The sequence below is a fragment of the Plectrocnemia conspersa genome, unplaced genomic scaffold (genome assembly GCF_051122295.1).
Source record: "Plectrocnemia conspersa isolate PC_06_02 unplaced genomic scaffold, ASM5112229v1 ptg000010l, whole genome shotgun sequence".
Taxonomy (NCBI): Eukaryota; Metazoa; Arthropoda; class Insecta; order Trichoptera; family Polycentropodidae; genus Plectrocnemia; species Plectrocnemia conspersa.
Window position 1 is genome coordinate 29,925,725 of NW_028277174.1, and position 214,761 is coordinate 30,140,485.

At 31.2% G+C, this 214,761-nt stretch overlaps 13 protein-coding genes and 4 long non-coding RNA genes across 23 annotated transcripts; 10 read left to right on the plus strand and 7 right to left on the minus strand.

Moving 5' to 3' along the window:
* The first annotated feature begins 8,621 nt into the window (after window positions 1-8,621).
* On the plus strand, window positions 8,622-21,442 carry LOC148231313 (protein takeout-like). The gene is made up of 5 exons (XM_088193907.1): window positions 8,622-8,781; window positions 14,375-14,618; window positions 17,435-17,568; window positions 20,472-20,621; window positions 20,695-21,442. The coding sequence occupies exons 1-5, from the start codon at window positions 8,715-8,717 to the stop codon at window positions 20,847-20,849; spliced, it is 750 nt and encodes a 249-aa protein (XP_088050033.1). The 5' UTR covers window positions 8,622-8,714; the 3' UTR covers window positions 20,850-21,442.
* A 6,906-nt stretch (window positions 21,443-28,348) lies between these two features.
* Window positions 28,349-31,554, plus strand: Jhbp2 (Juvenile hormone binding protein 2). Its single transcript, XM_088193908.1, has 6 exons — window positions 28,349-28,586; window positions 29,260-29,378; window positions 30,725-30,846; window positions 30,908-31,041; window positions 31,099-31,248; window positions 31,312-31,554. Exons 1-6 carry the CDS (start codon window positions 28,517-28,519, stop codon window positions 31,458-31,460), a joined length of 744 nt encoding a protein of 247 aa, XP_088050034.1. The 5' UTR covers window positions 28,349-28,516; the 3' UTR covers window positions 31,461-31,554.
* A 771-nt stretch (window positions 31,555-32,325) lies between these two features.
* LOC148231315 (E3 ubiquitin ligase Rnf121) lies at window positions 32,326-41,044 on the plus strand. 2 transcript variants are annotated; one of them, XM_088193919.1, is made up of 8 exons: window positions 32,326-32,502; window positions 32,585-32,619; window positions 32,689-33,351; window positions 33,408-34,286; window positions 34,352-34,580; window positions 34,646-34,748; window positions 34,807-34,939; window positions 39,410-41,044. In XM_088193919.1, exons 4-8 carry the CDS (start codon window positions 34,039-34,041, stop codon window positions 39,528-39,530), a joined length of 834 nt encoding a protein of 277 aa, XP_088050045.1. In that variant the 5' UTR covers window positions 32,326-32,502; window positions 32,585-32,619; window positions 32,689-33,351; window positions 33,408-34,038; the 3' UTR covers window positions 39,531-41,044. The 2 variants fall into 2 exon arrangements, with proteins under 2 accessions (XP_088050045.1, XP_088050043.1); XM_088193917.1 differs by having other exon boundaries at window positions 32,689-32,830; window positions 34,132-34,286.
* On the minus strand, window positions 40,859-49,709 carry AIF (Apoptosis inducing factor). The gene is made up of 12 exons (XM_088193916.1): window positions 49,516-49,709; window positions 49,321-49,442; window positions 48,855-49,073; window positions 47,993-48,074; window positions 47,788-47,924; window positions 47,604-47,734; window positions 47,195-47,385; window positions 46,938-47,123; window positions 46,719-46,859; window positions 46,451-46,656; window positions 41,736-41,995; window positions 40,859-41,679 (listed from the first exon to the last, which is right to left on the minus strand). Exons 1-12 carry the CDS (start codon window positions 49,595-49,597, stop codon window positions 41,295-41,297), a joined length of 2,142 nt encoding a protein of 713 aa, XP_088050042.1. The 5' UTR covers window positions 49,598-49,709; the 3' UTR covers window positions 40,859-41,294.
* A 1,345-nt stretch (window positions 49,710-51,054) lies between these two features.
* LOC148231317 (uncharacterized) lies at window positions 51,055-53,652 on the minus strand. Its single transcript, XM_088194456.1, has 5 exons — window positions 53,578-53,652; window positions 53,449-53,513; window positions 53,323-53,383; window positions 53,163-53,254; window positions 51,055-53,104 (listed from the first exon to the last, which is right to left on the minus strand). The coding sequence occupies exons 1-5, from the start codon at window positions 53,603-53,605 to the stop codon at window positions 52,085-52,087; spliced, it is 1,266 nt and encodes a 421-aa protein (XP_088050582.1). The 5' UTR covers window positions 53,606-53,652; the 3' UTR covers window positions 51,055-52,084.
* Window positions 53,653-56,052: 2,400 nt separating this feature from the next.
* LOC148231318 (uncharacterized) lies at window positions 56,053-57,602 on the minus strand. Its single transcript, XM_088193799.1, has 5 exons — window positions 57,539-57,602; window positions 57,398-57,459; window positions 57,272-57,329; window positions 57,159-57,208; window positions 56,053-57,095 (listed from the first exon to the last, which is right to left on the minus strand). The coding sequence occupies exons 1-5, from the start codon at window positions 57,573-57,575 to the stop codon at window positions 56,223-56,225; spliced, it is 1,080 nt and encodes a 359-aa protein (XP_088049925.1). The 5' UTR covers window positions 57,576-57,602; the 3' UTR covers window positions 56,053-56,222.
* Window positions 57,603-58,655: 1,053 nt separating this feature from the next.
* Tsc1 (tuberous sclerosis 1 protein hamartin) lies at window positions 58,656-62,211 on the plus strand. Its single transcript, XM_088196199.1, has one exon. It carries the CDS (start codon window positions 58,723-58,725, stop codon window positions 61,936-61,938), a length of 3,216 nt encoding a protein of 1,071 aa, XP_088052325.1. The 5' UTR covers window positions 58,656-58,722; the 3' UTR covers window positions 61,939-62,211.
* Window positions 62,212-65,155: 2,944 nt separating this feature from the next.
* Window positions 65,156-167,357, minus strand: Graf (GTPase regulator associated with FAK). Of its 2 annotated transcripts, XM_088193800.1 has the most exons (20): window positions 167,044-167,357; window positions 117,683-117,840; window positions 106,048-106,119; window positions 105,876-105,977; window positions 89,455-89,572; window positions 89,293-89,390; window positions 89,126-89,200; window positions 86,683-86,758; window positions 86,519-86,616; window positions 86,269-86,448; window positions 86,074-86,201; window positions 85,192-85,400; window positions 85,014-85,119; window positions 84,715-84,951; window positions 69,508-69,601; window positions 69,194-69,353; window positions 68,789-69,128; window positions 68,028-68,102; window positions 67,592-67,671; window positions 65,156-66,460 (listed from the first exon to the last, which is right to left on the minus strand). In XM_088193800.1, exons 1-20 carry the CDS (start codon window positions 167,201-167,203, stop codon window positions 66,369-66,371), a joined length of 2,658 nt encoding a protein of 885 aa, XP_088049926.1. In that variant the 5' UTR covers window positions 167,204-167,357; the 3' UTR covers window positions 65,156-66,368. The 2 variants fall into 2 exon arrangements, with proteins under 2 accessions (XP_088049926.1, XP_088049927.1); XM_088193801.1 differs by lacking the exon at window positions 68,028-68,102.
* On the minus strand, window positions 76,481-78,020 carry LOC148231321 (uncharacterized). Its single transcript, XR_015810893.1, has 2 exons — window positions 77,970-78,020; window positions 76,481-77,868 (listed from the first exon to the last, which is right to left on the minus strand). It is a non-coding gene; the product is annotated as an uncharacterized LOC148231321 (long non-coding RNA).
* Window positions 103,020-104,816, plus strand: LOC148231322 (uncharacterized). Its single transcript, XM_088193802.1, has 3 exons — window positions 103,020-103,690; window positions 103,745-104,447; window positions 104,525-104,816. Exons 2-3 carry the CDS (start codon window positions 104,338-104,340, stop codon window positions 104,799-104,801), a joined length of 387 nt encoding a protein of 128 aa, XP_088049928.1. The 5' UTR covers window positions 103,020-103,690; window positions 103,745-104,337; the 3' UTR covers window positions 104,802-104,816.
* Window positions 109,049-115,727, plus strand: LOC148231323 (uncharacterized). Its single transcript, XR_015810892.1, has 2 exons — window positions 109,049-109,181; window positions 115,549-115,727. It is a non-coding gene; the product is annotated as an uncharacterized LOC148231323 (long non-coding RNA).
* Window positions 126,555-144,141, plus strand: LOC148231324 (uncharacterized). Its single transcript, XR_015810980.1, has 2 exons — window positions 126,555-126,795; window positions 143,337-144,141. It is a non-coding gene; the product is annotated as an uncharacterized LOC148231324 (long non-coding RNA).
* LOC148231325 (uncharacterized) lies at window positions 154,749-157,051 on the minus strand. The gene is made up of 2 exons (XR_015810979.1): window positions 156,213-157,051; window positions 154,749-155,798 (listed from the first exon to the last, which is right to left on the minus strand). It is a non-coding gene; the product is annotated as an uncharacterized LOC148231325 (long non-coding RNA).
* Window positions 167,358-170,397: 3,040 nt separating the features above from the next.
* LOC148231326 (uncharacterized) lies at window positions 170,398-174,022 on the minus strand. Its single transcript, XM_088194167.1, has 5 exons — window positions 173,888-174,022; window positions 173,669-173,816; window positions 172,151-173,602; window positions 171,909-172,081; window positions 170,398-170,860 (listed from the first exon to the last, which is right to left on the minus strand). Exons 2-5 carry the CDS (start codon window positions 173,780-173,782, stop codon window positions 170,542-170,544), a joined length of 2,058 nt encoding a protein of 685 aa, XP_088050293.1. The 5' UTR covers window positions 173,783-173,816; window positions 173,888-174,022; the 3' UTR covers window positions 170,398-170,541.
* A 1,739-nt stretch (window positions 174,023-175,761) lies between these two features.
* Noa36 (zinc finger protein 330 homolog Noa36) lies at window positions 175,762-178,667 on the plus strand. Its single transcript, XM_088193875.1, has 7 exons — window positions 175,762-175,968; window positions 176,038-176,188; window positions 176,262-176,373; window positions 177,389-177,508; window positions 177,577-177,741; window positions 178,013-178,123; window positions 178,193-178,667. Exons 1-7 carry the CDS (start codon window positions 175,829-175,831, stop codon window positions 178,372-178,374), a joined length of 981 nt encoding a protein of 326 aa, XP_088050001.1. The 5' UTR covers window positions 175,762-175,828; the 3' UTR covers window positions 178,375-178,667.
* Window positions 178,668-181,613: 2,946 nt separating this feature from the next.
* LOC148231328 (hemicentin-2-like) lies at window positions 181,614-187,168 on the plus strand. The gene is made up of 12 exons (XM_088194869.1): window positions 181,614-181,998; window positions 182,062-182,291; window positions 182,351-182,479; window positions 182,547-182,633; window positions 182,702-182,842; window positions 182,904-183,069; window positions 183,127-183,314; window positions 183,377-183,449; window positions 183,515-183,543; window positions 183,737-183,852; window positions 183,920-184,035; window positions 186,940-187,168. Exons 1-12 carry the CDS (start codon window positions 181,698-181,700, stop codon window positions 187,071-187,073), a joined length of 1,710 nt encoding a protein of 569 aa, XP_088050995.1. The 5' UTR covers window positions 181,614-181,697; the 3' UTR covers window positions 187,074-187,168.
* Window positions 187,169-188,292: 1,124 nt separating this feature from the next.
* On the plus strand, window positions 188,293-213,914 carry LOC148231329 (hemicentin-1-like). 5 transcript variants are annotated; one of them, XM_088194863.1, is made up of 57 exons: window positions 188,293-188,776; window positions 189,578-189,807; window positions 190,455-190,577; window positions 190,651-190,740; window positions 190,814-190,954; window positions 191,018-191,183; window positions 191,251-191,438; window positions 191,502-191,574; window positions 191,724-191,752; window positions 193,893-194,008; window positions 194,075-194,196; window positions 194,643-194,765; window positions 194,831-194,968; window positions 195,035-195,316; window positions 195,384-195,577; window positions 195,681-195,831; window positions 196,316-196,549; window positions 197,977-198,231; window positions 198,297-198,596; window positions 198,654-198,844; window positions 198,914-199,064; window positions 199,130-199,369; window positions 199,429-199,501; window positions 199,581-199,783; window positions 199,869-200,028; window positions 200,747-200,871; window positions 200,936-201,110; window positions 201,221-201,315; window positions 201,384-201,537; window positions 201,602-201,720; window positions 201,784-201,927; window positions 206,004-206,138; window positions 206,204-206,325; window positions 206,399-206,644; window positions 206,707-206,857; window positions 206,922-207,039; window positions 207,099-207,321; window positions 207,393-207,591; window positions 207,654-207,956; window positions 208,030-208,217; window positions 208,284-208,517; window positions 208,576-208,744; window positions 209,620-209,763; window positions 209,828-209,946; window positions 210,361-210,536; window positions 210,879-211,021; window positions 211,084-211,229; window positions 211,787-211,948; window positions 212,008-212,152; window positions 212,215-212,320; window positions 212,385-212,476; window positions 212,537-212,788; window positions 212,849-213,121; window positions 213,181-213,310; window positions 213,374-213,555; window positions 213,625-213,706; window positions 213,775-213,914. In XM_088194863.1, the coding sequence occupies exons 1-57, from the start codon at window positions 188,431-188,433 to the stop codon at window positions 213,863-213,865; spliced, it is 9,462 nt and encodes a 3,153-aa protein (XP_088050989.1). In that variant the 5' UTR covers window positions 188,293-188,430; the 3' UTR covers window positions 213,866-213,914. The 5 variants fall into 5 exon arrangements, with proteins under 5 accessions (XP_088050989.1, XP_088050991.1, XP_088050992.1 ...); XM_088194865.1 differs by lacking the exons at window positions 209,620-209,763; window positions 209,828-209,946; window positions 210,361-210,536; ... (10 more) ...; window positions 213,625-213,706; window positions 213,775-213,914 and having other exon boundaries at window positions 208,284-208,510; window positions 208,576-208,738; XM_088194866.1 differs by lacking the exons at window positions 207,393-207,591; window positions 207,654-207,956; window positions 208,030-208,217; ... (15 more) ...; window positions 213,625-213,706; window positions 213,775-213,914 and having other exon boundaries at window positions 207,110-207,280.
* Window positions 213,915-214,761: the final 847 nt, after the last annotated feature.

A 214,761-nucleotide genomic window follows, 5' to 3' on the forward strand; every position in this document is an offset into this window, starting at 1 on the left:
AATTAACTAAAATCTGTTGAACAATAGTGATAAATTGCATAAATTATCTGAGCTATTTAAAAAATAAATCATTATCAAAGATGGTGGTTAAATAAAATTTGAGTGAATTATAGGAGTTTCTGGTTGGGTTGTAATGAGTCATAGTATGTTTTTTTGAGCTGTTGAGATGTGTATATAGCACTGTAGCATACTAGCAAGAGTGAAATTAATTATGTGCGAGATTATTTTGATATATTATATTGAATGATCTATCTATTTGGCACGCCCCTGGTTAAAAAAGGTTCTTTTTCTATGATTTTGGTTGCACAAAAAAATATATTTTTATGTTTTGCCTTTGCAGTTAGTTAAAATGTTTTGCCTTTGCAGTGGTTATTAATCATCGCTCATTATTTATCCTTGTGTTCTGTTGTTTCACGAGCAACAAGCATCATATTATTATTGGTTCTGCAATCATAAGTTTCAATCCCAATAGCTGGTAGTGTATTTTCTACGAAAACGTCAACTCAATTCATTATTACATTCAAAAGTCTTCGTATGTAATATATTTGTATACTATATGCTGTAGACGATTTGGCGACTTTGTACTGCGATTTCTCTTGAAACCTTGAAGGAAATATATAAAATCTCCACGGCATATAAAAATTTGATAATGCAGTATTAAATTTATAGCAATAATAATATGTTAATTGAAGTGTCCTTTTCTTTAAACGTGCAATGTTATATTACCGACCAGTATATATAAACATTTTATGATATTTTACTCATAAATTGATTTTTTATTTTACTTAATCATCTATGCATTTTATCTAATGCAATCATAGAATTACATCTGATTAGATTATAGTTCGTATTCTTTTAATTCAATTCTAAATGCATCTTCGCGTGATGTTTTTTTCAGTTTTTCAATTTCTTTTCCTGGTTTATTTAATGTATTTGTTTATAGGTTTTTTGTATCGAGCTTTTTATTCTGGCATTAAATATTTGTTTTCTCTCGAATCTAATTGCGAAATTAAAATATTCGCGTGATGAAAATTTCATCATGAATATTATAAAGTTTATATTTAACACTTATATAGTGTCTCTTATCAGTTACATCAAACCTCTTGAAATAACTGTGCAATATTTCAGGAAAAAATATTGAACTTTTTATTATAAAAAACTTCTAAATGCTCTGTGTCAAACAAAGTATATTTGGATAAACTCTTTAAGATTAACGAGATGTTAATAAAATAGAGCGCAAAAAATAAGTGTTTTATGTATTCGAAACTACAGGTAAACTGAAACAACCGTACAACTTAGCTTTGCAATCTAGAAAAAGTGTAAAGGTTATTTTTGACAAATTTGTATTATGATATATTATGTTACTATTTATATTTTCGATTATTCGATGGATCCAAGAAAAGTTTCTGCGCAATTATGCAATTAGTTACGTGATTATTCATTTAGTTACGCAAAACCTTTTTCAGATCACATTCAGTCGTTTGTATATAATACATTAATAAGTATGTAATAGTATTGTATAAAACTGATGCGATCGTATATCATTATATATATTATATAGCAGTGCACTACGCATCATTAATATGACAGCGAAAGTGATTTCTTGATTACATAAAATCATAAAAATGCGCATAAACAATGATGAAACGATTAAATGGCATCCTCCAAGTAGTTTGCCAAATCAAATATCGTTTCGTAAATAATATGTAAACGATCTGGCCCGAATTTTTCCAGATTTTCATGTAAAAAAACGTTAAGAGAAATTAAAACTAGCAAAATATTCATGTTTATTTAATATATGTTTTAAATACATTTATGTAAATATATTTAATTGTGGCTATACAGACAAGATTATGAATAATATATTAAAATTTCTCACTTATGTCATTGACATGTGCTTTAATAGTAAAAAAAAATTGTTAATTTTATTTTATTTTATCTTTGGCAATATCATTATACATTTTTATTATTATTTATATATAATATAATTTATAATGATTTCGTGGCTTCTTATAAGTTCATTAGCAAGATTAAAAAATAATACCATAATCAAAGCTAAAAAGCTATCAAACACACATTTTGTATTAAATAGCGATTTTTACACAAAATATTATGTTTTATTTAGTAATGACATAATATGTAAATAAAAATTCAGTCCCAAATTAATCTAAATAATAAAATATATTATATTAATTCAATTAAATTCAATTAAAATATATTTTTTATTATTCTTTAATGTAATATAATTTTAATATAAAAAAAATTAACTTTTAATTTATTAATATGTTCAAAGAAATCAAATAATGTTTATTATTTTTATTTATATATTGAAAATATTTTTTTTTTCAATATTATATATTCGAAAATAAATATATTGGTAAAACGAAATTAGCTAAAAATTTATATATTTTTATTACTGCCATCTCTTGCTAAATAAATAAATCTATGTACATAAATAAAGATTAAGAAAAACTTATCTAAGCAACATATAAATAAATTACACTGTTTACCGATAGATGCTTTAAAAAAATATTACCTGAATTGTTTTTTATGGCAATGGATAAAAAACTGTAATTTAACAACGGATTATTTGTCATAATTATAAATTGATTATGAGCTCTAAATATTTATTATTGAATATATTAATAAGTCCGGAATATGTTATGTTTGGTTATATAATATATAAAAAATGGTAAACACAAAAGTACATTCTTGACAATAAATTGTAATCTAATTTTTAATCTATAATTATTTCTGTAGGAGTCCTATTTATATATATGTGACAGAATTTTATCTCTTGTCGACTCTGGCGGGCTCGCGCGCCGTTTCGAGCACCGCGAACTCACTTGAATATTCATGTAACTTCTATATCGCAATAAAAACACCATAACAACCAAATTATTGTAAATTAAGACCTATTAGTAGGGTAGAAAAATAAAAATAAATCAAACACTTTCAAGTAAAATCGTTTAAATATTTTTTACAAACAGCTGCAGTTCCTATTTCAATGTTTTTATAACATTAAAGCTTACAAAAATGATAATTTGTAAATTCTGATATATCATAAACCATTCTAGCCATAGAAAAATTAATAATTCCTCAAAAATATCTACTTTATACTCTTTCTTTCAAGGACCAATAAAAATAAATCTAAAATAATGACACTAACAAATAGTTTCTCATTGTAAATAATTATTTTTACAAACAGTTGCCGCTCTTATTGCAATGGATTTATAATCCTGATGCTTACAAAAATGATCTTAAAATTTGTAAATGAATTGAATCACAAACAATTTTGTCAATTGAAAAATTAGTAATTCTAAAATATTTTCCATTTACACTCTTTCTTTTAAATACGGTTATGCGGCTGACAATCCCATTGCAGTGGTTCTATGCCCTTGAAACACAATAACAACTTAAATTATATTTTCGAGTCAATGTTTTTATAACCTTGATGCTTACAAAAATAAATAATAATTATTAAATATTATTTATTATACGGTTTCTAAACGGCTAATGAACCCATTTCAATGGTTTTGTGAACTTAAAATGTAAAGTAATATCCTAAATATTATTAATATTGAGAATATAGAAATAGTTACGTGTGGGGATTTAAACCTCCTGTAGAATTTGTTATAATTTTGAGGTCATTCTAACGAATTTGTCAAACAAATAACACGTCTCGAAAGTAAGGCTACATGCAGTATTTTTTACAATAATAGAAGAGACATCTCGTGACCAAACAATTGCGTTTCCAAGCCTCTCTACCGAAATCACAGCCGAGAAATCGACTTGTAAGACCTGCCATTTCAATTCGTATATGTGGAAATGTATACAAGTTTATAATATAAACTGTTACTAGCTTTTCTGGCGTCTGTATTAATTAAAAAGTCGCACCCATTCAGAAAATATAATGTTGCTTTGTAGTCCTTATTCTATTCTTTTTTAAAACAGCTGCTGTGCCCATTGAAATTGCTTTATGACGTTAATGCTTACAACGATAACCATGCACATTAAATGTTAATATTACATAAAAATGAAAATGCAGAAATTATTTCAATTTCATACTCTTTTTTTTCAAGTAAATTTTCTATGAGAATCTATGAACTATGATATACCAAATTTTTATCAGTGAGATTTATATGCTAAAGTCCATTCTGTATGTATAATAAATATAGGAGTGTTCTTGGTAATATATTTAATCTCAAGCACATTTCACATTTAACAAATATTATTCAAGAATTACGACACCCATATAAAACTCACATTGACATTAAATATGTTATTTTTTCCTTACCGTAAGACCTCTAAGCCCAAAATTAAATATTTGTCTTTATTTATTTGCATGATTCAGTGTATATACTTTAGCAATGTTCGAATGTGATTTTTTTCCATGTAAAATCCGGTCGTTCGACCTTCTTCTTCAAAGGTTTGGATGTTTGTAAAAATGAAAAGTATCGGTTTTTCGAGCCTTGGCTTAAGGACACTTGCATATTTAAGGAAAAGACTTTTATAAAAATACAGCTATATCTAATAAAATTCATTTCAAGGAAAATGTGATCATATTTTCTATTCATTTATTTTCTAAATTTTTCACGCATGATTCCTGTATTGTAAAAGAAATAAATACAGTAATAAATTTTTCTTATTCAAGAACATTTATGTGTAGTTAAAGCTCTGTAATTAACCATTCAGATTTAACGTCACTTTTTAAAAAGCAATTAATGACGAGGATCTTTGCGTCATTCGTCGCTATTGTAGGGTTTTACTTGATTGGTTTTTATTTTAACTCTGTAAGTACATTTAACCTTGAATCATTATGGCATAAACAAATTATTGTGGTCAGAGGCTTTGTATATATAAAATTTAATTAATCATTTCTTGTTTTTCTTTGACGTTACCTAATATTGTAATTGTAATGTATAACTTGCAATGGAAAAAAATATGATAAAAATGTTTTTATATTGTATTACTTAAACTGTGAAAAACTAGATGAATAATATTATAAGACGTAGGAAAAAATATTATAAGACGTCATTTGTAGAGATCTAAACCGCAGTAAACAAATTATGCTTGCAAATGGAAATAAACAATTTCTTTGAAGCAATTTACAAAAAACCTTTTTCAACAGATTTTTACAATTATTTATTATATAAAATTGACTCTAGTCAGTAAAATCTTATTGGTTGTAAACCATTTTTCAATATAATGTTACTTAATGTAAATCGAAAGATTCTTTAACTTTTTTTTTAAATATAAATCTTATCCCAAATATTTATAACCAACTCAAAAATATTGAAATATTATATTTAAAAAAATATTCACCTAATCGATTATGACGCTTAAGTATAATATTGTTTCATTAAATAAAATTAAGCAGTATATTTGATATATTTAGAGCAAAAAACAATATAAATTTAATTAAATACAAACCTTCACAGCATTCAGTCAGTTTTATTTTCATATTTTTAACATAATTATCTAATTAACAAATTCAATAAAGAAGGTAACCAAGAGATTTGGTATTTTAATATTTACCGTAATAGATTGTGAAAATGTATTGTGTATAATTTAATAACCTTTAATAATTTATTTATTATAGTTTATAATTTTCATAGTATTGATCAAACAAATCCATAGTCATATAAAAGTAAATAATTACTCAATTCTCGACATTAAATTCAGCTTACATTTTAAACCATGCAATATGTTGTACAGCATTGGCAAATCTTGATTTTCTAGAATTACTGGTTCTCTCTGAATTTAGATTAAAGTTACATTGGTTTTATATTTTTTACTGTAGTAAAGAATATCGTTTATTAACAAATAAATAAAGTTAGTTCAAGTATATTGGTAATAGCTCTCACTTAATAATTTAAGGAAAAATATAAAATATATCACATATATTTATATTTAATGAAAGTCACGTTTCGTTTGTAGACTCGAAGACAAGTGTTTATGTACATTTTTTGAGATCAGAGTTCAACAATAAGTGCAAAATACAAAACAAGACAATAATTACACAATAAAACTATATTTTCGCCAATTTATTTCTTTATAAGATCCCCTTTTTAAAATTTTGTTTTTAATATTTTTTGCAAAATGCGTTGTATTTTAATATTTTTGCTTTGCTAAAATAATTATTTTATGTTTTTATCTAAATACTGCTCACGCATTTTGTCAATGTTGCTTTAATGCTGTGAACGTTAAGAATGAAACGAACCATTTTTGCCTGATTTTACATCTTCAAAGCACATTTTTAACGTTATGTTTATTTTTGTGGGTGGGATACAGCTAGTAAACCTGGAGCTATGTTGGCAACAATGAGTCGGAGCAGCAGTTATACTAAATGTATATAAAATGCTTTATACTTACTCATTGGTGACTCATGACTAAGGTTCACAATCGAATATTCAAATTATTCGCTCGCTTTTCAACTATGTGAATATTTGTAAAATATTTTTTTATTATTCGTTGAATGAAATTTGAGAAAAAAACAATTTGTTTTCTCTCTCAATATACTATGGTCCTTTATCTGTTTTGTTTCGAAATGCGAGACAATGAGACGCTTTTTCTCAACAAAAAAAATGCTTTTACATATTCGAAAAACATTTGTGAATCAAACGTTTATCAGCGGTATCTACTATGACTGAAATTCGCAGAATTCGTTCATTGAATGAATGGTCTGCCCTTTATAATCGCTTAACGCTTTTCTCAAAAACGCGGGTGAAAAATATTTAATATAAATAACAAATATTAATTATATATTGCATTTTCTATTTTATAAGTAGCACTGTATAATTATTAAAAAAAAACAATTATTATTAGCCAATAATATTAATGAAAATGTTGCATATTTTGTTTTATTTTATTAAATAATTTAATTAAGTTGTTTTATTTTAAAACTTGTTATTTAAAATTTAAAAATTTAATGAAATAAAAATTTATTATTAAATAATACAGAAATAGAGTTTTCCAAAAGTGGGCAATGATAAATTTTGTCGTTAAAAAGTGGGCGATGAGTCAAATAAGTTTGATAATTTATGATCTATACAAACACAAAATAATGCATTTTTCCTATACAAAATAAAGTTATTTTGAGATTTTTAGTAATCACAACCTAGAACGCAAAAACGAGTAGTTTTAAATTTTATATATGTTGTCATTTTCTTACAATTACCATAAATATAAATACTACATACAAAATTTTGTGATCCAATTTCCCCATGGACGAGTTAACTCGCACGTTTTAGTATTGACTTTGATTTACGATATGTACAAAACTTATATCTTAACTCAAACTTAAAATTTTGTATTTAGACGTATTGAATCATTGTTTATTTCCATTACCCAATTTATATCGAATATAAGGACGGAATAGCGTAGTCCGTAACGTCTCAGACTCATAACTCTGCGGTGGCGGGTTCAAGCCCCGGTAGCGGCACTCGAATTTTTATTTATAAAAATGCGCTATTATTAAAAAAAAACGACATCTATTAATTATAAATTGTAGAGCACCAATGTCACCAATTCCGAGACTTTCAGTCTGGCTGTTAATACTTACTTGTAGGTATTTATAATGTCTGATTAACTTACTCAGTTGGTACAGATTTGGCCGTTGTAACGCATTGAGCTTACGCCTGTCAGGTTACAACGGAAGTTTTAATAAAAATAAATAAATAACGAATATTCTCAACATATTGTTGGAAGTCTAAATTTGTCGCGATTATTTATTATTAGCGTAATACAGTTTATTGCTTGTCAGCGTTACACAAGCATGCGTGCCAGTAGTATTTTTGAGTTGATTAGGACCAATATGCACCAATGGACTTAAAGAAATAAACAATCAACATTTAAACAAACACAAACACAAACAAAACACTCTGACAAAAGTTACCAATTAAGTCGTATTGTAGTTGTTCGAATTATAAGTTTTTAGTTAGAGCGTTGCCAAGTCTCCAGCTGTTTTAATTATAACATATATGCAAAAGGGTATTTTTGATAGATAAGTAACATACTATAACAGAAAAAGGGAAGTAGTGTAATTCAGCTACCTGCGTCATAGCTAGCTGTAAAAAATCAGCAACAATAACAGCAAAAAATCATACATGCAGCAATATATTTCTAAAGTATACATTACTACTTCAACAAAAACAATAATTTAGTTATGAAGTATCAAGCATTTTTTGCACCTATTTTATAGAGAAGATTATTATCAATATTAATTGTTTAGAACTAAAATATTTCAGTCAAATTATAATAGCGAATTATGATTAAGTGTTATTTTGTACAGTGTTATTCAGATCTTTCAAAAAGCGATATGAAACCACGACCTCTCAAATGAAAAACTATGATTTGTACTATTGATTTTATAAATTCACGTAATAAAATATCGTTGTTCAGAATCCCATGAAGGTTATTAACTAAAAAAATCGATTAAATTTGTATCATAGTATTATAAACTACGTTACAGTTCAACTGCTTGAGAGTTATTAGCGAGTTTTTCCTTTTCCAACTTTTTGTTTTTGCATTTTAAAGGACTAATTTGCGTCTGTGCTGTGTGCGAAACGATCATCGCCATTCGAAGGTTATCCCCGGTGAGTGTCATCCCTCGAAGATCCGAAGCCGAGGGGAACAGTCAGTTGCTACTAGCTGACAGAGGCGGACACATTTGTCAGCGACTAGTCTCGAGTAAAGAAAAGACCAACAAGAAAATGTCTACTAAGTGTATCGTATTGGTTCTATCCGCTCTGGTGGCTTCTTTGACTGCACAAAACTCTCGTAAGTTCTCATTTTGAATAACCAAATTACTCTGAATTAGAAAGCAAGTGGAAAGATATCGCTTTAATCGCTATAAACTTTTACCGTCTGTTATAACTCTGATACGTAATGGTTTTGTCGAGATGTACCTAATTGCTTTTTATATATAGAAATTAAATAGCATTTTAATTTAAAATGCACTTATAAGATTTTATGTTATTCTTAATTATTGATAATTAGAAGAGAAATTTTTCGTTCTTTGATTCGATACAGTCACGTTTTATTGGTATTATACAATTATACACTTTCTGCAACAAAGATAAAATATCACCATATTTATTATTGATTATAATGGACTATAAAATAATACATATTTAAATAAGAATATCTTAACCTTTTTGAAAAATAAAATTAACTAAATCTTAAAAACAATTATACAGCTGTAATCAGCATGTAATTCTACATTTTTGTAGTTAAAATCTTATTGTATATAATTGATATGATATATTCTGAAATATAGTACCTATTTAAAGTTTTGGGCTCTTGATTATAATTATTAAGTCGAAAAAACTTACTAAAAATTTAATTTTCTCTATATCAAAAAAATATTTTTTATGTGTCATTTTTATTATATAAAATATAGTAAAATAATGTTTGACTTTTTTATTTATAGTTATAGTTATGTTTAATAGAGGTGTAATAGAAAATGCTTTTTTTTTATAATTCAATAAAAAAATACTTTTGCTCAGTATTTTGTAACAAATATCGTTTGAAATTATGTTTTTTTTGTAGTTGTTTTAATGACTATTTACATCTACTTTAATATGTATTAACTTGCATTAATTCAAAAGGATAAACATGTTTTTGTCAAAAATAAAATTGCCCAAAAATAATATCTTAATATCGTACAACTGCATTAATCTTTGTGACAATTTTTTTGTTATATAGTACTGATTATAATAGACTTCTCTATATTATAAATTATGTTTATTAAATTTAAAGCTAAGTTCTTAGCTCGAAAATTATTTATATTTTTTTTCTAAAGAAAAAGCTTTTTAACTTAAAAAAAATATTTTTGATTTAAATATCGTTTTTTATTTTATTAATGCGAATAAAATAATATTATGGATTGCTTTAATAATTAAAACAAAATATCTTATTTTTGTGGCAAATATTTTGATATGATGTTTTATGAGCTATAGTAAAAATTTATTAAATTTTTAACTAAATTTTGGACTCTATTGGTAATGATATATGTGGCATAAATTTTGGTAAATATTATTAATTATGATAGACTATAGAATACTTTTTTTTAATTTAGGGTAAAGTTTTTGCATTAATATTATAACTGTGATTTTAAAATTTTTTATAAGAAAATTTAGCTTTTGACTGATATTTTTTCACATAATTATCATAAAGATAATAAAATTGTTACGAATTTTTCTTAATATTCAATTCTATAAAAACGGTTATTTTGCTTGGTCACATAATTATTGTTTTAATACTCAAAATGCTTTTTACAATTATATCGTTTTTATTTTTATAATATAGTTGTTTTAATCAATATTTACATAGAATTACTTTCATTATTTTGAAGGCACAACACATCATATTATTTTTTGCCAAACTAAAGTCATACAACTGCAATAAAATTATTATATTTTTACTATCTTTGTGGCAAAAATGTTGTGCATTATGATTTAATACAGAATATAAAATATATGTTATTATTTTTAAGCTAAATTTTAGATATTTATAACTTTTTTAATTGCATAAAAATTTCACTTTAGTTCGGTATTTTTTTAACAAAATTGTTTTTATTTTTATAATTGGTTTTTGCTATAGGTTTTTTTTATAAATTTAGTTATTTTTGACGCGTAGTTACTAAAAAAATGTCTGATTTATATTTTTTTGCAACTTAGAAATTAATAATTAAAATGTAGAGCTGAAAAAAACTTTAATATTTAAAATGCATAAGTATTAATAAATTTTATAAAACAAGTAGTAGTGCAAAATTAATTTTGCAGATAATTTTAAAAACTTTAACTGGAAATATGTTGGAAATATCAAATATGATAATACTACTTTTTAAAAGATTTATCTGAATATTACACTGAAAAATAATTTTCCACTTCTTTTCACCAATGAAAATTACATATTGTATCCACTTAAAGCCGATTTTTGCGCTTTATATTCGGTATTAGTCACTTAAATCATTGTACTTATGTTTTTTGTTATGATATTATCATTTTTATTAACTTAATGATGTAGAAAGTTTATTTCTATAATCTGTTTTTTTATGAATTAATGAGTAGTTTTTTTATTGTATTATTTTTTACTATTCTTTACAACTACGTGTGTTTACTGAAATAATATATAATAAATTCGCAGCTTTTTGAAATAATTACTAAAGCCCGATTATTTTTCTTTAAAATTGTTATTTATGTATAAATTGTGGTCAGTTTATTATTTTACTTGAAAAATAATTAGTAACTTTTGTGATATATGTATACATAAATAACTTGGATAATGATATTAACAGTGTTGATATCATCAGTATTAATTGCTGTAGATAAAGAACTACTTGCGATATAATGATGCTTTGAAAAGGCTCGAAAATAACTTTTTTGCGATATATACATACATTTTATTTTAAATAATATTAGTTAATGTTGTTTATCGACTAATTTATACATACAAATATTTTCCATGATGCGTGTTTATTTATTTCAATTTTTCGAAACGCTAAAAATTGTCTGCTAATTGAAATATTTGCACGCTAATCTGAAAAATGCGCTAAAAGGCAGCTAAAATTGTATGAATCACCAAACGTTAAAATTTGCAAAACATAAAAATGCGTCCTTCAAATGTATTATCTATCTACGTGTACATTTTTAAATTACTATAATTAACAAGACGAATTGATTTTAATGAGTTTTAGATCTGTTTTGGTCAGAACAATGTTTTATTATACTGCAGTTAAAAGCAGTAATTACTGCATTTAACAGTCAAATGATGATATATTTATAATTAAGGAAAGGTGTATGAAAAATACATTAAAAATATATCAATAAAAAAATACCTAACGAAAATTAAGTATTTTTTAATTTAGTATATATATATATAAAGAGCAGCATACTGTAATAAATATTATTTGTTACTGGTAAAATATCAGTTTAGGTGTCTTCTATTAGAAATGATTCATGCTCCATGTTGCATAATTTAAAGACTAACCATTTGAAATTTAGCAGTACATCTTCACACATATTCTAAATGTTTAAGGTATGTTTTGAGCATGATAAACAGCTTTACGAGAAGAACGTGTTAGAATACCTTGGATTTTGTATAAGATTCTAATAATTGGAAATATATTTTTACTAAAAAAAATAAGACCTTCATCATATTTATTAGACCAAGTTATTTCACCTTGTTTATACGTTATATTAATTACTAAATTAAAAACTGAACTATCCTAATACATGTTTTTAGTTAGAACTGTTTATAGGATGTATGTTTTATTTCCTTACATTGCCATAAATACATGCATTCTGAATTTGATAAACCATTGTCTATAATAGCTGATGTAACACAAGGGTAATGTGCTTGTTATTTAGGATGTCCATTGAATAGTAATGAATATAAATCTGGCATTGCCCTTCAAATCAAGATCATCATAATGTTTTGCAAAATGTCTCCAATCGGAGAAAACTCCTGTAAACGAAGGACTTGACCCACTTGGTCAAGGCGATTGTCAAGGATCGGCGTTTTTGTATTCCGCAGCCAATTTTAATATATTACGAAACATTTATACCAGAACCGAGGTCGCTTCGAACCGATGAACTCGATGCAGTAGTCGTGTTTTTTTTATCATCTTTACATAAGTTTGCATTTGGACCGCACGTTTGCCAAATTGAACGACAGTAATTGTTTAGAAAGTGCCGACCGAGCGTAGAAAGTGTTTTTCTGAGCATTTCCACCGAAAATCGCTCACAGACGTCATATAATGATTCTCCAACAATCACTCCTGATTTCCAAGTCACTCATTCGCCTTGAGCGCTTTTGATGTCAAATCTTGTCGGCCTTTCTGTGGTAGAAGCGCACCATAAGTTATTTGCACATTTTGAACTAATATGTGCATATGCAATTCAAATCGTGAGATGATTGCGAAATCGCGAAAATAGTACTTTGAATAGTGTTACAAACTACATACGTTCAAAAAGAGGTATTTAACATGTTAATATGAGAACGATAGTAATGTATAGAATCAATACATTAGTATTGTTATTACCTGTTTTTTTTATATTTAAACTCCTGACCCCGTAGCAGTAATATTATAGATATGACACAAATACTATTACAAATAAATCATACTAATCATTTGACTGCATAAATAATTTAATATGTATGTATCAAAAATTGAATGTTAAAAAATAAATTACTAGATGATTACCGTTATAAATTTTAGGAAAAACTACTACTACGTACATGTCAATAGCAAGCCAGTTATTAAGTTAATCATATAAAGAAAAATTGCGAAATACACAACCACGAGCAGGTAGCAAAACCAACAAATAGCTTACGAAAAAACTCCCAAGCGTTAGGATCTTTAGAAAAGATAAATTTTATTAATGCGTCCTGTTAGCCATTTAAAAAAATTAGATTTACTTACATATATTGTACAAATACATCTACTCAAACATGCGCTTATATACATAAACACACCCTTTAACATACATATTATTAAAGATTCACACAAAATTTAAATTTAAATTAAAGCATTATATATAAAAAAAAAAAAAACAGTTATGATGCACTCCTAAAATATATGATCCCACATCAATTTTTCCAGCTTTTCGTAGCTATCTCTAAAAACATATTTGTGTTTATCAAGCTTGTTGAAAAACTAGAATAACTCTTGCAATTGGAGCGTTCTTAAGCGCTGACGTCCTGGCCGCAATTACAAGCATATGGGACGTGATCGGGTCTCTCTAGAGTCTAAAGCAAAGGTCGGCAAATTTATTTTATGAAGGGACAGATCGTAAATATGTTAGGCTTGGCGGTCCAGAAAGTCAAATTAAAACAAACTTCATAAAAAAATTAAGTATCTACGTTGTTAATATAGTGTCTTATGCTAGTAATGAATATTTTATATTATTTTAGACATAAAGGAATCGCGCAATAAACACAATGCTCTATCATCTAATTTTATAACAAAATATTTTACAATTCACTCTGCTTTAAAATCGCGACATTCAAAGTCCACTAGTTGTTTTTCTGACTTTGACAGTAATATTCACGGGTTATAAAATGAGAATGAAATGTCGCGAAAAGTGTTAAATGAGGCACTGAAGACGCTGTCGAATTATAACTGCGTAACGCCACAGTGGAATGTGAAGCAATAGGAGCACCACAAATGGTCATATCCCACCCCTTTTTAACTCGACAGTTGGTTGATGCGTTATAGCGCATTCTTTAAAATTTTTAAGACAGTAGTTTTCTAAAATTACTCATGAAATCATATAAAAATAATATCAGTAGATAGCTACCAACATTATATTATTTAAATTTTTAATGCTCCTTTGATGATTTTATATTAACTTTGAACTTCTTTCAGCACCCTACGTGAAAAAACAATGTCGAGAGAGTGATCCAAAACTCATGGCATGTTTGACTGAAGACTTGAATTACCTCAAACCTTGGCTGGCAAAGGGAATTCCTGAAATTAAAATGCCTACCATTGAACCATTCAATATAGACGAACTCAGCTTAGCTCTCAGCACAGGACCCACAGGATATAGAATCAACTTAAAGAACATCGAAATATTCGGCGCTAGTAACTACACGGTCAGCAAATTAAAGTAAGTAAAGTTTAAAAAGCACTAATCATTGACTAATATTTTTATTATAATTACTTGTTTTTATTTTTGCTAATATATAAAGCTATTTGTTATTAGCATAAATAGTGTATCTCTATTATATTAATTATATTTCATTTTATTACGTTCTTGCCACAAATAAACAATAATCTAATTAAAAATGAGGTCATTTGCTTTCGATAGACAAAATACTTATTAAATTAAACTAGTTATCTCAAGTGGCAGCATCCAAAAAAATATGTACTTACTTTGACTGCCACAATATGACCTTAAAACAATTTTTAAAATTAGCCATAATAATCAGGTGAATTATTGTTTGAGAGATGTTTTTTTTTAGATTACTGGAATTTTATTTTTAAGACGTTATATAAAATACATTTGTATTTTTAATATATTATTTACATTGATTAATCTAAGAAAATGCTTATAGTTATGGAGTAAAAATAGTGAAATTTTTTATTTAAAAAACAACGAAAAAGATTTAGCTTAATACTTTAACGAAATTATCGTTTTTACTATTTTAATAATGTATTAAATATATTTTTGTTATTGGTTTTTCGCTAACGCGTATATGTTTTTTGTTAAATTTTATTGACGCACAGTTATATGCATTATTTAACTGCGATTATAAGTTTAAATATGTTAACAAAGATTCTGATTTATATGATTAGAAAAACGCTAATTAAAAGTATATTATCAACACATGTAACGAATTCTAACAAAGATTTTACTAAATCTATAAAATTATTTTTTTAATTTACGTTATGGAACATACATATATAACATATTTAGCAACCAATTAACCCTTCTGTGATGAATATTTGAATTTCGATGTAATACATTAATACAAATAAAGAATATATGTATGTGTGAAAAAAAAATATTTTTCTACAGAAACAAATATTTAAAATTTAATTTAAATATTAAAATAATTTAACATTTAAAATGTATCTAAATCTACGATCAATAATGACCACCAAAGTAGCAAAAACCAATATATTGCACTTCGGCAACAAAAAGGTTAACACTTTCCTTTTTTTCTAATTAATGTTTTCTTAGTAAAAAATCATATTCTAATAAATTGCTAATGTTAATATATTTGCATTTAAAAAAAAATAGATGTATAAATATCTCGGCTAATTTCGTTAGCCAGTCTAGTCTTAGCCTAAAAGTTCAATCATGTGCTTTTCAAAATACTCCATGAATAAAAGTGACATATTAATGACAAAATATACCTTCGTAGAAATTTAACTGATAATTTATTTTATTAATTTGCTGTTTGGCAATCTTCCATTGCAACATAAAAAATACTAGCTCAATTAGTTACTAAGGGTTGAATTACTAAGCTACTGAAATCAGTATGTGAATCAATGATATCTATTTTATTAATTATAAACTATTATTACAGTTTACAATACACATATGTTACTAGTGCTTCTTTTCGAGATTTTTAAAAAAAATGTTAATCCATAATTTTTATTTCTAGAGAAATTTTCATGTAGTTGTTTTTTGTTTAAAATTATATTTATACGAATAATTTTTGATTTTTTGCAAACGCTGCATAAAATAGGTGGGTCTGTGCCAGATGTTTGAAAATATGCATGTTTTCTTTACTATAGTACTTTAATCGGCCTTACCTTTGCTTTGGTAATATAAGTAGTACATTAAAGATCAGACATGAAAAAACCGCTCCAAGCGGGAATCAACAGATAGCAAAAATGTATGGGGACGCCTGCTGGCGAAACTAAATCTCGTTTTTTTTTAATAATAAGAAGTCTTTACCTTTATCTTGTTTGAAATATTAAAAATGTAAAGTAGAATTAGCTGTTACTGACAATTTTATTTAAAATTCAAGTAAAAATATGATTAGATTCTGTAATGAATTTTTCAAAAAAATTTTAAAACACATCAGCTTTTATTTCACATATTTTTTTTTTATCAACATTACTATAGATTTAAAATGAAAATTCTCATTTCTCAAGAAATGAAAAAAAAACATTAATAAACCAGAATGCCTAGTTCTAATATATGGGTGTTTTTTTAAATATTCTGTTATTAGTTTAAAAGTGTATTAACTTATTTAAAGTTTGAAGTTTTTCGGTCGAAATCGAATGAATTTGGGCAGAAAAAAATAACTGAATAATTTAACATATTAACAAACAAATAACTACGTCAATAATAAAAATAGTAATTTTAATTAATAATAATAATAGCAAATTTTTACATACAAGATTCGTATTTTAATGCTTTAGATGAATTCTAAATATACAACATTTTTTTAGTATTTTGCTCAAAATAGCGAAAATAGATATATTGGATTTTGGCATGTAGCCTTTTTTATGGTATTAAAATGTCAACTCTTTTCTTTTTTACAAAAAAAATTTACATACAATTAATCAGACACTATGTTCTTTATATTTTAAGTCGTCCAAAACTTATTTTTAGAGATTCATCAGAAAGCAAAATAAGTATTATATGTGTGTGAATTTATTTACCACAGTAAAATAAACGTTGTATAAAAAAATCCAGCCATTATCATTATGCCAAGTTTTATACTGATGACAAGATCTATTTTGAAATTGAATAACAAAGTAACTTTTCTTACGTAGTTATTGTTTTTTAACTAACAATCTTCCTCTTATATAATAATAATTAATTGCACATTAATGTAATTCATAGTATTGCTATTATGTACTAAAATCACGCAATATAAAATCCTGTTATAAATTATGCATAAAATGTCTGCTTTATTATAACTCAAATGTATTTATTTTCCATTTTTATTATTTTTTTTAAAGGTTAAGCGAAAATGGACAGCCGTTTGAAGCCAGAGTAAAGATGCCTCAATTGAGGATCATGTCCAAGTACACCAGCAGCGGAGTCCTCTTCATCATCCCAGCCAGTGGAAATGGAACTTTTCATGCAACTTTCGGTACATATTTTTTTTACAAAGCATAACGATAATATAATTGCGTGCTAAAACACAATTGCGATAGTTCAACTATTGAATTGTTGATGTAACACTATGAAATCGATTTGCCAATACTCGACGTGCATCAATTTTCTACAAGACGTCACACAACACAATGAAAACGATAATTTGCCATCTTTAAACGCAAAAACATGCTTTTTTATAGATATGAATTTTAATATGCCAGTTTAATGTATTATTTGAAAGACACGCATAACAAATTTATAAACGAACAATGATCATTACCGAGTATATATAATATAAATATGTGTTTTTGATAGAGAAGAAAAACGAATGATCGTCACAAACATTCCAAATAATAATATACACAAAACCTGTACTGTTACGTTTTTTTTGTTATTATCTTTTGCTTTAAAACCAACGACTATATAATTATTCAAATGGAAAGATATTAGCGGATATATTTTATTTTTTTTATTCCGAAAAGATGCTATCATTAACATATTATTTTTGATACTGTATATATTTATTTTCATAAGGAAAAAAACACGAATAATTGGTAATTGATATAATATATTTAAATCCGTGACTTCTAACTCTTTAAACAATATATACATAATTATCAGTATTAATATAAATAGAATAATGTGTAATTTAATTACAAGTTTGTCGAATAACTGTAACTGTCTTTTTTATTTTTATATGTATGCATGCTTTAAGTTTAGATATGTGTATTTGTAAAACTATGTGGTGTTTTGATTGAACCATATTTAGTATGTGGAAAAAGGAATTTTTATAAAACATTTTTAATTTCTTTTCTCTAGAATTTTTTTAAACGGAGTAACGATTTTTTAATGGCCGCCGTTCTTAAACAAGATTTCTGATCAAGCTGGCTAACAAGTTTAATGGAGGTCTATTTACAGAAACAAATCATGGCAATATAATTTAAAAATGTAGTTTTACGAAAAAGTGGTATGAGTCTGATTATTGACCTGAAAGACGATGGGTTTAAATCCCATATGGACCTTAGTATTTTTTAATTTCTATCGTGTCTAAGATCGAACATCGAAGTTTAGGTTTAACTATATTTTTATAATCTCATCGAGGAACATCGTGATGATTAATTAAAATCGAGTATTGAATTGTTTTTAATAATGAATTACTTCAGCTCATAGAAAATATTTTGTATGAATTTAATCAATTAATTTATGTAAAACAAAAATTTTCAACAGGTCGGTCGACAAGCAATTAATTCCCACGCTGATTGACCTTGATACTCGGCTTCTTTTTGGTCCTAAACCTCCAAACGTATTTTTATATACATTTAAAAAAACAAATTTCAATCTATTTATATTTTTTTTCAATAATTTAAGAAAAAAATATTATCCATTTTAAATAATATGATACCGGTTTAGATTGACTAACAAACTTGGCCGAGATATTTACAAGTGCCATTTTTAAAACAAGTTTCATTTTGATATGATTAAAAATACAGCTATTAATCGTGTCCGCAAAAAATGAAAAAATATTTAATTGAATATCTATTTTTACACGTTTTTTTCTAGGACCTTTCATAACATGTCCTTAAATTTTGTTATATTCCACATAACTAACCAAAAATTAGTTTTATTTAAGTTAAAATTTAAAAAGTCTTTTACCTTAAAATTTTTTTTTATAGATTTGATGCAGCATTTTTATTTGTTTTTTAAAAACCGCCATTTTGAAACAAGTCATAGAAAATAAAATGTTGATTTTGAATAGCAGTTAATGAATCTCTTATATACGCTTGGTCTGACCGGAAGAGATTTTCTTGCTCGCTCTTACTCGACGCGACGGCCAATTATAAATATTTTGCGATATAATTAGCTTTTTTAATTTTCATTGATTTGCGTGGTATGCGATGATTTGGCACATCCTGCACTTGGCATATTATATTTATCAATGCAATACTAAGGCTATTTTTAGCTAATCCTTTCGATCTTTGATCATGACGTACAAAATGCACTTGTCAGCACGTATAATTCATTCAAACATTGAACTTTTTTTTCATTGCGCTTTTAACGCGTATTGCGACAAGTTTTATCTCGCGATCAATGCGTGCTTTTTATTTTGACGGTAATCACCACACATTAATAATAATTATAAACACATTCAAATGTTAAAAGCACATGCTAATTTTTCTTGTTATTATAATATTGTTTTTATTTGAAAGACAATTCCACTTTGCCATCCTCTGTATATAACTGTAGTGGAGCATAACGTAAGTTAGGATAACTGCTGCATATAGCAACTAAGCACCTTACTGATGAATTAAACCAAGCAAGTAGTCAATTTTATACACTCAATGTTTAAAGATGAAATAAAGAAAGTATGACTCTAGCCATTCATATAAAAGCTAAATAGCCTTCTTGCATAAAAGTCCTTATCCAGTTGATCAAAATTTTTATCGAAATTTAAAAATCTAAATTTAGCACTTAATTTAAATTTTGTACAATTTTTATCTAAGAAAAAACTTAATCTCTAGTAAAAATATGTGAGAGAATAACTCAACACTTGATTTGTAATATATAACATTAGCTAAATGAGCAATTATTTTTTTTAATTAACATTTGGATAAACAGCAACAGAAAATAAAAGCAGCTTTCTGAAACGCGCTTAAATATATGATACAAAGCTTGTGTAAAGAACTTTATTGCATCAATATTAAAAAATATTCTGAATGCATGAATTGTTCTTAATTAAAAAAACTGATAACTGAATACTCGTTTATCAGAAAGTGGTATAAATTTATATGTGGTGTCCAAGTGCGGCGTCTATTGTAAGGGCCTAATTGTAATTTTTTGAAGTATTTAAATATGATATGCTGAAAAATTGTACTGCGATTTATTATATTTATTTTTAAGATGGTGCCTCCGCTTACGTTAGAGGTACTGTTAGTTCTTCGCAAAAGCCTGAAGGAAAATACCTACGCGTTGAAACCCTGGACGTCGATTTGCATGTGAAGAATGTGCATATGATGGTCAGGAAGGTGTTCAATAATAACAGGATCTTAAGTGAGTCTCCATTTAAATGATATATAAATATAACATAAAATGAAAAAATAACAATAATCCATCTTTTTTCCAGTCGAAGCTTCCAATCTGTTCTTGCGTGAAAATGGAAAAGAAGTATTGAATGCTATGCTCCCCCAACTTCGAGTCCAGCTCGGCAAAGTCTTCAAGAAAATAGTCAACAATTTGACGACAAACGTTCCTCTGCACCATTTCTATCTAGAGAACTGATCATGTTATTTAAATAAAATGCGGACGCCATTGGTTTATACCATCTTTTTTTTAGGTTTTATTCACAAGAAAATACGTAACAAGATACAAAGTTATTTATAAGAGGCAATGGTACTGTACTTATAAATTTATATTTTGTAATTATAATAGCTACTGAAACATATTAAATTAATTATCCCTTCAGAGATGATAAGATGTTTTTAACATAACAATTTTGTTTGTAGTATTTAGATGGCAAAACATGTTACCTATGTAGTTTCTTGTTATAAACGACATATTTGGCTCTCATATGATGTGTAATTATAAAAGAGCAAACAAGTTGATATTTATAGTACTGTTTTAACATAGATTTTGAGAATCTCTGCATTAAAATATTTATTCAATTATTTTACTCACATGTTGCCAATAAAATTGTTTGCAAATAAAACGCACGTTAATTCCAAAAGTGTCCGGAATTTATATTTTGCTAATTTAAGGTTACTAATATAGTTTTAAGTTTTAAATACTGAAGAAGCATTATGAGCGCTCGACCAAATATTGTGAACGATTTTTATAAAATGAAATAATATATATATAATTATTGCATATAACAATTTCTATTCATGTTTCGATTTTCCATATTTCCTTGATAACTGCAATGTAATCGTTATCAATCCTTGTTTCATATTGTGTAATAGAAAATCGTACTTTAATTAAGAGCTAGATGAAATATTTTCTATAATGAGAATCATTATTGTGGTGCAATTTTGCCGTAAAGCGAAAGGAACGTTGCGTTGATGTAGAAGTATTTTTTTTTAATTGTTAGTGGTTGCAAATCTTAGTTTTTATACCCCCAATAGAATTTGTGCAATCGTCGGTTTGATTAATGGCAAAAAAACTGCTCTTAGTTATGTCAAATTATGAATTACCAAAAAAACATATCGATATAAATATTTATGAGTATTACAGCTCAGGCAATTTCAGCAAGCTGGATAAACCAGTTTTTTTGTTAAGGTCTTATTCGCAAGGTAACGGCAAGGTATCTTTTTTAATTGGATTGAGGATACACTTGAATTATTTTTTTCAAAATGCAAATTCAATTACCTCAATGTTTTTATTAAAATATTACAACAACGATTATATAATAAGTTTATGTAGTTGAATGATAGATAAAAAACTATTCAACATGGGTATTGAGAAACAAAGAAAATAATGCGAAAGACCTATCAGAAAGCGTGTAAGTATATTAAGGATGAACTCAACAAATCGAGAATGCCTTTGTAAAAAGACATTCTCAATTTGTATTTCATATTATAAAAATAATTTCCATGATCCATTATTTTTAATAAAATAAAAAGCAATCTTGTATTTCAGTTGCATTATGCCGGATGAACATCGATAATATAACTTCCAGAATATTAAGGACGAACTCAACATTTCATCTCTGACAAATATTAGATAGTTATAATTGCTAGAACATTTGCCCAAACATTCAAATTTCTTAAATTATTATATTTAAAATATTTCTAGCAATTTCTAAATTGTCTTAAAAATAATTTTTGTCATTACTCTAATACCAGATTTTTTCTGCTAAATGGTATAAATTCTATATATATATGCTTGGTCATTCTTGATATACAATATGATAAGTAGAGTTTAATATTTGTTTAAATACAATTTAGCATCTACTCACGAGACGCCAATGTATTTAATATACGCTATAAAAAATAGCAACTGCTGATTTCATATCATAGCATTTTGGAAAACTGTTCCAATCTATTACATTACAAAACTGCAAACATGCAAGTTTAAATTTTAATGTATAAATGTTGCTTCCGTAAATAAACTGTTAATAATGAAAGGTGACGGATCGACACAGTTTCTCTTCATTGGTGGATAATAAATAACAACTGGGTCAAAAGGATTCAATGAAATACTCAAACAAAAATGGAAAAGTCGTAGTTGTCATCAACATTTTTACTCGATGTTTGTTAAATTAATATACATCGCAGAAAAGTATAAAAATTGGGCAAGTAACACTTAACCGAATTGTCAAGTAGTACCCATCTGTTACGTTCGCTGGTGGTAATACACGGGACAGGTAAAATCTACTTTTTTGCCCATTAAAAACATAAAAAAAAATATATATTATTAGTAGCCCATTTTTTTGCCCATTAAAAATATATATTATAAGTCGAGTCGCAATATGTAGTGACTATAGTCCAGTCAAATAAGGGTTTAACCTCGGAATGAAAGATAACAAGCTGAAATTTTGCACAGACCTTTGTTTTGGCGTTCTAAAGATAGGGTGAAAAGTCTCATAAGATATCGTGTCTGCTAATCAAGATATTAAAGGTCAAAGGTCATAAAAATCGTTTTTTTGCAAATATCTCGCCTTCTTTGCGTTGCATGTCATTAGATGTTTTACAAAACTTATAGAAAATAAAATTTTCTACAAGTTTGTTTCAAATTATTACTTCGTATGGTTAATGGTTTTCGAGATATAGCGCGGGGAGTGGGAAGCGCGCATCCTTTTATAGGATAACGCTATTAGTCCGGTCAAATAAGGCGATATAAAGGCTAAATCTCGGAATGAAAGATAACAATCTGAAATTTTGCACAAACCTACGTTTTGATGTTCTTAGGACAGGGTGAAAAGTCTCATAAAATATCGTGTCTGCTAATCAAGATATTAAAGGTCAAAGGTCACAAAATTTATTTTTTGCAAATATCTCGCGTTTTATGCGTCTCACGTCATTAGATGCTTCACAAAACTTGTAGAGAAAAAAATTTTCTACAAGTTTGGTCATATTATTTGTTTTGTATCTTTAACCGTTTTTGAGATATAGCGCGAAGAGTGGGAGACGTACATCCGTTTATAGAATCTAGCGAGTATTTCTACCTGCTTAACTTGGTATACGCTTTGAAAAAGTAAACAATCGTGAAAAAAGTGGTCTCGGCAAGTCGTTTGAACCATAATTTTATTACTTTCTTCATTGTATTATTAGAAATTAAGAATGAAATATTGCTCGACAAGAAATTTTCCAAAAAATTGAAAGAGTTGAGAGATGTCCTTACGGAGTATGTACCAGATGATAAGAAGATGGGGCAGATGATAAGAAGATGGGGCAAAGACGGGGCATTTTAAAACGAAATACACAGCTATAAGTCATGCTATAATGACTTCCATACGAAAACGGTCCTTTTCTTCGCAGTTATTAATAGGCCTATCTGTATTTCTTCATAGAAGAAATACAGATAGGCCAAACATACAAAAAGACTTTTGGATGTTTTGTAAAGTTTAGGTTTTTTCGCTACATATAGTGATACTGTAAAATGTTAAATTTCAGCTGTTTATCACCCACAGCCTCGTAATCAACTATCAGTCATGTGCCTTAGTACAATATGCAGCGGATAATGCAGAAAAATATTTATACTCTTGATGGCTATAATACTGTTCATATAATGGGAATGATAAAAATAATAACTCCGAAATCTGAAGTTATATCCGATGACCGCATAAAGAAATTTACAACAAAACCAAGTGCAAAGGAGTTAGCAGCACTATCACATATACCCCTTATATCTCACCGTTGCCAGAGTGGAATGGATTTATTGAACAACTTACAAAAAACAATGAGAACTTTGTAACTTCTAGGATTCTGTTTCTTACTTTTATTCATCATCCTGCGAGTGATATGGACACAATTTACACCACATTACAGTGTGCTATAAACACTGCCAAGAAACATGAACAAAGAACATGCTTAATAACTTTTGATCAGCCGTTGTACATAAAAGCACGTGAAATCGTAGCAGCTTCAGATGCTAACTCAGACTTGTCCAGAGTAGTTGTGAAACTAGGAGGCTTTCATATGCTTATGTCTTTTATTGGATGCATAGGGTATATAATGAATGGAAGCGGAATCAAGGAAGCTCTCAGTACAATTTATGCTTCGAATTCTGTCGACAAAATGTTGGATGGTCACGCTTTTGCAAGAAGTATCAGAGGCCATACGTATTACTTTTTGCATTATCGATGATGATTTTTGAAGATATGGAGATTGAAAGTTATAATGCTTTAGATGGGTTCATTCAACAGATAACAATTTGCGATGTTTCCTATGAAACTGCGGAAGAATGTGCAGGTAGCTCTGGCTCCGTAGTTTACATAGCGTTATCCTATAAACGGATGCGCGCTTCCCACTCCCCGCGCTATATCTCGAAAACCATTAACCATACGAAGAAATAAACTATGACAAACTTGTAGAAAATTTTATTTTCTATATGTTTTGTAAAACATCTAATGACATACGACGCAAAGGAGGCGAGATATTTGCAAAAAAGCGATTTTTATGACTTTGACCTTTAATATCTTGATTAGCAGACACGATATTTTATGAGACTTTTCACCCTATCTTTAGAACACCAAAACAAAGGTCTGTGCAAAATTTCAGCTTGTTATCTTACATTCCGAGGTTAAACCCTTATTTGACTGGACTATATGTGAACTACGGAGCCAGAGCTACCTGCACATTTTTCCACAGTTTCATAGGAAACATCGCAAATTGTTATCTGCTGAATGAACCCATCTAAAGCATTATAACTTTCAATCTCCATATCTTCAAAAATCATCATCGATAATGCAAAAAGTAATACGTATGGCCTCTGATACTTCTTGCAAAAGCGAGACCATCCAACATTTTGTCGACAGAATTCGAAGCATAAATTGTACTGAGAGCTTCCTTGATTCAGCTTCCATTCATTATATACCCTATGCATCCAATAAAAGACATAAGCATATGAAAGCCTCCTAGTTTCACAACTACTCTGGACAAATCTGAGTTAGCATCTGAAGCTGCTACGATTTCACGTGCTTTTATGTACAACGGCTGATCAAAAGTTATTAAGCATGTTCTTTGTTCATGTTTCTTGGCAGTGTTTGTAGTACACTGTAATGTGTTGTAAATTGTGTCCATATTACTCACAGGATGATGAATAAAAGTGAGAAACAGAATCCGAGAAGTTACAAAGTTCTCATTGTTTTTGTAAGTTGTTCAATAAATCCATTCCACCCTGGCAACGGTGAGATATTTTTCCACTTTCCGTACATCCACAAAAAATCAACTACATTAAATATTTGTTCGGTTAGTTCTTCTACATCATTAAAATTTCGAACTTGAATCTCTTGCTCAATCCGGGTACGACATGATTTTCATACACTAGAAGGGATATATGTAATAGTGCTGCTAACTCCTTTGCACTTGGTTTTGTTGTAAATTTCTTTATGCGGTCATCGGATATAACTTCAGATTTTGAAATTATTATTTTTATCATTCCCATTATATGAACAGTATTATAGCCATCAAGAGTATAAATATTTTTCTGCATTATCCGCTGCATACTGTACTAAGGCACTTGACTCTAATGGTTGATTACGAGGCTGTGGGTGATAAACAGCTGAAATTTAACATTTTACAGTATCACTATATGAAGCGAAAAAACCTAAACTTGACAAAACATCCAAAAGTCTTTATGGATGTTTGGCCTATCTGTATTTCTTCTATGAAGAAATATAGATAGGCCTATTAATAACTGCGAAGAAAAGGACCGTTTTCGTATGGAAGTCATTATAGCATGACTTATAGCTGTGTATTTCGTTTTAAAATGCCCCGTCTTTCCTTTTCTGTTCTTTATAATAACTTCTTGCAGAAAATGTAATAAAGTTTTCGGAATTTCTTCATTAATATTTTACTCGGGGGCGGATAGGACTTGGTCTCAACAACAGAAGATCGAATATCTTCTCTAAAAATCGCCGCAGCAGCTTCCACTACGCGCAAGTGTTCTTCTTCCGAAGTGCCTTTTTTATTTTCATACCAAGCTATGGATAAAATTTAAGCTTGAGCATCGCGAAAAGAAAAAATAGGGAATGATCCAATCTTCGTTGTAATTATAATGTCAGTTAAATATTTTTCTCTTAATTTGGAAATGATCTTCTTATCATCTGGTACATACTCCGTAAGGACATCTCTCAACTCTTTCAATTTTTTCGCACAAATTTCTAGTCGAGCAATATTTCATTCATAATTCCTAATAATACAATAAAAAAAGTAATAAAATTATGGTTCAAACGACTTGCCGAGACCACTTTTTTCACGATTGCTTACTTTTTCAAAGCTTATACCAAGTTAAGCAGGTAGAAATACTCGCTGGATTCTATAAACGGATGTACGCCTCCCAGTCTTCGCGCTATATCTCAAAAACGGTTAAGGATACAAAACAAATATCATAACCAAACTTGTAGAAAATTTTATGCTTTACAAGTTTTGTAAGGCATCTAATGACGTGCGACGCATAAAATGCGAGATATTTGCAAAAAAAAACAAATTTTGTGACCTTTGACCTTTGATATCTTGATTAGCAGACACGATATTTTATGAGACTTTTCACCCTGTCCTTAGAACATCAATACGAAAGTCTGTGCAAAATTTCAGCTTGTTATCTTTCATTCCGAGGTTTAGCCTTTATTTCGCCTTATTTGACTGGACTAATAGCTTATTAATAGATATTCATCAATTATATTTTTTTAATTGTATTATTAGTTACTTTAAAAAATAAAATATAAATCAAATTTGATATAAAAAACACATATCACCACATCTTAATTACATCATCTACTACAACTTAGCAAAAAAAAAATGCATTACTTTCCAATGAAAATGTTTTTTTTTAAAAACATATTTCGTGCAATTTTTTATATAAATATAATTATTGCTACATACTTATTTGGTAATATGATTACCAATGTTTAGTGAAGCATATTCCGTGGACTATTAAGGTAAAAATATGTATAATACGAATGGATATAAAAATGTACAAATTGTAGAAAAATATTGTTTATGCAATACTTGCTTTTATTTTCACTTCGCCAGCCATCCCTATCATAAAATAGGACGCGGTCATTTCTCTGTTACATAACAGAACCACTGAGAACTGCTTGATATCGTTAGATTTTCTTTGTATAAAACAAATGTATTTATTTTATGTTGAAACGCTGCACATACACAAAAATATCGAACATGTTCAATTAAATTTTAAAAATTGTGGTGAAAAATCGGTCAATATTTCATTTCTTTGACTAAAAAGAGATAAAATTATACTACTTTGATTCACTACCCCGATAAAAATATTTATGTTACTCCCCTACATTTTATTCCTCGTATTTTCTTTTTAAGTAATTTAAGCATCGTCGTTTTCGTAGTTCTAAGCCATGAAGAAATCGTTTACAACAAATATTTTTAATTTTCGATACTACCGTTATTTCATTTTGTAACACCGGTAGTACCGAAGAGCAATTTTTGCTCTAATACCGATATTACCGGTATTGAAATCCCTAATTCTGACAGAGGATTGCAAAGCAAAATGTGCGTGACACATATTTCTCCAAAATATCCATTAAAATGTTCTTGCCCTGGGTTAATGCATCACAATCAGGGTTGTCAACATCGCGTCAATAAATCAAAGAAAGGAGCAGCCAGCCCTGAAGAAGTGTTCCAGTGTCAGGGTCGGGGCCGGTGACCCGGTAGAAAGCAGCGGCTGGTCATTCGGTCGCCGACTTCGTTACGACTAGTCATTTTTCTTCAATCAGTCGTAACTTTTGACGCGAGAAGGCAACCTTCGAAAGAAAAATGAAAACGAGGATTCTTCCAATCGTCTGTTTGGTACTGACGCTGGCAAAATGCATTCACATGCAACAGCGTAAGTGAATAAATTCATTACCTAGATAGTTATTCATTACATTTATTTGATCACAAATTTAGCATAGCTAAGACATAAAATGTATATAAATATTAACTTGTATTGTATCCATGCATTGTCAATTGCAAGTGATTTTGATTTATTGACTTTATTAATTAGTTATACATGCTCTTTCACATCCATTTAATTGTATTATATTATTCAATAGACCACATGAAAACCATGTTCCTTAAAATTAAATTTAATATCTACATATGCAATGTATTGTCCATATTAAAATGTAATTAATCATTATTGTTATTAATAACTCTTCTCAAGTCATTATTTATATTATTAACTAATTAATTAATGTATTTTAAATAAAATTTTAAATTATCATTCTTCTCTAATAAATCTAACAACAAAACAAAATTGAAAGCGACAAATTAATTGAAATGTCGATTCGACATTTTTGCCGAACCGGTTGACGATCAACGGTAGTTTTACCTCTACTTATGTATACCACAAGGTGTAGTTCGTTGTCCCGATTTCTCCAAATCATGCATCTTGCCGATGAAAAAATACATTATGTACTTCAAAGAAATGTCAAAAAATTAACAGTTCAACAAAACTTTCTACAGATTTCTAAAAAAAAATATGTTTTGATTACATTGTTTAAAATTGATTTTTACAGCTTATTACGTGGGGAAATGCTACAAAGACGACCCGGACGTGAATGACTGTATTTTGAGAAGCATGAATAAATTGGCAGAACACTTCAGAAGAGGAATTCCAGAATTGGGCTTTAACGATGTAAGTGTCTGTGTATTTACCTTAATCTTTTGCCAACCATAGAAAAGTTTCGTAAGTGGATGTAATAGTTCTCATAGTAATGATCATACAATATTCAAGGATTTTAAACTTTCACGTCACTTTTGTAAAATTGTAGTTAATTATTCTGTAAATCGTATGTCCCTTGACACTAATAAGCCCAAATGTTTATTTAGTTATTATTTTAACCGAAATATACTTGACTAGCTGTTAATCGATTTTAACTAAAGACAAAATATTAATAATAAATAGTTAAATGTATATAAGTATATTTAAATTATTTTTAAATTATAAATATAGTTGTGCATTAATTCTGAACGTTGACGCTAGAGTTGTAATCAGTGGTGACTCGTGGGAAAATTCTAGGGGTGCTGCTGTATTGTTATTTTATAAATATGCTGTCGATCGTAATACGCGTTGGAATTAGATTTATATAATTATATATATTATTATAAATATATTTCCAACGCTCGACAGTGTACACTTATAAAATAGTAACACGGTAGCACTCCCAAGTATTTAATTGTAATACATAATTTAATTTAAAATATTATGCACAGCATTCAAAAATATTATGGCTGATTATTTTAATTATTTACTATATTAATTAAATTTTTGATTTTTGTCTCTGGTCCTCTCATCTCGAATCGCTCGAAAGCGTCAGATATTCTATACTCTTGATTCGAGTCGTCTCTGTCAAATTAGAGATGCAGAAATTGATTGACCAATCATGATATCCGACCAACGAAATATTTTCACGCCTTAAAAAAGTAAAATTTTAGGGCAAAGACATACGAAGATCGTTAATGCAAAGAGTAGATTACAATAGCGGTTTTTACGCCGGTGAGATGCATTATTTACGCACAAAGGGTAGTGTGTCTGTTCAGTTACGCAATTGTGGTATTGAATATATTTTTTTTATTATTATTAGGCCTATTGTCTTAACGTTAACTGCGCAACTATGTGTACCTCTTACAGTACTATAAATTGTATAGCAAACAGCTCTTCCGGTGGATTATCAGTCCAGACATCTGACGAGCTTTATAAATAATTTTAATAAGTATCCAGCACCATTCTTTATAAGCAGGTCCGAAAATTATTAGAAGCTCTACGCGCGTTGGGTGCCAAAAAAGAGAACAGGCGCAATACTTCTATTGCGTTGGAATTAAGAAGCTCGTTCTTAGGCTCATTAAATAGATTGACATATATTGTGGTTATAAAGATTTTTTAAATTGTTTAAACATATATATGTATGAATTATATTTAGGTGTGAAACAGTCATTTAGTTAGTGCTAAATAATCGGTTTAATTTACCGTGTTCATCTTAGGTTGAACCTATAATCATCGACGAAATCGGAATAGCCCTCGGCAACGGACCTGATGGCTACAGAGCCTCATTCATGGATATCCACGCTTATGGAGTAAGCAATTTGACCGTGACAAACGTTAGGTAACGCGTTATTTCTTCATCGAATATTTGACACGGCAATAAAAAATGTTCCGAATTTCAGATCAGATTTGGATACCTACCAATTCCAAGTGACCATGGTGATTCCCAAGATCAAGGCTACAGCTCGCTATAGATCGTCGGGTGTCTTGATTCTGGTGAAGGCTTCTGGAGCTGGAGACTACTGGGGCGAATACAGTAATACGTCATTAAAACATTACATTTAGAAGTATATCTAATTATATTATTTTTAAGGCGGAGTGAAAGCCAAGATGTACTTCAGAGCCAGACCTGTCGTGTATGAAGATATGACTTACTTGACGCTGGAGCAATTAAAAATGGATTTCAGCGTTAAGGATATTAACATGGGCGTTGAAAACGTCCACAATGGGAATACGATCTTGCGTAAGTAAAAATTGATTCAAAAATCATTTATTTTTTTTATTAATAATTTATCTTAAAAAACAGATGCTGCGTTGAACCTATTCATCAATACCAACGCACAAGATCTCCTCAAAGAGATGAAGCCAGATTTGAAGAGGAAGCTAGTTCAGATCATGTCGAGTTTCACCACAAGACTGATGGAAAAGATACCATATGACTATTGGATAGAATAGATGTTACTTATAATGATATTTATAACTATAGATATTAATTGTATTTTTAGATTAAATGAATTTTAGTCTTAATAAAATTATGATAATAAAAAAAGTATTACAAAATTTTATTTTGGAATAGTTATCATTATTATATATGCAAATTAAATCATAAGATTAGATCTTGTTTAATTCACTAAAATAGTATTTCAAGGATGATGTGTTATTTATTCATATGTATATAGTGCTTATATTAATTACGTTTAGTATATTATATTAATACTTTACACTGCTATTGTCGAAAACGTCCATGTGCTTGGTAAGTTCATTGGAATTCAGCTCGTAGAAGAAGAGCGATCTCAAAAATATAATCTATATTTATCTGCTAGATTATGTGTCTTCCGCCATTCTCTTGTCTTATTGTAATTAAATATTGAAAACCAGTCATTGACCTATATTTATTAAAACGGACTTTAAGATTATTTGCTTAAATTTTGCCTAGAATCATATACTTAAAATTTAATTCTGCCTTGCAATATTCATATGATTGAAAATACAACAAATAACACATGACAACACAACATAAACGGTTAATTGTGATTTTTAACCGATGTTTTGAAAATAAACACGCGTATGGCGACTAAAAAGGAAGTTTTAAATTTAAAAATATATTTATGTAGAAAACGTTAGTCACTTTAGTAGCCGTTAGGGCCAAACGCAGTGGAGAGTTCATTACCATTGGTTTCTGAGCGTGGCGCCGACATTCTTAACAAGTGTTTTTTATTTATATTTTTTCTGTACATAAGTAATCACTTTATTAAATAATAATTTATCAATCGCTATCAGTCGATGGACAATAATATTGGCGCTATGGCCAAACCCACCTAGATAAAGAGTGACGTTGAGCTGTCATTCGGTTCGTGCGGGACTCATGGTTTCAACGGAAGCCGGTTGTGTCGATGCGTAAGAGACAATTACTAATTAATATCAGATTCCAAAATTGTATTTACATACCTGATCGACCAACATGGTGGATCTTCATCTACCGGTTGACCCCAACAAGGTACAACCCTTTATATTTGTGTTATCAGCTGAACACATATCAATTAGCCATATTTTTAACACTTTCACAAATTGCTTTACAGACCCTCTCAGAATTATCAAAAGACGAGATAATGAGGTATTGTAACTTTCATAGCCATAAACAATATGTTACATCGTTTATATTATATTTTTTGTCAATTTATAGGTTAGAACATCAAAAGCTTCACTTACAACATAAAGGACATGAATCCATGCATTTGGAAATGGTCCTTATTCTAATATGCACGATGGTCGTCGCTCAAATATGTCTAGTCGAATGGAAACGAAGATATTATAAATCATATTCGGTAAATTCATAAATGCAACGACTAAAGAAATAGAGAGGATATGTATTTTTCTGTTTGGAATATAAATAATTTATGACATCAGTATATTACAGGAGGAAATAATTGTTTTATTTATTTTTTTATTTTAAAGCAGTCATATCAGTTTCACATTGCGCATTGTTGGATTTTAAATCTTTGTTTTATTTACATTTAAGCAACAAATCAGCATTTAGACTTTCGTTGTTGTGTTCATTGTTCTAATGACAAAGTTAAAAATGTTTGAAATATTCAGAAAACTAAAGTTCTGTCACTTGCCAACACTTACAAACAAAACACTTATCCGACAGGTCAGATAGTACATACACATCATGTTCGTTGATGGTTATACACGAAATGGGTAAAATCAACCTTTTTTTTTACCTTTGATGTTCTGTTCATTCCTTCAATAGAAGCGTTAAAATTTATCTATGGAATGTATTTTTGTTACATTGTTTATGTTATCTATGGGGCTGTTGAGAGCAAACTATTTTCTGAAATCATATGTCTTGTTTTTTTTGCTGTTCGGTAAGTATTGCCATTTAGTGAACTTCCAATCCAGGTAAAAAGCAATAAATATTTTTACCTGTATATTGTATTCCTGGGTATTCGATCTGAAAATTCTGATTGAATACCTAAATTTACTGCTACTAATACTTATACATTCGTTAAATATTTCCTCTCATGTCTAATATTTTTTAAATGTTCAAAAAGCCATAAAATCAACGATAATATGCAAACAAATTTTAACACAAACAGAGCCACATCAAAAAACTACAATCTGTCTCTTTGAATAATAATGTTTATTGTGAAAGTACTACCTAGAATGTGGGTGCTTTTGAAGGCAATGTTCCGCTCTTTTTATTTCTTGTAGGTATAAAAAGGGCTAAAGGAACTTATACCTGAAATACATATGTACATCTCAAACAACTGTAGTTTAGTTCAGATTCATTATTTGAGGTCAATTTTTACTTTTCTTATAAATATATTCTTGCTATGATTTTTTTCCAGAGTCGGGCCCCTCAAGGAGAAAAGGCTCCGGGAATTTATCCCCTCTCCCCCCTCTTGGCAGGCCTGGTTATCTATCTCAAACATCAAAGTTATTTAAATGCCTGTTTCTACTCCTTTCCGATATCGTAGCCATAAAATATGCGAAGAAAAGATATAACTGCAGTTTCGTATGTGTCTCAAACATGTTATACCGGTTCCTCTATATCTCTATAGTCAGTGATATATGGTATAGTTTTAAAATGTACGTTATTAAATCTACTGTTATTTACATGCAGATAGTTACTATGTTAGCCATGTGGCTTATTCCGTTTGGCTTGTGCCTCAAAAACCAATGGTGGCGATTTATTATCATATGGTTGGTCTTTTCGATAGTTACGATGGCTATCGGAAGCAAAGCGCTACAGAAGCCAGTGCACGGGACGACTCCGAGGTACTTAATCAACACAATATTAATTGAAATATATTTTATTAACATATATATAATTTTATTTTCAGACTAGTTTATAAATGGTTCTATTTACTATACAAATTAAGCTGCCTCTTGGGAATAATCGGATACCTTATAATGTTCTTTACGTTCATGGGTGTCAATTTCATCTTTAACACAAAGTCGCACATTTGGATGGACGCCGGTCTCGTGGTCGTGTTTTATAGTTTGTATTACGGCGTCCTAGGGAGAGACATAGCCGAAATATGTGCTGATAAAATGGCTTCTCGCGTAGGGGTAAGAACGAATCGTATGCGAAAGCCACTTTGGACATAATTACAGAGTGATTATCTCGTTTTTAGTATTACATGCCACAGGGCATGCCGACTAGGCAATTAGATAGTAACGTCTGTGCAGTATGCGGAAATATGCTTCACGTCGCCGCCGGCGAAGAAGGAGTCATAGGTAAAAATTAACTCTAATATGTAATATGCGCATTGATTGATCGATTTTATGTCCTTAGAAAACACATACAAATTAACTTGTGGACACGTGTTCCACGAATTTTGCATCAGAGGATGGTGCATCATTGGAAAAAAGCAAACGTGTCCATACTGCAAGGAGAAAGTCGACCTAAAGCGGATGTTCAATAATCCGTATCCTTTTTAAAATAATATAACTTTCATCAATCTTTTCAGTGACAATGAAGTAGCCAAATTTTCCGGAAATACTGTTTTAGGAGTACTTGTATTTTCATAGCTAAGTGTCATTATTAAGTAATCTTTACCCAAAAGTGAAATTAGTCAAATTACACCTTAACATCGTCGATAATATAATGGTTTTATAATATACCATTTAAATCTAATCTTATCGATTTTGACTAACTTCTATGCTTATCTGATAAACTGAAATATTTAAGTGTTGAGTCTTTAATAACATTACAATAAGATTTTTCTCTACATTTAAACTGGTCTATATGATCAACGATTAATTTAATTCTATGTTCACCCATTGGCGTCCAAAAGTGTTTTTAGTTCAACAGAGAACAATTTAAATGAGTAATATATAAAATATTTCTTCCATAAAACGAATTGTTTGTGCATTACAACAATAAAAATGAGCGTTAAATAAATATATATGTTCAATATTTATTTGTAGTGTACACCAAAACGAATGATTTGTGCATTAAAACAAATAAGCTGTGCATTATCATTCCGTTGGCAATGACCGAAGCTAAGCAGCATCGGGCAAGATCACTACTCAGATGGGTGACCGCTTGGCTTTCACTGGCTGAAACAGTGAGCACCCAATGAATAACTCTGCATCGAATCTATTTAAAAGAAGGATTATATAAATTAGCAACAAGATTTACCTTACATAAATGGTTAAGCGACTTTGGTTGTTGGCTACACAAACAGGACGCTAATGCACAATCATTTGTTTTAGCCAGGGTTTCGAACCGTTATTTTTTAATTTTAATTTTCGTTCTAGTTCAATAAAAAAATATAAATCAGTTCAGTTTCAGTTTTCATTCCAGAAAAAATATCGTTTTTTCATGTTTTGGTTCAATTCTGAATGATTGTGAAAAAATGTCATTTCGGAAATTTTTAACCCCTTCCTAGTAACGCCCAAGTTGTAATATTTTAAAATGTTTTACAACGACTGTATATTTTTATGTCACTGCATAGGAAAGGGTGGGTCTGTGCAAAAAGTTTTTGAGCCGATTTCAAAAAAGTTCTGTGACCAGGAAGTGGTTGAAGGAGGATGTCTATTCGCTTGTTTGAACATGCACTGAACCAAAATAAACTGTTTTTTTTTTTGCTAATACTCCGGTTTTCATTCTGACAAAATAACGTTTTTTTCAGTTTTCAGTTCAGTCCTGGTTTTACAAAGCCCTAGTTTTACACTACAAATGAAATGCTGCTCAATCTAATATTTTTTATTGAACATAAATATATTTATTTATTGCTCATTTTCTATTGTAATGCCGAAACAATTTTTTTTATATATTCCTCATTTAAATTGTCCTTGTGTAGAACTAAATAATTTTGGACGCGAATGAGTGAATGAATATACTATTAAATGAGTTATAATAATGATAACTAGATTAATTTGAAGGGCTTAGTCATATTTTCAAACTATCAACGTTGAGAAGATTGCTACCTAGATATTGACGTGCTGTCAGAGTATCGTTTCGTCTTCGTCAGTCGAAAGTGGCACTGTTTGGCACATCTCCAGAGTTTTATACCATAGATTGAACCTGGTTACAAGATTTGATTGCATATCTTGATTTTGTTTTATATTGATAGCTTAGAATTTCTTCCGATAATCCAATACAACTTACTATATTTTATTTCAAGTTCTTATTTTTTCTTTTTGGTGTCCAGGGTCACACCAAGATTTTATTTCACAGCAAGTGATAAGCACGGTGAACGTTTTCACAAGCAAATGAAGACCATGGAACGTTGCTATCAAGGATTTTGGGTCAAAGCGATGATGGGTGACTTTTGTTTTTTCTCACTTGAGAAAGTGGCAATATTTTTACTCAAATGCTTAAACTTTCATATTTTCCAATCGATTTTGATAAACAGCCATTTACTTTTTGTAATAGATCGGTCTCCAACATCCAATAAAGAAACCGGGACTAAAAAAAATTATTTGTGTAATTCACAGTACAATAAAAAAAGATTCTTAAATTTTGCTAAAAATGATCCAAAATATTCGATAAATTCATAAATAGTGCCTAAACTGATCATCGAACCTGAGTGTTATATAGATGGTTGATTCAATTACCTTTAATTTCATACAAAAAACTTTGCAGTTAGAACTAGAATTTGAGATATTTGCAATTAAGTTAAAACACTTTATTTTAGAATGAAAAATATGGATATTTGTATACTATAGTGTTATTGCTCATTTTATCTGCTTATTGAAGTTTTTCAGTAGTATCTTCTATTTATTTTCCCACTGCTAAGATTGCTGTATCATCTGCGAATGTTGTAATTGTGGCAAATCCTATGTTTATAATAGTTAGAATATCGGCCCAAGGACAATTCCTTGTAAGACTTTTGTTTAATTCTGAATAATCCGTTGGAAATATATGATTTAAGTAATTCTACATAATTCAGTAGTATGATGTTGAGTTTTTAAAATAAGCTATCTGTGCCATTCTTTATCAAAAGCTCAAGCAACATAATAAAATAGTAAAATTATACACAAAACTGTCATCAAGATGGGACCATCCATTATCGTTGCATTGCAAGTCCTTCACATATTAGCAAAGAAACGGTGTTTTAGCGGTATGCATAAAAGGAACTAAGGACAAAAAAACACCAGCGATGGCATAAATAACTAAAGAATATGGATGCTGCTAAATGCATTCTAGAGCATATTCTCTAGAAATTGTTCTCGGATTTGAACAGATAGTAAAACTTAAAAATTCTATTGTTGCTGAACAATTGCACCTATTAAAAACAGTTAGAAAGTTAATAAGATATTTAAAAGGTAAAAACAGTCTCTCCCTAAATCATCCCGATTGGTCGAGAAGTCGAGGAAGAGTAGGATCGTTAATCTGTTTCCTTTTTCCTGATCGTATTTTCAGTGCGCTGAAGTGCAGAAGTATTGCAGCGTTTTGGCTTATATATGATCAAGAAATTATTTACTATTTATTGATCCTTTGATCAATGCGGATGATTCAGAATAAAATTTAAATTTTCTGGTTTCGAGGCCCGAGGGGTGCGACCTTGCAGCCAAATATTGCCCTTGAAAACTGGTAATGATTTATTTAGTATAACATACATTGCAACAAACTGTTATGGAAGAGTAATGCTTTAATCCGCACGCTGATGGAGGAGTTGGCGGAGAAATGAGGTCTTTATGATGATTGTGAACGATCGTATAGGTGTCTCTCGTTGGCCACTCTGCAGATGTGTCGTAGACCGCCGACGTCTGTCTGCCTCTTTCTGTTCGTCCCTTGGGGACCGGCTTTATGTAAGTTCTCCGTCGAATCAACAATACAGAGATCATTCAACCAATTGTTGCGCTCGTTTATTCGACTAACGAAATATGTTCATGGCTCTCAAAAGTGAATTTTCTTTATGAACATTTTCGAGATCAAATCATGCAACGAATTAAATGTTAACAGTGCTTTTTGTCGCCAGATTGGGTATTGTTTGCGCAACTGTTATGCACCCAAAAGAAATATATTTTCTCTTTAGTTCGACGGTAATTACAACACATTGTTTACTTGTTCCTTTATGTTCAAAAAATATTTTTTTCCTCTGAACATAACGAGGGCTATTGTAGTGGTCCGTTCAGTTAGTCATTATTTATATTATACTATTATCACATTCATTTCTGTAATTATCTTGGTTATGGGGATTTACTGCGAGCTTACAAAGTAGAACCCACACAAAATATTTGTTTTGCACTGACTTTGACATATCAGATGGTTGACTGTTTTTTTTTGTTAGTGTCATATCAGACGGTTTTAGATGCAGATTCCTTCATATGTTGACACTATTGCTTTATATTTCCATTCTAAACATTTCCTCCTCTCTTAAATTTAGCCAAAAAAATGCATGTCATTTAATGAAATTAACGATATAAAATATTAAAAATAATTAATGAAATAAACGACCACTAACTGGCAAACTTTTCCACCCCCCTGGAAAAATCTGAAATGCCGTCCCTGGTCAAAACTGTTTCTTTAATCGCATATGCCTTAATAACAAACCTTTCGCCGGATTAAAATTCCTCAACAGCATAATAGTGCTACCAACCTTTAGGGTTAACTTGTGCTGTATTTATCATGGAATTTAAAAACTCAACTAAAAACTATTATCTTCTTCATCCACTATATTAACAATTAAGTAAAATTTACAACATCATGAATCAAATTTTATACTTTTTTAAATTATCAGTTTATGGTCGAACTGTACATTATTTTAAGCTCTTATCATATTAATATTGTCAGGTGTACAAAGATAAAAGAGAGATGAGAAGAGATACCATGCGAAGCTATGTTAGTATAGTAATACATTCTTAGTACAACTAGAGTATAAGTTCTCTCATATATTATATTTGCTTAAAAAAATATTTTGTATTACCTTACATTATATAATTAGATGGGAGCGGCCGCATATTCTCTACGGACAATTTTTAGATTGGCTACGAGTCTTAGTTGCATGGCAACCTCTGATCCTATTGGTCGTGCAAGGAATCAACTGGACGCTCGGACTTGAATAAATCCTGCCTAAACTATAGTATTCCTATGTGTATTCACGATGTCTTTATGTGTGTATATATAATAGAAAATTTTTAAAAATGTATAATTTTTTTTCACCAAGCCATATATATTTATTATACATAAGAAAAGTCAATAATGTGACTCTTATTTATAAATTTTGTGACTGATAAATAGCTATGCATATTTATTACGAATTTGTACATAATGAAAGATTTCGTTTCGATTAAAGCTTTTTTTTATGTTAAGAGCATCTTTCACGATAAATTAATGTATTGGGTTGATTGAAAATTTGTTGTTAGCTAAATATTTGTATATATTAATGTAATAAATTATTTGATCTTCTTCTTGGTGCTATGTTCCCTGATATTATGTGGGTTTTCGCCTTCAGTATAGTGAACAATGCCTCTCCTTGTCTGGCCCCAGATTTTATCTGAATCCTCATTTTAACACGGCTTTAGATTCTTACATTTCACGGTGTAGTTTTATGGTTTCACTGACAGCTAACTAAAAGTACACTATCAATTGATGAAGATCGTGAGGCCTGTGACGTTCTTTATTTAGTTTACCCATCCGAATCTTTTATTAACTCAATGTTGTAGTTTTCTAAAGAACTGGAGATCTTGTACTATTATTATTTAGAGTTCTGCAGATTGCTTTGATTCGTATTCTTCCTTCCATTATCATATCCTTGTTTTACTCTTCAGTGGAGTATCTGAAACAAAAATGCTTCCAAGCATTCCAAAATAATTAATAATCAAATAATTTTACACCGCAAAAAATTCTCAACGACCCAATTAAAAATGAATTAATTACAACATTGTACTATTGTTATTATTGAATTTTAATTGGTTTTAGTCATTAGTGTTAAAGATATGTTTAATGTATAAATAATCAATTATTATAGGCAACTTAGTGTGAAAAATTGTATTTAAATAATACAACACATTGTATAGTATCACGTACATAAAATTATAAAAAAAATGTTCCATTTAAAATTAATTGTTTAAGTCACTAGTTACTTTTATTGTTGTTCATTTTTTAAGATTAATATCTTTTTGATGCAATAAAACTGTAAAATTCTAAATATTACAATTTTATGAGACAACTTTGCTACGGGGGGTTGGATTTGTTATAAAACTTTTTTAAATTGTACAATGATTTTTTTATAATAGCATCAAGAATTTTCATTTTATATAAATATTGCATTAGTACTTTAGGAATAAATAATACATAAAATCATCGGGTTTATTTTTTTCAATAAAAATTTCTTGTACCACTATTACAAAAAAATAAGGCTTCGAGGGGTATATGATTATACAATATTATATTTTTATAATAAAATTTATTAAACAACTATAAAACAAAATAACAAATTCCTATTTGGAATAACACATACTAAAATCCAACTGTGTCCATATCCATAATTTATATACTTGATTTTAATTTTGTACATACTCTGAGAGCATTGTAAAATTATACTGTTATAATTAAAAATAAATGCAAATTGTGCTTATGCAAATCTATTAATTACAAAAAAAAATAACCACCACACATTAAAACATAAAGGTTTTTGATCAAAAATAAACTGGGCTATAACTTATAAAATATCACATTATTTTATATATACATAAAGTGACACGATTAACAAAATCTTTGCAGACATAAACCTTCCGCATATAGACACAATCGCACAAATCACATCACCGATTAAAAGCGTCTTTTAGTTCAATTTCTAATTTGACTACAAACTATAGCACGTAATTTTAATTTTCATGGATGTTGAAGAGCTTGGCTACTTCGTTCAAATCTTCATACTTCTTTTTCTCGGCTAGGACTCGCCTCGCCGTATGCATTCTGTTGAAGACGTTCCACAAAATAATGCCCACAATCACTTCATTCTTCAAATAGAATATTACACCTTTACTATAATCGTTCTCAGACTGAGGAGTGTCTGTATTTAAACTATTAACAATGACAGTCTCTTTTGGTACTTCTTCAGATTTTTCTGATTTCACTGCAAGTACTTCTTCATGTTTTTCTGATTTAACCGCCGGTCTGTCTTCGTCTAGTATTGACTTAATTGGTTCAGCTTCTATTTCACTTGTGTTAAGAATCGGATTTACATCTGCTTCCGCTGCTTCGATCGTCCTAAAAAAATCCAAATTAGAATTTCAAACATACTTTTTATTATTAATGTTTCTTACGAATGATTGTCGTCAGTTGGCGGAGCTTCCGATTTCTTGTCAAAGACTGCAACTGTCGGTAGTTCGGAGTCAATTATGCCTATGGCTTCATATCCTACATCAGGTCCAAGATCGCTCCAAAACATACTTTGATGTTTATACGGCTTAGCAGCACCGGCCATATTTTCGCCAGCCAATCTGCCTGAAACGACTGCATGATCGTGATGCTCTACGCGCCTTCGTCCGAGGACAGGATCATAGAAGCAAGAGGCATCTCCAGCCTAAAATTTGAAAAAATAAATACTTGGTAACGAGTGATTTTTTACATTTTTTCATTATGACATTAAAAATGATAAGAAAACATCTTAGAGTGCAGCAAGACAATATCCACGTAGCCTTGAACGTTTATTAATTTTTGGGCAAAAATAAAAAAACAGTAGCAATAGCTTAAAATAACATCCACATTTGCAAGAAAATCTTTTTATATATCGGAAATTTTATAATGAAATAATTATATAAATTTTTTTATTTTTTTTAGATTAAATTAAGACCATCATGGCCTAAAAGGTTACCCCAATTATCCACGATGGTCGATAACAAATTTTAAATTTATAAAACATAAAAAAACGTATATATACATAAATAGAACAATACTTAACACATTGAATACTGGGCATTATTCCTAAAAATGGAGCCGTGCGGCGGGGATTATTTGCGAAAATTAGGATACAAACTTTTTTTTTTTAAAACATCGTAACTCTTTAATTAGTCAACGTTTTAACGTCAAATTTTGAAAACAGATTAATGATGATCGTTTTTTTGTATTCGCAATGATAAAATCAGTAAACGTCAAACTGTGGATCGCGTACCAATAAAATAAAATATAATTTTTAGTTTAGAATAACCAAATATATATATTTTTGAATAAAAAGAATAAAGATAATAATAAAATGATGATAAAATACTGTTGTATATAATAGAAACCGAAAATATCTAATTTTGTGACCTATACAATCAATTCAAAATTTTTAACACTTGACGGTCAAGTTACGCAGCGATATTTGCACGACACCCAACTGTCCAATTTCGACACAAACGTAACGTTTGCCTATGGCTAAATGTAATCTTTTATTGTTTATGTATTATTATTTTATATTTCTGTTATAATTTATGTATTATTATTTTATATAGTATATTTAATATAATTAAAAATTATCAGTGATTCTAAACATTTTATTGCTTTAATATTATATATTTACCACTTTTTGTATTTTTACCACACGGTACGCAATGTGTTAAAATAATGAAAAACGCGCACTTACTGTATACTTCGCTTCCAATAAAGACCCGAACCACCAATGTGCTTGGATAGTTACACAAATTAAAGTCCTAATTTTTGCAAATAATCCCCGCCGCACGCTCCATTTTTAGGAATAATGCCCGGTATTCAATGTGTTGGTAATTGAAAACATGTTGAGAACAGTTTATTTAATTTGAACAGATCGGGATCATTTCAGGTCTAAATATTATAAAATATCACATTTGGGATTGATGAATCTGCATTTAAATGCCCACGATACCTCTACATACATATATATATATATATATATATATATATATATATATATATATATATATATAACAGAAAATAATGATAAATAAAAAACGTTATATTTTATATTATAAAAATATGAATTTGATTTACTGTAATTTATTTCTTAGAAAATAGTATCAATAAATGAAGGAGTACGAAATAAATAAGCATTACAAAAATATATTGTAAACCTAACAAAATATAATAATGCAAAAAGTTGTAAAATAAATTACCGCAATTAAAAGTTGAGAATCACTGATTATTTTGTTATAATGCTTCGGGTTGATAATATGTACTTAGATATTAGGTCTAGCTCAACATTTCTTTTTTTTATGCGGTTACCTTTGAATATTTTGGGTTTTTTGTAATTTTGTAGATAAGAATTTCAAGAAACATATCTCTAAAAAAATTACCATCTTTACCTGAATCAAACCGATAAGGTGGGGTTTTTCGTTAACATTTTTATAACAGCGTGCGCTTAGCCTAACGGAAACGTTACATTTGTTCGAAATTGGACGGTTGGGTGTCTTTCGAATATCGCCGCGTAAATCGACCGTTAAGTGTTAAAAATTATTTAAATATATTTATATATTATTGATACGTGATTCGCAATTTGGTATTGAGTGATTTCACTATTTCTAATAAATAATATGTGAGATAATTCCATAGAAAAAAATTGTATATATATATGTAAACATACATCTTGAAACGAATTTATTTTACCCGAGTTTTGAGCCTCTGGAATTTAGAATTTCTACTTTTTTGAACTATTATTAGTTAATATGATATTAGTAACATCTGTAGGTAAATCCCTAAATAAATAAGTTACAGTAAATACGCAGTTTACGTGGGTTTTTTTCGTATGAAGTTAAAATGACGAAACGCACAAATTTGTGCACACCGACGCAACGGCAGGTTTCTGAAACGCACAAATTTGTGCACACCGTACGCAATGAGTTAAGCATAACAAAAAATTATAAAATATCAAAATTAAATGATACAAACTGGATCAGATCCTCGTAGCTAACATTAAATAAGTCAATATGTAATGCCAGTGTATTAAGGAGCCGGATGGCCACAGCTATAGGCGAGTCGGCAAGTGCGGATGTCCTAGCCCCAACGGCCATCAAAAGAGGTCGCGATCGTGATTCTCGAAAATGTTCCGGAACCCAAAACTGGAATTCCTCGAGAATAGCTGGATTGTCGACAGCACCTTTTAGTAATTTGAAAAAATGCTTAGCGACATACAGCTTTCTGCGAGAACTCAGCGAATCATATCCCAACGCTCCTAAAAAAGGCGCTGGGATATATGTACGGATTATAACTTTTGTAAAGGTATCTTAAATACCTTTTTTGAATTTTTTCCACTAAAAGGGAACATTTGACTATTCGGGGATTCCAAATTATAGATCCCGATTCAAGAATGCTACGAACTAAGGTGTCATAGAGGATGCGAATAACTGACGGATCGTCAAAGTGAAAGGCATTCCTCATAACAAAGCCGAGCATCTTGGAAGATTTATCACAGACGTCGTGTATGTGTAGAGAACCTCCATTTGCTCTCGAAAGTGATTCCGAGATCTTTAGTGGAAGTTTCTCTAGTCAAAATGTTACCACCGAGATGGTAGAAATAAGCTGATGGCGAACGGGATCGAGAAAATGACACAGTATGACACTTTCCGACACTAAAGGGCAGACAGTTAATGGAAGCCCATCTCCACAGAGAGTCTAAATCACTTTGTAGAGAGGAGTCCACAACAGATCGAATGCATTTATATAATTTTAAGTCATCTGCGTACAGAAGAAAACTTGAATTTTTAATTGCTGTATTTATGTCATTAATAAATAACACAAAAAGCAGAGGTCCCAGATTGGATCCTTGAGGAAACCCTGAAGGGGTAAAATATTCTTTTGACAATCGGCCACCATAGGTTACAAACTGTCTACGATTGCTTAAATAACTCTAGAATAACCGAGTTAAATTATCCGAGCAACCGAGGTTCGACAATTTTTTTAATAATAACCTATGACAAACTTTGTCAAAGGCTTTCTCAAAATCTGTATACACGACGTCTACTTGAATTCCCGCATCGAGAGAAGTTGTCACCGTTTTGGTGAACAACAGAAGGTTAGTGACAGTGGAACGAGCAGGACGAAACCCGTGCTGTTGGTCTAACAAAACTCGCCGAAAGTGATTATAGAGATATTTATGAATAATTATTTCAAATAATTTAGCAGGAGCTGACAACACTGCGACTGGTCTATAATTCTTTATATATAATTTGTCACCCTTTTTATGAATAGAGGTGACTTTTGTGCATTTCCATAGATCAGGAAATGATGATGCTTTGAGAATCAGATCATAAATACATTTTAGAGGAGCAGCGAGACTGACTTCGCAACCCTTCAAAATAAAATCGGGAATTAAATCAGGTCCAGAAGAACTTTAATTTATTAAATCCGTATTTAAGATCTGAGTGCTCAGTTTCTTTGATGGTCAGTACTGAAGACCAAGAACATGAGAAGGAAGCGACTGAGCAGAAGGCGAAAAAGATTCCTCGAAAACAGAACGAAAATATTGCGCAAAACCGTCAGCAATATTTTGTGAACTGTCCAATGTTTTATCGTCGAGGTATAAATAATGAAAATATACTGTTAAATTATATTAAATAATACATAATATCAAGCAAATATGTTACAACAAAGCTCTTTAAAATCTGAAGAATGAGATTACAAATTTATGAGTGCATACCACTAAATAGCCGCTTTTATATTAATTAAATAATAAAACAAATAATGGACTGATACTTGCTCATGAAAACAGAGACTCGTACATTTTTAGAGACAACATTGATTAAACGGAACTCTTCCACATTCAACACTGCCACCTGATACTGACACCTAATTTACATGTGAATGTATATGTAATAATGTAAAAAAATGATTTACTACGTACCCATTCTTCCACATTTTTAATGTTAAAATATAACATATTTTTTTTTATTTTAATAACGAATCAACAATTTAAACAAAGGTATTCTACTGACATTGCATTCCGAAGGAAAAAGTGAGAGATGCTTCTAAGTTTATATTGTACCATTAAATTGAAAAAACAAGAGCAAGAATCTTTTAATACACGTACCACAAACAGATTTGATCTTGCTTCTAATTCGGCATTCACCAAGAATCCGCCAAGTTTAGGGTCCAATTCTAAATCGGACGTTTCTGCTAAATGAGTGCAAGGTTCAGATCCGACGGCGACGACCACAACATCAGCTTTAATAGTCTCGCCGTTTGATAAACTCATCGATACTTGATTATTGTCCATCTTAACATTTTGAACTTCAGCTGTATAAAAAAATATCATTCAATCATATTGCTATAAATTAAACACATATATACAAACAAACCTTGAGAAACGACGTTGACTCCTTCATCGGCAACTTTCAGAGTTGTCCATTTAGATAAGTATTCCGGAAGAACTTTACCCATATTGCCAGGTTCTCTGAACAATTGATAGACTTTTCCTTCGCCTTTTTTGGCCGCCTTGACTATATGTATATAATAAAAATAAAAATTATTCATAAATAATCTATGATCACATAACAAGTAAAATAAATTAGACTTACATCGTCGACCCAAAGAGCAAGCTAATTCCGAGCCTAAAAATCCACCTCCGACGATAGCAACTGAATTTGCTTCTTCGAGCTTGTACCACAAGCTTTCGAGGTCTCTGATGTTACGTAATAAAATAGTCCTGTCTTTCACCTCTTGCGGTGCTTCCTCAAATAGTGGTAGTTTCTTAGGCGTCGATCCTACGTCAGATATTATTTGTTAATATTTGAAATAAGATAATTTTAGATGGTTTCATTGAGACGTATGAGACCTGTCGCTATTAAGCATTTGTCATAACGAATGGAGAATTCCGTTTCAGTTTTCGGGTCTTCTAATATCAAAGTATTTGTCGAAGCTTCAACCTTTGAAACGACCCAACCTGTTGCTAATGTAACGCCGCCGTGTTCTGCGCCCATCAAATCTTGGATGTCTAAATAAAATTCTGCCGGTTCATAATACAAGCTAAAAAATAAAAGTATAATATTTTGTCACAAAAACTAAATTATATAACAAAACAAATTGATTAGATAATTATGTATAAAATAGACGAGATAAATTAATCGATAAAAACAAAGATTAAACTGAGACACAATGTTCAATATATCTAGATGTAAAAATATAATAATCTGTTCATATATTTATATTATTAGTAAAATATATTTTAGTAAATAAGAATATACCTTCTCTCCTGTCCGTTCCATTGCAAAAATGTCAGATTATCTATAGGCGGAAGTTCTTTTTGTTGCCACATTTCTTTAGAAAGTGGCGGTCTCATGTAAGGAATACTATCTTCAGCCGAAATCACTAGAACCTTCAAATTTAATTAAAATCATGTATAATATAGTATTAAAAATAAAATAATACTTTAGCAGTAGGATCCATAGATTTGATCGCTCGGAAAGCTGCAAATGATGCTGTACCGCCTCCGATTAAAACATAAGGTACTCTTTCCGGAAATTGTTCCTTATCGAGCGGATACCTGAGAACTGGCCGCGGTTTCCCTAAAATTTTAAGCACATTGCTATTATCGATCAATCGTTGCAATTAAAAGGGATAATAAAATACGAACATTTTGGCTTCTGTTCTTTTTTTCTCGTTACAAACTTTTTAGGCGCTTCATTCTTTAAGTCTAACCAACCCATGTAATACATCTAGATATGAAAATATATTAATTATATTATTATTAAAAAGAAAAGTAATGATCCCAAGACAAGAACATGTTAATTGAAGTTTTATTTATATCTTTCGAAATGAATACTCAAAAGCTTTTTATAAAGTGAACCAATAAATCTTAATCAATCTCTGATTAATGCTTTTAAATCAGTGGTTAGCAAATTTTTTCGCAGTGCACTACAACCGAAAACCTGATAGCTCTCACAAAAAACTGAGTTGTATTTTTATGATTGGTTAAATGAACAAGTCATGATATTTGTTTACTATATGAATTTTCTAATCTGGTACTAACAGTCGTGGCACCCAATGAACAGACATTTTATACACAAAAATGAATGCCCATCTCGTATATTATCCATCACTAGCTTCTACACAGAAACAATATTTTCATCGTACTTCAGGCTCGTTTTACATATTTTAAATCGGAGACGGAGAAAAGTGCCAATTGGCTGATGCTAAACCGTAATCAAAAGCATCTTCTTCATAAAAACAAAATCCCAATGGCGCGGCGAGATAAGAGACGACTCATCGATCTAAGTCTAAGTCATCCAAATCGAGCAGGACGGTCGCAGCTGAATTCTATCTGTTAGGTGTTAATAGAATAAATACTGATTAAGAAAAAGATACTAATCGAACTAAAGCAGAAAAACCCATTTTACGATAGCATTATATTAAATGTGTATTATAGTAAAAAAAACATAACTCATTTTCAACATGTTCTTGTCTTTGAATCTTGAATTTATTAAAATAATACTGACCCCAACAACTGATCCGAGAGCTATTAATGCAGTGATTATAAACCTTTTTACGGCTTTTGGATTATCTGGCGGTCTTTTTGGGGGCGGAGATGACAACGACGAAGACGGCCTAGACGGTAGCTCAGGCAAAGGTTTTGGATCATAAGGAAACGAGAAAGAAGGTCGAATCGGTGACGCCGACGTCTGATGATTGGTAGTATTTGTGCGAATTTGAACAATCTATTTTAAGAAAACATTATGTATATTACAAACATAGATAAAATATGATAAATATCGGTAAAAACAAACATAAAATCAACCAAATCTCAACAGATATACCAAAACATTCATACCGTCTTGTAAGCATTATTATTACTAACAGGAGGAGGAGTCTCGGTTACGGTTTCCTTCCGTGGCCGCTTTGTGAATAATTTATTTCGATAATGTATTGATATTAATTATATTGACTTTAAAACGGAATACTAACTTTTGTAGTTAGAGTATTTTGTAGTAATGTGGTCGATTTTGCATTGTTTAAATTGGTTTTTTTCGAAAAGGGGCCTTTTCTTTTGCTGTCCGATGCGTATATTTGCGACGTTCTTAGCCATGCTGGTGAAACATGTAACACATGATTATAATTTTTTATATTTATAAACGAAAAGTATATGAAAAATATATTTACTCGATCTTGTATGTAAAAGTGGAGAGTTTATCGGTCTAAACGTCTTTAGGCAGTTGCTAGCTAAATTAATATAGCGAATCATTGCCGTTTTTGCTTCAACGTTGACGTTTGAGCAATATGAAAAGCCGAATCGATTGCGATAAGATAGGTTATACCTGACACCGGGTGATTGGCCTAACAGCTGTTTTACTGACCATTAAGTCATTGTACAAAACTCTTTTGTATTATATAAATATTATTAACAAAATATTCAATTTAAAAATATTACCCTTCGTTATTATAAAGGAAAAAATAATTGTTAACATAAATATGAAATATACATGTTTTACAGATTAAAAAAGAATATCATGTATTGTATATAAATTATGGTTCGGTAATTATTGCGCACAGCCAAAATTTCAAATTACAAAAATTCTGATCATAGATGAGCAACATACGCATATATCATGTCTTGGGATTGTTAAACGATTCTAAAAATTAAATATTTTTATCGTTTATTCATTTTTTTTAATTTACGTAATTATGAAACGTGATCGCTCAGAAAAGTGGCTATACAACCATACTGAGAGGGCGGCAAAAGCCGACTGCAGGACGGGCGGACTGGCTAGCCATCTGTCTTATGCCTCCTCTACATTCTTTCGAAGTTGGTCATGGATGGAGAATGTAGTGGGTTACTTCGGTCGTTTTCGGTTCTGCCTGCTCTAAAATCTCTCGGAAGTTGTCCGAGGTTTACCGAGAACGGGGAGTAAAGTGGGTTACTTTTAACGCGTTAAGAGATCCATTTCGTAAATGTGCTGTTGTAAACCACAGAACAGAGAATTTATAGAAGCGGCGTTCGTGATGAAAAACAAACTACGTTCAAGTCGTAACTCTGTCCACTGAGTTAGTCGGCCTTATCACGCCGTGTGCGACGGATCTCAACATTATTTTATTCAAAATTTGGTTGTATAATAAATATTATGGGATGCTGTTCAGTTATAGGGTGTAAAAGTCATAGTAGAAAACTATAAAAAAAATAAAAATTGAGTAATTTCTCACGTGTACATAATAATAATTTACATAATCCAAACAAACGATTTTTTTAAGCGTTACTTGATACGTCTCGCACGTTTGTTTTCGATTGTTATTGACATAATTATAATAATGACACATCTTATTTCAAACACTTTTTCTTAAAAAATGTATATCTAAGATGGATACGAGTACGGTCCTGTGAGGTAATAGTTCAGGCTTTCGACGCCCAAGGCAAATTGGCACTGCAAACGGCTTCAATTTTTATATGCGTATTTGTATGCAACGGCCGTTCTATGTATTCTCTATTCTGTGTTGCAAACTAGCATTTGACACTTTGATCACGCGTGATTATTGACTTTGATAGCTGTCTGATTTATAATGCTGCCAATGTGACAAACTTGAATTGGATCACTCATAAATAATGTTTTTTTAAACAGAGTAAAATCACACCAAATAAGAATGTGCAAAAAATAACCATTCACCAAAAAAAAAAAACAGGAAAAGATTTAAGAAATACACATATTATTAGAATAAAAGTTTTAATCAGTATACATTCATTTCCAACGTAATAACGCTTTTTAATTAAATTAAAAAGAAACATTCTTTGGCTCTTTAACCATAAAAATATACATTTCTAAAATAATACATTTGATATATAAAATGTATGTGATCGGTCATCTGTCGAAATGATATTTTAACATTAATTACACGTTACGAATGTTTTTTTTTACATTTTGTACAATAAAAGATGTAGCAAAAATATATTAAGTGATATTTTAAAAAAATTGTAATATTCACTATAGTAAATTGGTCTTTTAAATTAACATATATTGCATTGCTCGAAAACAGCTAGAATATGTAGCAAATAAAGAACATGTTAATTACACTTATTTATCAAATAACATGTTGACATATTCTTGTCATTACTGCATTTTATTATATAGCGAAAACTATTTCAGGCTGAGAAAGAAAGACATTCTATCATATGTTCAATATTACTCAGCTACTTGGTCTTTAAAATTAAAAAAAAATAATCAAATATCTTTAATTACAATTGAGCAGAAAATATTAGTGAATGATTAATCTTTTTATTAATATGAAACACAAACACACACTATCTTGAGTTTTTAAATTAATTAAAATAGAAAATTTTATGAAAATGGAAATTACACACTATTCAAGCGTTGAAAGAGAATTAACACACACAAATACTGTATACAGTGTTGCAGAAAGCTAATATAAAGAGATCTAATAATTCTATATATATTGTAATAGACAAAAATCTAGCATGTTAGAAGCTGAAAGTATAGGCGTATGCTTAAATTTCAATTGAATAAGAGAGTTTTCAATGGACGGATTTTCTCAACCATCATACAGATAATAGGAATATCTTCAGCAGTAATTTATATTGTCAAAAATAAACTAAACAGTATTTAAAAGATAAATTATTATATCCATGTTTTTTAAACAATTCTGACGTCATTCTCATTATAAAAATTTGTACTTTTGTTATGAATTATAAAATTACTGGTCAATTTGAAAATGTCTTATTAGACTAGATTAGACTTTGTTTTTTCACATCTTCACTATGCATTTTTATATGATTAGAGAGACTTTTATTAGTCTTAAATAATTTTCCGCATTTACTACAATTAAAATCGATATTATCACCATGTATGTAATTCATGTGTCTTATGAGGTCAGACTTCCTTTTGATTTGTTTTCCACATTTGTTACATGTATTAAAAATACCATTATGAATTCTCATATGAATATAAAGATTTGTTTTAGTATTGAACGCTTTTCCGCATGTACTGCATTTAATATCATAAACAACATTATGAGTTTTCATATGCCGTACAAAATCAGATTTTCTCAAGATCATTTTTCCACATTTGGTACATTCATTATAAATGCCGTTATGAAAATTGATATGGACTAATAGATTTCTTCTATCGGTGAATATTTTACCGCATTTATTACATTCAAATTTATAATTAGGATCGTGAGTTTTCATATGTATATAACGGCTAGCGTTTGTCTTAAACGCTCTGTCACATTTGCCACATTCAAAATTGTAAGTATCGCTATGTGTATAAATATGCTGTTTGAGATCGGACTTTCTAACGAATGCTTTTCCACATATGTCACAATCGATAGAAATACCATTATGAATTTTCATATGGATTGAAAGATTTCTTTTAGCGTTAAATAATTTTCCACATTCGTTACATTCAAATTGATAAGTAGTATCGTTATGAATTATCATATGCTGTTTAAGGCTAGCTCTGGTCTTGAAAGCTTTTAAGCATTTGCCACATTTAAAATCAAACGTTTCACTGTGTGTAAACTTATGTTGATTAAGAGAAGACTTTCGTTTGAATATTTTTCCACATACGGAACATTCATTGTGAATTGTAATATGCTCTACGAGAGAATCTTGTGTCTTAAATACTTTTTCACAGTTCATACATTTAAAATTACTAAGAACATTATCAGTTATCATGTGTTGAGAAAGATCTTTACTATTTTCAATTATTTTCCTGCATTTGTAGCCATCATCTTTTCCATTAATCTAAAACATATAATAGTTATTTATACATACAAAAAAATGCAATCAAATTCACTATTACTTCTATATCGATAAGATCGTTCGAACACTGAGTAGATAAACTGTCCACGTCAATATTATTGTCAATAAGTACATGTTTAACATCGTGCGTTTCTAAAACGATATATTCCTTTAGTCATATTATAATATATTATTATTGCACAATTTATAATTTAAGTTACCTATTTCAATCATGTCATCTGCTATTTCCATATTATATTCATCAGCACTATCTGGTTCATACTAAAAAATAAAATTATAATAAGAATGCATATTTGTTAATTTAAGAATGTAACAATATAGTTTACCTTAATTGCACATTCTACTTTATTCACAAAAAGCGATGTTTCGTTGTAGTTTTCAACGCTAGATTCTACAAATACAAAACATTATAGATATATTTCTAATAAATAATAAATTTATCAATAAAATGGTACCGGTCTTAATAGATCGTGGAAAAGACATTATTGTAGTAAAGACGAACTGTCAAACCTTCAAAGCTATCTAACAATAATATTGAATATTAGTCTTAAGGTGTTGTATTGTGAGCAAAACAAAAAAGAGTTAAATTGTAAATTATATCATTTAAATTACTAAAATAATTAGATCATTTGTTTGTATAATATTTAATTTTTTTGCAATGTCAAATTAAAAACAATACTTTTTTATATTTTATTTTCAAAAAAATACAATAAATGCTAAATATCCATTTTATGTACTAGCGTTTTTCTTGATTACTTCTATAGAAGTCATCCCTCGTGAAAAGGTTGAAAAATCCATAATGTGCTCTATGGTAAAAATATATATTTATTGAAAATATCGAATAATACACACACAGAATATAGAACAGATAAAACATACATATAAGTATATTTATTTGTTATTAATTGTAATGAGATTCAGGAATAAAATGAAAATAACCATTTTTTTCATTTTATTGCTACTTATATAAAAATATATTCACATCTCTTCGTTAAAATTATTTAAAAGTGGATTTGACGGACAACTAGACACAGATTGAGCCGCTGCTGTAGTATTTTATTGAGTATATAAAGTTACATGTTATTCAATATATAGGTATTAATGAACGGTGAACGAAGCAACACCGGCCGTTGTCTATCCGTCGAAGTCCACCAAAATAATGTCCTGCCCTCCGCTACCGTCACTTCAGTGCTACCAGAGTGCTGTCAAGTTTTGCTCATAATAAAAATCAATCTATTTATATCTGTATTTTAAAATATCGTCGTCACTCTGGTAACACTGGCGCAATAGACTCACTTCGCTTAGCAACTTCGATGGGCTCACATAGCCAGCTCGGGCCCCGCGCACCGTCCACTCACACTCACATGTACATTCGGATAAATTTTTTATCGCAATAAAAATACTACTGCAGCGGCTCAATCTGTGTCTAATTGCCACCTGTCACCTCCCGTTGCCAAAATTTAAATATTCTTTAAAAAAGTGAACAGTATGAAGTAATTACTCATGTCAAATAAAATAGAGATTCCTACAGAATATTCTCTATAAATCTCTGTATTGCCATTTGTGATACTTGTAGGTGAATTTTGATCCATATCAGAAAAATCTTAAATTGCACAACAAATCTGTGTCGAATAATTTTGATATAGTTTGTATAATTATATTTTTTGTAAAGAGAGTGCATCTACCAAAAACCATAAAATGCTGGTATTAATGCTATTGTAGATGCTAGTTATATTTCGATAAAAATAATAAAAATTGCCAGGAGACCACTCCGTCAAAATGTGTACTTAATAAAAATGCCATATACATGTTGACACCAGATTTGTCTTCTGCATGTGCCTTCGCGAACACCGCGATCCTACAATACGGATAAACGACAAAAATTGGCGTTTGCACGAGCCCAATTTTATTTACCCAGAACATTTTATAGTATTTGTTAATTATATCGGCGCCACGCTCAGAAACCAGTAGTTGTAAATTTCTTCTATGGATTTTGTCTCTAAAGTCTGTGAAAGTGGCCAACGTTTTTCTACCTAAATACATTTTACAACTTATTTTTTTAGCGCCGTGCGCGTTTAATTCTCAAACATCAGTTTAAAATCACAATTAATAGTTTATCAGTGTCGTCAATAACACTGAATACCACACCACGACACTGATTAACGGTTAATAGCGATTTTAAACGGATGTTTGGGGAAAAAACACGCGTACGGCGATAAAAAACTAAATTTTAAAATTTTAAACGTGCTTATGTAGCAAAGCGTTACTGGCCACTTTCACAGACGTTAAGGTAAAAAAAGCACAAATGTTCATAACCATTAGTTTCTGAACGTGGCATCGATAAAATTTTAGTTAATTAGGGGGCAAAATAAGCTGGAACTCTCCGAAACACCGTTCCGATAAAACCATGGAAACAACACGTTAATTTAGTTTAAAAACATTGCGTCTTAAAATTTTTTTTTTTTTTTACTAAATACTATAATTTTTTATTTGTGAAAGAGTGCTTTCACACGAAACAGTCGGGATAATACGTCATTTACTATTTTTTAAAACTTATCTTGAAACGTTTGTTAATTTTTTGTGAAGTTTGTGATAATTTGTCGTATGTTATATAGCGATGTGGTGCAGGCGTGAAGACATTCGACCAATTTTCAACGTAATTATATATTTTTTTATTTTATAACTGCGTCCCAGCAATCAATTTTCCACATTTACACATTATGTATGTAGTTTAACACATTATTGCTATAGAGGATATATTTAACTCCTATAAAAAAGTATTAGTCGTTTTCACAAAAATAAAACTGGCAATAAATGATAAATATTATGTTTATTTTTATAATAACCTACGTGATAAAAAAACGTAAAAAAGTGATTTTTAAAAGATATTTATATATATGTATTAATTGGTTGACCTGAAATAAAAATTATTTGTTTTTTTGACTTGTTTGGTACTTGGCTACATACATATTTCGAACCAATTTCTATTATAAACATAGTATATGAAATAAAACAGGTCAATATTACTATGATATATAAATTCATTAGCATTTTCATATGCTGTAAACGTAAGCTTTAGTTTTAAGCGATTTTTTGCATTTCATATGTCTAGTAAGATTGAACTTTCTTTTGATTTGTTACATTCATTATAGATACTGCTATGAACTTTCATATGGGTTAAGAGATTTTTTTTAGCATTGAACACTTTTCCGCATTCTTTACATATAAAATTATATGGAATCTCATTATGAATCTTCATATGCTTAAATAGATCACATTTCCTTTTGATCATTTTTCCACATTTGTTACATTGGTTAAAAACGCTGTTATGAGTTTTCATATGTAATGAAAGATTTCTTCTGGCATTGAAGATTTTTCCGCATTCGTTACATTCAAAATTACAAATAGCATCATTATGAACTTTCATGTGCTGATAAATGGTAGCTTTTGTTCTAAACGCTCTTCCGCAATTACCGCATTCAAAATTAAAAGTGTCATTATGCGTATACATATGCTGTGTTAGATTAGATTTTGTTTTGAACGTTTTTCTGCATTTGTTACATTTAATAGTGACATCATTATGAATTTTCATGTGGTTTGAAAGACCACTTTTAGTCTTGAATAATTTTTCACATATACTACATTTATAATCGAATATATCGTTATGAATTTTCATATGCTGTGAAAGAATGTTTTTAGTCTTGAATGCTTTTCCACATTTGTTGCATTCAAAATCAAAACTATCGCTGTGTATATATTTATGCTTAGTAAGATTAGATTTATTTTTGAACATTTTTCCACATATGCTACATTCATTACAAATAATATTACTGTGAATATGCATATGCATATGCTTCGAAAGGGTATCTTTAGTCTTAAATCCTTTTTCACAGTTGATACATTTAAGAAGATTGTGTTGATTCATATGTTGTGAAACATCGAATACTTTTCTGCATTGTTCTGTTCCTTGAATCTAAAACGTAAAATTAAAACAAATGTTATTTATCAAGCAACAATTAATTGATTCCATTCTTACTTGTGTTCCGATACGATCGTCCATAAGTACATCTTTAACATCGTGTGTTTCTGAAACGTTATATTAGTTCGTTAATACATTAATTCGTAGGCACAAATTATAATATAAATAACCTGTTTCGAACAAATCATCTACTTCCGTATTATATTCATCAACACTATCGTGTTCATACTAAAAAACAAAACGAAAGTAAATATAAATATTTGTTATTTTCAGAATGAAATAATTATATTATATACCTTAATCACACATTCAATCTTATTCAAACAATATGTTTTATCGTCGTTTTCAACGGTCGGCTCTATAAATATAAAGATAAAATAGCTAAAACTGTAGAAAATTTATTTTAAAATTGATAAAATAGATCATTAAATTGATACCTATCTTAATTGAAAACGACATTGTCCCAGCTGTCATGATAGGTAAATAAGTTTTCGGCCTTAGCGTTATGGATTGTGAGCATAATATATAAAGTAAAATTAGAATGTAAAGAATAATTGCACCATAGATTAGACCGTATTCATTTAGTACATCCGACTTTAAAAATATTATTTGCACTTAAAACTAACTTACATGTGTTTGCATGCGTTTATTAATATAAAAAATGTTAGTGCTCTAAAATTAAAAGAGACTTTGCAAATATAAATAAAACCTAAAAACATCAAACATACCCAATAGTCAAGAAATAAATGGGTCCAGGGACAAAAAAATATTTTTAAATTTTCACAAACTAAACATAATATGTAATTACACACAGGGCCGGCTACTTAATTTTTTTTATCCTGTTATTACAATTTTTTTACTACTTGGCTATCTACAATGTTTTTAGTCTATTGTCTTCGCGTATTGCAGTAGCACGTGCAAATGTCACGTCGCTACTGTTCACATGAGTTCTTGAGACAGACACAGTCCAGACGCATGTATTTTCTGTTTTATAATATAGATTCTGGTCTTTGTTTGATATAATCAAATGTTAGATTTCTTGTAAATAATCTTTATGAATATATATTACTGCTAGAGCATTCAGCCAATTTTGACCAATCGCATTTTTTAAAAGTGTTTTATACCTTTTAGAGTGCTCCAACGTTCGGCATCAACTGTGGATACAGGTGCCACTAAAATAATTGCAGTTAATTTTTACACTTCCGAGAAGGTATCGATCAATTTATTGTCTTGTATAAATCGGAATAAGGCGCTGATGTTGAATTTTCACATATAACATTTAATTCGGATAGCAATTTTTACTTAGCATTGGATAACATTTTTTCATGTATTTCCTAAGAAAACGTTGTCTATTGAAATTGTTAGTGTTTACAATATAATAATTTTTTTAATAGAGCAAAATTAGGCGGTGGTAAATAAAATTAGGCTTGTAAAATATGTATTTGAAATTTATTGGTAAACAATGAGAAAATGGTGAATTTTAGCCAAAGGGTAAAAAATGTTTATGTAAAAAAAAAATGGTCGATTCGGGTGGCGTTTGGGCCTCGCGTTCTTGTCGGAAAATGGTGTGACAGTCGGCGCGTCGTTCGTTCGGTAGTCCGGCGATGCGCCGCGCGCCGCCATGTCGCCGGGCGACTCCGAAGTGGCGCTCTTCCAGGCGCTGGAGTCCAACGACCGACGCGAAACGAACGAGGCGAAGGCTAAGTTCGCCGAGCTGCTCAACAGCTCGAGAGAGGGCTGGCTGGTGAGCGGGCTGGTGCACTACTACATGGCGACGGGTTCCGCGCGGGTGATCGACGTGCTGGCGAAGGCGCCCGCGCCCCACGACCGCCACCTCTGCGACAAACTGTCCGAGGGGCTGAAGTGCGGTTGGCGCGTCGAAGCCCTGGGCCTGCTGGGTCACGTCGTCCGCCAGCAGCCGTCGTGGCTGCACAAGATAGTCAACTACCCTCTGTTCAGGGACGTGCTGAACCTGCTGAAGACGGAGCGCGAGATCAAGCCGCTCGTCAGTGGCCTGCTGCTCCTCATAACCCTGCTGCCGATGATCCCGACGCTCGTAACCCCGCACCTGCAGGACGTGTTCTCGATCTTCGGTAGGCTCGCCGCCTGGGGCGCTCCCGGCTCGTTCGACGCGCACCGGGAGCACCTGCAGTTCGCCCTCTACAGCCTCTTCCAGAACCTCTACGGCATGTTCCCCTGCAACTTCGTCGACTTCATCAAGAAGGAGTACTCCAAGCGCGAGAACGTCGAAGTGTTCACCCACACCGTCAAGCCCATGCTCGAGAACGTCAAGTTCCACCCGTTGCTCGTCACCGCTTCCAAGAACACCGAGACCGACTCGGCCCGCTGGAAGAAGATGGAGCATCACGACGTGGTGGTCGAGTGCAGGCGCTTCTCGTCCGAGAGCGCTCGCAAGCAGCGCAGCGCCGACGAGGAGCACCGCTTCCGATCTAGGTGCGGCACCGACGTCTCCGCCCTGCTCCAGCAGCCGGCTCCGACGCATTTCTCGTCCAATTCGACGCCCAACCTTACCGAGCCGCAGACGACGCTCCTCGAGAGCGTCGAGCCCGGCGGCGACAATTGGTTCTCCCTGTACCGGGTGTGCGGGGCGTCCGCTTTGTCCGCTCCGCAGACCCCGCTGCCCCTCCCCGTCGGCGCCTACCAAGACGCTCCCGCTTCGCAGACGCCGACTCTCGACCGCCGGACGGACGGAGGGTCGCCTCCCGAAGCCGCCGTCGAAGCTACTCCCGAGAACACGCCCATAAAAGATGCCAAGCAGCGGTTCGACTACCCGGGCAACTCGCCCGTTGTCAGGCACCTCTGCGCCGCGCTCGCGCAGCCTTCGTCTCACTCTCAACCTCCGTCGCCGCTCAAGAAGGAGCTCTCGCCGTTCAATCGGATGTCTTCCATCGAAAGCGACGGGGAGGCGCGCGCCGACAGCTTCTACAGCCACCACCGTCTCAACAGAGTCCTGCTCGAGCGCTCGCAGCAGACCGGCGAGAGTCTGGCGCCGTCTCCTAACAGACGGAACGCGGCCAGTCCGCTCAAGAAGGCGTCCGGCGCTCCCGACTCTCCCCAGCCGGCGGACTGGCCCCCGGCGAAGCGCAAGCTCCGCGCCGACGGAACGCCCCCCGACGCCGAGAGCGCCACCCGAGAAGACAGCGAAGTCACCGAGCTGAGCAAGAGAGGCGAGGCGATGAGGAGCGCGTCCGTCGACGTCGACGCCCACGAAGAGGGAGACGCCCGCTGGGACGACGAGATGATGTGCGAAGGCGAAAACTCAAACTGTCGAGAGAAAAAGCACGGTCTGCACATGCCCAACTCGACGTCCATGATGGACCTCGTCAACCGCGTCACCAGATCGCGGTTCCTCAGCCAGTGCGTCGCCGAGTCGACGACCACCGGCACGGATTCGACGGGAGGGGACGCGCTAGGAAAACGAGACAGAGCGAGCGTCGCCCACGGCTCCTCGTGCCCCAATCTAAAATTCGGCTGCCGCGAGTCCTTCAAAGTCGGCGCGCGCGAAAACGGAGAGACGAAAAAGACTTACAAGAACGCCGACGCCCAAACGGTGGAGACCTGGCCGCTGGGATACGAACACATGTTCGGCGACATCGTGCAGAACGTGTGCGATCAGACGAGCGGGAACGGAAACGCTTCCGCCTCGGACGACAACTTCGACTCGGACGTCGCTCCGTACTACGAAGTGGACAAGTACATGGAGACCCTGTCGCGGCCCAACGCGATCAAGCCCTCCGGGGAAAAGCGAGAAGAAGTCACCTCGCTCAAACTAGAGTTGGAGATTTTATATTTGGAGCTGCTGTACGAGAGGCACCGGAGGGAAGTTCACGCCGTTCGGAACAGAAGACTCTTGGGGCGGTCTCGTAAGAACCGCGCGGCCGAAGAACAAAATTTAGCTTTAAAACAACAGATGACCTCGCTGCTGAACGAGAAGGAGGAACTGAGAGAGCAGCTCAACAAGCAGAAGCACGCGACGCAGAGCGCCGAATTCAAGCATCGGGAGAACGTCAAGCACTGGCTGAGTCAGCTGAGCGCGAGGGAAGCCGAGCTCGAATCCGAGCGTCGGGAGAGAGAGCGGCTGTCTTCGCTGCTGCTGGAGCGACGGGCGGCTCCCGACGAGTCGTCCGCGGACGTGCAGCACCTCAGGGCCGCTCTGTTCGACGTCTCGCAGCAGCTGCAGCGTGCGATTCGCAAGTCGGAGAGGGGCGAGCGGCAGAGCGAGATCATCAAGAGGCTACAGAGAGAGCTCGTCATGTACGGAGAGCGAGACGCCAAGCGCAGCGAACTCGTCAACGCGCTGCCCTCCAAGACCGACTCGCTCGTCGAGAGGGTCTCCCAGCAGTACAGAGAGCAGCTGATCGGCGCCCAGGGCCTGCTGCAGTCGCAGTCGTCCAAAATGGACTATCTGCAAGCGCGAGAGACCGAATTGGAAGCGACCGTCGCGAACAAAGAACTGGCAGCTCAAGATCTGAAGAGGCAGCTCCGGCTCGTCAAAGAAGAGTACGGCGAGAAGCTCAAGTGCGTCGAGGAAAAATACCAAAGTATCAAGCTTATCAATCAAAGAATGGAAACGCACTGTCTGGAGCTGCTGCAGAGGGTGCCTCAGTCTCCGCAGGCGACGTCGAGAGACGTGACCTCCGGGTTCAGTCCTCAGAGCTCTCCCCTGTCCGCGTCTCTGGCTTCGTCCGAGGGCCACGGACCTCTGCTGGCTTCTCGAGTCGACGAGATGAGGAATCTCCAGGTCATCGTCAACGCTCACGAAGAGTCGACGTCCAACTCTGTAAATAATACCAACTTCGAAGACGACGCCCGTTGACCGTTTTGTAAATTTTCACATATTTTTTCATAACCGCTCGCCTTTATAAAATACGCGCATCGAACCGTTCGTACCTACATTATACACGTTTTCTTTTTGTAATGTTTATCCGAATTTGCGCATCGAGCGATAGCCTATTATTTGTAACATATGTTTTTTTTTCAATTTCATCATTTCGGTATATCGTAAGTGTTAACAATATTGTTATAAAATTGTTTTGAAAATTATAAAAGTGAATATGTAACTATCCAATATATTTTGCTTTCGAAAGTTGACAATTTTTCATTTCGAATCATCGATATCGTCGACGGTCAGACTATGATATTAAAAAACGAAGGCAACTATTTTTTTTATTAAATAGTAATAAACTATTTTTTTTGCTATAATTACACTATACAACAATTTTACATTTTTTTCTGCCCTAAAATTTAATTATCAAAGTTGAATTTTATGCTTCGAGTACACAATATAAATCGGATCCGGTTTTCGGTTCAGCTCCGAGTGATTTATTTTCTACTACCATAATTTACATTGTATTTATTCTTTCATAATAAACATACTATATGAATTGATACAATAATATAATTAACAATTAATTAAAGCTATAATAATTTGAACTCGACTCTATTTGCGTTAACACTCAGTTGGAGAGCTATCTAGTTCATCATTATTCATAATTGAGAAAGAGATGGCAAGTTTGGGTTTACGTGTCCCTACTATTAGCTCTAAAGCACATTATATGGACATACGTACAATATACTTATCATTACTCGGATTGATTGATAAATATAAAAAATATAGTAATAATTTTAATTTCTATAAATTTGTTCAAAATATAAACAAGAGTAATGATAAGTATATCGAACATATGTATATCCGTATCGTGTGCTTTAGAGCTAATAGTAGGGCACGTAAACCCAAACTTGCTATCTCTTTATCAATTATGAATAATGGTGAAATGGATAGCTCTCCAACTGACTGTGTTAACGCAAATAGAGTATAGAAATATATGATAATAATATATACAAATTTGTGTATTCACGGTTAAAGTATACAGGATTCTTGGATATATTTTTTATAGTTAAAAAATATGAAAGTTACCTCTTAATTATTAAAATGTCTTCCAATGTATTTTCATTTAAACCAGGGCATCGAACTGTTATTTTTTCGTTCTGGTTCAATTGAAAAAATATATATTGGTTCAGTTTCGGAATAAATATCAGTTTTCGGTTCAGCTCAGAGTGTTTTTATTTGTATTAAAAATTAATATTTTAACATACGTTAAAACATTTTATTTCTTCTATTGTTTATAAGCAAACTATATTAATTGATACAATAATATAATATAAATAATAATTAAAGGTATAATAATTAGAACTATTAAGAGTTAATTCAATGAAACATATGTAAGTAAACGAAGCAGGTTCGTATATTCATTGTTGAGTTCTTCAGTATATTTATTTATAATTAAGAAAGACTAAAGTGTCTAATTACGTATTACTGTATCTTTCAATGTATTTTCATTTAAATTATTTCGATTCAACACTAACTTGTATTGCTGGAGTTCCTAAAACCACCATTGCAATTTTGTATAAATAAGGATATGTATTTTTATTTTCCTCACAAAATTATAAAATATGCTTTTTTTTTGTCTCGTTTTTGTACATGGTGTCTTCTGATCATAGTGTTCGGTATTGAGTATCATGAAAGACGAGCTTATGGATTATAAATATGACTAGTAAGTTGAAGCTGTATTACTCTTTTTTTTCTGATAACATTTTAAAAGGTGAAATTAACCTGACTGCTACTCCAATGCGTATTTGATTTATCTCTCGAAACGCCGTCTCCCTTATCTAAAAATGTACAAAAGTCATGATATTTAAAATATTATAGACCAGTATCAGTGCTCTCTATGCCAGGAAAATTATTTTAATTTAATTTTTCGTTCCGCACGTTTTTTTTCCTTCTCGACAATAGTGATTAAAAATCTTGATACAGGAGTACAAGTTGATGCCATCTTTATGGATTTTAAAAACCTTTGACAAAGTTTGTTGTAGTATTTTGCAGCAAATACTTAAATTTTATAATAATCGAAGCTATTTGAGGAATCATTATGAGCTATAATTAAGTATTTCACCCATTTTGTAGTTCCGCGGGGTTTTAAACTGAGAACACTGTTGTTTTTTATTATTTATAAACAACATAGACATGGCCATTAGAATTTAATTTTTTGTTGTTTGCTGACGGCTTGAAAGTGCTCAAAGACTGGATCTGAATTCCTTGTTGAGATAAGCTACTAATAACCATTTCACTGTTACATCTTTCAGCATCGGATAGTGCTACGTTGTGTCAAGTGGAAATTTTCTTTACTTTTCAATTATATTTGTACTAAGTGTTCTAAGTTAAAATCTGTGATTTTGAGACGAAACTAACTAGCTTAGAAAAAATACTTGATATAATTGGGGTAGTTAACAATAGTCATAGCATTGACTTTTTTGGTAATTACGATTTAAGGTTTGAGGACCCTAAGGGTGTGACTTCGTAGCCAGTGAGACGTTGTGTTGGAGCGGTGGTGGAGAAGCTGCCGCAGGGAAGATGTCTGTGAAAGGTTCTCAAAGGTCTTGTAGGTGGCGTGGCAGCGACAGTATAGCGGAGGATGATCCCTCTGCTACGGTGGTGCTTGTATCTGTCTGTCTGTCGTTTGCTGGTCTCTACGATTGTCTGTCTGAGTCTTCGAGTGGCTCCTTGTTACTACCTTATCCTCATCGGAGTCCAGGCTTAAGTATCCAGGGCTGCAAAACTTGCTGACCAATCACGATCATCTGGCCAATACTCGTTTCTTAGAACAGCGAAATAGGTATACGCCTTTAGAAAGCGACATTCGCTCGATGAGCATTGTCCAATTTTGTGGATCCGGTGACTTATTATATCCGTGACCGTTTCGCAAGAAAGAAATATTTTCTCAATGATGGAGAATATTTACAGTAAGAACACTTGCGCGTTTTTTTTTCTGGTCGTAACGATGGCTTTTGTGTGATCCATCATCCATGCTACTGTCTTGTTTCCTTTTTGATGGATGATAATTTTGGTGACAGTAAATTAACGCAAGTTTTGAGAATAAGACCCTTACAAACGTGGGCATCTGCTGTGTGTGGTCGCCACAACGACATGAGACTGCAATAGATATTGCCATTAAGATTTAAGATGAATAAAATCATTTGCGATATTCATATTTATTTGTCTATATACAAATTTCATATATAATTTACTACACATTCACAAGTTTTGCATAAATTACGCAAGTATGTATATATAATTTAATTGCCTAAAACTATAATTTTAATAACAATATCATACATTTAGATACACAATACATGTATATTAATAAAAAAAATACTTATAGGTTATGAAGAGAAAAAGAAAGGTAAGCGGAATGTTCAATTGGTCACAAGTACAAATGTATACATATAGTAAATAATTGACGTAATATAAATATTTTAGGTGGCGATAATTACACTATGGCTATGGCTCTTTATTTCTTGGATAAAATCAGTCGATTACTATCTGGATACAAATAATTTGTTAAATCGCATTAAAAATACATCTTGCAGGTTATTAACTATCAAATGCATTTTATTTTGATAAAAAAATTGCTATAAAAATATGGAATATGTAAATTTCTTACAGTATAAAAAATTACATCTACAGTGGTGTTTGTTGTGTAAGAGTTAGTTTTACAATAAGAAGAAATTTATTATATATATATATTTTTCAGTGCCGGAAACATTAATTATATATTTAGTATAGTTTTTGATATGGTTCTTCAAGCCGATATTTACACTTCTAATGGCATTTAATCAATAACAACAAATATAATATAAATAAAATAACATCAATAATACTTTCGAATCAACTCACAGCGTAAATGATACAAAAAAAATTACGCAATAATATATTATATCTTTTTTGTACTATGAACGTAAATTTGTAAACGTACATGGCATTACTTTCATTTATGGCGTAAGATTATTTACATTATGTTTCATACAACTATTATCGAGGAACTTTTTAAACGCTACATATTTATATAAATGTAAATATAAACAAATATATTCAACATTCAATATAAATAGATATATAAAATATACATAATGTGTTTAAAATTCTTCATAAGGGCAAACGATATGACATGCATCGATTTGCTGTAATTTTGATATGCTAGATGCAAAACGGCGATCTCTCGAATACGCTGTCTCACAGAAAGTCTTTTTCTTTAAAGTCTAATGGGCGCTATACGCGTGAAAGTTGCTCACTACGTGCTCGCACATACACACACACATACACTAAATTTAAAAATGGATGCTTTGGTTTATCGAGTGTCTACGATTTGCTCTCGGCGACATTGCTGGCGATCGAGGCGACGAGGGACATCAGGGGAGCGCCGCTACGTAGTTCTCCGGCACGAGGCCAGTCTTTCCGTTCAACGTTCCTTCCAACCATCCGGGCTCGGCTGAAGATTTCACTGAAATATAAATAAAAAATATTATAAGATACCTTGTAGAAGAGTTAAAAGTTATATTTTGTGAGATGGAAAATATACTTTACTTAATAAAACACTATGATATAGTGGCATACAGAATTTAACAAGTATTAATTTTTTGTCAGTAAGATCGCTTACTTAGATTTTTTACATTTGTCGCGGCTTTTTCAAGCTCGTCAAATGACAGTTTATAGTAGCATATAATTTCACTAACATCTGTCAGATAAATAATAATATTTTTACTATTACAAATATATATCTATTAGTGAAAATATATAGATATATGATTTCAGTGAAAATATGTTTTCACTATTTATTTAACTAATATAGCTAAATTGTTTTTACACTAAATAAATATAATCAAAAGACTTAAATATTATAATTTATTTCTTAATGTACAAATGTTTCTTTATTCCATTGAGGAAATCCACTACATTTATTTTTGTGGATTATCCTAGGAATACTATTATACAAATTCACGCCTCTGTATAATATTCCCCTGGCCGTACTCGTTTTCTTATATCTATTTTTCGTAATTATTTCACTTTTTTTACCTTAATTACATTATGTTTTTCTATATAAATATATACAATAAAATGATCAGTAATTCTATGACTTGTTTTCACTTTACATTGTACTATTATTGGTAAAAACTATTATTAGTTGTCCTTGTATTTTCGTTAACGTATTGTCGTAAAGAAAACATATTTGTTCATTTTTCTATTTTTGAAGTATAAAAATGTTCCAATTAAAATGGTATCTATAATTTTATCAGAGCTCCATTCTGAAATATTATTTATGAATTCCAAGAAATAATAAAATAAGAATTTTTCCATGAAAATTTTACGGTGATCGATCAGTATGTCTTATTTTGATTATTTTATATAGTGAATTATAATTGATAAATTTTCTATTATACAATACAACACCTCATATATGGCTGGAATTAGAATCGTGTCTAGTAACATATGACCAAATACAGAATTGAAGATATCTTTAGGAGTTAAAAATCTTCTAAATAAGCTAGATAATTTTTTGTTACAACTAAGAACACATTATTGTTTTTTTATATAGATAAAATCTTATTGTATAATATAAAAAAAAATTACACACCGTTTGTGATGATCTGATTAGGCTCGAATGACAATTCTCCATCGTTTTCTCCCAGGCAAGCGTACAAAGTCCTTACTCGTCTAAAAAAAACATAACACAATCAGAATTATTATAATAAAACGCCCAAATTATATATGACCATCACTACAGAGCAATTTCTAGGATTGTTTTGTTATACAGTGGTGCCTTGACTTACGAGTTTAATTCGTTCAATCAATTTTCTCCATTGAAATGAATTGAAATGTCATTAATCCATTTCAATGGAGAATATTTAAATAGATTAATGGCAATCAGTTTAATTTTTAGTTACGCAATACATTGCTTGCATGTAGAGTCAAATTTAAAAAAATAATTTTCTCGTAAGTCAAGTCACTCGTAAGTTGAGGTTTCACTGTATAGTGCCTTGTTAGTTGGAGCATGCAGTGCCATAACTCACCGAAGTCCGGGATTGGGACTCAACGATCTCGGTTGTTGAACGATGGAAGCGGCAGGACCTATAGCCGTGTGCGGACTGTCAGAAAGTCGAGATTGTTAGTCAACCCATTATTAGTAAAAAAAAACATTATCGTGCAATAAAAATCCTTCGTACACCCTTTATCCTGTAAATTTGTAGACTGGTTCCGATTGTCTTTTAAAACAATACATTGACGTGTAAATCGATTCTCACAATAGTTATTTTTGTAAAAAATCAGTAGAATGCAAAAAAACAGATATAAAGGACCGTCTCTAAAACCTTTCTATTTGTGTTCTCTAATCGATATTCAAATTTTAATACATGCATTACCGTTATTTAAGTATTATTTATATTAACTTCTTTAAATTTTGTCAAGAAATTTGATTTGCTTCTTTTGAGATTTGATGATTTAAGTACATTATAAGATTATTAATTTAAATTGACTGAAATGATGGATTAGATATTTTGAAGTATATAAAATATTTTTTAATATAAAAATCTTGAGTCCTGCGAATTCCCGGAATTGGTAGAAGTTAGTTTTGATTCCCAGGATCACACAGTATAATCAGTCTACTAAATTATGGGACAAAAAATGCATCATGCTTTTAATATATATACATGTAGTATAAAAGTCCTCCGTAGTAAAATCTCGACACACCTTGTAAATTCACCAATTTTCACCATTTCATGCTTAACCCTCATTAACCATTATTTATTAATTTAACAACGAATTCAATACTTACACATTGTGCTGCGGTTGCGGCCTGTAGCTGGTGGCGTAGTGCACTGCGTGATTGACGATCCTTCTCGTCTTAACAGGCGAACTGTGGTGATTGATCGGCGATCCGTGACTGTTGTTCGAAATTATCGACTGGTTGTTCAGCTGGCCTTGGCTGTTGACCATGACTGGCTGCTGAACCGGACTAGACATGGTAAACGGGCTGTGTCCCAGTTGACCGTGACTGCTCGCGTGGTTCAGCGGAACGCCTGCCGACGGTAACATGTCTCGGGACGATATCGAAGACACTGACTCGTTTGAACTGCTGGTCGAATTCAGCAAGCCGTCTCTGTGCATATCCATTCCTGAGGAATTATAATAATTAATTTTGCAGTCCGATAAGGAACGGCATGTGGAGGATAAAACTTACCAGAAAGTAGGCTGTTGGACATTTGATGGTGCTGTAGTTGTCTGTGAGGTGGACTGTAAGGTCTGGCTGAAGGTGGCGGCTGATATGCTGGAGGTTGCGTCCTAGGTATCTGTCCACCGGAGACAGGTATTGGTCCATCGTGGTAGGATTTAATGACGGTCTGTTGAATGAGCATAAAGATAAAAAAGGGGTCCGAAGTAATGAATGAAATCAGGTTTGTAATGTGAGCGAAGGGTAAGGTGACCTTGCTTTGAATGGCACACCGGATATGTGCAGGTGCAATTGAATGAATGAAATCGAGGGGATGCACTTACATGGGTAACTGGCTGTGGGGGTGCGGAATATCTGTTAGGGTTTCTTGTGTGCGGTGGAGACTGAGGTCCAACTGGTATTCCTCCTGGGGGCAGTCTGAAAAAAATATATATTATAATTTTTAATAAGAAAAAAAAATTGTATCATTACTTATTAATTAATTATAAAGTAGATAATGTGAATTTTTGTAATATCATGACTCAGTATTTTATCACAATTGCATTATTGCTAGCATATATGTATATTTAAGCTTTATAATAGTATTACAGCTATAGACCAGTGATATAAATCAAAAGAGTTGGGGTTGAATCCCATATAGACACTAGTGTTTTTCATATTAAAGATCGGAATGAATGTCTATTATATAATTATAATATTCCAATCGATTATTACAAATTATGTTTTCCCAGATTACAGAATTTGATTTCAGTCTGGTGTGTCACTACTTACTTAGTAGTAGTTGATTATGTTTACTCCGTTGTAACGCATTAGAAGAGACTTAAAATAAATAAAATTCGTTGGGATTAGTTATATATTTCAAGGTGTTGTAAAATATGTCATTGAATAGATTACTTCAGGTAGTATTTTTTATTAAAAAAAATATTTTATAAAAATGAGAAAATTATAACAGTAGCCTTACAAAAAAAAAACTTTATGTAGTAGTTTTTTAAACACGGCATTGCAGTTTAAAATATAAAATTGTAATTAGAAACAAAACATCTGAATTTTTTTGCCGCGATTTCAATTTAAAAAAAATATTTTATTATTTGTTAAGAATATCGGCGCCACGCTCAGAAACCAATGGTTATGAATATTTATTCCACTCTTGGCCCTAACGTCTGCGAAAGTGGCCAACAACGTTTTGCTATATGAAAATATTTTAAGATTTAGAGCTTGTGTATATTCTATGTTTATAAAAAAAACTATTGTTCTACTTAAAAAATGATATTTAAATTGTACAAAAATAAAACGATCTATAACTATAATATAGTCTAAATTCGGATTTAAATTAATTTCAAATGCACTAAGCGTCATCTTATAATCGATAAAATATTTACAACTGGTGTTCATTTCCCAAACATCGGTTAAAAATCACAATTGACCGTTTATCAGTGTTGTAGATAACGCTGAATAACATAATAATTGGTTTCTGAGAGTGGCGCCGATATTATTAACAAGTGCCTATATTTTAATTAAAAATTATATGACAAAAATAAAATCATTTTGTAAAAAAATCTTGGCATTTTTTCTAGCAATTTAAATGAAAAATTACATTTTATACGCAATTTTTTTAATAACGTAACGTATAACATAATTTTTTTACAAAAACGTCAAAAAATGAATACGAGATATTCTTAGAAAAAAATATTATACTAATGATACAACTGAAATAAGTGTATAATTATGTATGTTAATATAGTTATTTTATCTTTGTGGCAAAAAATATTTGACACAGTATTAAAAAAAAGTCTAAAACTAGTCCTCTGTAAAGGCTCGTATTTTTTTATTAAAAATATATTTATGTAAATTGTTTTAATTTAGTCAAAACCAACGAGTTTTTTTGTTGATAATTATATTCTACGTATCGAAATTTTATTGTTCATAAACAGACATATTACTCAAGAAAGCATACATTAAGCCGTGCAGCGCAAAACTTATTGATATACATATATGTTTCTTAACAAAAAATTTTTTATTCGAGTCCTATGCCACTGCTGTCAGTGATTTGTATGGGACTTTTTTACTTATATTTCACCATAATCTATGAAGCACACTTTATAGGGTGAATTTTATTTACGACTGGCAACTGTTTTTAATAACACTTTTGTAAAATTTAATTATATAAAAATGTTGATGACATAAAACATTTGAAGAGTATAGCCGTACATGTACGGCGATCGATCTTTCACTGTTTTGAGATACTCCAGACAGTTATATATTTAAAAAAAAATATATATAAAAACCATTATAATTAAATATTATTATTTTTAATTTGAATTAATGTAAATGATTTCTGTAGAAAATAATACATTAACATAAAATATTTTATATTAATTTTATAAAATAATATTGAAAGTTAAATAATATATAATAAATATCTAAGATAAATTATTAAAATATTATAACAAAAAAGTAGTAAAATAAATTAAAGCAATAAACCGTTGAAAATCAGTTTTTTTCTATAATTTACTATAAATAATAATAGCAACAGATTTTTTTATGGAAAAATAGGTAGAATTGACTCAATCTTGAGGTGTATACACACAAATTAAGAAATGTGTATAAATTTACTTAATACTGAAAGGGATAAATATATGTAAAATTCTCTGAATCATTTATTAACAATAGTTTTGCAATGACGCATATTTGAGTCATCGGCCTGTAAGGTAAAAGAACTAAAAAAATAGCAAAATTAAAAAAGCACTGATGCTCTCTCATATTTTAATGTTTGTATTCGTTTTCACAGCTCAAATTCGTGACAAACGTGACACCCTCGAACATCAGGTAATATCCTCCCTTTTCATTGAGTTCAACAAGTTCCCCTGTTTCCGGCGATGTAATTCACATTGGGGTAAATGGATTATAGGGAAATAGCTAACGAGAACATATGCTTTAACGAATTTCGTGAATTCTATTTATATCTTCAAAGCAATATATAAATAATATTTTTTTAAAGAGAGGAATGAATTGCCATTATTGACTAACATGTGATTTATATTATATGTCTATTTTTAATATTATCATGAAATATAGTGCTGAAAATTTGTCTATACATGATACATGAGTACTATATATTATAGTTAATCATAAAATGTAACTCAATTACCATAATAAAAACGATAAGTTGATGAAAAAAATACTGAACGATTTTTATATATGTATGTATAATATACATAAAAATTAACTTTTTATACTTTAAACCATTATAATTATAATACAGAGTAAAAAATTAGCAATAAATATAATACATCATAATACACCATAAACATATAATTTTAATAACAAAACCGAAAATTTTATTTTTACACATACATCATGTTATAAAATTTTTGTGGCAATATGCAAAATTACAGATTGACTAAAGAATTATTTTATATTTATTGTGAACTTCTAAGGACCTAATATCTATAAAAATATTTTTAACACATACCCTCCGATCACAAATCCAGACAGGCAAATAATCATCTTGCTATAACTGATACAGTGAATTACACAAGACACGACTGCACCTCTACGCAGGACATCTGCGAATGAGTGTACGATTTGGAGGCAGCTGAATCTGAGTCGAACCACCTGGGACCGATTCGTGCACGAAAGAGCTTAACTGCAGATGCAACAAGTCAGAGAAAATCAGATAGTTCGTTCTATATTTACATGTTCACACACGTACGCTGTCCATCCATCGTCGGCTAATTGGATCGAACGGATTATGGAGAGTGTAAACAGTGAACAGAGAGTGGTCATAAATCAATCGCAAGGATTTGTAAAGCGATCTTTTATAGCTTTATAAAAATCGTTTCGGTCTATCCATCTAAATTGAGTCAATACATTAACTTGGATTGACACATGATCTGATGCTGTGATATTTGTTTTAAGATAGACTAGGACTGTTATGATGTTATGAAATTTGGGGTATGTCGTTTGCGACGTTTTGTATTCGAGAGTGGCGAAAATATTCAGTGGCAGATGTTCGACGTTTTGATAATCACGTGTGGTGTAAGGTAATGTGGCGCGCGCCAGGTGCAAAATAAATGTGAATGGAGTTACTTTAAAGGTGCGTTATTGAGGTTCAATAAAATAATCACTAAAATGGTTTAATAGTATATATTTATTTAACTCTATTTTAGTTTATATGTAAAAAAAAACATTTGTGGTCGTGGAACTTAGCTATGGGTATAAATATGTTGTAGTAAAAGCATTTGTATGTTATATACATTTGCAAATAATATGCATTATTTCAAAACATTGCAATTATATTGACATATTGCAGGTTTAAAAGAGTTTTATAAAGTAAATCATTAGTTACTGATATTTGTTGTGTAACATACTTAGAGAAACATGGAACAAATAATTTATTCTAATAAATAAATTATAAAGAACTTAACATATTTTTGTAAAGAAAATATATATGTCTGTCTGTCTGCCACAAGATCTCCTACCAAACGGTAAACAGTAGCGACGTGTCATTTGCACATGTCATTCATACTGGTATACGTCGCAGTGGGAACGCTTTCAATATGAGAGTATTGATTAAAGTGTATTCAAAGCGAATTTTGGTCAATAGGAGTGCGCAAAAACAATTATCACTTCTCAGAAGTTAAAAATTCACGTCAAAAGCAATAAAATCGTGTCGGCGCCGTCGCAGTGGGAACGCTCGGTAACGAGCGTTCCCACTGCGACGGCGACGGCACGATTTTAATGCTTTTGACGTGGATTTTTGACTTCTGAGAAGGGATAATTGTTTTTTGCGCTCTCATATTGGGCAAAATTCGGTTTAAATGTACTTTATTCGATTTTAACTAATAACATTGTTATAAAAACTTCATATAAACGCTTGATAATCGAGCGTTTTCACCGCAACGGCACGATTTTATTGCTTTTGACATGGATTTTTGACTTCTGAGAAAGGATAATTGTTTTTTGCGCTCTCCTATTGATCCTACAGAACTAGAGGGGCGCCAAAAAAACAAAATAAAGGCGTAACATTTCCTTCAAAATTTTTCAAGCCATGTTTCTAAAAAAAAATATCTAAAATTACTTGGTGAGCTTGGCGAGACCAAAAAGAATTAGAGAACAATCACAAAATATTTGAAAATGCTTTAACACGCCTTATTTTTTATGTTGAAGATACTTATAAATTATTTTCAATAACATGACGATTGCACTGGGGTCATAAAAACAGCATAAATAGATAATTTAATTATACATTCATTAAAAATGATTGCACTGAAATTTAATGTAAAGCCCTTGCTATGCACATTTTTGTTAGCTACCATTAAATTCTTTGTTCTGTGGTCACCATGCAGTTGTTTGTAAATGCTTGAAGTTAATTTGAATTAATATAAATTTAAAATTACCTGCGAAAGTATTATATTTGAACATGTATCAACTCACGTTTTAAATGTAATGTATTGATAACATATGGGGGGGAGCAACTTAATTATTGCCTGGGGCGCTAAATAAGCTAAGGCTGGGTCTGCATGTACCATGTACGTCAATACTAATCAAATGGTTAAAATTAAGTAGCATTGATCATATGTTTTAAGTAGTTCTAATAATGAATGACGCATATTAGTGTTTCCCGGCATTAAAGACTTAATGTGTCATCACCTTTTTAGATATTAGGTGTCGTAGTCATGCTTTGCTTATTTATTATGATTATTAGCAAATTATATTTATGGACTAGATATATAAAATAAAAATTGGAACGGGAGATTTGTATAAAATTATCACATATAAGTGAAAAATTGTTCTTTGTTCCAAAATTAATGTTTTAACTAAAATTAATTATAATTAATAAAATAAAAAAATAATTAAAAAAATAATAAATTAAACGATTCTTATTAATCGGTTAGATATGAAATATTTTTCAAACATCTAAACATCTGATAAATAAACGCACGTATAAGTTTGGATAATCACGCGACAGGTAGAAAAACCTTGCGCACATGTACTGGGGACACTGTGATCGAACGAACATATTTTATAAAAAAATATTTTAATCATGTCAGCCACAATCTAATTATTATTATTTTAAAATATTTATCATGTTCCACCTACACATGTTAAATAAAATAAAAACTAACAACGATCTTTGTTGATGTCATAATGCTCGAACAGGTAAATGAATTTATGTAGTAGTATGTCAATAGCACGAAACAGTTACTATACGTATTTAATTTTATTGTAGTGTAGCATGAAACTATGAATGTGTCATAAAATACGATTTTGATAAACACCATAACTGCCAAAGGGTTAAAATTAACCTCAGCAAATACCGACAAGGTAGAATGTGGCTATTAATTTCTCAGTGACAGCATTGCCAAATCTGTAGTTGCTTAAATTATCATTGTAAGGAAAATAACATAATCTGATTCCGCCTCAAATCGTCGCATTGGCTCGAGGGTGAAGAGTAGGAAAGAGCGGAAGCGTCTTTGCTTTAACCAAAATAGAATATAACCGCAAAAATATTTACTTTACTTTCAGAACTTAACGTAAGAACTTAACTTTAATACCTTTATTTTACATTTTAACATCATTTACTAATTTATAGTACATGTTTATGCATGTGCATTTTATGTTTCCGATTATTCGTTTCGGTCTCTTCGCACGGCATTCTCCCCAGAGACACACGACAGCTGCCGGGCGGAGGAGGAGGAAGCCCGACAAATCTCCGAAACGCATCTTGCAACAGAATGCACCAGAAAGATGTTCAATATTTGATACCAACTGTTTGCGTTGAATTTAATTTAACGGGAAAATTAAATTTAATTACTTAAAACACGCAAGTGCAAATAAATTCCTGCACCATTGACCTATATAGATTAGTTTTGCTTTAATTTATTATACATTTATTTGTATTACATGGATATTAGAGTTACAGACTTAGTATGTTAAATAAATTTGTTGTATGTTTGCGTATTATTCACTAAATAAATAAGATAAAATCAAATAAAAAAACTATACACGCTAAGAAAAATCTGCAATGGTTTTCGAAACACAAAATGATGACACTTAGATAAAAATAATAAAAAAAACTAAAACAAAAACATCACATATTACAATAACAAAAATTTAAATTTTGAGCAAAAATTTGAGTAACTTTTTTGTAACGACATATAAAAACCTAAGAATTAGGTGGATTTCTGTAGAGAAAAAGGTGTTTTATTTTAATTTTAATATCTATAATAGAACTACGGTAGTTAGGGTGTCCCTAAAAACTGTTTTTAATTTTAATTTATACAGTGTCTAATATTTCTTTTTCCAATTCTTGGCCAAAGCCATCCAACCTGGGTATCTATTAATTCATTCTCCCTTTTATTTATTTATTTTTTAGGGCAAAAAAAAGGGAAAAAAACCTTTTTGTTTCTTATTACGTTAGCTAGCACTTTTTTTTTAAATATTCATGTTACCTTATTACAGTTTTTAACTAATTCGTTAGAATGATTTTTAATTTATATTTTTAAACGTACAGGCGGCCCTCGATTTTCGAACGTTCGACTTTCGCACAATTCGCTATTTCGCACATTTTAAAAAAAAAAACAATTTTTTTTAAACGTTCTGATAGCGGTGAATCTTTTGCTTCAATCGGACGTTCGTATGATAGAAACAGGTCTACGATATGTTCAATTTTGCAAAATATAAATATAATTAAAGAATACGTTCAAAATTGTGGAAAATAAAGATATATTTCCACAATATTAATGATATTTTCCAAAAAAACACAGCAAAAAAAAAACATGGATGAAATGGAAAATCTTTGTCATTGTAGATCGATGACCAACATCAAAAAGATGTCCCTCTGAGTATTTCAAGTATTCAAGCAAAAGCTCTTAGTTTGCACAAAGATTGGAAGGATAGATTAAAAAAAAATTAACACGGTTTTTCAAGCAAGTAACGGTTGGTTATACAATTTTAAAATGAGGTATTCTTTTCATAGTATTAAATTTACTGGAGAATCGGCTGATGCGGATAAAGATGCTGCAAAAGAATTTATTTCCTAATTATCCAAAATTATTGAAGATGTAAAATATTCCTCTGGCTAAATATTTAATGTAGATGAGACAGGTTTATTTTGGAAAACTCTTTAACAATGAAAAATATGAATCAAGCCATCACGCACCTTGACAAATTTTTAAATATTATGGAAGATTGTGATCTCAATGGAGAACGCATATCTCAAGTGCGTGGGGCGATCAATAAAAACATAGCATGTTATAAAATACTATATGAAGAAAAGAAAAAGAATAGTGGAAAACAGTTAACTCTTGATAACTTTTCAAAGGAAGCACCCGCAAACCCCACTTTAACGTGTCTTTTAAACGCCTCTAAACATCTTATATTTACTTGATAAATAAATATTTTAAAATACACACAATTTCAATTTTTTTTACTTCCCTTGACTTTCGTATATTCAACATTCGCACACATTTTCAGGAACCAATTATGTGCGAAAGTCGAGGGCCGCCTGTATCCTTACTTTTTTGTTTAAAATTACGGTGTTTTTTTTCGAACAGAATTATGAATATTTTTGGAAATAGTTTAATGTCGATATGGTAATCATGTTCTCCAAAACTGTTATATCCCATATACATAAATAACATTTTATTTTTTGCTGTGGTTACAATTTTTTTTGATAGCCGCTATTTTAAAACAAGATGGCAGAGTAGATTGGCTAATGAACACCGAGATATTTACAAGATTTACTTTTTAGAAAATTTTATGACGATCTTCATAAAAATACCGTGTCCCGTATTTAAAAAAAACTTTTTTTCAATTTTATTTTATTTCAATGAACGTCAAAGATCACTTTTATCTCAAAGATTAAGTTGGATCAAGCTAATAGATTAGATAAACGTATAATCTAGATTAGCTATCTAACTATCACCAATAAAATATATTTTTGGTTTTGTTTTAAGATTTGTTAAGAATAAATTTTACTTTTAATTCCAACTGCTTTATATTTTTAAATAAAAAAAATGTGTAATTATAGGAAATAAAAGTGTATCATACTAACGTAAATAACTAATATAATTTTAAAATATTCTTAAAACGTGGTATATACAAATTTAAATCATATTGATATATTATTAAATATATATGTTTATATTGATCACCTATGATCACCGAACCATCATAATCAATCATAAAAAAAAAGATTTAAAAATATTTTTGGCAAAGCAAAAAGGATTACTATTCAGAAAATTTAAAAAAGACTTGATCGAAAAATAGTAGAACTAATAATTTTGTAACTTTAAAAATTGTTCCAATACAAGATAAAATTTGATCTATTAAAAAATAAACTAACGATACAGCTGACATCAGCGTATACTTTTATATTTGAGTCAAACAATTTGTTTTTAAGTATTATTCTTAAATACATAATTAGGACATAAAACCTGGCTCAATATAGTATAAAAGCGTCCAAGAAATAAAATTGCAAGATTACAAAAAAACAAACATTTCTTTGCGTGGCCTAGTAAATCACGAGATTTAGAGTTAAAAAATAAATTTGATCAAAATATCGAACTGTAGGAAATAACGATTCGATGGTGATTATTGCGCAAACAAAAATTCCACACAGCGAAAACTGCGTACTTAGATTGCACACACGATATCAATATACATATTGTATAAAGTAGAACCCCGAATAAGACTACCCCCATTAGCACGATCGACCGAAAAAATACGACCATACCCCCAACACGTTCCCTACTAATCAGGATCGCGAACTACGTCATACTCACTCGCCAAGAATGATTCGGTAATGTATGGGTTTGGATAAGTACATTTGTCTCGCTTACTTTTACTATTTGACTTTTACCATAAATTTAACTCATTTTTACGTGACTTTTTTAAGAAAATCCTAGATAGTTCAATGATTCAAAATGAACCGATAATTGAGCGAATAACGTCGATAAGCATCTCAGCACACAAACAAACATCTTCCACATTGTCGTCGAGGAATTCAAGGACCGAGAAGGGGATCCATATAATGGGCCGAACAGACAGATGTTCTTCGGGCACAATAGCCCTAATCTCGTCGATGGAATTCTAAAAACCACTCCGCGGATAAAACGCCCGCTGCAATACCAAAATCCTAATGTAACGCAATAAATTTCCAAAAAACGTGACAGTACACTCACGACTCGGATTCGTATCCAATGTTGACAATCGTGACAATGTCCTAACATGACAATGGGACCCACTGGAGATGGCTTCCTGCTGTAAACACTTTGGAAGGACCCACAGTTACACCAACATATACGTATCTAAGATTATCCATTTATTATTCTAGCTATTTTAATCTATTCTATACCTCTATTTTAATCTATTCTATACCTTGATGTAATTATTTTGTATAGAGGTTTTTCTTCTATCGTCCCAATACTATTTGATACAGGTTATAAGAGCAAGCATTACTACCGGGATACGATTTTTTCATTTGAAATAAGTTATTTGTTATAATCCTTCTTCTAGGATTTACTAAATAATTTTATATTGTTATTTTATAATATTATATTATATATGTTATTATTGAAAGACTCGAGTCATTGACCATCACGCTCAGCTTATCTCAGATCTCCTGCGGTCCTCCTGGATTGAGCTTTCTAGATGGATCCGACTATTAAAACGCAATTTGGTGGGGCAAAAAAAATGTAATAGTTCAGACCACCCAAGCGGAGCCGGTATACAAGGGTCAGTCGCCATGCCACTTCTCTTGTCTATGCATAAGAGTAATTTATGACATGACAGGGGTGGTAATTATCCACGCCGTGATGGGACCGTGAAACGGGCGCTCAATTAGAATATCGATGGTCTCTTTGAAGCGAACTCGTGTGTAAAGAATTGCAAGACGAAAATAATAATAGTGTCACATTTTCAATGCTCGTTCCAGAGATTGGGGTCCAAATCGATTTGAAGTGTTGCCAAAATTGTATGTCAAGTCGGTTATTGGATAGCTTTCAAGAGCTTAAAGAAAGCACAATGGCCTATTAGAATATCAGAGTCGGCTATTAAAATAGCTTTGGAAGAAATATTAAAGCTCTCTGGTTCATCTTATCTGTCGCGAGTAAATCTGAATTTAACGATGGATCAAATTAGAAAAGTTTTTATAGTTCATAAGAAAATTGATCCCTGAGGGTATTTTTGATTACTGTTGAAAAGTACTTGAATTATTGTGGTGCATAATGCTATTTTTTAAAATAAATTGAGCAGGATATGAATTTAATATAACGTAAAAAATCCACGACACAAAACAGGCATTGAAAAATGACCACCCACGTAGTATGGGTATATAAAGTTGTACAACAAAGTTTGGGAACAAAACCTTTACCGAAAAAAGAGACTAATGGCTTTTCCTATCTCACAACATGTGTATGCATATGACACATTTATTGTTATAAATTAATTTTAAATAAAGCGTTGTAAACAACAAAAGTTTTTTTTTTATATTACAACAATGTTTTAGAAACATCGATTCTATCTTTGATAAATTTACGTGAGTAATTAATAATATTTTTAATCACCACAACGTAATTTTTAATAAACCATATATGTATATATTACAGTGATTGTGTATTATCAGTAAAGTTATATTTTCACTGGCGTTTCAGTGAAATACATTTTCACAGATAGATATATATTTCTACTAGTAAAAATATAATTGAACTAATAGGCACTAATTTAATTATGTGCTGTGCTAAAATATCTATGAAACTCAATTTGACCCAAACCCAAATTTAGCCTAATGAAAGTTAAAAATCTAAAGATAATATTAAAACTTTTATTAGGTCAAGCTAGATTCGTTAATCCGTTTAGGTTAGTTTGGATTTGACCATCAAATGGTCGTTTCGCAATTGTTTTAAAAAAAAACCAGTGTATTATCATTGAAAATATAAGTGTAGAATATCGGAATACATTTTCACTGGCAGATATATATTTATAATAGTGAAAATATTGTCTGAAACGTGTAATGAAATTATATGCTGAAGGCGTGAAATAGTTGCAACAAATCTAAAAAGCGATGGAATTGGTGCTATTTCAAATGATACTATAAACTCTGTGTTTTAAATCTTGTACGCCACCAGCGAATTTCATGTAAAAAAATGGTTGTAGAGTGACACATCAATTGTTAAGGCAAAAATGTTCTGTATGTACATGTACCAGATCATCTGCACAGTGAATACAGTTTCATTAATATTGACCAGTAAAATTATAAATCAATTGTTTGATACATTTTAACTGACCTAGTTAGTGAAATTATATTTATACTAGTGAAAATATAACTTAACCGAAAAATACACATTTAATGTTACAGTTGCGAAACATCCATTTACTGTTCAAACCCAAACCAAAGATGAACGAATAATCCAAATCTAACTTGACCTAATGAAGGTCCTAAAACTATATTTTTGAACTTTCATTCTGTGAAAACGTATCAATGAAATGCTATCTATTTTTAAAAAGAACTATTTTTTACCTTGCTAGTTGTTCAAATTTAAAAGCAACACATATGAATCAATGTTGGCATCGTGTTTCGTACACTGTAGAATATTATTATTAGATGATAATAATATCAATAACGTGTTTCGGGCTTGGCCCTTAATGCAATTTTAGATTTCATTACATGAATATTATGATACATATTTTATTTATTAAGGTGAGCAGATTTAGAAAATATCAAAGGAGGACAAAGAATGACAAATTGCTATGGGATATATAAAAAAGGTCAGCACGAACATTTTTGTGCAAAGGCCATCTCCAGAAATGTTTTGTGGAGATATTTCTACGGAAGCTCAAGAAAAATATGAAAATAAAATTGGAATTTTTTGTTTTAGGAGGACAAACCTCTTAAATAATGGAGATCTGGTCAACTTATATTTATATATTATATATCAAATCATATATGTTCGATAATATGTATCATATTTAAAAACAATAAAAAAATACGTTTAATAATGAATTATAAATTGTATATTTTTAATGAGATATAGATGTCAATCTATATCTCATTAAAAATATACAATTTATATAATATCGTGTGTAGCTCGTGAAGTGAGTCACAAGCGAAAAATAAATATTTAATGATGGTTTACAACTCAGCTATTTAAAAAAAATAGGTATCAAGGTGCAAACACATTTTTATGGTTTAGTGACAAAAATGGCGCACAACGAAAATTTCAAACAGTAAAATTTGTGATCATAGATGATCAAAATACAAATACATATGATATATGTATGTAAGAATATGTCAATATATATTAAAATAAAAATGTGTATATAACAGATGCTAATATGATTTTAATTTAAAATATCTTACAATTTATCTTTAAAAATATTTTACAACTATTTTAGTAGTTAGTTGTTTACGTTCTTATAATTTTTACTAAAAATTAGAGAAAAATATATACAAGTTGGAAATAAAAGTAAAATATATTTGACAATCAAACAGTCACCATGTTCAGAATTTTCGCTATGTGGAATTATCGTGTGCGCAATTTTCGCTTGTACAATAATCTGATAACCCATTTTTATACACATAAACATTTGTAAAAATAATGAAAAATTATATTTTTTTTCGAGCTATATTTAATATTGTCTATTTTTGTAATGTACAACATTAATATTTAGAATAATAAATAAATAATAGAAAACGTTTATATACTATTCGTTAAAATTTCAAGTAATTATATATGTTTTTACGGTAAATAAATATTATTTTTCAGATAAGCTGAAAAACGATCAATTTCTAATTATTTTTTTATAATTATATAAAAAAAAATATTTTTTAAGAATTGACACGAATTTTGATAAATAGAGGCATCTGTTGAGTATAAAGAAAAATAGTTTTTTAAGAATCAGTTTATAATTTGGTTCAACCTTTATAGCAAAATCATTAAAATTAAAAAATAATAATAAAATGTTCAATTTTATTCAAAAAATTAACTATTTAATAATCAAAAAAAAATATATTTTTAGTATTTTTTTGACAAATGAACAGTAAAGTCGACGATTTCATATTATTATGGACAATCAAAGATTTTAAGTACTTTTTACAAACATATTTTTAGTTATAGTAATGATGAATATTATCTATTTCTGTAATTATTATCTGCTAACATTAAAGATTATTTTTATCGTTATTTTCATATTTTTTATGTCATTTGGAGGGGGAAAGGGTGGGGGGGCATTTGCCCCTTTTAATTTAGCCATAAAGTTTTTACTAGTGAAGTCCAAATACAACTCATTTCTCAGGGGAAAATAAGCAGAAGAAGTACAGACAGACGTAGCATCTCGCATATTACTTCATAGTTTATCTGTATTTGGATATAACACTGTTTTAAAAATATGATAGCTAACCTAATCGGTATTACTATGAACTTCCTATATGAGAGTATTGATCAAAGTGTATTCAAACCGAATTTTGGTCAATAGGAGAGCGCAAAAACAATTATCACTTCTCAGAAGTCAAAACTTCACGTCAAAAGCAATAAAATCGTGTTGGCGCCATCACAGTGGGAATACTCAGTAACGAGCGTTCCCACTGTGACGGTGACGGCACGATTTTATTGCTTTTGACGCGAATTTTTGACTTCTGAGAAGATATAATTGTTCTTTGTGCTCTTCTATTGGTCAAAATTTGGTTTATATATGCTTCAATAGATTCTCACTTATTTTATAAGTCGAAATAATTGAATAAAAAATCTTAATATGAACGCTAAATATCCGAGCGTTTCTACTGCGACTGTGGTGGCACGATTTTATTGCTTTTGTCATGAGATTACATTTTATATTTCATATTAATTAAATTATTGAATCTTTGTGGTAAATGTTATAAACGAATAATGTATATGTTAGACTGAATGTGTATTACCAGTGAAAATATGTTTGCACTGGCATTTCAGTGAAATCATATAGAATATAAAATACATTTTCACTGGTAGATATATATTTCTACTAATGAAAATGTAATTTCATTGAAAAATACACATTGACATAAATCAAAGATTTTCATTACTTCTTCATAAACATATTATTATAGTTATAGTAATAATGAGTATTATCTATTGACGTCATTTTCATATTTTTATGGCTACACGTTACACATATATGAATGCATTACTTCGCTGAGATTGCATTTTATATTTCATATTAATTATATTATTTAATCTAGTGAATAATGTATATGTTACACTAAATGTGTATTACCAGTGAAAATATAATTTTACTGACATTTCAGTGAAATCATATTAGATATATATTTCTATTAGTGAAAATATAATTTCATTGAAAAATACACATCCAATACAACATATACATTCTCTACTTTAATAACTCTATATATTCTCTACTTTAAAATATTATAATATTAATGTCGAGCTCAATAATCAGCTTTAAATAAGTTAAAAATGTATATATTGAAATATTAATGTGAATAATAAATATGGTTTTACAAAGATCGTTAATAAGCTAATAGTAAAACTTACCTCATATCAGAATGTACTCCCGATCCCACAGCCGATCCATTAGATCGCTCCATCGGCTCCGGCTGACTATGAAAAATCTTATCGTAGTTCTCGATCAGTATCTCCACGACCACATTATAAAACTTAAGGTCCATTATAGACGCTACAGTCTCTTCTTCGGGTCTTAGCAATGTTGGACCGAAGCACACTGCTATGTTTGACACAGTCATCAAGTTCTTGTCCGATTTGGCAGCAACACTAAAAATAAACACATTGTTTTTAATCATATATTGATATTGAAAAGTAAGCAACAAACGTACTTCTTAAGATGCCTCGTGGCTATCTCCAACATCTCGAAATTCGCCTTTGGTAACCGATAGATTAGATGATGTACATCGTTCACTCTTAAATGCCTAACGTCTTGCTCTGAAAGATTGAGAGAGTTATTTATAAATGGTAAGGCGTGTGTATATTGTTTAATGAAAATGAGAAACATACTAGCAGCAGCGATGAAAGAGTTATGAAAACGGTGTGTCATCAGCGGCTCCGGTAAGTGACGTAGATACGTTTTTAAAGCGCTTGTTAGAGTTTTACTCTCCCATTCCAGTTGATCGTCTAGGATTGCGCCTAGGCGCTCTTGCGGCGGTTTCCTCCTATCCAAGCCCATAGATAGCAGTTTGGTAACCTTTGATGCAACTCCAGCCACCCTGAAATTGAACATTGTCTCATTAAGGATTCGAGTTCTTAATAAATAATTATCTGAAAGGATTTTTTTATTGTAAGCTGTAGATGAAACGGTGTAGCACTGTGTTTTTAATAAAATTATATTTAAACATTACTCACAGATGATATGATTTTCTTCAATCATATTTATCGTGTAAGAGGAAGTGTAAAACGGTTTTTGGGCATTTTAATTGTGGAAATATTATTAAAAAGCGACGTTTCCATAGGTTATATATATGGTCAAACCACTTACTCTAAATCAATATCAAATTCAATGAAATTAATTTCTTGTATCAAAAGATAATGCCAGTTGCAGCAGGTAAATTTTAACAACTACCAATTATCCAATGCAGTTAATTTATTCCCTATATCCGAAGAGGATTACCACAATACAAACTAACGCTCACAGGAGAATTTAGATTTAATGTAACGCGGTTTGTTGTGAAGGCATTAAGAAACGGTCTTAAATGGAACATATTTATTCCCACATTGATCCGTCATGACAGTAAATAACAAACTAAAACAGTCGTTCAATGCGATAGTAATTAAGTTAAGAGGTGAATGTTTCTTTAATGTCACAAGTTCAACAAATAACGTTGTCATTGGATACAATATAACTGGGAACAAAAGCTAGTTTGTAAATAATTTAAAACCAACCTATATAAACCTTGCTCTTCTAAGCCTCTGCTCTCAATGGCTTCGATTAATCTGTGGACGTAAAAGAATCCGACTTCATCCAAAGGCCACTCTTCAGCTTTTGGCATCACATGTTGTTGTGCATAAGTCTAAAAAATATAGAATATTTAATTATAAATCAACTAACTAATACTATATGAGCAAAATTAATATTACCGGTTCTTTTCCATCCATGACGTCTATCCATGACTTTCTATCCTCTTCGCCGAGAGCTTGAAGCGTTATCACAATACCAGGTCTGCTATCTGTCGTTATGTCAAAACAGAATCGCTTTTCAATGCTTTCGGACATGCGTCGGACGCAGCTCGACAACGTTAAATTATCCGTCGGAGGCGCCTATAAAAATAACATTGATGTAGTACTGGTAAGTACAGCAATAAAATAATCGTAAAGCACAATCACGAACCACTTTGCTGGTCATTTGATTGAAAGAGGTCATCCTAAACTCTTTAGTGTTCTTCTCGTATGTACAATAATGCTTGGTCCATGTCGTTCCAAACGCTTCTGCAATTTACAAAAGATAAGTTTTATAAATGTATTCATATAAGTTGGATATAAATTAAAGCATACTTTTTTCCATAAGAAATAGGTAGCCGGCTTTGGTAAATCCTGCATTTATTGGTGGCCTCGTATGATCATCCTGCTTCTATACATAAAATTGTTTTATTAATTAAATTATACTTGAGATATAAATAATTCTTTTACAAGTGATATTCAAAATTAAGACAATGATTGCATTATATATTTGGACACTAAAGTGACAACCAGAGGACAACTTGTTCAGGTTTACTATTTCATGTGAATTAAATGCATACGTTAATCCAGAGATCTATATTTTCAAGATAATAAATTAATGCTCTTAAATGACACCACGTCAGTTGACTCATCAAGTTGAATTTTTATATCCCATCTATAATTTTCTCTGCAGTATCAACAATATTTCTTTAATAGATATTTCTCAAGAGAGTTGAGCGTATACTTTAAGGACTGTGGGGGTTAGTTCAGCATAAGAAATCTGTAGAACGGTAATGGCTTGGCTTAGCAATACAGTTAAAATTTGGTATTTCAGAACATCCAGAACAGGGGACTTAATTTGAGATTTTTACAAGAGAAAATTTTGATTTTAACGTAAATTTTTGATTTCTCAGAACGCAAAAATTCACGTCAAAAGCAATAAAATCATGCCGTTTCGGTCGCAGTGGAAACGATCTGTTATCTAGAGTTTATATTAAGACTTTTTATAACAATATTGTGACTTACATTAAGGGAGAATCACATGAAGCATATATAAAGCAAATTTTGATCAATAGGAGAGCGCAAAAAATAATTATCTCTTCTTAGAAGTCAAAAATCCATGTCAAAAGCAATAAAATCGTGCTATCGCCGTCGCAGTGGGAGCGCTCGTTACCGAGACATATTTAAAAAAATATTTTCGGGATAGACTGTCTTTTATATATTTTTTTAGAGAATTTCTGGTTAAGAATCAGTGAGAGGGGAGGCAAATTCCCACACCTGCCTCTAACAAATGACGTCCCTGATCCAGAATTACACAGTGCAGACTTTCATAAGCTATCAATAAACAGCAATAGCTATTAATTACCACAAAAGCTCTTCAAAAGCTTTGAGATATGCCTTAGATTGAATAAGGATTGTATAAATTATTCTTTGTTATTATCGGACGGCCAACTTAAAACTTGAACTTTTCCAAAGAGTTAGATTTAAGGTGGGGTAAACATTAACATGATTGTTTCTCAATTTGTCTTATTAATTTAGCAAAAAAAAAATTTTCACCAAATAATACATTTGGTAATAAAAAATGTACAAGCAAATCACAGATGAATTATTGTATTGAAGTAATCATTAGCATATACATATATTTAAAAATATTATTTTTCAGGTCAGAATTTGAATAACATTGTGAGCAAAATGTATATTACATATGGTCAAAATGCATATTAATGGGTAAGAATATAAGCAGCAAGAATAAATATAAGATGATCAGAATTTATAGTAAATAATTTAATAATAATTTATATATAATTATTTTGACAAATAGTCTGAATTATTTTTTTTAGTTGGCAATAGTGTTATTGTATAATGTTGTTGTTGTTGTAACGCTGAAGATTAGTACAACTGATTTGTCATTTGCATGTCAGGAGTTCAACACAACGAGCAAAGCATGCTCTCCGCCACCGCTCTGTCGTTATTCCCGCTTCGTTCGTGGTAAATAAATATAGTAATCAATGTGGGGTTTTATACATTTTAAGATATTATTATTACTATTATAGATACAACAGAAAAATCAATAGCTTACATACTGATTTCAGTCTGCTGTGTCACTACTTACTTAGTAGTTGTTGATTGTGTTTTTTTATTCACAATAAATAAATAAAAATAATGAGACGGCCAATTAAATTAGTTAAAAGTCAGTGTTGAATTAATTTATCAATATTTACTAAATAAAAAATATATAATAATCAATGTGCGTTTTCATACATTTTAAAATATTATTATAAATACTACATAAAAATCTACAAAACTACTTATTTATTTATTTTAAATTATATTTTTGAAAATATAACGAACTGAACATTTATTCGTCGAACGTCGACGTAAGTTTAATCGTAATCGAAATCGTTATTTAAAAACTATTCGGCAAATATTCGTTTCTATTTAAAGATTCGTTGAGAGTTATTCATGGGGTGTTCAATATTCTGACCAAAGCTTGCTATCACCTAACTTGTAGACCACTTTTGATGTGAGCAATATATTTTTAATATAAATAATTTATTGCCCATTTATATTTATAAATGTTATAATATTTTTTTTAATTCACATGATAGTCCTATATTTTTATTCTGACCATATGTTATTTTTATTCTAACTTTTTGATATATATTCTGAACCTGAATAATATAATTATTATTTTGACCCGAAGTTGATTTAAATTCTGACCATCTATTTTGTTGCCAATAAATAATATTATTGTATATATGAATATATCAATACTAACCAACTGCCGCATCTCCATCATTTTCTTCATAAGAGTCTCCGTTTTTATACTAGTCTCTTCAAAATTTCCTCTAGTCTAAAAAGCAAAATAAAATATTATATAAGTCTTAATATTATAAAATATATTTGATTGAAGTTAGTTTTAGAGCCACTCATTTTAATACATACCTTTTGCAGTCTAAACTGTAATTCAGACATAAAAGGTTTGAAGTCCTTGTGAACTTCGTATCCCTGATGATAGAACGTTAACCATCCGAACATAAAACCTAGAAAAATAAAGATGAATTAAGAAAACCGTTTCAAAAATAGGTAAATAAATAAGATACAAACCTAGTAACGTCTCCACAAACTCAAACTTCTTGCGTTCCTGTATAGCTTGCAATTGGAACACATACTCCAACGACGCCTGACAAAAATCCCTTTCAGCCATGTCCAATGAAGCGTCCGCCTGAAATGATAATAAGGGAAACCATTAATCACTGATTGGTGATCTATTCATAGAGTTTAAAACCAGTATAGGAGAAATTGAACCGTGGAAAGTGTGTGCGTTGGAAAATGAGCGAAAACAAGTTACGTACGTCAACGTGAGAACAAGTTGTAAGGTCGTCATAATTTAATAATAATATGTTATGGAAAAAATAGTATGTGGTATATAAATGTGGATGTGTGTAGTTTATGCTGTGTTACGTATAAAGTTTTCACACACAAAAGGTAACCTGTTGATATAGGAACACAATGCAAACAATTCTGAAACAGGAAACTAAACAAAACTAGCTAGTGATGTGCAAGAAGTTGTTACAAAAAATATTTTTATTATTATATTAAATATTAGGCAGATCCTAGTAATTATAATATATCATTAATCACTCATTATTAGACGGTAAAACTTATTCTATTACATATAATATATGAGTAATTAACCTAACCTAAAAAAAATATTATAAATCATTCCGCACTGTCGACACATTACTAGCCGGTCACAATGGAACGATAGCGTTTATGGGGTGCTCTTTGTTTAGTGATTTTCTGCAATCGAGGGTGAAATGATGCATAGAGGGGGTTGTTTCGTCGCTTCTGAGCGCAAAGCCTCCGAGGCAAACGCCATGCAGACGTCGAGGGGGATACAGAAAAAAGGAATATGCATCAGACGCGAAAAAAATTTGCGATAGAAATTTATAGCGGCCCGTCTGCCCCCCGCGGTGTTCTCACGTCTCTATCACTCTCGTTGAATCTAAAATTCTATTTCCGAAACAATGGGATAGGGGAGTGATGATCGAGAAGATTGTGTCGCTCGAAACGCCCCTTTTAATTGCGGAAGAGCAAAGATACGCGGCAAGAAACTGATGTTTAAAAAGCAATATAAGTTCAAGCCTTTGAACCCTACGGGGATCAGACACCCCTTTAAATTGGATTGATTTCAAGTATTTGAAATATGTTTGAAGTACACTTTTGCACAATACTGTTGGTATCAATATTTAGATAATTTCAATATCTATTCTATTATATAATATAAATATACAGAATGGGGCAAAAGTCACTTAACTATTTAAAAATAAAATAACTTTTTTGTGGTTATATATTATTTATTTTTTATTTTATATTCTAAAAATATAAGATAAGAAAATATACAAGAGAAAAAAGTACGACAAAATAAAATTAAGTTTTAGCTCAACGTTGATGAAGATCCAAATATGCATCTAACAAATTTTCGAAGCAATTTATATCATATCACTGAGCTCACGGTTTCAGATTGTTTTTTGTAGGGGTATTTAAAAGAGCAAGTGTTTATCAATAGCCTCGATATCTTCTTGAGCTGAAGAACAATATATAAAGAGAGTATTGGGATACAACAAAACACCAGCGACGGCACGATTTTATTGCTTTTGACGTGGATTTTTGACTTCTGAGAAGAGATAATTGTTTTTTGCGCTCTCCAATTGACCAAAATTCGATTTGAATACACTTTGATCAGCCCTATTATATTAGAAGTATATATTAATATCGGTAAGGATAGCTATCATATTTTTAAAACATATTTTAATATCGAAATGCGGACAAACTATGGTGCAATATATGAGGTGTGATGTCTGTACTTATTCTTATTTTCTCCTGAGAGATGAGTTGGCTCAGTTTGTATTTTGGACTTGATATAATAATAAAACGTTCATTAGGTTGGGTTTGGGTTTGAACAGCAAATGGACGTTTCGCAACTGTCAAATGGATTTTCATAGACATTTTAAAGTAGCATATTAGCGCCTATCAGTTAAATTATATTTTCACTAGTAGATATATATTTCTACCGATAGAAATGTATTCGGAGTAAAATAATATTGAGCCGTGTTTTTAGAGTTGGTCGGTTATTAGGGTTATTAAAAATGTCAAAATATTAACGAATAGTATTATTCGAATAACGATTTTGATTAACGCAAATAGTAAGTTATCAGTGAATCACCCAAAAAATTATATTTATTATTTGTAGTATTTTATCTGATGAATTTATTATGCGTTTCAATATTTTTACTTTAATATTTTATTTATTATTTTATAATAATAAATGTACGAAACACGATGTCCTACATTGATTCGTAACGAACTGCTTATTATCTTATCATGATCCTTAACAAATTTAAAACAACTACGATTAAACTTACATCAACTCAAAATATAGTTTAAAATAATTAAATAAGTAGTTTTGCAGATTTATATGTAGCATTATTATTAATAATATTTTAAAATGTATGAAAACGGATATTGATTATTATATATTTCTTAATTAGTAAATTTGATAAATTAACTCAACACTGACTTTTAATTAATTGGTCGTTTCATTATTTTTATTCATTTATTGTGAATATAAAAACGCAATCAACAACTACTAAATAAGTAGTGACACAGCAGACTGGAATCAGTCTGTAGATTAGTGGCGTATATTTTATTAATTATAAACTATTATTACAGCTTAAAATTAATATATGTCATTACGTACGACTTTACTCGATTTTATTTTATTTATTCATCCGTGAGATTAGGAAAATCTAAGAAAACCTAATATGCAGTGGTTATAATTGTGTAATATAAAATAATAAATGATATATTATAAAAACCAAAACCAAACATAAATTGGGTTTTTCCAGTAGCAAAATTTAAATCCAGATGTGCCTTATTTTTACTTTCGTTTGCAACAGTTTACAATTGCCGTTGACATTTTTATTACTACTATTGTATTATATTTTTGCTTTAGTGTTAAATATTTATGTACCGATAAATGAAATTATTTAACTAAACTAAAATAATTTCATCTTTAAAAATAATACATTTCATAGTTAATACAGATCAGGAAAATGAAGAAGTGCTAGCTAGCGCTTTTTCAACATTGTATAAACTCACTAGCATGTTAAAACTGATAACAAAGTCACTGGATTAATAAGTAAAATTAAAACATTCGCAAAATTAGCTATGGGAAATTTTAGTTGCAGTAACATATTAAAAATAATAACGTACTGTAATCAGATCACTATTTTTGGGATACATGAAAATGGTAAAAAACAACATATTTTCTATTAATATTACTGGGAAGGATTTTGTATTTATTTTTTTTATTATCCTAGTTACAGTGAAGAAAGTCAATTAAAAACGTAGTCAGAACGTTTAAATAATAGTGACGAGAAAATCATACCTCAAACAAGTCACACCACTTCGGTTAAGTAGAAAATTATAGTCGATAATGATAGAGTGCCTTATAAATACTAATATTTATCAGGTGATAAATATTCTGGGTCGCAATTTCTAACTCTTCGGAGTCAAACGCCTAATAGAAAGGTAACAGTTTTGTAGAAATCAAGAATGATTTTAGTTTAGATGGATAAATATTATTTTAAGTAATTGAACACAAATGAAACCCAAGTCACTTCTCAAATATTTAAAACAATATTAATTGATTATACAAAATAAATTCGAGGGGTAGATATTTCAGAGCAATATACTACATCGCATTGTTTTATAAAAAAAAAAAACAATAAAATGAGGTAAAACATTATTTTTTGGAGGTGCGATTAATGCTTATATAATAATGAGCAATTAATGATAAAAACGTTAAGATGAGCAAAAAACAAAAACTCATTCAAAACACACAGTTCCGAAGATCCCATGTGGATCAATTGGTTGGTTATTTTCAGGAAGTTATTTATGTAATAAGTAGTCGCATACAAAACACTTTGTAATTACCGAAATTCCAGAAATTACTGTGGAGAACGCAACTGTGGATTTTATCAATGACAAATTAAAATTTTTACCTCTTATTTTAAGTCTGTTAAAAGTACAGTAAGCCCCCCTATAGCGAAATTTCTTATAGCGTTCCCTCATATAGCGTAGTTTTTGTTACAGGCGAAACGCCGCCGCGCTATAAAATAAAACATACTGCAAAAAAAGTTTGATATTTTATATTTACTTTTTATTATTACGCATTTAAAAAAATAACTCAAAAACTGTTGCGTTTGACTCCCCTGGCACTCGCAAAATCAAGGACATTCTTCGCGCGCATGTCGCAATAAGAACATAGGGCACGTGCTCTTGTTTACAAACTAAATACAAGGTCATTTAATACCAAAAAATGGGGAAAAAGTTTGATTTGCTGATTTTGTTAAGTACACAAAAAACAGTTGAAAGAACATAACTTCAAATTTTGTATGAGTGCCTAGTTCCCTATAACGTAGTATGCCTATAACGAAGTCACAATATCTACGCTACTGTAATTTATATGTAGTGTCGACTGTAATTTATTATGTAATACTCTTTGAGTATGCTGAGTTGTACAAAATGAGTATTTTCGGCAGCAGAGAAAATCAAAATGAAACTGTATTTTTCGATTCTTCATAACTTATCGTTCACTATTCGATATTTCATAATTGAAAATAACGAATATTTGTAAACTTTAGTTATATTATATTAATTTTATAATACATACACCCAACTCTTTTTTGACACGGTGGATACGTTCTACAAAAAAACGCGTGAAAGATTGGTTCCCTAAATAAAAAAAAGTACAACATTGAAGTATAGAAAATCGTGTAAAAAAATGTAATAATAAAAACCAAATAAATAAATTCTTAAACTATTTTTAATAAAATATTATACATACGTAAGTATTTTAATTAAGGAAAAATAATACAATAGTAACAAATTTCCATTTCTCTAAGATAACTAAACGATGACTTTTTGGAACTAATTTTTGATCCAGAAATTACTAATTTTCGGACGGATTCTTCATTATTTTTAATTGTTCTAATAGTTGCTTCGTTCAGACCAAAACCTTAAGCCAAAGATGTGGAACCTTCGCCTCTTCCAAAATGGTCCAAAATTTATCATCCAAAGAAATAGCTCCTCTCTTTCGAATTGGAATTTCTGGGAATCGTGTTAGAACAAATAATTCGTGTAAAAATATAGTGAAAACATGTGTTCATTATTTTTTTGGACCGTGTTATTTCAAAATCGTGTTAAAAGAGTTGAGTGTACATGCTTTTTTCGTTCATTAGTTATCGATTTGCACATTGAAGAAAAGTAAAGTTAATGATCATTTAGCCGCAACATAATATTTATTTATGATTTTAGAGGGGTGAGGTTTATACCGCAGACCTCAAAACTTTGGTCATACCTATGTATATATGTTACATACGGAGGTTTAGCGTATGTCATTAAATAATACATAGTATACGAATCTAAGCGTGAAATGCCAAAGGCCCACTCTGCGGCGGTTACAATCGCGTAATTTCCGAATGACAGGGTGTCGACCTCGACCTTTTGAGGTTTTCGGGTTTCTGGATCTATTTCTGACGTTTGTGGGGTATCGCCGCCCTTAAAAAGAGCGAGCGGTATGGGTTTCGTGAAAAATCGCCTTCGGTATTATAACCGAGGTAATTTTCCCCCGGGGGGTAGTTACGCCGACGCCGGATAAACTGCGAAAGCTCCGCCGTATCTTCTCGGTATTGTTTTCAAACCGATGTTTGTTGAGTTTCGAATACGTGTTGAGATAGCGAAGCAAACATAGCAATCCAATATGGTATAGTTCAGACTATTTTTGTTTATCAGATTATTCTTTATTATGCACGATTCTCTCAGTTGTCTGTAAATAATTTCAAACATCTACCATAAAGATAAACTATATATTATGACTGTACTGTGCGTATTTTATACAGCTCTTGAAATTGGATTCAACTTGTTGCTATTTATAGAAAATCTCACTTACCCATCCCACTTTTATACGGAGCAATTTAGTGAGAAGATATAAGCTAAAGAGGAAATAAAATTAAGCTAAAAGATATCGTTCAACGTTTCAGCGTTTTTTTTGCGCAAATTGTAAAAAAAATATACTGTCATTATAGAAAAGACCGAGGACAATATAAAATTATTACTTGCTTACAATATATTCACAAGATTATATGTGATGCATATTATAGTTATCTGTTAAAATACCAGCATTCGGTCATTATATAACCAAGCATTTGATTTAAAACCTTATTGGTTAAATTACTAACCGCAATAATATTTTAAGTTACTAATGAAGTCAATTTGAATATATTTTATTTAATTTCATTATAAGTGATATTGCTAATATTTCCCAAATAAAAATTATTTTTTTCGTTGTAACTTGACAAGCGTAAGCCAAATGCGTTACAACGGTCAAATCTGTACCAATTGAGTAAGTCAATCTGACATAATGAATATCTACAAATAAGCATTAACTACTAGACTGAAAGTCTGGGAGTCGATGACATCTACATATATTATTAATTATACATTATTATATGCTATACCATTTATAATCAATAGATGTCACCAGTTATTTTTAATAATAGCGCATTTTTATAAATAAAAATTCGAGTTGCGCTGCCGGGGCTCGAACCCGAAACCTCAGAGTTACTAGTCTGAGACGTTACGGATTACGCTATTCCGTCCTTGTTTTGTTTTGCAATGATGTAAAACTATAGCGGGGAATTTTATCGCTAGGCAAATAGTTTAGCGATAAAATATGTATGCAATTAATTGCTATGGTAAGCTGCTAGCGATTAATTGCTGGCGGTGAATTGCGGGCGATGAATTTTCCGGACCCCGTAAATTAGATAGCGTAAAAATATTATTAAACGTATCCACATAAGTATACATGTATTTTGTATTAATCATTTTTATATGAATATTTTTGAGTCTCGAGTTTTTGATCCGCGTAAGTTCCATAATTTCTTATGGGAAGATTTGCTTATTAATTTGATAAGCGAGCACGTTTCCAGAACAATTTATGCATATAAACAGTTTTTACTGTACACTCTTAATTATATTTGCCATTACGCAACACATTGTAATTGTTGCATAAAAATGTAATATTTATTTATTTTTTATTACAAATCTGACCAGCATTACATGACAGGTTTCCCCAATGCGGCATGATTGTCTTTATATAAAAATGTTTTATTCAACATTTCACATACATAAATATTATTTTTTATTACAAATCTTAAATGTACACTAGAGAGTCGCGATCGCGTCCCTTATTCTTGCCATCCGACTTCTCAACGAGTTTTGCAAACACACCCTTTAGGTGTGCACCATAATTGTTTTTAAATATTTATTCTCTAATTTTTATTTGTATAATAATGATGCATTGGGGAATTTTGTCAAGGTGATTAGATATGTAATAAAAAATAAATAAAAGCAAGGCGTTAGTAATAAAATACAAAAAATGGGTGTTGCAGAAACTGAATGAAAACCTTAAAAATTGCAGTTACGAATTTGTACTACACTTCAGCAACGCAACAGAAACGGTTCATTTCTCGATTGCAAAGTTGATTCTTAAAATTGCATCGACTCGCGAAGCTATTTTAGTATCAGATATATAATCTCATGCTAAAAAACCTGTCTCTCTTGGGCTAAAAAAATTCATGTTTTTGACATGTGTAGCAAAGGAAAGTGCTCGTGTAGTAAGTGGAAAGAATAATAAATTTGCTTCCAGTTCGCTTTGCCCGCTGCTGCTTAGTGGTTGTGAGTGTTACGCTGTCGCGGTTGGATTCGCATAACGCGTATTAACATTTATAGTGTTTTTTTTTTATTAACTAGTTTCATTTAGATTTAATACAACACACAAAAAAGTCACACAGGTGGTTAAGCCGAAGCAAATTTTTGCAAAAGAGAGGAGACTATCGCAAGTGCTTGGTGGAGCAAAATTCGCTGTGTGATTTGGCATACTTAATTTCACAAGAGTGTGTTTAAATTTAAAACTCCAAGGGACAAGTAACACAATCGGTGATTTGATTAATAGTATTTCTGTATTAAAATAATTAGTTATGATTCAATATCTAAACATTAAAAACCATTTATCAAAACAAATTAACTTGTAGTACCTTCAATGCCGAAAAATACGTGTCAAAAAAATCAGAACGTTCTATAAGATTTTAAAGAGAGATTTAATGATTTTAAAGTCCAGTCCTAGTCCTAGTAAAATTAATGATATAATCCATTTCGGGATGACGTAAATATTTAATCAATTGCAAGCAGATTTTCAGAGATAATTCATTTTGACAATTTATTGAATATTAAATAACTACTTTACGATGTAATATTTCATTGAAAGCAGATCTTTGAACATTTAAGGAGATGCTTTGAATATTTGATTTCATGTTTTGGGTCTATATATTTGTGTGAATCAGCATTTTCTTACCTTGAAACGATAAAAAATAAAAATCGAATGATTTTTACAATCACACAATTTTTTTTACGGTGTGCTTTATCAAATTATTCTCATTTTTTGTTGATATGTCTTAAGAAATGAAAGTACAAACTTCCCATTAAACCAACCACAAAATCGACAAGGTTCAAAACTGCAGAAAAATGAAAAATTTATTTCTACCCCCATCCTTCTGTCATTGATTAGTTATGAAGTATTTCGGGAATTTGATAGGTAGCTCGTGACTATTTTATTGGCCACCCCAGATAGTATATACAATATATTGACATTATTTTTATTATTTTTTTTATATATGTATATAACATATGAATAAATATATATTTAAATGTAATATAATATATTGATAATAAAATTTAATATTATTACATTAATGTGCGAAATCACCACAATAATGGTATATAGTAACTCAGTTGATGATTTCGTTGGTAAAATTGTTGTAAAGTGATTCAATCAACAGTATTAAAACATACCATGCATAAAGGGTTACTAAAATTAATATTTAATATACCACCAACAATCTCAAAGAGGCGAATAAATAAAATAACAAGAAGTAATAGCGTGCTGCCTTTTCTTCCCAGTGTGGTGCTTTCAGCACCCCTCATCCATATATTATTATGGAGTACGTACACATGAGCGATTAGTCGATAAATAACGGGAATTCCCATGTTTCACAAATAATATTGAAAAATTAATCAGCTCACCCTCCATAATACGAAGGTCGCTCGAGTCAATCAGCCATGATGAAATTAATCCATACACTCGATCGCACAAGATCACGTCACGTATGTCGAATAATATTGTTACGTATTCAGCGGTAGAAACACATCACGATCGATTCGCGATTCATTCATTCATACGAATGTGCAAAACCTGCGAGGGTGTTTTCAAGGTCGACGCGTCGAAAATTAAGTGTGATTTGAGTATCGATTCGGTATTGAGCTTTTGTTGTTTATTCGCGGAAGGGGAGGTTTACGTTTGTAGGTTATGTCCCGACGTACGCAACCGCGTAACTCGCGATAAGAGAGATTCGAAAGAGTTTCTCTCGACGTCCTTTATTTCGCAGCCGATTGTAGATATATAAATAAATAACAATGTGATCGTTTTGCGGAAGCGAGACGACGTTGCGCGTCAGCGGCTTGGAGCGTTGTGAACGACGGGAAATGTTCCGACACACATTCTACAAGGGGTTGAATGTGTCGGTAAAAATTGGCAGGGTTACTGTGTCAGAGGTGGGAACGGTAGAAAATATTTTTTGATTTCATATTTTTCAATAAATATGTCATTTATATCACATTGTATAGGTTAATCCAATTTGAGTTTCTTATGTTGGCAGCATTGTAAATCAGACAGCTGTCAATAATCACGCGTGTTCAAAGTGTCAAATATTAATTTGCAACAACACAAAATAAAATATTTAAACTGTCGTTTAAGTAATACGTTAGTGCTAGTCTTTTCAAGTCCCGTTGAGACAGATTTTTCGTGTGGGTAAAGGTAGCATGAGAAAAAAAAATTACAAAAAAAGTTTTAGCAGATGCCTAAAAAGTTTGATAACCAAAAGGTTGACATAAATCAGCTGTATTTTAAAATGTTTTATGCGTGGAATATATTCTAAAAGAACTTTAACAAATTGTCAAATAGAATCCTGCCAAGAATTAGAAAAATAATCAAAAATTTTTCTGAATCAATTATGAGTAAAATGGAACAGTATTAGAATTTTCATTATTATTTTATAATATAATTATAGCCTATGTGATTTTTCGCGAGGTTTTGGTTGGTTTCGCTACCTGCTCATGGTTTTGACCATACATTTTTTTTGATTTAGTTCGCTTAAAATGACGCATTCCATTCTCTATTTTTTGCGGAATGTCATGTAACGCTAAAACTAGATATATTATTAGACAGGACGGAATAGTGTAGTCTGTAACATCTCAGAGATTGCGGAAAAAACCTGCTTCAGCTGCAGTCACATCTATTGGTTATAAATTATATTGCACATTATAATTTATATTTATTAATATGGATGACAGCAATTGCCTGACTTTCAGTCTTGTAGGTATTCATTATATCTAATTGACGACTTACTCAATTGGTACGGATTAACTCCGTTGTAACGCATTGGGCTTACGCCTGCCCGATTACAACGTAAGATTTAATAAATAAATATTGTGAACGGCACAAATAATAAAAGAACGTGCCGCTTTTTATCCGCCGTTGTAACTTAGCAGGCGTAAGCCCAATGTGTTACAACTGGGTAAATCAGTACCGACCGACTAAGCCAATCAAATACAGTTTTAGATTTTTCCAGGGGAAGTGGGGGGGATGTTGGCCAATCAGTGGCTGTTTTTTAATATTTCGATTTCATAGTATTTCATTAAAAGACATGCATTTTTCTGGCCAAATTCAAGGGGGGAAAAAGTCCCCACCTGCCCCTCCCCAAATGACGTCCCTGGTTTTAGTACAAACTACAAATAAAATGTTGCTCAATCTAATGTTTTTTATTGAATATAGATATATTTATTTAATACTCATTTTAGAACGCCATAGCGCCTTTCAGTTCATATTATATTTTCGCTAGTAGAAATATATCCTACTGGTGAAAATGTATTTGAACTTCACTGTTAACATTTTTACATCGCATGTGAAGAAATAACGATAAGTAATTACGTAAACGTATATATTAAATTATAGTTTCACTGGTAAAAATATATGTATAGTCCATCCAAGATGTTAGCGCTCATCATCGTTGTGTTGGTAATAAGGGTGCGTGTACGCATGTATGCATACATAAACAGTTTTCTGCGAATTTGTTTACACCGATAGGAGAACGTTACTAATACTAAATCAGGGCTGTTTTAATAGTAGGGTGACCATATGTTGGAAATTGAATTAAAAATTATAATGTGTTATATTTTTATTATAAATTATTGTCATGTTGTGTAATTTTATAATCAATAAAACAATTCTTGTAATATTCTATTAGTATTTAAAAAAATATTATATTAAACAGATATTCAAGCTGGAGAGTGATTCCATAACTGCTATCATGTTTTTGAGTTAAATATGTATATAAATAAACAAAATAAGTAAGAAAGTGATATTTTACACTTTCCGCGACAAATTAAATTAAAATTGTAATTTCACATGGTCACCCTATTATATTATGTATATATATACCGGTAAAAATATATTCCAATAAAATTTCACTGAAATGACTTATTTTAAAAAATATTTTTGGATATATGTTTATTTTGAAGGATAACCCGAGAATTTCTGGTTTAGAATCAGGGACGTCATTTCGGATTTTTTTAAATGGGGGCGGAGGAGGAGTGGCAAAAGTTGGGCCGTAAGACATTTTATCATCAAGTCATTTAAAATAGCTTCAAAAATAGAAAAAAATATTAGGCATGACATAGATGTCTTTGGACTTGTAATGGTTAATAATTTATTGCATTACAATTTTTTTCTAAATGTTGAGTTTTGTAAACGCATGTAGTGTCGTTGGACCTCTAGGTGTTCACCCTTTCATTCACTAATATGGGTTGTGTGGCATATATACTTTAGTCAGCGATACGCGATGTTATTTTCGTTCAAGAATATAATGAGTCAATCAATTGTAGGTTATTTTTAACACAGTTATATAGAATACACAAAAATATTGAAGATTAATGTTTTAGTATTTATATATAAATTAAGAAATAATATGTTACCAGAGTATTTTAATAAGAAATAAAGATGTACGTGGATTTAATACTATACATATAAATACTTTATGGATAGATAGGTATAAGAAAACGAATACGGCCAGGGGAATATTGTATGGAGGTGTGATTTGTATAATAATATTCATAGGACAATCTGAAAAAATAAAAATGTGAGGGTTTCTTCAATGAAATAAAGAAACACCTTCGTGCATTAATAAATAAATGATAATATTAGTCTTCTTTATATTATGTTTATGTATATTTTAATTATATATAATATGTTTTGTGTTTAAACAATAGCTAAATAAATAATTAAAATAAATAATCCAGAATACAGATTTCACTAATGTTTTGTTGAGCCAAGCTTTCTAGATGATCCTTGTTTGAACTCAATAATATATATGTATTTTAACTTTATGTCAAATATTGACTAAATATATATTATATCCATCCATTCATTTCGTGACGTAATCATAAAATATATCGAAACGTGATCAGTACATGATATCTGACAGGTTTTGACCAAAATTTGATGCCATCTATTTACAACGAATTCTATAGATAAAACGCAGTGAAATAAAACTGACATACAAATGGATAACACATTAATTATATCGGTCTGTGGCTGCTAGAGGCTAGACATGAGCAATGTCAGTAGTCAGAGAAGAGTACTGATATGGATTATACTGTTGACATTCGCCAGATCACAAAAAAATAAGTGGGCCGATTGTGTAGGCATATCCATAATGGGGGACAACAGATTGCTTTAGAATTCCAGCAGATCATTCAAGGGGGAGGGGGTCTTGTCAAATGCTGCATTTGTGGGTGGATTTGAATATTATAATAGACAAATATTCTATACATTGTTATTAAAAATAAATTTGAATAGGTATTACAGATAAATGAGTATAATGTATACAAATAATCATGCACATTGGTGATTATTTGCATCATATTAATTAAAGGCAGATAAGAATTCTGTTCAATATTTTTTATCAATAGAATAGATAAAACATGTAATTATATACGCACCAATGATATCTACAATGACACGACTATTTATAACAAATGCATCATCGATAGTTATAAAAAGTATTTATGGTGTATTGATATTTTAAATGCCAATACATTTTTACAGACAATATGGACCGTTTTAAAACATTTTCATACAATCCTTTACTAAAAAAAAATACAGAAATATATGTAGCATAAAATTACACATAATTAAAGATAATTGTCTAGTGTGTATTATTTTTTTATAAATAATTTAGTGGTGCTATCTTCAATGTAATAGAGATGGAATCTAAATAGAATACCAAAGCAATCGGAGAAAATTTGAAAGATATATTTTTTCTCCAATTTAAGTTAGTAATTAAGTGAAATTTTTATTTCATTACTCAATACGCATTCAATTCAAGTAAAACGATCTTAACTCAATGCCTATACAATACGATTCATTTTGATTTTTTTATATGTTACAGTGAGTATTTTTCAGTGGAGTTACATTTTCACCGTTTCAGTGAAATCATATCCGAATATTTTTTTACCACTAAATACATATTTCTAGCGAAAATAAAATTAAAAATAAAAATAAATAAATGCTGTTCTAAAATGTCCATGAAACTCAATTTGACAGTTGCTAAACATTGGGTTTGTTAATTCGTTAATAATAATAATTTGGTAAAAAAAAGTTGGGTTGGTTAATTCGTTTTGGTAACTGTTACAGTGAATGTGCATTATTAAATGAAATTATATAGGATTTAACAAGTGGCGTTTACAAGTCTGTGGGGACCACACAGCATCTTGTTTGATTCTTGAAACTCGCGTAATTACTGTGACCAAAAGTGAATATTTAACAATAGTGCATTTATACAAAGACTCTCGTTATGACTAGAACTAAAGGGTTCCCTCATAAATAACACGCAAGGATTTTCCGGTGCATTGAATGCATATTTCTTTGTTATGAAACGGTCACGGGAAACAATATAGCACCGTAAGGCATTCCGTTACACAATTCTTCGACCTCGGAGATATCAATCAAGCAAATGTCACTTTCTGAAGGCGTGTAATAATTTCGTTTTTTAAAGAAGCGAGTGCATCGATTGACTGAATGGTCACTGCTGGATTGTGATTGGTGAGCAAGCTTTGCAGCCCTGAATACATAGGGGGAGTCATATGCAGACTCCAGCAGAGTCTTCGGCAGACATTAGAAGAGACTAGCTGACGTGCGCCCGCTCGCGAAAGAGAGAAAGTTTGGTTCCGATAAATAATTTTCTTTGAGCCACAGAGAAATAGTACTACGACACTTTTCTATTGGCTTGTTGGGCATATACAGAAAGCCACCGGAGCTTCGCCCTTGATCGGCTAGTCTCCGTCACAGAAGGTTCTCAACAAATGGACCCACGCTAAGGCTTTGCTTGCACAGAAGGCATTCAAACCAATCCAAAAGTAGTGAATTTCGGCGAGCTACGCTCGTTTCCATATACCATATACGCGTACTTTGGCGAGCTACGTTCGAACTTTTAATTTTTTTACACAATAAAATTTAATTTTAATAGTTATGATAATGTGGAAATGAATGTCTCAAAATGTTGTTATTGCAATATATTTTTTTACTACAAACATATGTTTAAAAACTTATACTAAATTTCGGCGTGCTACGTTCGTTTACATATACCACGTGCTTCGGCGAGCCACGTTCGAACTTAACGGAGTGCAGTGTTTTTGCACTATTAGACAATCAAATTTTTAATTGATAAACTACAATTGAAAACCATCGAAATGAACAGCTTATTTTCACTGCTTTGCGTCATGGGATTTTCGCCTTTGGTGAACCCTAACGTAGACATTATTGGAAAACTTCCTATAGAAGTGGCTTCGATCATATTCAGGTGAATGTTTTTTTTATATAATTTAATTTTTATATATTTTGTTGTAATTTATCTAATATTTTTTCTTTCTTTTACAGAATGCTGGATGGACGCTCTTTGTATACTGCTTCTTTGATCAGCGACAAATGGTGCAGGATCATCAAAAGCGACAAGAAACTGAGGATCAAGCTGAGACAACACACCAGGATTGCTAGAATGGACAAGATCAATCAAATGAGGCAGAAATCAACCAAATCTAATGATAATACTGTGAAAAAATCTGACTTTGGAGGTAGAAGTTTTAATTTAACACAAAAACATAAACCTGACAATTGTACTGTAACAAGATCTAACAAAAGACAAAGAATTTTTTAAATTACTTATGACAAATTGTTGACAATTTTATTAATAATATATTTATATGATAGTAAAACATTGACTTTATTTTAATTGTTTTCTTTCACCCCAATTCTAGATATATTATAATCTCGTCGACGCCACCAGATTGCAGCCTTTAGAACTGAGAGGCAGTCAGTGCCCGTGTATATGTTAATGAAATGTTTTTTAGGTTTAAACATGACTACATTGAGTCTCATTCAACTAGCACATAAAACTAATTTTATTTATATTATGTCGAAATGAAAGAGTTGATGACCACTTCAGAAGGTTGTTTCATAAGGTTAGATTTTCAAATGAATAAAAATACATATATTTAGTTAATCCAAAAAGTGTCAATAGTTATAATACTTGCTGCCTATTTTAACCTAAAGTTTATGTTGGTTTTTTGACATTTTTTCATATTTTTATTTTATTATTTACATAAAAACAAAACTAACCGGAAAATATTTTTTTCCGTAGCACTGTTTGCATAAGGTTAAAAGAGTTCATGCTCCTATCAAACTTATTTTTTAACGCTGTTAAAATATTGGCCGTTGATAGTGAACACTGATAATATTAGTTTGAAACAATATTTGAATAGTATATAAAATATTTTAAGCACGTATTGTTGAGTTCCACTTAAAAAAGTTTATTATTTTCAAAACTAAATTTTAAAATAGGTAACGGTTAACTTTACGCGCGCGCATAAAGTCGTTAATTGATGACAAGTGACGCTTCGTGAATACGGCAAAATAAATATACAATAAAAAAACAAAACGTGACAAACGCAACTAAGCCAATTTTAACAGGCACAAAACTCGACCTACATTCGATTGAATGGGGATGTCGGAAGAGCGCGACCGATATGCCATAAGAAATTATTTGTATGCGAAAGAAAGAGACGGACATAAATATTTGTGACGTTTCACGGTTTGCGCATAAGAAAATGAATCGCTTCTGCGCAGGGTCGTGGCGGAAAATTCAAATTATTATTTTTTACTAATGAAGAATAACCAATGTCATATGCAACGCTATTTTGTATACGATCCTGAAATTAATTTATAAACATACCTCTTGTAAAACTGTATCCTGCTTCTTCGTCGACAGGTTCAAATACCGCTCTTGACTCTGACAGAACTTTGCCGTCTTTTTATCGAACTTCTTCTTGCCCTCCTACGGTTATAAAAAAATGTTAATTTCAATCATTTATTTATATATCATATAAAAATATCTGAAAAACTACCTTCACATTGCCAATATTCTCCTTTCTGAACTTCTCCAGCGGCTTTATTATCTGATCGTAAGCCCTGCCAAGCTGTAAACAAAATAATAGCAACATTGAAAACACATTTACGAGGATACAATCATTATAATATACTGTAAGGGTAAGTAAGTAGCCAATATAAAAAACGTAGCGACAAAATTATTACAAAAAAATATATTCAACTGATTTTTTTTAATAATTTCAAAATATATTTTGATAATCGAGTCATTTGTCTTATGATTATATTTGAAAAATATTCTCACTTCATAAACAATTGAATACCAACATATTCTTAAATTTTTCACGTCTTCGTAAAATGCTGCGAACATTGATAATAGAACGGATCACTTTTGCCTGAATTTAAAAAATCGTTTCAACCTCAAAATTCGTTGAGTTATTTTCATAATTTTGCATTATTTATTAGTTTTAGAGCTTAAGCTTCATTTTTTATGTAGTTTGTAAATATGTACATATATTCAAGATTATATTTGTACAAATTTATAATATTTTGATTTTTGTGATTAAAATAGCTACATTTATACCCAATATAAAAATTTTTTTTTCGTAAAATGCTGCGAACGTCAATAATATAACGGACCATTCTACCATAATTATACAATTTACAAGTATTTGTGAGAGGGTGCCTCCCTTTGTAACAAATTGGATGAGTTATTTTATAAATTTAGCTTTATTCGTAATTTATAAATATGAGATGTTGATAGCGAAAGTATAAATTTTTTGGTGACGGGATTATTGCGCACACGAAAATTACACACAGCGAAAATTCTGAATATATTTGACTGTTAGTTTGTAAAATATATTTACTTTTAATAGCAACTGCTTAATATGTTTCTCTGATGGCTTTCTGTATATGTTTGTGTATATTGATTAACTATGATCAGAATTTTGTTGTTTGAAATTTTCGCTGTACGCTATTTTCTTTTTCTAAAAATTGGATTCGGTGAACCAATTTTTTTATTATTTATTTATAATAAATGTATATTATTTGTATAAGTAACAATGTTTTATATGTAATTTTATATGTTTTGATGAAAAAGTAATTTATCATAAAATTAAATACTTTTTTTAACCCTAAATTAATTTTATTGTATAGTAAAGAATTGAATGGTATTGAACTGGTGAAGCTGGGTCATTTACTGGGAAGTTTTTTTTATCAAAAATAGTAAATAAAACTAAAAAATGTTTAGCATATTCACAATAATATTAATTTAAAATATTCGGAGGTAGGAAGAAAATCAAAGTAAAATGGTGCGAAAGTTGATATCTGAACGAACTATTTCTGCCTGAATTTTAAAACTTCAAAGTATTTGTGAAAGGGTGCTTCTGCTTGTAATAAATTAAATAAGTATTTTCAGAATTATGAATTATTCATAACATAAGTATGATTTTTTATATATTATTTTATAGTTATATTATAGATCTAATTTAATTTACAAAAAAAAAATATTATATAATTATAATCGTTTGTAAACCATGAATTAATTTTATTGTATATTAAAGAAATGTGGCATTGAACTGGTGCAGCTTGGGTTATTACTGAAAACCATCCACGTTTTTTTTATTAAAAATAGTAAATAAAACTAAAATATATTCAGTATATTTACTGTAATGTTAATATAATTAATACTCAATAAAAGCAGGGGTATAAATAAAATCTTTGAAACCCCGTTCTAGTTTTTTTTTGCGTATTATGATTAGCATAGCGAAATTTATACCTAACAAAAAATTCACTTTTTTACATTTTGTTCGTCTTTCTAAAATTATGTGAAAGTTGATAATAGAACGGACCATTTCTACTAGATTTTTTTAACCTCAAAGTATTTATAAAGTGGTGCTTTTGCATAAGATAAAAACTACACGTATTGTTAAGAGCTTATTTCAAAACACATATTTAATGCTGAAGACGCTTGATCGATTGTTTTTAATATGTTCATCAAAGCTGAATTTCTGAGGATCATCCACTGACGTCATCCCTCCGTCAGTTTCTCCACCACCGCTCAGAGAAAACATTTCGCCATTTATCGTCTGACGCAACATATGTGAATATAATGTAATAAAACTCTAACTAGATTCCACCCTAAATCTCACTGGCTACGAAGTCACATCCCTAGGCTTCTCAAGCCTTAAATAAATAATTCTATTTCATTATGATTTATAGTATTTAAATAAATGATATGCATTTTCTGGCCAAATTCAAGGAGGGGGAGATTCCCCCACCTGTCCCCCCTCAAATGACGTCCCTGTGCTGAATTAATTTTCATAAAAAGTCAATTATACAGTAAAAATAACTGAAAAGATTTAATTACGATTTTTTTATATGTTTATATTCATTCGATACTGCAACTTTATTCACCGACAGGATTAAATCTTTTTATTTAAATTTTTACTGATTACGTGACTTTTTATAAAAAAATATTCAGCATTTATTTTTTTATTGAGCGTGAGATAAATCCGAATTTCGCCATACACGGTGATTCGGATTTATCCGCACCTAGCACATAGAGGGTTAAGATAACACAAAAATATCTGGACAGAGGTTAAATTCAGATGAAGTCTCAGGACTGATTTATTAAAGATTAGATCGCAGTGCTAACGAGTTTAACCATCCCTGATATATAATATATATATACACACAGGTATGACAACGCGTGGGTAAATAAATAGCACGGCAATACGTTCACGGACAGGTGCATTGTCAGTGCAGCAACAGTTGCATGCCTAGTGCACATGCACTTGACACAAGTGTTAATCAAAACATGGTTGCAAACAACTATTAAAAACGTGTATAAAATTTTAGTGTGCATTCATAGTTTTGTGACGGACTACGTGTTTTTTTGTTGCACCCACGCTCACCGTATGGTTTCCTTTGAATGGCGATCACTTCCTGATCCGAAAATCACATCTGCTCTTCTGTATGCTGTATGGGCGTTTGATCTTGTTCTATGCTATGGTCTTGCGAGTGTGTACCGTGCATAAAGACTATGAATAGTGGACTCGTTCATTGATCGAACGGACGCAGCGTGTGAACAAAATTTAAAACTATGACCGCACGACAGTTAAAATGCTACGGTCTGTCGGCTGTAGTTTGAAAGGTATAACTTAAATCATTATATGCCTGGATAGATGTGGGACTGTATTTAATAACGATAATAACTGAAGACAGAATGCACTAGTCTATTTACCTGGTGCTAGAATGTCAAGGTGAAATCGTGATATCTATACTTTTTATAATGAAGAAGTTTTGCAAACAATAATGAATAGCACATTATAGGATTTTATATTACTGATACATGTACATGTACTATATGGAAGATAATGCGGTGTTTTATAAAAAAAAGAAAATTTTAAACAAGTGTCACTAAATATAAATACATATTTAAAATAAGTAAACAAAATTTCTTTGATTTGCATTCACGTCGCAATTCTTAAAATTTGTTTGTCTTATTAAACCTCTTTCATGCTGCCACTCAACTTTTTCATAGCATGTATGAATATACACTATTATTTTATTATACTTCCTCTTCAATATAAAAAAATATATTTGACAGACTACTGTTATACAATTCAAAGAGCACCAGAATTTATTGATAAAACCGTAATTTATTGTATTATAGTAAGTTTTTAGTTAGATAAATAATCCTTAGTAAAGTGAGCATCAGATAGAGTTTAAATAAATAACAATAGTATTATTGTTCCATGGTTTAGCATTTGTCTGATCTATATAGACATAAATTTTAAATGAACTTTGTAATGTTTCATAGTTTTCACATATACAGTGGCCACCTAAATAAGACGCTTTTTACAAAATCATTTTTTGGCTCGTTAATGTTTAAATATTGCGTAACAAAATATGGGATTGAAATGTTTTATTTAGTTATAAATATAATAGGCTCTGATGGAAGGCAATATGTTAAAATATATGTAAACGAAGTTCAACCCCAGAAATACCATAAAAACAATTAAAGGAGCTGGTGGAAGCATTATGTTATAGGGTTTTATGTCTTGGTATGGGGTCGGTCCTATCCATTTAATTGAAGGGATTATGAACCAGGAAGTATATGTTAATATTATGGAACCCGTAATGTTATTTAATGCTGAAGATTTCGGTTCATTGTCCAGATTATCAACAGGACAATGACCCGAAACATCTTTCACGTAGGGCAAAAAAGTCGTTCACAGACAATATTATGGATGTTTTGGAATGGCAAGCATGCAGCCTTGATTTAAACCCTATTGAACACTTATGGAGACATTTAGAACACAAAATTAAAAATTAATTTGCTTATATAAGGACAAACGGTCACCCTACAAAATATTAATGGTATTTTTTTTTTAATTTTTAGAATATGCTTTTATAAATTTAATTTCATATATTTTATAAATTTAATATTAAATTGAAAATAAATATTTTAAATATTTATTACAACATAGTATTATTCACGATTATGTAGATTATCTAGATAAAAAATAAAAAGTTGAAAAGTTTTAAAAATTTCATGTAAAATTTGCACTTTACATCGCATTTTTACAAAACTTCAAAAGTGTTTTATTTAGATGGCCGCCACTGGACATATATTTATATTTTGAAAAATATTGAAAGAAAATTTTAAAATAATATTAATTTGACTCTACTCTCTTTTACCAGATAAGTAACTTTGCTAAGAGGGTTTATAATATTTTATTTGAATATATAACAGTGATTTCACGATCTTTAATATATTGATAGAAGAATCTCTGAGTAACTAATGAAATAAAATACTGGAAATTTTATTATCATGTTATTTAAAATGATTCAAAAAATATATTGGGCATGACATAACTGGCTTTGGACCGTAATGGTAACATCATTTTGGGCATGATATACATGTCTTTGGACTTCTAAATGTTAAACTAATACTTTTAAAAACCGATGTTTTTATATGTGATTAATAAAAACATATTCTGCTCCCAAATCAGAGAACTGTTTCTGACAAAATTGATAATTTTCACAGCTGTCGATATATTTTTTTTTGTTTATTTTTATTATTAATAATAAGAGGCAATTAAATAAATAAAATAAGATTAAGAGTAATAAAATTTTTAATTTACATAATATTAAAAATACATAATTTATCAAAGCTGTTTATAAATATTTAGTTAAAAATAATAAGAGACATAGAGCTCTAAAAAATTAAATATATGCCTCTAAAGCAATATGTGAGAAAGCGTATGATATTACAAGTCTAATTAGCTGTTATATAGTGCAATTTTATTTTTCTTGTAAATATCAGTTTTTAGGGCCGCAATGGCAACAAGCCTTTTCAACTCGAGTTCCGCAATATGCTTAGTGAATTAAAGCTATGTGTATATTTAGGTATTTTAAGACCTTTTCAAACGTGGGCATTTGTGTGTGGTCGCCACACGGGCAAATAATTGCCTGCTTTTCTTTCGGTAATACTGGTATTGAAAATTTCGGTTTAATTGCAAGTTATATTATTAGTGAGACATTAGAGCCAGACTGTCTTTAAATCAGTGACATTTATTTTATTAATAAATTATAACTATTATATCAACTTGCAATCGAACTATTATTTATAACTGTTTAAATCTTGCTTATAGTAAAATTATATATTTTAGATTAAATTAAGACCATCGTGGCCTAACAGGTTACCCCAATGCGCCACGATGGTCGAAAACAAATTTTATATTTACAAAACAAAAAAAACGTATATATACATAAATAGAACAATACTTAAAAATAATAAACATAACAAAAAATTATAAAATATCAAAATTAAATGATACATACTGGATCAGATCCTCGCAGCTAACCATAAACAGGTCAATATGTAAAGCCAGCGTATTAAGGAGCCGGATGGCCACAGTGCGGACGTCCTAGCCCTAACGTCCATCAAAAGAGGACGCGATCGTGATTCTCGAAAATGTTCCATAACCCAAAACTGGAATTCCTCGAGAATAGCTGGATTGTCGACAGCACCTTTTAGTAATTTGAAAAAATGCGTAGCGACATACAACTTTCTGCGAGAGCTCAGCGAATCGTATCCCAACGCTCCTAAAAGAAAGGCGCTGGGATATATGTACGGATAATAACCAAATGTCCTTTTGTAAAGGTATCTTAAATACCTTATTTGAAATTTTTCCACTAAAAGGGAATATTTGGCTATTCGGGGATTCCAAATTATAGATCCCGATTCAAGAATGCTACGAACTAAGGTGTCATAGAGGATGCGAATAACTGACGGATCGTCAAAGTGAAAGACATTCCTCATAACAAAGCCGAGCATCTTGGAAGATTTATTACAGACGTCGTGTATGTGTAGAGAGAACCTCCATTTGCTCTCGCAAGTGATTCTGAGAACTTTAGTGGAAGTTTCTCTAGTCAAAATGTTACCACCGAGATGGTAGAAATAAGCTGATGGCGAACGGGATCGAGAAAATGACACAGTATGGCACTTTCCGACACTAAAGGGCAGACGGTTAACGGAAGCACATCTCCACAGAGTCTAAATCACTTTGTAGAGAGAAGGAGTCCACAACAGATCGATGCATTTATATAATTTTAAATCATCTGCGTACAGAAGAAAACTTGAATTTTTAATTGCTGTATTTATGTCATTAATAAATAACACAAAAAGCAGAGGTCCCAGATTGGATCCTTGAGGAACACCCGAAGGGGTAAAATATTCTTTTGACAATCGTCCACCATAGGCTACAAACTGTCTACGATTGCTCAAATAACTCGAGAATAACCGAGTTAAATTTTCTGAGCAACCGAGGTTCGACAATTTTTTTAATAATAAAGTATGACAAACTTTGTCAAAGGCTTTCTCAAAATCTGTATACACGACGTCTACTTGAATTCCCGCATCGAGAGAAGTTGTCACCGTTTTGGTGAACGACAGAAGGTTAGTGACAGTGGAACGAGCAGGACGAAACCCGTGCTGTTGGTCTAACAAAACTCGCCGAAAGTGATTATAGAGATATTTATGAATAATTATTTGAAATAATTTAGCAGGAGCTGACAACACTGCGACTGGTCTATAATTCTTTATATATAATTTGTCATCCTTTTTATGAATAGGGGTGACTTTTGTGCATTTCCATAGATCAGGAAATAATGATCTCTTGAGAATCAGATCATAAATACATTTTAGAGGAGCAGCGAGACTGACTTCGCAACCCTTCAAAATAAAATCGGGAATTAAATCAGGTCCAGAAGAACGCCCTGTCTTTAATTTAAGATCTGAGTGCTCAGTTTCTTTGATGATCAGTACCGAAGACCAATAACATGAAGAAGGAAGCGACTGAGCAGAAGGCGAAAAATATTCCTCGAAAAAAGTAAGAAAATATTGCGCAAAACAAAAAAAAACGCAAATAATGTTAACTATAGAAATAACGGTATTGATTCAATCAAAATATCAGCATATCGGTATTTATTATTGATTGATATGTGTACATATGTATGTATGTACATAACGGGAAAAAGTTTGTATTATCTATGCTCTATAATAATTGGTAAATACACACATTAATTGAGCTATTCAATGCATGTGCACATATTTTACATTCCCTTTCCATAACTATTTCGATCCGCAGTTCAAGTGCATCAATGCGCCGGGCCATGTGGTCAATTGACTGACTATGTTTACACTCTAGTTGGCTATTTATAAAGGTTACTTGCACATTTGTTTATAAATACATTGTGATTTTCATGTGAAGTTTCCCGTACATAATCATGGATCAGCGTTTTATCTCTCCATTAGGGGAATACGACGTTGTGTAATGGTGTGTACAAAAGTGTCGTAAAGACACGCGCAAAGGTCACGGAAGGCGCGTCTCAAATTGCTGAATTGGATTTTTATCCGACACCCGATACCTTCTTTTTATAGGTGTTCAATGGGGCGCCGGCGGAGCTCAGAATGAACGAAACATTGACACAAGTGAGCCGTTCAAAAATAATATAATGAATCTAAATGAGATACGTTTCTCGATAAAAAATAACCGGGATGTCTACTGATTATTTAACTAAACGATCGTTTAAAACAAACGTTTCACAGATGTATGAAAAGTTGAACGTAATAAGAATAAAATGACGATTGAAAATTACAGACCGGTGTCCATTTTATCAGCTCCAGCCAAAGTATTCAGTTTCATTATACACAATTGTGCTTCGAATAACATCAAAGGTATGATTGATAAACAACGTGGTTACTGTGTTTAGAAATCAGTTGTATTTTTGAATTTTAATACCGTTATTAATACCTATATTGATCTTTTAAATTATGTTGTTGGTGCCTCTCGAAATGCGTGAGTGAGTGGGTGTCGAAGTGAGTTTCTCTGATCTCTGACGCGAATGCCAAGCCTTTTATACAGAAGCTTGGACGAATAGGAAAAAGGCTTATTTAAATAAATGTCTATGTCTTCCGGGTGGCCCTTTATTTCAGATTGCCATACAAATGATAACGAATACCAATAACACTGGTCATGTTTACATGAAACAGATAAAAATATACATTATTTTTTCTTACGGATTCTTTAATTTGGTATATGTTTTTTTGTATTATTTAAAACAAAAAAGGGTGACTTTGTGACATGAACATCATTGCATGTTTTGGTCTTAAACTTTTTACCGGCAGTGTATGTATATTTGTACAGTCACTATTTTGTGTCGGTTGAAAGGAGAAACGTCTTTCTGGACGGAAACTCAACAATTTGAAAGAATGCAATTAGCAAGCAAGTAAAGCATATAAAAAACGATACTTCTGCGTGAGAAGCGTAATTATTATCCACAGATGCTTTACGACGCGGAGAAAGCCAACAAAAAAGGCAAAACCTAGTCTCTATAAGCAAAAGTGGAAGTCATCTCACTCTACCAGCTAGGCAAGATCAATTTTAAATCTTGATGTATGTCAAGGCAGTCGGTCAAACGGTCGACACTGAGCAAAACCTTTACCGTTGCATAACCGTGCGAATTTTGAGCTTTTAAAGTGTATTGTGTGCAAGCATACGTCTGGAAATAGTGGACAATGCGAGGCGCTCAGAATGGTAACCATCTATCTAATCGAGTGACAAGGCCGAACGACCATTGACGCAAATCACCAGACCGAATCTACTAACCATAATAATAACGTGTGTATCGATTATCGAATGTAAATAATTGTCTTGGCTCTGTTGCTCACGATGCATAGAAACGGTCCACGGGAGTTAACCTTGAGATTAGGTGATGATGATTCCGATCATTATGGTTGAACTGCTTTTTGACAAGGGCAAATTTTATTTTAACTAATCAAAATAATAATAGTTCAGTTAACATTTGAAAGCAGTAAATTAACACTATATGAAAAAGTAATTCGGTCCATAGTGGTATCTGGCACAGTTATTTCGGGACTCGCCTGAATTACCAATGTAGTCGATTCACCCGCACGTCTTAATAATATTAATTATTTTGTAATAATTTAGGATCGCTGCTATATAAAGACAAAAACATAAATAAAAATCAATGTGTTGAATCTGCTAAATTATTTTTTTAAATAATTATTCATGGATATGCCTTCAATTACTTTCGGGGAGTTTAGTTAAGCTAACAGCATTGGTTTCTTAAGTAACCTTCTGTCTTTCACCAAATCAAGAAATAAAAATAGACGTTGTACATACTGATTTTGAGAAGGCCTTCGACAAGGTTTGTTTAGGTTATCAATATAAAAATTGTTGGACCTCGGTTTTTCAGAAGATTTATTAAGTAATAATTAGATTCGGCCAGAATCCCGAACACGATCATCGCAGCATAGAGGAACTGACCTCCAGACACTGTCACTGCCACCTACAAGACCTCTAAGGATCCACTGACATCATCCCTCCGCCAGCTTCTCCCCCACCGCTCGGAGAATAGCGATTTCGCCCATTATAGTAACTCGCAATATACATACATATGTAGTATAACCTAATAAATTATTACCAGTTTCCATCTGCGTCTTACTTGCTGCGAAGTCACACCCCTTAGGGTCACTGAACCTTAAACTTGGTAATTTAAAATTCAACAATCCAAATGTTTACCTTATTTTTTTTTCAATATTAAAAATATTTTTTTGTCCGGAATAATCAATGTCCGCAAAAATCCTGTCCAGAAAGTTCATGTTCGCAAAATTCGTGTCCGGAATAATCCTATCCGGAAAATCACCGAACCATTCTCTTTATCCACGCCCTTGAGCTACAGAATTACCAACAGTGACGGAACCAGCTGGGACAATAGTGACCGTCGTCGGTCGTATCACACGAACGATTCACTTTCAGGCCGTCAGTCAGTCGACAACGATGACTCACTGACACACTTTGACCGAAAGTGAGCGCGGTCAATGTACCGGTCCTCGTCGTTCGATTCGGCCATCGCAAGCGATGGGTCGTGACCGGTCCAAGGGCTTGGACATTGGAATTGAAGATAAGTTTCGCACCTACGACTGAGCAGCGTGTTGCGCAATTTAGAAGTTTGAGGGAGGCGAAAAAACTTTCGGGACAAGCGCTGTTGTGCATCGAAATTAAAGTTTCCTCCGTCTGGCGCATAAAACTTTGAGAAGCGTCGAGCACATCCAGACTAGAACTCTTTCAGAGTATTTACATATTGTTATATACGATTCAAAATTTCATTTTTGTCTTCGAAATTGTACAATATTATATCTAACAGCATATATTATTAAATCAAACTTCTGAAGGAAATTTTGACGGATTTCCTAAATATGTTCAAAGCATAAGGTTACATTTGGATTTTAATTATTTTTAATTTAAGGCAAAGCGTTAATGATCATCTCTGTTAACATTAAAAAAAATCAGAAGTGTCCATTAAGGAAATGTCACTTTCTAAAGGCGTATACATATTTTGTTGTTCAAAGAAGCGAGTGCAACGATTGTCTGGATGATCGCTGCATGATTGTGATTGGTCAGAAAACATCGCAGCCCTAAATACATAAGGCTGGTCCTCCTTGATGCAGACACTCGAAGAGACTAGCAGACACCGCCCACCCGCTGACAGCATACTGTCATGGACGCTCACATCCTGAGAGCACCGCAGCAGAGAGGGATCGACCTCCACAATACTGTTGCTTCCGCTGACATCATCCCTCCGCCAGCTTCTCTACCACTGCTCGAATAATACGATCTCGCCCATCATAGTCTGTCGCAATATGTAATATAATCTAATAAATATTTTCCACCTGCGTCTTACTGGCTGCGAAGTCACACCCCAAAGGGGTAAAATCCCGAAAATATGTTCATAGATTTAATACTAGAAATAGAGACAATTTAAAGATAGTACGGCCAGGAGAATAAAGTACGGAGTTGTGAATTTGTATAATAACATTCTTATGACAAACCGCGGGTTTCCTTAATGGAATAAAAAAACACCTTTGTTCATTAAGAAATAAATTATAATGTTTTATATGTATGTTTCGATTAAATTTGTTTAGCTACATAATAAATAAACATACATTAAACTTCCATAATTCTAGAGTCTCATTAATCATATTATAAATTAACTACCCCTTCAAATAATGATTATAAAATATTAAGTAGATAATAATTCATATTTGAAAGCCTTGCCTACCATACGATCTCTCTCGTCTTCGACGATCCTTATCAGCTGCGCAAACTGCTTCAAAGATTTGGAGATGACCATCTCATCTTCGGTCAGCGACTGTCCAGAGCATCCAAAATCGAATTGTTCCAATGAATCAGACAACGATCGTTGGGCGGTTGACAATCCTGCAAAATAAATAATTTAAATTTTAGTATTATCTAGCAAATATTCGATAACACAATCGCATTCGCAAACTTCAAACGCATCTTTTTAAACGTTACCAATAACTATGTATGTTTAGTCATAAACGATAAGCGACAACAGTTTTGTCAAAACATACTTTTGTGTTATCTATGTTTATTATAGAACGGTGTTAATCTAACCGATTCCTAGTGTTCGTTCACATTCATTCACGTCAAAATCCGTGATGGCAAAAAATAGGATATCGTCACACGTGCTTCGTGAAGCAAAGGATAGAAAGAATGATACGAACAGTAAGGTGCTAAATAGATGAAACAAGGTCGCTGTAAGCAGGAAGAAGAGATGTAAAAAGACGCTTTGCGACCTACAGACTTGCATGAATCATGCTGTATTTTATTGTGGCAATAGTGATTAATTCTCGAGTTTGCTTAGCTGCAATGGCAGTACAAGAAGAAGGCGAAAGCAGACAGAATGGAATTCATGTTTAATTACGCCTTCTATAGAAAGAAGCATGCGGGTGATGTTGACGATGGTTAAAGTTGTTTTACAATATATTGTGTGTGTGGCCATAGATTTAATCGAAACTAAAAAGCAGTTTCGCGAATGGAAGTAGCGCAAAACGCATCTCTCAGTTTTGTATATTAATTTCGAAAAAGACAATGAAGATCTCAATTAATGAGCGCTGGTAGATTCACACGGTTTCATTGTGTTGGCTGCGATGATAAAAAGAGGTTGTATTGTGGAGGTTTTGAAGATGCGTGGAGATGTTATCAAAATTATTAAGATTATTGAGGTGCTCATTCGTGATGTCGTAAAAACATATCAACTCAGGTAGAGAAGCGTAAAAGTACTTTGAAACAAACGATTGAGTGTTTCTGTTTAGAAACATAACATTATATATCAATTTGAAAATGTATGAATAGAAACCTATATATTAGTTTATATACCTACAATCTTACAGCTCAATTGAGATACAGATAGAATAAAAAAAAACAAGCTACTTTTTCTGTCGCATCAAAGCGTGTCTATGAGTCTATTATATATACATTTTTTCAGTATCACTTTCACATTTTTTTCCAACATAAATTTCTCTATTCAACATTTATATAAAGAAAGAATCAACGAAGTAAACTTGTGTTTCATTTGTGATACAACTATAAATATAGTGATTCATCAGGAGCAATTACGGTTATTACGACCAGGATCAACATCCTAGGTCTTCCGTGGGCGTTACTCTACCACAGGCAATTAAACTTGACAAGCATCAGAACCAGAGGAAGGATAATAAAACACGCACGTTGATAAAGTCATAAAAATGCCAAAACGATTTTGATCGTCATTTGCGCAACTTGTCAGCACAATGTAAGCAAAGTTACCTTGCAAGATGCAGGTGAGTTCACCGTTACCCAGACAGGTATCGAACCAGAGACCTACATTTAGCAGCGTTGCGGTCGTGACGTATTTCTGATGCACTTTGAATGCACTGATATTATATTTACAAGTATTACGTAATGCGGAACATGATCGACGCAGAGGTGGCGTCAGAGCAAAGTTTATTTATTTGCTCAAAGAGTGGAGTACTATATCCAGTGGCGTGCTTCGAAATCATCATATTTTTAATACTCATATTGATAAACAATTAATTTTACTCTATATGTTCACTCATTGGCGTCTAAGTTCTACCCTATACAATAGGTGACGGCACGATTTTATTGCTTTTGACGTGAATTTTTGACTTTTGAGAAGGAATAATTATCTCCTATTGGTCAAAATTCGGTTTAAATATGCTTCATTCGTTTCTCACTTATTGCAAATCGTAATAATGTTATAAAAAGTTTTAATATTAATGCTTTTGATGTGGAGTCTAAACAAAGACACCATTGAATTTGTCTAGAAAAATGCTTGACATTTAATGAAATCGGAATCTCAATAAAATGAAAATATTAAAAAACCCTATTTTTTCCACTGGAAAAAGCTTAAATGATATCCCTGGGTGTACCGTGTTGTCGTTTTTGCGGGTTACCCTTTGTTTATATTATACAATTGTCAAGATACGTTCTTGTAATTATCGTTTGGTTATGATATTTACTGCGAGAATATAAAAAGACCCCACAGTATGCTATTTAGTTTTTAAAAAAAGCTTTTGTGCCATACTTATAAATTAAAAATTAGCTAATAAGCTAAATAAATTAATAAAATAAATAAATAATAAAAGCTTGAGTAAGTAAAATTATGCACTGATTTCGAAACTCCTGTGAGGGTTCATCCAGTTGCGCAGTTAGCGCCAAGGTCACTCAAACGACACGTTTGAACGTAAGAAAATATAATAACAACTCGTTTGGACAAAAGGTCTAACAAAAGGATACTAAAATTTAACACAATTGCGTAACTTTGCAGACATCTCATTAAACGCTTACATAGACAAGCTAGAGAAAAACTACCATTTTGTGCATAAAAGAAACAACAGACAATGAGTCAAACCAGCCTAAGAACCATCTCTGTGATTTACTCCTTTGAATGTATTTATTCTGTAAGTTTCGCTTATTTAAGGCATACATATACGAGGATAGGTCAATAAATCATTAGAAAATCTAAGAGATTGCGCTAGAAGTATCGAAACAAGTTTGTTTCTGAAAAGTATCATCTGTTAATAGACGGTTTTTAAATTTTCAGTCATTTCCATTTCAGTTCTTTCATTTTCATAAATAATAGAATCAAACAATCCTTGTTATTTTCGAACAATGGAAAAAACGAGGTTCGATTTAACACTTCCATTTGAAAGGCAAAATACTGAGAAAAAAATGGCACATCTGTACCAGCGTTTAAAACTGTTTACAATTGGGTAAATCTAAGCGTGGTCGCACAACTGCATGTGATGAACATCGTTCGAAACGTCCACTTGAGGTGACTACGACAGAAACGATCGACAAAATCAACGATATGGTCTTGAGTGATCGATGAGTCAAAGTGCATGAACTTTTTGAGACCATAGGCATATCATATGGCTCAGTGATTTTGCACGAAAAATTGGTATGAAAAAGATATCGACAAGATGGGTGCCGCATTGGCACTTTTCCGTCGCAATCCTAACGAGTTTTTGCGTCGATATATAACCGTTGATAAATCATGCACTCCAGAAACAAAGGAACGGTTGAAACAGTGGGTTCTGGAAACGATCCAGCTTACTTCTACTATTTTTTCATGCACGGAAGACATGTTTTATTTAAGTACTGCGTTTATTAAATATGTTTGCTTAATTTTTACCTTTTTTAGAAGCTTATTCACAATTTCGCCAGTTATTAGATTATAACCAACAGATTTAAAAAAAATTTTGTCGATAACCTAATTCGGGAATACACAAATAATATCACAAATTAAATTAAACTGAGGACGATTTGGCACTATATTTTTTATGAAGATTTTCACTAAATTTTTATAAATACATTTTCAAAAATAATATAGTCATGCCTTAAATGATTATTACGGATATATCTTAAATTATTTATGATTCGATAAGTGATGCTGTACATATATATCATAGTTAACTATTCTAGTTACTATTGCATATAACGTTATAATATCAGATATTCTCAAAGTACTAATAAGCGTTTTAATTGTTCATTTGAAACATGTAAGAGCTATTGTGAAAAAAATACGTATGTACTTGCGTTTGAAGATCTTCACCCAAAAGAAAGAGAGCGTGGGAAACAGTATTTAAATACAAAGGTCAAATTCGAGCGAAATCGATTCGTTATATGCTCAAAAAATGCGCTTAAAAAGTCATTAGGGTGGGGAACAGGGTGGTTGAAGCGTTTCAAAGACGTCAAATGAAATAAAGTTCCAATTATACCAAAAAAATGCTTTATGTGTTGCGCAGTTTTCAATGCGTATTGTTTTTTTGTTGATGTTTATGGTCAAACAAGGTCGACGTGTAATGCCGTGCATGTGAAGACCACTTTTGTAGGTTTTCTTTTCTATTTATCTGCTACTGCCATTCAATAAGTGAGACAGTCGCTATCAGTGCAATTATGCACCATCAATCAACCGACAACTAGACACGTTTCTAATTGAAACGTTTGTCCTTATGCGCGAGCGAAAAGTATAGACGTCACTGGCGCTGACCTTAAAAAGAGCAGATAAAACTCGTCAAAATCGAATTAGGAGTTAATAGCGCACACCTGCTGGGCTGATTTGAAGTATAGAATTCATATTTTCCGATAAAAATATTATCTTAAAAATACATATATTTGTATCAACCAATAATAGTGTCGCCTACTACCTGAAACGATGACGGCATCTCAACCATAAAAATTATGGATATGGTCATTCAACAATCAAGCTGTGAACTGAGCGTATATTACGATATTGAGTAACTTAACGAGATTGGATTGAATATGAATTCAAGACCACAAATATAAAAATCATCTAATCCCGAAAAAATATTATTATAGTAAAAAATTTAAATAGTCAATATTTACATTAACAGATATGCGTATATAAAAAAAAGGAACATCGCAGTTCAAAAAAAGTTTCATCCTCTTCTCCCGCTTTTAACCGCAAAGCGTCGCGAAACGAAAATTCTCGTCTCACGCATACAATGTTAACAATGTTTAAAAAAATATTAAATACGTATTACTATATATTTTAAGAACATATCAACGTAAAGGCTGTTGTTATTTCGAGCATAAATTTAAGTAGATTCAGTCAAAGTACCCGTCATAATTTAGAAAAAATGTATAAGTATCCATCGCAAATGACTTGAGAATCTATTCCAAAACTCACCACCCTTTTATAATTGTATTTTCCACCGAAAAGGGCAGAAAACAAAAACTCTTCTGGAGAGACTCATAAGTATAAATACGGGAACGCAGGCAACCAACGATCACTTACTCAGAGATTCTTGACACTTTTACTGATATTCGCACTTCGGAGATCAAGGCATCAGAAATTAAAGAGTTAAAAAACAGTCTGGATGTAGGCGTGGGGAGTAATTATCCGATTACTCGGAATCTCTAAGGAAAATAAATAAAGCGCGAGTAACACCATATGAGTTGCAACTTCAAGACCTCCCTACTTGGACTAAATAAGTTCATACGAACTTCAACTAAGAAAGGGCCGACTCTACTTCAGGCAATCAAAGATCACAAAAGCCGCCGCTTCTCTCTTCGCGTACCTTGGTCCAGCTCGACGCCCTTGAGCCTTCGAAAGCACTCAATGAAATCTTTACGTATGAACGTAACGATATGAATTGTTGTAAAAAAATTAAATAACAGATAGTTTGAGAACCATTGACCCGGACGATGCAATTTTCTACGTTACAAACGCATCCTTATTGCGCTGGCAGCGTTCCATAATTCGAAATGACGCCAAAGTCGTGTACTGACACACCTATGAATCGTTTATTTCTCACCACTTTCGCTGTCAGTTTGTAAACACGTTTTTTTATTAATCATTCTAAACACTAAGGCCATGTGTAAGACTAGTAAAAAATACGCAACTAAAATTCCAGAATACGACTACTCTGGTGCTGTAATGCAAACTGCGGTTAAAAATTCCAGTTAAATACCACCCGCGTATGTTTGTACGCGATTATACACACATACCAAAAAACACATGAGCGTTCAGCGAAGATAGTCAAATTATGGTTAAGTTCTTGGGATTCCTTAAATGTTAAATGTATACATCCATAAACAGCGGTGGAGAAATACTCCCTGTTTTTTTATACATTTTAAACGGTAATTTAGCGTAAATAAAATGTGAGATGTTTCACACTAAAACAAAGATTTTGATGAGGTGCAATTTTTTTAATTTTACTTATAAATAAAAATAAAATACAGTGGTTATCAAATGGTTTAGATATTACGTTTTACAAGTTGTCTTTGCTTTTCAACAAACGCTGATCTGACATTTCACTTATATTGCTGCAATATTTGCAAGAAAATATATTTAAAAATAGAACTTGTTCAACGGCTAAGTATGTTGACAGCAATTAATCGCTAGCAGTTTACCGCCGTGTGAATTAATCGAATGAACAATTTATAGTCTCCAAAGATCGCTAGCATAATTTATCGCCAGGCATTACATATAATTTATATAAATTTATTGATCATTTTACATTAAAAATAAGGTTTTTCAATAATAGTTTCACAGATATTGATCAGTAGAATTGTTTAATGCACTTTTACTGGCTTAGTTAGTAAAGTTATATTCTTACTATTGAAAATATAACTTCACTGTAATAATTGTGAAACGTCCATTTGCTGTTCAAACCCAAACATAACCTAATGAAAATTTTTGAACTTGTATTAGAATAATTCGTTTAGGGTAGGTTTGGGTTTGAACATCAAATCGACGTTTCGCAACTGTCAAATTAAGTTTCATGGACTTTTTAGAACAATATTTAATTTAAACCTATTAAAATACGTATTGATTTAAAATTATTTATTTTAGACTTGCCATACCGACAACCAAACAATAAATAAGCGAGTTTGTATAAACACATATCATAGCCTTTAGACGGTAAAATATGCTAGCGATCATTTGTAAGCTATATATTTTTTATGCCATCAATTGACGCGGCGGTAAATTGCTGGCTGTGAATTGCGGGCGATATATTTCTCTAGATTCAAATATAAAATTAAAATAAAGATAATATAATATTTTTATTTTTATTTACATAAAAAACACAACAAAAATAAAAAAAGTATTATTCAAATAAAAATATAGAAAATAAATTGATCACAAAAATAATAACTAGTACCAACTTTTATCAGTTAACGTTGATCTTATTTTTGCATATTCCTTGAGAAAAAATATGGTAATAAAAATGTGGTTCATCATTTTACATGTTTTAATTTCAATATGTAATGATTTACATTGTATTTAATTATGTATAAATTATATTTACAGGCTAATAAACGTACGCTTTGCATTGTGTCTTAATCCCTTAACATTTGACTGTTTCTATATTTATTATGAATAATTTTGCAGTAATAAGAAATGCACATATTACCAAAATTAAATACAGGAAATAAGTTAAATTATTAATACTGAATTAACAGCATTTTCATAGAAGCAATACCGAATTTGAAATGTAGTATTGAAGAAGATAGACAATCCAGTTATTATTTATGAAAGTTAAAATTATTGTTGTATATTTTAAAACTAGTTTCAAACTTCTATCTTAATAAATCAAATATTACTTATTTAGCTTGACATTTATAAAACCATTGTTTAAGATTGTAAGACCACATATGAAAAAAATCTGCATTGTAAAGCATGACTCATTGATTACCTTAATGCTCGCTTGTTCTACGTCTATTTCTAAAGTCTGCGTTTGCAGGTGCATATGCACTGCTCTTGCTACAACGCTCGTTCATCAAAATATAATTCTGGACGTATGACCATAATGGGTTTTCCCTCAGTGCACAATTTACGATTGGTCGGATAAAAAACCACTCATCTGTACTTTAAATTAATCGTAATTCAGCAGCAGCACAGCAACAAATTATTCCACATGGCCAAAAAAGGGGTTGATGTGGCGGGCGATATATAACACCCAGCATCCGGCAATTAACGGACCAACGATGACAACAGTCATCGGTCCATATAGATAAATTTGTGACCACACGTCACCATCATCTGCCATATAGCTCTTCCACAGACAATGCAACGTGGATTAATAGAAAAATTGATACCGGATTGACCAAAATATCTTAATCGACCAGAGGATACAATAAGTAATCATTGGATAATGATAGGGAGATAATAACAATTGAGAAGTGTGGGAAAACACTTGTATGCTAAATAACATTTAAACTCTTATTCTATTAGACATTTAAATCTGTTCCATTGTAAAATTGGTTCATATCCTGATTTTTAGAATATATTGTTGGTAATAAATATTGATTTTTGTAAGAGTTGTCATATTTTTTTCAGAATTTAACTAATATATTAATAGGTAAGTCTGTTGGTATTGAATATTATATAATTGTCATATAGTAAATGTTTGGTTTGGCCAGAAGCTTTTTAGCACTTTTTTCATAAACTTAGACACGTCTATAAAAATAACACGAATGTCCTCGCATCGAATAAACATTGTTTGAACTGTAATTTGTAATTATAGGACGGCCACCCTTAAACTAAAGCTTTCACAAATGGGTGTATTGGAGGTTGAGCCAAACATTAATAGCTCTCAATTCACATATTACCAATTCGTCTAAGCTTCTTCGAATGACCATTATAAATTATGTTACACTATTGACTAAGAAAGAGCAACAAAGTCCAGAGACTACTCTACGACTCTTCTTCATAAAGTGTAATTTCTACATAAATGATGTATTTTGTATTATTAGCTGTTATAAGACAACTCTTTCGGCGTTTAACTAGTTGTAAAAGTCAATCCCAAATAATATAAAATTCATGTTTACACTTTTACTAGTTAATGCTGATCTTATTTGTATACATATTTTCTAAAACGAAAAAATGCAGTATAAAGAATAGTTGTTATAAATTAGAATCACAAGTTCTTACGTGAAAATAAATAAAACATAAAAACTTATGTTTTAGACATTATAAAGTTTAAAAAAATAATTTTAATATCTAACAATAATAACTATTTTTTGACACATGATTTAAAAAAAAACGTTGTAACATGACAGGCGTAAGCCCAATGCATAAAAACGGGGTAAATGTATACTTTTTTTGTTTTCTAATTGGAATAAAGAAGCACTTTCTGTATTAAGAAATAAATAAGTATTTTTTATTTTCTGTTTATGTTTATATTATGCATTATATGTGTGTTTAGTGAAAAAATTAGCTATATTAGCTAAATAAATTAATAAAATTAATAAATACCTACAAGTGAGTATTAATAATTAGATAGAAATCTGCGAATCAGTGATATCTATGTATATAATTTATTATAAATTATAATGCCTGTACTACACTCTCTGGAAGTTAGCCAAGGTTGGCCAAGGATGAAGAATATAGTGGGTTAATTCGGGGTTACTTCGGTCGAGTTCGGTTCTGCCCGCTCTAAAATCTCTCGGAAGTTGTTCGAGGTTACCGAGAACGGGAGGTAAAGTAATTCAGTCGACTTGGCCAGCTTCGAGCGCTTCCGAACATTGTCGGCAAAAGGACCGAAGTCGGAGCTGCTCTTTCGAGCGCGAGCGGTGAGAAACTTCCCCTTTCGCTCTCTCGCATGTTAAGTAACGAGAGCGAGAGAGATAATGATATGGTGTTTCGCAAACTGAGATAAAACGAGTAACTCAGTTCAATTTCAGTATGCGCGTAGGCGTCCTATGGTCAGCACGTATGTCGAGTGCTGCATCGTGGTCAAGTTATAATACCACATGCTTATCGGGGACTTCAACAGACTCTTACTGACAACTTTGAATATTTTAGGGCACCAAAAGGGATAAATTATATTTTTGATAGTATATTCTTCTAACAGATATCGTTATTATATTTTTTCCCATAAATCTAAAAAATTAGTAGTACTTAATTTTGTTTAAAAAATCGTTTCGAATATCCTTATGTATTTTTCTAGTTCGGTTTATATAAATGTCACACTATAACGAATTCTTATTTAGAATCGGTGGCGACATATACTAGGATAGTCACAGATGTGGTGTTCATATTCTGAAGTGTCATTTTTATGCCTTATGGCATTTTGCAAAAGCCGACAAAGATTTTGCGTAAATTGAATATTTACGACCGAAAAGTTTTCACTGATATTGTATTGGTGAGTGCCCACACAAACTTTTATAATTATCAGTAGCGTAATTTTAATATTATGACAATTTAAAAATTGCGATTATATGGCACATTTTTCGATCGCGCGCAAATATGCCAGCTGTACGTGACAGCAGCTGCCGTGCGGACGTCGTTCACGGCCGCCGTCCGGACGGCACATGAAATTTGTGGCAGTGGCAGCTACTCGGAGTCGGCGACCTCGGCTGACTTCAGTTGAGTGTAGTGCAAGCATAATATGTATTATAATTTATAATTAAATATGTCACTTTGCAGCTGAAACAATTTTTATTACTAGCGTATTTTTATAAAAAAATCAGCTTCCGTAGCTCGAACTCGCGGTCTTTGGGTTACTAGTCTAGGGCCTAGACTAGTAACCTAGGCCATGCGGATTATGCTATTCCGATCCTCTTTTACGTTATTATATAACATATGTATCGATATCACAAAACATCCTAAATGTGTTTCTTAGAAAATAAATAATTATTTATTTGTTTAACTTTTAACAGCAAAGAGTTGTTAAACAAATCTTGTTTGCGACGTCAGGTCGCGTATTTGCGAATTCATCTACACAACGGTGAAGTGATAAATCAGATGAATTTGCATTTACCAGTTTTTACCTGATCTACACGGTTTTTCGATGCTTTCAGCAGAATCACTCCATTTTATTTCGAAAACATACAATTTGCGTGCACATGTTAATGTACAAATTTCAGTCATAAATCTGGCGTGAATATATTTATACTTTATTTTATGAAGCGTTAATGTTTTTAACTTTAATGCTTTACTATTCATATAAATGCAAAAAATGTAAGTGAAGAACGTTAACACGCATTTATCTTATAGCGAGAGGCGATGAAAAGTTAACGATCACCTTTTCAGTTAAAAATGTATGTAAAGACATAACAAAAATTATCTTGTACGATAAAAATACTTTATAGTAGTACGATGTAAATTTAGAATCGAACTACTGATAAACAATATGCTATACATGCGTTAATCATTCAAGCGTTTGTTCCACTTCAATTGTGTCAGCCTTGAAACTATATTTAAACAAAACGTTTTGTGTATATATATAAATATATATTTAAAAAACGCTGATATCATTGATAGTTACCATTCATCGCAGATTTATTTACATTACATAAAGAGAGATCGGATCGAAAATCGAAGCGAGGTTAACGTACTGCGGTTAAATGTGAAAACTTTTAACTTCAACCGGTCGCCCGCGAGATTGATCCGTCGTATCTTAAACGACGTTTGATGGCTTTTCTAAACTTGCACAATATAAATTTGCCAAATGTCGCCCACTTGTATTTAGTCGGATGTGGGCTTTTGGTCCTGTTAGTATCTAACGGTTTAGCAGTCGTAGATTTGCAATATACGGCCTGTTGCAACAGTCGGATATGAAATGGTAGTGACTCATACAGAAAACTCATGCAGTTTATTATTGGTTTGGAAAAGAAAACAGGGTCATCGAGCTGGTGGCATAGTTTTTAATATTGTGATGTCACGTTAGCACATTGCTCTAATTAATGCGTTCAATAACAATTTATTCATACGCGTGAGTGAAGCGTCAATCGATATTAATCTAGTGTAGAATTACAGAGTCAGCAATTCGATCCCATATTGTACAAGCTCGACGTGATACATGCACGTTATGAGTATGAAATAACAGTTTTTTAGATACATATTTAATTTAGAGATTAGTGATTATTACTAATTATTTAAAGCAACTTGAAAATTAGCTAAAATAGAGAAGAAAGTGATCGAGTCAAACGCCTATTTGGGCAGATTAGGACTACTCGTAAATTAACCTAAGCAAGGAAGTGCACTGCCTGTTTAAATAGTAATCGTTACACAAAGAATTATTATTAAATAAGTAACATAAATGTTTGCAGCCGTATATAAAAACTAGTAGTTTTTTGGGTCTTTTCCAGAACTGCTTTCCTGTGAATATGACTGTGTTAAGACATTTCAAGTTAAATAACAAGGGTTATCATTCGTAATAATATGGATAAATTAGAAAATCGAATGTAAAGAAGTGGACCACACAAAAAGCCCTCGTTACGTCTAGAAAAAAGGGTTCTTTGTTGCGAAATGGTCACGGAAAACAATATATCACCGGAAGACAAAAAGCACCGTAAGGCCACAACATTTCCGTTGCACAATTCAACCTCGGAAAGATGTCCATCAAACTAATGCCACTTTCTAGAGGCGTATACATATTTCATTTGGCTGGATAATCGCTGTATAGTTGTAATTCGTCAACTAGCTTTGAAACTCTTAATACTTAAGACTGGTCTCCAATGAGAAGAGGGGCAGACACGGCCTGACAGGAGATACGCTTAGGCGAGAACCCATATGGGCATGGACTGCCATTACTAGAAAGACTCCACCAGACACGCCTGAAGCAGAGGGACCAACCTTCACTATACCGTCGCTGCCTCACTTACAAGGCCTTTGAGGATCTTACACTGACATCATCCCTCCGCCAGCTTCTCCAGCACAACTCAAAGAAAACGTTATGGTTTGTCGCAATATGTAAATTTAATTAATAAATAATTACCAAGTTTTCACCGGCTGCGAAGCCACACCCCTTAAGGTTAGTGATCCTTAATGATATATTATTATTTATATAAAAAATATTATCTTATGAGGGAAATCCTATCGAAACAAATATGTACATATGTATTATTATTTTTATTTAATTATTATTTTAATCTTCTGCATAAATCGAAAAGGTGTAAGCTTAATTCGTTACAATGGGGTAAATCAGTACTAACTGTGTAAGTTGATCAGACAATATAATTTAATAATGATATTTCGTTATTTCAAATGATATAAAAATTCTGACTCATAAATTATAAGTAAACGCAGAAATGCGGGAATGGTCGCTCGCCTTTTAAATTCCATTTAACTCCGGTTGTGCAAACAATTAAAATGTTTTTAAGAATTATAAATAAATTATTATAAACATATCGATGGCTTAAAGTGTAAACTTGCTAACTACATATTTGGCAACTTTACATGAGAAACAAAAAACTAAACAGACAACCTGAAAATAGGAATATAAAACAATATCCCAATTTTCTTGATATAAAATTATAGTATTTAATTGGAGATAGCAATTTTTAGAGCATGTAAAGGTACAAAATGTAATTTTCACACAAAAGTGGAGTTAGCAAAGCCATCGATATGCAGTGTAGACATGTCCATTTATACTCTACAATAAAAAAATATTTTTTAAATATTAAAAATGTTTTTAAAAAATTCAGAGCTAGGCAAAAATAAAATGTATAGCCTAAAAGCGCACGCCGCTAGCTGCGTAATCTCGCAACAGTGAGGGACCGACAGCTCGTCAAATTTATCATAAGACTTAAAACGATAATTATAATAGAGGTAAACTAACATAGAATATGTGTATTAAATATTTTTATGGCAACTAAATTTTAATCCTAAAAAATACTTGAATAATAGACTCGATACTACAATAACAAATATTATGATTTTAATATTATTGTAGTTTAAAAATATAAAGTATAGATAAAAATTCGGTTTAAAATTAATTAAATACACATAAATATGTACCATAGTCGTTATTTTTGATATATTATGATCAATCAGCAAAAACGATCAATCATAAAGATCAGAATAAAATAGTCCATATGGTATTAGCTGATAACCATAATGTCGCGAGATCGAACCACGGAAGCAGACTCGAATTTTTATTAATAAAAATGCGCTATTATTAAAAAACGACCTCAGCTGCAAAGTGACGTTTATGAATTATACATTATAATACACATATTTTATAATTACTTATATAAATGTCAACGATTCTCAGACTGAAGAGTCTGGTTGTTTTATTACTTAATTGCGGGTATTGTTATTGAGCTTACGCCTGTCAGGTTAGACAAAATATTTAAAAAAATATATACATATAAAACTTAATTTTAGGGCAAAAATATCGTGTCATACATATTTATTATTATACATCGTAATTTGCGGAAAATGAAAAGGCAAAGTTTATAATATAATTAAAAAGGTAATACAAAATAATAGAAGAGAAATAATATTAAAATATAGAGAGAAAACATATATAATGCATTGGATAGAATAAAATATAATATAATATATTTTGAAACTATTAAGACTTATTTAAATATAAATCATAAATAAGCAAAAAAATACCTATATTATCTATATAATAATATTAGTTTACATACATAGGTAAATAGAGTTAATAATAAAATATTAATATGACACGATCTTATGCATACGAATACATTTATATGGCGTTCTAAGTATTGTATTATAGGAGACGATACAACTCATTTGATAATATCAGATTTAATTTCAGATAGCAAATGTTTTGTTGTTATATTCAATTTACACAATACATTTTTTAGTAGTAGTAGATGAGTAAGAAAGATACATTTATAAGCTTTCATGGCAACATGTACCATTTGCCGTTTTCATAGCATCTTTATGGTAATATCAAAGCGCTCATTTGAGCCTTTTACAAGACCCACTACGATTCCAGAACACACCCATTACTCCTTCCAGTACGTACCAATTCCAGGCTGGAGAGGAATGCGTGGGCCGCAAACGGAGTGTCAGCTCGTAACGTGCCTTGCATTCTCGTCGCATCCTGATTATCCTTAATCGCTCCGAAAGGAAGAAGACAACACACGAGCCGACGCTCGTTTAGGAATTTCTTCACTTTTTTAACGACCCATAAAGAAAATTAGAACTAACTAAAAAGTTGCTGTGAGTTTTTTCTCCACATATGGCACATTTAGTGGTATCTTGAATATAACATATTTACAGTACCATTCATGGTTGGTGTAATAAAGCAAGCAAACAGACTAGTGTCGCGGTGCTGCAGGATCTATGTTTACTCAGTTTCGATATAAAATTAAACAAGGATCAACAAACAACCCCTTTTTGTGTATATTAAAATACAGACAGTACTTGTGGGTTGTGACAAATTTGATATGCAGCAGCTTAATGTATTGCAGTGCTTAATGCAGTGGTTCTCATTTATTAATCTTCAATCTTTCTTCTTTAAATCTCCTTACATTAAAATATGCAGAGAAGCGGAACATTGCCATCAAAAGCACTCACTTCATATGTACCAGTACTTTCACAATAAACATTATTACTCATAGGGACAAATTGTATTTTTTTGACGCGGTTCCGTTTGTTAAACCGTGTGTTTGTTGTTGACCGTTAAAATTTGATGACAAATTATTATTGCTTTTTGAACGTTTAAAAAATATTAAACATAAGCGAAAATATTTAAGGAATGTAAATAAGTAGCAGTAAATTCAGGAATTAGATCTGAATATTCAAACCTTAGGAAAAAACAAAGAAGTACCGAAAAATCAACAACAGCACCAATTGAATTATATACATTTAATGTTTTTATAGATTGTATTATCGATAATTTGACAACGGGATTAAATACAGAATACATTCAGTTTCATGTGTTTATTCCTGAAAGAAAATCTAGAAAAAACAGTTTCTAATCTATCCAAAAAATATTTTTTAAAATATGTCATTTTAGTAAAATCATATCGGAATACATTTTCACTAGTAGATATATACGTAAGGATAGCTATCATATTTATATCCAAATGCAGACAAACAATGGAGCAATATGCGAGATGCAATGTCTGTCTGTATTTTTAATTTTTCCCTGAGAGATGGTTGGCTTAGTTTGTATTTTGGACTTAACTTAATGAAAGTTCTAAACTTATTAAGTTAAGTCCAAAATCAATAATCATTTGTTTTAAAACATTCATTAGGTGAGGTTTGGGTTTAAACAGCAAATGGACGTTTCGCAACTGTCAATTTAACTTTCATAGATATTTTAGAGAGCATATAATTTCACAAGCGCCTATGTATTAAATTATATTTTCATTAGTAGAAATATATATCTACTGGTGAAAATGTATTCAGACTTTACTAATGAAAATATATTACTGAAAAATACACATTCAAGTTAATAAATTACGATTAGTAGGTAAATGTATCTATTAAATCATATTTTCGCCAGTAGGAATTTTATGTATCTACTGGTGAAAATGTATTTGGACTTCATTAGCGAAAATATATAGTTTCACCGAAAAATACACTAACATTAATTTATCAATGATAAGTATGTAAATGTAAATGAAAAGTTAAATTATATAATTTGACTAGCACCTGCCAAATAAATAATATTTTCGCTGGTAAAAATATATATTTACCGGTAAAAATGCATTCTGATATGATTTCACTGAAATGACATATTTTAAAAAATAGTTTCGCGTTAGTTTTTTTTAGATTTTATTTGAGGAATATCCAGATAATTTAAACCATTTCAGATTTTTTCAAGGAGGTTGGGCAAAAGTTGCCCAGTCACTGGTTGTTTTTTTAATATTAAACAAACACTTTTTTAATACTTCTATTTACGCCCTATTAGTTCTAATCGGTTAAAAAGCACAAATAAGCAAAGGAGCTTTTTTCCTTCTGACGAGTTTAACACAAGATTTAATTTAATTAGCTGTCAACGTTAAGCTACTGTTGTTTTTGTAAACTATTTTTGTCACAGTCTTGTTATGCAAATTATACTTTAAGTTGCTGGTTTTTATATTCTATATTATTGTATGCTATTACTCTTCTGCCAACATCTGCACATAGCCATATCTAATCAATCGTCTTAAACCAAGATTAGAAAGTGTCAAATGCAGCAATCAATCAAAGACTCAGCAAATCATACTCAATCCATAAGGGATCTTAGATAGTTTATTACTCGAATACATCAAGTTGCAGAGGCGCCAAACATTTTCTAATTACGATCTGCCGACAGACAATAGCGTCTGGTATGCATCCACCGAATTAACTTCTGGGTGAATCGATAGAGAAAACAAGCAAAAGCGTGAAAATAAGCAAACCGCTGCAACATTCGCGCGGTGCCCGTCTGTGTCTGGAACTCGTATTTATATCCATTTTTTGAAAAGACTTCCAAAAGGTATTTTTTTGTTACGTGCCGAGCCGTAATTTATACGTACAAACACCCATTCACGTTTTTTTATAACGTCAAAATGTAGGTTCGTTATAAAAACGCGGACGTAACAATCGGCATACGAATTCGGATCATTTGCAGTGGTAACGGTACGTCGGACGAATTACCATTCGCGGTTTCGGAAATGATTTGTCAGTTAAAATGTGACTACATACGTAAAAAACGTGTGTGTATGTACCATGTAATGCACACTTGTTCCATTCAATGTACCATAAAGTAGAGCCCATCTGCTTAAGTACAGCAGAAATGATAAAAAAAATCGCAAATCATATGCCGTCTGAATCTATGCACTAATTTTATGAATTTGATGGATGGACCATGGAACGTACGAGGATTAAAACAAGTTACAGATGGACTTTCATTAACGATAGTAGTAGAACCAGTTTATAAAGAAAACTAGATCAATCAAATCCAATTAAAAATGTTGCAAAAAAATAAAGATTTATTGTAAAGTCAGTTTTCACTAAACCTGTAGGTCAAGTTCCAACAATATAGTTCAAGTTCTATTGCTAGTATTGTACCCAATAAAAAATCAACGGAAAATATATTAGTTGTGTAAACTAATCAAATGATTTATAAATACATTTATTATACATATAATGACATAATCTAAAAATACTGCTCAAAAATATTATTGTATTTTATAAATAAAACCAAATATTAAGTTTACCGTAATAACATTTTTGCGAGAGAAAATAATATTTATTATATTTAAATACATAAAATTAGGTAGAAGGTTAAAATCGATATTGGTTATATTATGTAAGCAAAGAATGACGCATATATGCGTTTCCCGACACTAATGTGTTAACTACAAAATATAATATATTAAAATTCAGCTGTTTAATATTTTTAATAATTAATAAAAATATAAGTTAATTTGTATTGTTAATTCTATGCCTTTGCATTTTAATAGATTATTTATAATCTGCTGGTATTTAAGGTCGCTATTTCGATATCAATTACGTTATACATTTGTATTAAACGAGTGTTTGCTTTAGTTGGAGAATTTATATTTATTGCTCATGCCACAGTTTTGATTAAATTTCAGTATTGAATTAGTAAGGGATCTTTCTTGGGGTAAAAAAATATATGGTAAAATAGTACATATATACATACATATGAATGTAAATATTTCAATGGCAAAACAAACAATCCACCCAAACGTGTTTCGTCTTTCACCTGTTCTATTTACCTGATCACCTGTTCTTTTTTTTTTGTATCTCACCGTTTTGTCACAATCGTCACACAAAGCCAACCTTTTTAGATCGATGCACGCAAAAATGCATTCAGAGGAACGTATCCACAGTTTCGGTCGGCCGAATGGGGGTCTGTTTCCACCCCCTCGGGCGAGTTCAACGCCCGCAGCCCGTCCTGCTCCTTCATTTTATATCCCTCTCCCTCGGTCGCCACGTGGCTCAGACGTCTCTTGGAAGCTGCACCGTCGATATTCCACGTATGATACTAGCGCTGTGAACTGAGAGACTGGGTGGTGTGTGCAAGGTGGATGCAAGGTGGCATCGATGAGTCACAATTTCGAAAATCCGCCCCCTCGTGGGGTGCATAATGAAAATTGCAACCGCCGAGTTGACACTGTTCATATCCTTTAGGCACGTGGCTGAGAATCTTAATTAGGACTTAGCTAATATGGTGTGTGTGTGGCGTTGTTTAGAATTGGCGCGCGTGCCCAATTCCAGTTCCTTTTTCGGCCATGTTCAAAATACGTGTCGCTTATAATGACAACATGTCATTGAGGTGAAGATTCGATGATCTTCAATTGTATTTTAATAAAATAAATATTTATTTATGAGAGGAAAAACAGAGGAAGTACTTCTGATTTTTTTAAGCCATGCTATCATCAGAATGTGATCAGCAATTCAAGTTACTTGAATTTAGAATAATGAAATAGCACTACAACATTAGTCATAACTATAAATATTTACTAACATGCCGATTTCAGCTATATTATTCGTTTTTTCCTCATAATATCTCGTTATTTATGTGTCGTTTTTATTTATTTAATAATTTCGACAAAACTCACAGTTTCTCTTTGCCTTAAAAAAAGACACAATCATATTTTATTTTTATGATTTATTATGGTATAGTATAACACAAAGTATATATGTAAAAGATGAATTCTAAAAGCTTATTAATATTAAAATATAATTATTATTTTTAAATATTAAAATAAAATAGTTTTGAGAATAAAATGAAACACAATCAATAACATACTAAGTAGTGAGGACACAAGACTGAAATCAAAGTTTGTGAATCAGTGATGAATATTTTTTAATTACAAAATATTATTACAGCTTACGATGCACGACCTGGCTCGATTTTTAAAATATTTATTTATGACTTTAGGAAAATCTAGGATTATTGATCGAAATTATATTTATATAATAATCACTAACTTCAATATTTTTACTATACAACAAAGCAATTGAAAAAAGGTAAAAGCCGCAAGAATTATATGATTTTTTAAGTGTATAAAAATAACTTAAAACAGTTGAAAAAAACAAAACACTAATCAAGGATATACATGAGAATAAAACGCATACGAAACCAGGTAAAAAAATTGTATTTATAATTGTAACCGGACGAAACAGAACTGTGACAAAACATAACAAGTTAAAAATTAGATTTATAATTAATTATATATTGACAATTATTTATTTCATAAGTAAATAATTTTATTAATAAGCAGTTAAATAAAAGTAACGATCAGAAGAATAAAATAAATCGTCTGTAAATACATTTTTGATCAGTAAATAATTCAGCTTTCGATTAGTTAAATAAAATAAGTAAATTATCAGTTGCCATGTAATCAGTTATTGTTAAATCCCGTACTCCTCCACTAGCAAATTTTGTTTTTAAAAATATTGTAGGGCGACACATTAACATTATGGTCAAAATGTATGTGTCGTTTGGCTTTAAACAGAAAATATACGTTTCACAACTGTCAATAATTTAAAAACCATATATTATAATTATCATTAATATGAAATGCTGATCATTTACTTTTATTTACTGGTTATTTAATTTAAATACTGATTATTTATTATAATAACTAGCCACTTTTTTATTAATAAAATTAATTATATATCTATTTTTTGACTTGGTTTTAATTGTTGAGCATATTCTGTTTATTCATGGAAGCATTTATTATCAACTAGTAATTCGTATTACCATATAAAACACGTATTTTTTATAGTTGTTCAAAATTGTATTCTATATAAGAAAACATTAATTTATATTTATTATATAGTTAATAAAATTGTGTTAAACACGGCTGTGTTTATTTCACAAGGATTTTTGATAGTTTCCATTTAAGAAATACAATAGGCTCCTAAGGTAAGACATTCACTTCTAAAACTCCTAATTTTTACATTTGAGGTAGTAAGCGATAGGTAAATATAAAAGTGTACTTATAAATATAGACCAAATTAAAAGTAAAGAACACTTTTCGAAAGCCAGAAATAGAAAGGGTCAGTATACAATATAACGAAACAACACGAATTGAACCAACTATGGGTTAAATTATATCATAATATTTTTAGAGATAATAATATAATTTTATAAAGTAAAGATTGATATTTTAACGTATTATACGTTAGCAATGTGTATGTGTTGATATTTATTTTCAACGCACTTATCGCTAAGCGCAGTTCTTATCTATGAATCACGATAAGATTTTCGTTTTAGATATTACTTTTATGAGTAAAATATAGTAAAGCTAAATAGTAAATTAAACCAAAAATATATTAATAAACAAAAACAATGTTATTACATCAGTGAAGGTTTATTTTTTTTACATATTATAAAATAAATATGAAATGTGCAATAATTAAAATAAGATTATATAAATAAATCACATACATGTTTTTTTTAGAAAAAAATCTGTCGCATTTTAAACAAGCAGATTTGTAATTTTCTACGTACTCCTTTCTCATCATGTTCTTTCGGAAAATCGTAACTGACCAAAAATAATTGCATTGGACTAAATTGGCGAGTAGTACTCTAGCTCCTTGTATAAAAAATAAGTCACGCAGAAGCAGTCGAGCAAAGACCATGATTCAAAAGAAAAATATTTTTTTCTGACAATATAGTAAATGAATGAAAGTAAAAAATAAATAGGACAAAAAGGTTTTTGTATACAGTCGTCTTATTGATTTTTATTAGTATTCGTAGACAACACAATAAAGTTTTTATTGTGTCTATATTTAATACTAATATTTTTAGAAGTACCTGAATGTAAGGAAGATTGTTTTAAAACCGTCTTATTGTTTCAAACACGAAATATGCATAAACAGATGGACAAATAGTCATACATGTGGATAACGTAAGTCAAAATTTAATCTGCTTCTTTATTATATTTTTTTTAAATATAAAGGCGACAATGGTTAATACATATTTATTCGACTCTGAAATCCTTTGAGTTTTTCTTAAAATTCGCAAGTATGTTACAGCAGAAACATCAACATAATATGCAAAAAATAAATTTTTCCAGTTTTTTTTTTCAATTTAATTATTGAATTTTTTTTTTAATTTATTGTTTTCTCTCTCGATAATATTGGTATTGATAATCCCTGTATTATTTGAATCTAGTGGTTTCCCATTTGCCTTAAACGATTTTTAAAAATAGTTTAGCGGACGGATGGTGAATGGTGATGGATGCAGAATAGCCCGCTGCAGTAGTATTTATTGAAGTTAATAATGAATACATTATTATTATGTAAAGCTACGAATGATAAGCGCACGAGACGCCGCCGGCCGTCGCGTTCCCGTCGTGGTCCCCCAAATAAATCGGCCCTCACAACAGGCTATGTAGAAACCGAAAGAAACGGTAATGTTCAGGATATGTTAGTTGTCCAGAAGAAAAAATATTAAAGATGATAAAACAATGTACAGAAGAATAGTAAGATTTAAGCCCCTGCAAAATTTAAAAATCGTTAAAATATATATATATAATATAAATCGAACCCTAAACGATAAATAACACACGCGCGATCGTAAATCATATCCGTCAAAGGGGGCTTTGTCTTGATTAAATCTTTATTGTGTGTACTAAGAATTTATTTTCTATGAATTAGCAATATGATCCTATTTATCTCCCTCGATCTAAGAGCTTAATTTTGGCAACAAATCTTAAATAACAGACCATTCCGTGACGGCGATTATGGACGTTGATTCTCGAAACTGAAGGGGGTTTCGTTGTATTGTGGAGATTTTCACAACCAACAATACCAAAGTCAGATGTAGCATTGTAAGTTGTGCAGCGAATTCACCCCCTAGATTCGGGGTGGTTAACCCTCCTCAGAGCAAATATGTATCACTTTGCGGCTAAGGGTTGTCTGAGTAGACCACTGTGCCGTTTCCTAAAAAAAACCTTTACTTACGGGTGGATGGGTATTAAAAATGAATATGGTTTAGCTATCGTCGTTGGGTACAAAGTGAACGATAATTAAATGAACCCTTCGCCCGACAATCCACTGGGTCTTTGAAATGTAAACAAACGTAAGTGAATTAAAACGTGAAACAAGATTAGCTAAAAATAGAAACCGTTTCGAGTTAAGGAATCGCCGAGACGATGAAAACCGCTGGGTTGAATAAAAAACTAACTCGATTAATTAACCGCTTTATAGAACTCAAATTCTGGATAACTTGAGAAAATGCAAATCAGTAACTTTCGTGAAATATTTTACATGTTGTCATATAGTAGGCGACTTAATAATAAGGATTAATAAATCAAAGATGAATTTATTTAATCAGATCTAATTAAAAAAAACATTTAATCATATATTTTATTTTTGTGGCAAAATTGTTTTACATTTCAATTATATCCAATTTACTAGATAAGTTTAAAGAAATATGTAAGCAATGGTTTATACCTGTCATGCCGGACAAAGGGTTATAAATAAGCTATCTAAATTAGATACATTCCGCAGTAGATTACATAGGCGAAAACGACGAATGAACAGATTTTAAGAACAGCAATATTTACATCAGTTTCAGTTTTAAATAAATATTGAAGCTCTTAAAGTGTATTGTTTATTTTATTATGCAAGTTTCGAACTCGAATTGATATTTATTTATACTATTATAAATCCCATATTTAGTTTTACTGTCGAATTTTTATATTATAAATATAAACTTTATAAGAATTATGAAAAACAGTAAAAATAATTGAGCTAGGAAGCTAAACATCATAATCTCGCCTAAAATAACCGAGTTAGTTTGTGGAACGTTTCTAAGCTCTGTAATCTTTTAATTAAATTTGTCAAAGTGAAGCTGTGTTACTACTAATTGGATATTAGTGTAGTTTAATAATATTTTATTTATCTAATCAATATGATTTCAAATACGAGTCACTTCATTAATATACACAATTGCTTTTCATTAAATAAGCATAATATATATAATATATACATATATATAAAAAATAAACCATTTTTAAATAAGAATAAATTTGATTTAATAATATCTGATATATTCTTTCAATCAATTGCAAATATATTATATAGGCCAATAGCAAAATACCAAATGAAGTTCAAGACAAATTTATTTGGTGTTAGATTTGTTCAATTATAGAATAGTTAAATAATTATCATGTATTTGGTTTATTTTTAGTGCGATGTATAATATATTTGCAATACTTGTCACTAATATTAGTAAATATTTAAGTCTTAATGTACATCGTCAACTTTCTTAAGATTTCAAAGATTTCTTAAGGCCCTATTTTATATAATCTGTTGTTATTCGAAATTAGGCTGAACATTAATTTGATAAATATTTATTTCCTTTCGGCAACAAATAAAAAAATCGGTAACCACAGCAAGCAAAAACATTTGTGCCATCTATGGTTAAGTTTCACTGTTTCGTCAATTAAAAACAATGGTTTAAAATTTTAAATCTAGAAATTCAATCCAAAAATTATCGATGATGACTGCATAGCTACAGAAATTTAAGCCAATACAGAGATGTCGATTCAGGACATCTTAACAGATAAGGCAGGATATATTTAAATTTAAGAAATATTGGGAAAGCGTGGAAACAAGGCGTGTGGGTTCCACGCGCATTAAGCGACGAGAACAAGGCGACGCGCCTGCCTCATATTGCGAGAATCACGCGAGAAAAAATTAATGCTCTCGGATGAAAACTGTTTTTCACCTTCCATTTTCTCCTTATATATCACCAACAGATTACTATTTAAGTCTCTACAACATAATTAAGATGGTACAAAAATTATTAGATTATTATTATTTTTTACAAATATAGGATTAAAAACTTGCCTGATGGAAGAAGGTTGTATCTGTTGATGGAGATTATTTTGTAGAAAAATGTAAAATAAATTTGTTATTGTAAAAATACTTTTCATTAAAAAAAAGTAATTTTTTAGAGTACTCCTAATATCTGTGATTATTTATTATAATGTTTTCAATAACATAGGGTTATTAAATCATAGATTATAAATTCATTTTTTTAAAAAACAAGTACCATGTCAAATTTAGAATGTTACAAAAACATGTATATAGTCATATTTGCATTGACTATATACATGTTTTATGCTTCAAATAGCATACAAGTCTCGAACCTATTATTTTTTTTCGGCATTCAACGCACACGAAAATTATGCTAGCATAATTATGTGAAAGCTGTTATGCTTGCACTACACTCTGTGGAAGTTGTCCGAACCGAAGTTCAACTAAAGTCAGCCGAGGTCGCCGACTTCTGAGTAGCGGCCACACTGCCACAAATTTCATATGCCATCTGGACAGCGGGCGTGAATGACGTCCGCACGGCGGCTGCTGTAATGTACAACTGATATATTTGCGCGCGATCGAAAAATGTGCCATATAATCGCAATTTTTAAATTGTCATATTATTAAAATTACGCTACTGATAATTATAAAAGTTTGTGTGGGCACTCACCAATACAATATCAGTGAAAACTTTTCGGTCGTAAATATTCAATTTACGCAAAATCTTTGTCCGGTTTTGCAAAATGCCATAAGGCATAAAAATGATACTTCAGAATACGAACACCACATCTGTGACTATCCTAGAATTTGTCGCCATCGATTCTAAATAAGAATTCGTTATGGTGTGACATTTATACAAACCGATCTAGGAAAATAAGTAAGGATAATCGAAACAATTTTTTTTAACAAAATCAAGTACCAATAACTATTTTTTAATTATTTAATCTTATATGAAAAACATATAATAACGATATCTGTTAGAAGAATATACTATCAAAAATATAATTAATCCCTTTTGGTGCCCTAAAATATTCAAAAATGTCAGTAAGAGTCTGTTGAAGTCCCCGATAAGCATGTGGTATTATAACTTGACCACGAGATCACGATGCAAAAAAACATATCATTATCTCTCACTCTAGTCACTTAACACGCGAGAGAGCGAAAGGGGAAGTATCTCACCGCTCGCGCTCGAAAGAGCAGCTCCGACTTCGGTCCGTTTGCCGACTATGTTCGGAAGCGCTCGAATCTGGCCAAGTCGACTGAATTACCCCCACTTTACCTCCCGTTCTTGGTAGCCTCGGACAACTTCCGAGAGAATTTAGACCGAACTCGACCGAAGTAACCCACTATATTCTCCGTCCTTGGCCAACTTCCAGCGAGTGTAGTGCAGGCATAACAGTTCGTTATCTTGGAGCTACGCTAGCAACAATGAGGCGGAGCGGCATTGAAGGACGTCTACCGCGTCATTTCACCGATCGGCTTTATATTCTTATTTCACATACAAAATAAAACATCCAACAACAAAAAATCTGTTCGATAAAATAATTATTTAAATTTTGTGCTGATTTTTGTAATTCAGTTGTAGCTGGCTGGGTTTTTTTTGCGTATTTTAAATAAATATAAATTGCATTTATAAGCAAAATGAAGAAGAGCGGGTCGAGCAGACTGCCCTGAAATAATATTTCAACAATCAATTCGTAGACAAGTGAAACGCCTTCCAAAGCATTGTTTTTTTGTTAACGTAAGTTTTTAAATGAGTGACGATAGTTGTCCTTCAATTCTCTACTTTATCATAAACTTCACTTCTTCCTGCTTTAAATTCACGACATGGTAATAATTTCATCTTTCTCGCAGCAGAAACTGATGAATTTATACAGTTATTAGACATTTAGATTACCATTCGACTATTATCCTACATTTTTATGATCATGTATCTTTACTTTACTAATATCCTTTTAAAATTAAGTGGAAAGATTTTTATATGATATATTTATATGATATAAATTATTGGTATTTCCTGCTCAGTGACTATGACAGATTGCGGCATTGTAGCGCTCTGTACGTCAGTACACGGTGGCGACCTCGACCTTAGTGACAATGGGCTCTTGACACCGCAAAGCTGGCGAAACACTATTTTGGTCACGACACCGCGACCGCAGCAGCAGAAAAAATAAGCAGTAGAAACACCATTTCCCTTCTGCCGCGACAATTTGTGCAACATCTTGCATATGCATAAGAACCAAGAAGAAACGCGCGCCAGCTATAGACACTGCGTATCCGTTTATTATGTTGGTGATGATCATACTTTCCGAAACGAACGCATACAATTAGCATGGTTTTCCTTATTAATGTAATGACGTTCGAAGTGGGTTGCGTTCTAGATACTTCTCACTACGAAAAGGATCAACAGAAAAAAATGTAATTTATAAGCAGGACTTTTGGTGACCTCGAATACCTTCAATTTGTGTTCCGAAAGGCTATTGTTATGAAATATATAATATTATTATACTAATTTACAATGAAATAAATATACTCTGCAGTGAAAAAATATAAGATTTAATAAGATTTTTTGTCTGGTAAAGGTTAAGGAATATGTATCTCCACTGAGTAACCGTCATATGATAAATATAGTCAAGGTTCTTGATATTCTACTCCACAATAACAATCGGTTGACCATCGAGCGACCTCCCTTCAAAGGTTTCTTTTACACGTTTCCAACACAAGAAAGCAAAAAACACGGTTTTGCAAATTTTCGCGACAACAAGAGCCCTTGCGTAAGCATAGTCTTTTTGGTGTAGAAATGTTCAACGAATCCTTTTGTTCCACGGTAACCATGCATGCGTGCTTGTTCCGTCTGACGCTTTCGGAAAACCTTTGACCCGATTGGCGACGATCTCCCCCTCAGCTGAATGGAGAGAGAGAGAGAGAGATAGAGGGTGGTGCGGATAAATAAGAAATGTGATTCCTACGCACAAAACTTTCTTTCCCAAGATTCACAGCGTTCAATGTTTATTCAACGAGATGTGAACAAGAAAAAAATTGCCGATATCTCATCGGTCGATGATCCGACGAGAGCTAGGGGCGAACACCCCAATGAATTTTCCGATCAATTGCACATATTCGCTTTAAGCTACACACGTAAACATTGAGCAATTTTGGATCGGCGATCTTTTAACCACTGTTCGAGAAAAAGTGCGATAGAGCAGTGGCGAGAGCATTGCTTATAAATTGAAGGACATAGGTTCAAACCCCAAATACACCCAATTCAAAAATATTATTAAATATAATTCTAATCGATACTTTTAGATTTGATTTATCTAGCTTTTCCTAAATGGGTAAAAAATATATTTATAAAATTATGAATAAACAAATAATTTATAAAAATCGAGCTAGGTCTTAATTTATTAATTTCTCGAGAAATTTTCAAGAAATGTTTCCCAAATTTAAGCCATCGAAGATCGCAGAAGCTGAAATTTAGAGTTGAACCCGCTTTGTATCTGGAGCCTACGGATATACCAACAGAAAAGTTCACGTGAACTGCCATATAAATACAAACTGTTCTTGATCTTAATTGTAGCAAGCATAAAAATTAAATAACAACAGACTTGTATTAAAAACAAAAATAAACACCACTGACACAAAGTTCAGGATAATATAAATATTACAACGATAATGATTTGACAGTTGAGATAAACTATAAATGTTATGAAGTTGTAAATAAGGAATGCAATCTATCGAGAAAAAATATTTTCTGATACAAAAATGATATTTGGAAGGTTGGTGATATATTAAAAATCGCAGATGTGTTACAAACATAAGGGCAAAAACAAAATTATTAGACAAGATTTATGAGAATATAAAGATGCCAATTGATTGTGGTATTTTTGTTAAAATCATTAAAAAATTAGCCACATCAAATTACTGAACCACAGAAGCAGTACTAAAATTCTGTTTCGTAAAAACTAAAATAAATACTGAGCTTCTCATTTTCAAAACCCATATCAAGTAAAAAATATAATTTCGAATGAAGACATATTTATACAAATAGTAAAAGAAAAAGGCTCAACAATCTTTTGTAGTAGCAAAATCAAATCTGGTCTAAGATGATGACAGTCCTGAAAATATTTCATATCATGCAGGAAAATACTAAACTAAATTATATATTCTACATAATTTTACAATGGTGATGATGATCTAACTTCCACTGAAAAATTGAATGTATTTCAATCGACTGGCATTGAATTTTTCGTTTACAAAAGATATTATCACAAAAAATAGTCAATAGTCAAACGCGTCATGATTTCTAAAAAATCTTAATAATGTCTTTGATTATTTTTTTATATATAATTTTGCATGTAAATATGATGTATTTTATTTATATATATGAACACACCGATCAATAACATATTAACTGACATTTTAGTTGTTACACGTGCTATGTTTTGTTTCAAAACAAACTTTAAAAACTTCATAAAATAATTATTATACTTTCTACTTTTTAAAATTCCTTTATGTAATATTAAAGATATCACACGCCTAAAACATTTAAAGTATTGTTTTGATTTAGATACAGTTGTGCTTTGAATTACGAATTTAATTCGTTTTGTGATGAAGCTCGTAACTCAAATTACTCATATGTCAAATCAATTTTCCCCAATGAAATAAGTTGAAATGCCATTAATCCATTCCAATGGGGAAAATTGAAATGGATTAATAGTAATTGAAATGGTAAATACATAGTACTACATATTTATATTGTTGATCAAGTTTATTTTTAAATAAAGCTATACGTTTTTTTGCTCGTATATCGAGGTTACACTGAATTAAAAAATAGGTTTTGATTTGAGAAAATAAGTATTTGCAAATTCTGTGATACATATGTATGTATATAATAATCGATTGAAACCTGAAAGATTAAATTACAATAGCTAACGATTCTGTCATTAAAATGAGTTATAACTTTTACTAGTCTAAGACTTATAACTTTTACTATATAGTAACCGCCGTTTTTTAGGGAAGAATTTATTATACCTGTATAAGGTACGAATGAATAAAGAAAGAGAAAAGAACAATGTTCTGTATCATTAATATGTGAAAGAATTAGGTAAGATATGAATTTATTTTACCGATTCAATATGATAATAATATTGGAGCCCGTCATAAAATATATAAAATATATGTATTTTTAATGAAAAGACATAACTTTCAATTAAAGAAATAACCTACAATTTACAATTATTATATATAAAAATTAATTACAGTTTGCTTGTTAAACTTCCATAAAAAAATGAAAGATAAAAGTATGATATTGAACCCTTTAAACGCCATCGAATAATTAGTGGGTTACCTGTTTTTTCTCTATACGTTTCAGTGTCTTTTTCGGAAAATAAATATAAAATATTTGGTTTACTGATAAATGAAACTAGTACTATTAACTTTACCAATAAAAAGAAATATTTGTAAATAAAAATTTAATTTTCTTCAAAAAATTAATTTGTTTTACAAAAAAATATCAACAAGTGACTCGCTGGAGCATAAACAATTAAAAACTTTTAAAAATATAAATTAAAATTTAAAAAAAAAAATATATATTTTTGGGCATTTAGGTGGGTTATTGAGAACATGAAAAATATCACTTTTTCAATTAAAGACATTAGCTACTATTTACAATTATATAATAAAATTAATTATAGGTTTCTTGTTAAAAGTTGATAAAATGTGTATTACACATATATTTAAATTAAAAAGAAATAACAATAAATTAAAAAAAATTTTTTTTTCACATTTATATGTTTTTTTTTTGAGAAAAATAGCAGTTATTAATAAATTAAAAACGTCACTAAAAAAAAATAAAGATAAAAGTAAGGAAGTTAGAAACACGTTTAAAAATATAATTTTAAATAAAATTTTAATTAAATTTTCTTTTAATCTTTTTTACTAATATACATATTTCACATAGAGACGCGCGATTTTTGAGGTTATGTGAACTACCATTAATATCTTTGCAGTTTTAGGTTAATCCGCTGATTTCTGGCTTTTATAAAAAATTTGAAGTAAAGTTTGCATCGCCATAGAAAAAAAATAGAATAGTGATCAAATACCTGCACAAAAAAGGTTTAGCACAAAAGCAAATTCATGAAAGCGTGACTAATACTTTATATACCATGGTAAAAAAGTTGTCAGCTGAGTTAAACATAGAAAGGAAAACAACAAAGATGATATATTTTTTTATTATATACATATATATTTTTATGATATTCTCTATGATCTGAAGTAGCTTATTAAAAAAAAATACACGCAGTATGAATTTTTCAATACTTATGTACGACCTAGCTCGATTTTAATTAATCTCCACTAATTGAAAAATACAAAGGTTCATATGGGATTCGAACCAAGTCTTTCAGGTTTTAATCATCGACTATTGCTGGTCAATATCAACAAAGAACTGCTACTGTATGATCGTCCCAGATCAGCAAATCAAGACTCGTGAAATCGTAGACTGTGGCGATTTTATATGAATTTGTTCAAAACATTTTGAATAATTAGTTTAAGGCATGTCAAAAAAATCTGCGATCTGGTTTTTGTCAACATTCAGATACAGAACGTATTCATTTTGAGACTTGCTACTTCATTATGAAGCTTATCTTAATATTTTAATGGTAAGATCTGTTATTACTGCTGAGACATGAGTTGACCACAATTATACTAAAAACCGCATAAAAAAGTATGGTAAATAACCTTTTTATGGGTCAAATCGTAACAGGATAATACTACTCGAACCTTTACATCAACTTCGCGAAGAAATAAAAAGAAAGCGATATGGAATTCTGATTATACTCCAGCACTCGGTAACTCAGCATCCCTTTTCAATGGATTGGATTTAGTTCCAAAAGATTTCGATCATCTTTAAAACAATGTTCGTCCATCAAAAAGGGACGAATCATTTTATCAGACTGGATCATGGCATTACTGCATCAATGGATCGAGTGTTAAAAATAATAAGAATAGATTTTCTCAAGACATAAAAAATATTGAGAAATCAGAAACACTTGTGCTAGTGTTACTGGAGAGCATTTGTAACCGATATCGTGGGACACCACGATCGAACGGATCCATAGGGCAAGAATGGCACAGAGTGCACAAATATCCAGCTCCACATTAATATTCCGTTCGCCGGATGCGAAGCTACCAGACACTTATCCCAATTGAGTTAATTGTACCACTCTTGAGTGTGACGTGTACTACGTATGCATATCCCGCGGTTGACACCACTTGACTATCAAGAGATTTCCAATCGCTGCTTTGAACTCTCTGCGAGAACTGCGCCGTTTGTTGCATTGTCTCAAAGATCATCAGTCTTCTCATCCAGTGCTTTGTGTCAAATTCGTCAGCCAGATAACGGTGATCATTACGCTCGAGCTCTCGAGTGTGTCAACGGTCGTTGAGTTTAGTTACATCACAAAGAAAACTCTTAAAATTTTAATAAAACCCACGTAATTTGAGCGGCGGAGCGGCTCGGACAATTATCCGGTAATTTCCCTAAACGGCCACATTTACTAATAGACAAAGAGTGATCGATGCATTTTTAAACAACAAAGACTGTGACGAATCGCTTGATTATAGTGTAAGCGTCAATAAACTGTTATCAGAATAACCAATACGCTACATAAAGGTAGGTAAATATTCATTGAAACGTTTTTCACAAACATTTATTAATCTTTAGCATGCAATGCTCCAACCAATGCTGATCTTCCTAATCACGTTATCGTCACGTCATGATTTTTTTAGTTGCAAAACGTGACAGTTTAATTTTGCACACGAATAGAGAGTAGACGATCACGTTGCCAGCTCAAAGGTATATTAGAGAACATACTTTACTGTGAATCGAATAGAAAGATATATTTAAAAAATAAGTTTTCCTTTGCATTTTTAACATATTACACAATTATGGAGTAAATATTATATTCAGGAGTAAAAGTTCTGTAGAAACGCAATATAATATAAGAGAAGAAAGAAAGAATAGAAAAATTAAATTAGTTTTGAATTATAAATTAGGATCAATTGATCGAACGTCATTACGCTTGCACCACTTTTAATTTCAAAACAGAATTTAAACGAAAACTTTAGCATATGTTTTGAGGTAAGCGTTAAACCGTTTTTTACGCCCATACTTTGAGGTTTAAAATTCAGGCAGAAGTGGTCCGTTACATTCTCAACGTTCGCAGCATTTTATAAAGACATAAAAAATGAGTTTTATATTAAATACAAATGCAGATTTTTATTCAAATTGATTTACCCCTGATTATTTTTTAATCGTCTAATGATATTTATATTAAAATAAACTAATTTAGTTACATTAACTATCTAATAACAACTGGGATCGTTTCCAGTAAATTGAGTCAGCGGCCGCCAAACTTTCAAACCTCACGTCAAATGACACTAAATATGTAATGGTACTTGTTTATACACTTCAAGCTATTTAAAATGATAATAGATACCATTTTTGATACATAATTAATAAAATAATAAACCTAATATAATAATAATTCATCACAAATATATTCATTATATAAAAAGCCAAAAAAAGACCGGCAAATGTTCATGTAAATCGGAACTAAATATTTGCTAACTGTAATTCTTATGCCTGCACTACATTCTCTGGAAGTTGTCCGAACCGAAGTTACAACTGAAGTCGGTCGAGACCTACGACTTCGAGTAAGCGACCACACTATCGCAAATTTCATATGCCGTCCGAACTACGGTCGTGAATGACGTATGCATGGCGGCTTCTGTCATGTACAGTCGGCATATTTGCGCGCGATCGAAAAATGTGCCAAATAATCGCAAATTTTAAATTGTCATATTATTAAAATTACGCTAGTAATAAATATAAAAGTTTGTGTGGGCACTCACCAATACAATATCAGTGAAAACTTTTCGGTCGTAAATATTCAATTTACGCAAAATCTTTGTCGGCTTTTGCAAAATGCCATAAGGCATAAAAATGATAATTCATAATACGAACACCACATCTGTGACTATCCTAGAATTTGTCGCCATCGATTCTAAATAAGAATTCGTTATGGTGTGACATTTATATAAACCGATCTAGGAAAATACGTAAGGATATTCGAAAAATTTTTTTTTAACAAAATCAAGTACCAATAACTATTTTTTAATTATTTAATTTTATATGAAAAAAATATAATAACGATATCTGTTAGAAGAATATACTATCAAAAATATAATTAATCCCTCTTGATGCCCTAAAATATTCAAAGATGTCAGTAAGAGTCTGTTGAAGTCCCCGATAAGCATGTGGTATTATAACTTGACCACGTGACCACGATGCAGCGCTCGACATATGTGTTGACCATAGGACGCCTACGCGCATACTGAAATTGAACCGAGTTACTTGTTCTATCTCAGTTTGCAAAAAACATATTATTATCTCTCTCACTTTCGTCACTTAACACGCGAGAGAGCGAAAGGGGAAGTATCTTACCGCTCGCGCTCGAAAGAGCAACTCCGACTTCGATTCCTTTGACTTCGGTCCGTTCGCCGACAATGTTCGGAAGCGCTCGAAGCTGGCCAAGTCGACTGAACCTCGGACAACTTCCGAGAGATTTTAGAGCGGGCAGAACCGAACTCGACCGAAGTAACCCACTATATTTTCTGTCCTTTGCCAACCTTGGCCAACTTCCAGAGAGTGTAGTGCAGGCATTAGACTTGGTCATAAAACTTATATTTGCAAACATTATTTTCGGAGTGTGAATCAGTAATCTCTGTTTCTCTTCCCACTACCTGCTCTAAATTTAGCTGACCACTACTTATTTTAAAAACTGCAGCGGTTGTAAACCATTTGAAAATATTTTATTAAATTCAATTTTTATCAAAATTATATTCAATAATTATTCTCAAGTAGTTAGTAGGACAGCAAAAAAAATAAAAAAAATGTAATTAAATAATACTCTAGACGTTTTGAAAAAAAATCATTACGAATCATTAACTCTATGATAGCATCGTTATATGGTCCCCCTCCCCTCCCACAAAGTTAGGGCGGGGCACTGCAGAAAAAACCTTAATACACGTATATACTATGGAATGATCTTTATTTATCCACAAAACAAAATGTTTTTGTAAAAATTCGTACTTATTATTATTTATTCAAGAAATTATATTACGATGTTAAAAATAAATAAAATTATATTTTTGTCATGAGGCCCGGAATCATTGTTTTCCAAGGGCCCGGGTTCGCTCTCGGCGGCCCTGATCACACAGTGTAATATGTTTAGATAGTTAAATGTTACACGATAGTAAATCATAAACTGAAATTTTAATCTAGAAAAAGATGAGCGACTTTCTCATACCGAGTAAAATGTCAGTAAAAACACATTTGTATTTTTATATACGTACATAGATATCATAAATATATATAACTCCCATAAATTCAATAACGTGTTGTGATAATTTGGTCATTTGACACTGTGAATGCAAAACAACATTTATATGAACGAACGTAGATTAGATAGATCGCACGATTTCGTTGTATAATTATGGAATCAGTAATTAATCGAAAAACTAGTGCCATTTGCTGCTTAAGCCCAAGACAGATATGTATGCGTGTACCGCTGCACGCCTGCGACACAGCGCTACTCATACGCCCTGAAAATGGACATCCGAGATTGAACTCCAAATACAACTGGAAAATTTGAGCGTAAAAGAAACTAGTGGTCAATATAAATAATTATATGAAATAGAAAGTATTCGTTTTTAATAAATTAAATAATAGATAAGCAAACATATTAAATCTCCTAATAGAAGATACCACTTTGTGGTTTATAGATCATTTTAAAGAGTGCCTAGCCGCATTTATAAAGTAAAGAACTTCTTGCGCATGTATATTAAGTATATTTCTAAAGTTTTAAAAACTGCAAAAAATACTCGTGTTATTATTACATTTGAAAACATGATTGTGAAATGGCGTTTTCATACATGCGATTAGATTATCAATGCGTGGATATGTCGACGGATATGATTCTAGAATTAAATAAAGACAAAAGTAGCATAGGGTAGTGAGCAGCTGTGTAAATGTTAACAACTTGCATTCATACACGATTAACATATATGATTAATTAATTCAGCCATACATAAATATTTTGGCGTCAATGTTCTGACAATGAATACTATTAGTTTATCAGCTAACACTTTATAGATCGATCTGTATTTCTTTATTTTTTTTAATTCCCACATAGATATCAAATATCTAAATCTAACTAAATTACAATAATCTTAACGACGCCTAGCTCCCACTCACAAAACAGCACATTTTTTGTATCATAGTATCAACATGTCCTGACCACGTCCTATGATAAAAACTACACAATAGCCCACCACAGCCGATATCATATTATTATTATACATACCACAAAAATTGATATCGGCGTTGCTGAAATAGCAAGTTGAGCCAATTGACTAATCACACCTCGTATTATAGAGATCCGGATGTAAGCAACCGTGGGCTCGTGTCGAATCCTACGCGATTTCTCGGCGAATCTAATCGATATAAATATATGGCCAGGCTAGACTTGCTACCAGGGCAGATTCACGAAGATCGAGTTCTTACAAATGCAAATGCCGCACGGTAGGAATGTGTAGTTGAAAATGTCGTTGCGTGACTTCGCAAAGGTTGTTGGGATTTGGATCTCTGTGTGTAGGTGCAAAGGAAGAACATTCCACGATTCGAAATCTAAAGGCGTGATAGCGAAACCCTGGATGTGTACACGGTATATCCGACGGTTCTAACAAATGGCATAGATCTAGAACAGGGGTAGCCAAGACTTCAACGTATGAATAGCTGTAATTAAAACAACGTAGAGCGTGACTGTAAAGAACTTTCGCGAAAGTATGCAAAAGTCTTTAAAAATAATGAAAAGGCTTTGTTTTACAAGAGTAATTCATAAATTAACTCTTTGATCTCTAACTGTATATTCGTTCGATACAGAGATTTAAGTAATTTATATAAAATATATTTATACATCATTAAACAAATAGTAATATGGCTATAATTATGTTTTTTCTACCCTGTCTTTTATAATGACTATGGAATAAAAGAACATACAGTGGCGTACAAAGTATATTGATCCTGTGACTACATTAGCCTGTTTAGAAATTTCCATAAATAATTTATTAAATATAATGAGGATGGCGTTTATGAGTAATAGCAAACCAACATTTGAAGCGAAACAAAGAACATTTGTAAAACATAAGTTTATGAATCAATAATGTATTATAAGTGAATGATTTATTAGCCTGAAAGACTTATATGCTTAACTTGAAAAACTTTGATTTTCCGATTTCGTTAAATTCACAAAATACAGTCGAAAGAACCTAACCTCAAATTTTGTATGGGTGCTTAGCCCCCTATAACGTAGTATTCCTATAATGAAGTCCCAATATCTACGATATAGGGGGGTCGACTGCATTAATAATATACAACAGTTACATTGTTCTATATTATTAATTATGTATATTACTAATACATATTTTAAAAAACAATGGTCCTAATTTGAATCACTGTGGTACACCGTTTGATATTATTTTCTCTTTGGAATAACTTTTTGCTTTCAATTTTTTAAATAATTAAATTAAAATTATTTCACTTGTACCTATAATCTCTAATTTATCTAATATTATACTTCTGTCTATTATTATTAAAAAAAAAATATTCCAATAATTTTTTTTTCGTATTCTTTGCCAACAACCAGTCATATATCACTTGTAATGCAGTCTCTGTGGGATGTTTTTTTTCTGAATACTAATTTTATTTACCCTATTTAAACCTTACTTAAGTGACACACACAAAATATAGCACACCAATTAATCAGTTAAAAACTGAAAAGCTAATGTTGAAAATTTAATAAAAATATTACAGTGGACCGTACTTCATGTAACACCCATTATATATAATCTATCAATTAATAATGTTGTTAAAAGTTTAAAAAGCACAATTTAATTATAAATGGGAGCAAGAATGGCATGTGCAAGTGTCACGTCGCTACTGTCCGCCGTTTAAGAGGATTTCTTGTGACAGAAATACAAACAGACAGACACGTGTATTTTCTGTTTTATAGTATATATATAATTGAGGTCGATTCTTACTAAAGATTCAAATCCAAATATATAAGTCATATTTGTAGTGGAAGTTATTATGTACCAACTGCACAAAAATCGATGATATCTAAAAACGGTACGTCATAGCAAAAATATAAAATCTTATCTTAGTCTTAATGTACTATGAAATCAGATCTTACTTGGACGATAACATCAGATCTTTGCTGATAAATACCGTTGAGAAATATATAAACATACACAAAAGCGAGATATATATGTATTTGAAAATTGGAAAAATATTAATGATAAAACCGTTGATTGGAAATGAATCGAGAAGATTTATAATCTCCAATAATTAAGATTCAATAAGAGAGGGAAAACAAAAATATTATATTAATTAAAATTTTTAGTTTCTTGCCTTAAATTAAATTCACTATCATTTTATTTTATCTTCATTATTTTGTGATAATAATATAAACATAAAAAGGTTAGAAATCAACATCAAGTACAGTAGCATGCAAGAAACGTATCACTTCTCGAAATCATAAAGAATTTAAGATATATCAATAAACTTAAATGTTTATATGTATATTTTGTTTTTTTAATGGGCATCTATTAAATTGATTGACAGCTTTTATGGTGAAAATATTGATAAAAATCATAATATTAAATCGTAAAAAGTGAGATATTCAATATTATTGTGTATTCTTGAATTAGGTTATCGACAAGATAAAATTTACTATCTCTAATCATCATTTCAAATACTTAAAAAATATGTTTAAATTGGTACAATAAATCAGTTAAGGATAAATAAGCTAGAGCAAGACGTGTTGTGAAACTGAGTATTTTTATGCGTATTTTAGAGTGCAATCGCGTCCTTTATTCTGACCCGTCGCGGACAGGACGTCGGCGCTTGAGAACGCTCTTCTTGCACGAGCCATTCAGCTTTATTTTTACACGTTACTGTATTATATTTTAACATATGTTTGTAAATTTATTTATCATAGTGAAAAATCTTTTTTTTATCTATGGACTGAATTAATTCCATATATTTAATTAAGCATTAAGCAAATTTAAGAAAATCTAATCTATGATAATCGATCGGAATTCAAATCAAATAATAATCTCACAGATACGATATAAATAAAAATACATTAGAGTTGACATTGAATCATGGAATGATCGGTGATTTATTTTAATTAATTCATCTGTAAGATTAGGAAAATCTAGAAAAACCTAATATATGATAGTTGATCGAAATTTTAGCTAAATAAAAATCGTTTAAACCGATCTCCTAGATAAAAAATCATTAGGTTCCATCTGGAATTTGAATCTGAGTTTTTCCAGTATTAGTCACCGACTTGTATCATACTGGCTTTGTGATAAAAAATCGCTTAAAACAACAATTTGCGTCACTGGCACAGGTTAGATTCGACTATTCGTGCCGCCGAATCAAGAAAATTAATGAAGCATATAACGAACATCGATACAAATCACGATTCTCAGTTATGAGGGATAATCAGATGAAGATGAAGACCCTGAGATTATGATGACTGTCTTCAAATAGGTAAAAAAATATATTCAATTGATCTGTCAATCAATCCAACACAATTTTAATATCAAGCTATTGTAATGCATGTACAGGAAAAATCTTGTTTTAAGGATAAATTCCTCTATAATGCTCTGCATCATTTTTTATTGCATAGTTTCAAGTAGCATTGATATTCGTTAATATATTATACATACATACATCCTGCTGGTCTAAGCTAACAATATTATATATAAAAATGTCATGTTGAGCAATGCAACGTTTGAAGGTCTTTTTTCAAGTGTCAGATTATTTTTCCGCCCCATTATAGCAAGAGAATTTAAACTTGAATGTCAGCAAAAACAACGCGTGTAAAAGGTTTGAATGATATTCAATTAAAATCGAAACAAACACTCTCCAGATTAAGGCTTTTAGTCATTTCAAATGCATATCAATAAATGTGCAGAGAAAAATTTTTAATCGAGTCGTTAAACCTTCACTGACGCATAATTAACATCTGAACCGCTTTAGTCACGGTTATCTGCATTTACGACTCTGCATAAAATAATAATTTATTAACGATTTAGAAAAAATATAATGTAATATTATTATGGTAAATATAAATAATAATTAATTTGGTACATATTTTCTTTTATTATTTAAAAGCAAAATGGATGAATTCGTGACATGAACATCATTGCATGTTTTTGTCTTAAACTTTTGACCGGCAGTGTACATGCGTTTGGACTTCTAAAGGTTAAAAAACATAATATATATAATTTAAAATAATAAAAAAATAATTTTAAATAAAGTAAATATCATAAAAGTAATGTAGAACTATGCCATTTAGGCAAGACAATAGTAAAAAATGTTGGAAGTTACGCGAAGGATTAATACATGTAACTTTGGGCACATACATACTTGGGAATTACTTTGTCAGTTAATAACAATGCACAAATCAGATTATACAAATTTATTCCGCAATAAATTTGTGTACAAAGCATTTTTTTACCATTTATTTTCGTAAAGACCGTCGCTAAAAGTCCTACCAATCATTATTTAACATTTAAATATCTGTCAACTACTTAAAAATGTTATAAAAATAATCAAAATATATACAACGGATATTTTGAAAAACTTGTAAAAAACGTATTTTTCACACAGTAAAAATATTGATTCATTGGATTTAATTCTAGTTGATTGCTACATTAAACTACGTAGTAAAAAATTCAACAATCCAGATGTTTACCTTCATTTTTTTTATATAATATTAAAAATATATTTTTGTCCGGAATGACCTATGTCCAAAATAATCAGTGTCCGGAAAGTTTCTGTCCGCAAAAAATTGTCCGCAAATTTCGTGTTCGGAATAATCCTGTCCAGAAAAATCCAAGCACCGCTATAATAACGGCTTAAAATTGATAAAATATATGTCACTGATTTACAGTGTTTACCCCCGTTGTAATGCATTGGGCTAACGTCGTTTTGCAACAGAAAAGTCACAGTAAATAATAAAAAACGTTTGCACGAATTCGAATTGGCAACATTTTTTCCAGCGACAGCCAATTTGACATCTGACAGCTGATTTGTGCTCAGTTTAATTTGCCATTTCACCATGAATAAACTTGCAAATTATGCAAATCTATTTCGAAAATCATGGTTCAGTTCGCGAAACTTACAATGCGCCACGTCCATTTTACGGTCAAAGCGAAGAAAATCTACAAGCAATTATTAAGTCGCCGTTACATTAACAAAAAGTCCCTGTTTTGTGTGCATTATGGGCTGGTGGAATCATCGGTCCATATTTCTTCGAAAATGATGCCGGCCAGAATTTTACAGTCAATGGAGAGCGCTATAGATACATGATTACTGACTTTTTTGTTTCTCAATTGAATGGCATTAATGTGGAAGAGCTTTAGTTTCAACAAAACGGCGCAACATGCCATAATCAATTTATTGAAGAAAACATTCGATAAGCTCATTATTTCGCGTAATGAACCTCATTTAACACCTTTAGATTATTTTATGTAGGGATATCTGAAGTCTCTAGTCTACGCCGATAAACCAAAGACGATGGACGACTTGAAAGCCAACATTCGCCGCGTTATTTCCGATATACGGCTCCAGCTGCTCGAAAAAGTGGTTGAAAATTGCGCCCATATGCCATGAAATCATATTAAATCTTTCCAATAAAGCCAATACCATGATTTTTATGTTTTATTTCATTTTAAAGTTCTATACCTCTAAAAAAAACACCCTATACATACTAGTAGTTTATCATTATATTTTGGTCCTTCAGCAAATATTTGTTTTAAGCAGATTTTTCGTCAACAATGTGAGCAATGTGAGCAAAAAAAATCCCTCGATTCGTAAAGGCAGCGTCGCATCAGCCGCGACCCTATTAAACGATTGTACCGTTGTTCGTGCCATTTTTTAGCTTCTCTTTGTTTATCAAAACAACGTGCGGCAACCACACGCTACGTAATACTCCGCTCTTTTGTTGTTGTTGTTTTTTATTCTTTAACAAAATAAATGGAGCTCCGAAGCATTCTCTACGTATCCTGCGAGCATCACGATGCTATACGATTCGAAACGGTGCATCACGACGGGCATCTTCCGAAGCAATTTGGTGGTCCCAAAAAAGGAAATCACCCTCAGGTTCGTCGGAACCGTATCGCATTTGAACATATCGTTTTTAATCGGATTACTTGAACGCTATAATGCAGTGAGCAACCGCCGAGTCGTGAGCTAATAGCCGATGAGAGATTGTTTGGTAACATTCACTTATAATTGTTCATAAAATAATAGAGATAATACATAACAATATCGTAAATGTTGAACTCGAAGAAAGCAATGTCAATGCTGCCAGAGATAAATTTGGAGTAAAAACATATAGTAAATGCTAAGCTAAAATAATAAATATAATATATTGAACACACTTTATTTTTCTCATTACCAGTCAAAGTACAATGTTATTTCAATCAAGTTTGAGCCTTCTAAGATGCTTGGCATTGTTATAAAATGCGTTTCACTTTGATAATCGCGACCTATATTATATTTTAATCCATAGCAATCTTGAAACATGATCCTTAATTCAGAACCGCTGCGAGTCATGATTGAGAAAATCCAGAAAAATATCCTATATTCCAGTGCTGTATCATTTTATTAAGAGCTTAGGGTTATGCTTCGCTCTGTTATTGTTTAAAATTATACATTACCAAGCATATAGTTTTTTTATTACGAATTTTAGTATATACAAGTTCGTATATAATAAATTATTGTTAACTAATTGCGTATTTGTTCGCTGGTCACTTTTAGAGCAGACGCGACGTTCTGCATTCAAAGCTGTTTATAACCTCCATATATTGTTTTATCGTACGTAAAACTGCAAGTACATATGGACCTTTTGAGAGGAAGGGGGGGGGAGAGAACAAATTTCCGGGTTCCAATTCTGGAAAATATTATAGCAAGAATATATTTATAAAAAAAGACCGAATTTAAATAATGAATCTGAACTAAACTACAGTTGTTTGAGATGTATCTATATAATGATGTATTTCAGGTATAAGCTCCTTTAGCCCTTTTTGTATACATATTATACAAGAAATAAAAAGAGCGGAACATTGCCTTCAAATGCACCCACTTTCTAGGTAGTACTTTCACAATAAACGGTTTGTGTTAAAATTTGTTTGCAAATTTGTTTGTTGATTTTATTGCTTTTAGAACTATGTAAATTAGTAGCAGTAAATTTAGGTACTCGATCTGAAAATTCAGATCGAATACCTAAGGAAGAAGCAAAGTAATCACGAAAAATCAACAACAATCGGTAATTTGACAACTAGATTTAATGCAGCGAAATAAATAAATAATACATTCAGTGTCCTTTGCTTATTCCTAAAATAAAATCTAGAAAAAACAGTCTCGAATCTATCCCGAAAATATTTTTTTTAATATGTCATTTCAATAAAATCATGTCGGAATACATTTATAGTAAAAAATATAAAATAATCTGGCAGGTGCTAGTTATGAAAGTATGGATTTACATCCGATGGATAAATGTTACAGCGAATGTGTATTTTTTGGTAAAGTTATATTATCAACAACAAAAAAGTACAAATACACCAGTAGATATATATCTCTACTAGCGAAAATATAATTTAACTGTTAATATGCTGCTCTAAAATGTCTATGAAGCTCAATTTGATAGTTGCGAAACGTCCATTTGCTGTTCAAACCCAAACCTAACCTAATGCAAGTTCAAAAACTAATTATAGGTTTAGAACTATCATTAGTTCGAGTACAAAATACAAACTAAGCCAACTCATCTCTCAGGGAAAAATAAGCGAAAGAATAAGTACAAACAGACATCGTATCTCACATATTGCTCCACAGTTTGTCTGCATTTTGATATTACACTATGTTTTAAAAATATGATAGTTATCCTTACCGATATTATTATGGACTTTTAATATAAGATAGCTGATTAAAGTATTTTCAAACCGAATTTTGGTCAATGGGAGAGCGCAAAAAAATGATCACTTCTCAGAAGGTAAAAATTCGCGTCAAAAGCAATAAAATCGTGTCGGAGTGGGAACGCTTGGTAACGAGCGTTCCCACTGCAAACTTATCCGAATGCTTTTTGAAAGTCAGTATAGACAACGTCGATCTGGATTTTGTCACCGCCTTTGAAACGCACAACAGTAACCATGAAAAAAACACGTTATTGGTCTACTAGTTAATAATCGAAGGTTGAGAGAAAAACGCGTACAATTACCTCCGAATTTTATAGTTTCATTCTCGGTACCCTAACACTCGTGACGTCACGATAACCCTGAGCTGTTAGGCCTTTATAAAGATGTTGTTAGTTGCATGTTGCCCTCGCTGCATTCGCAAATTCTAAAAATGCACTGCCCCACATTTATCTACAATCGATTCTTTGTGTTTAAATATATGCCGACATATCACATTGGCAATGCAATAAAAACGGCAAATCGTAAAACTTGAATTGTGTGCGGCCGATGCGACCATGACCGTCGTCCGTGATTCACGTTGTGCGTGCATACGTTGTACTGACGTGTTTATTTTTACGTTTGACGGTGCATTTTCAACGCGACCATAATTCCACGTAATTACTATTTTCCCACATTGTAATATGTCGTAGTAAGCGAGATTAGTTAACGATCGTCCTGTGAGCGTGCTACGAAATGATTAAGACATTTTTATGAAAAATATAATATGTGTGGTGTTGCCAACTAACGTCTGCATAATCTTTGCAAATTACTTTGTGTAATCTATCGAAAAACCATCGGTAGGTACAAAGATTTTAATAAAATTGATGCATTGATTTTAAGAAAAAACATATCGCATAGTACACATTAAAAGCACAATAAAAATGCAGAGGCTTTTGTTATGCCGAAAAGTGCATACCGTACGTGACAATAGTACATTACGAATGATTAGCTAAAAACAAACTCAAATTGCCATTTGATGATTTTACACACACAAACTACGTTGACAAACATGTTGAATGCGAAATGACAAGTGCAAGGCTACTTAAAGTTACCATAAATTTTAAATTAAAAAAAATCAATTACATCTCTAAATCGCGGCGAAAGTGGGCGTACAATAAACCTACACATTCACTGTAAAATTTATACATTGCATGTAAATAAATAATGATAAGTATGCAAATGTATATATTACTACATATAGAAAAGTTGAAATCATATAATTTTACTAGCACTTGTCAGATAAATGATATTTTCACTGGTAAAAATCTACCAATGAAAACGTATTCCGATTTAATTTCACTGAAATGACATATTTAAAAAAATATTTTCGTGATAGATTTTTTAGCGGAATAACTCGAGAATTTCTGGTTTAAAATCTGGAACGGCATTTCAGCTTTTTCAAGGGGGGGGGGGGCAAAAGTTAGTCAGTCAGTGGTCGTTTTTTTAAGGGTTGATGTATGTATTTCAGGTATAAGTTTCATAGTATTTCATTGAATTCATTTATCTGGCATCATTCAAATTCAAGGGAGGGGGGGGGACAAATGCCGCCACTTGTCTCTCCTCCAAATGACATTCCTGACAGTTACTGATATTGTATAAAATAATCTCGAACCAATAACAATATTAAGTTGATTTATTTTACTTAGCAACCGTATGCATCAAAAAAATACACTCTGTTCCTTTGATTAATATTGCTTATTGTGAAAGTATTTCCTAGAAAGAGGGTGCTTTTGAAGGCAATGTTCCACTTCTTCTATTTTTTTAGTATGTATAAAAAAGGCAAAATAACTAGTTTAGTTCGGATTCATTAATTGATGTCAGTTTTTAGTTTTTTTTTATAAATATATTCTTGATATGATTTTTTTGAGAAGAATTTGTCCAGAAATTTTTGTAATAAATCCAAACGTAAATTTGAATTTCATAATTTGTTTTAATATAAACTTATTAAAAAAAATAAGATTTTCACGGGCAATTTTTCAGACAAAGTTTATAAATTCTAGTTTCAAACTAGATACATGTGTTTCATTTTAATCTGAAGCTTTTTTAATTTAGGATGTAGGTTTTTTTTTATTTTTCTGGTTTACGATTAGAGGAATAGTAAGAAATATATATAAAATATGTCGTGTTTTGAAAGAAAACTATAAAGAAACTAAGCAAAAATCTAATCCATTTCATCACTTCGGATCAAAAACGGAACTGCAGATGCGACCGGAAATGCGAACAATGCACTCGGAACAATTCGTTCGATCGTGAGGACGGAACAGGAAAGCGACCGTCACGCCACGAACGTCGGTCATGTACTCGTGCACTAATCTAATTTGTATATGTATATATATGTACATATATAAATATATAATCTAATAGAACAAAAGTGAAAACATAAAAACGGGGGATGAAAATATTTAAAAAAATGCACAGCGCGTACGATTGTCGTCGTCGTTCAACGACGAAGAATATTATTATTATATTTTGTATTCAGATTAAAATGAATATGTGGCAAACTTGTCGTCCGTCTTCGTTACGCCAAGACAATTGTTGCGAATTTGTTGCCATAGCACCCGCCGCATTACTCCACTGTGAAAATCGCGTGCAAGACTCGAGGGCTCGCCATGAAAACTCGGGAAATATCTCAATGACCGACGTCACGAACGACGATCGAAAAAAAAACATTTTAAACATTAATCGATTACTTACTGCTTACGACATTCGCTAATTAAATGTCAATATGTACCGACAAATGCAACACACCCGTTCTTCCGCCGCTGTGTAAGCAGAAGCGTACGGAGATGGAAATGCAAGGTCAGCGATTGTGTAGACATAACAGCACAAATTTGTCCATTAACTAATCGAATTAATAGAAAACGAGGGGAGGCATCCGAAGAGCGATTAAAATAACCCCTCTATTTTAAATTGATAATATATTTTTATAAAAGCTATTACATCGTTATATCCAAATCTGGATTGTCAAGTGTCAACAGAAATTAGAGCCGTTGTTAATGTAATTGATTTATTGACATTTTCAAAGCCTCAGTCTCAGGTCATTATAAATAAATTCACAAGATTTATGGCAGAGAGTTAAACACGCGCATGTAAAATAATAGTTATTTTTCATAACATTTAAATGTAGTTAAAAATAGTTTATTCAATTAATTATTGTTTTGAAGATAAACCTCCAATTGTATGTAACTATAGTCAAATACAAGTGAATTAGCGAGATAAAATTAATTTATGTGACGGCGGCAGGGCCGAACAGGACAGTCCCAATGGAGTGCCAAGCGACGCGACGCAGATCGCGTACTCTCTCAGTCTCTTAGCGACTGTCAGAAAATTACTTAGGGCTTTCGATTAACAATACAAATTAAAACATATAAAAAATCATGATTTATTTGCAAGCGCATACTTTACATAAAAATCGTTTAATTAAAGTTAAATTTAAGAATGTGCAAGCTTTTAGAAATAGGTCCAGAATCAATACCTCAATACTAATAAATTATTATGACAATAATTTGTCTCTAAAAGTAAGCAAAAAAATAGTAATAAATATACAAATGCAGAATTTGTATATTTAAAATATACTATATTTCTGCAAAAGATTCTCTAAACTATTTTGATGAGGTTAAAAAGGTGCACTAAATGAGTTAAATGCACTTAGATCAACTAGTATTAAAAATACTCATCGTTTCTGAAAGAAACATTAGCTGAATATATAGCTTTTCTATTTAAATAGATTTAGAAAATTCAGTATTTTTATTTGAGCCCTGATTTGTAAGCGAGCTTCGGTATTATTGATTAATCTCTTTAACCCTTTGGTTGCCGAAATCAGATATATCGACTTTTGCTACTTGGTCCAGAATCGTCGTATTTAACATCATCGTTCAAGAAAGAATCTGATATATTTTAAATGGGATGTAGAGTATTTTATTTAGGCATGAATGACATTTTTCTAAACAATTTTTTTTATTATATGTAATACATCGATTTTGGATAGGCAACAAATGGGTTAATGAACCAAATATGAATGTGTCTATTATTAGAACATATTGTTATATTTACTGTAATGTGTAAGGTGTTGAACAACCTTAATTTTTAGCAAGAGTTGCTGTATTTTTTGTAATTAATAAGCCATGTTCTTAATTAAACATCTGACTTCATAAGGTTACATCAGCAAAAGTGTAAGCTATATAATATCTAGTCTTATTTAATCAATATGTTATGATAAAAAAATAACGTTATATGTATATAAGAAATGTACTCTCTGTTATGTTTGCGATAAAAAGCGCAAATAGTGTAATTTCTATGCATTTCCAAACCATGAAATTTAGCAAAACAACTAATTTGTATATATTTTATAGAGCTGCTGATCAAGTCAATATTATTTTAGTTTATATGCTGAATCCATTCATATTTTATGCTATAATAAATAAAAATCATACCTTTAGGTAAATGGTAATATAGTCATAGGTACGTTTCTGTATATAAGCTGATAAATATATTTCAAGCTTATTATATATACAAATTATAAAGAAAATATTATTAAATTAGTACTGATTGCATTTTTTTTACAGTTTGCATAACACTGTATAGTAATGTATTTATCACAAAGTCAATACTCGATTTATAAAAATAGATTTTATTATTTTTAAATGTGATATGTAGCTACTATATATTATACATATTTTGCTGGGAGCAAACATTATATTTTGCCACAATTATTTAAAAATCTAACTATATATACTATATTTTAGTATAGTAAATTTTATCATATACCTGGATCTGGTTACTGAAATATTTTTGTTTTATTATTTCAAACATTATTTATGGATGTGTCTAATTTTTCTTTGAATGCGAATTGACGTGTGGTTTACAGATAGCCAGTTCTTAGTATTGTCTTATGATTCAATCTTTGTATAACAGTTGAACATAAAAGTATTTACAAAAATATTATCATTTACGAACTGACTGAAATTTGAGAAATCGCTGTTGAGAGTGTAGTTCAGCTTTTTTGATCGCACTGTAATGTGCAACGAAAATATATTTTTGCGATTAGGTAAGATTGATCATGAGACAAAATTCGGTCGAACCCGATTTAAATTGATTCTATAATTTTGAATTTACAACAATCTAATGGTCATCCATTAGATTGTTGTACCATATCTACTAATCAATTAGTTATTTAAAAGTCGGCTCTATAAATTATGAGTGCAAGAAATTTTATTGAAATTCAAATAAAAATATTACAGTTGGTTAAATTGAAAAAGACAGTTGAACATTTATTTTATATTTATTTTTGTTTTGGAACATTTTCTTAAAGATTTAATAATAATTTATCCGGTTTCTCATCTCTACAACAGATACTAGCAACAACAACAAAAGCTTTAGTTTAATACTATAATAGTCTCGAATTTTGCAAAACTAAATTGTTAGGGGAGGGTACTGCGAGGGCCGATACAATAAGACAATACCGAGGCAGAGTACAACGGAAGAACGTATTCTGCCGATCGATGCGTGATTAGCTTTATATGTAATTATGTAATCTAAATCACTAAATATTAACATGTCTCATTTCTAACTAATATGTTGAACATATAACTAAACAAAATATAAATTCTAATAAGATTTATATTAGAAGTCGATCCAAATTAAAAAGAATAATAAATAGGTCAAAGCGAAAACTAATCAATACATTGCTCGACATTTTGCAATAAATAAAAATAAAAATTGCGTGAAATTGCGCATTTCAATTTATGCAGACGCAAAGGTAATGATGCAATTGCAGTTTCGAAAAATCGTCGCGCAATCGTTTTATGATTTAAAAGGAGCGATTTGAACGAATAAAAAAGCGCATAGACAACAAACCGATTGTCTATTGTTTTTGTTTTGGCCGCCGCGCCGTGGAGCGCGCGACTATACAAAATAGTTTGTAAAAGTTTAGCGGGGCGACTCACTCTGCGCGGCTTGGAGCAGGTCCTTGACTTGCTTGATGAGCCTCTTGATCTGCTGGCTGGTCCTGTCCAACTCCTCTTCGTGGTTGTGCAGGTTCACGCGGAACCACGGACTGTCAGTGAGACAATCCGTGAACTCCAGCGGCGACAACACGACACTCATTTTGACAGGTGGCGACACGGGCGAAGGTTAAACACTGATTTTGCTCACTGTTGGCATTTTTTTTTCCGTCGCACGTCTGTCGAAAACCGAAAGTTTGCCGCAACTAATGAACGACGCGCACACGCACTACCCGAACGACGGCCTGCCGGCGACTGACGAACAGCTAAGGTGGTGGCGCCACCGTCGCGTGCGTCAGATTTCAAAACTACACCCCGCCCCCTTATCGAAAATGGACGTTTTTCGTCTTGTTATTGCCAAAATTCGTATAATTTATTTACAATTTGCCAATATTTAAGGAAAAAAGTTAAAATTTTATAAGATCTGTATTGAAAAAACATACATATAAAAAATTGCACAAATACAATATATTCGGGTCATTATACAATATATAAAAATTATTTTAACAGAATGTGAACGCGGATTTTAGCCAATTATATTTGCCACCCCCGACAAGAGTTGCGTTTAGACTAAGACAATTTCAGAACCTTGTTCATCAAATTTGTTGGACCACCTCGGAAACTTTTCGAACCTTTAAAGTTTAAAGTACGTTGCTCTGTGGTTACTCAGAGGAGTACATCGATCATATGCATACATATACCTACAGGAAGGAAAGGGTCGAGAAAATTTGTCGGGTGACAATTGGAAGAGATTTTGGAATATTTGCCTTAAATACAAAAAAAAAAATTTATGTTAAGAACTGAATAATTTTTTTTTTAAATTACATATTAAAAATATGTGAGTTCCGGTATATTTTCCCTTTTAAAAATTACTAGATATGGTTTTTGACATAATAACTGCGATAATCTTAATTAGATCACCATAAAACTTTTTAAAAACTAAATCATTGTAAATAGCTTAGCTAAATTTGTTAGTAACCATTATATGTCGTTTGTCAAAATTTTACCAATTAAAAAAATTAAATTTGTGGAAAATATTGTATTTTTTTTAATTTTAGCACCTGCTTATTGAAACCAGAAACAAACTTAGCCGTGATATTCAGTCTTTTAAAAAAAAAGCATTATCTAATTAAAATTAGGACTGTTGCCGTGCCTTTAAAAACCATTAAGTAGCATATATTAAAAAAACAAAACATTTTTCTTAAAAATTACAATAACTTTTTCTATGTAATAGTTTTGCCCTATCTACTTTTTTCTCTAGGAGTTTTTTAAGAGTTACATTTTTTTTATAGTAGCCATTTTGAAACAATATGTTGGATTAATCTGGCTAGCAAACTAAGCTGAGATATTTAAAATAATCGTAAATAAATTAGCACTTTATAGTCATTAAAAAAATAGTAAAATATTTTTATTTTCCACAATTTTATTGTGACCTTAACTTTACTCGCTTTAAATTCTATGTTTTATTATTGTACCACAAATTATAATAATAATGTGGGTGCCTATTTACTCACTATGGCGAAAATTAGGCGGAAATATAGTAACACTGGCGTGACGGTGGCGTAGGGCAACATATTCTTTGGCAGAACTTGAAGTGAAGACTACGACCGGTGGTGCCTCGCCGGCTGATCTCTCGCATCCTAAAGTTCAATACAACTTTTAACTTATTATTATATATTAAATAAATACAACTGCAGCGGCCAAATCTGTGTCTAATTGACAACCATCATCATCCGTCCGGTAAAATAATAGTAATAATGAAAACGTTTACTACTAACTTAAAATGGTTTTTAAGCTTATACGGTATTAGTATCTCCTTCCGGTTTCGTTAAAATATATGCGGTTTTACAAGCGCATTATTTAATGGATTTCGCGCTGGTGACTCAGCTGCCCATTATATGATGTGCATAGGGTGGAAGGGATTAATAGGTACGTAACAGAAAATAACATAGTCTGTTTTAGCTCCGAAGCATCGAATTGGTCAGACCCTTCCCTGACTTCAAATGGGTATATAAGTGTAAACACAGCGTAATTACGTACGGGGAAGCCAAAATTGCAATCCGGGGATGTCGCGATTACAATTAAACGATCCTATTCTCATTGCTCCATTGTGTATTTTTTCCATCGTCTTTTCTGATTCTTTAACATATATAATATCTGATTCATTGTTGCACAATAATTAATACAAGGTAATATAACACTATTGTTTATTGTTATTATATTTTTATATTTACATTAACATATTTCTCATCCAAGACGATATACATACATATTTATTATTATTATATATGTACAGCGTTCTTTAAAATGTATTTTTAAAATTATATTTTTATAATTAAATACATAAATATATATGTTAATAATTATTTTTGTATTATTATCAAGCACATCTTTATAATTAATAATCATATATTTACTTTTATTCTAATTTAGTTTTTAGCTCGACCCCGAGCGTTCCCACTGCAACGGCGCCAACACGAGCTTATTGCTTTTGACTTTTGAGAATTGATAATTGTTTTTGCGCCCTCCTATTGACCAAAATACGGTTTGAACATACTTGGACCAATACTTTAAGTCCGTAATAATATCGGTAAGAAAAGCTATTATATTTTAAAACATAGTATAATATCGAAGTGCAAACAAACCATGGTGCAATATGCGAGACGTGACGTCTGTCTGTACTTCTTCCGCTTATTTTCTTCTAAGAGATGAGTTGGCTTAGTTTGTACTTTTGACTTGGTCTAATGAAATGACCCCACCTGCCCTGGGTGTCGATAATCCGTCAGTTGTTGACGATTTTCAGTTGCGCCCAAAAATTCAGCTTCTCAACGAGATTGTCAGACATAATAACGTGCACATTTGTATTGCAATATAATACTAAGAATATATGTGTTTGCATATAATCTGATTTATACAATAAGTATGTATGAATTATTTTTTATAAATACCATCAAACTCATTGGGGAAATCTGCCAAGTAATTATTTGTAAAAAGTAAATGTGATTCAATAAAGCGAGTAAATACAATTTTATGGGAAATCGAAACCAGTGATTATTATATAATTATAATTGGTTTTCATAGATTTGCCTAATCTCACAGATGAATAATTAAAATAAAATTGATTGATTTTAACCTATAATAATTGTTTATAATAAATAAAATAGATGTCACTAATTTATAAACTTTGATTCCAGTCCGATATCTCATTATTTACTTAGAAGTTCTTGATTGTATTTACCCTATTGTAAAGCATCTTGCAACGGAAGATTTACAGTAAATAATAATAATAAAAGTAAATTTATTTTTATTAATAAATATTTTTATTTTTTACTGTATACTGGGTTAGTATAATAAAAATGATTAATATTATTTAAAATAAAACATGATATTCTATATCAATTAGTATGAGAGAAAATGATAATTACACAAAAAATTAAAGTATTACATGCAATCATTAAAATTAAGGGCTTTGTTGGGGACGAATACCAACGTTTGTTTAATATCGTCATCTACGTTTCTTAGGGAATCGCACAGCTGTACGAGGTGTTTTCTGGCTGATGGCGGCTGAATTTTGGTTGTAGATTTTATTTGCACATCGGGGGTTTTAATTTTGATAACATGTCCGTTGGTCTTCTCCAGATTTACTTGCGGAGAGAATTTCTTTGTGTGCAATTGAGACTTGTCACTGATGTGAGGTATCCTGGAGCTACGTCGGACTGGAGTGGCAGTGTACTTCTTCTTGATGTTAGATCCATCGACACTGTTAACAAATAAATATGATTATCAACTAGAGTTGTTAATTTTAATTGTATAATTTGCAGGGCTGTGGAGTCGGAGTCGTAAAAAATCAACTGACTTTCTTTAAAACGTTTAGTGTGCTGAAGAGTGTTTATTTTCCACGCTCAAAATAATCAAATCTAAATCGCTGACTTACTAGAAGCAATTATTTTTTAATGATATACAATTTAAATCACAGATGGAAAAGATTAAATTTATTTTATGTAAGGTATATTATATTTTATTTTGTATTTACTTTTTAAATATATCATTATAATAAGGTAATAAATGTGAATTTGGTAGACGTGGCCTTTTTTGCTTAACAATTGCATATGGTAATTATTCCTAAAAATGCAGCAGTGTGGCCGGGCTTATTTGCGAAAATTAGAACGTAAGCTTATTTTTTTCAACCATCATAACTTTTTAAATAGTTAACTATTTAATGTCAAATTTAGAATGCAGTTTCGTAATGATCAAACTCTGTGACCTCTACAATAGTTTTTTATATTTAACACTTTACAGTCGATTTACGCGGCGATAACGCACAATCGTTTAACTTTGACACTGTTGCCAGTCGATACATCGTTACATGTTTTGATCCCAGTTTCTCATGCATCACATCAATAATAATGATCTAATGAGATGTTTCTTTTCAACAAAATAAATGCTTTTACGCCTAGGAAAAATATTTGTGAATAGAATGTTTATAGGTTGTATCTACTATGACCGAAATTCACAGAATTTTTTCGTTGAACGAAACAAAATGTTGGATTTTATTGCTTTTGACATTGATTCTACACCCTTAAATTTGGCCAGAAAAATATCATTTAATGAAATACTATGAATCTTAATGAATTAAATGCTAGCAAAAAATAATCTTATTAAAATTGTTAAAATCAGATTCGGTAAAATTTTAAAATACTCCACGAATTGGATCTTTAAATGAAGCAAAGCTTAGTATTTTCTACACAATTATTTATCATGTCAAGTTTTTAGTATTATATTGAATCATAATGTAGTAAAAGTAATACCATTCTTCTGCCTGTCTGATGGCAAACTTGATCAAAAAAGACTTGAAGACATTCTTCACGTCTAATAAGTTTTTAGTGGTGTGTTTTACATTTTCAGTATCGGTTGTGGGATCCAGATTCAACTTCATGAACTTATTGAGTAATTTGTCTAGAGATTCTTCAACGTTTTTCGGCTGAAAATAATATAATTTTATTAGTCTTAATTGCAATTAAATTAGCGAAGAAGTACGATCTATATTTACTTGTGCTCCTCGTTGCAAGGCGTTGTTGAAACAATCTACAGTGCGCACAAAATCTCCTCTCTTCTCCTCCAAAGCTGCTCTACATTCCCAATAAGCCGGTATATCCTTGACGTTCTCTCCGCATTCGCGCACAATTGCACGCAGCCACTCTGCGCATTGCAGCCATGAATATTCCTCCACGATCAATTGGTTCAGATCGTACAATGCGTCCGAGATCAACGGTTCGATGATTTTCTGCGATTTATCGCGAGGAGTGAACTCTTGCAGGATGTTTCCGTTAGGCGTTTTAGTCGGAGAAGATAGTGTTAAATCTGAGCTGTCGGAAGTCGTGCGTTGACGCCAGCCGGTCGCTTTATTATTAACTTCTCCGACGAAGTTTTCTTTGAAGGAATCGTCGTCATTAATTTCGACGTTTTCTTTATTTTCTTCATCGTTCAACGCGTCGGGAATGACCGAAAGCGGTTCGTGATGTTTCAAACCGAAGCATTTCAGATGATGGAAAGTACTCAGCGACTTGCCTCTCTTTTGTAACCAGTCGTTCAAACGCTTCCTCAGCTCGGAAGGCTTCGGTGTGTTCAAACACATGTTTGGAGTTGAACTCTTCCGCATGGGAGTAAAAAAAGTGACTGATTTTTTCTTCTCTGAACCGACAGATAATACGTAATTCTTAGGTGGGAATTCTGGTAGTTCGTCTTCAATCTCTTTATTCTTAATGTTTCCGAGCGACAAAGTTCTTTTGAAGCAATCTTTAACTGCGTTTTCGCCGAGTCTTTTAAAGTGAACTGTAGATAGAGACCGTCTCAGTTTTTTAGCTTCTTCAAATTTTACTTTATCGTTGTTTAAAATATCATTTTTAACATGCGGTTTGGATACAACGGGAGCCATCGATTTTCTCGGTGGTGCAACAGACTTTCTCGGTGGAGCAACAGATTTTCTCGGTACAAATTTTGTAGTTTTAGAAACGTTGTAGTTTGTGCAAGAATTATTAATCTTTTCATTTACATTCCTGTTGCTTATCGCCTTATTGGGCAAAGATTTATTAAGCGATGCAACATTAGGTTTAGCAAATGTCTTTGGTTTCGATAATCGCTCAGACGTGGCAGCCAAATTGACTCTTTTATCGACAGTTTTTACGGGTACGGTTGTACTTACAATGGGTGCCTTTTGGGTAACTTTCGGTTTAATCGCTTCAGGTTTCGGAAAAATCGACTGGCGCGACTTTGACGCGTATTCGATTCTTCTGGATTTTGCTAACACATTGTTGAATGTGTTTTTGGAATCGAGCTGTTCGTTCTTACTAAGCAAACTGATATCACCTGGTTGAGATTTAACAGAATCGACCTTAGGCATGATAGATTTTCTCGATTTGGTAAGATCGATAGGCTTATTTTTCGATTGACTGCTTAAGAAAATAGACTCAGTGGGAACTTTCTGGAGATGCATGCTTTTTAACTGTAATAAAACAATACTTTAGTAATAAATTTTGCGCAATACATAAGTAGCAAAATGAATATTCACCAATTGAAGTCTCGCGGTTTGACGAGCCTCTCTCTGCTCTCTTAACCTTTGAGCTCGCAATTTCAAAGCTTCAATCGTTGAAGCATCCAAATGGACGCCTTTATTGTTCTCCATTTTAAATATTGTGAGCCCACTTTGTAAGACAACACTGTAATAGTTAAAAGATAATGTGATATTTATAATCATATAGTTGAAAGATAAAGTATTAAATTAACTTACAAAAATATTAACTGACAATCAACAAGTGTATAGCGTCCTATCCGTCGTTGTGCTTTCAATTCAAACGCTCATATAATGTTGCCAGTGTACAAAATTTATTTCGGTCGTAACGATATAATTATCAACATTTTCAACTGTTTTATTTAACCCTTTGACAGTGACTGGTATTTCTGCACGTCATTTCGCACTTTTAAACTGATTTTAAAAAGTTTATGGCAACTTTACATTTATATTTTATTGATTACATCCATAGATTATATGTCATTCGCGGTGAAATGGTTAAAAATGTATTCCCTTTAACAGCACTCTGTTTTTGGATTCGGTACTCACAATTTTTCATAGTGACTTTTTAAAAATTGAAAATGAACTATCAACCAATCTTCTTCTACATCATTAGAAAAATCTGAAATGACGTTCTTGCAGGTTAAGTGCAAGCGAACGATAGTCAAAATAATTAACACCCCATTAATAACTCACAACGTATTTATTTAATTGTATGTATGACGCGATAGTATTTAGAGCGACAAACGAAGCGAGAATAACGACAGAAAGAACGCTTGGTTTGTTATCTTGACATCTGACAATGTTGCGAGCCCAACAAATTAATTCTATTAACACCTTGATACTAATATTAAACTGCCGTTATGTGAATGACATATCGATCAATTATATCAATTTTAAGCGTCACAGCAATAACGACACTATACGATTACACCATTGCCAACTGAAAAAATGATTCTGACCATCTGTAAAAATCTGTATATCCACTCGTACGCTGTGTGCATTAGGAGTAGTTCACTGATCAAGCATTTTTCGGATTATTAATTTTGTAAATTAGTCAATCATAAAATAACTGTATCTCAAAATCCAATAAACATATTTGTGTAAAATAAAAAGCAGTTTAAAAAAATGGTTTTAAATTTATAACAATTATTTTATTGCAAAGTCAATGGGCAAAATTATTAAAAGTTTTGGCTATCCAATGTGTATTCTAGTCGCTTATATTCTGACTGATGTATTCTGATATTTTAATATAAATTCTGACCACAACCGTATTAAAATTCTAACTATGTAATTATTGTTTTAGAACTTTCGTTGGGTCAAGTCCAAAATACAGACAAAACCAACTTATCTCTTTGTGGAAAATTTGCGGAAGATAAAGTACAGACAGACGTCGCATCTTGCATATTGCTGTATAGTTTGTCTGCACTTTGATATTACACTGTTTTAGAAATATTATAACCTTCCTTACCGATATTACTACGGATCTGTGATACGAGAGTACTGGTAAAAGTGTATTCAAACCGAGTTTTTGTCCATAGGTGGGCGTAAAAATAATTATCACTTCTCAGAAGTCAAAAATCCACGTCAAAAGTAATAAAACTGTGTTGGCGCTATTGTAGTGAGAACGCTCGGTAATGAGCGCTCCCGCGGCGGAGATGCGATTTTATTGCTTTTGGTGTAGATTTTTGACTTCTGAGAAAATATAATTGTTTTTTAAACTTTCCTATTGGGCAAAATTAGGTTTAGATATGTCTAATTCGATTCTTACTTATTTTAAGTCGTTACATTGTTATAGAAGGTCCTAATATGAACGCTAGATAACTGAGCATTTTCATTATGATGGCGACAGTACGATTTTAGCGCAATTCACGTGGATTTTAAATCCCTTTGAATTTGGTTAGAAAAATGCATGTCATTTAATAAAATACTATGAATTTTAATGAAATCAAAATATTAATAAAACGACCACTGACTGGTCAACTTGCCCTCCTCTGGTAAAAGCTAAATTACGTATAAAAATATATTGCTCATTTAAATTTTCAATTGTTTCAATATTTTTTCTACTTGCAGCACAGTGTTCCGGTAACGTCACTGAAAGTGACAGCTCACTTAACCAATAAAGCGTCTGCGGTGCGGTAGTCGTAAATTTGTTGAAAAATGCCGAAAAAGAAAACGGGTCAGCGCAAGAAGGCGGAGAAGCAGCGGATGCGTCAAAAGGACATCCGCGAAGCTCGGTCTCGCGTGCCGCTTGCGGATCACCCCTGCAACGGCCAAATGGAATGCGACAAATGTCACAAGTATTACTTTCTAAACCAACGCCCATATTAAATTAGCAAACCGATACAGCTGACACTGATCCTTTTCAGGAAGCAGAAGAGCAGAGCGTTCTGTTATTTTTGTCAGACCATTCAAAGATTGCCAGTTTGTGCACAATGCAACAAAATGAAGTGCATGCTGAAGACTGGCGACTGTGTAGTCAAGCACGCCGGCGTCTATACCACTGGTCTCGGGATGGTGGTGAGTTTAAATGAGCTGTGTTGTGATACCGAGACGACTTTGGATCGTATTAATTAAAAATATTTCAACATAGGGTGCCATTTGCGACTTCTGCGAAGCTTGGGTCTGTCACGGAAGAAAGTGTCTCACGTCTCATGCGTGCTCGTGTCCTTTGATTGACGCTGTGTGCGTAGAATGCGAGCGAGGTAAATGCAATGTAACATTTTTTTAAATGGATTTTTCAACTAAGATTTTTCACAAAGTTCTAAGAATTTGCTTGTATTTTTTTTATTTAATTATTTATTTATTACAAATTTGACTTATAGATAATATTTAGACACATATGGTTCGTATCGCAGATATTTTAGGCTGCGGCTGGGGATGGATTCCTCGGCGTCCCCTTGTGACTGCAGGGTACAGCTTTACATTAAGCTTGTTGTTGGATAAGGGGAAGATTTCTCTTATCATCTGAGGTGGCACTGACCATGTTAAATATTAATAATATTTAGCCACTGCAATGACGGCGGCACGATTTTATTGTTTTTGATGTTGATTTTTGACTTCTGAGAAAGGATAATTGTTTTTTGCGCTCTCCTATTGGTCAAAATTAGGTTTATATGTTCCTCATTTAATTTGTAATATCATTATTCCCATTGCGACGGTGCCGACACGATTTTATTGCTTTTGACGTGGATTTTTGACTTCTGAGAGGAGATAATTGTTTTTTGCGCTCTTCTATTGGTCAAAATTCAGTTTAGATATGCTTCATTCGATTCTTACTTAGTATAAATCATAATATTGTTATAAAAATGAACGTTAGGTAACCTAGCGTTTCCACTGCGATGGTGATGGCATAATTTTATTGTTTTTGACGTGGATTCTAAACAAGGACCCCCTTGAATTTAGCCAGAAAAATGTATGTCATTTAACGAAATACTAATGGAAATATTAAAAAACGATCACTGATTGGCCTATTTTTGCCCCCTCCCCCCGAAAAAACCTTAAATGATGTACCTGAATCGACATTTGTGCTATTTTTTTTAACCTGTTAATAACACTAGTCTTACACGGCCTCAAGATTATTACAACTTTTCAGAAGTATATCTAACGATCAAACGAAATAAACTAAATGAGCATGTCGATTAAATAGCAAAGAAACATTTCTAGAACTTTGTAAATATATGTATCTCGTAATTGTATTTAATGCATATTATATTTTAGGTGTATGGGATCATGGCGGTCGCGTTTTCAAATGTTCATTTTGCGACGAGTTCCTATGCGAGGACGATCAATTTGAACACCAAGCTTCGTGTCAAATCTTGGAATCTGAAAATTTCAAATGTGATTATATTTTATATATACTTATTTATATTTTTAATTTCTAAACATATTTTTTATTGTTATTGCAGGTCAATCGTGCAACAAACTTGGACAGTATTCCTGCCTGAAGTGTAAGACGTGTTACTGCGACGATCATGTCAAGAGGAAAGGTTTCAAATATGAAAAAAACAAACCGATTCCTTGTCCGAAATGCAACTATGAAACGTCGCAAACTAAAGATCTCAGCATGTCGAGTGAGTGAATGTTTAAATCAGGGCTGGATGAACTTATATGCTAATTAAAAAAGAGAGTATCATATCTATTAATAGTAGACATTTTGGAAATTCAGAGACCTAAAATCCGATATATAACAATATATTTCTGGCTCTTGATTTATTTATTTGCTATTTATTCTTGATATGTTTTTTTGATATATTTCTGTAAACATTTTATTTTAATCTGGCCCTGGTAAATATTTGAATATTTAAGTTGTATGATTGTTTGATCGTTTAATTATTTTTTTAGCGAGAAACCATAAATTCGGTCGGCAAGGTCACGCCGAGGGCGAAGACGATGATGATAACGATCAAGGTTATGGATATTATTCTGGTACTACCAATGAATACGGTGGAGAAAGTAAGATTTTTATTACACAATTATTTATATGCATGTATATTTATTAATTATATTTATAAAACATTACAGAAAGCTATGGTTATGGAGAAGCCGATAGCGATTCGAGCTACTCGGCAGATGATGATGATGAAGATGATTCAGACGCAGAAGAATCTGATGATGAAGAATCGAAAAATTCAGACGAAGATAAGGAAAAAGAAAAGGAAAAAGAAAAGGAAAAAGAAAGCGAAAAAGAGAAAGAGAAGCCGTAAATGCAAGAATATGCTTCCAGTATTAATAATATTTTTTTTCATAGCTTTTACTTTTGTAAACCAGGTCACAATATATGTAATTGATAACCTCTGCTATATAATGAATTTAAAAATAGATGACCACGTAAAAAAATATTTATCATTTAAAAAATCTTCGCCAGCATAATTCATTTATATTTAAAAAATAAAAATAAACATAATAATACTCCAAATATGTGTTAAAACGATTTATTTTAATAATAAAATGTGTATAAATATGTATTGTTTCTAAATATAAAAGTTATTCTGATGATTATTTTTATTTTTCTACATTTATTCAATAAAATAAATAACAAAATACAGAACAGAGTAGAAGTCTGAATTATTTCTGTTTTTTCAAGAAATATTTGTTTTCAAGCTCAATTTATTTAGTCCAAAATTTATTTATTTGACAAAAAAGTGTTATTCATGATTCAGAAAATTTTAAATAGCCGATAGTTCAGCACATTAGTGTAGTAGTACAAATCGGTGATTAATACATGAAGTCTTTAATATGGTATGTATCCTATATTTCTATTTATGTCGTATCTGAGAGATCGAAATCAGTGATTATTATATAATTATAATTCAAATCGATTATCATAGCTTGGGTTTTCCTACATTTTTCTAATCTCACGGATGTATAATTAAAAGGCTCGTATTTTTCTGGTAAATTGGGGACGTGCTATTTGGGTGACTAGAAAATACTCATACAATTTTTTGCAATACGTATATACGAATCAGGCGCGTGTAGTGAAATATCTTCTCTTTGGAGCACTCACACATAAAGTGACAGGCATCCAAATAGTCCTCAATTTACCGGTCTACTGTATTTCATGTAGGATAGGACGCACAAATATATTAATTTTAAAACATATTATTTGTACAAAATTCAGATTATTTATTAAATATTTAAATATACAAAAATAATTCTTTTATCTTTTTTAAATACTATACAATTAAACAAAAAATATTAATATATATGTTTTAAAAAATACTCTTCTGGCTCTTAGAGACGCGAATTTGTCAATTAGTTCTGGTAAGTCCATACTTTCTGCTAAATTATGTGTAATGAATATTATTGCTAGACTACTTAGGTTTTCCTGATATAATTTTGAATTAATTTGAGTTTTAAAATACTTCTTTCGCCAGTGACAACGGAAACTGGCAGTGTTGAAAAATGCTAAGGGCAACGGTAAAATTTGGGAAACATGCTACTAAATCTACCTTTATGATATTTTGTAATATTTGTAAAGGATTGTTCGATGACGAGGAATCTGGATAAATTTTCCGGTAAAACAGTATTTCATTAAATAACTAGATACCATCCAGATCTCTTTTTGACATGTTTGTTTTGCCTGACTGGAATTTTACATCTAGCTTCGTACAATATTTCTCTAAAGTAGCATTGTCCATTTCTTTTAAAATTATACAAAAAACTAAATAAAGATTCACTTTCATTGATTGAAGGAATTGCTCATTGACCTAAAATCCTGAAATAAAAATTTATTTGAAATTACTGCATGGGATCTGCAGTCGAATTTGATTTGGCTTCGTAGAAAAAGTGATATAGCTTTTTAATTTGGCGATTTATAGGAAATTCAAGTTGTGTTAATTTTCTCAGCCTTTGTAACGACATCGCTAGTAAATATATTGAAACATTCATCATTTCGTTATAGAATTATATAAATTTGAAGATTTTTAAGGGCATTGACACATTCGGCTAAGCTTATATTTGGGTTTTGAAACATTTTACTAACGATATCTACCCTTGAAAGCAAATCATGCGAATTAATTATGTAATGTATAAATTTGAAAGAAGATATCTTTTGCTCTAATGAATGAGTGATATTTTTTGTTTTTATATTTTGGGTAGGATCGTTGATTAATTCTGCTAAACTGTTAATTATGTTTTTTACATTAAGACGTAAGGGCCTTATAGTTTTAATTCTACTTTTTCTATTAAGATTTTTGAGAGTTAAATTTGAAATGTTTCTTCAAAACATTTCATTGATATGTGGAAGCAGAAAAGCATCACTTACAACTAAAATCAATGTATGAGCATTAAAAATAACAAAGAGTGTTCTTGAATTTATGTATCATATGCGCTGTTGAAGGTCAATATTTTTACCTAGCATATTAGATTCATTGTCATAACCCTGACCCCTAATATTTTGAACATTTAATTCATAGTTTGCCAATTTTTCTATAAGGAAACCATACAATCCTTCACCGGTAGTATCCGTGATGCCCTCTAGCGATCCTTTTCAATGTCTAATAAATTTTGTTGTCTAAAAAAAAGGTCAGAATATAAGTAGCCAGAATATATATTAGACGGTCAGAATTTATATTAATTGCTCGGAGTTTATATTAAATGGTTACAATTTATTTTGATAGATGTGTCAAAATCATTTTTTCAGTTGACAATAGTGTTATCGTATAGTATTGTTATTGCTGTAACGCTGAAGTTTGGTACAACTAGTCGATCTGTCATTCGCATGTCGGCAGTTCATTATCATCATCATGGTGTTTTAGGGCCCATGTGTTTGGTTAGGCTCGCAACATTGTCAAATGTCAACATAGCAAGCCAAGCGCGCTCTCCGCTGCCGCTTGGCTTGCTATGTTGACATTTGACAACGCTGAATACTTTCGCGTACATACAATTAAATTGATTTGTTAAGAGTTATTCATGGGGTGTTCACTGTTTTAATCAACGTTCACTCACTCGAACAGTTTTGGTGCGAACGAGATATTTTATAAGATATTTATAAAATAAATAATTTATTGCTTATTTATATTTACAAATATTTTTTTCAATTCACATGATCATCCTATATTTTTATTCTGACCGTATGCTATTTTTATTCTAACCATTTGTTATTTATTCTGGTCCTGAATAATATAATTATGACCAGGCTATTAATACAATTCTGACCAAGATTTAATTTTTTTCTGACCATTTAACTTATTGCCTAATTAAAATAAATTTAAGCATGGTCATGTATAGTGACGTCTATTTATAATAGTTAATAATTAATAAGACTGATGTCACTAATTTACAGACTTTGATTTCAGTCTGGTGTCTCTCAACTTAATTAGTAGTTGTTGATTGTGTTTGCCTTTTTGAAACTGTATTACAATGGAAGATTTACAATTAATTAAATAAATATTTTTTTTTTATTAAGATATGTCTGTATGGGATGATAAGTTAGATAATATTTGACCCCGGGTGAATATGTTGCCACTCGGATTGATATTTTTAACCAGTCTGATCTTTTCGTTTACTGCTATACATCAAAGTATAAATGAAGATGAACACAAGCATCTGTCAGCAGTTGCTTCTGTATTTGTTAATATGCTTCACAATAAAGTCAATTAAATCTAAAAAATCAAATGCTGCGTCATATAACATTGGAGAGTTAAGAAATGTGCAAGATAACAACGATAATATCAGAAAAAGTTTAGTATTTGTGTTTGATAATACTAATTCCATGAGACCGGAATTGAATAAGGTGATTGAAGGTGCCACGTTGATCTTCGACACGATTCGCTATAAGGATTATAATATGATTGAGAATTATATATTTGTTCCATTCAACGATCCAAGTAAAACACATTTTTTTATTACAAAACAATAGTAATAGTTAAAGCATAACAAAATCCTTGCAGCCATTGGACCAATCTTAAAAACGACAGACGAAGCTCTATTTAAAAAAACTTTAAAAGAATTAAATGTAGGCGGTGGCGGTGATTGTCCGGAATTTGCACTTACTGGAATTAAAGCAGCTCTTGAAATATGTTTACCATATTCTTATATATACGTATTCTCCGACGCTTCTGCCAAAGATGTTTCTCTGATTGAAACTGTTTTAGAATTAGTGCAAAGGAAAAAAAGTCAGGTAATGTTTTTGCGATCAATACGTCTATTGTGCATCATATTTATAACATTCGCTTAAAGGTTGTTTTTATATTGACTGGTAATTGTGGAGATCGACCTAGAAAACGGATTAATTACGAAGTCTATGAACAAATCAAGGCTGTGAGTTCCGGTCAAATATTTCATCTTAAAAAAAATGAAGTTTCTGAGGTTGGTTTTTGGATATATTTGTATTTTATTTTATATTGCAATACAATATACATTATACGATAATTAGGTACTAAAATACATAAATGATAATATTGGTGAAAATGTTGTGGATTTACATACAAATCAGTATCCAAAATCTGAGCATAACGATACTGTAAGAAGGCCGATTACTCATTTCTTATTTGGAAAAAATTACTCTTACGTGAAGTATTTCGATAATAGGTAGCCGTTGATAATACGTTGGATAAAGTTACGGTTTCAGTAGCTGGTGGAAATTCAAATGTCACTGTAGTGAATCCGAGCGGTGAAGATGTTAGCGATCCGGATAAATTTGAAAAGATAATAGATTTAACAGAAATTAAGGTATTATATTTTAATTAGTATTTATTATAATGTTTAATCATCGCAAGGTTAAATGTTTTAGGTTTTCAACATTATCGATCCTGAGCCTGGTAATTGGACTGTGATCATATCGAGCGATAATGATCATTCAGTAAAAATAACCGGAGTATCTGAAATACAATTTGATTTGGGATATTTTATCAATGATACTTCCAGCTTTACAGAAACTTGTCAACGGCCATTGAAAGGTATCAGATAAAACTAATTTTTATTTTTAGATGGAGATCTAATTAATTTCATTATAGGTGTCGCAAATCGTTTACTTGTCAGAATTAGAAATGACGCAGGTCTAGTTTCGCAGTTAGACAATGTCGAATTAACTAATGGCGAAGGGAAAGTTTTAATCGAATTAACATTAACAAAAGACAAAAACGTTGTTCATATTTATAAATCGCAGCCGTTTCTTCCACCTGATGGATATTTTTACACTACTGTTAGTAGGTTTGTAAAATTATGAGCAAATTATAATTATATTAATTATAAGTTCATATTTAGGTGAGTGGGGTGGATAAGGATGGAAACCGTATTAAAAGATCTGGTTCTACTGCATTAACTGCACAAAATCCAGGTTAGTATATATTAACATGAAAGATGAATTCGAGTAATATTTCGACTTCTTATTTAAAATTACAGAAAAACCCTACATCACAGTAAAACCACAGGTAAAATAATATTTTATTAAAAGATAATATAAATCAATTTATATGCTAGATTAAATGTTGTTTCAATAAATTTTTTTCAGAATTTTCTTTTTACAAAATTAGCCAAATGTATCACACATTATTAATATAAAGTATAAGTTTAGTAAATTAATGCAATATAAATGAAAATAATGACAATAAAGTAATATTTTAGGTACTCGTCTATCCTCACGAAAGCCTCACTCTTAGCTGTATGTTTGAAAGTCTGATACCAGTTTCAGCTTCTTGGTTTAGAGATGATAAACTACTTCAAACCAAACAAGATTTTGTGTAAGTAACATTAATTTGTCAATTTGTAGTTTCACAATAATCTAAATTTTTGTTTTAAAAAAATCAGATTTAGTAACAAGATTGAGTATGTTGTAAAAAATGTAATAGATTCAGCGACATATACATGCAAAGCTGAAAATTCGGTCGGAGCGTCCACAGGAGAAACCAAAGTCAAAATAACAGGTTAATTTTAAATTACTTAATTGTTTGCTTTCATAGTTTTCTTCATCATATGCTCCTTGAATCCATAGTCCACTGATCTATCTAGTTCCAAAGGTCTTTCTTCTCCTTTACATTATGAATAACCTCTTGAAATTATATTTTTTTATGTACCATGGAAGTGGGCTTTTGATAACCGATTGCCTTTCAGTGTCATGAATTGTCACACAATTTTATTCCTCGTCCTCGATACCGATGGAATACTCGGCGGATGTATTCTAGGCAGGCCTTCCTCTTCTAAGGATTTCTATGTTATGTTTGAGTACATAAAGTCGTCTACACATTGCAGACTCACAGTGAATAGATAAAGATACTCGGTAGCATATTGAAAAATTCGGACCTATTTTAAGAATACTTTAGTATTGAACACTCTTTATGTTGCCCAAATGCGTGGCTTCATTATGTGATTGCTTAGTGTAATAAGTCAATGCAATGAATTGCTGCTCGAAAAAGTACAGCGTAAATTTCTTCAGTATTTGTACTTTCGAAATGATCTTTTTTTAGCTCCCGTAGCAATAATGATTTTTATTTTTAATGTCCTTCTTCGATATTTTCAAAATCTAGTCCCTTTATCTTAATTTTAATAAATATACAATATAAGACCAACAGAGTACAAGAACAACACTTCAATATAACCTTCATTAACATCTATGGACTCACAGAATAATCATCTGAGGACATTAAAGATCTTTTCTATGTAGAACTCAGTAAAATGTGCATGACACTCTCATAGTTCTGTGGGACTTGAATGCCATAATCGGCAAGAAGATATTTTCAATAAAGTAGCTGGACCACCAGTTAAAATGAGGAATGTCTATGCTATCTTGTGGCTGTTAATTTGTAGCACTTGGTTTCAACACAAATATATACAAAAATAAATTTTTAGATTACAGGTAGCAATAGATGTTCACATGGAGAGATAATACTGATATAAAAAAGAAAAGAAACAGCAATACAGGATGTTAAAGTATATAGAAATATTATCTGTAATTCAGACCAAATGGAAAACTGACATCTTAATGCAAAACGAAGCAAGGCTCGAGTATCGGAGGGTAATGAAGAATAAGCAGAGCCATATGGAGAGAATATCACTCAACGAGACCAACAAATACTGGTAAGACCTATAAACAGAAGTACTTGGAGAATTCAAAATAAGAAGGAAGCAAGAGTGATAAATGCAGACTAGCAATTGCACAAAAGAACGAAGCAAAAAGTTAATGTATGTATAAAGAAACGCACTAACAAGTGGATATGTACAAATAAAAGCGCAAAATAGCAAAAAAAAACTACTGAGCCAAGAATATAGTAATGTTAAAAAATGAATTAAAAGAAATGGAAGAGCAAAGAAAGAATAATAGCTATTGTAGATATTCTAACAAATAAAAATAAGCTAAACTTTTTAATGCAGGCTTAATGTATTTAAGGGCAAAAATGTAAATATTTTGATTGATAAAACATATATAATATAATGAAAAGATAAGAAGAGCACTTTAGCGAGCTACTAATCCAAACAATTACTAAAACGAAAGCATAAGACAAGATGAGAAAAAAGTATATCACACCACGGAAGAACAAATACAAACACCTACGTTGAAAGAAGTACAAAATGTAATTTAAAGTCTCAAAGTAATAAGGCACATAGGGCTTACCTTACTTAATATAGCTTACAAAGTATTTTCAGCAGTGCAAAAATATGAAGCGATAATAGGAGAGTATGAAATAGATTCACTTTATACCAGAAATACATATCATGAGACAGAAAATGGTAAAGTACATGTATACATTTATTCGTTGGATTTAAACAAGTTTTCATTGTGAGGACTGAAATATTATGCTCAAAGCTCTCAAAATGCTGGTGATAAATGCTACCAAAAGTTTTGAAATAAAATAAGGTGTAAAGCAGTGTGATGCACTATCAACATTAATATTTAAACTTGTACTAGAAACCGTTATACAAAAACAGTAATAGGACAGATATATGTATACATTGCAAATATACGCATATGTTGATGACATAGTTATACCCAAGAAGCAAAAACAGAGTCTGATTAGAGATGTCACAAATCTTGGTTGAGAAGCGGTTAAGTACAGATGATTAAAAGTAAATACACCCAAAACAAAATACATTATTAGCTCATGTACAGTGAAACCAGCAAGTAACTTTATGATGGAACGCTATATGTACGAAGGAGTAGAAGACTTCCAATACATATGAACTCATATAAAGTGCCATAATAAAATTGCTTCCATACATGCAAGCAGGTGCTTAAAAGTGCTTATTTATAATACCATCATAAGGCCAGTCGTTACATACGAATGTGAAGTTTCGAGTCAGACTCAAAAATAAAATACACAGCTAGTGTTTTGAGCAGAAGATCCTGAGAAAAAATTCTGTACACTTAAAACATGTGGATGGAACTTACAAGATCAGATAAAGGAGGTGTATAAGCATGAAAAATAAATCATTTTTTATAAACCACAACAACTAAGATGGGCAAGTCACGTAGAAAGAATGTAATATGAACGCCACAGAAAAATCAGACTAGGGGACGACCCTAAAAATGATGAAACGTTTGCCTTAACTAAGATCTGGAAAAATTGAAGATGAAAAACTGGAAGATCCATAGCATGTAACCATTGTTGTGAAGATTATTGTGATTGTAGATTCTAGAAAGAAGAAGAAACAGAATAAGGTGTGCGGATGATCCTATTTCTAGTAGCACATACAACATAGTCATAGCATTTTTTATATGCTATCTGTAATAAATTGTTTTATATTATATTCCCTTTTCTTTTAATTATTCTTCATGTTCTTGATGAATTTATGACTCAAATTGTATTATTCTTAAATATAATTTTCATTTTCAGATGCAACTTCAAAAATCAAAGACAGCAATTTACCAATTAAAAAGGTCCATTTTTATTTAGACGATTTAGGTAATGGTATGTTTACTTTTAACATGGGAACTAAGCAATTTACGGCATTACTGAATTCCAAATAAGGTGGTGCTGGAAACGTAAATATGGCAACGATGACCGATGGAACTATATAATCTTGAAGTCATTTATATGTCTTATAATAAAATATTTGAAGAGTTATTGTTTATTATTTACCATTTACCAATTTCAATTTAATAGTTAAAAAGTTGAGTAGCACACAAATATTATAGATAATAATAATAATAGTGAGAATGCATTGTGTTTCTGTTTAACTCTTGCGCTTAAGTAGTTTATATGAAATATGTTTCTTTTATTTTGATTAAACAAAGACTATGTAAAGCTATCTGTAAATGAAAGCTTACAAACCGAAATTATTAGAGTGTAAATGAGCAACACGGTAGGCTTAATATTACTAAATATATATATTAGGTATTGGTGTCTTTGTCACAACATACTCCCTCACTAATAAGATGTATGAAAGCTTAAATGATGAAATTATAAGAGGTTTTGCAGGAAAAAATATACATATATTGGGTATTGACTTCTTTGTCACAACGTACTCCCCTATTATTATGATATATGTATTGAAAATAATGAATAAGAAAGATTAACAAAAAGTAAATATACAAAGATAATAATACATATTTTCTATTTACTATTATTGACAAGTATGATTTTTTGCTAGGGTCCAAGTTTACAAGGTTTTATTCGCAGTAATGTTATGTTATTAATGTAATTCGCAGTAATGTTATAAATAGTTTTTCAGTGATTGCCAACTTGTTTATGCTGATTGTAATTGCATTATGAATTGAGCATCAAAATGGCGTCACGAATTTAAAGCAGGAAGATCTAAAAGGGTGCTAAAAAAGAGAGTACAAGTCAAACATATAATCTTAATCAAAAACACAATTGGTATGTTCAAACGATTGAATATTACATAGATGCCACTTCTCAAAATTAAATATATATTGACCTCATAAATAAGACGCGCAATATAAAATTATTTAATTAATATTCAACAACAAACTCATCATTATTTAATTATTTTAATAATATATTCGTCCTTGTGACGCATTGAAACGATATAAAAGTTTCCCAAACAGTTTCATATTTAATATAAATTATTTATAAAATACTTCCAAGCAAAAATTATTGCGTACAGTTTTAGAAATATCGCTGCAGCCTCATTTTTAAAATATTAAATCACACACAGTCATTAAATCAGATAATAATTGACCCGGGGTCAATATTTCTCGTTGGAGTAGAGTGATGTTACGAATCAGTGTGTTGTTTGCGTTCATAAATGCACTACAATATTTTATTAAAGACATAAATTTAAGAGTTGTCGTTTGTAAAACACGCATATACTTAACAAGGTGTATCAGTAACACTATGTGATCTAAAAACATTGAATACAAAATGAAGATGAAGCTGAACACGTGCAAACTTTTGTGTTTGATAATAATCTCATTAATAAAGTTGATCGAATCTGAAAGTTTATTTGATACTGTTGGACGCGTAGAACGTGACTCTAAAGATCTCTTGCGAACTAAAGAAAAGTATGCAAAGATTGCAGCGGAGACAGTCGGTTTAAAACATATAGAAAAGGGAAAAAGAAGCTTAGTTTTCGTATTCGATGGCACTGGTTCCATGTGGAATGAATTACAAGAGCTGATTGAAGGAGCTACGATGATCTTTGATGCGATTCGCAATAGAACTAACTCTCCCATACAGAACTATATATTCGTACCATACAGAGACCCAGGTAAGAGCTTTAAAATATATTTTATACAACAGTAAACATAATGAGTGTGATTCTTTTCATTATAGGAGTATTTTTACTCTGACCTATCTCTTTCAATGTATAAATAAATAGAGAAGGCCTGGCTATACATTAATATTTAAATATTTCTTAACATAATGATCTCCATCGTGCTCACAGCTCGATATATGTGTGCTGTGTTACCGTCTGGGGGAGACTTAGTGCTCGCCCACTTTTCACTGCGATGGCCAATTATGAAGGTTTGGGGGTGTAATTGGATTTGGCTGTCTGTTTACTTATTGTAACTTTTTGTTTTGCGTGACTGTTAAGTTTTAAACAAGAAGTGATACGGGAATGTAACAACTTTTAGTTACACTTGTTGATTTTGTATTTCTAAAAGCACCCCCAATGTATGCTTTAATTTTTTTATGTACATAAAAACAGTTTACTATTGAATATTGCTGTTGATTGATAACTTTTCTGAATATTTTATGCTTATCTATAATTTTATCTATTGAGTATGTTTTTTTGATAATGTTTTAGAGTGATTTAGATTTCTCTCAGATATTTAACAAGGTTATGAAAATAATCGGTTATGCTTAAATGCTAAAAATATGTTTTATAAAATAAAGAATATTCCCTAAAGTTATGCAAGAATAATCTATGATATTTTTGATTCACATTCATAAGCTTAACAAAAGTCTATGTACTTTTAAGTTTTCTCCGTAAATTGTCTTATGAATATTCAGTTTTAACAGAGAGTAGTAGATATAAGTAAATACAAAATTAATGTAATCTTTACAGAAATTGGACCAATAACAGTCACGACAAATGATACAGAATTCAAGCAGACCTTAAAAGAACTAGAAGTATTTTCTGGTGGCGATTGCCCAGAAATGGCTCTCACAGCGATTATTGCAGCTCTTGAAGCTTGCTTACCATATTCGTACATTTACGTATTTAGCGATGCTACTGCTAAAGATCATGCTTTAGTAGATGATGTTTTGAAATTGGTGCAAAGGAAGAAAAGTCAGGTAATGTTTTATTTTATTTTATATTTTTAACAACAAACTTAAATATATCTTAATAACATTAAGACACAACATATAATTGTTTGGCAAATGTGTGGTGAACCAATAATTTAAGGTCCCTTTGACTGTCGATAATAATCGTGAGACAATTGTTGCTACTATACAAAAATAATAATAAAAAAACCTTTTTAGTTTATCGAAAAAGAAAAATAGCCCCAAATCACAAGCGTAATTTTTTCTTATTAGAGCGGGTTCTTAGATCACCAAAGCAAAGATAAACGCGCCAAAAAATTCGCAAAAAAATTTTTAGTCATTCAAAAACTTTCGATCTTCCGAGAAAGTATGCATATTTTAAAACATCTGTCACGAACACCTTTGAAAAAGTTTCTTATCTGAGTGTCTTCTTTTATTACTTAAGCAAAAATAAGGCGGGTATGAGTGTTAAAAATTTGTAAACAATTCTTTGTTATTCCCAGACTTCTTTATAGTATATAAAATATGTCAAAGTTCAATAACATAGGACTTTAACGAGTTCCGAGTAACGAGATATACTACTTGTTGCATTAAAAGAGTAATAAACATAATCTGACAAAAATCTTTTGGCGAATTAAATAATTGATATTATTTTCTATTACCTCTTATATTTTTAGGTTGTTTTTGTATTAACTGGCGATTGTAAAGATCGAGATCAACCTACTTATCAAGTATTTGAAAGAATAGCGTCCGTAAGTTCTGGGCAAATATTTCATCTTAGAAAAACTGAAGTTTTTAAAGTGAGTTATTGACTTATATGTGTTTTATTTGATATTTCAATACAATATGCTATTATTATATTATGATACATAGGTTTTGCAATACGTGAACGATAATTTAGAAGGAAATGTGGTGAATTTAGCTTCAAACAGAAGTCCAAAAACTTCAGATCATAACGAAAGTGTAAGTACATTAAAAATATATTTTTCTTTTATTTAATAACGATTTAATATTATATAAAGTATTTTTATAATAGGTACCCATCGATATTACGCTGGAAAAAGTAACAGTTTCTGTAGCCGGTGGTAATTCAAAAATCACTATATCAAATCCAAGCGGTGAAAAAATTAGTGAACCACCGAAAGTTGTGAAGATATTAGATTTAACAGAGATTAAGGTATTACATTTCCTCGGTATATTAATATTTATTGATTCTTATCTTACAAATTAAACATTTAAGATTCTTAAAATTATTAATCCTGAACCGGGAAATTGGACTGTAAGTATATCAAGCGATCAAGATCATTCTGTAAAGGTGACTGGAGTATCCGAAATAGAATTTGACTATGGATTTTATATAAATAACACTGACAGTTTCACAGAAACTAGTAATCGGCCGTTAAAAGGTATCTTAATGACTATATATTATCTATGATATTATATGCAAAAGTAATTGATTTGATTTATTTACAGGAACATTGAACCATTTACTTGTCGGAGTTAAAAATGATGCTGATAAAATTTCGCAGTTAGATAATGTCGAAATAACCAATACTGATGGTAAAGTTTTATATGAAATACCATTAGTTAAAGACGATAGTGGTACGCAAGTATATAAAACAGAACCTTTTATTCCACCGGACGATTTTTTTTACATTACGGTTAGTAAATTTAGTGAAATATTTGTAAAATTATAGTAGTAAATATTTATAATATTCATTCAGGTGAATGGAATGGATAAGGAAGGTAATTCTATTAGAAGGGTTGGTTCTACTGCAATAACTTCACAAATTCCAGGTTTGTATTAATATATGTTAAACTTAAATATACATACATAGTATTGAAATATTATTTGTAAAGCACGAAGAACAAAATTATAGAGTATATAAATGTTATGAATTTATGTTTAGAATATATATTTATTATTCTTTTAAATTTGGTTTCAGAAATTCCCTACCTCACCGTAAAACCAGAGGTAAATTATATAATAAAATATTTAACACAAAACACTGTACAAAAAAAGATTTTTAACTCAAAGATAAGTATAGTTTTGTTGATTTCGGATGTAACACAGTTTTTCGTAATAGGGTTTAATTAATTGATAAATAACCGATTTTATTAAAAAAAATGATTTTCGCTACTTTTTATTTGGAAAACAAATAATTTTCAATTGCATGTTTATAAAACTTCCTTATGCCGTGTAGGTAGAAGCGAATTCCGAACGGAAATGTCAACGTAGGTGCTATGTATCCACTTTTATACGTTTGATTCGCCTTGTGGAGGCTTAGTGCTCGCCCATTTTTGCTGTGATGGCCAATTAAACAGATTTGGGGGATTTGTAATTGGATTTGATCGTCTATTATTATTACTTATTACAACTTTTTGTGTTACGAAAAAGTATAAACAGGTTGCGAAGCGTTAATATAGCTCTAAAATTAATGCAGACTATAAAATTAACATTGATATATTCATTAATGAAATATTTTATATTTATGTAAATCAAATTTAAAACTGAAGTTTTAGGTCTAAAATATAATTATGAATTTTTAATATAAAAATCGCCATTAAAAAAGAGTGTTTTTGTATATGTAACATTTTTTTAATTTTATAAAATAGACCAATATCTTATCTATTAAACCATAAACGCTGTAAGCCATTCTCATAAAAACCGATTGAACTTAAAGTATCTAATATAAAAACAAAGAATAAACGGTCGGTGCAGACCGTACGTGACAATAGAAGTATTCATCACAATATTCATTTAGAATATTTTTAATTGTCAAATGCGTATATATTATAGCACCTGTGAGATGCGTTCAGAAATACAAGTGCTATTGTGTTTATCCTAAATTTGAAGGAATTTGCATAAGGTAATTTACTGTTGTAGCAATAACTAGGAGTGAACAAAATCTCACGTGTGTAAAAATACGGATACGCAGGGTCCAAATAATAACTTCAGCTCAAAGCCAATAATACCAGTACGAAGAAGATCGAAGAAGCAACCGTTTCCCTCTTTATGTCAAATCTGGTCCTGCTTGACGTCCGAAACCAGAGTCTAGGTCGCTTCGAAGACGACTGGATCCTTCGGATGCATACAAGGAAAGAGGTCTTATACCTAAACATAACTATTTATGCTGTACGTGATTTAATTTTTTACAATATTAAGTATTATCAAAAATATTAGTCTAATATCAAAAGTAACATCCAAAACAAATACAATTCACCTCGGCCTCTAGATTGATTATCTAGAGGCCGAGGGTTCAAATCCCGCAGTTGACTCCAATTTTTATTTATTTAAACAAATATTTATAAAAATGATTAAAAACCGACAAAGCGAAATATATAGTGTGTAAGCTGTAATTATAGTTTTTATTCAATATAATAGATGTCACTAATTTATAAACTTTGTTTTAAGTCTGTTCTTCAACTACTTACTTGTACTCTGGTAATTCCGAGAATGTATCTCTTAGGAGAAAAAATATTTAGTATTGCAAATATTTTTGTCATTATGAAATTTGCTATATTGTACATTCTTAGAATAACCAGAAAATAGTAAAGCGTCACAATTATTAAACGCAATAAAAACAATCATGAGAACTAGCTGTCCGTCCCTCACTGTCGTGAGGCACCGCAGCGGAATTTTTATTTTTTATTCGTTTTGATATCTGTAATATATTTTTAGTATATTACTATTAAAATTAGATACTTTATCTATTTTGTAGCTGTTATAAGTATGGTGATTTATAAATGATAGGAAAAAGCATTTCTACATATTTTTTTACTGCATATTTTTATTGATATTTATCGGATTGGTTAGTTCAGTAGTCAGATCTTTAAATATCATAAAAATAGATATGCATCTTACCTAAATACCAATAATAAATGATGTACTGAAAAATAATATCAAGGATTTTTAAAACATTCTTTTACTTATTAATAAAAATCATATAAAAAGGGCTTCAAATGAAATCTTTTGGATACAGCTATTTATATTTTTTTATTTATCACTATTTATATTTAATTTACCTAATCTTTGTATGAAAAATCTTTTGGTACAGTTTGTTAGATAAGAAAAACTAAAAAAAGAACACAATAATGATTATATTATGTTGTAGGTAATATCTTATCCATATGAAACTATCATTCTTAATTGCAAGTTCGAAAGTTTGATCCCAGTTTCGGTTCAGTGGCTTAAAGATAATGTGCCAGTTCAAGACATGCAGACATTTTAGTAAGTAATATTTGCTAGCATATCATAAATAAAGTTTTTTTGACTGTTTTATTATTGAAAATTCAGCTTCAGCAACGAGATCGAATACATTATAAAAAACGTAACAAATTCTACAGCTGGAAGTTATACTTGTAAAGCTGACAATTTGGCAGGAATATCTACGGCTGAAACTATTATCACACTAATAGGTTGATTATATATTATATTATATACAGTGGTGTAGCTAGAAGGGGGGACCGCCCCGGGCGACACTTGCCTGGGGGTCGCATTTTCGTGATGGAAGGATCGTTTGTGAAGTGTGCTTTTTAACTAAACATGCTAAAAATATTTATCCGTATTTAACAGCTTAACAAATGCTGATTTTATGATCCAGCTGGTAATAAATATATAGATAAAAATATTTTTGCCTAGTTTTTTTAGAGTCGGTAAAGTCGAAGTTTCGCCAGATATTCCTCACTGTTCCGAGGCGATGTACCATCAAACTTGAAAACTGTTTTGCACATTTGGATACGTGCATTTAATATGTAAAGGTCAGATTTTTGCATTAGATAAACTTGCGACACAAACCCTAGCTACGCCACAAAGGATATAATATATTCAAAAAAATATATATTACAATTAATGATATTTTTAGGCGAACCTCCAAAATTATATATTTCACCACAAAATTATGTATCCAAATATGATGCAGAATTGGAATTGGAATGCATTATAGAGAGTGGTTTACCAATTAAGAGTCTCAAGTTTTATCTAGAAGGTATGTTTAATTTTAGTATAAATTTATTGCAGTTTAAGTGATAACTTTTTAATTTAAACCATAAGGAACGAATAATGAACTTGAGCCTCAATCTCATAATAAAATACGTACTCAAGAAAAAAATACAATTAGTATATATAAATATTCAATAAAGGCTAATAATGAAACAGCTGGTAGGTATGTATGTGAAGCGGCCAATAGAAGTATGTTATATTTATATTAAAAAAATATGCTTATTGGTTAGATTATCATTTATAAAAATATTACAGTTGGCAGTGTTTCGAATAAAACGATCGTTGAAGTAGTACAACCTCTGAAGATTACAGTTGATCCTAAAACAATGATCTTTCAAAACGGAGATAATATAACATTTTTATGTACTATAGAAAATGCAGATTATGGTAGATGGAAATTTAATAACAAAATTGTCGATTTTGATCAAATTATCGTTAGTGATACAATCACTCTAATATTGAACATTAAAAATGCTTCGAAAGCAGACGAAGGAAGTTATCATTGTCTGGGATACAAAAAAATCGTCGATGACTCAAGTATTAAAATTATGTTTTGTAAATATATATGTAATTGAACAAATCATATGATGTATATGTTATTTAGATAGTGATAGTGTTTTATTGAGTTATGTGGAAAAACCTCAAGTTTATCTCAACGAAACAAATATTTTAATTCACATTGGAGCTGATGTTACATTATATTGCGGATTCTCCGGAATTCCAGAGCCTAAAATAAGTTGGGTTTTACCGGAAGGGAACGAGTTGGATGATCTCAACAAAGATTATGGAGACGTTCGTGTGAGTGATGTTTTTTACTTGTCTGTGGGTTGAAACGGAGTGATTTTTAGCGAACATAAGTACAAACATATCATAAATGTGCTATGAATTAATTTATTTGTAGATAAGTGATGGCAGTAAACTTCAGATTACAAATTTACAATTGGAACATGAAGGCGAATATACATGTAAAGCAGAAAATTTATATGGTTCTTCAGAAAAGAGCTTACAAGTAAAAGCGTGGCAAATGCTCTATCTAACACACAATATAAAAGGTAAATACTATAATACATAAATAAAATATGTGGCTTGATACAAAAATAATATTTTTATGTTTTGTATTTTTTTGGGTATAGTTTGGTTGTAGATATTAAAATTTTTTTTTAATAACTAATAACTAATTAGTAACTAATTTTGGTGTTATGTTGATACGTCGAAATCAGGGAGAGGCGTTGTCTTGCTTCAAATAGATCAGGATATACGTCGATGTCGGTGTCAGGACGCGCCCGTTGCCGTCGGCGTATCTGTTCAAGTGGTTCATTCTGAGGTCAACGACTGGCAAATATTAGCTGTTAAATATTGCATGTAAAGCGTGCAGTTACAGTTCAAGGGCTAGGTATTAGTTAACTTTCGGAATTGATCTATGTCTATTTGAAAATGGGCAGTCCATAAGTCATAAGGAATTTACATTGGTTATTCTTATATCAAGCCACATTATATTAATTCATGTTTGTTTTTATATATTCTAATTGTATTTAGATAAAACGGTGAAATTGAACGATAACGTTACTTTGAACTGTCCGATTGATGGCGTTCCTGTTCCGATTGTGATTTGGTATCATAACGAAGATACATTAAATATACAAAATGACGACGAGAAAGGCACTATCTTGAACTTGAACCATGTAAAATTAGAAGATAATGGAACGTATACTTGTATCGGAGAAAACGAATTCGAGTCAAAGTCGCATCAGATAATTTTAACTGTTACGGGTGAGTATTAATATTAAATATTGCTTCTTCTTTCTAATTTAATATAATAATTAGCAACAATCATAGTAAAAAAAAATATTTGTTTAGGGTAGAACTTTTTTGTCAGATCGGATTCAATGACAAATCTTTCTAATGCTTGCACTACACTCTCTGGAAGTTGTCTGAACCGTAGTTCAACTGAAGTCAACCGACTTCCGAGTATCGGCCACACAGTCACAAATTTCATATGCCGTCCGGACGGCGAGCGTAAATGACGTCTGCGCTGCGGCTGCTGGCATATTTGCGCGCGATCGAAAAATGTGCGAAATAATAGCAATTTTTACATTGTCATATTATTAAAATTACGCTACTCGCGTGGGCACTCACCAATACAATATCTTTATCGGCTTTTGCAAAATGACATAAGGAATAAAAATGATACTTCAGAATACGAACACCACATCTATGACTATGCTAGAATTTGTCGCCATCGATTCTAAATAAGAATTCGTTATGGTGTAAAATTTATATAAACCGATCTAGGAAAATACATAAGGATATTCGAAACGATTTTTTTAACAAAATCAAGTACCACTAATTATTTTTAATTATTTAATTTTATATGACAAAAAATATAATAACGATATCTGCTAGAAGAATATACTATCAAAAATATAATTAATCCCTTTTGGTGCCCTAAAATATTCAAAGATGTCAGTAAGAGTTTGTTGAAGTTCCCGATAAGCATATGATATTATAACTTGACCACGTGACCACGATGCAGCGCTCGTCATGCGTGTTGACCATAGGACGCCTACGCGCATACTGAAATTGAAGCGAGTTACTCGTTCTATCTCAGTTTGCAAAAAACCATATCATTATCTCTCTCACTCTCGTCACTTAACACGCGAGAGAGCGAAAGGGGAAGTACAATATCTCATCGCTTGCGCTCGAAAGAGCAGCTCCGACTTCGGTCCGTTTGCTGACAATTTTCGGAAGCGCTCGAAGCTGGCCAAGTCGACCTAAATTACCCCCACTTTACCTCCCGTTCTCGGTAACCTCGGAGAACTTCCAAGAGATCTTAGAGCGGGCAGAACCGAACTCGACCGAAGTAACCCCGAATTAACCCACCATATTCTCCGTCCTTGGCCAACCATGGCTTACTTCCAGAGAGTGTAGTGCAGGCACAACACTATTTTTTGTAGTACATACAGCATTTACTTAAAGCAGAGTTTGCGCTCTACATATATTATAATTTTGATATTTTAAGTAGATGACCCATATGTTCCAAAACGTCGTTAAAAAAAAAAAGGTCTGTTTATTTCATTTTTTACGGTCACGTGTGACGTAGATGCAATATCTAGCTAGAATTACATTTAACATTTTTTCTGGATTTTTTTTAAATATTATATTGATTAAGGTCTAACATATTTTATTATTCATTAAAGGTTCACCGCCAATTATAGAGTTCACACCAGAAAATGTAACTCTTCGTCCCGGAAAAACCATATTTATAGAATGTTTAATAAAAAGCGACCTACCATTAATAAATATTTTGTTATATAACGAAGATAATAAAAATGCGAGAAAATATTTGCCTTATACAATAATAACAAAACCACCTGATTTTTCAATAAGATCTAAAGAAATAATTTTATCAAACGATACTAAAGGATTATATGGATGCGAAGCAATTAATCATGGTAAGAAAATATTTGCAATTTATTAAAATAAATATTTATAAATCTGAAAATATGAATTATTTTAGCTGGTATTGTAAATAAAACATCAATGATTGATTTGTTGAATCCTTTACAAGTATATATTGAACCAAAGTATATAGAATTCGAAGATGAAGGATACATTAACTATACGTGCCACATTTATGGTTCAATACTGGGATCGATTGAAATACCAAACTCGAATGAAAATTTTAATCTCACACATACAAAAGTCAAAGTAAATGATGGTATAGTTATCTATATGAACATATCTTCTGCTTCTATAACTAACGAAGGATCATTTGTATGTTCGGGTTACAGAGGAACCGGAAATGATAGAGAATCACGTAAATATGGAATGTATAATAAATATGGAATGCTGTAATAAAACAATATTTTTTTAGTTAATGATACAGCTGAAGCTAAATACGTTAAAAGACCAATTCTTAATGAAATACCTTTACCTTTACGTATTAAAGTTGGAGATACTGCAACATTACTTTGTAACGTATCTGGAATTCCTGTTCCTTTTATTAGTTGGATTTTACCAAATTCTGATATTGTTTCAATAATAAATATAGAAGATAGGATTCATGTAAGTTATGGGTTTAATTATTATATTGTATAATTTTTATCAGTTAATATATTACTTATATATACATAGATGAATGATTTGAATCACTTAATAATCAGTGATATTACTCCAATGGATGATGGTGAATATAAATGTATTGCAAAAAATACTGTCGGTTCTATTGAGAGTGATATAAATATCAATACTTGGAGTGAACCATATTTTAAAGAAGAATTTAAGAGTTGAGTTATATTATTAATAATAATTAATGAACTAAATTAATAATACTTGTTTATGATTTATTAGATATGACTGGTGATTTATATGAAGATAAAAATTTAACTTGTATAGTCGAGGGTAAACCAAAACCTAAAATTACTTGGTATTTTAATGAAATTAAAATGAACGTATCGAACATATTGGAAGAGATGAGCATTCTTCCATTATTTAATATCACCATTGAACATGAAGGAAAGTATACGTGTTTTGGAGAGAATGATAATGGTGTAATTTCGAGTGATTTGTATTTTAAAGTAACTGGTTTAGGTGAGTCTGTGAAAAATATTTATAGGAAATATTCTAGTCTATGTTAATCAAATTTTCAGAACCTCCTGAGATAATCAAAGATAACGATAAAATTACAGTTATTGAAGGAGAAACGTTTAAAATTATTTGTAGGTATATAATATCATAGTAAGTCTAACTATTATCAACTTAATGGTAATTCATTAAATACTGAATAATTTGTAAATCGCAGGACGATGAAAGGAAAGCCTATTCCTGAGTTAAAATGGTCCAGAAAAGATGAAAAATCTGCCAATTTTCAAGTGATACATTCTGAAGGCAATGCTAAATCATTGATGATTAATAATATATCAAAACAACATGAAGGAGAATATACTTGTACTGCAGAAAATATCATTGGTTTTGATAATTACACATTTTACTTGGAGATTAACTGTTAGTTTTGAGACAAATATATCAATAGAACGAGAAGTTCTATTGATTCAAAAGATTCTTAAAAGTATTTTTAATAAATTTTTAGATCCACCTCACATAAGTATATTACATAATGAAAGTAAGAATGATCCAATAACAGTTGTGATTGGAAATGGAACAGAATTAATATGTGATATTAAGGGTAACCCTAAACCATCGATAACGTGGAGTAAAGATGGATCACCATTAATAAACTATGATAATGAGTAAGTTTAATATGATTTATTGCACTCAGTCAGTATTTATATTTTTAGTTTATTTATAAGTGGCTTGATATAAAAACAATCTTTGAAATTGTTGTCTGGTATATTTTTTTATTGCACAATTAACATGTGTCTGAGTTCTTGCGAACACTTTTATATGTTTCCTGCGAGCAGCTTTGACAAATAGTGAAAGGGGCTATTTTGAACAATTAGGTCACATCATCAATCGACTCCTCTCTGCATTTAAGCTCTCGTATATTTAAAAAAATGTGTTTATTTTTATATAAAGCAAAGTTATTTATTTATTATACTGTCAAGTTATTACGGTCAGATTTTTATTAATAAATTAATAATAATTGTTGCGTGAGCGCTGTGGTTTAAGCATGTTGAAATTTTACAACACTGCAGTTGTCGTTCTGCATTCAATCCACATATCGATGGATGCTAGGTCCGCGGAGACCGCTCGTGGGATTTCAGACGCGCGTGTGCCGTCGCATGACTGACGTTTTGTATTAATCGTTACAACTCCAAACCCATTTTGTTGATGTATTAAAGGTTGCTAATTAAATATATTTTTTATTTAATGCACTTTTAACGTGTATATATGTGACTACGTGATAAGTCGCATAGTCACAAACATACAGTTTTTTCGCAGTCAATACATTAAATGTCTGTGCATATCAGACTAAGTACAATTGTAATTTTACATTTCCTTATACAGCTATACAGTTGGTGATGACAAATTAATAATAGAGAATACTAAAGAAACACACGCTGGAAGATATTCTTGCAATGCTAAAAATAAACTCGGTGATTTAGAACAGATCTTCGATCTTGATGTTTTAAGTATGAATTTGTTAATCGTTACAGATCATTTAATAATATAATAATTTAAATCTCATACTTTCAGCAAAACCAGACATAGATAATTTTAGTGAGCCTCTTCTAAAAATAAGTGAAGGACAAACAGTTACTCTACCATGTACTGTAAATGGAAATCCTACACCGGAAATAAAATGGTTTTTCAATGACACATCCATAGAAATAAACGATCAGAATGATATTGACAAGAATCATACTTTGAGGTTGTATTATAGATGATATATTTAATTACATTTCTATATATGATTATGATTTATTTAATAAGTGCAAAGTTCAAAATCTTATTTATTTTTGTATCACGAAATTTCTGTAGATTTAATGCTACTTTATCCAACTCTGGTGTTTATAAATGTGTAGCTGATAACAAAGTTGACGTAGTTAGTCAAGAAACAGTCATAATAATATTCTGTAAGTTATACAATTTATACTTATATATTGATTAACTCTTATTTAAACTATTCTATACATTATAATAGTGCCTCCATCGATACATCCAGAAGGAAATGAAGATGTTATTGCTAAAGCAGGCTCTTTTGTGATTATTGAATGCAATGCAACTGGTTTTCCTGAACCTGTAATTAAATGGAGTCAAAATAATAATCAAGTTGAACATAATACAACAGATATGATGTAATATTTTAATACAGCCATCATTAGAGATTAAACAGTATATTAAAATAAAAATAGATTTTAGGTTTAACAATGGAAGATTAACTATGAGTAATTTAACACAAAACCACACTGGAACAGTTGTGTGTACTGCTGAAAACGAATTTGGATCATCGCATAAAATGTTTAATATTATCATAAACGGTATGTAATTCAAACTATTATTTGTATAAAAAATGATGTTATATAATATTATTATATTTATAGAGCCTCCTAAGATTTTATCTAACGAATTGAATAGCACTATTCAGATTCGCAGTGGAAGTGAAGAATTGATCATACCATGTAAGACGAGCGGTAATCCAGCACCAAAAATCCAATGGTTATTTAACAATACAACGATTAAAAAAGGTTAATTAAATGTTATGGTATTAAACAATGTAACATATGTGGTGCTCGTATTGCTTCGTATTACGGTGTGATGCTTCCACTTCACTCTCCGAAAGTAGGCGACAGTTGGCCAAGGACGGGAAATATAATGTGAAAATTCGGGCTTACTTCGGTCGAGCTCGGTTGTCCCCGCGCTAAAATCTCTCGCAAGTTCTCCGAGGTCACCGCGAACGGGAGGTAAACTGGGGGTAATTTTGGTCGAGGCGGCCGACTTCGCCGCCTCCAAAAATTCCCTCGCTTTCCGAAGTTAATACCCGAAGACGCTTCGAGCGCGAGCGGCGAGATACTTCCCCTTTCGCTCTCTCGCGTGACGAGAGAGAGAGATAGAGATGGTTTATCGCAAACTGAGATAGAACGATTCAATTTTAATATGGGCGTCTTCACGATCGCGCCACTGTTTGGTATTTTTGCCCGATCTGGACGGCCAAAATTATTTCACCACTTTAGTTGATTCCATAAGTGCTCTTAGTCAAATATATAATATTATAAGTGCTAAAAAATACAATTATTTAAAGTATTTCTTTAATTGTAGGCCCGAGGAATAGGAATTCCGTGTTGAACGGTCGTGCGAATTTCGCCGCGTAGCGTAAAAAAAAAAATTGTATATGTCACAAATTTGCTGTTTTTTATTAAGAAAAAGTATTTGACTAGCATTTTATCATACTCGGTATCGTTTTTTTAAATATGTATATATTTAGTCATTCCAAACAAATTTTTATTTTATTTCATTAGTACGCGATCCACAATTTGACGTTTACTGATTTTACCACGGTAACCATATTATTAAAAAATTACAATCATTACAAAACTGTATTTTAAATTTGACGTTAACATTTCTTTAATTGTAGGCCCGAGGAAGAGGAATTCCGTGTTTAACGGCCGTGCGTAGCGTAATAAAAAAATTTAGCCGCGTAGCGTAAAAAAAAAAATTGTATATGTCACAAATTTGCTGTTTTATATTAAGAAAAAGTATTTGACTAGCATTTTATCATACCCGGTATCGTTTTTTTTTAAATATGTGTATATTTGGTGATTCTGAACAAATTTTTAGGTCGTAACTTTCGCGACTAAGCCCCGTCCCATTTTTAAGAATAATACATTTTTAAGGTATGCAATGTGTTAAAAACCGCAAAAATCCGCAGTCAATTTTGCATGTATCATAAAGAGAAAGACCTAAGCTATATATTGTATATAAAATCTCAATTCAGCAAATTGACTTTCCATACTTTTCCTTAAAAAATAATAGAAATTATTCATTAGTTGCACACTTGAACGTTTCCTGTTTATTATTTATTAGTGACAGTGAAGCCTCGATTCAACATAAAATGTCTTATTTACTAACATTGATCTATTCCGGTGCATTGCAATCATCCACCATCTCCTTTTTCTCCATTTGGCTTTAATTATTTTTGTGTTTAAAACACGCACGTAGTTATAATACGCGAGGTTGAGAAGCGCGCACGCGTATGAAATTCCCGGCTGTGCGAACGCTATTCGAAAAACTGCGACCTTGACCGACTTCGGTCGAACTTCCACTAGGACAACTTTCGGAGAGTGAAGTGCAGGTATTATGCTTTTTGCAATATTTTGCTCTCATTTTTTACCCGTGGATATTTGTCTTATCATTTTAAGCCATAAAAAAAGACCGATAGACTTTGAATTTTATGCTTTTAAAACAGAGTAGAGTGAAAATTATTTTGCTATCGGATTAGATGACAAAGCATTGTCTATATTTTGAGATAAAATTCTGTCTGTATTAAAATAATACAATATACATAGGCATTACCAGACTAAGCACTCAATATTTACAGCTCGCAGAAAAGCGTAGTTTTTTGTGAAAATAGAATATGAAAAATAAGGACGTGACTACAGTCAGTTCATGAGTTGCTCATTTATTAACTAATAAAATAAAGCCATTTACCGATTAGTTAATAAAGTCGTGTATAATTATTGCAGCCTATCAGGCTTTAGGTGAAAACAGAAAAAAATTTGAGCTCATTGTGAGTAACATCAATAGGCAATTGAATGGTAACGCAAATGGTTTTGAAATATTTTCTTTGCAAACTTTTTCGACTCTCTACGCCCCTGATAAATCTAGGTTTTTCCATGGCGCGCTATATCAAATTGTAACAAGTGCACTTTGAAAAATAGCAAATACCACCCCCCTCTTGAATTTGGCTAGAAAAATGCATGTCACTTAATGAAATACTAATCATTTTAATGAAATCCAAATATTATAAAAATTACTACTGACTGCTCAATTTTGCCCCCTCCCCTCTGGAAAATACTAATATGATGTTCCTGATTCTAAACCAAAAATTCTCCGGTTATCCATAAAAAAAATGTAGTAAAAACAGTCTCGTATCTGTCCCGAAAATATTTTTCAAAATATGTCATTTCAGTGAAGTCATATCTGAATACATTTTCGCCAGTAGATATATATTTTAACCAGCAAAAATATAATTTATCTGGCTTGTGCTATTAAAATTATATGATTTAAACTTTTCCATATGTAGTAATATACATTTACACACTGATTGTCATTTATTTACATGCAATGTGTATTTTTCAGTAAATCTATATTTTCACTAGTTAAGTCCAAACACATTTTTACCAGTAGATGTATATTTCTATTAGCGAAAATATAATTTAACTGATGAGCGCTAGTGAAATTATATGCTGCTCTAAGATATCTACAAACTCAATTTGATATTTGAGAAACGTCAAGTTGAATTTTTCGAGATTTTTCTTCAATCAGAAAGAGTTGGAGGCTGCGCCTTTTCAGGCACAATGCTTTGTAGTCTACGACGACAGCTATGTATCAGGTTCATAAATTGAGCTACCTTTCCATTCAACAATTGGAGCACCCAATGGAGGGAATAAATCGGCAGGTCTACAAACTGTCAAAAAGCTTTTAGCCAAATTTACAGGGGCGATTATCCAAATATTGTACTATTAAACTATAAAAACCAGTGACATAGCCAGTTCAGCATGTGCTATTCAAAGACAAAGAGTTAAACGTATTAAAAAAATACCATTCTTTTTCTTAAATAGGACACCACTGCGAGAAAATCTTTTTGCAAATCAAGTCAAAGTACTCGCCATGAATCATAATGATGGTATCCGTCCCAAACGCATTGAAAAAGGATAACATGTGCATCCAGTTATGGTATCTAATAAGCCATTTGCTTAAAAAACTCGCCACTCTTTTGTAACTGGCCGTTTCACCGAAAAGGGCGAAAAACAAAATCAATAACCCTTTTCTGACACTCAAACTGACATTTTCATTTAGAAGTTTAATGCATCAGATTAAGAAAGCCTGGATGTTCTCATCCGCATGGTTGAGCATAGGCTCTTATCCACCGGCACATTAGCAACTCCTAGCTTCAACATTCTGTAGACGAAAAATTTTAAGAGCTCTCTAGCTTAGACTAACTAAGTTCGTATAGACTTCGACCAAGATGTGCCCGACCCAATTTTAGATCATTCAAGATCGGAGAAGCTGCCGCTTCTCTCTTTGCATTACCTGTTTTAGCTCGACGTCTGGAATCTAGAGTTGAACCTGCTTTAGAGACGTTTGGCGGCATTGGACGCACACACTAATAACCTATAATTTTTTTTAAACAAGTGATATCTTTGTCTAAAACGAAAATAAATAAATAAATAAGTAGTGTACGTTTATAAAGATAAACTATTTTGAAATAAAAGCTATTAAAATTTTGAAAAAAAGTTTTTTACATATATGTATCAGGCGCTTATAGTGAGATATTATATATTCGATAAGGGCGTGTGGAACGCATGTTACGCGCACCCTTATCTCCCACTCACTCTCGTCACTTAACACGCGAGCGAGCGAAAGGGAATGTATCTCACCGTACGCGCTTGATATGTACATAATAAAACACTTGATTCTAAGTTAAAATAAAATATAACACATTATCGTAATAAAACTAAAAGTGATTATTGTTATGTCTGCTTATTTTATTATATTTTTACTATATATTATATTAAAAATGATTAAAATGCTATCTATTTAGGTATACATACAGAAGTGAAAAATGACGGTACTTTAGTGCTGAGCTTATTAACGGAAGACTTGAGCGGAATTTATAAATGCCAAGCGGAAAATAATGAGGGTAGTTTTGAGGTCGAATTTAATATACAAGTGATTGGTATGTATAACTTAATAATTGATATAAAAAGTAGATATAGTAACAAAAAAGCATATGTATTTCAGAACCACCAACTATAATCTATGAAGAAGATACAAATATTACGATTGCTACTGAAGGAGATAATCTTTTAATCAATTGTCCTTTAAAACCATCAGCGTTCATGTTTAATATAAATTGGTATAAAGTATGTTTAAGGTTTAATTATTATTATTATATATAAATTACATGTTTTAATATTTTTTATTTTATTCTTTAAGAATTCTGTGTTATTGGAGAATGAAAATAGTGTAAATTTAAATGTAATTAATTTGACAAGAGACGATGCAAATAGTTATTCATGTTTTGCTTCAAATCCAATGGGAAATGTAACAGCTATGATTAAATTTGACATTCAATGGCCTCCATCTTTGATCAATCAAAACACAGAAGATGAGTTGATAGATGTTTTAAATGGCGATGAATTGAAACTTAATTGTGATGTGGATTCTAATCCTCCAGCAGATGTACGTATAATATAATTTTATGTTTTATTATATGTGTATTTTTAATATTCTGTTATAAATAGATTTATTGGATAAAATACTCTACAATGATTAGAAAAAATACTGCAATTTTAAAGGAAGATAACGTAAATCTTCTTAGTGCTGGAGAATATATTTGTAATGCAGAAAATGATTTAGGAAAACTTACAAAAAAGTTCATTGTAAATGTTATGAGTAAGCATTTTTATTCTAATGTTTTGATTTATATTAAATAGATTGATTTTTTATATTTTTACAGGAAAACCCACTATTGATGGTCCTGAAATTAGCAATGTTACAGTAAAATTAGGAAATTCTGTATTTTTAGAATGCATAGTGGACGGAGTGCCGAAACCAGATATTCTTTGGAATATAAAGTATGTTAATTTTGATTTATTTATTTATAATAATTGATACAAGTATTATATAAATGTAGATATATACCAGATTGGACTTTAACAGAAGATAAAGAAAAAATCAATTCCTTTAATATTTCAAAACAATCTGAAGGATTATATTCATGTGAAGCTACAAATAAAGTTGGATCTGCTTTGAAACAATATAATATAACAATCGTTCAAGCTCCTAGTATAATTAATATACAATTGTTTAATCAAGAAGATGATTCTGTGAATGTATCTACTGATGTTTCTGTTGTGGTAATATTGTTTATAAATATTTAATGCAATATAATATGTTATGCAATATAATGAAATATATTTATTTATAGGTAGAGAATATGGCTATGTTTTCTTGTGTCGCTGTAGGTTCACCAAAACCTGAGATTGTATGGCTTAGGAAAGGAACAGTAATAGCTGAGAGTGAATTGAATCTTCTAGATATAAAGAAAAAAGATTCAGGAAAATATACATGTATAGCTACAAATAATGTAGGATCAGATCAACGAGATATTAATGTTAAAGTTCTTGGTAATGATCGTTAGATATATTTTATTTAAAAAATACTTTTGATTTTAATCAATATTTTTTAGAGAAACCTATGATATTATATCAAGATGGATTCAATAAATCAATAGAAAAAGTTCAAGTTATTAATGCAGTTGAAAATCAATATGTTGCATTGAACTGCTATTCAGATGGAAATCCAGCTCCGATAATCTATTGGTTTAAAGACGATCGTTTATTAGATGAATCTGATGAAAATATTTCAATAGAGCATTTCAGGCAAGTTCTGTCTGTTAAAAGGATATTGAAGCAACATTCAGGAAGTTATAAATGTGTCGTTAAAAGTTCTATTGGAGAAGACTCTATGACTTTTCTGGTCGATGTTGGATGTAATACAATATTTTTTAATTATATTTATATATTTATATGGTTCTGTTCATTTTTGATAATTTTAATGTATAGATTCACCACAAAATCATTATCTAGAAAAAGAATCTAAATCGGTTACATATATAGAAGGAGAAAATATAGAATTAGAATGCATTGTTGATGGAAATCCAATTCCAACAACGCAATGGTTGAAGACTCCATACGTCGAAGGACAAAGCGATAAATATGAATTTTCCTCAATGGATAATAGAAATATATTGGTTATTTTAATTAATATATTAAAGTAATGTTGTATTAAAATATTTTAAAACTATATACTTTTATAGATTATTAAAAATGCAAGTTATGCGGATCGTGGCAGTTACACGTGTCTCTCCACAAATCCAGTAGGATCTACAGAGTTTATCTTTAACGTGAATGTTTTGGAAGTGCCTAAGATTGAAGCAAAAAGTAACTACGATTTACATGTTGATGAAGTTGTAAATGTGCAATTGAGAAGACAATTGCAGTTAATTTGCAATGCAACTGGTTATCCGGAACCAGAAATTTACTGGTATAAGGTAATGGCTAGTGACTTTATAATCCTGTTGTTATCTTATCATATTATTTGTATTGTAGGATCGAAAGCATATAGGCAATGAAGGAAAAGATGCTTCGTCTTATATATCGTGGGATAGAAAGTATTTTAGCGTTTTTAATGCCCTATTGGACGATGCTGGATTGTATACTTGCATTGCAGAAAATAAAGCTGGAAGTGCACAACACGTTTTTAATGTAAAAGTTCTAGGTACAATCATATTTTTTTATCAATTTATTAATATTATTTTAAAATGTACGAAACACGATGCCCGACATTGATTGAGTAAATGTAAAATGTATAAAATCTTTATGTATATGTAGAAAGGCAAAAATTCAAATGTATTTTTTCTTAAGGAATATATAAATAGTCTCCTATAAATTAAATTTATTATATATGTTCAGTAACTGACATAAGCCATCAGTAGCTTTTTGATAATTTATCAGTAAAACTCTGATTACCGCCATTAAGAAGCCATTGTGTCAATATAAAACTATTTTTTTTATTACATTTATACTTTAATTCATAATTCCGGTGACTGCTTAGCTAAACCTGATGTAAAAGTAACTGATTTTCTTGGGCTTCTAAGGGTTATATATGAGGTTTCATCGTAGCTTTGCTGGGTGAGAGTTAGGCTGAATTATCATTATTTCAAGTTGGAAGCGAAGTGGTAGTTCTGACGATTTTGGAGTGATTTGGTCCTCGATCCTTTGGCTAACATTGATGGTACGGGGTGGAATCAGACTTTTTGTTTTTGATTAATATAATTTGACGTATTTACTATATTAAGAAGCATAACCATCATATGGAATGTACAATTTGGGGTGCAGAAACTGCTTCGCGAGAATATTCGGCGCATTATTAGTTTTTTTCGGAACTATTAACAATTGTTAAGGGACATAACTATTTGTTTAATGTTGATACAAACTCAGATTTGCATAAAATTTAAGGTATACAAATACGAACTCCACGCTTAGACGCAACGATAACGGGTGGTCCCGATTAGAGCGAAAAATACATATAAGTCGAATTATATTCATATTAAAAAAAATAGTACAAATAAAATTGCATATATTTTTAATTAGTTCCAGCTGAATGGGGTTTGTGGTCCAGATGGAGTGCTTGCAGCATCAGCTGCGGTCATGGCTATAGCAGACGTACCAGGAAATGTCAATTTTTTGGAGACTTAAACGTATTAAACAACGCCAAGAATTTTAACTCTCTCAACGGTGAGATTTTTCAATATAAATTGTATTATATATTATAAATTAACGACTGATTCAATGCAAATAGGTAATTTGAAAGAAACATCAACTATAAGCGAACGTTCATTACCTGATGAGCTTCTGGATACTAGTAATTGTATTGGGAACCCTTCAGAAACAAGAGAATGTTTCATAATGCCTTGTAAAGTAAGTTAATGTATCGATTATTTAATTTGTGAATAGGACACATTAAATGATCAACATATAAATAATTGTTCCATAACACGAATTTGTGCACTAGTGTTGGACAAATTGGATGCAAGCGAGAATTAGTTAGAACAGTGAACACCCCATGAATAACTATCTATAATGAATCACAAAAAAAATGTTTTATGGAACATAAATATCACCTATCTCTTAAAATAATTCCCTATTAAATCGCACCTATTTGTAATTTAATATTCTGTTCTTCTCACAGACAATATTTCAATGTTGCTTTTAGTAATAATGATTTTTTGAAGGAGTTATGATATTTTCATGACATTTAAAGTCGTGGATGTGATATTAAATGATATAACTATAATTATATTTTTGTATGATTCTACATATTATGTTTATTAGGTTGATGGTGCCTGGAGTGATTGGAGTAGTTGGACCGATTGTTCAGTACAATGCGGAAAAGGCGTGATGAAGCGTTATAGAGATTGTTCGAATCCAGCACCAAAGTATGGAGGTTCAGAATGTATCGGATCCAATAATCAGCAAAGGCAATGCAGCGGAAATGATTGCTCAACATGGTAATAATAATTTATTTTTTGTATTGTTATTTTTTATTATATTTTAGGTATTAATCTGCATAAATATTTAATATTATTTACATTAATACATAGTAAAATTATAGTATAGGTTGCTGGTATAAATGAATAATTAAATGCCTGCATGTTTAGGGATGGTCAGCCATAATGACTTAGTGGCCACACATACTCGTATGATCAAATTATTATTAATGGGTAAACTGTGTATAGTATATAAAAAGTACTTTTAAAAGTCTTTAGGGTACAGTTTGTAATATGTTATTGCTTATTTTTTTTATAAATATATAACATTAGAAAGAGCTTTACAGTTGGTTTATTATTAAGGTCTCCATGGACATCTTGGACTCCTTGCAGTGTAACTTGTGGAAGTGGTACGAAACAACGGTTCAGACACTGTAACGGTAGTCCAGATACTTGTTTGGGAAATGCTGTGGAAAATGATGTTTGCGCTAAGGAACCATGTAGAGGTATTATTATTATTATGATTATAATTATCTTGATCTCAGTATTAAATAATAATATTTTTAAGTGAGAATTAATGGAGGATGGAGCCCATGGAGTAATTGGTCTGCTTGTAGCGTATCATGCGGAAGCGGTAAAAGAAAACGCTCTAGAATTTGCAATTTGCCATCACCGATGTGGGGAGGAAGACCTTGTAAAGGAGGAAATTTACAAGTATTTATTATTTTTTATATAAATGATTCATAAATATAACCTGAGAGTAGCTTTGACGAACGGTGAACGGGTTTATATGGACCAATGGTTAATCACCGACCTCCATTTCATATGTTAACGAAGTCTATGTCTTAAGTATATCAATGCCATATTTTTTTGTGACACATATAATATAAGCTGCAGTAGCTCATTATTAAAGAGTTTTCAATACATAATATGTAGGACTAGCTTGATATTAATTAATCATATAAGTCAATCTAATCTGTGATGATCTATCGGAATTATAATTATATGATACTCGCTAATTCCAATGTTCCAGACAGGATATAAATTTAAAAACACTAAGGTCCATATGGGATTCAAATCCAGTTATTTCAGGTCAATAGTCAGTGACTTATACCATTCGTCTATGGTGCTGAAATATTGACTATAATGATTTAGTACACGTCCTTTGTTTACGTTTTAAAAAGTCTATGGCGATTTCTACTTTTGAGGGTTTTGTTGAAATAGCAATTCGTTTTGAGCAACAAACTGTAAAAAATTGTATTTATTTTCAGATTGAATGGTGTGATAATGAACCATGTGAAGACGAATTTGAAGACGATCAATCTAAAAATCGTCCTCCGTTTGATTCCGGAGAAGATTTTGAAGAATTCAAGCCAAATATAAATAACAGAGGATCTGCGAAAGGTTCTCTTAGAAATTTAGAGTCTAATAGGGTAAGCGATTATAAACATTTATTTTACAAAAAATTGCGCTTATTACAATATTTTTTTAGGGTCAATATTTACCGTATGCTGCTTTTAACTTACCTTCAAATACAGACAAAGATGAAGACTATTTATCAATTTCGGACGAAGAGGAATCTGCATCGGATGTTTATCGCGACAAAAAATACGGATCAAGATCAGATTTTGCTACAGGTTATTATAAAATATTTATATATAATAAAATAATAGTATTTTTAATAAATATTTAATTGAAGGTGGTGCTGTGCCTTTGACTAAAAAACACAACACGTTAAACATAAAAGGGTTAGATCTAATGACAAGTGATGAAGTTGACCATTTATTAAAGCAAGAAAAGTTTACGTAAGAATTGTACAATAATTGCGATGGTTTAAGATTAACTTTTAATATATTAGTATTATTTCAGGAATAGCGAAGGAGATGATTTTGATGATCTTGATAGTTTTAATCCTTGTCCGAATGGTTTTATTTACCACACAGAGAATAGAGAATGTCATGGTTAGATATTATATGATAATATTTTATTAAAGCAAAATTTTGATTTTTATTATTATTTAGATGTTGATGAATGTAGAGATTCTAACATTTGTCACTCAACACAAATGTGCGTAAACTTACCTGGAGATTACAAATGCTTGTGCGAAATTGGATATACATCTAATGGAAATGGTCAAAGATGTTTAGATGTTGATGAATGTAAAGAAAATAAGCACAATTGCTCTCATGGCTGTTTCAACATCGCCGGAAGCTTTGTTTGTTCGTGTCCCTCTGGTTTTCAACTTTCGGAAGATAAAATAACTTGCGAGAAAGGTATTAAGATGGAATACAATTATTTTTTAAGTAAAATTGTAATTAATATGAATTTTGCAGTTCCTGAAAGCTATACAGCAGGAGGCATCGAATCTAAAATGATGATATCAATGAACGATAAGAAATCTAATGTTGAACAGCCTCCCAGATTAATAACAGCTCCTTTAGCTAATCTAAGAGTAAAAGAAGAAACAGAAGATCCAGAATGGAGAAACATCGAAGAGAAATTAAACATTAAATTAACATCAAACATACCAAAAATTAATGAACGACCGTTAAAAAGCAAAGAAGATTGTTCATCTGGTTATTATTATAATTCAGGAAAATGTGAAGGTATTTATTTATAAATATATATATTTAAACTATTGGATTGATTATAAATACATTTATAGATATTGATGAATGTTCAATGAATATGAACTCTTGTGATGGAGTAATAAATATTTGTATGAATACGAGAGGAACTCATCTATGCATACCGACTCCTTGCTCTGATTTTTACCGTCGTGATACAACGAACGGGTTAGATATTATGTTTTTTATTTAGTATTATGCGATATTTATTATCAACTTGGTATTTTATAGGTTTTGTGTGCAACGATGTGATACTTCAGAATGTTCAGAAGGAGCATTAATACAGCAAAAGATGGTTTATATAGCATATTCTGTTCAATTAGAACATATAATTTTACCGGGACGAGTACTTAATATTAATTTTGGTGGAGAACTTAATAGTACTCTTTATACATTTGATAGTCACGATTTAGGTATAGAATTAATAATAATATTACTATATAATAATAAGACAAATAATAATATTAAACATTTATTTTTAGGTGATATATTTTATGTAAATACAGATCAGTTAAAAGGTGTTCTTTATTCTAAAACAATTCCTCGATTAAATCACGTTAATAGGTGGGAATTTATATATTGCATTATATTTATAATTAAATAATTTTAACACTAATAATTTACAATTTTAGAATCGTAGTATCAAGTCGAACATATGACGAGTCATTTGAGAAGCTCCTGACTTTCGTGGAATATATAATATATATTTATATATCGAAATAATTTGTAATGTTTATTAATGCTTTGAAGTTAATAAAATTATTATAACTCACATATGTTTCATTACACGAAAGTTGTTTTTGCATCGGTGGCATATCTTCAAATTGGATTTCATTACATTTTCAGCAATATCCAGTAACAGTGGTGCAGCTTTGCTTTTTTTATTGTACGTTGATGATATTAAAATATCCAATATGTTTTTTTCATTAGAATTCTCCAAAATCTTGATCAATTTACGCCTTTTCACCATATCTCTGCTACCTTTATTGCTTAGCTTAGAAATGTTGCGAGACGGTTTACTTTTCTTCATTTCAATCAAATTAATGTTATCACAATTTGAACTGTCTAGTTGTGTAGTTAAAGTATGATCATTAAACGTTTTATCCTCATCGTCTTTATAATAAACAAAGTCTCTCGAAACATCACTATGTGGATAGCTAGCGTATGAAAATTTATCAGTTTCGTACGATTTATTTTCAATATCTAAATTATTATCGATAATAACTTCCGACGAGCAATGTGAAACAGTTCTATATGTATCAGAATTAATATTTTCAGTTTTAGAATCTTCTTCTATATCAAAATCTTTGTCAGTGTTTAGGTTATCATCAGTTATCAAAATCTCCGCGACACTCTCTTTAGAATTATCTTTATTCTCACATTCAACATTTTCAGTATATTCACAAGCAGTTTCACTTTTGACTATTTCACTGGTTTCACTCTCCACAGATTCTTCAGATTCTATCTCTTTCTCACTCTCGACGTTTTCATTAAAATCACTACTTATTTTATCAGTGCCATCGGTATCTTCAACAACGTTAACAGTGGGCGTAGCTTTTGGAGTAGTTAGTGAAATATTTTTTGCTTTGACTGGGTCATAATTTTTATATTGTTGTTGT

Bases quoted from the DNA above. Each gene is read 5' to 3' on its own strand.
- LOC148231313 (XM_088193907.1), top strand. From the start codon at position 8,715: ATGTCTACTAAGTGTATCGTATTGGTTCTATCCGCTCTGGTGGCTTCT. The intron at 8,782-14,374 runs GTAAGTTCTCAT...AACTTCTTTCAG, and splicing joins TTTGACTGCACAAAACTCTC to CACCCTACGTGAAAAAACAA. The intron at 14,619-17,434 runs GTAAGTAAAGTT...TTTTTTTTAAAG, and splicing joins TACACGGTCAGCAAATTAAA to GTTAAGCGAAAATGGACAGC.
- Jhbp2 (XM_088193908.1), top strand. From the start codon at position 28,517: ATGAAAACGAGGATTCTTCCAATCGTCTGTTTGGTACTGACGCTGGCA. The intron at 30,847-30,907 runs GTAACGCGTTAT...TCCGAATTTCAG, and splicing joins TTGACCGTGACAAACGTTAG to ATCAGATTTGGATACCTACC. The intron at 31,042-31,098 runs GTAATACGTCAT...ATTATTTTTAAG, and splicing joins AGACTACTGGGGCGAATACA to GCGGAGTGAAAGCCAAGATG.
- LOC148231315 (XM_088193917.1), top strand. From the start codon at position 32,467: ATGGTGGATCTTCATCTACCGGTTGACCCCAACAAG. The intron at 32,831-34,131 runs GTAAATTCATAA...ATTTACATGCAG, and splicing joins GATATTATAAATCATATTCG to ATAGTTACTATGTTAGCCAT. The intron at 34,581-34,645 runs GTAAGAACGAAT...TCTCGTTTTTAG, and splicing joins AAATGGCTTCTCGCGTAGGG to TATTACATGCCACAGGGCAT.
- AIF (XM_088193916.1), bottom strand. From the start codon at position 49,597: ATGATTCGCTATATTAATTTAGCTAGCAACTGCCTAAAGACGTTTAGA. The intron at 48,075-48,854 runs GTCAGTATTATT...TTTCATATCTAG, and splicing joins CTCTCGGATCAGTTGTTGGG to ATGTATTACATGGGTTGGTT. The intron at 47,735-47,787 runs GTATTATTTTAT...TTAAATTTGAAG, and splicing joins CTATGGATCCTACTGCTAAA to GTTCTAGTGATTTCGGCTGA.
- LOC148231317 (XM_088194456.1), bottom strand. From the start codon at position 53,605: ATGTCTTTTCCACGATCTATTAAGACCG. The intron at 53,255-53,322 runs GTAACTTAAATT...ATATCGTTTTAG, and splicing joins AGATGACATGATTGAAATAG to AAACGCACGATGTTAAACAT. The intron at 53,105-53,162 runs GTAATAGTGAAT...TATATGTTTTAG, and splicing joins ACGATCTTATCGATATAGAA to ATTAATGGAAAAGATGATGG.
- LOC148231318 (XM_088193799.1), bottom strand. From the start codon at position 57,575: ATGACAGCTGGGACAATGTCGTTTTCAATTAAGATAG. The intron at 57,330-57,397 runs GTATATAATATA...TTTGTTTTTTAG, and splicing joins AGATTGAATGTGTGATTAAG to TATGAACACGATAGTGTTGA. The intron at 57,096-57,158 runs GTAAGAATGGAA...TTTACGTTTTAG, and splicing joins ACGATCGTATCGGAACACAA to ATTCAAGGAACAGAACAATG.
- Tsc1 (XM_088196199.1), top strand. From the start codon at position 58,723: ATGTCGCCGGGCGACTCCGAAGTGGCGCTCTTCCAGGCGCTGGAGTCC.
- LOC148231322 (XM_088193802.1), top strand. From the start codon at position 104,338: ATGAACAGCTTATTTTCACTGCTTTGCGTCATGGGATTTTCGCCTTTG. The intron at 104,448-104,524 runs GTGAATGTTTTT...TTTCTTTTACAG, and splicing joins GTGGCTTCGATCATATTCAG to AATGCTGGATGGACGCTCTT.
- Graf (XM_088193800.1), bottom strand. From the start codon at position 167,203: ATGAGTGTCGTGTTGTCGCCGCTGGAGTTCACGGATTGTCTCACTGAC. The intron at 86,617-86,682 runs GTATGCTTTAAT...TGTAAATTGCAG, and splicing joins CCTATTTCTTATGGAAAAAA to AAGCGTTTGGAACGACATGG. The intron at 86,449-86,518 runs GTTCGTGATTGT...TTATTTTTATAG, and splicing joins ATCAAATGACCAGCAAAGTG to GCGCCTCCGACGGATAATTT.
- LOC148231326 (XM_088194167.1), bottom strand. From the start codon at position 173,782: ATGGAGAACAATAAAGGCGTCCATTTGGATGCTTCAACGATTGAAGCT. The intron at 173,603-173,668 runs GTGAATATTCAT...GTTTTATTACAG, and splicing joins AAACCGCGAGACTTCAATTG to TTAAAAAGCATGCATCTCCA. The intron at 172,082-172,150 runs GTAAATATAGAT...TATTATTTTCAG, and splicing joins CCTTGCAACGAGGAGCACAA to CCGAAAAACGTTGAAGAATC.
- Noa36 (XM_088193875.1), top strand. From the start codon at position 175,829: ATGCCGAAAAAGAAAACGGGTCAGCGCAAGAAGGCGGAGAAGCAGCGG. The intron at 176,374-177,388 runs GTAAATGCAATG...ATTATATTTTAG, and splicing joins GTGCGTAGAATGCGAGCGAG to GTGTATGGGATCATGGCGGT. The intron at 177,742-178,012 runs GTGAGTGAATGT...TTATTTTTTTAG, and splicing joins TAAAGATCTCAGCATGTCGA to CGAGAAACCATAAATTCGGT.
- LOC148231328 (XM_088194869.1), top strand. From the start codon at position 181,698: ATGAAGATGAACACAAGCATCTGTCAGCAGTTGCTTCTGTATTTGTTA. The intron at 181,999-182,061 runs GTAAAACACATT...AAATCCTTGCAG, and splicing joins TGTTCCATTCAACGATCCAA to CCATTGGACCAATCTTAAAA. The intron at 184,036-186,939 runs GTTAATTTTAAA...TTTCATTTTCAG, and splicing joins AACCAAAGTCAAAATAACAG to ATGCAACTTCAAAAATCAAA.
- LOC148231329 (XM_088194863.1), top strand. From the start codon at position 188,431: ATGAAGATGAAGCTGAACACGTGCAAACTTTTGTGTTTGATAATAATC. The intron at 208,745-209,619 runs GTACAATCATAT...ATTTTTAATTAG, and splicing joins TTTTAATGTAAAAGTTCTAG to TTCCAGCTGAATGGGGTTTG. The intron at 209,764-209,827 runs GTGAGATTTTTC...CAATGCAAATAG, and splicing joins GAATTTTAACTCTCTCAACG to GTAATTTGAAAGAAACATCA.